The following is a 288,358-nucleotide window of genomic DNA, read 5'->3' as shown; positions in this document are numbered from 1 at the left end:
GATTCACAGAAGCGCTGGAGTCGACCTCTGATTCCCAGGCTATAGTATGAGTAAACAGCTCTGCAGACTCAACCATCTGTTATACCTCATACTCAGACGGGCAGCTGGAGATTTGGGAGCTGTGAGGAAGCAAGTGCGATTGGGGTGACACCTTTGAGGACTGGAGTATTTGTGATGTTGAAGTTGATGTGGAGGAGAGCCCACTTAAAGGAGCACTTGATATCCGTTGAAGCACCTGCTGTTTTTGTGCCTCATCTGGAATTTGTAGCGATTGGCATGGCCGTAAGAAAGGGATCTTATCACATTGTCCGCTAAAAGAAGTAGACATTTTAGTTTGGCTGGAAGATGGTCTTTCTTCTGCAGATATTACTGTTGCTTTAACACCTACCCCACGGACACAACCTTTTTTCCCCTTCCCAACACGCCTATTCCTCTTTCCACCAGCAGCAGGCCTTTTTCCACTCATTTTGGTGGTTAACTAATTCACAACTCTGGAGTTGTTTGCACAAAAAAACAATGGATGGGAACCGAGCAGAGCTGAGTGGCCAAACTGTGGTATTAGGCCAAAACTATTGGCTGGGTTAGATGCAGAAAAAAATTATATTTAATTTGCAACCTGATGGAGGTCAGTATAGATGGACTAATAGAACAAGTCTCACACACAGCTAGAAGCCCAAATATTTTTTCAGAGGTAGATGCAGAAAAAAATATATTCAGTTTGCAACCTGATGGAGGTCAGTATAGATGGACTAATAGAGAAAGTCCCACACACTGCTAGAAGGCCAAATATTTTTTCAGAGCTAGATGCAGACAAAAAAATTTTTTGAATTTGCAACCTGATGGAGGTCAGTATAGGTGGACTAATAGAACAAGTCCCACACACTGCTAGAAGGCAAAATATTTTTTCAGAGCTAGATGCAGAGAAAAATTATATTCAGTTTGCAACCTGATGGAGGTCAGTATAGATGGACTAATAGAGAAAGTCCCACACACTGCTAGAAGGCCAAATATTTTTTCAGAGCTAGATGCAGAAAAAAATTATATTCAGTTTGCAACCTGATGGAGGTCAGTATAGATGGACTAATAGAGAAAGTCCCACACACAGCTAGAAGCCCAAATATTTTTTCAGAGCTAGATGCAGAAAAAAATTATATTCAATTTGCAACCTGATGGAGGTCAGTATAGATGGAGTAATAGAGAAAGTCCCACACACTGCTAGAAGGCCAAATATTTTTTCAGAGCTAGATGCAGATAAAAATTATTTTTAATTTGCAACCTGATGGAGGTCAGTATAGATGGACTAATAGAGAAAGTCCCACACACTGCTAGAAGGCCAAATATTTTTTCAGAGCTAGATGCAGACAAAAAATTATTTTGAATTTGCAGCGTAATGGAGGTCAGTATAGAAGGACTAATAGAACACGTCCCAGACACAGCTAGAAGCCCAAATATTTTTTCAGAGGTAGATGCAGATAAAAATTATTTTTAATTTGCAACCTGATGGAGGTCAGTATTGATGGACTAATAGAGAAAGTCCCACACACTGCTAGAAGGCCAAATATTTTTTCAGAGCTAGATGCAGAAAAAAATTATATTCAGTTTGCAACCTGATGGAGGTCTGTATAGATGGATTAATAGAACAAGTCCCACACACAGCTAGAAGCCCAATATTTTTTCAGAGCTAGATGCAGAAAAAAATTATATTTAGTTTTCAACCTGATGGAGGTCTGTATAGATGGATTAATAGAACAAGTCCCACACACAGCTAGAAGCCCAATATTTTTTCAGAGGTAGATGCAGAAAAAAATATATTCAGTTTGCAACCTGATGGAGGTCAGTATAGATGGAGTAATAGAACAAGTCCCACACACAGCTAGAAGCCCAAATATTTTTTCAGAGCTAGATGCAGATAAAAATTATTTTTAATTTGCAACCTGATGGAGGTCAGTATAGATGGACTAATAGAGAAAGTCCCACACACTGCTAGAAGGCCAAATATTTTTTCAGAGCTAGATGCAGACAAAAAATTATTTTGAATTTGCAGCGTGATGGAGGTCAGTATAGATGGACTAATAGAACAAGTCCCACACACAGCTAGAAGGCCAAATATTTTTTCAGAGGTAGATGCAGATAAAAATTATTTTTAATTTGCAACCTGATGGAGGTCAGTATAGATGGACTAATAGAGAAAGTCCCACACACTGCTAGAAGGCCAAATATTTTTTCAGAGCTAGATGCAGAAAAAAATTATATTCAGTTTGCAACCTGATGGAGGTCTGTATAGATGGATTAATAGAACACGTCCCACACACAGCTAGAAGCCCAACATTTTTTCAGAGCTAGATGCAAAAAAAAATTATATTCAGTTTGCAACCTGATGGAGGTCTGTATAGATGGATTAATAGAACAAGTCCCACACACAGCTAGAAGCCCAATATTTTTCAGAGCTAGATGCAGAAAAAAATTATATTCAATTTGCAACCTGATGGAGGTCAGTATAGATTGAGTAATAGAACAAGTCCCACACACAGCTAGAAGCCCAAATATTTTTTCAGAGCTAGATGCAGATAAAAATTATTTTTAATTTGCAACCTGATGGAGGTCAGTATAGATGGACTAATAGAGAAAGTCACACACACTGCTAGAAGGCCAAATATTTTTTCAGAGCTAGATGCAGACAAAAAATTATTTTTAATTTGCAGCGTGATGGAGGTCAGTATAGATGGACTAATAGAACAAGTCCCACACACTGCTCGAAGGCCAAATATTTTTTCAGAGGTAGATGCAGATAAAAATTATTTTTAATTTGCAACCTGATGGAGGTCAGTATAGATGGACTAATAGAGAAAGTCCCACACACAGCTAGAAGGCCAAATATTTTTTCAGAGCTAGATGCAGAAAAAAATTATATTCAGTTTGCAACCTGATGGAGGTCTGTATAGATGGATTAATAGAACAAGTCCCACACACAGCTAGAAGCCCAATATTTTTTCAGAGCTAGATGCAGAGAAAAATTATATTCAGTTTGCAACCTGATGGAGGTCAGTATAGATGGACTAATAGAGAAAGTCCCACACACTGCTAGAAGGCCAAATATTTTTTCAGAGCTAGATGCAGAAAAAAATTATATTCAGTTTGCAACCTGATGGAGGTCAGTATAGATGGACTAATAGAGAAAGTCCCACACACAGCTAGAAGCCCAAATATTTTTTCAGAGCTAGATGCAGAAAAAAATTATATTCAATTTGCAACCTGATGGAGGTCAGTATAGATGGAGTAATAGAGAAAGTCCCACACACTGCTAGAAGGCCAAATATTTTTTCAGAGCTAGATGCAGATAAAAATTATTTTTAATTTGCAACCTGATGGAGGTCAGTATAGATGGACTAATAGAGAAAGTCCCACACACTGCTAGAAGGCCAAATATTTTTTCAGAGCTAGATGCAGACAAAAAATTATTTTGAATTTGCAGCGTGATGGAGGTCAGTATAGAAGGACTAATAGAACACGTCCCAGACACAGCTAGAAGCCCAAATATTTTTTCAGAGGTAGATGCAGATAAAAATTATTTTTAATTTGCAACCTGATGGAGGTCAGTATTGATGGACTAATAGAGAAAGTCCCACACACTGCTAGAAGGCCAAATATTTTTTCAGAGCTAGATGCAGAAAAAAATTATATTCAGTTTGCAACCTGATGGAGGTCTGTATAGATGGATTAATAGAACAAGTCCCACACACAGCTAGAAGCCCAATATTTTTTCAGAGCTAGATGCAGAAAAAAATTATATTTAGTTTTCAACCTGATGGAGGTCTGTATAGATGGATTAATAGAACAAGTCCCACACACAGCTAGAAGCCCAATATTTTTTCAGAGGTAGATGCAGAAAAAAATATATTCAGTTTGCAACCTGATGGAGGTCAGTATAGATGGAGTAATAGAACAAGTCCCACACACAGCTAGAAGCCCAAATATTTTTTCAGAGCTAGATGCAGATAAAAATTATTTTTAATTTGCAACCTGATGGAGGTCAGTATAGATGGACTAATAGAGAAAGTCCCACACACTGCTAGAAGGCCAAATATTTTTTCAGAGCTAGATGCAGACAAAAAATTATTTTGAATTTGCAGCGTGATGGAGGTCAGTATAGATGGACTAATAGAACAAGTCCCACACACAGCTAGAAGGCCAAATATTTTTTCAGAGGTAGATGCAGATAAAAATTATTTTTAATTTGCAACCTGATGGAGGTCAGTATAGATGGACTAATAGAGAAAGTCCCACACACTGCTAGAAGGCCAAATATTTTTTCAGAGCTAGATGCAGAAAAAAATTATATTCAGTTTGCAACCTGATGGAGGTCTGTATAGATGGATTAATAGAACACGTCCCACACACAGCTAGAAGCCCAACATTTTTTCAGAGCTAGATGCAAAAAAAAATTATATTCAGTTTGCAACCTGATGGAGGTCTGTATAGATGGATTAATAGAACAAGTCCCACACACAGCTAGAAGCCCAATATTTTTCAGAGCTAGATGCAGAAAAAAATTATATTCAATTTGCAACCTGATGGAGGTCAGTATAGATTGAGTAATAGAACAAGTCCCACACACAGCTAGAAGCCCAAATATTTTTTCAGAGCTAGATGCAGATAAAAATTATTTTTAATTTGCAACCTGATGAAGGTCAGTATAGATGGACTAATAGAGAAAGTCACACACACTGCTAGAAGGCCAAATATTTTTTCAGAGCTAGATGCAGACAAAAAATTATTTTGAATTTGCAGCGTGATGGAGGTCAGTATAGATGGACTAATAGAACAAGTCCCACACACTGCTCGAAGGCCAAATATTTTTTCAGAGGTAGATGCAGATAAAAATTATTTTTAATTTGCAACCTGATGGAGGTCAGTATAGATGGACTAATAGAGAAAGTCCCACACACAGCTAGAAGGCCAAATATTTTTTCAGAGCTAGATGCAGAAAAAAATTATATTCAGTTTGCAACCTGATGGAGGTCTGTATAGATGGATTAATAGAACAAGTCCCACACACAGCTAGAAGCCCAATATTTTTTCAGAGCTAGATGCAGAGAAAAATTATATTCAGTTTGCAACCTGATGGAGGTCAGTATAGATGGACTAATAGAGAAAGTCCCACACACTGCTAGAAGGCCAAATATTTTTTCAGAGCTAGATGCAGAAAAAAATTATATTCAGTTTGCAACCTGATGGAGGTCAGTATAGATGGACTAATAGAGAAAGTCCCACACACAGCTAGAAGCCCAAATATTTTTTCAGAGCTAGATGCAGAAAAAAATTATATTCAATTTGCAACCTGATGGAGGTCAGTATAGATGGAGTAATAGAGAAAGTCCCACACACTGCTAGAAGGCCAAATATTTTTTCAGAGCTAGATGCAGATAAAAATTATTTTTAATTTGCAACCTGATGGAGGTCAGTATAGATGGACTAATAGAGAAAGTCACACACACTGCTAGAAGGCCAAATATTTTTTCAGAGCTAGATGCAGACAAAAAATTATTTTGAATTTGCAGCGTGATGGAGGTCAGTATAGATGGACTAATAGAACAAGTCCCACACACTGCTCGAAGGCCAAATATTTTTTCAGAGGTAGATGCAGATAAAAATTATTTTTAATTTGCAACCTGATGGAGGTCAGTATAGATGGACTAATAGAGAAAGTCCCACACACAGCTAGAAGGCCAAATATTTTTTCAGAGCTAGATGCAGAAAAAAATTATATTCAGTTTGCAACCTGATGGAGGTCTGTATAGATGGATTAATAGAACAAGTCCCACACACAGCTAGAAGCCCAATATTTTTTCAGAGCTAGATGCAGAAAAAAATTATATTCAGTTTGCAACCTGATGGAGGTCTGTATAGATGGATTAATAGAACAAGTCCCACACACAACTAGAAGCCCAATATTTTTTAAGAGGTAGATGCAGAAAAAAATATATTCAGTTTGCAACCTGATGGAGGTCAGTATAGATGGACTAATACAACAAGTCCCACACACAGCTAGAAGCCCAATATTTTTTCAGAGCTAGATGCAGAAAAAAATTATATTCAATTTGCAACCTGATGGTGGTCAGTATAGATGGAGTAATAGAACAAGTCCCACACACAGCTAGAAGCCCAAATATTTTTTCAGAGCTAGATGCAGATAAAAATTATTTTTAATTTGCAACCTGATGGAGGTCAGTATAAATGGACTAATAGAGAAAGTCCCACACACTGCTAGAAGGCCAAATATTTTTTCAGAGCTAGATGCAGACAAAAAATTATTTTGAATTTGCAGCGTGATGGAGGTCAGTATAGATGGACTAATAGAACAAGTCCCACACACAGCTAGAAGCCCAAATATTTTTTCAGAGGTAGATGCAGATAAAAATTATTTTTAATTTGCAACCTGATGGAGGTCAGTATAGATGGACTAATAGAGAAAGTCCCACACACTGCTAGAAGGCCAAATATTTTTTCAGAGCTAGATGCAGAAAAAAATTATATTCAGTTTGCAACCTGATGGAGGTCTGTATAGATGGATTAATAGAACAAGTCCCACACACAGCTAGAAGCCCAATATTTTTTCAGAGGTAGATGCAGAAAAAAATATATTCAGTTTGCAACCTGATGGAGGTCAGTATAGATGGACTAATACAACAAGTCCCACACACAGCTAGAAGCCCAATATTTTTTCAGAGCTAGATGCAGAAAAAAATTATATTCAATTTGCAACCTGATGGAGGTCAGTATAGATGGAGTAATAGAACAAGTCCCACACACAGCTAGAAGCCCAAATATTTTTTCAGAGCTAGATGCAGATAAAAATTATTTTTAATTTGCAACCTGATGGAGGTCAGTATAGATGGACTAATAGAGAAAGTCCCACACACTGCTAGAAGGCCAAATATTTTTTCAGAGCTAAATGCAGAAAAAAATTATATTCAGTTTGCAACCTGATGGAGGTCTGTATAGATGGATTAATAGAACAAGTCCCACACACAGCTAGAAGCCCAATATTTTTTCAGAGGTAGATGCAGAAAAAAATATATTCAGTTTGCAACCTGATGGAGGTCAGTATAGAGGGACTAATACAACAAGTTCCACACACAGCTAGAAGCCCAATATTTTTTCAGAGCTAGATGCAGAAAAAAATTATATTCAATTTGCAACCTGATGGAGGTCAGTATAGATAGACTAATAGAATGATGCTATGCCCAAAAGATTTTACTTCACTAGGTGCAGTAAAAAAATTGGTATTCTACACACAGGTGGTATATCTTGCAACACAGATAGGCTACTCCACTGACTAACACACTCTGCAATAGGCCAAAAAGGATTAGCTTTGCTAGATTCAGCCAAATGCTGTGAAAAAAACTTGCACAGCACTGGCACAGACCTGCCTGGCAAAAACTGATAGGAACTGATGTAACCTAGTCCTGAAAAGGACTGCAATTACAATTAGTCTTTACTAGTGTTGAGCCACCCCCGTAGTGTTCGAGTTCGGTTCGGTTCGTCGAACACCCGTGTGTTCGCCGAACTGTTCGTCGAACTGTTCGTCGAACACCTTTGAACACCGTTTAAACCAATGGCAGGCAAGCAAAAACACATAGAAACACATAGAAAACACCTTCAAAGGTGTCCAAAAGCTGACAAACTGCTCAGAAGACACAATTAACACATGGAAAAGTGACAAGTACATATAGTCATGCGAAAAGAAAAGAGGTGGAGGAGTAAAAGGAGGGGGAGACACAGATATAGGCATGTCATGCCCTTCTAAAATCCAAAAAAGTGAGAAGCCGACACGGCCAGTCCGTTCCTGCCTGTGCCACCTCTGTGTCGCCGGGTTTGTGCCAGAGCCGCGGTGGACCCTGACGGCCAGCCCCCCTATCCCAATACTGGTGCCTGTCCGCCGGGGAGTAACATCTGCAGAAGAAAGACCATCTTCCAGCCAAACTAAGATGTCGACTTCTTTTCGTGGACAATGTGATACGATCCCATTCTTACGGACACGCCCATCGCTACAAATTCTAGATGAGGCACAAAAACAGCAGGTGCTTCAACGGATATCAAGTGCTCCTTCAAGTGGGCTCTCCATCACCTCAATTTCAACATCACAAATACTCCAATCCTCAGAGGTGTCAGCCCAATCGCACTTGCTTCCTCACAGCTCCCAAGTCTCCAGCTGCCCGTCTGAGTATGGGGTAACACAGATGGCTGAGTCTGCCCAGCTGTTTACTCATACTATAGCCTGGGAAACGGAGGTCTGCTCCAGAGCTTCTGTTAATCCAGATGAGGAAATGATCTGATCCGATGCCCAGAATCTTTATAAGTTGGATCCAGGACAAGATGAAGAAGGTTCTGAGCATAATGTAGACCCTTGTTCCCAAACTGTAACTCCTGTTGGTGGAGACAATGATGAAGACGATGATGAGACTCAAATACCTGATTGGAGCGACAACTTGACTTTTCGGTCAGGGCAGGAAGAGGTTGGCTCTGAGGGCGACGGGTGTGATAACACACAGGGTGATGATGACGAGGTTGGAGATCCCACTTACTGTCAACCCACAGTCAGACAGTCGATGAGGTCAGCAGAGGAGGTGGAGGAGGATGTGACTAGCCCTGGGGATGGGGATGACTCGGTACCCGGGCATTTGCCTGGCCTTGGGGATGTCGCGGTGGTCAGCTCCCTGGCCCGTACCCTGGGGTCTCTCTTTAAAAGGGTGGATAATTGTTAATTTTATAAGAGTTCATGACGCCACCTGTGGTATCTGGTGACAAGCACCAGCGCTGCAGCAGTCCACTGAGGCCGGTGATAAGGCAGCTCGATGGTATAGCGCCCCACAGGTGGAGCTAGGTCTCAGGGCAGCGTATGCAGGGGGAATGCAGGACAGGCGAGACCCAGCTGGGTCAGAGCAAGAACGGGAACGGACACGGTAGTCACTTCAGTACCTTTTACTGGTGGAAATTCAGGCACATCCCGGAGCACTGTAGGGTGAAGGGTGCATATCAGGATCCTCCCCAATGAGCGGGTGTAGGGCCTCCTGTTTCTTGCCTCAGCGTAGTAAGTTTCTGACCTGCCTGGAGCTAGGCCTAACTTTGTCTCTGTCCTGCGCTGGCTGACCTTGTGGTAGGGCCTTCTCTTGGAGTTCACGCTACCAGTATGCGGGGCCAAAGCGTCTTCTGGCTCTGTTACATATCAGCACCTTAGCGATCCTGGGACTTGTAGTTCTCCAGGGATTCCGGTTATGCCTTACTGGGTCATAGAGATACCGGTAAGCTCGGATCCTGTGTCCGGTAAATGCTTCGGGGTGAGCTGGTTAAGCTCCTCTGCCCCTTATGTACTAACTCGCCACTCGCCTTCGGCCTACTCGGGCCCTCACTAGGCTATACACACTAACGGCAGCTTGCCGCGCTTCACTGATCTTACGGCACCGGCACACCTTAAGCTCTATCTGGGCTCCCTGAATCTAGCAAGCAGGAGCCTCGTGCTCCACTGCTGAACTATTAACTGCGTTCTCTAGACTAGACTGAGCTCCACTGCAGACTGACCTCTCTTAGGCTTCTCTACTGCAGGAACTCTTCAGAGGAACTGAACTGCCTAGCTCCACCTTCCCTATTTATATCCCTAACGGGCTCCCTCTGCTGGTCTGAGGTGGAAGGTGGAGATGTGTGAATGTTTATGGGGGCCTCTTGTGGAGGATTCCATCAATGCACTCTTGTAGGATCTGTGATACCAAGCGCAGCGGGGCATCACAGATGCTATTGACGACGAGGTTAGGTTGCGCCTTCCTGAACAGAGACGGAGTACTGGAAGCACGTCAACAACTGCATCCTCAACCACAACTCTGCCTCTGACCACAAGTCGTAGTGGCTCTTCAGGTCACATGGGCTCTAAGCCTTGCATAGCCTGGGCATTTATTCAGATCGATAAGGATGACCCAACTCGTGTTATCTGTAATATTTGTCAGCAAAAGCTAAGTAGAGGCCAAAAAATACATAGTTTGAGTACTTCATGCATGTACCGTCACATTAATATGAAGCATAAGTTGCAGTGGGAAGCTCACTGTGCTACAATGCGGCCTCGCCGGCTGGGCCAACCACTGTCTGCCCCATCTTGTGCATCCGCAGCCAGTGTGATTGGCAGGTCGTCAGTTCATTGGGAAGTGGAAACACCTGCTAGTGTTGAGCGCTCTCCGACATCGAGAGCACCACCTTTGGATCAAGGCAACCTAACATGTCCGCCTGCATCTTCCTCACAGACCGGCAGTTGCCGGGGACACCCTACTCAACACCGTCTAAGCACAACAGCCAGCCCTCGGTCCCTCAGATGTGGAAAAGTAAAAGACCATTTCCTCCTAGCCATGAGAAAGCTAAGAGGTTGAATTTCACCATCTGCAAGCTGTTGGCTACAGAAATGCTGCCTTTCCACCTGGAGGACACAGAGGATTTTCAAGACCTTATGTCCGTCACAGTGCCCCAGTACCAGATGCCCAGTCGGCACTACTTCTCAAAGAAAGGTGTGCCTGCGCTCCACTAGCATGTCGCACACAACATCACCGCTTCTTTGAGAAACTCTGTGTGTGACAGGGTGCACTTCACCACAGACACTTGGACGAGAAGGCATGGACAGGGGCGTTACATGTCGCTGACTGGGCACTGGGTAACTATGGTGACAGCAGGACAAGGGGCTGCTGTCCAAGTCTTACCGTCCCCACGAGTTGTGTGTTAATCCTCTTTATCTCGAACTTCCTCCACTGCTTCTGCCTCCTCAACCTCCTCTCGGTCCTCCACCTGCACCCAAAGCCTGTCTGGTAATGTCACCTGCTTTCTTACTGCGCAGAAGGAATCCTGCACACCTCCTTACTATGCTGGCAGCAGGGCTCAACGCATCAGTGTTTACTTTGAAATGTCTGGGAAATGTGAGTCACACAGCTGAGGAGTTTTGGTCAGCTATGGAGACCCAGTTTCATGAAAGGTTGTCTCCACTGGACCTGCAACCAGGGAAGGCCATGTGCGACAATGCTGCAAACCTGGGTGCGGCACTTCGCTGGGGCAATGTCACACACGTGCCTTGTATGGCTCACGTGTTGAACCTGGTTGTCCAGCAATTTTTAGCCCACTATCCCGGACTAGATGGCCTTCTGCAGAGTGCACGGTCGCTGTGTGCTCACTTCCGCCGTTTGCATCCCGCAGTTCAACGACTTACATCTCTACAGAAGTCGTTGGGCCTGCCAGTTCACCGGCTGAAATGCGATGTGCCGACACGGTGGAATTCAACTCTGCACATGTTGCAGCGACTGTGGCAGCACCGACAAGCCCTGGTGCAATACGTTCTGACGTATAGCCTGGGCCAACGAGATCCAGAGGTGGGGCAAATCACGCTGGAGGAGTGGTCTCAGATCAGGGACCTATGCACCCTTCTGCACAGTCTTGAAATGGCGACGAAGATGTTTAGTGCTGACGATGCCATTATCAGCATGACTATTACGGTGATTTACATGCTGGAGCACATGTTAAACAGAATTCGGAGTCAGGTGGTGGGACAAGAGGAGGTGGAGGAAGTAGAGGAGGAGTCGTATGCGGAAAGGATAACATCTCCAAGGTCCAGACAGTTGGCAGCACCAAGGCGGCAGGCATGGGAGGGTGAGGGAGAGGGATTAACCAGGGTGCATGGTAGCAGCCAAACTGTTGAGGAAGGTGCAGGAGCCGAGGAAGAAGTGGAGGACGAACTGGCAATGGGCATGGAAGACTCATCAGATGAGGGAGACCTTGATCACATTTCTGTTGTGCGAGGTTGGAGGGAGAGGGCAGAGGAAGGAAGCATGATTCTTACCTCGCTACTAACACAACAAGGACTTGGTCCTTCTGGATGCACAAGACACATGAGTGCCTTCTTGCTGCACTACCTGCAACATGACCCCCGGATTGTCAGAATTCGAAGTAATCCCGACTACTGGGTTGCCACACTCTTAGATCCCCGGTACAAAAGTATATTTGCCGAAATAATTCCTGCCATAAAAAGGTATTGACGAATGCAGGAGTATCTGTTGCAGAATCTTACATGTGCTTTTCCACAAAACACCAGTGGTGCACGTAGTGATCTCACAGTTCTAACTTGCCAACGGTGGGACTGTCGAGTCTTCATCACTCAAACAGTAACAGTAACACAGTATCTGCTGGTAACAGCAATTTTGTGGAATCGTTTCACCACTTTTTAAGACCATCCTTTGCAAGGCCACAGGAGACAAGAAGTCTGACACATAGTCAATGCCTAGAGAGGATGGTACAGGAGAATCTCCAAGTGAACATCGAAGCCATGACTGTGTCACTGGACCCTTGCTCATTTTGGTATTCCAATCTTGAAAAATCGCCGGAGCTCGCCACTCACGCCTTGGAGATCTTGTCATGCCATGCAGCCAGCGTTCTCTCTGAACGTGTGTTCAGCGCTGCTGGTGGTGTGCTGACAGATAAGCGCACGCGGCTGTCCACTGAGAATGTAGACAGACTCACGTTCATAAAGATGATCAAATCATGGATTCGCAAGGACATTTCTACCCCTGTGTCATCCTTGGGAGACTAAAAGCTTGGGGATTTGGTAAAATCACCTCACCAACCGTTTTAAGCAACAGTGGGGCAATTGATGCCACTTAACCCTAGAACGCATGACCATAAAAATCTACACTTTCACATACCTGGGGCCCTTTAGGCCCGTGTGCAAATAACATGGAATAACTCAAACTCAAATGACAAACAACTATATACATGAAGAATACCTAGAATTTCAAAATTCTAACTAAAGCAATCTTGCAGAAAATAGAAAACAATTAACTGGGCGGGCCTGCAAGGCCACAGGTATGCGTTCTAGGGTTAAATTGTGTCTGTGCCACAATTTTGGGAGTCCCCTTGCTGTGTCTTACGTGACGTTGGCATCGTCAATTCCAGGTGGGTTGGGTCGCACCCCCCCCTTTTAACTGTAAGAAACTACATACACTATGGCTTGGGGTAACACAGATGGTTGAGTCTGAAGAGCTGTTTACTCAGAGGTCTGCTCCAAATCTTCAGTGTCTGCTAGTCAGCGTAGAATTTTTAACTGCATCTAGCCTAGGCAATACTTTGGGCGTAGTAGCCCAGCTGCGAAGCAAGCTGCACCGCCTGTGTATCTAATAAGAATTTTTAAATTAATCTAGCCTAGGCAGACTGTGGGGACCCCCAACCAAACCCAGATGCTCAGCCCCCCTACCGCCCCCCTTTCATGGACAACCCAATAATGTAACTCTTACAACTGGATGGGTGAGGATCGGTCACAGCTTTATTAACTCTTTATACTCATTCCATTAGAAAGGCATTTTATTTCTAAAATAATTCAGCTTGTTGCAGCATGCCCTGGGTCCCCACTCCGGCAAGTTGGCCAACAAGTGTAACTCTCCAACATGTCCTTTCTATTTCCAGGCCACGGAGGATCCAGCGTACTCGTATGCAGGACTCTGACCCCCACCCATCACTCTTAACGCTTGTTCCACTCCGTCCTGGAGTCCTGACAGGAATATGTCCAGTCCAATATCTATTAAGTGAACACCGTCGGGCCGTATGAGGCCTGCTTTATCTCCTTCCAGTTGTCGGTGTCGTATCACTACACCGCCTCTGTCTCTTCTAAATTTTGCCATCCGAATATTTATTACCCGCCTTGTCCATTCGATGGCCGTGATGTCTCGCGCACCTTGCCATACCGCTATCGGCACAATCTCTGACCATACTATAGCTAATTTTGTGAAAAATTCTCTGAAGCGCTCAGTGTCTAGTTTCATTATTGCCATTAGTTATGCGCTCTTGTGATGACCTAGGTTGTTTCCCCCGGCCTGTATAACTAAGATGACCGGACCTCTTGCCTCTCTCCCTACCTTGATTACCTCCATTAGTACCTGTGGCCATAGCAGGCCTCTAATACCTCTCCAGTTGAAATATGTGTTATGTGTTAGAACCTTGCTGTTAGGTTTTTTTTCCTTTGCTGGTCACATGACCTTGTTGGCCTATTTAATCCTGCTCCGCCCTTCTGGCTTTGCTGGACTTCATTGTATATCTACTTTCTAGCTAGCCTGTGCTCTGTATCTATCTCTGTTAGTTTGCTTGGTCTACGGACCTCTATGTTCTATCTATTTTGTTTGTTCGTCTGTCTGCTACTATTTCTGTTAGGAGGTGTCCCATATTCCTTCCAGTCCTTAGTACTTGTAGGGATTCCCTCCCCACATCTATAGGTCTTCGTACAGACTAGATTAGGACTTTAGCAGGTCTGATCGCAGGATCAGGTTCCCTGTTACATCGTAGGGATTCAGCTGAGTCCTATAGTAGGGACAGATCTCCTCTCTTTCCTTAGCTTTGGTAGCAGAACATAACAGTAAGTCCAGCCTGCAAATTCTCTAAGGAAAGATTTTTTTTTGTTCCATCATGGTGTCGGTTCAGGATTTGGCTAAACACCTGCAGGGACTCTCTCTGGAAGTGGCCGAGCTCCGTCAGCACGTGAGTAACTGTCCTGGAGCATATTTCTTGGAGCCTAAGGTATGTTTGCCGGATTTATTTTTTGGTGAACATCGAGAATTTTTTGCATTTAAAAATGCTTGCTTATTGTATTTTCGTTTGAGACCCAAGTCCTCTGGGGATGAATCCCAGCGCGTAGGGTTCATAATGTCACTTTTGCGCAAAGAGCCTCAGGAGTGGGCCTTTTCTTTGCAACCTAGTGATACATGCTTCAGATCAGTGGATAGTTTTTTTTCTGCTTTAGGACTATTATATGATGATCCTGACCGTGTGGCATCAGCTGAGACTGAGTTGAGACGTTTAAAGCAAGGATCAGGTAATGTGGAAAAATATTGTACTCATTTTCGTCGTTGGTCCACTCAAACAGGGTGGAACGATTCTGCTCTGAAAAGTCTATTTCTTGCTGGGCTCAGTGAAAGGGTTAAAGACCTGCTAATTGCTTATCCTACACCTGAGGATTTGCAACAGGCTATGCAATTAGCTATACGGGTGGATAGAAGACTGCGTGCTAGGGTTAATGAGAGCAAATCCTCTGCTATGTCAGTTTCTGGTTATGATAATGTGTGTACTAACAGTGGTGAACCGATGGAGATTGGATCGGTGGCACCTCGCTCTCAAGAAAAAGACCGTCGTTTTTCGGAAGGCTTGTGTTTCTATTGCGGAAAATCTGGTCATTTGATTAAAGGCTGTGAGCTTCGTATGAAGAAAGAAAAAAAAATGGTCAGTCACGCCCGTATTGCCTGTTTAAATTCCAAGGGTATATTTTTAGCTGCTTCCACGATTGCTCAGGAAAAATTAATGGAATTTCGGGTGTTTGTCGATTGTGGGTCTACACTAAATGTAATTGATGGGGGATTCGTGGAAAAACTCAATTTAAAACCTGAACCTTTATCATCCCCCATTGCTGTGGTTTCTGTGGATGGCTCCCCTTTGAAGAATATTACTCTCAAGGTCAGTGAATTTCCTCTCACTATTAATGGTGTTCACCATGAGAAATTGGATTTGGTAGTGTTGAATAACTTGCCTTCTCCAGTAATATTGGGTTTGCCCTGGTTAAAATTTCACAATCCTGTACTGGATTGGTCTACCAGTGAAATTAAATCCTGGAGCCATAAATGTTATGACAAGTGTTGTAACGGGCGTATTGCAGCTTTGGATAGGGGAGAATTGCCTGTTCCTATTCAGGATTTTTGGAGAGTTTTTTCTGAGAAGGAATCGCAGGTTTTGCCTCCCCATAGAGACTATGATTGTTCTATTGAATTTGTCCCTGGAGCGACTCTTCCTAAAAGTCGTTTATTTAACCTTACTATTCCTGAGAGGAAGGCTTTGGAGGAATACATACAGACAAGTTTGGCCGCCGGTCACATTAGGCCCTCTAAGTCTCCTGTGGCGGTTGGATTTTTTTTTGTAAAAAAAAAGGACGGCGGTTTACGTCCTTGTCTGGATTTTCGTGAGATTAACAAAATTACGGTACGCAATCCTTACCCACTGCCATTGATTCCTGATCTGTTTAACCAGTTATTGGGGGCCAAGTGGTTCTCTAAAATTGACCTTAAGGGGGCATACAATCTGTTGCGCATGAAGGAGGGTGATGAATGGAAGACTGCTTTTAACACTCCTGTGGGTCATTTTGAGAATCTGGTTATGCCTTTTGGTCTTACTAATGCTCCTGCATTTTTTCAGAATCTGATTAATGACATCCTTAGACCTTTGATCGGTAAAAATGTGGTTGTGTATTTGGATGACATTTTGATTTATTCGCCAGATCTGGAGTCTCATTGGCGGAGCGTGCGTGAGGTATTACAGTTATTAATGGACAATTCGCTTTTTGCTAAGCTGGAGAAATGTGAGTTCGCTGTACAGAGAATTAGTTTTTTGGGCTACATTATCTCCAGCAAAGGTTTTGAGATGGATCCGGTTAAGGTTCAGGCTGTGCAGGAATGGCCTAGGCCTATTGGTTTGAAATCGATACAGAGGTTTTTGGGTTTCGCCAATTACTATAGAAAATTCATAAAAAATTTTTCTAGTATTGTCAAACCTCTGACTGATCTCACCAGGAAAGGTGCTGATGCGGTTCAGTGGTCTTCTGAGGCCATTGAAGCTTTTGTGTATCTCAAGGAGAGGTTCACCTCTGCTCCCATCCTTATGCAGCCTGATGTTACTAGGCCGTTTTTGGTTGAGGTTGATGCTTCCTCTGTGGGGGTTGGCGCAATATTGTCTCAGGATAACGGGGATGGATTACATCCCTGTGCCTTTTTTTCAAAAAATTTTTCGGAGACTGAATTGAATTACGATGTTGGTAATCGGGAATTATTGGCTATTAAACTCGCATTTGAACACTGGCGCCACTTCTTGGAAGGTGCGGAATTTCCCGTTCAGGTTCTTACGGATCATAAAAATCTGATATATCTTGATGCTGCCAAGCGCCTGAATGCCCGTCAGGCTAGGTGGGCACTGTTTTTCTCGCGGTTTAATTTCTCCGGTACTTACATCCCTGGAACTAGAATGTTAAGGCGGATGCCTTGTCTCGCAGTTTTTCTCCCATAGTCGGTGCTGAGAAAGAGGAAAACATTTTACAAGAAGGTGTTGTGATAGCTGCTTTAGACTCCGTTTTGGAAGATGAGATTCTTAAAGCTCAGGAGAATGCCCCATCTAACACTCCTCATGGGAGGTTGTTTGTGCCTGGGACCTTTAGGAGAGATTTGTTTGTTGAGTGTCACGAATCTCGGTTGGCAGGTCATCCCGGAATCTCTGAGACCAAGAGACTGGTGGGTCGCAGTTTTTGGTGGCCTGGATGGCAGAAGGAAGTCATTAAGTGGGTGTGCCAATGTACTATATGTGCTAGATCTAAGTCCTCACATACTCCTGCTGCGGGGTTGCTTTGTCCTTTGGAGGTCCCCAGTGCTCCTTGGACACATTTGGCTATGGACTTTATAACTGACCTTCCCCCCTCTGAGGGTTTTACTGTCATCTGGGTGGTCGTGGACCGTTTTAGCAAGATGTGTCACTTGGTTCCCTTCGTCAAACTGCCCTGCGCTAAAACTCTCGCTAAGACCTTTGTCAAAGAAATTGTCAGACTTCATGGCGTTCCTACTGACATTGTTTCTGATAGGGGTCCTCAGTTCGTGGCTCGTTTTTGGCGTGCCTTTTGTGACAGGTTGGGAATTCATTTGTCGTTTTCGTCCGGATATCATCCTGAATCTAATGGCCAGACAGAAAGGAAAAACCAGGATGTTGAGCAGTTCTTGCGTTGTTTTGTGGCAGACAATCAAGAGGGGTGGTCTGAGTTTCTGCCACTTGCCGAATTTGCTCTGAACAATCATACATCTTCTTCTGCTGGTTGTTCGCCTTTTTTTTGTTGTTCTGGGAGACATCCGTCGTTTGGGTCGTTCTCCAAGTTGGGATCTGCCGTGCCTGAGGAGGAGAATTTTTCCGGTGATTTGGAAAGAGTTTGGACGGATGTGCGTGGTAATCTTCAGGAGGCCAACAGAAAATCTAAAGACTACTTTGATAGGAAACGACAGGAGGTTTTGTTCGCTGTTGGTGACATGGTTTGGTTGTCCTCTAGGAATCTGCGGTTGAGGATTCCTTCTAAGAAATTGGGTCCCAAGTTTGTAGGGCCCTTTAAGGTGCTTCAGGTTGTCAACCAATCTGCTGTTAGGTTGGAGGTTCCTACCTCCTGGAGAATTAATCCGGTCTTTCATGTCTCTCTGTTAAAAAAAGCTGTTGTGTCGGATGGTGACGCCTCTGCCTCTGTTCCTCCGGTGGTGGAGAACGGGGAATATGAAATTTCTCGCATCCTTGACTCTAGACGGTATAGAGGTAGTTTGCAGTATCTTGTGGCCTGGAAAGGTTTCGGACCCGAGGATAACTCTTGGGTGAGGTCAGATGATGTTTCCGCGTCCAGACTTATCAGAGCGTTTCACAGGAGATTTCCTGATAAGCCTGGTCCTAGGGGATCCGGAGGATCCTCTTAGAAGGGGGGGTACTGTTAGAACCTTGCTGTTAGGTTTTTTTCCCTTTGCTGGTCACATGACCTTGTTGGCCTATTTAATCCTGCTCCGCCCTTCTGGCTTTGCTGGACTTCATTGTATATCTACTTTCTAGCTAGCCTGTGCTCTGTATCTATCTCTGTTAGTTTGCTTGGTCTACGGACCTCTATGTTCTATCTATTTTGTTTGTTCGTCTGTCTGCTACTATTTCTGTTAGGAGGTGTCCCATATTCCTTCCAGTCCTTAGTACTTGTAGGGATTCCCTCCCCACATCTATAGGTCTTCGTACAGACTAGATTAGGACTTTAGCAGGTCTGATCGCAGGATCAGGTTCCCTGTTACATCGTAGGGATTCAGCTGAGTCCTATAGTAGGGACAGATCTCCTCTCTTTCCTTAGCTTTGGTAGCAGAACATAACATTATGAAACTCTAATTTCCTCCCGCCTGGGCGGACTTTCGCCCTTTTTTGTGCCCAATACATATACGAGTGGCCTATCACTCACACTGTTGGCTTAGCGTCACCTGTAAAAGAAACAAACCACGTTAGGATAACAAGTCCGGTCTTATGTATCTCGCCAAACACGTGGATCACCATCTCCCTATCCTCTGAACTTCCGTTTCTGACAGTCCTGCTCTTGCTGCTTCCGTGGCCGCACCTATGCGGAATGAGTGTGTCCCGTAATCTTTGGGGTGGTTCCCTGCCGATGTTAGGCATTTATTAAATATAGCTTGGAACAGGTATCTTGATAATGGCGTTCCATCAATGTGTGATACGAAGAAATTACTTTGTGATCTGATGGTTAGATATGTTTTTACTATTGTTACCCGACTCAGTGTACCGTTTGTGGGTTGTAGAAGTACCCAAGTACCCCTGCCCGCTGGAACCGTTTTCGATTGGTGTATGCGTACACGTATTGCATTATTGGCTATGACTACTTCCTGGTGTAATAAGCGTCCACTGGTGGTAATTTTGGATTGAGGGACTAATTCGCTTATACATAGCGCCCCGAAGAAGGCGATCACAAATGCAGTAGACATTAGTGTTGCTTCAAATTGTGAGTGTCATGTTAATGGTGTTAGGGATAAGATGTGAGAAATCAGTTTTAGTGACACGGGACGGGACGTCTACATTCCTGACTTGGTTGACCCCTTTTCCACCCTTTTATGGATTGTCTGATGATGAATCTTTGTCACATCTCCCCAATTCAGTAGTTGGAAGTGAAATGCTACTCCGGTCAGACACCGCTGCGCTGACGCCCCTGATATGCCCCTCATCATTAGCTGGTGGAGAAATTCTATGGTGACTTGTGATCTGGCTTGTTCACATTGGTCAACCCGTCTGCCTGCTACTAGTCGTGTCCACTCTTCCCATGCCTTACCGTATGCTTGCCACGTTGACGGGGCAACTGACGCTCTGATTAATGGCATCAACTATTCGCCACTAGATCCCATAGGGAGGGTGGGCAACTGTTGCCCGATGGTTGGGCGTTGTGGAAGAGCTCTGTGAAAATCTGCCAATTGAATTGTTATAAAGCGTTAGCAGCAGCTTTATACCCCTCAGCATAGTGGCTAGCGCGGACCCATACATTGTGTTTTAGGCACAGGAATACTAGCCTGCGTAGTAGGCCTAGCACTGGGAGAGACGATGATGCCATCTTATTAATGCAGTGCGCTAGGCTGGTGTTTTGTGTTATGAAGCGTATATTTTTGTTAGCCAGGTGCGCGCCCCATATTTCTATTGCTACCACTATTGGGAAAAATTATTTTCAGGGCTAGATGCAGCTAAAAATTATTATTAATTTCAAAGCTGGTGGAGCTTGGTATAGATGGCCTAATACAATGAGTCCCACACACTGTTAGAAGCCCAAATATTTTTTCAGAGGTAGATGCAGATAAAAATTATTTTTAATTTGCAACCTGATGGAGGTCAGTATAGATGGACTAATAGAGAAAGTCCCACACACTGCTAGAAGGCAAAATATTTTTTCAGAGCTAGATGCAGATAAAAATTATATTCAATTTGCAACCTGATGGAGGTCAGTATAGATGGACTAATAGAGAAAGTCCCACACACTGCTAGAAGGCCAAATATTTTTTCAGACCTAGATGCAGATAAAAATTATATTCAATTTGCAACCTGATGGAGGTCAGTATAGATGGACTAATAGAACAAGTCCCACACACAGCTAGAAGCCCAAATATTTTTTCCGAGGTACTGTAGATGCAGATAAAAATTATTTTTAATTTGCAACCTGATGGAGGTCAGTATAGATGGACTAATACAACAAGTCCCACACACAGCTAGAAGCCCAATATTTTTTCAGAGGTAGATGCAGACAAAAAATTATTTTGAATTTGCAACCTGATGGAGGTCAGTATAGATGGACTAATAGAGAAAGTCCCACACACTGCTAGAAGGCCCAATATTTTTTCAGAGGTAGATGCAGAAAAAAATATATTCAGTTTGCAACCTGATGGAGGTCAGTATAGATGGACTAATACAACAAGTCCCACACACAGCTAGAAGCCCAATATTTTTTCAGAGGTAGATGCAGAAAAAAATATATTCAGTTTGCAAACTGATGGAGGTCTGTATAGATGGATTAATAGAACAAGTCCCACACACAGCTAGAAGCCCAATATTTTTTCAGAGGTAGATGCAGAAAAAAATATATTCAGTTTGCAACCTGATGGAGGTCTGTATAGATGGACTAATACAACAAGTCCCACACACAGCTAGAAGCCCAATATTTTTTCAGAGGTAGATGCAGAAAAAAATATATTCAGTTTGCAACCTGATGAAGGTCTGTATAGATGGATTAATAGAACAAGTCCCACACACAGCTAGAAGCCCAATATTTTTTCAGAGGTAGATGCAGAAAAAAATATATTCAGTTTGCAACCTGATGGAGGTCAGTATAGATGGACTAATACAACAAGTCCCACACACAGCTAGAAGCCCAATATTTTTTCAGAGGTAGATGCAGAAAAAAATATATTCAGTTTGCAACCTGATGGAGGTCTGTATAGATGGATTAATAGAACAAGTCCCACACACAGCTAGAAGCCCAATATTTTTTCAGAGGTAGATGCAGAAAAAAATATATTCAGTTTGCAACCTGATGGAGGTCAGTATAGATGGACTAATACAACAAGTCCAACACACAGCTAGAAGCCCAATATTTTTTCAGAGGTAGATGCAGAAAAAAATATATTCAGTTTGCAACCTGATGGAGGTCTGTATAGATGGATTAATAGAACAAGTCCCACACACAGCTAGAAGCCCAAATATTTTTTCAGAGGTAGATGCAGATAAAAATTATTTTTAATTTGCAACCTGATGGAGGTCAGTATAGATGGACTAATAGAGAAAGTCCCACACACTGCTAGAAGGCCAAATATTTTTTCAGAGCTAGATGCAGATAAAAATTATATTCAATTTGCAACTTGATGGAGGTCAGTATAGATGGACTAATAGAACAAGTCCCACACACAGCTAGAAGCCCAAATATTTTTTCAGAGGTACTGTAGATGCAGATAAAAATTATTTTTAATTTGCAACCTGATGGAGGTCAGTATAGATGGACTAATACAACAAGTCCCACACACAGCTAGAAGCCCAATATTTTTTCAGAGCTAGATGCAGACAAAAAATTATTTTGAATTTGCAACCTGATGGAGGTCAGTATAGATGGACTAATAGAGAAAGTCCCACACACTGCTAGAAGGCCAAATATTTTTTCAGAGCTAGAGGCAGAAAAAAATTATATTCAGTTTGCAACCTGATGGAGGTCAGTATAGATGGACTAATAGAGAAAGTCCCACACACTGCTAGAAGGCCACATATTTTTTCAGAGGTAGATGCAGAAAAAAATATATTCAGTTTGCAACCTGATGGAGGTCTGTATAGATGGATTAATAGAACAAGTCCCACACACAGCTAGAAGCCCAATATTTTTTCAGAGGTAGATGCAGAAAAAATTATATTCAGTTTGCAACCTGATGGAGGTCAGTATAGATGGACTAATACAACAAGTCCCACACACAGCTAGAAGCCCAATATTTTTTCAGAGGTAGATGCAGAAAAAAATATATTCAGTTTGCAACCTGATGGAGTTATGTATAGATGGATTAATAGAACAAGTCCCACACACAGCTAGAAGCCCAAATATTTTTTCAGAGGTAGATGCAGATAAAAATTATTTTTAATTTGCAACCTGATGGAGGTCAGTATAGATGGACTAATAGAGAAAGTCCCACACACTGCTAGAAGGCCAAATATTTTTTCAGAGCTAGATGCAGATAAAAATTATATTCAATTTGCAACCTGATGGAGGTCAGTATAGATGGACTAATAGAACAAGTCCCACACACAGCTAGAAGCCCTAATATTTTTTCAGAGGTACTGTAGATGCAGATAAAAATTATTTTTAATTTGCAACCTGATGGAGGTCAGTATAGATCGACTCATACAACAAGTCCCACACACAGCTAGAAACCCAATATTTTTTCAGAGGTAGATGCAGAAAAAAATATATACAGTTTGCAACCTGATGGAGGTCTGTATAGATGGATTAATAGAACAAGTCCCACACACAGCTAGAAGCCCAATATTTTTTCAGAGGTAGATGCAGAAAAAAATATATTCAGTTTGCAACCTGATGCAGGTCAGTATAGATGGACTAATACAACAAGTCCCACACACAGCTAGAAGCCCAATATTTTTTCAGAGCTAGATGCAGAAAAAAATTATATTCAATTTGCAACCTGATGGAGGTCAGTATAGATGGACTAATAGAATGATGCTATGCCCAAAAGATTTTACTTCACTAGGTGCAGTAAAAAAATTAGTATTCTATACACAGGTGGTATATCTTGCAACACAGATAGGCTACTCCACTGACTAACACACTCTGCAATAGGCCAAAAAGGATTAGCTTTGCTAGATTCAGCCAAATGCTGTGAAAAAAACTTGCACAGCACTGGCACAGACCTGCCTGGCAAAAACTGATAGGAACTGATGTAACCTAGTCCTGAAAAGGACTCCAATTACAATTAGTCTTTACTCCCACAAACTATCTATTTAAGAGCACAGACCTGCCTGATAAAAGTCATAGGAAATGCTGTAACCTAGTCCTTAAAAGGACTGCAATCACAACTATTCCCTACTCCCAAGCTATCTGTAGATTTGTGCGAAAATTGGCTTGAAATTAACAAGGTATAGCGCACACAGCAACAGCGGTGCCGTCTAACACGCAGCTGCAGCAGTGAGAAAATGGTGGCGACGGGGAAAATGGCTTGGTCTTATAGGGCAAGGACATGTGACATACACTGCCAATGACACATGCCCTTGCTTGTGTGAAAAAAAGCACTTCGCTCCGTGTGTGCGCTGCTGATAGGCTGACAGATTGCACCTCCCCACTGTAAATGCGGGAAAGAGAAAAAAAAAATGGAGATCTTCATTGTTCCTGCAGAGATCCATCCCCTGCCCCTCCCCCCACCCCGCTGTACACTCAAACTGCGTATTAACATTAATTTTCATCATTACTGAGAAAAAATCCAGTTATGATTTTGGTGCACGAACAGTTATCGAACATAACCTCGAACAGCCGAATTTTTCTCAAATTGTTCGTGTTCGCCGAACGGCTCGAACACCGCCCAAAACAGCTCGAATTTGAGATTGGCGAACAGTTCGAGTAGAACAACGCTCATCTCTAGTCTTTACTCCCACAATCTATCTATTTAAGAGCACAGACCTGCCTGATAAAAGTCGTAGGAAATGCTGTAACCTAGTCCTTAAAAGGACTGCAATCACAACTATTCCCTACTCCCAAGCTATCTGTAGATTTGTGCGAAAATTGGCTTGAAATTAACAAGGTATAGCGCACACAGCAACAGCGGTGCCGTCTAACACGCAGCTGCAGCAGTGAGAAAATGGTGGCGACGGGGAAAATGGCTTGGTCTTATAGGGTAAGGACATGTGACATACACTGCCAATGACACATGCCCTTGCTTGTGTGAAAAACAGCAGTTCGCTCCGTGTGTGCGCTGCTGATAGGCTGACAGACTGCACCTCCCCACTGCAAATGCGGGAAAGAGAGAAACAAATGGAGATCTTCATTATTCCTGCAGAGATCCATCCCCTGCCCCTCCCCCCACCCCGCTGTACACTCAAACTGCGTATTAACATTAATTTTCATCATTACTGAGAAAAAATCCAGTTATGATTTTGGTGCACGAACAGTTATTGAACATAACCTCGAACAGCCGAATTTTTCTCAAATCGTTCGTGTTCGCCGAACGGCTCGAACACCGCCCAAAACAGCTCGAATTTGAGATTGGCGAACAGTTCGAGTAGAACAATGCTCATCTCTAATTATGACCTGGCCCTGCAGGATGCAAAGTAGTATGCTAAATTAAAAACAGAAACTTTGGCGAGCTTGGGAGTGACTCTGACTGTCAGGGCGCAACCGGTGCACCGCTGGGCCTATTGCAGTGATAAACCTCCCCGGTCCCAGATGTTCGACCTCCTGCACCTTGTTCAAAAGTGGTTGCAACCTGAATCTTCCCAGCACAGATGGTGGAAAGGGTCATCATGGACAGGTTCATCCACTCCCTTCCGAGGTCGGTGCAAGCCTGGGTTGCCCAGGGAGATCCCCATAATGCCGATGACCTGGTGGGGTTGGTGGAAAGGTACCAGGCGGTGGAAAGTTCTTTGGGAAAACCCGGGATCGTAGCGTCTCCATACTGGAGTTCCCAAAAGGGAGTGGACACTCAAAAAAGGGAACTAGAGCCACGTCTTGGGGGCGCCCTAGAGCCCAAGATGGGTCTGAGTTGCTGCCAAAGTACCCACCCAATAACATAGTATGTTGGCGATGTCACACCCCAGGTCACAGAGCCAGCCGGTGACCCATGACAGCTGAGCCAATGGACTGCAGCGCAGGATGGCATTGCTCATATTTTGCATATCCTGTCTGCAGTGCTATCCCTAAACCAGGCATGCCTCGTGTCGGTGAATGGTATGCGAGTGACTGCTCTCCTACACTCGGGGAGTTTGGTAACCTTAGTATGGGCCACAGTTCCTCATCAGCTTGTTCCAGGGAAAAAGGTTGGCGTCCGTTGTATACATGGGGACGCTAAGGACTACCCTGTGGCCCGAGTGGTCATAGACACAAACTGTGGCGCCGAGTCCCATGAGGTCGGTGTAGTCAAGGACCTGTTGCACCCTGCGATAATAGGGTGAGACTTTGCCTTGTTCTGGGACTTGTGGGAGAGTGGGAGGAAGTCGGGTTGTCCAGGCAAGAACCGAGTCAGCGCTGACGAAACCTCATCACAGGCCGCAGACAACGCGTTTCCCTTTTGTGTGCTTGTTGGGGATGAGGATGAGGTAGCATCCCCGGAGGGTAATATCCCTGAGCTGGAGGTGTCCGGGGGAAACTTTGGAACCGCCCAGCTCAGGGACTTACCTCTAAAAGGGGCATTTAATAATGTAACTGTTCTTAAAGGTATTTCTCAGGAGCCGGGGCTGACACCCAATGGCCACACTTTGACGTAAATGGGGAGTTACTATATCGGGTCACCAAGCTCAGAGGGGAGGTAATTGAGCAGTTACTAGTGCCAGGGCCGTACAGGTGCAGGGTGTTAGATATGGCCCATGCGCATGTCTTGGGTGGTCATCTGGGGGTCGAAAAAAAAAAACAGGAAAGGGTCCTCCAGAGGTTCTACTGGCCTGGGTGTCACATAGAGATTGTGAGTTATTGTAGGTCGTGTCCCACCTGTCAGCTGACCTCCCCGGTGGCTCACTTCCGTAGCCTTTTAGTACCCCTGCCTGTCATTGAGATCCTGTTCGAGCACATCACCATGGATCTAGTGGGACCCCTGGTCAAGTCCGCCAGAGGACATCAGTGCATCCTGGTCATACTGGACTATGCTACACAGTATCCAGAGGCAGTGCCACTATGAAACTCCTCCTCCAAATGTATAGCCCGGGAGTTGGTCCATACCTTTTCCAGGACGGGGTTGCCTAAAGAGATTCTAACGGACCAAGGGACTCCGTTTATGTCAAAGGTGATGAGGTAGTTGTGCAGGATCCTGAAAATCACACAACTACAGACCTCAGTCTACCATCCACAGATGGACGGCTTGGTGGAAAGGTTCAACAAAACCTTGAATGCCATGTTAAAGAAGGTCGTAAAGAAGGATGGCCGAGACTGGGACTGCCTACTGCCGTACCTTCTTTTCTCCATCAGAGAGGTACCAAAGTCCTCTACTGGATTCTTCCCTTTCGAGCTGTTGTATGGCCGACACCCCCGTGGACGCCTGGATGTAGCAAAGGAGACATGGGAGGCTGAGTCTACACCTAACAGGAGTGTAGTCGAACATGTGGCACAGATGCAAGAGAGGATTGCCGAAGTAATGCCCATTGTGAAAGAACACCTTCTCAAAGCACAAGAGGCACAGTCGAGGGTGTACAATAGGTTGGCGAGGGTGAGACACTTCAACCCTGGAGATCGAGTACTGGTGCTGGTACCTACAGTGGAGAGCAAATTCCTGGCCAAGTGGCAGGGCCCCTATGAAGTGGTTGAAAAGGTTGGCGATGTCAACTATAGGGTCCACCAACCTGGGAGAAGGAATCCCTACCAGGTGTACCATGTCAACCTGATAAAGCCATGGCAAGATAGGGATCCCGTGGAAGCTCCGTGTTTGGTGGCAAAGTCTGAATCTGACATGGGAGAAGTCAAGGAGGCAGAATCGCTGTCATGTGCCCAGAAGCAACAATGCCAAGAGTTGCTCCAACAGAACAAGGACCTGTTCTCGGATCTACCTGGTTGTACTCAGATCATAGAACATGAGGTGCTTACGGAGCCTCATGTCCGAGCGAACCTGAAGCCGTATCGGATTCCCGAAGCCCGCCGAGATGTAATCTCGAAGGAAGTGAAGCGGATGCTAAGTCTGGGAGTAATTGAAGAATCCAAGAGTTGCTGGTCCGACCAGCACCATAGTCTTGGTGCCGAAACCAAATGGAGAATGGCGGTTTTGCAATGACTATAGGAAACTGAATGAGGACTCTAAGTTCGATTCATACCCAATGCCCAGGGTAGATGAACTAATTGAAAGGCTAGGGTCGGTCAGGTACATCACCACCCTTGACCTCACAAAAGAGTTTTGGCAATTTCCTATGGCCCAGGATGCCAAGGAGAAGACATCCTTTTCAACTCCAGATGGGTGTTTACAGAGCACCAAGATGCCGCTTGGTTTGCAAGGGTCTCCAGCTACCTTCCAGAGAGCCATGGACCGGATCCTAGCTCCCCACAAGAAGTATGCAACGGCTTACCTGGGTGATATCATGATCTATAGCCAGGATTGGGGAAGCCATCTGAGCAAAGTCCAGGCAATATTCAATGCTCTACGGAAGGGTTTTCCATCAACCCGAAGAAATGTGCCATGGGAATGGAGGAAGCCAAGTATTTGGGGCTATGTCATGGGCAGAGGTGTGATCAAGCCCCAAATAAATAAAATTGACACGATCCAGGGTTGGCCACAACCTCTCTCAAAAAAACAGGTCAGAGCGTTCCTGGGCATTGTGGGCTACTACCGCTGGTTCATCCCCAACTTAGCCATAGTAGCCACCCCTTTTACAGACCTCCTTAAAGGGACAAAGTCGACTATGGCTAAGTGGTCTCCAGAAGCGGAGATAGCTTTCCAGGAACTAAAGCAGGCTCTATGTAAACAGCCAGTGCTGGTGGCTCCGGATTTCTCAAAGGAGTTTGTGGCCCAGATAAACGTGTCAGATGTCAGACTGGGTGCTGTCCTCTCACAAGAGGTGAATGGGGAAGAGCACCCCATAATGTATTTAAGCCAGAAGCTGACATCCTGTGAGAAAAATTACTCCATAGTGGAGAAGGAATGTTTGGCCATCAAGTGGGCCTTGGACGCCCTAAGGTACTACTTCTTAGGCAGGAAGTTCAGGCTGGTGTCAGGCCATGCCCCACTAAGGTGGATGAGCGAAAAGAAAGATAACAATGCTCGAGTGACCAGGTGGTTCCTAACCCTTCAGGATTTTAGCTTCCGTGTAGAGCACAGACATGGGAAACTGCATGCAATTGCTGACGCATTGTCGAGGGTCCACTGTTTATTAGTGGAAGGTGGCAAGCCCCCCGGCTTTGGGCAGAGGGGGGTATGTAAGATGGCTGCCGGAGATGTCCTTGACGGGAGATATGTATCGCTGAGGTTGGCAGCTTCAGTGATGTAAAACCGGGAAAGCATGCTCCAGCACACATAGTGCTGAGAGGGTTAATTGGGCGTATCAGTGTCGGTTTTCACGAGCAGTCATAAGAGACGGGTGGGATTGGCTGCTCACATATCGCCACCCCCAGGGCGTGTGTATAAAATGGAGACCGAGTGTCTAATTCAGTGTCTGTGGCTGGAGGTGTGGAGACCTCCAGTGTGTCTCTGCTATAGGACACTGACTGGTAGCGGTCGAAACCGCAGCACTGTATGGACTGTTTTCCTTGTTTTATTACTTTGTGCCGGACAAGGCTATATTTCATTTACCTGGAGAGTGCGGTTTATGAAGTCCGAATAAACCCGCCTTGGACATTTTTAAAGAAACTGACTCCTGTGATTACCTTAAAAGCAGCTGAGTGAGTACCAACCCCCTTACAGCGTATAAATCGGACGAGTGCAATGCGAGAAAAAATTGCATTGCACTCTGACCAAGTTTATTAAATGAGTCAGTGCTGATCTGGGATTTATTTCCTCAGCCGGATTTGGTGTTCTTGAAAGAGATTGCTGAATGAAGCTCCTCCAAAAGGAGGTCAAAGGTGGTGGTAGACATTCGGCGGTACACATGAAACTTCTCCGGGTGGCTGCGTGTACCATGTTGGCTGAGTAGAAGATGGAGCCAGAATCTTCGCCGCCACCACGGAACTGCCTGGGATGCATACCTTGTCCCAAATTCATGGGACAGCACCAAGGTATACAGAACAAGTTTGGTGGTGTTGAAGGACAAATTCATTATGATACGTTGATCTCCACAAGAATATAGATGTGTTCAGCGTCTGACCTTTCGTAGGGTCTTTTTATAAGGTTAGCAATCAAAAAGGTCATTCACTAACAGGCTCTTCAAATTTGGAAAAGATGTTGAGTAGTATTGAGCGAGCATGCTCGACACTGCTCGGTACTCGCCCGAGCATCACGCTACTCGGGATGTTCGGCGAGCACCGAGCATTTCCGGGTTACTCGGGTGGGAGCTCGGGTCTCCGCCCTGCATGTTCGGTGCTCTTTACAGAGCCAATAAACATGCAGGGATTGCCAGCCAGTCACTGTAATGCTGCAGCCATGTTGGTTGTGGGCATTACAGTGATTGGCTGGCCGCACAGTGTCACCTCGAGTATTTAAAACCGGGCGCTGCCATCTTGGACACAGTCGCTCTGGATTAGACAGTGTAGGGACAGCGATGCAGATTTAGGGAGAGATATAAACTGCAAAATAGTTAGTGTAGGGTCTGTAAAGGCTGCCAGAACAAACAAACAGTCTTTTTCAGGACTAATATCCATCCCAGATACCAGGCAGGCAGGCTGTATAGGAGACACAGTGGTTATACCAGCAAACGCTGCATTACAGTCCTGTGTGCTCCTGTTGCTAAAATTGCTGGACTTAGCACCAGGTGTCGGGGGCCAGGAAAAATCCTTTTTTTTTCATCTAAATCCTCCTTTTTTTTCCCTCCTTCACACTGTACAAATACCCGTCATATTAACCTTTTGGTGTGTCGTCCCCCCCCCAAAAAAAAAAGCGTTTCTCTGATTTTTCAGACACAAATATAACTGTTGAAAATAGTCTGGTGTAGGCTAGAGAAACAGAAGTGTTGTTTTGCACTTCCACGGTTCAAACCTCTGTATTATCCATTTTGGGCCATTTGTATCTAAAAAAAAAACAGTTTGAGTGTGTCGCTCACTGTTCAGCGGCAAATATCTCTATTTAAAAAAGTGTGGTATACCTCAGTAAACAATAACTGTGGTTTTGCCATCCCACGGTAAAAAATCTCTATTATTCAGCTTTTGGTAGTTTTTTCCGTAAAGAAAAACAGTAGTGTCTCCTGACTGTTGTGACACAAAAATATATCTGTTGAAAATAGTCTTGTGTAGGCCCGACATCCCAGTGTGGTTTCGCAGTTCCACGGGTCAAATCGCTGTACTATCCAGTTTTGGGCCTTTGGTATCTAAAAAAAAAGCAGTTTGAGTGTGTCGCTCACTGTTCAGCCGCAAATATCTCTATTTAAAAAAGTGTGGTATACCCCAGTAAACAATAACTGTGGTTTTGCCATCCCACGGTAAAAAATCTCTACTATTCAGCTTTTGGTAGTTTTTTCCGTAAAGAAAAACAGTAGTGTCTCCTGACTGTTGTGACACAAAAATATATCTGTTGAAAATAGTCTTGTGTAGGCCCGACATCCCAGTGTGGTTTCGCAGTTCCACGGGTCAAATCGCTGTACTGTCCAGTTTTGGGCCTTTGGTATCTAAAAAAAAAGCAGTTTGAGTGTGTCGCTCACTGTTCAGCCGCAAATATCTCTATTTAAAAAAGTGTGGTATACCCCAGTAAACAATAACTGTGGTTTTGCCATCCCACGGTAAAAAATCTCTATTATTCAGCTTTTGGTAGTTTTTTCCGTAAAGAAAAACAGTAGTGTCTCCTGACTGTTGTGACACAAAAATATATCTGTTGAAAATAGTCTTGTGTAGGCCCGACATCCCAGTGTGGTTTCGCAGTTCCACGGGTCAAATCGCTGTACTATCCAGTTTTGGGCCTTTGGTATCTAAAAAAAAAGCAGTTTGAGTGTGTCGCTCACTGTTCAGCCACAAATATCTCTATTTAAAAAAGTGTGGTATACCCCAGTAAACAATAACTGTGGTTTTGCCATCCCACGGTAAAAAATCTCTATTATTCAGCTTTTGGTAGTTTTTTCCGTAAAGAAAAACAGTAGTGTCTCCTGACTGTTGTGACACAAAAATATATCTGTTGAAAATAGTCTTGTGTAGGCCCGACATCCCAGTGTGGTTTCGCAGTTCCACGGGTCAAATCGCTGTACTATCCAGTTTTGGGCCTTTGGTATCTAAAAAAAAAGCAGTTTGAGTGTGTCGCTCACTGTTCAGCCACAAATATCTCTATTTAAAAAAGTGTGGTATACCCCAGTAAACAATAACTGTGGTTTTCCTCTTCCACAGTTCTAATCTACTCTTTATTACCCTTTTTCCATTGATAGTGCAAGTGTAAGCTATTTTACTTCATTTACAATGGGCAAGGCGCGTGGCAAGGGACGTGGAAGTGGACATTCTGGTGATGGTTCGTGCAGAGGACGGGGCCGTGGCCAAGGTGAAAATGTGCCACAACCAACAGCCACATCTTCTCGCTCCCACTTCTTGACCGAATTACTAGGCAAGCACAGAACAACACCAGTATTGAGAACTGATCAGTGTGAACAGGTTATTAATTGGATAGCAGATAATACTTCCAGTTACCTGGGCACCACCACCTCCGGTCTGTCTTCCACATGGTCAACTCTTAGTAGCCGTGAGTCTCGACCACATACTCCTCCTCACCCTGATGCTCCTTCTTCCCACCATGCGAGTGTCGTCAGACAGCAAGTGATCCCACACTTGGACACTCTGAAGAGCTGTTCACTGGTCCATTTCCATATTTGGGCCCCTCGCCTGATACGCTTGAAGTGGTGGAAGAGGAGATCCCATGTAGCGATGCCCAAATATTTGAACAGCCACGGCCACAAGAAGTCGACGTTGGCAATCTGTCAAAAGAGGTGGACGATGACGAGACACAATTGCCACGAAGTGAGGAGGAGGATCGTGGTGCGCAAGTGGAAGAGGAGGAGGTGATGGATGATATAGTAACTGACCCAACGTGGAAGGAGGACATGCAGAGTGAGGCCAGCAGCACACAGGGGGAGGGAGGCAGAGTAACCCAACAGGCAGGAAGAAGCAGTGTGGTGGCCGCAGACAGAAGGCAGGCAACCGTTCCCCGTAACACCAACACGAGGGACATTGCCAGTACAAGCGGTAGGTCTTCCAGAGTCTGGAATTTTTTTAAAGACTCTGCTGATAACCCCAAAAAGGCCATATGTTCCACCTGCCATGTCAGCATCAGCAGGGGTGACAAAACTACCAGCCTGACCACCACCAGCATGATCAGGCACATGGCAGCAAAGCACCCGACTTTGTGGGGCGAAACACAGGGTCCACAACCTGTGTCAGCGGGTGTCACCACTGCTTCTTCCACTGTTGTGCGTGCAATAGAACCCACTGTTGTGTGTGCAAGGCAATCCACTGTCCATACTGCATGTAAAGATGCCCCCTCCTCTCAGTCTTCACTTGTTATGGCAGTTTCTCAAGAAACAACATCAACGTCCACGTCCACGTCCTACCGCAGCGTTCAATTGTCCATATCCCAGACCTTTGAACGAAAGCGGAAATTCGCAGCTAACGCCCCACAGGCCACAGTCCTAAATTAGCACATTTCACGACTGCTTGCGTTGGAAATGCTGCCTTTTAGGCTGGTGGAGACGGAATCCTTCCGCAATCTTATAGCGGTGGCCGTCCCTCGGTACTCGGTCCCCAGCCGACACTATTTTGCCCGGTGTGCCATCCCCGCACTACACAAGCACGTGTCCCAAAGCATCTGCCGTGCCCTCAACAGCGCAGTTACTGGGAGAGTCCACCTGACAACGGACACGTGGACAAGTGCTTGTGGCCAGGGATGGTACATCTCTCTGACGGCACACTGGGTAAACATAGTGGAAGCCGGGACCCAGTCGGACCTTGGGACGGAACACATCCTCCCCACACCGAGGATTGCGGGCCCTATGTCAGTCAGAGTTGCCCCCACAGTGTACAGCTCCTGCGCATCCTCCTCCTCCTCCTCCTCCTCCTCATGTTCAGCCTCCATCTCAGATATCACCACATCAGTTACAAGCTGGAAGCATTGCAGTACTGCCTCCGCCAAGCGGCAACAGGCTGTGCTGAAACTTATAAGCTTAGGTGATAAACCTCACACTGCTTGTGAGTTGTGGACAGCTGTGAAAGAGCAGGCAGATCAGTGGCTGAGACCGCTGAACCTACATCCTGGCATGGTCGTGTGTGACAATGGCCGTAACCTGGTGGCGGCTCTGAGGCGAGGTGAGATCACACACGTACCATGCCTGGCTCATGTGCTTAACCTCGTGGTTCAGCGGTTTCTAAAATCGTACCCCGAGTTGCCAGATCTGCTCGTGAAAGTACGCCGCCTGTCAGCTCATTTTCGCAAGTCGGCTACAGCTTCCGCCACCCTTGCTGTGTTGCAGCAGCGTTTGCAGCTTCCGGCACACCGACTGGTGTGTGATGTCCCCACACGTTGGAACTCTACCCTCCACATGTTGCAAAAGATTTGTGAGCAGAAGAGAGCAGTTGTGGAGTACCAGCTGCAACAAGGCCGTCGATATTCAGGTCAGACTCCACACAAAAGACCTCAGGAGTGGACCTGGATGTCTGACATATGTACCATCCTGACAAACTTTGAGGAGGCCATCATTAGTGTCAGCATCCCACTTGTCTGTCTTTTGCAACGCTCTCTGCAGAGAATTAAAGAGGAGGCATTGCAGCCAGAGTATGATGAGATGGATCAAGAAGTCGTAGCGGGCGATTACACACAGCCCAGCCTCATCTCATCCCAACGTGCATTGGGGGACAATGAGGGAGAGGAGGAGGAGGAGGAGGAGGAAGAACAGGAGCTGCTATCATGCGTTGTAGACGGTAGTACCTGTACAAGTGTCATACCGTCGGTTCAGCGTGGGTGGCCTGAGGACAGGGGGGAGGAGGAAGAGGAGGAGGAGAGCATGGACAGTCATCATCATGGTGAGGACACCGAAATCTTGCCCGTTACCAGTCTGGCACGCATGGCTGACTTTATGTTACACTGCCTTAACCGTGACCCTCGCGTTGTCAAAATCTTGAGTGACAGTCATTACTGGTTGGTGACACTTGTAGACCCCCGCTACAAGGAGAACTTTCACTTTCTTATTCCTGAGGTGGAGAGGTCTACAAAAATGGGGCAGTACCAGAAGGCCCTTGCTGCAGAACTCTTAAAAAAATTCCCATCTGAACACACTAGCGGCAGAGGTCACAGTTCGTTGCCCAACCAAGGCGTGCAGGCGAGAGAGATGCAACTCCAATCCAGCAGAGGCAGGGGAACACTGTCAACCTTCTGGGACAGTTTTCTGACACCCGCCCAGCTTACAGGCCCTGAGGCGCGGGTACTCTCACAAGGAGTGGAAAGTTTCAAAAGATGGTGAGGGAGTACCTTGCCGACCGTACCAGCATCCTCCGTGATTCCTCTGTGCCTTTTAATTATTGGGTATCCAAGCTGGACACTTGGAATGAACTCGCTCTGTACGCCTTGGAGGTCCTGGCCTGCCCTGCCACTAGCGTGTTATCGGAGCGTGTTTTTAGTGCCGCTGGGGGAATTATAACTGATAACCGCACTCGCCTGTCAACTGACAATGCTGAGAAGCTGACCCTTATCAAAATGAGCAAGGGCTGGATTGGGCCAGACTTCTCATCACCACCAAATGACAGCAGAGTAACATAAAGTCAAATCCACTGTGTTATTTCGGGAGGTGTATTCACATGCACCGCTTCACACCCACACATGGGTATACGCTTCCTCATTTCGGCTGTTTTATCTTCTTCTCCTTATCCTCAGCCTCCACCACCACTATACCACCAGGGTGCCAGCATAGCAAGTTCCTCCGTCCTTATTTTCGGCAGCTTTTGCTTGCAAGGCATAAGCAAATACTATGGGAGACCCACTCCCCAATAATGGGACTTATGTTTGTAATATGCTGTACTGCATGGCTCTTGTAAGGGGCATTGCAAGTTGCTCCGTCCTAATTTTTGGCAGCTTTTGCTTGCAAGGCATATGCAAATACTATGGGAGACCCACTCCCCAATAATGGGACTTATGTTTGTATTATGCTGTACTGCATGGCTCTTGTAAGTGGCATTGCAAGTTGCTCCGTCCTAATTTTTGGCAGCTTTTGCTTGCAAGGCATAAGCAAATACTATGGGACACCCACTCCCCAATAATGGGACTTATGTTTGTAATATGCTGTACTGCATGGCTCTTGTAAGGGGCATTGCAAGTTGCTCCGTCCTAATTTTTGGCAGCTTTTGCTTGCAAGGCATAAGCAAATACTATGGTAGACCCACTCCCCAATAATGGGACTTATGTTTGTAATATGCTGTACTGCATGGCTCTTGTAAGGGGCATCGCAAGTTGCTCCGTCCTAATTTTTGGCAGCTTTTGCTTGCAAGGCATAAGCAAATACTATGGGAGACCCACTCCCCAATAATGGGACTTATGTTTGTAATATGCTGTACTGCATGGCTCTTGTAAGGGGCATTGCAAGTTGCTCCGTCCTAATTTTTGGCAGCTTTTGCTTGCAAGGCATAAGCAAATACTATGGGAGACCCACTCCCCAATAATGGGACTTATGTTTGTAATATGCTGTACTGCATGTGACGCGCCCCCTGGGCCGTGTGTACACGTGTGTGGGATACCTGGTGCCGGGTCTCTGGGGTCTGTAGTCTCCGTGGCGGTGACCCAGTCCCGTGGCTCAGGCTGGTCAAACCAGTGGCAGTCTTTCTTAGGTTTTGAGGTTAATTGTCCGACTGCGCCACCCGTGGATTGCGGTCAGGGAGTACCACCGCTGTGAGGCAGACCGCTAAGGCTGGTGTTGTGTGCGCAGCAGAGAATGGGATAACTCCCCAAGGGAGGAGTATAGCCTCAGGGCAGTGAGTGTGGATGATGGGGGTGATGGTGCACGAGCGCAGCAGGAACGACTCAGAGTCTTTGCAGTGCAGTTCAGGGTCTTTACTGATGATTATAAAGTAGACCCTCCCGGGAGTACTGGCTAGCATAAGAGGCCTGGTCAATCTGTGAGCAAGCAGGAGTTCCCCTGGCCACGTGGAGTTGTAGGCCTCCCCGTCTGTCTGCACTCTTCCTGGCTACCTTGCTGTAAGCAGGTAGAAGTAGCCCACGTCCCTGAGCGTACCGTGTAGTGCTCACCCGTATGGCTGGTGATTTGGGGCCTTCTGTTAGCCTCCGCTCCACGACGGCGGTGCTGGTCCCTTGCTTGTGACTGAGCCTCCGGGCTTCTATGGCCAGAGGACCTTAAATCCCCTGCCGGCTGGTTTCTGCTGCTGGATATATAAGTCCTCACAGCCTCGGACTCCTGTGTCCAGTTCCTATTGTCTTCTGCCAGGGCGAGCACTGCTCAGCTTCCAGCCCCTGGTCTTTAGCTCCTAGCTCCTACAGAGCGCCTTGCTGTTACTTTCCCTTGCTCTCACTCTGACTCTGACTGTTCTCTGTTCTCTGACTGACTCAACCCCGCCCCAGATCCAGTTTATAAGGGCAGGATTCTCCCCTCCCAGGACTGGGGCAGGAGGATGTTGCATGTTTAAGGGATCCTGACCAGGAAACCTCCCACTTGCTTTTCGACGTAATATCTCTATTACTGTGGTGACCAGACCCCTGGGGTGCCACACATGACTCTTGTAAGGGGCATTGCAGTTCCTCATAATTTTTGGAAAGTCTTCCATTCACTGCTTAGGCCAACAGTGCACAGGAGACCCAGTTGCTATAAATGGAAAAAAAGGTTTAGTTAACGCCCTCTGACCTCCATGTCATTTCCAAGGGGCATTGGAGTGCCTCGAAATTTTTGGTAGGCATTGCACTCACTGTATGCCCTATAACTGTGTAGCCGAACCGCTCCTTTTGTTACAGAAACATATCCTACAAGACATATTTGGTTGACTGGCCTGATATTGATGTGAATGGTCCCTATTCCTCCTGCTCTTTCTCCTTTGCCACTACCTCATCCATCATTTATCACCTGAAGCTTTGTTTTAACGGGAGTCATAGAACTTGGATAGTAGCAGGAAAACATCCAGCAATCCTCGGAGGAGGTAGGATATGCGGCAAAACGCTGACCACCTCAGGAATAGCCGCTACTACATACATGCGCTTGCATTACAACAAAACAAAGCAGATGCTAACTTCTATCATCCTCATCATGCTCCTCACCTTGGCACTCTCAAGTCCCCTGATGGAGAAGCCAGGGCCCACCGGAGGAGTCTGATAGTCCGGTGGGCTCGGCCAATGCTGCCCTAAAGCAGGCCAGGCTAAGAAAAGTGTGGGAAAGGTTACCGGGACAAATAGGGGTGGCTGGGGACCGAGTGTGGACACCCGGCCACCCCCTGGAGGCTGGGGAGCAAGCGGGGACACCCGGCCACCAGGCGGCTGGGGACTGAGTATGGATACCAGGCCGCCGACACAGCCATGGCGTGGTGGCCAGATTCTGCCTCCACATGCCTAAACGGCCCAATTTAAAGTGCAATCAAGCAAGCAGTATGGTATTGCAGCCTGGGGGTGGGTGGGTGGCAGGCTGCATACTTGCGCTTGCATTGCAAGGAATGGGAGAGGTACAATTGAACACTGCCCTGGGACAAGGACTTGAATGGGGATAGTTGCAAGTCTGCAATGACAGGTGCAAGGTGGGAGGCATCTTCGCATGTACCATGAACAGGGGTTTGGCATGCACACACTACAGCGGAATAGGCTCTCCTTCCCACTAAATGCACTGGGGAGGGTACAGGTAATGTTTTGGTATACGCGCTTAATCTTATGTATAAGGCACACCAGGACAAATAGGGGCGGCTGGGGACTGAGTATGGATACCTCGCTGCCGAAGCATCCATGAGGTAGTGGCCAGCTTCGGCCTCCTCCAAACTAAAAGGCCCCATTTCAAGTGCAAGCTAGCAGTATGGAATTGCAGTCTGGGGGTGGGTGGGTGGCAGGCTGCACACTTACACTTGCATTAAAAGAAAATATAGCAGATGCTAACTTCTGTCATCATCATCATGCTCCTCACCTTGGCACTCTCAACTCCACCGATGGAGAAGTCAGGGCCCACCGGAGGAGTCTGGTTCTCTGGTGGGCTCGTCCAATGCTGCCTAAAGCAGGCCGGGATAAGAAAAGTGTGTGGGGGGATGTTCCAAGGAGAAATAGGGGCGGCTGGGGACCGTTTATGGACACCCGGCTGCCCCCAGGCGGCTGGGGACCATGTGTGGACACCCGGCCACGGGGCGACTGGGGACCGAGCATGGACACCCGGCCGCCGGGCGGCTGAGGACTGAGCATGGATTCCAGGCCACCAACACAGCCATGACGTGGTGGCCAGATTCCGCCTCCACATGCCTAAAAGACCCAATTTCAAGTTCAAGCAAGCAGTATGGTATTGCAGCCTGGGGGTGGGTGGGTGGCAGGCTGCATACTTGCGCTTGTATTGCAAGGAAAGGGGGAGGTACAATTGAACACTGCCCTGGGACTAGAACTTGCATGGGGATAGTTGCAAGTCTGCATCTTCTGATGCGGCAAGGATCACTTATGATGGGCACACTTTTAGACAGTGACCTGGGAGTCAGAGATGCTTCCAGTGGTCTTCCCCATGCTGTTCCCATGTCTTTTCAGCACTTTATGCATGTGTTACACAGCACATGGCCAGATAAGGTTGTAAAATGTTAAAATGACATTTGCCGGTGAATGCATTTGTCATAGTTGAAAGCAATACAAAAGTGCAAAAACGCATAAAAAATGCTACTTGTGAACATAGCTGAAGGTGTGGAGGAGTATTTTTGTTTTTGGTCATTTATTTTAACTTATACACAAGTCTTTTCCCTGGAAAGGATGTTCCTTAACATATTTCACAGGAAAAATTTTCACTTTCGTTTTTGAACGTTTTATTGTGAGCCCGTAAAAGTGGCTTAATACCTCTGACCACGTTGTTGACAGCAGTGACCCGGGGGTCAGAAATGCTTCCTGGGGCGATCCCCATGCTGTCCCTAAGTCAATTGAGCACTGTCACTATCGTTTTGGGCACTTTTTAGGCTTTTAAAAGACTGCCGGGGGTGCCACCGCAAAAATGCTCGAGTCTCCCATAGACTAACATTGGGCTCGTTGCTCGGGTCGAGCACCCGAGTATCACGGCGAGCTTGGCCCGAGCTTCGAGCACCCGAGCATTTTAGTGCTCGCTCAACACTAATGTTGAGCAAATGCATTGCACATATTGCATACGCATGTCATGTGGATGTCATACGGCTCCTAGGCGAGAAAAAAATCGCACACTCGCATGACATACAGAATGACATATGCATGATATTCGTCCAACTTTTCGCCATTAACATCGCAGCGATTTTTAATACGCTGATGTGAGTAAACCCTGAAGTAGTAGAAAAAAAATTAAAATTTGTAAAAAAAATAAAAATTTTGCTTCTGTTGCCATTATCCGATATGCATAGCACTTTAAATTTTCGGGATATAGGGCTGTGTAAGGGCTTATTTTTTCCACCCTGAGCTGACATTTTCACTGATACCTTTTTGTGGTAGATACAGTGTTTTGATTACCTCTAATTGCATTTTATTGCAATGCTGCTGCTTCTGCTGTCACCAAAAAAAACAAATTCTAGCGTCATTTTTTTCTCACTATGCTGTTTACCTATCGGATTAATTTATTTTATATTTTGATAAATCTGAATTTTACAAACACATCAATATTAAATATGTGTATTTTTATTTTTTTAATTGCTTTATTATTAATGGGGCAAAAGGGGGGGATTTGAGTTTTTATATATATTTTTTCAGATTTTTAAAAACATTTTTTTCACTTTTACTGTATTTGTTAGTTCCAGTAGCATAGAGGGGTCAGAGAATGCAGTCAACCTGGGCACCGCGCTCGGAGGGGTCCACCTGGAGCTACTGCTATTGTTAAATATATCGGTGTGCACAAGGCGCCAATATAATTCATCTCTGCAGTAGAGCAGGGAGACACGATTTCCCTGCACAACTGCTCTGATCTGTAGACCACAGGTCTTTAAGATTGGGGTCTACAGAACGGCAGATGATGCGCCGGTGCATGCACAGTACTTCAGAGTGCCTAGCGTGTGATGATAGAGTCTTTATCTGCACACACTTTGCCAGATAATTCATCGGGATCCTGGATTAGGTAACTATAGGATGCTTTTTATTATATTTAAAACATGTAGTGGCACTGTGGGGGCATCATAAAGTATACAGCATGAGAGCAAAAGTTGGGGGATTATACATCATCGGAGCTAATCCTAGGGCCATTATACAGCATGAAAACTAATCCTGGGGCCCTTATACAGCGTGGAACCTAATGCAGGGACCCTTATACAGCATGTGAGCTAATCCCAGGGACCCTTATACAGTGTAGGAGCTAATGCCAGGCACTTATACAGCGTGAGAGTTTATGCCAGGGGTCCTTATACAGCATGGGAGCTAATGTGTGGGTCATTATACAGATTGGGAGCTAATCCGGAGGCCATTATACAACGTGGGAGCTAATGCCAGGGCCCTTATACAGCGTTGGAGCTAATCCACAGGCCATTATACAGTATGGGAACTAATGCAGGGGCCATTAAACCGTGTGGGAGCTAATCTGGAGGCCCTTATACAGTATGGGAGCTAATCCGGTGGTCCCTTATACAGCGTGGAAGCTAATCCAGGGGCCATTATACAGCATGGGAGCTAATACCAGGGACCTTATACCGCATGGGAGCTAATGTGGGGGCCATTATACAATGTGGAAGTTAATACGGAGTCCCTTATATAGCGTGGGAGCTAATCCAGGGGTTCTCCCACTCTGCCTTTGCAGTTTGTTCAAGCTCTTGAATGTTTGCAGGGTTCTTTTTCTAAATGGCAGATTCAAGCTAAACTCAAAGATTTTCAATTGGATTGAGGTCAGGACTTATTGTTGACCACTTTAAAACAGTCCACTTTTTTCTTTTTCAACCATTCCTGGATACTTTTGGATGCGTGCTTTGGGTCATTGTTTTGCTGGAGGTCCCATGATCCTTGACTCAAATTAAGTTTTCTTCCACTGGGTAGGACATTTCGCTCTAAAGTCTCTTGATAATTCTCTGATTTCATGATTCCTGTGATACAGTCAAGGCTTCCAGTACCAAACGCAGTAAAGCAACCCCACACCATTATGGATCCTCCACCATACTTAACTATTGGTAAGGTGTTCTTTTCCTTAGAAGCTTCATTGCGCCATCTGTAAACAAACTGTTGCTTTGCATTGCCAAAAAGCTCTATTTTTGTTTCATCTGTCCACAGAACATTTTCCCAGAAGGATTGTCGTTTGTCAAGGTACTCTTTGGCAAAGATCAGTCGTTCCTTTCTATGTCTTTTCTTCAGCAATGGTTTCTTCCTTGGCCTTCACCCAGAAAGCTCTGCTTGGTTTAGTGTGCGGCATATGGTACTTGTTGAAACCATGACCCCAGACTGTTCCAGGTTGGTTTTCAGGTCTTTGGCTGTTTGACATTGTGTTTTTACCACCATTCGCACCTTTCGCACCAACCATCGAAGACATCTCTTGTCAATTTTTCTCTTTCCTCCACATCCAGGGAGGTTCTTGACGATTCCATGCTTGAAAAACTTCTTAATAACATTGCGCACTGTTGAAACTGGGATACCAAGGTCTTTGGAGATGGCCTTATACCCTTTGGACGTCTTGTCTTTGCTAATAATAGCAGTTCTGATGTCCTCAGACAGGTCCTTTGTCTTTACCATTGAAACAAATGAACAGGACCAACCATGTGGCTTTTTAAAACACTGAAGTGATCATTCATTGCCTAATTCATGTCACATGGGCACCAACAATTTATCACACGAGACTCTCTGTGATTTACCACAGGCGAGTTAAAATGTGTTTCCATACTAAATTTATGTAAAGGGTGCCAATACTAGAGACACAGCATGCTTTAAGTTTTTCTATTTTTCCCTTCCATTGTTTTTTGTTTTAAATGGTTTATCATTTGCTCTTTTGTATTTAACATGAGTGCTCTATACAAAAAAACTGTTTCAATTCATTCATTTTATTCAGGAGATATTCCACATCATGTACTTGAACTTCATGGGTGCCAATAACGATGAGCAGGACTATATACAGTGTGGTAACTAATCCAGGAGCCATTATGTAGCATGGGGACTAATGCAGGACTATTATACAGTGTGGGAGATAATCCGGGGGCCCTTATACACCGTGGGAGCTAATGCAGGGCCATTGTTCAGTGTGGGAGCTAATGCAGGGGCCGGCCATTATACAGCGTTGGAGCTAATGCGAGGGCCATTATACAGCATGGGAGCTAATCCAGGTCCCCTTATACAGCATGAGAGCTAATGCAGGTGCTTTTATAGAGTTTGGGAGCTAATGCAGGGTTGCTTATACATCATGGAAGCTAATCTGGGACTCCTTATACAGTGTGGGAGCTAATGCCAGGGCCCTTATACAGCATGGGAACTAATCCGGAGACCATTATAAAGCATAAGAGCTAATGCGGGGGCCATTATACAGTGTGGGAGCTACTGTAGGGGCCATCATACAGTGTGGGAACTATTGTGAGGGCCATCATACACTGTGGGGGCCTTTATACAGTGTGGGAGCCACTGTGGGGTGCTGTCATAAACTGTGGGGGCCATTATGCTGTGCGAGACTATTATGGGAGCTACTGTGGGGGGAAGTCATAAACTGTGGTAACTACTTTAGGAGTCATTATGCAGCGTGGAAGCTAATGTGAGGGACATTATACAGGTTGGGAGCTACTGTGGGGGCCCTCATACAGTGTGGGGACCCACAAAGTGTGATGGCTGTTTATGGGGGCCATTATACAGTGTGGAGGCTACTGTGGGGGCTATTATACAGTGTGGGGGCTAGTATACAGTGTGGGGGCCATAATACAGTGTGTGGATCATTATATTGTGTTTTGGGGGAGCTGTGGTGACACTACACTGTTTATCGGGGAACTGTGGGCACATCATACTGTAAATAGGGAAGCTGTGAGGGCATTATACTATGTACAGGGGAGCTGTGGGACCATCATACTGTAAATTGGGGAGCTGTGAGGGCATTATACTATGTATAGGGGAATTGTACATTAGGGGACATTATTGAAAGTTAAGTGGACACATTAAAGCATTAGCTATAGGGGAAATCAAAGTATTGTGACTGTCAAAGGTGCACATGAGGTATTATCACTTTCTAGGGACACTGTTTTCTAAGGCAATTACACAGGGCACTAATGTTTTCTAAGGGGAAATTTTACCATTTGGAAGGCACAAAGGAGGCATGTATAGAAAAAATCACGGTCTACTATGAACGGCAGTTAAATGCTGGCTTTCACAAGAGAAATGTCATGACAAGCACGTAGGTCCTAAGCAGACACCCAGCCGTCATTGCAACCCGTAGGTGCCCCGCGATCATGTCATGGGCAACCCCGTGCCAGCACGCACTAAATGCCGCTGTTAGAGGCAGATGATGGCTGAATAATTCAGCCATCATCTGCCAGGAAAGATGCAGGCTTGGTGTTTGAGCCTGCATCAAATTCAGGGACCCAGCATGTGACAAAACTGTATGTCATATGTCCGGAAGAGGTTAAACATCAGCTGAACATTTCCAGACTTTTGGATACCTGGCTCCTGACATTGTTCAGCCCCTTTAGATAATTACAACTGCAGCATAATGACAAGTGATTTGTTTTGCTTGAATTTCTCTTGTAATCTAGATATTTCCGCACTATAGTTGTTTATCTCATTTTCACATCCTCTCTGTCTATTGCACTATTCTAGTACCAATTAATCCTTCTTCTTAAAGACGATTGTACAAAGGCTTCTGCAGTCAGGAAGATATCATCTGAAATAACATGTATGACTTGAGTTGCAAAGAAGAGGTTAGGAGAAAGTTTCACATAACTTATAACTACATGAAAAATTCATACGTTCATAGAGAGCTGAAATGTCTTCTAGAAAAATATAGCTAAATTGGGTATATTTTTAGACTTGAACTAAAATCTATTCCCTAGATTCTTATTCGCTATCTGTCTTCTACAGGCAACGGTATAAGGTTATAGAAAATGCCATCAGAATAGCAATTGTTAAAAAGAAAGGAACATGGGCTCTTTAATGCTTTCTTATGATACCTATTACTAATTAATACATAATTGTTTCTAATACATATAACATAAAAATGTTGTTTTTCTATAGTACATAAATGTTGGTGTACTGGAAGTATCAGGACTGCCTATCAAAACTTTATCTACTAAGTGTATCTGTGTCAGAGAGCTGTTAGCTATTCTAAATGTTTGTTTTAAAGCATGTATATATCAAGTGTGGAAAATCACAATCATTTTGCATAGCTATTTACAAGTTATTGAAGCTACACATTGAATATAGTGTTTGTATTTTTTTTTAAATGAAAACAGTAAAATAATTGTGAAGACTACTGTAGATATAATTCCATGTCAATCATTGTTCCCTGTTTGGCGGGAGATTATAGAGGTCTACAATGGACTGCTGTAACTGGACACTTTTGCAGCTAAACAAGAAGGGAGGGGGCTGAGGGACAGTGAGTGATAAAATCCCCACCTTCTGCTGTGGAGCTGCTACCTGAAGACCCCCTGTGGCCCAGCCATGCGGCATGTCCTTTGTTTCAGACAAATATAATTCATTACCGAGTTATGGGAATATGATACATCCCAGCGATACACTAAATAAATTTCTGGAATCACACGAAGATGAGGAATGTCACCCTGACTTCCAGCACAGTCTAGAATGTAGGGATGAGGACATACATGACACAGTCTTTCGGAAACCCCTAGGGACACTATATTTGGTACCCCCGCGTAGCATGGACCCGGCTGGATCCAATGACACCAGAACCGGCTCCCTAGGACCGTCCATTAAGGAAGTATAGCCCTTTTTAGTTTTTGGAGTTTGTAGCTGAGAGAGACCAGGGGTGGAAATTTAGGTCCAGTCAGGGGGCAGGAGGGGGAGTGACCCAGAGGGGTTAAGACCTCCAGCAGCCCTAGCTCGGTGTTTTTTTCCCTGGGAGGTCACGATGACACATCATGTGGGAGAAGTCCTGCAACAAAGGGGTCCACCAGCCCCCCATGTGGCAGCCCCTCCTCCACAAGCCTGGCCTTCCATCTGACTGGTAACTGACTCTCAATAACTGCTTGTATCTTTTTTACCACTACTATTGTGTTTGCATCTCTGACCATTATGTATGTATAACCCTTATGTATATAGTGTATTTTCTAGCGTGCCCTTAAGGCGATTAAATATATAATTTAACCTTGGGCTGCTCTTTTATCTCGATCCACGAACTCTCATGTCCGTTGTTCGGTCCCACAAACATGCTACCGGGGCTGGTTCCTGGCCCGATATGATCCCCCGGTCCGCTAGCGGGAATTATATTCAATAAGAACTGGTGGCAGCTCTACCAGGCCGACAATGTTCTGCTTCACTGGGGCTAGTGAAGGGACCTCTCAGCCTGTCAGGGGTGTGAGCGAGTGTGGTGCTACGTCAGTGACTGAGTGGGCCACCTCTTCTCACTCCCGATGCCTTCCTTTACCAGTGTGGGCAGGGGGTGTCTGTGTAGAACTGTACCAATCTGATCTTATGTGTCCCCGAGGGGGGTGTTGGTGCAAAGGGCAGATCCATATCACGTGATCCATCTGACGTAATTGTGACTTTAGGCGGGTGGCGAGGTGTTGATACGTCACAAGTGGTGGCAGTGGTGGGATTCTGCGGGGTCTCTCCGATGCCATTCATCAAAATAGTGTTTTAACAAATATAAAGATTTGTTGCCTTAAATAAAACATTTTGCGCATATATTCATTCAGATATCATCAAACTATTTTGAAAAACAGCGAGTTTTCTTTTCATAACATTTTTACTAATATAAAGCAGACGTATCTCTATTAAGTATCAATAAAATATTACTTTTAATAGATATTGCTAAAATTTTGTTTACAGTGGTTAAAAAAGAACTGAGCTCAAGACATACACCATGTAATTGCACAATATGTACGCTATGGGGATACTGCTACAGAGAGAGGTCAGGCGATCGCAGCGTCTAGGGATACACCTGCAGTAGTTAGAACAGCTTCACCGTCCTACTAGCAGTTCTGGCTTTCTTTGCTCTGGTGGTGCAAGGGTTAAACTGCTTAGTTGGACTCCTGGAGTTCTCTATCTTGGGTTGTATCAGCTGTTCTGAGTTCATTACTCCCAGCAAGTATAATAACCCTCCTCCTTGCTTCTGACCTTGCCAGTGATAGTTTCCACTACTTGGTTTGGAGTTGAAGGAGAAAGTTCAATGTTTGACGTTGGTGGTTGGAGCGTTTTTCTGGAGGTTGCGGCATGGAGTTGGTTTGCATGTTTATCCTTATCCTCTCACATTTGGTTTCTTCCTATTCTGCCCCTTTTTCCCACTGTGTTGTTTTGAGAGTGTATTTGTATGATTGTAGTTTTCCTTTATCCCTGTTTGTTAACCCCTTATTTGTCTGGTTATTGTTTGCCTATACACTTCAGCCTCACACCTTCATGGGTGGGGTAGGGAACAGATAAGGGTAAGATAGGAGCATAGCAAGGTACGAGACTCCGTCATCTCCACCATCCGGGGTAATCTGAGGGACAGGGTAGCCTATGGCTATCCCTGTCCCTAGGGCCCCATCTCCAAGATTTCTCACATGCCGCGCCAATTCTTTGGAATGCACTACCCAGGACAGTTCAATTAATTCCCAATACCCACAGTTTCAAGCAGACCCTAAAAACCCATTTCTTTAGACTGGCGTATCGCCTCAACACACTATCTGTCCGTCCCAGTTTTGGCCCATATTAAAATCTTCTTCAATTTCAGGTTCATACCATCCATGCACTTAACAGCCTCAGTCAGGACTGTATACATACTGGCTGGCGACCAGTCCATGTATTATTATTTATCCTATTTAGTATATCAAGGCTGCATTATACAATATATGTACATTTTACCTTTTGTGTCTCCCCCATTTTCTCATAGACTGTAAACTTGTGAGCAGGGCCCTCACTCCTTTCGATATGAGATATGCTTATTCTGTATTATCTGTATAAGTCCCCCCTAAAATTGTAAAGTGCTGTGGAATATGTTGGCGCTATAAAAATATAAATTATTATTATTATAGGGCGGCCCTAGTTTGAAGGATAGAGTAGTTGTCCACAGTCCCTTGCCACTATGTGACAATGTACAGTACATAAACAATAATAATGATAAGGTGCTCCATGCTTCCAGTGCTCTGGAAGAAAGGTTCAATCTCACCTGAATCCTCCCAGTTATGCACTGTCATCTGCTGGATCAGGAAGAAAAGGTCACACAAACAATGGAACTTTACACTGCAGTCCCTGTCGTTCGTGCCCAGTATAGCTCCCAACCTTACAAGGGTAAAATCTATAGTAGTATGAAAATATCCCTACAAAAAATGTTGTAGGGGTACTTTCATATTACTATAGATTAAACACCTAGGTACTGCCCTTGTACTGGGCATGACAGGGACTATAGGGTAAAGTTTCATCGCTTGTGTGAAATTTTAACAATATCTATAAAAAGTTATATTTTATTGATACTTAATTGAGATCCTTCTGCTGTATATTTGAATTCCCTTCTGAAGAGATATTAGCGCCATTTTGATTAATGGAAATGATGCTTGATTAACATTTTTCTGTCAGATGTTTCTGTTCATTCTATACAGTGGGGAAAATAAGTATTTGATACACTGCCGATTTTTGCAAGTTTTCCCACCTACAGAGAGTGGAGAGGTCTGTAACTTATCCTAGGTACACTTCAACTGTGAGAGACAGAATCTAAAAATAAAAATCAGAAAATCACATTGTATGGTTTTTACATAACAATTTGCATTTTATTGCATGAAATAAGTATTTGATACAATAGAAAAACAAAACTTAATATTTGATATAGAAGCCTTTGTTTGCAATTACAGAGGTCAGATATTTCCTGTAGTTCTAGACCAAGTTTGCACACACTCCAGCAGGGATTTTGGTCCCCTCCTCCATACAGATCTTATCCAGATCTTTTAGGTTTCAGGGATATCGCTGGGCAACATTAAGTTTCAGGTCCCTCAAAAGATTTTCTATTGGGTTCAGGTCTGGAGACTGGCTAGGCCATCCCAGGACCTTGAAATGCCTCTTATGAAGCCACTACTTAGTTGCCCTGGCTGTGTGTTTCGGGTCATTGTCATGCTGGAAGACCCAGCCATCTTCAATGCTCTTACTGAGGGAAGGAGGTTGTTGGCCAAAATCTCACAATGCATGACCCCATCCATCCTTCCTTCAATAGGGTGCAGTAGTCCTGTCCCCTTTGTAGAAAAGCACTCCCAAAGTATGATGTTTCCCCCACCATGCTTCACGGTTGGGACGGTGTGCTTGGGGTTGTACTCATACTTCTTCTTCTTCCAAACACGGCGAGTGGAGTTGATACCAAAAAGTTGTATCTTGGTCTCATCTGACCACATGACCTTCTCCCATGCCTCCTCTGGATCACCCAGATGGTCATTGGTGAACTTCAAATCGGCCTGGACATGTCCTTGCGGGAGCAGGGGGACCTTGCGTGCCCTGCAGGATTTTAATCTATGACAGTGTAGTGTGTTACTAACTGTAATTGTTTGAGACTGTGGTTCCAGCTCTCTTCAGGTTTTTGACCAGGTCTTCCCATGCAATTCTGGACTGATTCCTGACCTTTCTCAGAATCATCCTTACCCCACGACCTGAGGTCTTGCATGGAATCCCAGACCGCGGAAGATTGACAGTCATCTTGTGTTTCTTCCATTTTCTAATAATTGTGCCAACAGTCGTTGCCTTCTTACCCAGCTGTTTGCCTATTGTCCTGTAGCCCACCCCAGCCTTGTGCAGGTCTACCATTTTGTCCCTGGTGGTGTTCTTAGACAGCTCTTTGGTCTTGGCCATGGTGGAGAGGTTAGAGTGTGATTGATTGAGTATGTGGACAGGTGTCTTTTATACATGTAATGAGTTCAAACAGGTGCAATTAATACAGGTAATGAGTGCAGAGTAGGAGGGATTCTTAAAGAAAAACTGACAGGTCTGTGAGAACCAAAATTTTTGCTGGTTAGTTGGTGATCAAAACTTATTTCATGCTAAAAATGCAATTTAATTATTTAAAAATCATACATTGTGATTTTCTTGATTTTTTTTACATTCGGTCTCTCACAGTTGAAGTGTATCTATGATAAAAATTACAGATCTCTCCATTGTTATTAGGTGGGAAAACTTGCAAAATCATCAGTGTATCAAATACTTATTTTCCCCACTTTAGTCCTGGTGGCAAATAAGTTGTTAAGTTGTATGCCTTCTCTTGTTAAAACATTAAACACATAATAAATGACCATGGCTAAATAATGAATTATAGAATTGCTATTTTGATATTCTTCAATTTACTTCTAGAAAATTAATAAAAGAATGTATTTAAAAAAAGCAAAATAATTAACGTTACTGAAACATTTATCCAAAATGTGTTAACACATAGAAAGAAAAGACATACAGTAGGAAGATGGGGTTTACATAAACATGTTTAGTTCTCAATGCTGTTTTTTCTGCTGGCTGTAACAAAATGTTTTCCTTTAAAGAATGCTGCTGTCTGTATTTCAGGCTACACCCATATTCGTATTGTTCTGAGGTAAAGCATGTCAGACTGGAGTCAGGTGTATTTCTGCCCAGACAATCACCACAAGAGAAATGCTAGTTCCTAGGTGGGTCTGTGCCATGCACAGGTATTCCCCTATGATTCTGTAAATTAACGTGAATATAGGCAGAGTCTTGTCAGTCACTGTCAGCGGGCAGAGAGAAACCACCGGGGACCCCCCTGTACGACTAGTGAACAGCTCGGTCCCCAGGGGTTCTTAAGAGTATGTTTTTATTTGAAACAGATTTCAGAGTCAAACATACATGGCTGTGATTGTACATGTATCACCTGTCAGGTTCCTTCACCCCCGAGCCATTTTCCGTTTTTTCTTTTTTCGCTCCCTTTCTTCCCAGAGCCATAATTTTTTTTATTTTTGCATCAATATGGCCTTGTGAGGGTTTGTTTTTTGTGGGATGAGTTGTACTTTTGAACGACTTCATTGATTTTACCATACAATGTACTGGAAAATGGAAAAAAAAATCCAAGTGCTGTTAAATTGCGAAGAAAAGTGCAATGCCACAATTGTTTTTTGGTGTTTTTTTTTACAGTTCATGAAATGCTAAAAGTGACTAGCCATTATGATTCCCCATGTCATTATGAGTTCATAGATACCAAACATGTATAGGTTTATTTTTATTTAAGTGGGGAAAAAAGTTTGTTAAAAAAAAACGTAGCGTCTCCATTTTTCAGGATCTGGGGCTGAGTGAGGGTTTATTTTTTGCAAGTCGAACTGATGCTTTTATCAATACAATTTTGGGGTTGATACGATATTTGCATTTTTTTGCAATGTTGCAAAAAATTGTAATTCTGGCGTTTTGAATTTTTGTTGTTACACCGTTTACTGAGCAGATTCATTCTTTTTATATTTTGATTGGGCATTTCTGAACGCAGTGATACCAAATATGTGCATTTTTCATATTTTTCTATTGTTTTATTTTGAATGAGGCAAAAGGGGGGTGATTTGAACTTTTATATTTAACATTTATTTTTATATTTTTAAAAACATTTATTTTACACTTTTTCCTTGCTTCAATAGTCTCCTTAGGAAACTTGACACTGCGATCTTCTGGTCACTTGTGCTGCACAGGGCCGGCGTCACCACCCAGCGCACCTGGGCAAATGCCAGGGCCCTAAGCATGCAGTGGGGGGGGGGGTGCATCCTTTCTTCTTTTTTATACACTCACTCCCCTCCATTTTGATTTTCAATAACTTTTATTTTCTTTTAATCATAGTGTCTATTTCTAGTGTGACATAACTCCCATCGTCTTCATGTGCTACTTTTCATCGGGCTTCCTCTGAATCTCTGACGAGTAGGTACAGCTGGGTTTCAGGGCAGGTAATCTTACTTGTTCAGGGATGGACAGCCATGCTAGACTTTCTGGATCTCTTCTGTCTCAGCCACTAGTCTGGTGTTCCTTACTGTTCTGCTTTACAACCAGTGGCCTTTCTGTATTTGTCTAGTTAACTAACTGGTGAGGTTACCCAATAGTGTATGGAATGGTGAGATTAACCCTGTAGTATATTGAAATGTGACATGACACATACAATCACCATAATGCAATGCAGCAATTGATATATAAAATTTGCAATCCAGTAGCAAATAACAGACTAAATAGTTTGAATCACTACAGATGATTTTCCTATACAGTGGTGGCCAAAAGTATTGGCACCCCTGCAATTCTGTCAGATAATACTCAGTTTCTTTCTGAAAATGATTGCAATCACAAATTCTTTGGTCTTATTATCTTCATTTAATTTGCTTGCAAGGAAAAAACACAAAAGAATGAAGCAAAAATCAAATCATTGATCATTTCACACAAAACTCCAAAAATGGGCCAGACAAAAGTATTGGCACCCTCAGCCTAATACTTGGTTGCACAACCTTTAGTCAAAATAACTGCGAACAACCGCTTCCGGTAACCATCAATGAGTTTCTTACAATGCTCTGCTGGAATTGTAGACCATTCTTCTTTGGCAAACTGCTCCAGGTCCCTGATATTTGAAGGGTGCCTTCTCCAAACTGCCATTTTGAGATCTCTCCACAGGTGTTCTATGGGATTCAGGTCTGGACTTATTGCTGGCCACCTTAGAAGTCTCCAGTGCTTTCTCTCAAACCATTTTACAGTGCTTTTGGAAGTGTGTTTTGGGTCATTGTCCTGCTGGAAGACCCATGACCTCTGAGGTAGACCCAGCTTTCTCACACTGGGCCCTACATTATGCTGCAAAATTTGTTGGTAGTCTTCAGACTTCATAATGCCATGCACACGGTCAAGCAGTCCAGTGCCAGAGGCAGCAAAGCAACCCCAAAACATCAGGGAGCCTCCGCCATGTTTGACTGTAGGGACCGTGTTCTTTTCTTTGAATGCCTCTTTTTTTTCCAGTACACTCTATGTTGATGCTTTTTCCCAAAACGCTCTACTTTTGTCTCATCTGACCAGAGAACATTTTTCCAAAACGTTTTATGCTTTCTCAGGTAAGTTTTGGCAAACTCCAGCCTGGCTTTTTTATGTCTCGGGGTAAGAAGTGGGGTCTTCCTGGGTATCCTACCAAACAGTCCCTTTTCATTCAGATGCCGACGGATAGTACGGGTTGACACTGTTGTACCCTCGAACTGCAGGGCAGCTTGAACTTGTTTGGATGTTAGTCGAGGTTCTTTATCCACCATCCGCACAATCTTGCGTTGAAATCTCTTGTCAATTTTTCTTTTCCGTCCACATCTAGGGAGGTTAGCCACAGTGCCATGGGCTTTAAACTTCTTGATGACACTGCGCACAGAAGACAAAGGAACATTCAGGTCTTTGGAGATGGACTTGTAGCCTTGAGATTGCTCATGCTTCCTCACAATTTGGTTTCTCAAGTCCTCAGACAGTTCTTTGGTCTTCTTTCTTTTCTCCATGCTCAATGTGGTACACACAAGGACACAGGACAGAGGTTGAGTCCAGTTTAATCCATGTTAACTGGCTGCAAGTGTGATTTAGTTATTGCCAACACCTGTTAGGTGCCACAGGTAAGTTACAGGTGCTGTTAATTACACGAATTAGAGAAGCATCACATGATTTTTCAAACAGTGCCAATATTTTTGTCCACCCCCTTTTTTAGGTTTGGTGTGGAATTATATCCAATTTGGCTTTAGGACAATTCTTTTTGTGTTTTTTCATTGAAGACAAATTAAATGAAGAGAATAATACCAAAGAATTTGTGATTGCAATCATTTTCAGGAAGAAACGGAGTATTATCTGACAGAATTGCAGGGGTGCCAATACTTTTGGCCACCACTGTATATATTAACTTTAATGACAGAGCAAAATACCCCTTTACATGGGTCCGTTAATGTCAGTTTGAACTTGTAAATAGATCCATCACATCATCATGCTTTGTTAGAACAGCATTCACTGTAGTGAAAAGATTGGTACATCAGTTCATTGCCCATTAGAGTAGGAGTATTTTTTTTATTATTTTCATGTGTATTTCTTTGTGAGATATACAGCATGGATTTGACAACTGAATGATTTGTGCTTTTTCTAGCATTTCTGTATTTTAATTTTGCAGGATTATTGTATTTTCTAATTTTGAAACAAGTTGGTATGTTTCTGGCTTATTAGTCAACCTGTCATGTCATAATGTCTTAATGGCTTTCCAGTGGGTAGCACATTAGAAGTGGAGTCATACCAATCTGTGTCTTGTAATCACTTTATTTATTATTACATTTGTATAATTATCTTAAAGAATGAGCTTAAAAATAAATTGGAGAAGTGCAACTTTATTATATTGATTTAAATTTTGTATTTTCCAAATTTTAGCTGGGGTAAAGTCACTTCTAGATTAGGTTAATTATAGCCTCTTAATTTACCTATTTATTGCCTAGAAATACAAAAAAAATAAATAGTTTATTTCTATAGAAACAATATATTTTGCAGCATTTCAGAAATAAGAGGGGACATGTACAGACAATATAAGATATTACAGAATAACACAATTCAACAATTACCTAGAGAATTGAGGGTCCTGCTCGAAAGCTAAAAATGGCTTTTTGTGTATGGTTCAGCCATCATTAAAATATGTAGGGGTATTCAAATATAGCATAAATCAGTTACCAACCAGTATCTGTATAAGTACTATAAGTGCCACTGAGGGTATGGAGGGCACGAGAACAGATGATTGAAGGGACCAGATTCTGTAGAAAAGTTAGAAAGGGAGAACAGGAGATAATTTGATTAGTGAGGTGAGGGGCCAGTCTAAAGAAATGCATTTTCAGAGGACACAAATCTGTGGATACTGGAAATTATACTGCAGGTAAAACCTAAATGAGTGCTTAACCCCATCACGACCTTTGACGTATATTTAATTTGAAGGTCCTGTCCCTGCCTTTGATGCGGGCTTCAATGCTGAGCCCGCATCTTTTCCCGCTCTTGATGGCTGATTTAATCACCCATCAATTGCCTTTACCAGCTACAGGCTTTACCACCCACGACGGATAACTTATTAAATTCCGCTGCAGAAGACCCCCATGCCTGTCCTTGTGAATCTCACATGACCGGCGTTCATAGGAGATCATGATTTCTGCTATACGTACCTGAATCCCTGCTATGTATAGCATAGGGGGTCAGTAGATCGCAGCTTCAAGTCTACTAAGGGGCCTATTGAAGTCAGTAAAAATAATTTTTTTAAATATGAAAAAATAAAAAAAAGCACAAGCTCAAATGACCCCCATTTTTGCCTCATTGAAAATTAAACAATTAAAAAAAAATAAAAATACACATATTTGGTATCACTGCATGCAGAAATGTCTGATTCATCAAAATATAAAAAAATAATCTGATTGGTAAATGTCCGCTGCAACATTGCAATAAAATGCAATAAGATGCGATGAAAACATTGTGTCTGACCCAAAATGATATCACTAAAAACGCCAGTCCACCCAGCCACAGATTCCAAAAAATGAAAACAGTATGGGTCTTAGAAAATGGTGACATAAGAGAAATGTTTTTCCTTACAAATTTTGGAAAAAATTTTCAACATTTAAATAAAAAAAAAAAAAGTTTACATATTTGGCATCTGCGTACTCGTACTGATCTGGGGAATCATATTACCAAGTCAGTTTTACCATATAGTGAACATGGCAAATAAAAAAAAACAATAAACAGTGGAGTTGCACTTTTTTTGCAATTTCACCGCACTTGGAATTTTTTCCCGTTTTCCAGTACACTATATGGTAAAAATCAATGGTGTCATTCAAAAGTACAACTCGTCCAGCAAAAACAAGGCCTCACATGGCTATGTTAATGAGAAAATAAAAAAGATATGGCTCTTGAAAGAAAGGGAGGAAAAAACGAACTAGCAAAAACAGAAAATAGCAAGGTCATGAAGGGGTTAAAGAGTAACCATTGTTTTAATTTTTATTTTGTACATCAATAGTACTTATAAACATAAGGAACTTTGTACTATATATTATCAGAGAAATCTGCTTTCTCTGCTAGGACTGATCTTTCATTATCAAAAGTCTCATTTCCTGGTTAAAGAGACGACAGATTTTTACATAACTGAGATAGGAGACGACAATAGCTGCTGATAAGATTCTATGCAGAGGAGAGGGGTAGAAGAAGGGAGGAGCTAGAGGCAAGGATAGAAGCCGGGCTGGGGTCGCATAAATTCCATCGCCGTCACAAATTGTCACAAACAGCAGGGGAGGTCACGCAGATCCCACTGCTGTTATCAGTTTGTCAGAGGACACAACTCTGCTGTCTCTAAACCATCAGGGCAAATATGCAATTGATTGGCGTGTGATGGACGTGGCTGTTTCTACTACTATGCCGATTATTGGGGAGCTCACAGTGGGCGTATGGTATATACACCTCCAATTCCAAGCATGGAATATATATATACCCCAAGAGTGTAATTAGGTTAGGTCAATTCGCGCTACCCTTTAGACCAAAGTTGATAAGAGTTCCTAAATAATATGCTAACGGAGTAGCGTTAGGTTAAATGAATGAGATCTTATAAATATATAGGTAAATAAATGAATAAATAAATAAATATAGGAGCAAGTATTAAAATAACAATTTATTGGTTTGGGTTAAAAAAGAGAGAGGGAAGTGGATTTAAAATAAGAATAAAACGCTGATGGTAAGGATAAAATCCTAGTTGGGATCCACTTGTTCTGATTGTTTTTAGAAGGGTGCACCAATATGATATGGTGGTGAAAATATTCTGCTGGGGAGATAAAAAGGAGGTAAATTAATGGCTTATAGTAGTAACTATTATTAATGCTGAGGGTTAAGAGACTGGCGATAGTTACCTGGTGATTGATTGATCTGGTGGGAACGAACAGGTAGCAGGATCCGCCACATGTAGGACAGGAGGACGCTAGTTAGGGTCAACAAAACATGGTTGAGTAACACAATCCCCTGTTAAAATGAATATATGCTGGTATAGAGTTGGTTTATTTACCGGTGGCTGGATCGAGGGGAGTCTGGGCTGAGTTGTTGGGCTGGACTGGATCTTGAACCAGCTGAGGGTACCAGTGGTAAGGGTTCCTTAGTCTGACCTAGGTAAATAGGTAGATAGGTGAGTGCTCATAACAGGTTGTCAGGTAACGGAGACGTTAAAAAGAGGATTACTTGCTTTTGAGAAGAGTATCTGTGCTAGGCGATACACCTGTAGATTCCCCTTTGGGCGAAGCTCAGTGGGTGATAGAACCAGTTATTGCGAGATTACTCCCTGAGGGTACAGGTGTAAATATGTATGGTCTGGTCAAGTTAGGTTTAGTAGACACTGGAGCCGTGGGATTAGTCTGTGAAGAACAAGGGGGGGGGGGAAGGGTGGGAGCGGGGATTGGGTGTCAGATACAGCAGTGTGCTGGGCTGCAACATAGGGCACTCAGACGGGTAGCAGACAAGGCTCTGGCTTGTTAGAGATAATCTGTAGGAGAGGATCCCTCTTAAATTATCTGTTTATTGGGTAGCGGAGTTTTAGAGCTTACCTCCGTTCCAGGTGCTGTAACGGACTTGGTATTGAAGTGTGGCAGTGAATATCGGAGATCTTTGGTCTTACCTCTGTTCACTGTGGCTTGTAACCTCCGGATGAGAGCGTCAGCAGTGGCGTAAAGCGAGGAGTAGAGGAGCAGAGTCCCGGCCGGGGACTCTTGCTCCGCGATTACCTCGTGTAGCGGTGCGGCGCTGGTGCAGGGCCTTTCAGGACCTGACGTGACGTCACGGTCACGTGTGGAGCACGTGATTTAGTGGGTAACGGTGCGGCAGAAGGACCAATTCCTACGCGTTTCGAAAGCAAATATACCCCAGTATGGTCACTGCCAACTCCCAAATAACAAAATGAATTACTAGCTGCCACCAGGACAATTGGACACCCATTACAGGTAGTGTATGGCTTCAGTGTTGTGGCATACAGGGCAAGAAGAACAGAGCTGTTACATTTTATATATTTAATCTGGAAAAGTAGGCACTGTTTATAAAAAATATACAAAGATGATACAAAATGGGAATAAAGCATTATGATTTACACAATTACTTGAAATAAAACGAACAATGAAAGAAAATTACTAGTGTTGAGCAAGCATGCTCGACACTGCTCAGTACTCGCCCGAGCATCTCACTACTCGGGATGTTCGGCGAACACCGAGCATTTCCGGGTTACTCGGGCGGGAGCTCGGGTCTCCGCCCTGCACTTTTGGCGCTCTTTACAGAGCTAATGAACATGCAGGGATTGCCAGCCAGTCACAGTAATGCCGCAGCCATGTTGTTTGTGGGCATTACAGTGATTGGTTGGCCGCACAGCGTCACCTCGAGTATTTAAAACCGGGCGCCGCCATCTTGGACACAGTCGCTCCGGATCAGACAGTGTAGGGTCAGTGCTGCGGAGCTAGGGAGAGATTTATACTGCAAAATAGTTAGTGTAGGGTCTCTATAGCCTGCCAAATCAAACAAACAGTCCTTCTCAGGACTAATATCCATCCCAGATATCAGGCAGGCAGGCAGGCAGGCTGTTTAGGAGACGCAGTGGTTATAGCAGCAAACGCTGCATTACAGTCCTGTGTGTTCCTGTTTGTCAAATTGCTAGACTTATCCCCCGGTCTCAGGGGCCAGGAAAAATCCTTTTTTTTTTTTCATATAAATCCTGTATTTTTTTTTTCCTCAGTCAGACTGTACAAATACGCGTCTTATTAACCTTTTGGTATTCTCCCCCCCACCCAAAAAAAAAATTGAGTGTGTCTGTGACTGTTCAGACACTAATATATCTGTTTAAAAGAATCTGGTGTAGGCCAGATAACTAGAACTGTGGTTTTGCAGTTCCACGGGTCAAATCTCTGTATTATCCTGCTTTTGGCATTTTTTCCGTGAAACAAAACAGTAATAGTGTCTCCCTGATTGTTCAGACACAAATATATCTGTTTAAAAGATTCTGGTGTAGGCCAGATAACTAAAACTGTGGCTTTGCAGTTCCATGGTTCAAATCTCAGTATTATCCTGCTTTTGGTCTTTTACGTAAAAAAAAACAGTAATAGTGTCTCCCTGACTGTTCAAGCAGAAGGGAAAAATGAGGGACAATATAGGCACCAAGCAGATTGGATAATCAAATATAAATACAGTATCGTGAAAAAATTATACAAATTTTATTGATCTTAGGACATATAGCACACCATTTAATAAACATGATTAAAAACGTAAACAAAACAAAAACAATCCCCTTACAGAAATTAGCATATCAATCCAATAAATTCTTAAATAGCGAATAGTTCATCTGTGCAAAGAATTCAATAATTGTGGTACATAATCTAAATAGACCTACTATCAATATAATGACATGATTTAAACATATCAATCAATGTAATAGCATGATTAAACCATACCTTCCATACCCACTATGTAACTTATGGTCCATTAATGAATTCCCACAGAGAGAAAATACTCTCCTAAGAGAATTTTTAGATAAATGTATCCTAAAAGATAATGGAAGAAAAGTGGTCCCAAAATAAGGAAGGAAAAAGTACCAACAGTATAAATGCACAGGGAGAGAGAAGGAGATGTCAAGAATACAAAACCTACGCGTTACGCCATACGATTATGGCTTCCTCAGGGATACAAAGTCAATGTCCCAGACATCAGAGATATATACTATAGGAATCACATGCGTCCATTAGTCAGAGAAAAGAGTCAGTGAACACACGATATGGACCAAATAGGAATAGTACTGTATGGAAAAAAGCCCACTATGGGATATATGAAGGCCCAAATAATATTCCTGAATCCACTTTTTCACATTGCCCATCAAGGCCTAATTGAAATACGCTGCAGCGCATGAAAACAAAAAAGTCAGCTTGTATGCAGAGAAGTGGCGTCCGTGCCACGTTGGAACCACCGCCGGAGTGGATATGCCGGAAGTAGAGCTTGAAGGAGGAGGGAACTTCCTACACAATGAGTGTGCACGTCGGCGTAGAGCGCATCACTGAGGGAAAACCCGGATATGACGAGCTGCAGGGGCCGGACCAGGCATCCAACGCCCACACCAGTGCGCTCCAAGGTTGAATGCATCTCATGGGCACCAATGTTAAAAAATGGAAAATGAAGGGGGAGGGATCTCCCCCCTCTCTCTCTCTCGCTCAGCTGGTGTCCGTGCCAAGGAACTTTCCACACGCTAAGTGTGCAGTCGGCGTAGAGCCCATCACTATAGGAAAAACCCGGATATGAAGAGCTGCAGGGGCCGGATCAGGCATCCCACGCCAACACCAGTGCGCACCAAGCTGGAACGCACCACCGGGGCACGAAAGTCAAAAAATGGAAAATGAAGGGGGAGGGATCTCCCCCCTCTCTCTCTCTCTCTCTCTCAGCTGGTGTTCGTGCCAGCGTGGAATGCAGAGATGAGATAAAACCGGCAATGGCAAACTAAGAGAGGGGGCAGAACAGTCCGTGTTGTACATATGTGTCAACGTGGCCTTGATGCCACAAATGTATAATAAAGCTGTGTCTGAGAGCAAGGGGGAGATTCTCTGGTCAGGGACCATTAGCATGCAGCACCTTCTGTCCCAGGCCAGTAGGGGGAGCATGCTGCCCCTATAAAAGCTGGAACTGGGGGCAGGGTTAGAGAGTTCTGGACGACCTGTCTCTGGAGTGAGAGGTGTCCCAGAGAAGGGAGAGCCAGTTCAGCTGAGGCTGAGGAGGACGAGTGGCAGTAGAGAAGCCACGAGCCAGGGACGGAAGGCGAGGGGAGCCTGTCTTGGCTGAGAGAGAAACTGAACTACCGGACTTTGGTGTCCGAGGCTGTTAGGATTCCAAGTCCTACAGCAAATAACCAGTCCGCAGGGGATTGTATGTCCCTTGGCCTAAGAAGCCCGGAGGTTCCGCCACAGCAGAAGGGACCAGCAAAGCTGCACCAGGCCAAGAATAGAAAGGAACCCAAGTTGCAAGCCATACGAGCGAGAAGACATGCCGAGCTCAGGAACGTGGGCTGTTACATCACCAGGAGGGAAATAGCCAGCAAGAGCGCAGAGAATACGGTAGGCCTTCACCCTCACCCTGACCAGGGCCAGCTTCCCACTAGTTCTCAGACATTCAGGCCCCCTCCTAGCCGGGACTATTTTTGGGTCGTTTCACCTGTTCTAATAAAGACCCTGAACTGTTTAAGAGGCCTCCGTCTCCTGGCTATTGCGATCGGAATCATTCCCTCCATCATCCATCTATATACTGCCCTGGGGCCACACTCCTCCCGTGGGGAGTTATACCACTTAGTGCTGCACACCTACATCTGCCCCAGCAGTCCGCACTGCAGCGGCGGTTAACCATGACCGCAATCCACGGGTGGCATAGTCAGACATTTAAAACCCAACAAATAGACTGCCACAACGTTTGGTCTGACCACCCTGAGCCACGGACGGGGTTGCCACTACTACTCCCAATATTGCCCTGTAACCCGGCTCCGAGTGCCCCACGGCCCAGGGGACGAGTCAGCTTTGGACGTAGTCAGGAGGATTGTGACCAACCCGCCACAAACGGGTATTGCATGCCTGAAAAATACTGTACACGTACCTTAAAAAGAGGTTTCCCGCCATCCGGAGCCGTTTCCCGCCATCTTCAGCCGTCTCCCGCCATCTTCAGCAGTTTCCCACCATCTTCAGCTGTTTTCCCGCCATCTTCAGCCATTTTCCCGCCATCGGACGCCATCTGCAGGACGCCGCGCGGGAAGAAGGTAGGCCACGCTTAACTAGGGGGGAAGAAGATGACGGACGCGGAGGGACCCTCGACCAGCAGTGTGGCTGCAGCAGCGGTGATGCCATTCTCTATACCCTACATCCCCGGAGCAGCCTGGCTGCCCCAATACTCAGGGGAATCCCATACATTGACTGACTTTAAAGAAAGACTGCACAGTTTATTTAAAGTTTATCCCCTGACAGAAGAACAGAAAGTGAGCATTCTGATGGGGCAGCTAACCGGTGCAGCCCAGCGGGAGGTGAAATCCTGGTCAGATGAGGAGAAAAGTACAGTAAATGACATTTTGACCCGACTGCGGAGTACCTTTGATACCCGTACCTCAGCAGAGATTAAAATGCGGTTCTATGGCTGTAAGCAGCGAGCCCAGGATAGTATCAGAGACTATGCCTTGAACCTGCAAGAAGCCCTGAGAGCTATCAAACAAGCTGACCCTGGTAGTGTGCAGGACACCGATAAGCTGTTAACTGACCAGTTCATAGAAGGTCTGCTGTCCAGCGCCCACAGGACCCAGCTGCGCCTCATGGCCCTACAGAACCCCGATTTGACTTTTGCGCAGTTCAAGGATAGGGCCATTACTTACCACCAGGGGGCGGCGGCCTACCCAGCAGGCCTTGTGGGGGCTGATGCGCAGGTCTCAAGCCCATCCCTGCCTGCAGACCTGCACCATCAGGTCCAGGAGCTAACCAGAAGTGTTGCTGCATTGACCAGGACCGTACAGTCGTTACAGGTGGACCCGTCAGGACCCATCAAGCTGGCTTCCAGTCCGGAGGATGTCCTGTGGGGTCGACAGAGGAGGATCCCGCCGTTCAGAGGGAGGCCCGCTGACCGCTACGCTGAGGATGGACAGCCGATTTGCCGCCGTTGCAGTCAGCCAGGACACCTAGCAAGGTACTGTACTTTAAATGGGCCCGACCTGGGGCAGAGGGCCAACCCCCAGGCATAAGGTCACCAGGCCCGTCTAATTGGCGTGATAAGTACGTGGGGGGACACCCGGTCTTACCCATAGTGCTGGACGGTATCCCCATGAGAGCACTGCTGGACACCGGGTCTCAAGTGACTACCATCCCCTACGTACTTTTCAAGCGGTACTGGAATGACGCGGATATAACCCGTTATCCAGACGATGACTTAAGCATCATCGCCAGCAATGGCCAACCTGTGCCGCAAATGGGGTTCAGAGAGATGACCATCAAGATTGGTAAGGTTGAACTGCCGGCACAGGGAGTGATCATTGTGGACATTGATCGCCGTGAGAGTCACCCTAAAATAACTGTGGGTACTAGCGTGATTGAAAACTGTCTTTCAGAAGTAATTATGATTTTGCAGCAGTTGGCGATGAATGCGAGTTCCAGCCAACAGAGAGTCCTCAACAAAGAGATAAAGGCTCTGATGAGGTGGCAGCAAGTAGAACTGTCTGGTGGTGAGATCGGTAGCATAAGAATGAGCGACCCATTCCCCATTTCCATGCCTCCCAAAAGTGAAATGATGATCTGGTGTCGGACTGCAATCGGGTTGAGAGGCAGAGACTACCAAGCCATGGTAGAACCCGTGTACTCAGACAGCAGGCCCACCATTTTGACAGCCCGGGGGGTGGTTGATGTCCGTCATGGGAGGGTGCCCGTTCGCATTCTCAACATTGGGGAGAGGGAGGTACACTTACCCAGGTACGCTACACTTGCCAAACTGTTTGCTGTTGAACACAAAGCTATCAGGGCCGTGGAACCTTTGCCTCCATCTCCACAGGCAGAGGGTAATGGCTCCCAGAAACAAAAGGAGGACTGGTGCCAGAAACTCCACGTGGGTGCTGACTCCACTCCCCTGCACCAAAAACAAGGAGTCTACCGGGTGGTTCAGGAGTACGAGAGAATTTTTAGTAAACACCCGCTAGACTTCAGCCAAGTAAAGGGAGTAGAACACCACATCCCCACGGGGAAGCCACCCACCAATAAAAGAGAGACACAGGCCTGTACCCCCTGCACATTATCAGAACGCAAAGGGCATGCTAAGAGAAATGAAAGAAGCTGGGGTCATTAGAGATAGCTGTAGCCCCTGGGCAGCTCCCTTAGTTTTGGTAAAAAAGAAAGACGGTACCATGAGAATGTGCGTGGACTATAGAAAGGTCAATCGTATCACCCATAAAGACGCGTATCCGCTACCTAGGATAGAGGAGTCTTTAGCAGCCCTAAAATCAGCTAACTTCTTCTCTACTTTGGATCTTACTAGCGGGTACTGGCAGGTTCCTGTGGCAGAGGCTGACAAGGAGAAGACCATCTTCACCACCCCGATGGGATTGAGCGAGCTCAACTGTATGCCCTTCGGGCTCTGCAATGCACCAGGGACCTTCCATAGGCTGATGGAATGCTGTCTAGGGCACCGAAACTTTGAGACGGTCCTCCTTTACCTGGACGACGTGATCGTTTATTCGAAGACTTACGAGGACCATCTAAAGCACCTGGCTGAGGTGTTCGAAGCCCTGGCAGGCTATGGCCTGAAGGTGAAACCCTCAAAGTGTCACCTGTTGAAACTGAAGGTCCAGTACCTGGGACACGTGGTGAGTGTAGAGGGAGTAGCCCCCGACCCCGACAAAGTGACAGCCATCAAGAGCTGGCCAAGCCCCTCTAACATCAAAGAAGTGAGGCAATTCCTCGGGTTGGTAGGCTACTACCGAAGGTTCATCCCCCGGTTCACTAAGATGGCAGCTCGAATGCAGGACCTCCTGATAGGTCAATCCAAGTCCAGAAGTCAAAAGCCACCCTTCAAGTGGGACAAGCCGGAAGAGGAGTCCTTCCGGCAGTTGAAGATGGCCCTCACGGGAGATGAGATCCTGGCCTACCCCGATTATGGCCAGCCTTTTATCCTCCACTCAGACGCCAGTAATGTGGGGCTGTGAGCCGTACTGTCACAAAACCAACAGGGCAGAGAAAGGGTGATCGCGTATGCCAGCCGGAAGCTGAGGCCCACTGAAAGAAACCCGGAGAATTACAGCTCCTTCAAGCTAGAATTCTTGGCAGTGGTGTGGGCCGTCACAGAACGGTTTAAGCATTACCTGGCCTCCGCAAAGTTCACCGTGTACACGGACAACAACCCGTTGACACACCTGGACAATGCAAGACTAGGTGCCCTAGAGCAGCGGTGGATGGCGCGACTCTCGAATTATAGCTTCACGATCAAGTACCGGGCAGGCAGAACCAATGCCAACGCTGACGCCCCATCAAGAATGCCTCACTTACCTGACGGAGGCGAAGACCCAGAGGTAGAACTCTCTGCGTTTCACCGGTATGGAGCCACTCAATACTCCCACCGCGTGAAGGAGTAAGACTTAACAACCATCATGATCAATCCCCTACCTCACCACAGCTGGGCCGAGACCCAAGATAGTGACCCAGCAATCTGCATGGTGAAAGACCTGCTGACCCGGGAAGATGCCCGTCTAGATCCGGATGCTCCAGAGGAAGCCAAGCAGCTATGGAAAGAGAAGAGCAGGCTGTTCCTCTATGAAGGTAAGCTGTGCAGAAGACTCGTCAGCCACCTGACGCACGAGCTGACCTGGCAAGTCGTGGTCCCAAGGCGAGATGCAGCTATGGTCCTGGAGGCTTACCATGACAGAGCAGGGCACTTCGGCTGGAAGAAACTGGAGTTCCTGCTAAGAGGACGGTTCTTCTGGATCGGCATGAGAGGGGCTGTAGAGAAGTGGTGCAGAGACTGTGGCCCTTGTAATCTAAGGAGGAAAGACCGCACCAGCCAGAAGACACCCTTGAGGCCCATCGTCATCAAGCAGCCTCTTGAGCTGGTAGCTCTGGACCACGTCAAATTGGCTCCAAGCCGGTCAGCATACGTTTATGCCCTGACAATCGTGGACCACTATTGCCGATTTTTAGTGGTGGTCCCTGTAAAAGACTTGACAGCTCAAACGGCGGCCAGAGTCTTCCAGCAACACTTCTGCCGCCCACACGGGTATCCGGAACAGGTCCTGACAGACCAGGGTCCAGCGTTCGAGGCTGAAATCTTCCAAGAGTTCTGCAACCTCTATGGCTGTAAGAAGATTCGGACAATGCCTTACCACCCACAAATCAACGGGATGTGTGAGAAAATGAACAATATAGTCATTGATCTCCTGAAGACGTTGCCCCTGGAGGAACGCAGCCTGTGGCCAGAAAAACTGCCGGACCTGATAGACTTATACAACCATATCCCGGTGAATGCTGCAAACTGCACCCCGGCTTACCTGATGCGAGCCAGACCAGGTAAGCTGCCCATAGACCTAGAGATGGGAGTCCTAACACCCGAGGACACCTCCTCAGATGCGTACTGGGATACGGAAAGGCGACTGCAATGCAAGAAGGTACAGGAGAGTGTGGAGAAGAGCCTGGCCCAGGTGAGAGAAAGGCAAGAGAGACTCTTCAACCAACACGCCCCTGCTGGTCCCCTAGAACCTGGTGATCAGGTCCTGAAGTGAAAGAGAAGGCTACACAAGCTGGACGACCAGTGGGAAAGGGAACCCTACACAGTACTGCAGTCTGATCACAACAACCCGAAGGTATGCGTGGTCACTAAGGATGGAGGAGAAACCACTAGTACCGTCTCCAGAGACCACCTAAAAAGGTGCCCCAAGCAACTACGGAATGCAGAAGAGGGTCAGAGAGACCTTGAACCCACAAAGGACAAGGAAGTAATGATCAGCACCGTTCTCGGAGAGTTCCCCCAGACCTGGACTCGGCTAAACGATGCCATAGTGGTACCCATCCTGCATTTCCTGCAACCAACTCAGCAGCAACCTACACCAGAGCGCGAAGGTGGAGAGGAACAAGCAGTTCCAGAGGCAGAAGAGCCTGTACCAGCAGCCCAGGAGAATCAACCCTCTGCTGACAGTGAGCCTGCCATGCCTGCGGTAAGCCAGAGGACCCGCAGACAGCTGCCTGCCCTGCCTGTAAGTCTAGCCAGTGACTGCACCCCGAGTGCTAGTGAGAAAAACCAGGTTAGACCACCACCAGACAGTGGGTTACGTAGGTCAATCCGGAGCACTAAGGGGCAATTCCAGCTCGCTGGAAAGTGTAGAGTGTAATAGCAAATGTAAATATCCGGTAAAATGTTGAATTGTTTGAAATGTAATTGCATGACCAGTAACTACGCGTTTTCTCAGTTTCTTTCAGTTAAAACATAGACTAACAGGTTATGAACTGTGAGTAACCGAGACTTTCCTGTAAATATGTTTGGAGCTTAACCAGCGGAATGAACAAGGACTGTCAAGGACTTGGGGCTACGGCAGACCCCACCTGGTTAGAGCTCCCCGTTGTTGTTGGTGAGATGGACACCCGGTCACAGACCACACTGTGACCTTAAGAACTCAACCTGTGCGTCGTTTGCTTATAATGTTTTAATGGTCATGCATATTACTCTTGTTTCTTGTTTAGTCCCGGAGTACTAAATTTTACTAGGGGGGAATGTGTCACCCTGGCCTTGATGCCACAAATGTATAATAAAGCTGTGTCTGAGAGCAAGGGGGAGGTTCTCTGGTCAGGGACCATTAGCATGCAGCACCTCCTGTCCCAGGCCAGTAGGGGGAGCATGCTGCCCCTATAAAAGCTGGAACTGGGGGCAGGGTTAGAGAGTTCTGGATGACCTGTCTCTGGAGTGAGAGGTGTCCCAGAGAAGGGAGAGCCAGTTTAGCTGAGGCTGAGGAGGACGAGTGGCAGTAGAGGAGCCACGAGCCAGGGACGGAAGGCGAGGGGAGCCTGTCCTGGCTGAGAGAGAAACTGAACTACCGGACTTTGGTGTCCGAGGCTGTTAGGATTCCAAGTCCTACAGCAAATAACCAGACCACAGGGGATTGTATGTCCCTTGGCCTAAGAAGCCCGGAGGTTCCGCCACAGCAGAAGGGACCAGCAATGCTGCACCAGGCCAAGAAAAGAAAGGAACCCAAGTTGCAAGCCATACGGGCGAGAAGACACGCCGAGCTCAGGAACATGGGTTGTTACACCACCAGGAGGGAAATAGCCAGCAAGAGCGCAGAGAATACGGTAGGCCTTCACCCTCACCCTGACCAGGGCCAGCTTCCCACTTGTTCTCAGACATTCAGGCCCCCTCCTAGCCGGGACTGTTTTTGGGTCGTTTCACCTGTTCTAATAAAGACCCTGAACTGTTTAAGAGGCCTCCGTCTCCTGGCTATTGCGATCGGAATCATTCCCTCCATCATCCATCTATATACTGCCCTGGGGCCACACTCCTCCCGTGGGGAGATATACCACTTAGTGCTGCACACCTACATCTGCCCCAGCGGTCCGCACTGCAGTGGCGGTTAACCCTGACCGCAATCCACGGGTGGTGTAGTCGGACATTTAAAACCCAACAAATAGACTGCCACAACGTTTGGTCTGACCACCCTGAGCCACGGACCGGGTTGCCACTACTACTCCCAATATTGTCCTGTTGCCCGGCTCCGAGTGCCCCATGGCCCAGGGGGCGAGTCACATATATATAGATATAATATAGGCCATAACACCGCAAGGAAAAAATAGAGAAATAAAAATATCTACCAGCAAGGTCCAGATAATGTCAAACGAACAATGGCACAGAGACCAGAAGGAACATGGAATAAAAAGGAGGGAAAGGGAAAAGGCCCACATCACAGAACCGTAATAAATACGACACTAGGTATCAGAAATACACAGTGCCTGAGAAGAAGATTTAAATGATTGTTATTATTAAGTAAGCCACACTACATAAGAAATTACAAATCCCCCAGATGGACCCTAAGCGGCACAAAATGTCACTTAATACAGAAAACAGATGCACACCATACAGTAATATATCTTAAAGCTCAGACATCTAAAAAGATGTCCCCGCCAAGATAAAATCAGTACTGATTTAATAATAATATCCTATCGTTTATAGAAGCCGGTAAATAACAAATCCTCATTAATCCCTTTAGGGGATACACAGTTCATCATATAGATCCATCTGGATTCAAGACGTAATAGGGCTGGTGTTGAAACAATCTCACACTGGCACAGAAGCAAGCTATACATTCTCTTAAATGCAATCCCTTGTTCGTCATAAAAGAGGCGGACAAGGGCGGTAATATAGTGCTCTGAATTGTATCTCTCTGAAGCTAAGAGACAACTGGGCAATAGAGATTTCTATGTAGCACTCTCTTCAGATCCTATGTTAACATTTAAGAGAAAACTTGACTCTATTCTTGAACGAGCCTTTAGTAGGGGGGTTATAGACAAAAGTGAAAGGGACTTTCTGACAACACCCAAACCAGTCACACCAACATTCTACCTTCTCCCGAAGGTGCATAAGTAGCTCACTATGCCCCCTGGCAGACCTATTGTGGCTGGTATTGGAGGTCTCAATGAAAGACCTTGTGAATATGTGGACTTTTACTTACAACCTTATGTATTTAAACTTCAATCTTATGTCCGTGATACAATGCATTTGCTTAATCAGTTGGAGGGGCTCTATGTCCAACACGATACTCTACTGATGTCTTTGGATGTGGAGTCCCTCTATACTATTATCCCACATACTCTGGGACTTGAGGCATTTGCCTCATTTTTACAGGGTTCGGACACTAGTGACCCTATGCATTGTTCATTTCTACTCGAGTTATTGTCCTTCATTTTGAGACATAACTATTTCATCTTTGATTGTACCTACCACAGGCAGGTGTCTAGGACCACGATGGGTGCGCGTTGTGCCCCCTCCTATGCCAACCTTTTCCTGGGTTGGTGGGAGGGTGAGCACGTGTACCCGTCGGCGGAGTTCCGGGGGCATGTCTTCAAGTGGTTCAGGTACATCGATGATCTTCTCATGTTTTGGACAGGCTCTGAGAAGCAGTGTATTGAGTTTATTAAGCATCTGAATGCCAATTTGTTCAATTTCCACCTTACGTATCAAATCTCGGCAGTGAGCATTAATTTCCTCGATGTACAACTTACACTGGAAGATCAACACATCCGGTCAAATTTATTTCGTAAGAATACATCGACGAATAATATCTTACACTATAGCAGTTTCCATCCTTTGCATCTTAAACGTGGTATTCCCTATAGTCAATTTATAAGGACCAAACGTAATTTCAGTAACTCTGTTGACTTTATCTCACAGGCCAATGACTTAACTTGTCGTCTGAAAGCCAGAGGTTATCCTAATAGAACCCTTAACACTGCATGGAATAAGGTGAATAATTTGGAAAGGTATGACTTGATACAACCTAGACCCAAGAAAGAGGACTCTACAACTTGCTTAATTACTGATTATAATAATCAATGGAGGGATCTTTATTCTATACTATATAAGAATTGGTCCATCTTACTGTCATAACTGAAACTACAACATCTTATTTCTACAAAACCATCTCTTATAGCAAGGAGAGCGAGAAATCTCAAGGATAACCTGGTTAGAAGTCACTTTGTACGGCCAACAGTGAAATTAAACAGAGGCACGACATTTAAAGGATCCCATGCTTGTGGAAACTGTACTGTACGCTCACGAATGCCATCCACTTACATTTTTGTTAATCCGACGGATAAACGGGAATTTCATCTTAGGAATTTCATTAACTGTTGGACCAAAAACGTTGTCTATGCTTTGATCTGTCCATGTTCTCTTGTGTATATTGGCCAAACATCACAAGAACTACGTAAGCGTATACAACAACATCTGTCAAATATTGCTTTGGCAGAAATTCATCTGAAAGCACAAAACCAAATCTCTACTGTGGCCATGCACTATTTACAATATCATCATTGCAAAACTGCTGGAACTATGATTTATGGCCTTGATCGACTCCCCCATAATATTCGAGAGGGGGATGCAACACCAGCCCTATTACGTCTTGAATCCAGATGGATCTATATGATAAACTGTGTATCCCCTAAAGGGATTAATGAGGATTTGCTATTTACCGGCTTCTATAAACGATAGGATATTATTAGTGTTGAGCGAGCACTAAAATGCTCGGGTGCTCGAAGCTCGGGCCGAGCTCGCCGTGATACTCGGGTGCTCGACCCGAGCAACGAGCCCAATGTTAGTCTATGGGAGACTCGAGCATTTTTGCGGTGGCACCCCCGGCAGTCTTTTAAAAGCCTAACAAGTGCCCAAAACGATAGTGACAGTGCTCAAATGACATGGGGACAGCATGGAGATCGCCCCAGGAAGCATTTCTGACCCCCAGGTCACTGCTGTCAACAACGTGCTCAGAGGTATTAAGCCACTTTTACAGGCTAACAATAAAACGTTCAAAAACGAAACTGAAACTTTTTTCCTGTGAAATATGTTAAGGAACATCCTTTCCAGGGTAAAGACTAGTGTATAAGTTAAAATAAATGACCAAAAACAAAAATACTCCTCCACACCTTCGGCTATGTTCACAAGTAGCATTTTTTATGCGTTTTTGCACTTTTGTATTGCTTTCAACTATGACAAATGCATTCACCGTGAAATGTCATTTTAACATTTTACAACCTTATCTGGCCATGTGCTGTGTGACACATGCATAAAGTGCTGAAAAGACAAGGGAACAGCATGGGGAAGACCCCTGGAAGCATCTCTGACTCCCAGGTCATTGTCTAAAAGTGTGCCCATCATAAGTGATCCTTACCGCATCAGAAGATGCAGACTTGCAACTATCCCCATGCAAGTTCTAGTCCCAGGGCAGTGTTCAATTGTACCTCCCCCATTCCTTGCAATACAAGCTCAAGTATGCAGCCTGCCACCCACCCACCCCCAGGCTGCAATACCATACTGCTTGCTTGCTTGAACTTGAAATTGGGCCTTTTAGGCATGTGGAGGCGGAATCTGGCCACCACGTCATGGCTGTGTTGGCGGCCTGAAATACATACTCAGTCCCCAGCCGCCCGGCGGCCGGGTGTCCACACACGGTCCCCAGCCGCCTGGGGGCAGCCGGGTGTCCATAAACGGTCCCCAGCCGCCCCTATTTCTCCTTGGAACATCCCCCCACACACTTTTCTTAGCCCGGCCTGCTTTAGGCAGCATTGGACGAGCCCACCAGAGAAAAAGACTCCTCCGGTGGGCCCTGACTTCTCCATCGGTGGAGTTGAGAGTGCCAAGGTGAGGAGCATGATGATGATGACAGAAGTTAGCATTAGTGTTGAGCCACCCCCGTAGTGTTCGAGTTCGGTTCGGTTCGTCGAACACCCGTGTGTTCGCCGAACTGTTCGTCGAACTGTTCGTCGAACACCTTCGAACACCGTTAAAACCAATGGCAGGCAAACAAAAACACATAGAAACACATAGAAAACACCTTCAAAGGTGTCCAAAAGCTGACAAACTGCTCAGAAGACACAACTAACACATGGAAAAGTGACAAGTACATATAGTCATGCGAAAAGAAAAGAGGTGGAGGAGTAAAAGGAGGGGGAGACACAGATATAGGCATGTCATGCCCTTCTAAAATCCAAAAAGTGAGAAGCCGACACATTCAGTCCGCTCCTGCCCGTGCCACCTTCGTGTCGCCGGGTTTGTGCCAGAGCCGCGGTGAACCCTGACGGCCAGCCCCCCTCTCCCAATACTGGTGCCTGTCTGCTGGTGGGTCGAGCGAGCCCCCCTGTGGTGGAGGCAGCTCTAAGCTTTTTAATTTAAATTGTCTCTCTAATTTGAATAAATACACTTTAAATCCATTTACAAGGATCTATTGGAGGGCAAGTCTCATGCCAGCAGCCGCGTAATTCCAGCTCCAGTAGCGTCCACTAAAGCTGCTGCAGTTAAAAAGCTTTTATAAGGATCGAGCTCGACTGTCCACCGCAAGGCATCCTACTGCCAGTCCGAGCCCCTATGCCTTCGGGTGCCTCCTGATGCTCTTCACTGAGTATCCCGTGGTCCCGAAGCATTTCCTTTGAAAAAATTAAGTGTCCAAACTACAGGTGGTGTAGATTGCTTAACAGCCGGGATAATCCGCTGACTAGCAGACACTGCTACTAGGCACAAAGTATTTCCTGGGCTAGATGCAGTTAAAAATTTGTAATTAGATACTCTCTTTGGATGCTGAGAAAGCATTCCATAGAGTCTCCTGGCACGCCATATATGATTCTCTTAAAAAGCTTGGGGTAGGGGTCTAGGGGACCCTTTTATAGCCAAAATCACGGCCCTGTATCGCAATACGTCACCTAGGCTGAAAATAAATGGAACTGTAGCAACCTGAGGGCTCGGTTGCTACAGAGGTATTGCACCTCAGCCAGAGGTGTGATATCTCACTCTCAGGTAAGGATGTAGTGGGGATCAGGACCCGACACCTGCATGCATTACACCACATTGCCGTGGGGCAGGGCGACCAATATGCCCCTGAGATGGGCACGACAGTCCCTGTCCCTGGCTGGAGTGGGGGGAGGGAACACTGAGGAAGGGGAACCCTGTAGTGCAGGAGCAGTGAGGAAGCAGTTCCTGGGTGCATTGAGAAGGGAGTATAAAAGGTGGGCACCATCTTAGTTCAGTGCAGAGAAGTCTGAGCAGAAGTGGCAGGGAGCAGGGGCTCTGCATGAGCTCTGCTCCGGAGGCGGGCCTAGTAACAGAGGCCCAGGCCTGGAAGAGGGAGAAGGAAGGAAGAGGAGCGGAGAAGGCTCCAGGAACGAAGGGATCTCAGGGGTGCGGACGGGCGAGTCGCCACCGCACGCCCGAATCCACCTGCGTGGAGGGGTCAGGCCAAAGGGGGAGACCGGTCCCCGAAACTAGTGGAGGCAGGAAACGACCCTCAGCTAGAAACAGGAGGCTGTGACATTTTATGTGGCGCAGCCCCTCGCTACACCCGCTAAGAAGGCACCACATAGGGTCAGGGAAACTGGCGCCAAGTTTACCAAGAGGAGGCCCGAGGCAGCCGGACAGAAGGGTTGGTAAGAAAGGCCAGACAAAGGACACACAAAGGGGGTCCTGTGAAGCACTCCAAAGTTATCTGGGAGTTGTCTGAGCCCCTCACCTGGTGAGCACAGTACGACGTGGGCAGCCGTTACCTGCAGACGTGGTCTGGATAATAAGAACTGTGAGTAAAGGCCCTGGACTGCATCACTGACTCCGTGTCATTACTGCTGCTGCCCTGCACCATCACCCCCATCCTCCGCATACACTGCCCTGAGGCTATACTCCTCCCGTGGGGAGTTATGCTACGCTCTGCTGCACCCACAACACCAGCCTCAGCGGTCTGCCCTGGAGCGGCGGTTCACTCTGACCGCAATCCACGGGTGGCGTAGTCGGACATTTAAACATCAAAACCACATAAATAGTTCCGCCACTGGTTTGACTGCCCTGAGCCACGGAACCGGGTTGCCGCCACGGAGACTACAACCACCAGCATCCACCAAAAAGGGTCCGGCTCCTGGTGTCCCAAGGCCCAGGGGGCGCGTCAGAACATTTTCATCACCTTTCACAATCACCAATGGGACAAGGCAGGGATGTTCTCTGTCCCCTCTCTTATACATCCTAGTGACGGAGCACCTGCTCTCATCAATTCGCCATAACCCCAATATTAGGTGGATTGAGGTGGGAGGCACCGAGTACAAGTGCTCTCTATTTGCTGATGATGTCCTAGTATATATCACTCAATCACATATATCCATCCATGCTGTTATGGCTGAAATAGATCACTTTGTTACATGGTCAAATTTTAAAATCAATGCAGCGAAGTCTGAGGCCCTCGATGTCTCCCTCCCCAAATCCATATAGGATTCCATCCAGTCCAACTTTCCCTTTGCCTGGCCCTCACAGGGTATCAAATACTTAGGAATTCCTATTCATAGAGACCTCTCCCATCTATGTTATCTTAATTTTGGGCCCTTTATTGAACAACTCCATACAGACCACGGTTGGCAAGTTAGAACTGTAAGATTCATTACGTGAACCACTGGTGTTTTGTGGAAAAGCACATGTACACTGTGTTCCAAATTATTATGCAAAAAGTGTTTAGGAGTGATAAGGGAAGAATTTGTTTGTTTGTCAGTTAAACTCATTGATGGTGATGTGTGTCAGGGCTCTTTATATCACTGTAAGCAATTGCAGACACCTGTGCTAATTAGTTTGGCAGGTGTGTCCAATGAAAGGCAAGACTACTTAAGAAGTCTGTCTCACATTATTAAGCAGCCTACATTTTCTGCCAAAATGGGAAAGAAAAAGGATGTGTCGGCTGCTGAGAAGCAACAAATTGTGGAGTGTTTAGGTCAAGGCATGACTACAATCAACATTGTGCGATGATCAGGATGAAGTGTCTTTACAATCAAGAAGTATGTAGCTGATTCACAGTACACACGTGTGCGTGCTGATAAGGGCAAATTGAGGACTCTTTCCTACAGGCAATTATGTCAGGTTGAAAGAGCAGCGGCAAAAAAGCCTTGTCATAGCAGCAGACAAGTTTTTGAAGCTGCTTGTGCCTCCAACGTCCCCCGAACAACAAGATGCAGGGTCCTTCAGAGGTTTGCAGCTGTGCATACGCCATCCTGTCGACCTCCTCTATCCACTTCACACAAGCAGAAACGGCTCCAGTGGGCCAAACATTACATGAAGACTGATTTCAAAACTGTTTTGTTCACGGATGAGTGCCGTGCAGCGCTCGATGGTCCAGATGGATGGAGTGGAGGATGGCTGATTGATGGACACCCCACGCAAACACGGCTACAGCGCCAACAAGGAGGAGGTGGAGTAATGTTTTGGGCTGGAATCATGGGGAGAGAGATTGTCGGCCCCTTTAGGATCCCTGAAGGCGCTAAAGATGAACTCCATAATGTATGTGGATTTTCTCAAACAGCACTTCCTGCCATGGTTCAAGAAGAAGAACCGTGTATTTCACAGCAAGATCATTTTTCTGCATGATAATGCACCATCTCATGCTGCACATAAAACATCTGCATCTCTGGCTGATATGGGCATAAAAGGGGACAAACTTATGGTGTGACCCCCATGCTCCCCTGACCTCTACCCCATTCAGAACCTTTGGAGTATCATTAAAAGGAGTGTCTATGATGGCGGGAGGCAGTTCACATCTAAGCAACAGCTCTGGGAGGGTATTCTGTCCTCATGCAAAACAATTGAAGCAGAAACCATCCAAAACCTGACAAATTCAATGGACGAGAGAGTTCAGAAGCTCCTTTCGAACAAGGGGTCCTATGTGAAAATGTAACATCACCTAGAATAAAGTTTTGAGTTGAAAACTGTTTGATTTCAGTTTCTAACAACCTGCTAATGCTTATAATTTCAAAAATGACCATTTTTTTGGTCTTTATTAAAATGAAAAGGTTGATCGAAAAGTTTGGGGGATCTAAGAGTGTGGCAACCCAGTAGTCATGATTACTTCGAATTCTGACAATATGAGGGTCATGCTGCAGGTAGTGCAGCAAGAAGGCACTTATGTGTCTTGCGCATCTCGGAGCCCCAAAATTATTTTCCGGGCTAGATGCAGCTAAAAATTATTATTAATTTTAAATCTGGTGAAGCTTTAGTATAGATGGCCTAATAGGATCAGTGCTGCACACTGCTACAAAGCCCAAATTATTTTCCAGTCAAGATACAGATAAACATGATTAGTAATTTTAAATCTGGTGGAGCTTATTATAGATGGCCTAATAGAATCAGTGCTGCACACTGCTACAAAGCCCAAATTATTTTCCAGCCAAGATACAGATAAACATGATTAGTAATTTGAAAGCTTAAAACGGTTGGTAGGGTGATTTTAACCAATCATCAAGCTTTTACTCTCCCCAGGATGACACAGGGGTAGAAAAGTCGTTTCGGATCCATGATTTGTTCATCTTTATGAACGTGAGTCTGTCTACATTATCAGTGGAGAGCCGCGTGCGCTTATCTGTCAGCACACCACCAGCAGCGCTGAACACACGTTCAGACAGAACGCTGGCTGCGGGGCATGACAAGATCTCCAAGGCGTAAGTGGCTAGCTCCGGCCATTTATCCAGATTGGAAGCCCAAAAAGAGCAAGGGTCCAGTGACACAGTCGTGGCTTCAATGTTTACTTGGAGATACTCCTGTACCATCGTCTCTAGGCGTTGACTATGTGTCAGACTTCTTGTCTCCTGTGGCCTTGCAAAGGATGGGCTAAAAAAGTGGTGAAATGATTCCGCAAAATTGATGTTACCAGCAGATACTGTGGTTCTGTTACGGTTTGAGTGCTGAACACTTGACGGTCCCACGGTTGGCAAGTTGGAACTGTGAGATTCACTACGTGCACCACTGGTATTTTGTGGAAAAGCACATGTAAGATTCTGCAACAGTCTCTGCTGATACTCCTGCATGCGTGCATCCCTTTCTATGGCAGGAATAATTTCTGCAAATTTACTTTTGTACCGGGGATCTAACAGTGTGGCAACCCAGTAGTCAGGATTATTTCTAATTCTCACAATTCGAGGGTCATGTTGCAGGTAGTGCAGCAAGAAGGCACTCATGTGTGTTGCGCATCCAGGAACACCAAGTCCCTGTTGTGTTGGTGGCAAGGTAACAATCATGCTTCCTTCCTCTGTCCTCTCCCCCCAACCTCGCACAACAGAAATGTGATCAAGGTCTCCCTCATCTGATGAGTCTTCCTTCAGTTCGTCCTCCACTTCTTCCTGGGCTCCTGCACCTTCCTCACTAGTTTGGCTGCTACCATGTGCCCTGGTAAAACCATCTCCCCCACCCTCACATGCCTGCCGCCTTGGTGCTGCCGACCGTCTGGACCTTGCAGATGTTAGCCCTTCCGCATACAACTCCTCCTCCTCTACTTCCTCCACCTCCTCTTGTGCCACCACCTGACTCCGAATTCTATTTAACATGTGCTCCAGCATGTAAATCACCGGAATAGTCATGCTGATAATGGCATCGTCAGCACTAAACATCTTCGTCGCCATTTCAAAACTGTGCGGAAGGGTGCATAGGTCCCTGATCTGAGACCACTCCTCCAGCGTGATTTGCCCCACCTCTGGATCTCGTTGGCCCAGGCTATACGTCAGAACGTATTGCACCAGGGCTTGTCGGTGCTGCCACAGTCGCTGCAACATGTGCAGAGTTGAATTCCACCGGGTAGGCACATCGCATTTTAGCCGGGGAAGTGGCAGGCCCAACGACTTCTGTAGAGATGTAAGTCGCTGAGCTGCAGGATGCGAACGGCGGAAGTGAGCACACAGCGACCGTGCCCTCTGCAGAAGGCCATCTAGTCTGGGATAGTGGGCTAAAAATTGCTGGACAACCAGGTTCAACACGTGAGCCATACAAGGCATGTGTGTGACATTGCCCCGGCGAAGGGCCGCACCCAGGTTTGCAGCATTGTCGCACACGGCCTTCCCTGGTTTCAGGTCCAGTGGAGACAACCATTCATGAAATTGGTTCTCCAGAGCTGACCACAACTCCTCAGCTGTGTGACTCACATTTCCCAGACATTTCAATGTAAAAACCGCCTGATGACGTTGAGCCCTACTGCCAGCATAGTAAGGAGGTGTGCAGGATCCCTTCTGCGCAGTTAGAAAGCTTGTGGCATGACCAGACAGGCTTTGGGTGCCGGTGGAAGACCGAGAGGAGGTTGAGGAGGCAGAAGCAGTGGAGGAACTTTGACATAAAGAGGATTGACGCACAACTCGTGGGGACGGCAAGACTTGGACAGCAGCCCCTTGTCCTGCTGTCACCATAGTTACCCAGTGCCCAGTCAGCGACATGTAACGCCCCTGTCCATGCCTACTCGTCCAAGTGTCTGTGGTGAAATGCACCCTGTCACACACAGAGTTTCTCAAAGAAGCGGTGATGTTGTGTGCGACATGCTGGTGGAGCTCAGGCACACCTTTCTTTGAGAAGTAGTGCCGACTGGGCATCTGGTACTGTGGCACTGCGACGGACATAAGGTCTCGAAAATCCTCTGCGTCCACCAGGCGGAAAGGCAGCATTTCTGTAGCCAAGAACTTGCAGATGGTGAAATTCAACCTCTTAGCTTTCTCATGGCTAGGAGGAAATGGTCTTTTACTTGTCCACATCTGAGGGACCGAGGGCTGGCTATTGTGCTTAGACGGGGTTGATAAGGGTGTCCCCGGCAAACTGCCGGTCTTTGAGGAAGATGCAGGCGGACATGTTAGGTTGCCTTGATCCAAAGGTGGTGCTATAGATGTCGGACAGCGCTCAACACCAGCTGGTGTTACCACCTCCAAAGAAAATGATGACCTGCCAATCACGCTGGCTGTTGCGGGTAAAGAGGTGGCAGGTCTGCGCCCCAAAACAGGTGTGACTGCTGTCCCCCCAGTCACAGAGGATGAAGAGGCCGCGGATGCACAAGATATGGCAGACGGTGGTTGGCCCGGCCGGCTAGGCCGCATTGTAGCACACTGAGCTTCCCACTGCAACTTATGCTTCATGTCCATGTGCCGGTTCATGCATGAAGTACTCAAACTATGTATTTTTTGGCCTCTACTTAGCTTTTGCTGACAAATGTTACAGATAACACGAGTTGGGTCATCTTTATGGATCTGAAAAAATGCCCAGGCTATGCAAGGCTTAGCACCCATGCGACCTCAAGAGCCACCACGACTTGTGGTGAGACGCAGAGTTGTGTTTGAGGATGCAGTTGTTGACGTGCTTCCAGTACTACGTCTCTGTCCAGGAAGGCGCAACCTGACCTCGTCGTCACTAGCATCTTCCTCCACCTCCTCTGCTGACCTCATCTCTTGGCTGACTGTGGGTTGACAGTAAGTGGGATCTCCAACCTCATCATCATCACCCTGTGCGTTATCACACCCGTCATCCTCAGAGCCAACCTGTTCCTGCCCTGACAAAAAACTAAAGTTGTCGCTCCAATCAGGTATTTGAGTCTTATCATCGTCTTCCTCATTGTCTCCACCAACAGGAGTTACAGTTTGGGAATGAGGGTCTACATTATGGTCAGAACCTTCTGCGTCTGGTCCTGAATCCGACTCATAAAGATTCTGGGCATCAGTGCAGATCATTTCCTCGTCTGGATTCACAGAAGCGCTGGAGTCGACCTCTGATTCCCAGGCTATAGTATGAGTAAACAGCTCTGCAGACTCAACCATCTGTTCTACCTCATACTCAGATGGGCAGCTGGAGATTTGGGAGCTGTGAGGAAGCAAGTGCCATTGGGGTGACACCTTTGAGGACTGGAGTATTTGTGATGTTGAAGTTGATGTGGAGGAGAGCCCACTTAAAGGAGCACTTGATATCCGTTGAAGCACCTGCTGTTTTTGTGCCTCATCTGGAATTTGTAGCGATTGGCGTGGCCGTAAGAAAGGGATCTTATCACATTGTCCGCTAAAAGAAGTAGACATTTTAGTTTGGCTGGAAGATGGTCTTTCTTCTGCAGATGTTACTGTTGCTTTAACACCTACCCCACGGACACAACCTTTTTTCCCCTTCCCAACACGCCTATTCCCCTTTCCACCAGCAGCAGGCCTTTTTCCACTCATTTTGGTGGTTAACTAATTAACAACTCTGGAGTTGTTTGCACAAAAAAACAATGGATGGGAACCGAGCAGAGCTGAGTGGCCAAACTGTGGTATTAGGCCAAAACTATTGGCTGGGTTAGATGCAGAAAAAAATTATATTCAATTTGCAACCTGATGGAGGTCAGTATAGATGGACTAATAGAGAAAGTCCCACACACTGCTAGAAGGCCAAATATTTTTTCAGAGCTAGATGCAGAAAAAAATATATTCAGTTTGCAACCTGATGGAGGTCTGTATAGATGGATTAATAGAACAAGTCCCACACACAGCTAGAAGCCCAATATTTTTTCAGAGGTAGATGCAGAAAAAAATATATTCAGTTTGCAACCTGATGGAGGTCAGTATAGATGGACTAATACAACAAGTCCCACACACAGCTAGAAGCCCAATATTTTTTCAGAGGTAGATGCAGAAAAAAATATATTCAGTTTGCAACCTGATGGAGGTCTGTATAGATGGATTAATAGAACAAGTCCCACACACAGCTAGAAGCCCAATATTTTTTCAGAGGTAGATGCAGAAAAAAATGTATTCAGTTTGCAACCTGATGGAGGTCAGTATAGATGGACTAATACAACAAGTCCCACACACAGCTAGAAGCCCAATATTTTTTCAGAGGTAGATGCAGAAAAAAATATATTCAGTTTGCAACCTGATGGAGGTCTGTATAGATCGACTAATACAACAAGTCCCACACACAGCTAGAAGCCCAATATTTTTTCAGAGGTAGATGCAGAAAAAAATATATACAGTTTGCAACCTGATGGAGGTCAGTATAGATGGACTAATACAACAAGTCCCACACACAGCTAGAAGCCCAATATTTTTTCAGAGGTAGATGCAGAAAAAAATATATTCAGTTTGCAACCTGATGGAGGTCTGTATAGATGGATTAATAGAACAAGTCCCACACACAGCTAGAAGCCCAATATTTTTTCAGAGGTAGATGCAGAAAAAAATATATTCAGTTTGCAACTTGATGGAGGTCTGTATAGATGGATTAATAGAACAAGTCCCACACACAGCTAGAAGCCCAATATTTTTTCAGAGGTAGATGAAGAAAAAAATATATGCAGTTTGCAACCTGATGGAGGTCAGTATAGATGGACTAATACAACAAGTCCCACACACAGCTAGAAGCCCAATATTTTTTCAGAGCTAGATGCAGAAAAAAATTATATTCAATTTGCAACCTGATGGAGGTCAGTATAGATGGACTAATAGAATGATGCTATGCCCAAAAGATTTTACTTCACTAGGTGCAGTAAAAAAATTGGTATTCTATACACAGGTGGTATATCTTGCAACACAGATAGGCTACTCCACTGAATAACACACTCTGCAATAGGCCAAAAAGGATTAGCTTTGCTAGATTCAGCCAAATGCTGTGAAAAAAACTTGCACAGCACTGGCACAGACCTGCCTGGCAAAAACTGATAGGAACTGATGTAACCTAGTCCTGAAAAGGACTCCAATTACAATTAGTCTTTACTCCCACAATCTATCTATTTAAGAGCACAGACCTGCCTGATAAAAGTCGTAGGAAATGCTGTAACCTAGTCCTTAAAAGGACTGCAATCACAACTATTCCCTACTCCCAAGCTATCTGTAGATTTGTGCGAAAATTGGCTTGAAATTAACAAGGTATAGCGCACACAGCAACAGCGGTGCCGTCTAACACGCAGCTGCAGCAGTGAGAAAATGGTGGCGACGGGGAAAATGGCTTGGTCTTATAGGGCAAGGACATGTGACATACACTGCCAATGACACATGCCCTTGCTTGTGTGAAAAAAAGCACTTCGCTCCGTGTGTGCGCTGCTGATAGGCTGACAGATTGCACCTCCCCACTGTAAATGCGGGAAAGAGAAAAAAAAAATGGAGATCTTCATTGTTCCTGCAGATATCCATCCCCTGCCCCTCCCCCCACCCCGCTGTACACTCAAACTGCGTATTAACATTAATTTTCATCATTACTGAGAAAAAATCCAGTTATGATTTTGGTGCACGAACAGTTATCGAACATAACCTCGAACAGCCGAATTTTTCTCAAATTGTTCGTGTTCGCCGAACGGCTCGAACACCGCCCAAAACAGCTCGAATTTGAGATTGGCGAACAGTTCGAGTAGAACAACGCTCATCTCTAGTTAGCATCTGCTATGTTTTCTTTTAATGCAAGTGTAAGTGTGCAGCCTGCCACCCACCCACCCCCAGACTGCAATTCCATACTGCTAGCTTGCACTTGAAATGGGGCCTTTTAGTTTGGAGGAGGCCGAAGCTGGCCACTACCTCATGGCTGCTTCGGCAGCGAGGTATCCATACTCAGTCCCCAGCCGCCCATATTAGTCCTGGTGTGCCTTATGCATAAGATTAAGCGCGTATACCAAAACATTACCTGTGCCCTCCCCAGTGCATTTAGTGGGAAGGAGAGCCTATTCCGCTGTAGTGTGTGCATGCCAAACCCCTGTTCATGGTACATGCGAAGATGCCTCCCACCTTGCACCTGACGTTGCAGACTTGCAACTATCCCCATTCAAGTCCTTGTCCTAGGGCAGTGTTCAATTGTACCTCTCCCATTCCTTGCAATGCAAGCGCAAGTATGCAGCCTGCCACCCACCCACCCCCAGGCTGCAATACCATACTGCTTGCTTGCACTTTAAATTGGGCCTTTTAGGCATGTGGAGGCGAAATCTGGCCACCACACCATGGCTGTGTCGGCGGCCTGGTATCCATACTCAGTCCCCAGCCGCCTGGTGGCCGGGTGTCCTCGCTTGCTCCCCAGCCTCCAGGGGGCGGCCGGGTGTCCATACTCAGTCCCCAGCCACCCCTATTTGTCCCGGTAATCTTTCCCACACTTTTCTTAGCCTGGCCTGCTTTAGGGCAGCATTGGCCGAGCCCACCGGACTATCAGACTCCTCCGGTGGGCCCTGGCTTCTCCATCAGGGGAGTTGAGAGTGCCAAGGTGAGGAGCATGATGAGGATGATAGAAGTTAGCATCTGCTTTGTTTTGTTGTAATGCAAGCGCATGTATGTAGTAGCGGCTAGGCCTGAGGTGGTCAGCGTTTTGGCGCATATCCTACCTCTTCCGAGGATTGCTGGATGTTTTCCTGCTACTATCCAAGTTCTATGACTCCCGTTAAAACAAAGCTTCAGGTGATAAATGATGGATGAGGTAGTGGCAAAGGAGAAAGAGCAGGAGGAACAGGGACCATTCACATCAATATCAGGCCAGTCAACCAGATATGTCTTGTAGGATAGGTTTCTGTAACAAAAGGAGCGGTTCGGCTACACAGTTATAGGGCATACAGTGAGTGCAATACCTACCAAAAATTTTGAGCCACTCCAATGCCCCTTGGAAATGACATGGAGGTCAGAGGGCGTTAACTAAACCTTTTTTTCCATTTATAGCAACTGGGTCTCCCGTGCATTGTTGGCCTAAGCAGTGAATGGAAGGCTTTCCAAAAATTATGAGGAACTGCAATGTCCCTTACAAGAGCCATGTGTGGCACCCCAGGGGTCTGGTCACCACAGTAATAGAGATACAGTCATATGAAAAAGTTTGGGCACCCCTATTAATCTTAAGCTTAATGTTTTATAAAAATTGGTGTTTTTGCAACAGCTATTTCAGTTTGATATATGTAATAACTGTTGGACACAGTAATGTTTCTGCCTTGAAATGAGGTTTATTGTACTAACAGAAAATGTGCAATCTGCATTCAAACAAAATTTGACAGGTGCATAAGTATGGGCACCCTTATCATTTTCTTGTTTTAAATACTCCTACCTACTTTTTACTGACTTGCTAAAGCACTTTTTTTGGTTTTGTAACCTCATTAAGCTTTGAACTTCATAGCCAGGTGTATGCAATCATGAGAAAAGCTACTTAAAGTGGCCACTTTGCAAGTTGTTCTCCTGTTTGAATTTCCTCTGTAGAGTGGCATCATGGGCTCCTCAAAAAAAACTGTCAAATGATCTGAAAACAAAGATTATTCAACATAGTTGTTCAGGGGAAGGATACAAAAAGCTGGCTCAGAGATTTAACCTGTCAGTTTCCACTGTGAGAAACATAGTAAGGAAATGGAAGAACACAGTGACAGTTCTTGTTAAGGCCAGAAGTGGCAGGCCAAGAAAAACATCAGAAAGGCAGCGAAGAAGAATGGTGAGATCAGTCAAGGACAATCCTCAGACCACCTCCAGAGAGCTGCAGCATCAACTTGCTGCAGATGGTGTCACTGTGCATCGGTCAACTATACAACGCACTTTGCACAAGGAGAAGCTGTATGGGAGAGTGATGCGAAAGAAGCCGTTTCTGCAAGCATGCCACAAACAGAGTCCGCTGAGGTATGCAAAAGCACATTTGGAGAAGCCAATTTCTTTTTGGAAGAAGGTCCTGTGGACAGATGAAACCAAGACTGAGTTTTTTGGTCATACAAAAAGGCGTTATGCATGGTGGCAAAAAAAACACAGCACTCCAAGAAAAACACTTGCTACCCACAGTAAAATTTGGTGGAGGTTCCATCATGCTTTGGGGTTGTGTGGTCAATGCTAGCACTGGGAATCTTGTTAAAGTTGAGGGACGCATGGATTCCACTCAGTATCAGCAGATTCTTGACAATAGTGTTCAAGAATCAGTGATAAAGTTGAAGTTACGCAGTGGATGGATCTTTCAGCAAGACAATGATCCAAAACACCGCTCCAAATCTATTCAGGCATTTATGCAGAGGAACAATTGCAATGTTCTGGAATGGCCATCCCAGTCCCCAAACCTGAATATCATTGAACATCTGTGGGATCATTTGAAGAGGGCTGTCCATGCTCAGCGACCATCAAACTTAACTGAACTGGAATTGTTTTGTAAAGAGGAATGGTCAAAAATACCTTCATCCAGGATCCAGGAACTCATTAAAAGCTACAGGAAGCGACTAGAGGCTGTTATTTTTGCAAAAGGAGGATCTACTAAATATTAATGTCACTTTTCTGGTGAGGTGCCCATACTTATGCACCTGTCAAATTTTGTTTGAATGCAGATTGCACATTTTCTGTTAGTACAATAAACCTCATTTCACGGCAGAAACATTACTGTGTCCAACAGTTATTACATATATCAAACTGAAATAGCTGTTGCAAAAACACCAATTTTTATAAAACATTAAGCTTAAGATTAATAGGGGTGCCCAAACTTTTTCATATGACTGTATTACGTCGGAGAGCAAGTGGGAGGTTTCCTGGTCAGGATCCCTTAAACATGCAACAACCTCCTGCCCCAATCCTGGGAGGGGAGAATTCTGCCCTTATAAACTGGATTTGGGGCGGGGTTGAGTGAGTCAGAGAACAGTCAGAGTCAGAGTGAGAGCAAGGGAAAGTAACAGCAAGGAGCTCTGTAGGAGCTAGGAGCTAAAGACCAGGGGCTGGAAGCTGAGCAGAGCTCGCCCTGGCAGAAGACAATAGGAACCGGACACAGGAGTCCGAAGCTGTGAGGACTTATATATCCAGCAGCAGAAACCAGCCGGCAGGGGATTTCAGGTCCTCTGGCCATAGAAGCCCGGAGGCTCAGTCACAAGCAAGGGACCAGCACCGCCGTCGTGGAGCGGAGGCTAACAGAAGACCCCAAGTCACCAGCCATACGGGTGAGCACTACACGGTACACTCAGGGACGTGGGCTACTTGTACCCGCTTACAGTAAGGTAGCCAGGAAGAGTGCAGACAGACGGGGAGGCCTACAACTTCACCTGGCCAGGGGAATTCCTGCTTGCTCACAGACTGACCAGGCCTCTTATGCTAGCCAGTACTCCCGGGAGGGTCTACCTTATAATCATCAGTAAAGACCCTGAACTGCACTGCAAAGACTCTGAGTCATTCCTGCTGCGCTCGTGCACCATCACCCCCATCATCCACACTCACTGCCCTGAGGCTATACTCCTCCCGAGGGGAGTTATCCCATTCTATGATGCGCACACAACACCAGCCACAGCGGTCTGCCTCGCAGCGGTGGTACTCCCTGACTGCAATCCACGGGTGGCGCAGTCGGACAATTAACCTCAAAACCTAAGAAAGACTGCCACTGGTTTGACCAGCCTGAGCCACGGGACCGGGTCACCGCCACGGAGACTACAGACCCCAGAGACCCGGGACCCGGGTATCCCACACACGTGTAAACACGGCCCAGGGGGCGCGTCACATGCAGTACAGCATATTACAAACATAAGTCCCATTATTGGGGAGTGGGTGTCCCATGGTATTTGCTTATGCTTTCCAAGCAAAAGCTGCCAAAAATTAGGACAGAGCAACTTGCAATTCTCCTTACAAGAGCCATGCAGTACTGCATATTACAAACATAAGTCCCATTATTGGGGAGTGGGTGTCCCATAGAATTTGCTTATGCTTTCCCAGCAAAAGCTGCCAAAAATTAGGACGGAGCAACTTGCAATGCCCCTTACAAGAGCCATGCAGTACAGAATATTACAAATATAAGTCCCATTATTGGGGAGTGGGTGTCCCATGGTATTTGCTTATGCTTTCCCAGCAAAAGCTGCCAAAAATTAGGATGGAGCAACTTGCAATGCCCCTTGCAAGAGCCATGCAGTACAGCATATTACAAACATAAGTCCCATTATTGGGGAGTGGGTGTCCCATAGTATTTGCTTATGCTTTCCCAGCAAAAGCTGCCAAAAATTAGGATGGAGCAACTTGCAATGGCCCTTACAGGAGCCATGCTGTACAGCATATTACAAACATAAGTCCCATTATTGGGGAGTGGGTGTCCCATAGTATTTGCTTATGCTTTCCCAGCAAAAGCTGCCAAAAATTAGGACGGAGCAACTTGCAATGCCCCTTACAAGAGCCATGCAGTACAGCATATTACAAACATAAGTCCCATTATTGGGGAGTGGGTGTCCCATAGTATTTGCTTATGCTTTCCCAGCAAAAGCTGCCAAAAATTAGGACGGAGCAACTTGCAATGCCCCTTACAAGAGCCATGCAGTACAGCATATTACAAACATAAGTCCCATTATTGGGGAGTGGGTGTCCCATAGTATTTGCTTATGCTTTCCCAGCAAAAGCTGCCAAAAATTAGGACGGAGCAACTTGCAATGCCCCTTACAAGAGCCATGCAGTACAGCATATTACAAACATAAGTCCCATTATTGGGGAGTGGGTGTCCCATAGTATTTGCTTATGCTTTCCCAGCAAAAGCTGTCAAAAATTAGGACGGAGCAACTTGCAATGCCCCTTACAAGAGCCATGCAGTACAGCATATTACTAACATAAGTCCCATTATTGGGGAGTGGGTGTCCCATAGTATTTGCTTATGCTTTCCCAGCAAAAGCTGACAAAAATTAGGATGGAGCAACTTGCAATGCCCCTTACAAGAGCCATGCAGTACAGCATATTACAAACATAAGTCCCATTATTGTGGAGTGGGTGTCCCATGGTATTTGCTTATGCTTTCCCAGCAAAAGCTGCCTAAAATTAGGACGGAGCAACTTGCAATGCCCCTTACAAGAGCCATGCAGTACAGCATATTACAAACATAAGTCCCATTATTGGGAAGTGGGTGTCCCATAGTATTTGCTTATGCTTTCCCAGCAAAAGCTGCCAAAAATTAGAACGGAGCAACTTGCAATGCCCCTTACAAGAGCCATGCAGTACAGCATATTACAAACATAAGTCCCATTATTGGGGAGTGGGTGTCCCATAGTATTTGCTTATGCTTTCCCAGCAAAAGCTGCCAAAAATTAGGACGGAGCAACTTGCAATGCCCCTTACAAGAGCCACGCAGTACAGCATATTACAAACATAAGTCCCATTAGTGGGGAGTGGGTGTCCCATAGTATTTTCTTATGCTTTCCAAGCAAAAGCTGCCAAAAATTAGGATGGAGCAACTTGAAATGCCCCTTACAAGAGCCATGCAGTACAGCATATTACAAACATAAGTCCCATTATTGGGGAGTGGGTGTCCCATAGTATTTGCTTATGCTTTCCCAGCAAAAGTTGCCAAAAATTAGGACGGAGCAACTTGCAATGCCCCTTACAAGAGGCATGCAGTACAGTATATTACAAACATAAGTCCCATTATTGGGGAGTGGGTGTCCCATAGTATTTGCTTATGCTTTCCCAGCAAAAGCTGCCAAAAATTAGGACGGAGCAACTTGCAATGCCCCTTACAAGAGCCATGCAGTAGAGCATATTACAAACATAAGTCCCATTATTGGGGAGTGGGTGTCCCATTGTATTTGCTTATGCTTTCCCAGCAAAAGCTGCCAAAAATTAGGACGGAGCGACTTGCAATGCCCCTTACAAGAGCCATGCAGTACAGCATATTACAAACATAAGTCCCATTATTGGGGAGTGGGTGTCCCATAGTATTTGCTTATGCCTTGCAAGCAAAAGCTGGCAAAAATAAAGACGGAGGAACTTGCAATGCTGGCACCCTGGTGGTATAGTGGTGGTGGAGGCTGAGGATAAGGAGAAGAAGATTAAACTGCCGAAACGAGGAAGCGTATACCCATGTGAGGGTGTGAAGCGGTGCATGCGAATACACCTCCCGAAATAACACAGTGGATTTGACTTTATGTTACTCTGCTGTCATTTGGTGGTGATGAGAAGTCTGGCCCAATCCAGCCCTTGTTCATTTTGATAAGGGTCAGCTTGTCAGCATTGTCAGTTGACAGGCGAGTGCGCTTATCAGTTATAATTCCCCCAGCGGCACTAAAAACACGCTCCGATAACACGCTAGCGGCAGGGCAGGCCAGGACCTCCAAGGCGTACAGAGCGAGTTCATTCCAAGTGTCCAGCTTGGATACCCAATAATTAAAAGGCACAGAGGAATCACGGAGGATGCTGGTACGTTCGGCAAGGTACTCCCTCACCATCTTTTGAAACTTTCCACTCCTTGTGAGAGTACCCCGCGCCTCAGGGCCTGTAAGCTGGGCGGGTGTCAGAAAACTGTCCCAGAACGTTGACAGAGTTCTCCTGCCTCTGGTGGATTGGAGTTGCATCTCTCTCGCCTGTACGCCTTGGTTGAGCAACGAACTGTGACCTCTGCCGCTAGCGTGTTCAGATGGGAATTTTTTTAAGAGTTCTGCAGCAAGGGCCTTCTGGTTTTGCCCCATTTTTGTAGACCTCTCCACCTCAGGAAAAAGAGAGTGAAAGTTCTCCTTATAGCGGGGGTCTACAAGTGTCACCAACCAGTAATGACTGTCACCCAACATTTTGACAACGCGAGGGTCACGGTTAAGGCAGCGTAACATAAAGTCAGCCATGCGTGCAAGACTGGTAACGGGCAAGATTTCCGTGTCCTCACCAAGATGACGACTGACCATGCTCTCCTCCTCCTCCTCCTCTTCCTCCTCCCCCCTGTCCTCAGGCCACCCACGCTGAACCAACGGTATGACACTTGTACAGGTACTACGGTCTACAACGCATGATAGCAGCTCCTGTTCTTCCTCCTCCTCCTCCTCCTCTCCCTCATTCTCCCCCAATGCACGTTGGGATGAGATGAGGCTGGGCTGTGTGTAATCGCCCGCTACGGCTTCTCGATCCATTTCATCATACTCTGGCTGCAATGCCTCCTCTTTAATTCTCTGCAGAGAGCGTTGCAAAAGACAGACAAGTGGGATGCTGACACTAATGATGGCGTCATCGCCACTCACCATCTTGGTGGCCTCCTCAAAGATTGTCAGGATGGTACATATGTCAGACATCCAGGTCCACTCCTGAGGTCTTATGTGTGGAGTCTGACCTGAATATCGACGGCCTTGTTGCAGCTGGTACTCCACAACTGCTCTCTCCTGCTCACAAATCCTTTGCAGCATGTGGAGGGTAGAGTTCCAACATGTGGGGACATCACACACCAGTCGGTGTGCCGGAAGCTGCAAACGCTGCTGCAACACAGCAAGGGCGGCGGAAGCTGTAGCCGACTTGCGAAAATGAGCTGACAGGTGGCGTACTTTCACAAGCAGATCTGGCAACTCGGGGTACGATTTAAGAAACCGCTGAACCACGAGGTTAAGCACATGAGCCAGGCATGGTACGTGTGTGATCTCACCTCGCCTCAGAGCCGCCACCAGGTTACGGCCATTGTCACACACGACCATGCCGGGATGTAGGTTCAGCGGTCTCAGCCACAGATCTGCCTGCTCTTTCACAGCTGTCCACAACTCACAAGCAGTGTGAGGTTTATCACCTAAGCTTATGAGTTTCAGCACAGCCTGTTGCCGCTTGGCGGAGGCAGTACTGCAATGCTTCCAGCTTGTAACTGATGTGGTGATATCTGAGATGGAGGCTGAACATGAGGAGGAGGAGGAGGAGGAGGATGCACAGGAGCTGTACACTGTGGGGGCAACACTGACTGACATAGGGCCCGTAATCCTCGGTGTGGGGAGGATGTGTTCCGTCCCAAGGTCCGACTGGGTCCTGGCTTCCACTATGTTTACCCAGTGTGCCGTCAGAGAGATGTACCGTCCCTGGCCACAAGCACTTGTCCACGTGTCCGTTGTCAGGTGGACTCTCCCAGTAACTGCATTGTTGAGGGCACGGCAGAAGCTTTGGGACACGTGCTTGTGTAGTGCGGGGATGGCACACCGGGCAAAATAGTGTAGACTGGGGACCGAGTACCGAGGGATGGCCACCGCCATAAGATTGCGGAAGGATTCCATCTCCACCAGCCTAAAAGGCAGCATTTCCAATGCAAGCAGTCGTGAAATGTGTGAATTTAGGACTGTGGCCTGTGGGGCGTTAGCTGCGAATTTCCTTCTTTCGTTCAAAGGTCTGGGATATGGACAATTGAACGCTGCGGTGGGACGTGGACGTGGATGTTGATGCTGTTTCTTGAGAAACTGCCATAACAAGTGAAGACTGAGAGGAGGGGGCATCTTTACATGCAGTATGGACAGGGGATTGCCTTGCACACACAACAGGGGGTTCTATTGCACGCACAACAGTGGAAGAAGCAGTGGTGACACCCGCTGACACTGGTCGTGGACCCTGGTTTTCGCCCCACAAAGTCGGGTGCTTTGCTGCCATGTGCCTGATCATGCTGGTGGTGGTCAGGCTGGTAGTTTTGTCACCCCTGCTGATGCTGGCATGGCAGGTGGAACATATGGCCTTTTTGGGGTTATCAGCAGAGTCTTTAAAAAAATTCCAGACTCTGGAAGACCTACCGCTTGTACTGGCAACATCCCTCGTGTTGGTGTTACGGGGAACGGTTGCCTGCCTTCTGTCTGCGGCCACCACACTGCTTCTTCCTGCCTGTTGGGGTACTCTGCCTCCCTCCCCCTGTGTGCTGCTGGCCTCACTCTACATGTCCTCCTTCGACGTTGGGTCAGTTACTAGATCATCCACCACCTCCTCCTCTTCCACTTGCGCACCATGATCCTTCACCTCACTTCCTGGCTATTGTGTCTCGTCATCGTCCACCTCTTGTGACAGATTGCCAACGTCGACTTCCTGTGGCCGTGGCTGTTCAAATATTTGGGCATCGCAACATGGGATCTCCTCTTCCACCACTTCAAGCGTATCAGGCGAGGGGCCCAAATATGGAAATGGACCAGTGAACAGCTCTTCAGAGAGTCCAAGTGTGGGATCACTTGCTGTCTGACGACACTCGGCATGGTGGGAGGAAGGAGCATCAGGGTGAGGAGGAGTATGCGGTCGAGACTCACGGCTACTAAGAGTTGACCATGTGGAAGACAGACCGGAGGTGGTGGTGCCCAGGTAACTGGAAGTATTATCTGCTATCCAATTAATAACCTGTTCACACTGATCAGTTCTCAATACTGGTGTTGTTCTGTGCTTCCCTAGTAATTCGGTCAAGAAGTAGGAGCGAGAAGATGTGGCTGTTGGTTGTGGCACATTTTCACCTTGGCCACGGCCCCGTCCTCTGTACGAACCATCACCAGAACGTCCACTTCCACGTCCCTTGCCACGCGCCTTGCCCATTGTAAATGAAGTAAAATAGCATACACTTGCACTATCAATGGAAAAAGGGTAATAAAGAGTAGATTAGAACTGTGGAAGAGGAAAACCACAGTTATTGTTTACTGGGGTATACCACACATTTTTAAATAGAGATATTTGCGGCTGAACAGTGAGCAACACACTCAAACTGCTTTTTTTTTAGATACCAAAGGCCCAAAACTGGATAGTACAGCGATTTGACCCGTGGAACTGCGAAACCACACTGGGATGTCGTGCCTACACAAGACTATTTTCAACAGATATATTTTTGTGTCACAACAGTCAGGAGACACTACTGTTTTTCTTTACGGAAAAAACTACCAAAAGCTGAATAATAGAGATTTTTTACCGTGGGATGGCAAAACCACAGTTATTGTTTACTGGGGTATACCACACTTTTTTAAATAGAGATATTTGCGGCTGAACAGTGAGCGACACACTCAAACTGCTTTTTTTTTAGATACCAAAGGCCCAAAACTGGATAGTACAGCGATTTGACCCGTGGAACTGCGAAACCACACTGGGATGTCGGGCCTACACAAGACTATTTTCAACAGATATATTTTTGTGTCACAACAGTCAGGAGACACTACTGTTTTTCTTTACGGAAAAAACTACCAAAAGCTGAATAATAGAGATTTTTTACCGTGGGATGGCAAAACCACAGTTATTGTTTACTGGGGTATACCACACATTTTTAAATAGAGATATTTGTGGCTGAACAGTGAGCGACACACTCAAACTGCTTTTTTTTTTAGATACCCAAGGCCCAAAACTGGAAAGTACAGCGATTTGACCCGTGGAACTGAGAAACCACACTGGGATGTCGGGCCTACACAAGACTATTTTCAACAGATATATTTTTGTGTCACAACAGTCAGGAGACACTACTGTTTTTCTTTACGGAAAAAACTACCAAAAGCTGAATAATAGAGATTTTTTACCGTGGGATGGCAAAACCACAGTTATTGTTTACTGGGGAATACCACACATTTTTAAATAGAGATATTTGCGGCTGAACAGTGAGCGACACACTCAAACTGCCTTTTTTTTAGATACCAAAGGCCCAAAACTGGATAGTACAGCGATTTGACCCGTGGAACTGCGAAACCACACTGGGATGTCGGGCCTACACAAGACTATTTTCAACAGATATATTTTTGTTTCACAACAGTCAGGAGACACTACTGTTTTTCTTTACGGAAAAAACTACCAAAAGCTGAATAATAGAGATTTTTTAACGTGGGATGGTAAAATTACAGTTATTGTTTACTGGGGTATACCACACTTTTTTAAATAGAGATATTTGCGGCTGAACAGTGAGCGACACACTCAAACTGCTTCTTTTTAGATACCAAAGGCCCAAAACTGGATAGTACAGCGATTTGACCCGTGGAACTGCGAAACCACACTGGGATGTCGGGCCTACACAAGACTATTTTCAACAGATATATTTTTGTGTCACAACAGTCAGGAGACAATAATGTTTTTCTTTACGGAAAAAACTACCAAAAGCTGAATAATAGAGATTTTTTACCGTGGGATGGCAAAACCACAGTTATTGTTTACTGGGGTATACCACACTTTTTTAAATAGAGATATTTGCGGCTGAACAGTGAGCGACACTCTCAAACTGCTTTTTTTTTTTTAGATACCAAAGGCCCAAAACTGGATAGTACAGCGATTTGACCCGTGGAACTGCGAAACCACACTGGGATGTCGGGCCTACACAAGACTATTTTCAACAGATATATTTTTATGTCACAACAGTCAGGAGACACTACTGTTTTTCTTTACGGAAAAAACTACCAAAAGCTGAATAATAGAGATTTTTTACCGTGGGATGGCAAAACCACAGTTATTGTTTACTGGGGTATACCACACTTTTTTAAATAGAGATATTTGCGGCTGAACAGTGAGCGACACACTCAAACTGCTTTTTTTTTAGATACCAAAGGCCCAAAACTGGATAGTACAGCGATTTGACCCGTGGAACTGCGAAACCACACTGGGATGTCGGGCCTACTCAAGACTATTTTCAACAGATATATTTTTGTGTCACAACAGTCAGGAGACACTACTGTTTTTCTTTACGGAAAAAACTACCAAAAGCTGAATAATAGAGATTTTTTACCGTGGGATGGCAAAACCACAGTTATTGTTTACTGGGGTATACCACACTTTTTTAAATAGAGATATTTGCGGCTGAACAGTGAGCGACACACTCAAACTGCTTTTTTTTTAGATACCAAAGGCCCAAAACTGGATAGTACAGCGATTTGACCCGTGGAACTGCGAAACCACACTGGGATGTCGGGCCTACACAAGACTATTTTCAACAGATATATTTTTGTGTCACAACAGTCAGGAGACACTACTGTTTTTCTTTACGGAAAAAACTACCAAAAGCTGAATAATAGAGATTTTTTACCGTGGGATGGCAAAGCCGCAGTTATTGTTTACTGGGGTATACCACACTTTTTAAATAGAGATATTTGCGGCTGAACAGTGAGCGACACACTCAAACTGCTTTTTTTTTAGATACCAAAGGCCCAAAACTGGATAGTACAGCGATTTGACCCGTGGAACTGCGAAACCACACTGGGATGTCGGGCCTACACAAGACTATTTTCAACAGATATATTTTTGTTTCACAACAGTCAGGAGACACTACTGTTTTTCTTTACGGAAAAAACTACCAAAAGCTGAATAATAGAGATTTTTTACCGTGGGATGGCAAAACCACAGTTATTGTTTACTGGGGTATACCACACTTTTTTAAATAGAGAAATTGCGGCTGAACAGTGAGCGACACACTCAAACTGCTTTTTTTTTAGATACCAAAGGCCCAAAACTGGATAATACAGTGATTTGACCCGGGGAACTGCGAATCCACACTGGGATGTCGGGCCTACACAAGACTATTTTCAACAGATATATTTTTGTGTCACAACAGTCAGGAGACACTACTGTTTTTCTTTATGGAAAAAACTACCAAAAGCTGAATAATAGAGATTTTTTACCGTGGGATGGCAAAACCACAGTTATTGTTTACAGGGGTATACCACACTTTTTTAAATAGAGATATTTGCGGCTGAACAGTGAGCAACACACTCAAACTGTTTTTTTTTTTTTAGATACAAATGGCCCAAAATGGATAATACAGAGGTTTGAACCGTGGAAGTGCAAAACAACACTTCTGTTTCTCTAGCCTACACCAGACTATTTTCAACAGTTATATTTGTGTCTGAAAAATCAGAGACACGCTTTTTTTTTGGGGGTGGGGGGGACACACCAAAAGGTTAATAAGATGGGTATTTGTACAGTGTGAAGAAGAGAAAAAAAAGGAGGATTTAGATGAAAAAAAAAGAATTTTTCCTAGCCCCCGACACCTGGTGCTAAGTCCAGCAATTTCAGCAACAGGAGCACACAGGACTGTAATGCAGCGTTTGCTGGTATAACCACTGTGTCTCCTATACAGCCTGCCTGCCTGGTATCTGGGATGGATATTAGTCCTGAAAAGGACTGTTTGTTTGTTCTGGCAGCCTTTACAGACACTACACTAACTATTTCGCAGTTTATATCTCTCCCTAAATCAGCAGCGCTGTCCCTACACTGTCTAATCTGGAGCGACTGTGTCCAAGATGGCGGCGCCCCATTTTAAATACTCGAGGTGACGCTGTTCGGCCAGCCAATCACTGTAATGCCCACAACCAACATGGCTGCAGCATTACAGTGACTGGCTGGCAATCCCTGCATGTTTATTGGCTCTGTAAAGAGCGCCAGACATGCAGGGCGGAGACCCGATCTCCCGCCCGAGTAACCCAGAAATGCTCGGTGCTCGCCGAACATCCCGAGTAGCGTGATGCTCGGGCGAGTACCGAGCAGTGTCGAGCATGTTCGGTCAACACTAGATATTATTATTAAATCAGTACAGATTTTATCTTGGGGGGGACATCTTTTTAGAGGTCTGAGTTTTAAGATATATTACTGCATGGTGTGCATCTGTTTTCTGTATTAAGTGACATTTTATGCCGCTTAGGGTCCATCTGGGGGATTTGTAATTTCTTATTGAGTGTGGCTTACTTAATAATAACAATTATTTAAATCTTCTTCTCAGGCACTGTGTATTTCTGATACCTGGTGTCGTATTTATTACTGTTCTGTGATGTGGGCCTTTTCCCTTTCCCTCCTCTTTATCCCATGTTCCTTCTGGTCCCTGTGCCTTTGTTCGTTTGACATAATCTGGACCTTGCTGGTAGATATTTTTATATCTCTATTTTTTCCTTGCGGTGTTATGGCCTATATTATATCTATATATATGTACAACACGGACTGTTCTGCCCCCTCTCTTAGTTTGCCATTGCCGGTTTTATCTCAACCATGCTTTCCACCCTCCCCCTTCATCTTCCATTTTTTAAAATTCGTGCCCCTGTGGTGCGTTCCAGCTTGAAGCGCACTGGTGTGGGCGTGGGATGCCTGGTCCGGACCCTGCAGCTCTTCATATCCGGGTTTTCCCTCAGTGATGCGCTCTACGCCAACGTGCACACTCATTGAGTGGGTAGTTCCCTCCTCCCTCAAGCTCTACTTCCGGCATATCCACTCCGGCGGTGGTTCCAACGTGGCACGGACGCCACTTCTCTGCATACAAGCAGACTTTTTTGTTTTTATGCTCTGCAGCTTATTTCAATTAGTCCTTGATGGGCAATGTGAAAACGTGGATTCAGGTATATTATTTGGGCCTTCATATATCCCGTAGTGGGCTTATTTCCATACAGTACTATTCCTATTTGGTCCATATCGTGTGTTCACTGACTCTTTTCTCTGACTAATGGACGCATGTGATTCCTTTAGTATATATCTCTGATGTCTGGGACATTGACTTTATATCCCTGAGGAAGCCATAATCGTATGGCGTAACGCGTAGGTTTTGTATTCTTGACATCTCCTTCTCTCTCCCTGTGCATTTATACCGTTGGTACTTTTTCCTTCCTTATTTTGGGACCACATTTCTTCCATTATCTTTTAGGATACATTTATCTAAAAATTCTCTTAGGAGGGTATTTTCTCTCTGTGGGAATTCGTTAATTGACCATAAGTTACATAGTGGGTATGGAAGGTATGGTTTAATCATGCTAGTACATTGATTGATCATTATATTGATAGTAGGTCTATTTAGATTATGTACCACAATTATTGAATTCTTTGCACAGATGAACTATTCGCTATTTAAGAATTTATTAGATTGATATGCTAATTTCTGTAAGGGGATTGTTTTTGTTTTGTCTTATACGTTTTTAATCATGTTTATTAAATGGTGTGCAATATGTCCTAAGATCATTAAAATTTGTATAATTTTTTCACGATACTGTGTTTATATTTGATTATCCAATCTGCTTGGTGCCTATATTGTCCCTCATTTTTCCCTTCTGCTTGCTTATATGCGGACTTTGGCACAAGCAGTTAGTTATATAAATTATGGTGCTAGGTCAGATATCTTTTAATGTCTTGTGCTGTTTGGGTTGGGTTTGTCCATACCTTTCCTTGACCAGGGCACACCTATGCTATCACCAAATTAAATGATAAAATCTATAGTTATCATGTGTTTTTGTTCTGTATATTTGTTTTCTTTATATGTCTAATTGTCCTATTTGGTCTTTTTAGAGAGTACTTTTTTGCCATGGCATTTGATTTTGATGCTAAAGAGTTGGTTTGGAAAAATCAAGTGTTAACATTGTTTCACACCCCAACAACATCTGATGCCAATGATGACTTCTCAGCGGTATCGAACGAACTTCTTAAACTACATAAAAACTACATACCGGTATGGTGGAATGCCAACAGCCTGGAGGAATACCTCAAATTGGGCAATGTCCCCAGAGGTTTACGGGTTCAGATCTTCCCGGCATGGGAATGTGATCCACAATTTAAGGCTACTTGGGAGGCGGGTTTGTTACAAAGCTCCCAAATGATATTAAAAATGTTGATAAACCATGATAAAGTGCTCCTGTCGGAACTCAAAAGGAAAATTACTGCTTATGAAGGGAGAATGGACGCTTTTGATAAAGTAGTCTTGGTTCAACCCTTTCTTAATAAACTGAAGAGTAATCTGGATCTTTATGAAAAGGAAATTATTGTGGGAAAGAAACGTAAATTTATTAGAGATAAACTTGATTATGAAAATCAAGCAGCGTATAAGTGGTCCCATTTTGGTAATAGGAGATCTCGCACTAACACGACTGGTATGGCCCCTAAAAATAAGGATGGTGATGTCACATCAAGTGATTTTTTATCGACCGATACCAGCAACCCAGAGGGCGCATCAGACGTAGAGGGCGGAAGTGGAGGTTACAAAAATGTAAGAAAGCACAGACACAAGAACTACTCAACTTTTCACAATCGTCTGGGGAGCAGGAACAGGCGCTGATTGGTTCATCGATGGTGGATCGCCCAAGGGAGTTGCAGATTATAAATCTGTCCAATCATGTGTTGACGAATAACGAATGGTCAGTCTTGGAAAAGAGACTGACATTTTCCCCCATGCAGACCCTTGACAGATTTACATTTATTAAGGATACATAATTATTTTGCAGAAATCTAACTTTTAAATTTTTGTATCGGCAACCCATATTGGTGGACGATCTACCATCGGATGAACGATAAGCCTTCCGAGACCTTGTGGACTTACTTAAGGAGAACGAAGGAGCATTAGGTAGGAGAAAGTTCAATGCTCGTCTCCCCTCTAAGATGACCCCTTCGTTGGGGATCTTACCATCTATTCAAACCTTTTTCAGGGCAGTAGTACATGATGTGGAAAAATTGAACTTAAATAAACATACAGAGAACAATCTCACACTGGCACAGAAACAAGCTATACATTCTCTTAAATGCAATCCCTTGTTCGTCATAAAAGAGGCGGACAAGGGCGGTAATATAGTGCTCTGGCCGGTTGAATTGTATCTCTCTGAAGCTAAGAGACAACTGGACAATAGAGATTTCTATGTAGCACTCCCTTCAGATCCTACGTTAACATTTAAGAGAAAACTTGACTCTATTCTTGAACGAGCCTTTAGTGGGGGGGGTTATAGACAAAAGTGAAAGGGCAACACCCAAACCAGTCACAACAACATTCTACCTTCTCCCGAAGGTGCATAAGTCGCTTACTATGCCCCCTGGCAGACCTATTGTGGCTGGTATTGGGGGTCTCAATGAAAGACCTTGTGAATATGTGGACTTTTACTTACAACCTTATGTATTTAAACTTCAATCTTATGTCCGTGATACAATGCATTTGCTTAATCAGTTGGAGGGGCTCCATGTCCCACACGATACCCTACTGGTGTCATTGGATGTGGAGTCCCTCTATACTATTATCCCACATACTCTGGGACTTGAGGCAGTTGCCTCAATTTTACAGGGTTCGGACACTCGTGACCCTATGCATTGTTCATTTCTACTCGAGTTATTGTCCTTCATTTTGAGACATAACTATTTCATCTTTGATTGTACCTAATACAGGCAAGTGTCTGGGACCGCGATGGGTGCGCGTTGCGCCCCCTCCTATGCCAACCTTTTCCTGGGTTGGTGGGAGGGTGACCACGTGTACCCGTCGGCGGAGTTCCGGGGGCATGTCTTCAAGTGGTTCAGGTACATCGATGATGTTTTCATGTTTGTGACAGGCTCTGAGAAGCAGTGTATTGAGTTTATTACGCATCTGAATGCCAATTTGTTCAATATCCACCTTACGTATCAAATCTCGGCAGTGAGCATTAATTTCCTCGATGTACAACTTACACTGGAAGATCAACACATCCGGTCAAATTTATTTCGTAAGAATACATCGACGAATAATATCTTACACTATAGCAGTTTCCATCCTTTGCATCTTAAACGTGATATTCCCTATAGTGAATTTATAAGGACCAAACGTAATTTCAGTAACTCTGTTGACTTTATCTCACAGGCTAATGACTTAACTTGTCATCTGAAAGCCAGAGGTTATCCTAAGAGAACCCTTAACACTGCATGGAATAAGGTGAATAATTTGGAAAGGTCTGACTTGATACAACCTAGACCCAAGAAAGAGTACTCTACAACTCGCTTAATTACTGATTTTAATAATCAATGGAGGGATCTTTATTCTATACTATATAAGAATTGGTCCATCTTACTGTCATAACCGAAACTACAACATCTTATTTCTACAAAACCATCTCTTATAGCAAGGAGAGTGAGAAATCTCAAGGATAACCTGGTTAGAAGTCACTTTGTACGGCCAACAGTGAAATTAAACTGAGGCACGACATTTAAAGGATCCCATGCTTGTGGAAACTGTACTGTATGCTCACTTATGCCGTCCACTTACATTTTTGTTAATCCGACGGACAAACGGGAATTTCATCTCAGGAATTTCATTAACTGTCGGACCAAAAACGTTGTCTATGCTTTGGTCTGTCCATGTTCTCTTGTGTATATTGGCCAAACATCACAAGAACTACGTAAGCGTGTACAACAACATCTGTCAAATATTGCTTTGGCAGAAATTCATCTGAAAGCACAAAACCAAATCTTTACTGTGGCCATGCACTATTTACAATATCATCATTGGAAAACTGCTGGAACTATGATTTATGGCCTTGATCGACTCCCCCATAATATTCGAGGGGGGGATGCAACACTAGCCCTATTACGTCTTGAATCCAGATGGATCTATACGATGAACTTTGCATCCCCTAAAGGGATTAATGAGGATTTGTTATTTACTGGCTTCTATAAACGATAGGATATTATTATTAAATCAGTACTGATTTTATCTTGACGGGGACATCTTTTTAGAGGTCTGAGTTTTAAGATATATTACTGTATGGTGTGCATCTGTTTTCTGTATTAAGTGACATTTTGTGCCGCTTAGGGTCCATCTGGGGGATTTATAATTTCTTATGTAGTGTGCTTTACTTAATAATAACAATCATTTAAATCTTCTTCTCAGGCACTGTGTATTTCTGATACCTAGTGTTGTATTTATTACTGTTCTGTGATGTGGGCCTTTTCCCTTTCCCTCCTCTTTATTCCATGTTCCTTCTGGTCCCTGTGCCTTTGTTCGTTTGACATTATCTGGACCTTGCTGGTAGATATTTTTATATCTCTATTTTTTCCTTGCGGTGTTATGGAATATATTATATCTATATATATGTACAACACGGACTGTTCTGCCCCCCTCTCTTAGTTTGCCATTGCCGGTTTTATCTCAACCATGCTTTCCACGCTGGGACAAACACCAGCTGAGAGAGAGAGAGAGAGAGAGAGGGGGGAGATCCCTCCCCCTTCATTTTCCATTTTTTAAAATTCGTGCCCCTGTGGTGCGTTCCAGCTTGAAGCGCACTGGTGTGGGCGTGGGATGCCTGGTCCGGCCCCTGCAGCTCTTCATATCCGGGTTTTCCCTCAGTGATGTGCTCTACGCCAACGTGCACACTCATTGTGTGGGAAGTTCCCTCCTCCCTCAAGCTCTACTTCCGGCATATCCACTCCGGCGGTGGTTCCAACGTGGCACGGACGCCACTTCTCTGCATACAAGCAGACTTTTTTGTTTTTATGCTCTGCAGCTTATTTCAATTAGTCCTTGATGGGCAATGTGAAAACGTGGATTCAGGTATATTATTTGGGCCTTCATATATCCCGTAGTGGGCTTATTTCCATACAGTACTATTCCTATTTGGTCCATATCGTGTGTTCACTGACTCTTTTCTCTGACTAATGGACGCATGTGATTCCTATAGTATATATCTCTGATGTCTGGGACATTGACTTTATATCCCTGAGGAAGCCATAATCGTATGGCGTAACGCGTAGGTTTTGTATTCTTGACATCTCCTTCTCTCTCCCTGTGCATTTATACCGTTGGTACTTTTTCCTTCCTTATTTTGGGACCACATTTCTTCCATTATCTTTTAGGATACATTTATCTAAAAATTCTCTTAGGAGGGTATTTTCTCTCTGTGGGAATTCGTTAATTGACCATAAGTTACATAGTGGGTATGGAAGGTATGGTTTAATCATGCTATTACATTGATTGATCATTATATTGATAGTAGGTCTATTTAGATTATGTACCACAATTATTGAATTCTTTGCACAGATGAACTATTCACTATTTAAGAATTTATTGGATTGATATGCTAATTTCTGTAAGGGGATTGTTTTTGTTTTGTCTTATACATTTTTAATCATGTTTATTAAATGGTGTGCTGTATGTCCTAAGATCAATAAAACTTGTATCATTTTTTCACGATACTGTGTTTGTAGCGTCGGCGTCCCTGCCTCCTGCTAGGCAGGGACGCTGTTCCCCTCACCTCTCTGCTCCGTGCCCGGCGGCTTCCTCCCGCTCTGCTTGCAGCGCCCGCTCTCCCCCGGTCACTGTGCTTAGGGCGCGCGCGCGCGCGCTCCCCCTCCCTTAAAGGGGCCGCGCGCGTCGCCCTAAGGAGTCCCCGGCCAATGGCCGGAGGATCCCTCCATATATAAGGCACCTCCTCCAAAATGGAGGTGCCCGAGCAATGTTGTTGCACTGTTCACTACTCTGCTTCAGCCCTCAGGTCCCGTTGCCAGTTACCTGCCAGTTACCTGCCAGTTACCTGCCAGTCTCCTGCCAGTTTGCTGCCTGATTCCTGCCTGTCATCCGCTTTCCTTCTTGCTAGCCTGAGGTCCGATGGTCTGCCTTCCGACACCTGTCAGTCTGTCTATGGACCAGCTTGCCCGCTCACCTGGGAGCGCTCACCTGCTACCTGCCTGCTAGTCTACATGGAGACTCCACCGTCACGTGCTGTGACCACCTGCCAGTCCAGAGACTCTTGCCCGCTCACCTGGGAGCGCTCATCTGCTACCTGCCTGTTAGCCTACCTGGAGGCTCCGCCGTCACGTGCCGTGACCACCTGCCAGTCCAGAGACTCTTGCCCGCTCACCTGGGAGCGCTCATCTGCTACCTGCCTGTTAGCCTACCTGGAGGCTCCGCCGTCACATGCTGTGACCACCTGCTTATCCAGAGACTCTCGCCTGCTCACCTGGGAGCACTCATCTGCCATCTGCCTGCTAGCCTACCTGGAGGCTCAGCCGTTACAGGTTGTACCTGCCCGTTTACCCAGAGACTGTCCCGGTCACTTGCTGTGACCTCCTGCCCGTTTACCCAGAGACTGTCCCGGTCACTTGCCGTGACCTCCTGCCCGTTTACCCAGAGACTGTCCCGGTCACTTGCCGTGACCTCCTGCCCGTTTACCCAGAGACTGTCCCGGTCACCTGCTGTGACCTCCTGCCCGTTTACCCAGAAACTGTCCCGGTCACTTGCCGTGACCTCCTGCCCGTTTACCCAGAGACTGTCCCGGTCACCTGCTGTGACTGCCTGCCTGTCTTCCCCGGTCGCCACCCGCTTCCTTACAAGGACCGCCCCCTTGTATAAGTTGCTCAGAGGTTCCGCCTCCCAGACCCGTTACAGTTTGCTCGGGCCATGGAACCCGGTGGCACCCAAGCTCCCTCGCTCTCTGACCTTTGTCATGAACTGTCCCGACAGAGGTCCCAACAGGAGTCCATCCTGGGTCACCTGCGGAATGTCAATACTCGCCTGGACACTTTGACTGCCCCACCAGCAACCACCGCTAGTGTCATGACTCGCAGCCCGGTTGCTCCGCTGCCCACCAATACCATAGTATCCTGCTCTGGAATCCGGATTTCTGCACCTCCTCGCTTCGGAGGCGACTCCAGTCAAGCTCGGGGCTTCATTAACCAGTGCACCCTGCACTTTGAACACCAGTCCCACCAGTTTAATTCCGACCGGGCCAAAGTAGCCTTCATCATGTCCCATCTCACGGGAGAGGCACTGGCTTGGCTAAATCCTCTATGGGAGAGAGGAGACCCTCTGGTGTCCGACCTGCCAGCCTTTCTCACGGCTTTCCGGAAGGTCTTCGATGAACCCGGACGGAAGACCTCATCCGCCTCATCTCTGTTACGCCTCCGTAAAGGGAGTCTCACCGTGGGCCAATATGCCATTCGGTTCCGTACCCTTGCTTCGGAGCTGGCCTGGGATAACGTCGCCCTGGTGTCTGTCTTCTGGTAGGGTCTGTCCGGCCGTATTAAAGATGAACTCGCCGGTCGGGACATTCCTACCACTCTCGACGACTTGATTACACTTGCCACCCGGATTGACATCCGGTTCCAGGAGCGCGCTAGGGAGGTCACCCGTGAGAGGAGGATTCCACGTCTAGTCCCTACCTTCCAGAGACCCGTCACTCCCTCTGTTACTCCCCAGGCACACTCACCTGAGCCTATGCAGGTCGACCAGACCAAGATGGTCAAGACCCGTCAAGACTTACGTCGTGCCGAGGGGAGCTGTTTCTACTGTGGCAGTAAGGAGCCCCAGATCCGTTCCTGCCCTGAGAGGTCGGGAAATGCCTGTGTCTAGGATCGCTCAGAGAGGTCGCCCTAGACAAAAGTAAACCCTCTCCATCCCTGATGCTGTCTGTTTCTTTCTCCTGCGGAGAGAACCGCTATTTTGAACTGGCTCAACTTGACTCTGGAGCTGCTGGAAATCTCATCTCTCAATCCCTGGTAGAAAAATACCACATTCCCACCAAACCTCTGGCCGTACCTTTATCTGTCGCCGCCGTGGATGGGGGTCTCTTACCACATCCCATCCAAATCATCACCGAATCTCTGACTCTACAGGTGGGAATGCTGCATTCTGAGAGCATCTCCTTTCATGTTCTGCCTGGACTCTCTCATGCACTATTGCTTGGCCTGCCTTGGCTCCAGAAACATGCACCCGTGCTTGACTGGCAGACCGGAGAGGTCCTTCGCTGGGGACAGGACTGCCATAAGACTTGTCTAGTTCCCGTTCGTCCTGCCCGTCCTTCTCCTACCCCAGCCAATCTGCCCGGTCTTCCGGTTCCCTATTGGTCTTATGCGGATGTCTTCAATAAAAAAGAGGCAGAGACTTTACCTCCTCATAGACCATACGACTGCCCAATCGACCTGATGCCCGGCTCTACTCCTCCCCGTGGGCGAATCTACCCTTTGTCTGCTGCTGAAACCCGGTCCATGTCTGAATATATTGAGGAGAACCTGGCCCGGGGATTTATCCGGAAATCTACCTCCCCGGCGGGAGCAGGCTTCTTCTTTGTCAAAAAGAAGGACGGCTCACTCCGTCCATGTATAGACTATAGATGCCTAAACCAGATTACTGTGAAGAATAAATACCCCCTTCCGCTTATTCCTGAATTATTTGACCGTCTGAGGGGGGCTAGAATCTTCACCAAACTGGATCTCCGTGGGGCGTATAACCTGGTCCGTATCCATCAGGGGGATGAGTGGAAGACGGCATTCAATACTCGGGACGGCCACTATGAGTACCTTGTGATGCCCTTCGGTCTCTGTAACGCTCCTGCCGTCTTTCAAGAGTTGGTCAATGACATCTTCCGTGATCTTCTCTACTCCTGTGTGGTGGTGTACCTGGACGATATCTTGGTCTTCTCTCCGGATCTTCCTACTCACCGGACGGACGGTCATCAGGTCCTGCTCAGGCTCTGGCAGAACCACCTCTACGCTAAATATGAGAAGTGCATCTTTGAGCAGACCTCTCTTCCATTTCTGGGCTACATAATCTCTCAGACAGGTCTACAAATGGATCCTGAGAAACTGTCTGCCATCCAGAAGTGGCCCCGACCAGAGGGGTTGAAGGCTATTCAGCGGTTCCTGGGCTTCGCCAACTATTACCGCCTGTTCATTCCGCACTTCTCTTCCCGGACCGCCCCTATCTCTGCTCTCACCCGTAAAGGTACGAACCCCAGAGAATGGCCGCCCGAAGCAGAGGAGGCATTTCTTTCCTTAAAACAGGCCTTCCTCTCCGCCTCGGTGCTGCATCGTCTGGACGGCAACAAACAATTCTTCCTAGAAGTTGACGCCTCCTCCTCCGGAGCTGGGGCGGTACTTACCCAAAAATCTTCTTCCGGAAGGAAGGTAACCTGCGGCTTTTTCTCCAAACTTTTCTCCTCTTCTGAGCGCAATTATTCTATAGGAGACCGAGAATTGTTGGCCATTAAGATGGCACTGGAGGAGTGGCATTACCTGCTCGAGGGGGCTCTCCAACCGGTAATAATTTACACTGACCACAAGAACTTGGCATATCTCCAGAGCGCCCAGAGACTTAACCCACGCCAAGCCCGGTGGTCTTTGTTTTTTGCCCGCTTTGATTTCATTCTTCATTTTCGTCCGGCTGACAAAAACATCAAAGCTGACGCCCTGTCCCGATCCTTTCTGGTGTCTGATCTTGAGGAGGAGCCTAAACACATCATAGATCCCGCCAGAGTAATGCAGGTAGCCCCCGTGGGCCTAAATCGTCTCCCTCCCGGTAAGACGTTCGTAACGGAGTCCGATCGGGAGAAGATTCTACACTTGGGTCACTCGTCTAAGCTAGCTGGGCACGCCGGTCAGAAAAAGACCCTCCAGCTTATTACCCGGCACTACTGGTGGCCTACCCTGCACAAGGATGTAATTGACTTTGTTTCTGCCTGTGTGTCCTGCGCCCGCAACAAAGTTCCGAGACACCTGCCTGCCGGCCGCCTTCTTCCTCTGCCTGTGCCTGCTGCCCCGTGGCAACATATAGCTATGGACTTCATAACAGATCTCCCCGTCTCTGCCGGTTGTACGGTCATTTGGGTGGTCGCTGACCGCTTTTCCAAAATGGCTCATTTTATTCCCCTGCCAGGCCTCCCGTCTGCTCCCGAGCTAGCTAAAGACTTTATCTGCCACATCTTCAGTCTCCATGGTCTGCCTCTCCACATCGTGTTGGATCGTGGGGTTCAGTTCACCTCACGCTTCTGGAGAGCCACATGTAAACTGCTCGACGTCACCCTGGACTTCTCCTCCGCTTACCACCCACAGTCCAATGGTCAAGTGGAGCGGATCAATCAGAATTTGACCAGTTACCTCCAGCACTTCGTTAATGCCCACCATTCAGACTGGGTGGATCTCCTACCATGGGCCGAGTTCTCTTACAACAATCACGAGAGCGAATCTTCTTCTAAATCCCCGTTTTTTGTAGTCTTCGGTCAACATCCTCGGATCCCTTTTCCTGTCTCCACCTCTGTGGACAACCCGGCCGCGGAATCTCTCGTTAGCAAATTTTCCTCCATTTGGGAGAGTACCCGATCCGCACTCCTTCAGTCGTCCGAGCGGATGAAGAGACACGCCGACAAAAAACGCCTGGATTCCCCACAATTTCGTCCCGGAGATAAAGTCTGGCTCTCATCCAAATATGTCCGGCTCAAGATTCCTTCCTATAAGTTAGGGCCTCGGTTCATCGGCCCACTGGAGGTTATCAAACAGATCAACCCGGTGGCCTATAAATTGAAACTCCCGGCCAACTTACGGATCCCTAACTCCTTCCATGTATCTCTTCTCAAACCCGTGGTACTTAACTCCTTTTCCAAGTCTACAGGTACGCCTCCTGCTCCGGTTTCTGCTGAAGACGAGTTTGAGGTAGAGAACATTCTGGCCACCAAAAGGGTAAGAGGAAAGACCTTTTTTCTAGTGGATTGGAAGAGGTTTGGTCCTGAGGAGAGAACATGGGAGCCCTGGGAGAACATCCATGCCCCTCTCATCCTTGCTAAATTTCTGTCTGACCTAAAAAAGGGGGGGCCTAAAGGGGGGGGTACTGTAGCGTCGGCGTCCCTGCCTCCTGCTAGGCAGCGACGCTGTTCCCCTCACCTCTCTGCTCCGTGCCCGGCGGCTTCCTCCCGCTCTGCTTGCAGCGCCCGCTCTCCCCCGGTCACTGTGCTTAGGGCGCGTGCGCGCTCCCCCTCTCTTAAAGGGGCCGCGCGCGTCGCCCTAAGGAGTCCCCGGCCAATGGCCGGAGGATCCCTCCATATATAAAGCACCTCCTCCAAAATGGAGGTGCCCGAGCAATGTTGTTGCACTGTTCACTACTCTGCTTCAGCCCTCAGGTCCCGTTGCCAGTTACCTGCCAGTTACCTGCCAGTCTCCTGCCAGTTTGCTGCCTGATTCCTGCCTGTCATCCGCATTCCTGCTTGCTAGCCTGAGGTCCGACGGTCTGCCTTCCGACACCTGTCAGTCTGTCTATGGACCAGCTTGCCCGCTCACCTGGGAGCGCTCACCTGCTACCTGCCTGTTAGCCTACCTGGAGGCTCCGCCGTCACGTGCTGTGACCACCTGCCAGTCCAGAGACTCTTGCCCGCTCACCTGGGAGCGCTCATCTGCTACCTGCCTGTTAGCCTACCTGGAGGCTCCGCCGTCACGTGCCGTGACCACCTGCCAGTCCAGAGACTCTTGCCCACTCACCTGGGAGCGCTCATCTGCTACCTGCCTGTTAGCCTACATGGAGGCTCCGCCGTCACGTGCTGTGACCACCTGCCATTCCAGAGACTCTTGCCCGCTCACCTGGGAGCGCTCATCTGCTACCTGCCTGTTAGCCTACCTGGTGGCTCCGCCGTCACATGCTGTGACCACCTGTTTATCCAGAGACTCTCGCCTGCTCACCTGGGAGCACTCATCTGCCATCTGCCTGCTAGCCTACCTGGAGGCTCAGCCGTCACAGGTCGTACCTGCCCGTTTACCCAGAGACTGTCCCGGTCACTTGCTGTGACCTCCTGCCCGTTTACCCAGAGACTGTCCCGGTCACTTGCCGTGACCTCCTGCCCGTTTACCCAGAGACTGTCCCGGTCACCTGCTGTGACTGCCTGCCTGTCTTCCCCGGTCGCCACCCGCTTCCTTACAAGGACCGCCCCCTTGTATAAGTTGCTCAGAGGTTCCGCCTCCCAGACCCGTTACAGTGTTTATATTTGATTATCCAATCTGCTTGGTGCCTATATTGTCCCGCATTTTTTCCTTCTGCTTGCTTATATGGGGACTTCGGCACAAGCAGATAGTTAGATAAATTGTGGTGCTAGGTCAGATATCTTTTATTGTCCCTAACTGTTCAGACACAAATATATCTGTTTAAAAGAGTCTGGTGTAGGCCAGATAACTAGAACTGTGGTTTTGCATTTCCACGGGTCAAATCTCTGTATTATCCTGCTTTTGGCATTATTTACGTAAAAAAAAACCTGTAATAGTGTCTCCCTGACTGTTCAGACACAAATATATCTGTTTAAAATTGTCTGGTGTAGGCCAGGTAACTAGAACTGTGATTTTTCAGTTCCACGGTTCAAATCTTTGTATTTTCCTGCTTTTGGCATTTTTTCCCGTAAAAAAAACTGTAATAGTGTCTCCCTGACTGTTCAGACACCAATATATCTGTTTAAAAGAATCTGGTGTAGGCCAGATAACTAGAACTGTGGTTTTGCAGTTCCACAGTTCAAATCTCTGTATTATCCACCTTTTTGCCTTTTTTATATAAAAATAAAAAAATTGAGTGTCTCGCTCAGTGTTCAGACACAAATATATCTGTTTAAAAGATCCTGCTGTAGGCCAGAGAAATAGAACTGTGGTTTTCCTCTTCCACAGTTCTAATCTCCTTTCTATCACCCTTTTTCCATTGATAGTGCGAGTGTAAGCTATTTTACTTAATTTACAATGGGCAAGGTGCATGGCAAGGGACGTGGAACTGGACGTTCTGGTGATGGTGCGTGTAGAGGATGGGGCCGTGGCCAAGGTGAAAATGTGCCACAACCAACAGCCACATCTTCTCGCTCCCACTTCTTGACCGAATTACTAGGGAACCACACTACAACACCAGTATTGCGAACTGATCAGTGTAAACAGGTTATTAATTGGATAGCAGATAATACTTCCAGTTACCTGGGCACCACCACCTCCGGTCTGTCTTCCACACGGTCAAGTTTTAGTAGACGTGAGTCTCGACCGCATACTACTCCTCACCCTGATGCTCCTTCCTCTCACCATGCCGAGTGTCGTCAGACAGCAACTGATCCCACACTTGGACACTCTGAAGAGCTGTTCACTGGTCCATTTCCAGATTTGTGCCCCTCGCCTGATCCGCTTGAAGTGGTGGAAGAGGAGATCCCATGTAGCGATGGCCAAATATTTGAACAGCCAAGAGGTGGACGATGATGAGACACAATTGCCACGAAGTGAGGAGGAGGATCGTGGTGCGCAAGTGGAAGAGGAGGAGGTGGTGGATGATCTAGTAAATGATCCAACGTGGCAGGAGGACACTCAGAGCAAGACCAGCAGCACACAAGGGGAGGGAGGCAGAGTACCCCAACAGACAGGAAGAAGCAGTGTGGTGGCCGCACACAGCACAGAAGTCGGGCAACACTTCCCCGTAACACCAACATGAGGGACGTTGCCAGTACAACCGGTAGGTCTTCCAGAGTCTGGAATTTTTTTAAAGACTCTGCTGATAACCCCAAAAAGGCCATTTGCACCATCTGCCATGCCAGCATCAGCAGGGGTGACAAAACTACCAGCCTGACCACCACCAGCATGATCAAGCACATGGCAGCAAAGCACCCGACTTTGTGGGGCGAACCCCAGGGTCCACGACCAGTGTCACCACTGCTTCTTCTGCTGTTGTGCGTGTAATAGAACCCCCTGTTGTGCGTGCAAGGCAATCCCCTGTCCATACTGCATGCAAAGATGCCCCCTCCCCTCAGTCTTCACTTGTTATGGCAGTTTCTCAAGAAACAGCATCAACGTCCATGTCCACGTCCCACCACAGCGTTCAATTGTCCATATCCCAGAGCTTTGAACGAAAGCCCCACAGGCCACAGTCCTAAATTCGCACATTTCACGACTGCTTGCATTGGAAATGCTGCCTTTTAGGCTGGTGGAGACGGAATCCTTCTGCAACCTTATGGCGGTCGCCGTCCCTCAGTACTCGGTCCCCAGCTGACACTATTTTGCCCGGTGTGCCATCCCCGCACTACACAAGCACGTGTCCCAAAACATCTGCCGTGCCCTCAACAACGCAGTTACTGGGAGAGTCCACCTGACAACGGACACGTGGACAAGTGCTTGTGGCCAGGGACGGTACATCTCCCTGACGGCACACTTTGTTAACATAGTGGAAGCCGGGACCCAGTCGGACCTTGGGACGGAACACATCCTTGCCTCACCGAGGATTGCGGGCCCTATGTCATCAGAGTTGCCCCCACAGTGTACAGCTCCTGGGCATCATCCTCCTCCTCCTCATGTTCAGCCTCCATCTCAGATATCACCACTGCAGTACTGCCTCAGCCAAGCAGCAACAGGTTGTGCTGAAACTCATAAGCTTAGGTGATAAACTTCACACTGCTTGTGAGTCGTGGACAGCTGTGAAAGAGCAGGCAGATCTGTGGCTGAGACCGCTGAACCTACATCCAGGCATGGTCGTGTGTGACAAGGGCCGTAACCTGGTGGCGGCTCTGAAGCGAGGCGAGAACGCACACGTACCATGCCTGGCTCATGTGCTTAACCTCGTGGTTCAGCGGTTTCTTAAATCGTACCCCAAGTTGCCAGATCTGCTCGTCAAAGTACGCCGCCTGTCAGCTCATTTTCGGAAGTCGGCTACAGCTTCTGACGCCCTTGCTGTGTTGCAGCAGCGTTAGCAGCTTCCGGCACACCGACTGGTGTGTGATGTCCCCACACGTTGCAACTCTACACTCCACATGTTGCAAAGGATTTGTGATCAGAAGAGAGCAGTTGTGGAGTACCAGCTGCAACAAGGACTTCGATCTTCAGGTCAGACTCCACACATAAGACCTCAGGAGTGGACCTGGATGTCTGACATATGTACCATCTTGACAAACTTTGAGGAGTCCACCAAGATGGTGAGTGGCGATGACGCCATCATTAGCGTCAGCATCCCACTTGTCTTTCTTTTATAAATGCTCTCTGCAGAGAATTAAAGAAGAGGCATTGCAGCCAGAGTATGATGAGATGGATCAAGAAGCCGTAATGGGCGATTACACACAGCCCAGCCTAATCTCATCCCAACGTGCATTGGGGGACAATGAGGGAGAGGAGGAGGAGGAGGAGGAAGAACAGCAGCTGGTATCATGCGCTGTAGATGGTAGTACCTGTACAACTGTCAGACAGTCGGTTCAGCGTGGGTGGCCTGAGGACAGGGGGGAGGAGGAGGGAAGCATGGTCCGTCGTCATCTTGGTGAGGACACGGAAGTCTTGCCCGTTACCAGTCTGGCACGCATGGCTGACTTTATGTTACGCTGCCTTAACCGTTACCCTCGCATTGTCAAAATGTTGGGTGACAGTCATTACTGGTTGGTGACACTTTTAGACCCCCGCTACAAGGAGAACTTTCACTCTCTTATTCCTGAGGTGGAGAGGTCTACAAAAATGTGGCAGTACCAGTAGGCCCTTGCTGCAGAACTGTTAAAAAAATTCCCATCTTCCCACGCTAGCGGCAGAGGTCACAGTTCGTTGACCAACCAAGGCAGGGGAGCACTGTCAACATTCTGGGACAGTTTTCTATGACGCGTCCAACTTATAGGCCCTGAGGCGTGGGGTACTCTCACAGGGAGTGGAAAGTTTCAAAAGATGGTGAGGGAGTACCTTGCCGACCGTACCAGTGTCCTCCGTGATTCCTCTGTGCCTTTTAATTATTGGGTATCCAAGCTGGACACTTGGAATGAACTCGCTCTGTAATCCTTGGAGGTCCTGGCCTGCCCTGCCGCTAGCCTGTTATCGGAGCGTGTTTTTAGTGCCGCTGGGGGAATTATAACTGATAAGCGCACTCGCCAATCAACTGACAATGCTGACAAGCTGACCCTTATCAAAATGAACAAGGGCTAGACTTCTCATCACCACCAAATGACAGCAGAGCAACATAAAGTCAAATCCACTGTGTTATTTCGGGAGGTGTATTCCCATGCACCGCTTCACACCCACACATGGGTATATGCTTCCTCATTTCGGCAGTTTTTTGCTCTTCTCCTTATCCTCAGCCTCCACCACCACTATACCTCCAGGGTGACCAAGGTCCGTGTTGCCAGCATTGCAAGTTCCTCCATCCTAATTTTTGGCAGCTTTTGCTTAGAAGGCATAGGCAAAGACTATGGGAGACCCACTCCCCAATAATGGGATAAATGTTTTTAATATGCTGTACTGCATGGCTCTTGTAAGGGGCATTAAAACAATCTAGTTAAGCTACTGTGACCTCCACCACTTTTTCAAGGGGCATTAAAACCGTCTTGTTAAGCTACTCTGACCTCCACGTCTCTTCCAAGGGGCATTAAACCTGTCTTGTTAAGCTACTGTGACCTCCACCACTCTTCCAAGGGGCATTAAAACAGTCTTGTTAAGCTACTCTGACCTCCACCACTCTTCCAAGGGGTATTGAAACCGTCTTGTTAAGCTACTGTGACCTCCACACTCTTCCAAGGGGCATTAAAACCGTCTTGTTAAGCTACTCTGAACTCCACCACTCTTCCAAGGGGAATTAAAACCATCTTGTTAAGCTACTCTGACCTCAACGTCTCTTCCAAGGGGCATTAAAACTGTCTTGTTAAGCTACTGTGACCTCCACCACTCTTCCAAGGGGCATTAAAACCGTCTTGTTAAGCTACTCTGACCTCCACGTCTCTTCCAAGGGGCATTAAAACCGTCTTGTTAAGCTACTCTGACCTCCATGTCTCTTCCAAGGGGCATTAAAACTGTCTTGTTAAGCTGCTCTGAACTCTACCATTCTTCCAAGGGGCATTAAAACATTCTTGCTAAGCTACTCTGAACTCCACCACTCTTCCAAGGGGCATTAAAACTGTCTTGTTAAGCTACTGTGACCTCCACCACTCTTCCAAGGGGCATTAAAACCGTCTTGTTAAGCTACTCTGATCTCCACGTCTCTTCCAAGGGGCATTAAAACCGTCTTGTTAAGCTACTCTGACCTCCATGTCACTTCCAAGGGGCATTAAAACCGTTTTGTTAAACCACTCTGACCTCCACGTCTCTTCCAAGGGGCATTAAAACCGTCTTGTTAAGCTACTGCGACCTCCACCACTCTTCCAAGAGGCATTAAAACTGTCTTGTTAAGCTACTGTGACCTCCACCACTCTTCCAAGGGGCATTAAAACAGTCTTGTTAAGGTACTGTGACGTCCACCACTCTTCCAAGGGGCATTAAAACAGTCTTGTTAAGCTACTCTGATCTCCATGTCTCTTCCAAGGGCATGGAAATGTTGTTTTTAATTAACTCTAACCTCCACGACTCTTCCAACGGGCATTGCATTTCCTCCTAATTTTAGTCAGCTTTTGCTTTTCAATGCATAGGCGAACACTAAGGGAGACCCACTCCCCAATAATGGGTAGAAGGTTTTTAGTACGCTGTAATCCACGTCTGTTTCAAGGGGCATTGCAGTTCCTCAAAATTTTTGGAAAGCCTTCCATTCACTGCTTAGGCCAACAGTGTACAGGAGACCCAGTTGCTATAATGGAAAAAACGGTTTCGTTAAGGCCCTCTGACCTCCATGTCACTTCCAAGGGGCATTGGAGTGCCTCAAAATTTTTGGTAGGCATTGCACTCACTGTATGCCCTATAACTGTGTAGCCGAACGCTCCTTTTGGTACAGAAACATATCCTACAAGACATGTGTGGTTGACTGGCCTGATATTGATGTGAATGGTCCCTGTTCCTCCTGCTCATTCTCCTTTGCCACCACCTCATCCATCATTCATCACCTGAAGCTTTGTTTTAACGGGAGTCATAGAACTGGGATAGTAGCAGGAAAACATCCAGCAATCCTCGGAGGAGGTAGGATATGCACCAAAACGCTGACCACCTCAGGCCTAGCCGCTACTACATACATGCACTTGCATTCCAAGGAACAGAAAGCTAATGAGATGGATGGCCTCATGATCATGAATAATTTACTCATTGTGTAGGAGGCCGACCACTGCTGCTGTCTACCTTCTGAACTTTCTGTTGAAGCCTGATTGACCCAGGACCCGCAATCCTCTATGTCTGGAGGACGTGTTGCATCCCAGTGTCCAACTGTGTCCCGGCTTCCCCAATATTAACCCAGTGTGAAGGCGTCAGTCAGATGGACCATCTCTGGCCACATTCACTTGTCCACGTGTTTGTGGTTAGGCTGTCCTTCAAATAGGGGCGGCTGGGGACCATTTATGGACAGCCGGCCGCCCCCTGGTGGCTGGGGACCAAGCATGGACACCCGGCCGCCGGGCGGCTTGGGACTGAGTATGGATACCAGGCCGCCAACGGAGCCATGACCTGGTGGCCAGATTCTGCCTCCACATGCCTAAATGGCCCAATTTCAAGTGAAAAAAGCAAGCAGTATGGTATTGCAGCCTGGGGGTGGGTGGGTGGCAGGCTGCATACTTGTTCTTGCATTGCAAGGAATGGGGGAGGTACAATTGAACACTGCCCTAGGACAAGGACTTGCACGGGGATAGTTGCAAGTCTGCATCTTCTGATGCGGCAAGGATCACTTCTGATGGGCACACTTTTAGGCAGTGACCTGGGTCTCAGAGATGCTTCCAGGGGTCTTCCCCATGCTGTTCCCATGTCTTTTCAGCACAGTATGCATGTGTCACACAGCACATGGCCAGATAAAGTTGTAAAATGTTAAAATGACATTTCCCGGTGAATGCATTTGTCACGGTTGAAAGCAATACAAAAGTGCAAAAATGCATAAAAAATGCTACTTGTAAAAATAGCCCAAGGTGTGGAGGAGTATTTTTGTTTTTGTTTATTTATTTTACCTTATACACAAGTCTTTACCCTGGAAAGGAAGTTCCTTAACATATTTCACAGGAAAACCGTTTCAGTTTCGTTTTTGAACGTTTTATTGTGAGCCCGTAAAAGTGGCTTAATACCTCTAACCACGTTGTTGACAGCAGTGACCTGGGGGTCAGAAATGCTTCCTGGGGTGATCCCCATGCTGTCCCCATGTCATTTGAGCACTGTCACTATCGTTTTGGGCACTTTTTAGGCTTTTACAGACTGCCAGGGGTGCAGCCGCAAAAATGCTCGGGTCTCCCATAGACTAACATTGGGCTCGTTGCTCTGGTCGAGCACCCGAGTATCACGGTGAGCTCGGCCCGAGCTTCGATCACCCGAGCATTTTAGTGCTCGCTCAACACTAAAAATTACTAAACCTGACGTTGCAAGAAAGACTCTTATCTTTCTGGAGGGAAGCGCTATGATTAGGAAAGTGAAGCACTCTCACAGTGAACTATGTCTTCCAGAATGAACAAAGACAGACTCCCGCTTTTTATTAGCTTAAGGATATGCCCTCATACCTCCCCTTGGTGAACTCATATGGGGGATGGTTGTTGGATGTGCTAGGTCTTTCAGAATTTTATGAGATCCCTAACTTTTGGGATATCTTTTCCTCTGGAGGTAGATTTTGTCGTCATGTTTCAAACGGCGATTTTAATTTGTCTATAGAGATGAAACATGGCATGGATAACACCATCCATTGGGCCCATATTAAGTTGGAGGGGTTAGAATGGCCTTACGATGATCTGAGTGAAGGCATTATGTGCATTCCTTTGCTACAATGCCGAAAATATCTCTAAGCATAATGCAAACCCCAATATTCATCATTCATCATATCATAAAAGACGCCAGACTGGAACGATGCTAAGAACAATGGACCCTTCAGTAGTTAATCACTCATTACAACATCATGCGGCATAGAGTTCCATAGTCTCACTGCTCTTACAGTAAAGAATCCGCGTCTGTGATTGTGATTAAACTTTCTTTCCTCCAGACATAGAAGATGCCCCCTTGTCCCCGTCTCAGGCCTCAGAGTAAAAAGTTCAGTAGAAAGGTCTTTGTACTGTCCCCTCATATACTTGTACATAGTAATAAGATCACCCTTAAGCCTTCGTTTTTCCAAACTAAATAACCCTAAGTGTAATAACCTGTCTTGGTATTAGAGACCACCCAGTACTCTAATAACCTTGGTCGCTCTACTCTGCACCCGCTCTAGTTCAGCTATGTCTTTCTTATACACCGGAGACCAGAACTGTACACAGTATTCTAAGTGTGGTCACACTAGTGTCTTGTATAGAGGTAAATTATGTTCTCCTAATGAGCATCTATGCCTCTTTTAATGCACCCCATTATTTTATTTGCCTTTGCAGCAGCTGCCTGACATTAGCCACCAAAGGTGAGCTTGTCGTCCACCAATACGCCCAGGTCTTTTTCAGTGACAGTTTTGCCCAGTGTTTTACAATTAAGCATATAAATATACATTTTATTTCCTCTGTCCAAGTGCATTACCTTACATTTATTCCCATTAAAGCTCATTTGCCATTTATCAGCTCAAGCTTCTAGTTTACATAGATCCTCCTGTAATATAAAATTGTCCTCCTCTGTATTGATTACCCTGCAGAGTTTAGTGTCATCTGAAAATATTGAAATACTACTTTATATGCCCCCTACAAGGTCATTAATAAATATGTTAAAAAGAAGCGGGCCCAATATTGACCCCTGTGGTACCCCAATGTTAACTGTGACCCAGTCTGAGTGTGTTCCATTAATAGCCACCCTTTGTTTCCTATCATTGAGCCAGTTCTTAACCCACATGCATATATTTTCCTCTATCCCCATTGTTCTCATTTTATGTATCAACCTTTTGTGTGGAACCGTATCAAAAGATTTTGAAAAGTCCATATACACAACATCCACTGCATTTCCTTGGTCCAGTCCGGAACTTACTTCTTCATAAAAACTAATCAGATTAGTTTGACAGGAACGGTCCCTCGTAAACCCATGTTGATATTGGGTCATGAGGTTATTTTTCTTCAGATACTCTAGTATAGTATCTCTTAGGAAACCCTCCAGGATTTTACCCACAGTAGAGGTTAAGCTTACTGGCCTATAATATCCAAGTTCGGTTTTTGTCCCCTTTTTGAATATTGGCACCACATTTGCTATACGCCAGTCCTGTGGTACAGACCCTGTTATTATGGAATCTTTAAAGATTAAAAATAATGGTCTATCTATGACGTTACTTAATTCCTGTAGTACTCGCGGGTGTATCCCATCCAGGCCAGGGGATTTGTCAACTTTAGTGAATTTTAGACACCGTCGTACTTCCTGCTGGGTTAAGCAAGTTACGTTTAATGGAGAATTTTTGTCATCACTAATCATGTTTTCTGTCATGCGATTTTCCCATGTAAATACTGTTGAAAAAAAATCATTTAGCATATTGGCTTTTTCCTCATCCTCATCCACCATTTCACCCAGACTATTTTTAAGGGGGCCAACACTATCATTTTTTATTTTTTTACTGTTTATGTAGTTAAAGAATATTTTGGGATTATTTTTACTTTCTCTGGCAATGAGTCTCTCTGTCGCAATCTTTGCTGCCTTGATTACAGAATTTATTTAATTTTCTGTATTTATTTAATGCCTCATCACTACCTACTTGCTTTAGTTCTCTAAATGCTTTCTTTTTGTCACTTATTGCGCCCCTTACAGCTCTATTTAGCCATTGTGGTTTCCTCCTATTTCTAGCATGTTTATTCCCATAGGGTATATATTGTGCACAGATCCTATTCAGGATGCTAATAAATGTCTCCCATTTGCTTTGTGTAGTTTTATATCTCAGGATATCGTCCCAGTTTATTGCACTAAGATCACCTCTCAACCGTTGGAAATTTGCCTTCCTGAAGTTTAGTGTCGTTGTAACCCCTCTACTACATGAAAACTTATTATTTTGTGATCACTATTACCCAAGTGACCCCCAACTCGTATATTTGATATGCGGTCTGGCCTATTGGTTAATATTAGGTCTAGCAGTGCCCCCCTTCTTGTTGGGTCCTGAACCAGTTGTGAAAGGTAATTGTCTCTCATAGTTGTCAAAAACCTATTACCTTTGCTTGAGCTACAGGTTTCTGTTCCCCAATGTATTTCAGGGTAGTTAAAGTCCCCCATAATAATGACTTCGCCTTGAGTCGCTGCTTCATCTATTTGCTTTATGAGGATATTCTCCGCTGCTTCCATTATTTTTGGAGACTTATAGCAAACCCCTATCAGTAATTTATTATTGTTTCCCCCTCCCCTTATCTCCACCCACAGGGACTCTACATTTTCATTAGATTCACATATAGTCTCACGCAAGATGGGTTTTAAGGATGATTTTACATATAAACACACACACACCCTTGCTTGTTTGTACGGTCATTTCTGAACAGACTATAGCCCTGTAAATTAACTGCCCAGTCAAGGCTCTCGTCCAGCCATGTCTCAGATATCCCCATGATGTCATAATTATTTTCCAACAAAATTAATTCTAATTCCTCCATTTTGTTGGTGAGGCTTCTGGCATTAGTGTATATGCATTTTATGTATCTCTCTGTACCTCTATTCCTTACTATATTAACTGTTCTAACCCCACTCCCAATTTCTTTACTCGTGCCCAGGTCACTATCTGCACTATCATCCCTACCTAAAAAATTAATACCATCCTCCCAATCCCTAGTTTAAACACTCCTCCAACCTTCTAGCCATTTTCTCCCCCAGAACAGCTGCACCCTCCCCATTGAGGTGCAGCCCGTCCCTAGCATAGAACCTGTAGCCAACTGAGAAGTCGGCCTAGTTCTCCGGAAACCCAAACCCCTCCTTCCTACACCAATTCCTGAGCCACTTATTTATCTCCCTAATCTCATGTTGCCTCTCTGGCGTGGCACATGGTACCAGCAGTATTTCAGAGAATACCACCTTGGAGCTCCTTGCTTTAAGCTTGTAGCCTAATTCCCTGAAATCATCTTTAAGGACCTTCCACCTACCTCTAACTTTGTCATTTGTGCCAATGTGCACCATGACTGCTGGGTCCTCACCAGCCCCTCCCAGTAATCTGTCAACCCGATCAGCGATGTGCCGGACTCCAGCGCCAGGTAGGCATCACACTGTTCGACGATCCCTGTCTTTGTGACAGATTGCCCTATCTGTTCCCCTAATAATTGAGTCCCCCACTACCAGCACCTGCCTGGCCTCCCTGTTCTCCTATTTTCCGCCCTTACTGGAGCTGACATTCTTCCAGCTTTCAGAGGACATGACTTCCTGCAGCGGTGCTACCCCTGTACTGACACCGCCCTCATCTGCCAACTTTGCAAACTTATTGGGGTGTGCCAGATCAGGACTAGCCTCCCTGGCAGTCTTCCCTCTACCCCCCCTTCTAACTGTCACACAGCTACCTGCCTCACTGTCCTGCAGATCCCTACTACCACCCTCCCCCACATCTACCCCAGTGAGCAGCTGCTCAGTGAGCAGCAGACTCCTTTCCATATTGTCAATGGATCTCAGTGTTGCCAGCTGCTCATTTAGATTCTGTACCTGGACTTCCAAACACACAACGTGCTCACATCTCGCACACCAGTATGCACCCACGACCGGCTGTTCAAGGATTGCATACATGTGGCAAGATGTATAACAGAATATCCCAATAACATATTGTTTGTGGGCACATAAATCCGTCGGAACCGGATGTGCACCACTGCAAACAAACAACTCAAAAGAAACATGGAATAAGCAGAAAACACGGAGTCTTTCAAAATATATTTAAATATAAATATAATTTTATTAATTCATACATTTAATCAACACATATAAGTAAAAAAAGGGGGGAAGATATGGACAGGAGGGATATGGAAAATAGCAGCAAGGGTGCAGACACTACCAGGGAAAAGAGTAAGTCTGAAATAGATTCAAGGCAGGGGAGAGCTCAGGCTCAAGCTTGATATAAAGCTAGGCAACCTAACATAGCCTAATGGTCGGTGACCGGTGTATTTAGCATTAGCTAGCCATAGTGGCAATACAAGAAATAGAACCTAGAGCGAAAATCCCAATCAGCGCAAGAAACTCCTGGCAATATAAAAAAGTAAACAGCAGCATTGCTTACCCTGACTAAGTACAGCACCCCCGATGTCAAGTGACTGATATCCACTTCCCGATGCGCGTTTCGTGTGGAATCTGTGTGGCTTTTCCAAGGGAAGGTAGGGGTAATGTGTGCAAGGACCTTAAAGTACCCAGGTGATCGGTCACGTGGTGCACCACGTGACCGGATCATGGCCAATGGCATTGCACATAGGGCGCATGGGCACGGAGTGAGACGGACCCAGCACAAGCCACCCGGCGGTCACATCCGGGAGCGCACCGCAAAGAGGTGCACAGTCACGGATGAAAGAACGCCGAGCACCGAGGCCAGGAACGCAAACGCACCGGGCACAAGCACTCAGAATGCCAAGGCATGTGAATATACATAGATAATGATGAATATACCAAAACAATGCATCAGGGACAGAACAAATTCATTGATGAATCTAACAAATAAGCAGAATAGATGTATCTAAATGAAGAAGGTTGGCTGTAAGATATACATGCTAATTCGGGTACATCTTTGAAAATAGAAAGGAGCAACCTGGGCAAATATAAAAGACATAAATTTAGTGATAAAGAACACAACAACACACAAACAAATTAAAACATGCTGGGAACGCAACACCAAGAATTATCATAAAAAGTCTCAAAACTTTAAAAATGAAGGAAGAGAGAGAGCACGTGGTCACAGCAGATCATAAATATGGGGCAAAACTGAGGGTTTCATTCAATCCCTTAGGAGACATGGTGTCCAAGGTGATGATCCACTAAGTTTCACGTTGAGCCAAGATACGCTTAACATTACCACCCCTTGCCCCAAGATGAACAATATCTATACCATGAATGGAAAGTGATGAAGCATTACAATTATGAAATTGACAAAAGTGACGAGGAAGTGTCTTTAGATCAGAGGCGTCTGTCACCAACCTGGCCACAGTAATGTCCCTAATGTGTTCCCGAACTCTGACTCTGAGCTCCCTAGATATAAGGCCAACATAAACAGGTGGACACCCACAAGTGGCATAATAGATAACATTAGTGGCGCTGCAGGAGATGCGATGCTGAATTTGAAACTGTTTATCTCCTGCTGCAGAGTCGAAAGTTCAGGTACGTAGGATGTTAGCGCATGCCAGGCAGTGACCACAGGGAAAACAGCCCAATGTAGGTTGAAATGAAGACAAAAATGTATTAGTAGTAGGGACATAGTGGCTCCTGACAATTAGATCACTAAGATTTTTAGCTCTCCTTGAGGTCATGGACGGAAAATCACCAATAGATCCCACACGAGCAGGTTCTGTAAGAAGTATAAGCCAGTGTTTTTTTAGGACAGCATGCATATTATTCCATTCCGTATTATATGTAGTAATAAATCTCGTGTCGCTTTCTGCTGACTTGGTTTGTTTGTGACCATATAAGAGTTGGGAGCGAGATGTTGCTTTGGCCCTATTATACCCTTTTTTGATTGAACGTTTACCATAACCACGTTGTAGACATTTTGTCCTGAGAGCCGTAGCCTGAGCTTCAAAACACTGGGAGGAGGAGCAAATCCGCTTTACCCTCAGGAACTGTCCAACCGGGACGGCCCCAATGGTTGCGGGATTATGGGCAGAAGAATCAGCGAGTTCACCGCCGTTGACTTCCTAAAGACGTCAGTCCAGATCGAGAAATCAGAATCGACCTCCAGACTAACGTCAAGGAAGTCAATTTTGGTGGCATCCGATTTATATGTCAAGCGGATATTCATGTTGTTAGTATTAATTTCTCCCATAAACTTCTCGAGCTGCAGCACTGAACCCCTCCACAAGAAAAAGATGTCATCAATATACCTATACCAGCACAGCACATGGTCGGCGGCCCACGCACCCCCGTCACCAAAAAGGGATCTCTCCCATGCTCCCAGGAAGAGATTGGCGTACGAGGACGCGCAGGCCGTGCCCATGGCTGTGCCGCATCGCTGGAGGTAAAACTGGTCTTTAAAAATAAAAAAATTATGAGTCAAAATAAAGTGCAGCAGCTCGAGAATGAACCCGCATAGATGGCCGTCCAGGTTGGAAGCCTGGAGGAAGAGGCGGACAGCCTCCAGCTCATTTGAATGTGCTATGCACGTATAAAGAGTTTCTACATCGGCTGTAACTAAAAGGGTGTCTGGATCCACAAAGACGCCGTCAACCCGAATGAGGACATCCGTCGTGCCTTTAATGTATGACGGGAGGGTCTCCACCAGTGGCTTAGATAAAAATCCACAAATTTGCAAATGGGTTCACAGAGACTCTCTATCTGTAATGGGTCTGGGAGGCGGAACCTCTGAGTAACTTATACAAGGGGGCGGTCCTTGTAAGGAAGCGGGTGGCGACCAGGGAAGACAGGCAGGCAGTCACAGCAGGTGACCGGGACAGTCTCTGGGTAAACGGGCAGGAGGTCACGGCAAGTGACCGGGACAGTCTCTGGGTAAACGGGCAGGAGGTCACAGCAAGTGACCGGGACAGTCTCTGGGTAAATGGGCAGGAGGTCACAGCAAGTGACCGGGACAGTCTCTGGGTAAACGGGCAGGAGGTCACGGCAAGTGACCGGGACAGTCTCTGGGTAAACGGGCAGGTACGACCTGTGACTGCTGAGCCTCCAGGTAGGCTAGCAGGCAGATGGCAGATGAGTGTTCCCAGGTGAGCAGGCGAGAGTCTCTGGATAAGCAGGTGGTCACAGCATGTGACGGCGGAGCCACCAGGTAGGCTAACAGGCAGGTAGCAGATGAGCGCTCCCAGGTGAGCGGGCAAGAGTCTCTGGACTGGCAGGTGGTCACAGCACGTGACGGCGGAGCCTCCAGGTAGGCTAACAGGCAGGTAGCAGATGAGCGCTCCCAGGTGAGCGGGCAAGAGTCTCTGGACTGGCAGGTGGTCACAGCACGTGACGGCGGAGCCTCCAGGTAGGCTAACAGGCAGGTAGCAGATGAGCGCTCCCAGGTGAGCGGGCAAGAGTCTCTGGACTGGCAGGTGGTCACAGCACGTGACGGCGGAGCCTCCAGGTAGGCTAACAGACAGGTAGCAGGTGAGTGCTCCCAGGTGAGCGGGCAAGCTGGTCCATAGACAGACTGACAGGTGTCGGAAGGCAGACCGTCGGACCCCAGGCTAGCAAGCAGGAAAGCGGATGACAGGCAGGAATCAGGCAGCAAACTGGCAGGAGACTGGCAGGTAACTGGCAGGTAACTGGCAGGTAACAGGCAACGGGACCTGAGGGCTGAAGCAGAGTAGTGAACAGTGCAACAACATTGCTCGGGCACCTCCATTTTGGAGGAGGTGCCTTATATATGGAGGGATCCTCCGGCCATTGGCCGGGGACTCCTTAGGGCGACGCGCGCGGCCCCTTTAAGAGAGGGGGAGCGCGCGCGCGCCCTAAGCACAGTGACCGGGGGAGAGCGGGCGCTGCAAGCAGAGCGGGAGGAAGCCGCCGGGCACGGAGCAGAGAGGTGAGGGGAACAGCGTCCCTGCCTAGCAGGAGGCAGGGACGCCGACGCTACACTATCCCAGACACAATCGGACGTCCAGGTGGGTTGACCGCGTCTTTGTGGATCTTAGGCAGTAAATAAAAAGTAGAAATTTTAGGAAAACGTACTGTAAGTCCATCAAGGACCTTTTTAGTAATAATATCTGCCTCAAAGGCCTTACCAAAATAGATTGAAGTTCCGCCGAGATGGAGGACAGTGGATTGTGTGACAACTTGTTGTAGGTGGTTTTGTCACGTAACTGACGTAGTGCCTCCTTTTCATAGAGAGCACATGGCCACACCACGATATTCCCCCCTTTGTCTGCTTGTTTGAACACTAAATCAGAATATGACTGGAGTTTTTTAATAGCTGCCCTCTGGGGATATGTAAGATTATCGTGTCCCCGTGTAGTGGGTAATTTCTTAAATTCTTCGGAAACAAGCTTGGTGAAGATCTTGACTGCAGGGCTAATCAACAAGGGGGGAAATCGTGTTTATTTAGGAAAGGCACAAGGGGGAAACCTACCTCTGACTGCAGAGGCCTGTTCACCAAGGAGATCCTCCAATGTTTGTAAAGCCTCCTTCTCGGCAGGACTCATCATAGAGGGAGTAGTTGTATCCTTAAAGTGCAGTTTCTTTAAAATTATTTACGTGCAAAAAGATTTAGATCCTTGAGGACTGTAAAAAAATGAAACCCATTAGAAGGTGAAAAAGTTAAGCCAATATGAAGCACCTGTAGTTCAGGTTCAGAAAAATTATACGTAGAAAGATTAATCACCTGTAGGCCCTCCTGAGTGTCGTTCCCCAACTGTCCACTCATGGGTACCTGTCGCTTGGCATTTTGTCGGGTCGTAACACGGTTGGTGCCATTGCTCAATCCAGGGTTTACTTTTTTGGAGCTGGGGGTTATCTGATCACAAGAAGTGTCAGATCGGAGGGATGAGGATCTTGATCTCGAGGACATGTCGCTCCTAAATTGTAGGCGTGATCTATTTTGGGGGTTCCACCATTTATATACTCTATTAGCCTTCAGGTCATTAATGTCCCTCTGAATTTCTTAATTTTGACCTTTTGGAGTTCATCCGCCAAAGTCTGAATCTCTGCATCAATGTCATCATTTAATTTCTTAAATGCGGACACAGAAAGTACTTTCTTAAGACATGTCAACAAGTCCTCAATCTCCTTTTCCATTTCCAAAATAGAGGAATGGTTTCTGTCCCTGAGAAGCACAAGGAACCCACGGGAGCATATGTTAGCACATTCCTCCCATTTATTTTTAAAATTGTCGTCATCAATGGGGAAAGAAGGGAACACCTGGACACGAAGTCTCCTTGGGAAAGCCCCTGTTGAATATATTTGTCAAGAAATGCGTGGTTCCACCACGTGCGCGTTCTCTTCCTAATAAAATGCTTCAGTTGTACCATCATAGATTGCATATTGGTATTGACATCCATACCCTCCTTACACACATCATTTAAAGATGAGAGCCATGTGACGTCACGGGCCCTGTAGTGCATTGAGAAAACGGGATGAACTGTGAAAAACACAGAAGAAATAAGTATAACAGAATATCCCAATAACATATTGTTTGTGGGCACATAAATCCATCGGGACCGGTTGTGCACCACTGCAAACAAACAACTCCAAAGAAACATGGATTAAGCAGAAAACACGGAGTCTTTCAAAATATATATAAAGATAAATATAATTTTATTAATTCATACATTTAATCAACACATGTAAGTAAAAAAAGGGGGTGAAGATATGGACAGGAGGGATATGGAAAATAGCAGCAAGGGTGCAGGCACTACCAGGGAAAAGAGTAAGTCTGAAATAGATTCAAGGCAGGGGAGAGCTCAGGCTCAAGCTTGATATAAAGCTAGGCAACCTAACATAGATTAATGGTCGGTGACCGGTGTATTTAGCATTAACTAGCCATAGTGGCAATAAAAGAAATAGAACCTAGAGCGAAAATCCCAATCAGCGCAAGAAACTCCTGGCAATATAAATAAGTAAACAGCAGCATTGCTTATCCTGACTAAGTACAGCACCCCCGATGTCAAGTGACTGATATCCACTTCCCGATGCGTGTTTCGTGTGGAATCTGTGTGGCTTTTTCAAGGGAAGGTAGGGGTAATGTTTGCGAGGACCTTAAAGTACCCAGGTGATCGGTCACGTGGTGCACCACATGACTAGATCACGGCCAATGGCATTGCACATAGGGTGCATGTGCACGGAGCGGGACGGACCCAGCACAAGCCACCCGGCGGTCACATCCGGGAGCGCACCGCAAGAGGTGCGCAGTCACGGATGAAAGAACGCCGAGCACCGAGGCCAGAAATGCAAACGTCCCGGGCACATGCGCTCAGAATGCCAAGGCAGGTGAATATACATAGATAATGATAAATATACCAAAACAATGCATCAGAGACAGAACAAATTCATTGATGAATATAACAAATATGTAGACTTACTCTTTTCCCTGGTAGTGCCTGCACCCTTGCTGCTATTTTCCATATCCCTCCTGTCCATATCTTCCCCCCTTTTTTTACTTATATGTGTTGATTAAATGTATGAATTAATAAAATTATATTTATCTTTATATATATTTTGAAAGACTCCGTGTTTTCTGCTTATTCCATGTGGCAAGATGTACACTGGATCGCATTGCCAATAATGGAGCTCATTTCCTAATGGGGATTGCCCTAGACAAAAATGTTAAGTAAAAAGAAATGTAAAGAATTAATAAAATACAGACAGCAATTCAGTCCAAATTCCTCCCCTCCAAACTCCCTGAATCCAAGTCACTGAAAAATAAGTCACACACTTTCTTCCATTTGCACTTACGCTCGGGTCAAAGGCAGCTCATTCACACTCGCTAAGGAAGAAGATTTAAAGAGTTTTTTTTTCCCCTTTAGCAGAAATCCAACCTACAGTTCAATGAACTTCTGAAGGATTGGATGCCCCAACCAGCTGCCCCTTATAAACCCTTAATTATGACCCCTCAACCTTAATTAACCCCTTGTGAGTATAGCTACACCTCAGGATTTAAGTGCAATGTAGTTAACCCTTAAACACACACGTAGTAAAATAAGAGACTGTAAAACTGTAAAGAGAAAATAGGTTTTAAAGAGCCCAGTAAAACTAAACGGGTAGAAAAGCACTCAGCAGTTCTCAATTCAGCAACTCACAGCAATTTACACAGGTATTTTCTGCAGGATTTCCAATTACCTATTCACTGAAAAACAAGTCATACACTTACTTCCATTTGCACTTATGCTCTGGTTACACTCAGCTCGTTCACACTCGCTAAGGAAGAAGATTTAAATAGTTTTTTTTGTTTGTTTTTTTTTTCCCCTTTAGCAGCAATCCAACCTACAGCTCAATGCACTTCCAAAGTGAATTTAATACTTAACTTTTAATTAGAAATATAAAATTAGATATTTAAAGAGTATTTAAAAACACAATTGTGGAGACAGCAACAATATATCTCCAATTGGGATAGGAAACCACAATGGAGAATGATTTCTAAGTCTCCTCAGTTACCAATCTACTATATAATCGGCTTATCCCGTCTGTCTGTCCGTCCAGGAAATCCCGCATCGCTGATTGGTCCGGCCACGGCCAATCAGTGACGCGGGATTTCAGAACAAGATGGTTGCCGCCACCAATCAGCAACGAGCGTAGTCCGGCCTCGAATTGGCGCCGGATTTGCAACATGCTTCGCTGATTGGTTGCATCTGCCCGGCCGCGACCAATCAGCGATATTGTCGCGAAATTTAAAACACCGGTTCTCTGATTGGTCGTGGCCAGCCGGCCGCGACCAATCAGCGACTTGCGCAGCCAGGCCGCGAATTGGCGCCGGATTTGAAACACGCAATCCACCGTCAGGAGATCAGCGGCGACGCAGCTGGGAGATGACCGGTGCTAGCCACCGGCCGCGACCAATCAGCGTGCTGGCTGTGCGTGGTCAGCGATGTTGTCACTATCAGTATTGACAACATGACATAATTACAAAATTCATTAGGGGCCCCGGGGGGATACATTGGGGGGTTAATTTAAAGTAGTGCACAACCCATTTAAACACTGCTTCGCTGATAAGTCGCGCCCAGTCGGCCGCATACATATTCTAGAATACCCGATGCGTTAGAATCAGGCCACCATCTAGTAGGCAATAACCAGCCACGACCCGGCAGATCAAACGATCGGCCACTTGCCTATTCGCAATGTCCAGTCAATACTTAGTGTAGACAACAGATGTCACAATGGCAGACTTTTTCCCTCTGTAACAGAGTAATTTAGTACAACACTATAGCATGTGTGTTAAACCATTTGCAAAGAGAAAGTCTGCAATTAGTAATCTAAACGATTTTGTTTATATAATCACACAATGTCAATATGAACAAAAACTAGAAAAATGGAACATCCTCACCCAATGGCAGTGGAGTGCACGTATGACGTCAGGGGATTCTCCTCAGGAAAAAGGAAGCAGTAGTCCAGGGAAGTGGCATATAATTCTGCCCTTATTCCATCCCTATATGGTCTGCACTGTCCTGACACCCCTTTACTCCTGTCCTGACAGGGGCAGTCCACATCTAGGTCCTGCAACAGTTAGGCTTGTACTCTCCCTATATGTCCCAACGTGTTTCTTCCAACAGGAGTCATCAGGGGACTTATGAACATGATGCAGTAAAGTCTTGGCTAATATGCTAGTTTAAAAAAAACATGACTGTCTCCACTGGTTCTATGTGAAGCACTGGATAGTCAGAGAGCAGAGCTTATATGCATTGCAGTAATTAGGATGCAAAGAGCACCGATGGTGAGATGGGACAATTGTCCAATAGACTTATCAGAATAAAGAGAGTAAAGCATGCTGCAGCTGTAAGCCGTCCATGCTACTTACCGAGTGTTCCTATCTCCAAGTCAGTGCTTGTTTGGAATGCAAGACGATTGCAATGGACCGTAAAAGAGTCACTTCTGGTGACATCAGTGTAACAGTGCCGATCTCTTGGAACACACAGCTCCTAATTGCTCCTGCATGAGGCGCACGGCCAGTTTGGTGGTGATTTTAAACATGGCACCATATGTGTGTAGGTAGAAGATGTAGGAAGGTGATTAAACTCCAATACGTACTCAATAAAGAGCCAGGATGCATACCTAACCAGATGAAAAGGAGTTTCCCCATTCAAGAACACCATAGATACTAATCTGATTAGAGGTAGTAGAGAAAGGACACTGTGAGTTTAAACAATCAATGTTTGTCAAGGTAATAATAGTAAATAAAAATGGAATCCGGCACTCTTTGCATGATGATATTTGTATTCTAGTAGTGTGTACAAATAAAAAAAGTTTCAGTCAAGTCAACTTTCCTCAGATTGTACACTAGTGATCTATATACATGTGTGTGTAATAGCGATTCCGGCTGTTTCAGAATTCAGAAAGCATTCCACTGGTTCCAGGATATAGGGGTATACAGACGTGGTCAAAATTGTTGGTACCCCTCGTTTAATGAAAGAAAAACCCACAATGGTCACAGAAATAACTTGAATCTGACAAAAGTAATAATAAATTAAAAATTTAAGAAAATTAACAAATGAAAATCAGACATTGCTTTTCAACCCTGCTTCCACAGAATTTAAAAAAAATTAAACTCATGAAATAAGCCCGGAAAGAAATTATGGTACCCCTGAAAATAATGTGACAAAAGGGACATGTTAAATCAAGTTGTGTCCACTAATTAGCATCACAGGTGTCTACAATCTTTTAATCAGTCAGTGGGACTGTATATAGGGCTACAGATACTCACTGTGCTGTTTGGTGACAAGGTGTGTACCACACTCAACATGGACCAGAGGAAGCAAACAAAAGAGATTAGAAAGAAAATTATAGACAACCATGTTAAAGGTAAAGGTTATAAGACCATCTCCAAGCAGCTTGATGTTCCTGTGACTACAGTTGCACATATTATTCAGAAATGTAAGATCCATGGGACTGTAGCCAACCTCCCTGGACGTAGCCGCAGGAGGAAAATTGATGACAAATCAAAGAGACGGATAATATGAATGGTAACAAAAGAGCCCAGGAAAACTTCTAGAGAGATTAAAGGTGAACTTCAAGCTCAAGGAACATCAGTGTCAGATCGCACCATCCGTCATTGTTTGATCCAAAGTGGACATCATGGGAGACGACCAAGGAGAATGCCATTGTTGAAAAAAAATCATAAAAAAGCCAGACTGGAATTTGCCAAACTACATGTTGATTCTGGGAGAATGTCCTATGGACAGATGAGATAAAAATGGAAGTTTTTGGCAAGGCACATCAGCTCTATGTTCACAGATGCAAAAATGAAGCATATTAAGAAAAGAACACTGTCCCTACTGTGAAACATGGAGGAGGCTCTGTTATGTTCTGGGGCTGCTTTGCTGCATCTGGCACATGGTGTCTTGAATCTGTGCAGGGTACAATGAAATCTCAAGACTATCAAGGGATTCTAGAGAGAAATGGGCTGCCCAGTGTCAGAAAGCTTGGTCTCAGTCTCAGGTCATGGGTCTTGAAACAGGATAATGACCCAAAACACACAGCTAAAAACACCCAAGAATGGATAAGAGGAAAACATTGGACCATTCTGAAGTGGCCTTCTATGAGCCCTGACCTAAATCCTATTGGGCATCTTTGGAAAGAGCTGAAACATGCCGTCTGGAAAAGGCAACCTTCAAACACGAGACAACTGTAGCAGTTTGCTCATGAGGAGTGGGCCAAAATACCTGTCGAGAGGTGTAGAAGTCTCATGGACAGTTACAGGAATCGTTTGATTGCAGTGATTGCCTCAAAAGGTTGTTCAGCAAAATATTAATTTAAGAGTACCATCATTTCTGTCCAGGCCTATTTCATGAGTTTATTATTTTTTAAAAATCTGTCGAAGCAGAGTTGAAAAGCAATGTCTGACTTTCATTTGTTCATTTCATAGATTTTTAATTTATTATTACTTTTGTCAGATTCAAGTTATTTCTGTGACCATTGTGGGTTTTTCTTTCATTAAATGAGGGGTACCACCAATTTTGATCACGTGTGTAGTTTCAGGTGCTGCCACGCAGCTATTATGAGGAATACAGTACACACTTGCACCCTGTGTGGCCCTTGGCGTCTGTGCTGCAGAGCTATCTCAGTTTCTATGAACGTTCTATGTGGATGCTAGTTCATAGAGACTGAGGTCGCTCTGCAGCACAGGTGCCAAGGGCCACACAGGGCACAAGTGTGTACCGTATTCCTCATAATAGCTGGGTAGCAGCACCTGAAACTATGCCCCTATATTCCTGGAACCAGTGGACTGCTTTCTGAATTCTGTTCCATACACGCGTATACAGATTACTAGTGCACAATCTGAGAAAGGTCGACTTGACCGAAACATTTTTTTATCTGTACACACTACGAGAATATGAATAAAATCATGCAAAGAGTGCCGGATTCCAATTTTATTTGAAGTTTGAGGAATGGGACCCTTTTCGTGCACCTATTATATATTAAGAGTGTTTTTCTTCCCTTATACATTAAGCTCTCTCTCTGGCAAGAGGATTGATTTCTAACAGAGTTAAGTTATAGAATGTAGAATGAATGAATGTTTGGATGGCACAAGACCTATAAAAAAAAGGAATTATGGGGTAATATCACATGTCTCAGTTCACAAAGCCATGTATATGTTTGGAGGCCTAAATGAAGTAGTTATAAGTGAACTGCTCATTTAGGCCCAAAGGTGCCACTCTAGATGGAATATCCATTTACTTTCTGCCTGTAATACCAGTCTATCCAAGTTGCCTCCCCTCTGAGGTTTGGGTATGTGGTCAATCCCCATGAACTTCAAGAGTCTGATGTCGCCATTATGGCATATATTCATATATCTGGCAAGGGGGGTGCCTCTATGGTGTTCAACGTCACCGACGTGCTCATCTATCCTGCGTCTACATTCATGGATGGTCTTGTCTACATACTCGAGGCCACATTCACAGGTGGCTTTATATACCACCCCTTGCATTCGACAATTAATGAAATGTCTTATCTCAGTTCTTATTAGTGACATTGCTCCTGAAGTTTGTATCAGTCTTGACATGTTGGCATGGGACACAATAGTAACATTTAAAACAGCCCTTATGGTTTTCCAGCCATGTGGAGGTCCTAGGTGTCTTTTAATGGCTGTGAACCAGTCTGTCATTAATGGATCTGCCCCTTTTGTATGTGATTTCAGTCCATGCGTAGGATTGCCCAGTGTTTATTGAGAATTTTTCTCACTCGTTGGGCTCCATTGTTATAAGTTGTTGTAAATCTAAGGGAGTCAGAACTAGGGGGTCTGTTCTTGGTATGAGCAAACTGAATAGTGTTTAATTCTTTGCTTCATTATAAGCCCACCTAACGATGTAGTCAGGATAGCCCCTGTCTCTGAATCTTCCTCTGATCTTTGGCCTGCTTTTCAGAAGTGGCCATGTTCGTGCAGTTCCTCCTGAGTCTACGATACTGCCCTTTGGGCATGCCCCTTTTCAGATGTATAGGTAATTGCTCTCTATTGTAGCAGTGAGTTCGTCGCTGTTGGTTTTCTGTATGTTTGTGTTAATTGGCCAATCTAATTTTTTGTGATGACGATGTCAAAGAATGGTAAGGAGAATAACTCCAGCACAGAGGTAAAGTATATACCAATATCATTGTGGTTAAGTGTGGAGATGAAGTTGTTAAACTCCTGCATGTTGCCTTTCCAAATCAGAAACACGTTATCGATATAGCATGTCCATAGTTCCAATTTGTTAGTATATTCCTCTATCTCACCCCACAAAGACCTTAGTGTCTTGCCACCAGCCCAGGACCAGATTTCGTGGGTGCGCATGTGCTGCCCATCGCAGTACCCCTGAGCTGGTGGTACACTTTTCAGTTAAAGAGGAAATAATTCCTTGTTAAGCAGAATTCCAACAGTTTAATGACAAACTCACTGTGAGCATAATATTGGCAGCCTGCAGGCCCTTATCATGTGGTATAGAAGAGTAGAGGGCCTCTACGTTAATACAACCGAGCATTACTCCTGGAGAGACAAAGAGGCCCTCCAGTTTCTGTAGTAGATCAGGGGTATCACGAACATATGACTGTAGGGCCGTCACAAATGGTTTAAAACATTTTTCCAAGTACATACCGCAATTCTGTGTCAAACTGTTGATCCCTGAGACAATGAGTCTCCCCTTCAAGGGGTCGAGTCCCTTATGCACCTTTGGTAAATAATAAAAAGTAGCGGTGACCGAATGTGTGTGTAGTAGGTAATCATATTCTGTTTTATTGATTACCTTAGCTAGAAGTCCTTCATCAAGTATTGTTTCAGTTCTCTGGTATATGCTTTGGTGGGGTTATAGGATAGAGTTTCATACCCCAATCGGTCACTGAGAAGATTTTCACATACCTTTTTAAAATGAGGGGTATCGAGGACAACCACGTTGCCATCCTTATCCGAGAGCTTAATGACAACGTCGTTGTTGCACTCCAGATCCTCTAATGCTTCCATCTCAGACTTGCTACAGTTCTAGACCGAAAAATTCAGTTGAGTGGAAAGTTTTTTAAGATCCCCAGTTAAAAGGTTACAAAAAACATTGAAGAGGACTTTGAATTTTTTAGAAGTGGGAGTCCTAAGCAAGGGGCTGTCATTTGTCCCCAGCTTCAATTTTGAAGGCACTGAGATGGGCAGCACATGCGCACCCACCTACGCAAATCTGTTCTTGGGCTGGTGGGAAGGCACTAAGGCCTTTGGGGGTGAGATCTGATTTGGAAAGGCAACCAGCAGGAGTTTAACAACTTAATTTCTTCACTTAACCACAATATAGGTATGTACTTTACCTCGGTGCTGGAGTCTTCCTCCTTACCAATCCTTGACATCGTCAACACAAAAAATGAGATTGGACAATTATTAACACAAACATACAAAAAACCAACAGCGACAAACTCACTGCTACAATGGAAGAGCAATCATCCAAAACATCTGAAAAGGGGCATACCCAAAGGGCAGTATCTTAGACTCAGGAGGAATTGCACGAACATGGCCACTTTTGAAAAACAGGCCAAAGATCTAAGAGGAAGATTCAGAGACAGGGGCTACCCTGACTACATCCTTACGAGGGCTTATGAAGCAAAGAATGAAACAGTATTCAGTTTGCTCATACCAAGAAACAGACCCCATAATTCTGACTCCCTTAGGTTTATAACAACTTATAACAATGGAGCCCAACGAGGAAGAGAAATTCTCAATAAATACTGGGAGATCCTACTGGTGATGAGCGAGCATACTCGCAAGTACTCAGTACTCGCCTGAGCATCTCAGTACTCGAGATGCTAGGAGCTCGCCGAGTACTTGTGAGATGCTAGGACGGATGCTCGGGTCCCCTCCTTGCATGTTTGGCGCTCTTTAGAGCGCCAATCAACATGCAGGGATTGTCTGCCACTCATTGTAATGCCGCAGCCATGGTGGTTGTTGGCATTACAGTGATTGGCTGGCCGCACAGCATCATCAGGTCTATATCAGACCTGGTGCCGCTGTGCTCGTCACAGTCACTCCGGAATCAGGCAGAGTAGGGAGAGGTGCTGCTGCATCAGGGAGAGAATTGCTTGTGTATTAGGTAGTGTAGGGAGAAAAACCGTACATTACACATATCCATCTTAACAAACAGTCCTTCTGAGGACTAATACATCTGCAGAGATATCAGGCCGGCAGTGTATATAGGCAGGCAGGCAGTGTATATAGCAGACAGATATAGCACAAGAGGCTCCATTCCAATTCTGCCTTCTGCTGCTGTTAGATATTCCTATACAAAGGCCCACGTCTCAGGGGCCAGGAATACTTTTTTTTGGATCTTAATCCTCATTATTTGCTTAAAAAGCAATCCAGAGAACACCGTTTTTCTGTGCCATTTGCTTGTTGGCACTGCAGAATACAGCCAGGTCCTTTCCATATTACAGTGCAAGAAATCCAGCTACTTAAAACTGTGTTTTCTCCGCCACACGGATCACATATACGTTGTCAGAAAATACTGCCATTTCTGGCCTCCATTAAAAATTTCTTTCAGTGTGTCAGTGAAGCAATTCACACCAGTTTGCTGTTCAAACTAGTTACCTACAGGCCAGGTATTTAAAACTCTGTTTTCTCCGTCACACGAATCACATATATAAAATTAGTTCGCTCAGTCATTTGTAGTGAGCGTGGAAGATACTGTTCTCCATTTAAAATGGGCAAGGCACGTGGCAAGGGACGGGGAACTGGACGTGATGGTAATGGTGCATGCAGAGGACGACGACTAGGCCGTGGGCAAACTGAAATTGTGCCACAACAAACACCCACATCTTCTCGCCCGACCTTCCTGTCCCAATTGCTAGGGGACCGCAGCACACCACTATTGAACCCAGAGCAGTTTCAAAAGGTTGTTGGTTGGATAGCAGATAATGGTTCCAGTCACTTTGACACCAACACCACCCTGTCTTCCACATGGTCAAGTCTCAGTAGCCGTGAGTCTGGACCGCATATTCCTCACCCTGATCCTCCTTCCTCCCACCATGCTGAGTCCCCGGAGACAACTGATCCCACACTTGGACACTCTGAAGAGCTGTTCACTTTTCCATTTATAGATTCGGGCCTCTCGCCCGGTCCACTTGAAGCGGGGCAAAAGGAGATTGCATGTAGCGATGCCCAAATATTTGAGCAGCTGCGGTCACACTAAGGTGAGGGTGGGAAAGTGTCACAAGAGGTGGACGATAATGAGACACAATTGCCAGAAAGTCAGGAGGAGGACCAGGGTGCGGAAGTGGAAGACGAGGTGGTGGATAATATAGTGACTGACCCAACCTGGCAGGAGGACATGCAGATCAAAGAAAGCAGCACACAGAGGGAGGGAGGCAGAAAACCCCAACAGGCAGGAAGAAGCAGTGTGGTGGCCGCAGACAGAAGGAAAGCAACCGTTCCCCGTAGCACCAACACGAAGGAAGTTGCCAGTACAACTATTAGGTCTTCCCGAGTCGGGTTGTTTTTTAAAGACTTTGCCGATAACCCAAAAAGGCCATTTGCACCACCTGCCAGGCCAGCATCAGCAGGGGTGGCAAAAGATCAGCCTGACCACCACCAGCATGATCAGGCACATGGCAATAAAGCACCCGATTTTGTGGGCCGAACCCCAGGGTCCAGGAACAGTGTCTGCGGGTGGCACCATTGCTTCTTCCGCTGTCGTACATGCAAGCAAATCCCCTGTCCATGGTGCATGCGAAGATGCCTCCTGCCCTGCACCTGTAGTTGCACACTCTCAACTAGCACCATCAGGAAGCACGTCCACGTCCTTGTCCCAGCGCAGCGTTCAGTTGTGCTAATTGTGTAGTCCAGACTCCAGTCCACATTTCAGCATTTAAATCCTTTGTGCTAATTGTGTGGTCCAGACAGCAGTTCACATTTCAGCATTTAAATCCTTTGTGCTGTGTGGTCCAGCTAGCAGTCCACATTTCAACATCTAAATCCTTTGTGCTAATTGTGTGGTCCAGATAGCAGTCCACATTTAAGCATCTAAATCCTTTGTGCTAATTATGTGGTCCAGCCAACAGTCCACATTTCAGCATCTAAATCCTCTGTGCTAATTGTGTGGTCCAGACACCAGTCCACATTTCAGCCTTTAAATCCTTTGTTATACTTTTGTGGTCCAGCTACACTATCTCAGCAAATAAATACTGATTGTTACTTTAGTAACAGGTGACTGACAGGTCTGGGCCTAGGGTTGTAAAACAACTGGATAAAAGAGGGGAAGGGTACATCCAACATGAGTGGGAAAAAAAAAGTCTGTGATGGAAGGGGAATAGGCTTGGTGTTCGAGGTGTACGTGGGTAGGTGATAATGTTACTGAAAGCTCTACTGAACAAACACCAGATCATCTTATCAAAAGACAACTGACAATTTTTGTTACTAGACGGGTTACTCGACTCCCTTTCTTTGGCAGCCATACAGCAGTACACCTTGTAGATAAGGGCCAGAAAGAGCATGTACTCCAGTTGATGGCAAGCGTTGCATCAAGTGGCCTCTCCTCCTCTTCCTACTCCTCAACATCACACACAGTACAGTCCTCAGCGGAGGCACCCAATTACCCTTGTTTCCCCCCGCATCACCGCTCCCCAACCACCCAGCTGACTGTGGGAAACCATAGATGGGCGTGCTTGTAGAGTTGTTCATACATTCTATTCCATAGGCATCAGAGGTCTGCTCCAAAGATTCACAGACTCAAGAGGAGGAAAGCATCTTCACCGATACCCCAATTTTTTTTCAGTTGGATCTGGGGCTGGAGCAGAATCCAGACCCTCGTCACCAGATGTTAACTCCCTGGGGTGGAGGTGATTCTGATGAGGCTCAGATACCTGAGGTGCATGTGAACTTTATTGTGCTGTCACGGTGTGAAGAGGAGGAGGGTAACTCTCAGGGCGATAAGTAGGACAACAAAGAGGATGGCGATGAGGTTGTAGATCCCACTTGGTGTGAACCCAGAGGCATGTAGTTGAGAAGCTCAGCAGAGGAGATAGAGGAAGAGGAAGATGAGGAGGACACGTTGTGGTTTCCCACACAGACAAAAAGTGATGCAACCACGACAAGCACTGCATCCTCTTCCACAACTCTGGCTGTGGCCAGCAGCGGTTGCAGGTCTGCAGTTTGCAGTGGTGGCAAAGGTTGCCTAGCCTTGGCCTTTTTTGAGACCTAAGGATGACCCAACTCACATTATCTGCCAATTTTGTGAAAAACAACTAAGAGGCCAACATTCCAATAATTTAACTACTACATGAATGAACCAGCACATGCGCGATCAACATGCGTTAGTCTGGGAATCTCATTGTGCTAAAATGCGGACTAGCGGGCCTCGCCAAACACTGGCTGCCCCATCAACCGCATCTGCTACTTCTTCCTCTTCCATCATCGTGGCAAGTGTTCTCTTACAGGTCTGCGGCTGCAGAACCTTCACTTGTTTACCCGCTATAGTCGGGGTGAGTGAGACCCCTTCAGCTGTTACGGAAGTTGACATGCCTGCTGTTTTTAACCGATCTCAGACCCTGAGCACACCACATCTTTCTCACTTCACCATAACATGTCCACCTGCACCTCACTCACTGTCCAGCAGTTTGTCGTGTTCACCCTGCTCACTCTCTCTAAGCACAGCAGCGAGCCCTCGGTCCCGCAGTTGTGGTCAGGCATATGGTTGTATCCTCCTACACATGCGAAAGCTATGAGCTTGAACTTGACCATCTCCAATCTGTTTGGCCACAGAAATGCTGCCTTTCTGCCTGGTGGATACAGACATTTTTTGAAAGCTGTGGGCCGTCTCAGTCCTCCAGCACAAGTTGCCCAGTCGCCATTAATTCTCTAAGACAGCTGTGGCTGCGCTATATCAACATGTCGCAAACAACATCACCCGTTCCTTGAAAAAAATCTATGTCTTCCAGGGTGCATTTCACCACTGACACCTGGACGAATATGCATGGTCATCTCGCTGACTGGGCACTGGGGGACTGTGGTGGCTGTGGTGGCAGGTGGAGAAGGGGCTGCTCCACAAATCTTGGAATCCCCAATCCCCTGCAGTTGAGGGCGCAGGACTTCCACCTGCGCCCTCAACCTCTCCCTTAATGAGACACGGATTCCAACAGTGCAGAGAGAATCCCCCCACCTCCATACTGCACAGCCAGGGCTCACCGCAATCAGGCAGTTTTAAAATTAATATGCCTTGGAGATAACAGTCACACAGCTCAAGAGTTGTGGACAGCTATCCAGGCTGAGTTTGAGCAATGGCTGTCTCCACTGAACCTGGAGCAAAGGAAGGCTGTGTGCGATAAGAGTACGAACCTGATGGAGGCCCTACACTGGGGCAACCTCACACATGTGCCTTGCATGGCTTATGTCCTTAGCCTGGTGGTACAGCAATTTCTCCACAACTATCCTGACATGGATGTGCTGCTGCAGAAAGATGGTCGCTGTGTTCTCACTTCTGCCGTTCACACCCCACGGCTCATCGACTTGCATTGCTACAGAAGTCTTTGGCCCTACTGGCTAACAGGTTGAAATGCAATGTACCGACATGGTGGAATTTCATTCTGCACATGTTGCAGGGAATGTGGCAGCAGCAACGAGCCCTGGTGCCATAGGCGGATTATAATGAGGGCAATTTGGGCTACCGAACCTCCAGGGGGCCCGGGGCTCCGGGGTGTCTATGGCCAGATTGCCCTCACTATATGTGCAGTGCCACGGCACATACCGGCAGACAGTGGCGGGGGGAGCCCCGGACCGCTCCCCCAGCAGCGGCGCACGGCCGCTGCTTCTTCTTCGGCCAGGCCAGCACTGCAGAAGTTAACTTCCCTGTGCTGGCCCGGCCGCGTCACGGCTAGGAGACACGGCCCTGTGCGCGGCCGTGTCTCCTAGCTGTGACGTCACGCAGTGCGCACCCGGCCTGCAGTGCTGCACCGGAAAAGAGCAGGAGGACTGGAGCCGAGTGTGAGTGTGTGTGTATGTATGTATGTGTGTGTGTGTGCAGGCAGATATCATTGTGTGATGTCTGTTTATATGTATTTTTGTGCTTCAAATGTGTTTATGCGTGTATGTATATGTCTGTATATGTTTGTGTGCGTGCGTGACTGCGTGCGTGACTGCATGCAGCCTCCTGCTGAGTATAGATGGCGCCATGCAGCCTCCTGCTGTCTCTGGGGGGGGCGCCGTGCGGCCTCCCGCTATGTATAGATGGCGCCGTGCGGCCTCCCGCTGTGCATAGATGGCGCAGTGTGGCCTCCCGCTGTGTATAGATGGCGCCGTGCGGCCTCCCGCTGTGTATAGATGACGCCGTGCGGCCTTCCGCTGTGTATAGACGGCGCTGTGCGGCCTCCCGCTGTGTATAGATGGCTACGTGCGGCCTCCTTCTGTGTATAGATGGCTCCATGCGGCCTCCTGCTGTGTATAGATGGCGCCGTGCGGCCTCCCGCTGGGCATAGATGGCGCCGTGCGGCCTCCCGCTGTGTATGGATGGCGCCGTGTGGCCTCCCGCTGTGTAGAGATGGCGCCGTGCGGCCTCCCGCTGTGTATAGATGGCTACGTGTGGCCTCCCGCTGTGTATAGATGGCTACGTGCAGCCTCCCGCTGTGTATAGATGGCACCGTGCGGCCTCCCGCTGTGCACAGATGGCTACATGTGGCCTCCCGCTGTGTATAGATGGCACCGTGCGGCCTCCTCCTGTGTATGGATGGCTACGTGCGGCCTCCTGCTGCGAATAGATGGCTACGTGCCGCCTCCCGCTGTGTATAGATGGCTACGTGCGGCCTCCCGCTGTGTATAGATGGCTACGTGCGGCGTCCTGCTGTGTATAGATGGCTATGTGCGGTCTCCTGCTGTGTATAGATGGCTACGTGCGGCCTCCCGCTGTGTATAGAGGGCGCCGTGCACTCAATATTGAGTCATACATTTAATGTAAGGCTATGTGCTCATGATGCAGAAATGCTCCGGATTTTTTTTGAGCGTTTCTGCATCACCCTGGCAGAAAAAACGCATGCGGATTGTACATGCGGAATGTACATGCGGATTGTACATGCAGATTGTACATGCGGATTGTACATGCGTTTTTCCTGCCAGGGACTTGCGGATGTGAAGTGTCCTTCACATGCATTTCCGCATGCGGGTTGACAAGCACTTTCCAAGCGATTTTAGCATCACTTGGAAAGTGCTTGACAACTTGGTCACACTATATAAATCCATGCAACCAGCATGGATTTATATAGCGTGACCGTAAACTAATGGTAAAAAATAAATATATAATTACCTTCTGATGGCCTGCTGACGTCAGCAGTCACGTGACCCGTCACATGACTAAATGACGTCACGGCAGGTCCTTTTCACACCATCACGAGCTGCCGGCAAGCCAGGACGCATCGGATAAAGACACCGGGGGCCATCAGAAGGTAAGTATAATATTTATTTTTTATTTTGTACTTTTTTTACAGGTTCTATGGTACCAGGGTCCGGAGGAGAGTCTCCTCTTCTCCAAACCCAGGTACCATTCGCACATTGAAACGCATGGATTCTGCATGTACAGATGCAGTGATGCGGATTCCATGTGTTCCAATGCAAGTCAATCGCGGCGAAAGAGCCGCGCTTCGGCAAAATAATTGGTAGTGCACAGCACATGCGGATTATCATTGGGGAACATGGCAGACCTTCTACCAAGCGTTTTTTAAGCGTTTCTGCAGCGGAATTGCCGCTGCGGAATCGCTTAAAAAACGCATAGTGGGCACACAGCCTAAAAAAAATTATTATAATTAATATTGTGCCAAATTAATTTCACGTGAACTATCACATGATCTATCACAGGGGATCATGTGACATGTCACGTGATACATCAGGTGTGTGTGTGCTTGGGGGGGGGCGCGCCTTCTAAACTGCCCGGGGTCCTTGCTACTCTTAATCCACCCCTGCCTGGTGCAGTATGTAATTTTTGCAAAGCCTGGGCCAACGCAGTACGGAAGTGGTGGAAATCACGCTTGTAGAGTGGGCACAGATGAAGGATCTCTACACCCTTCTGCACAGTTCCGAAATGGCTACTAAGATGGTTAGCACTAGTGTTGAGCCACCCCCGTAGTGTTCGAGTTCGGTTCGGTTCGTCGAACACCCGTGTGTTCGCCGAACTGTTCGTCGAACTGTTCGTCGAACACCTTCGAACACCGTTAAAACCAATGGCAGGCAAACAAAAACACATAGAAACACATAGAAAACACCTTCAAAGGTGTCCAAAAGCTGACAAACTGCTCAGAAGACACAACTAACACATGGAAAAGTGACAAGTACATATAGTCATGCGAAAAGAAAAGAGGTGGAGGAGTAAAAGGAGGGGGAGACACAGATATAGGCATGTCATGCCCTTCTAAAATCCAAAAAGTGAGAAGCCGAGACGGCCAGTCCGCTCCTGCCCGTGCCACCTCCGTGTCGCCGGGTTTGTGCCAGAGCCGCGGTGAACCCTGACGGCCAGCCCCCCTCTCCCAATACTCGTGCCTGTCCGCTGGTGGGTCGAGAGAGCCCCCCTGTGGTGGAGGCAGCTCTAAGCTTTTTAATTTAAATTGTCCCTCTAATTTGAATGAATACACTTTAAATCCATTTACAAGGATCTATTGGAGGGCAAGTCTCATGCCAGCAGCAGCGTAATTCCAGCTCCAGTAGCGTCCACTAAAGCTGCTGCAGTTAAAAAGCTTTTATAAGGATCGAGCTCGGCTGTCCACCGCAAGGCATCCTACTGCCAGTCCCAGCCCCTATGCCTTGGGGTGCCTCCTGATGCTCTTCACTAAGTATCCCGTGGTCCCGAAGCATTTCCTTTGAAAAAATTAAGTGTCCAAACTACAGGTGGTGTAGCTTGCTTAACAGCCGGGATAATCCGCTGACTAGCAGACACTGCTGCTAGGCACAAAGTATTTCCTGGGCTAGATGCAGTTAAAAATTTGTAAGTAGATACTCTCGTTGGATGCTGAGAAAGCATTCCATAGAGTCTCCTGGCACGCCATATATGATTCTCTTAAAAAGCTTGGGGTAGGGGTCTAGGGGACCCTTTTATAGCCAAAATCACGGCCCTGTATCACAATACGTCACCTAGGCTGAAGATAAATGGAACTGTAGCACCGAGGGCTCGGTTGCTACAGACGTATTGCACCTCACCCAGAGGTGTGATATCTCACTCTCAGATAAGGATGGAGTGTGGATCAGGACCCGACACCTGCATGCATTACACCACATTGCCGTGGGGCAGGGCGACCAATATGCCCCTGAGATGGGCACGACAGTCCCTGTCCCTGGCTGGAGTGGGGGGAGGGAACACTGAGGAAGGGGAACCCTGCAGTGCAGGAGCAGGGAGGAAGCAGTTCCTGGGTGCATTGAGAAGGGAGTATAAAAGGTGGGCACCATCTTAGTTCAGTGCAGAGAAGTCTGAGCAGAAGTGGCAGGGAGCAGGGGCTCTGCATGAGCTCTGCTCCGGAGGCGGGCCTAGTAACAGAGGCCCAGGCCTGCAAGAGGGAGAAGGAAGGAAGAGGAGCGGAGAAGGCTCCAGGAACGAGGAATGAAGGGATCCCAGGGGTGCGGACGGGCGAGTCGCCACCGCACGCCCGAATCCACCTGCGTGGAGGGGTCAGGCCAAAGGGGGAGACCGGTCCCCGAACTAGTGGAGGCAGGAAACGACCCTCAGCTAGAAACCGGAGGCTCTGACATTTTATGTGGCGCAGCCCCTTGCTCCACCCGCTAGGAAGGCACCACATAGGGTCAGGGAAACTGGCGCCAAGTTTACCAAGAGGAGGCCCGAGGCAGCCGGACAGAAGTGTTGGTAAGAAAGGCCAGACAAAGGACACACAAAGGGGGTCCTGTGAAGCGCTCCAAAGTTATCTGGGAGTTGTCTGAGCCCCTCACCTGGTGAGCACAGTACGACGTGGGCAGCCGTTACCTGCAGACGTGGTCTGGATAATAAGAACTGTGAGTAAAGGCCCTGAACTGCATCACTGACTCCGTGTCGTTACTGCTGCTGCCCTGCACCATCACCCCCATCCTCCGCATACACTGCCCTGAGGCTATACTCCTCCCGTGGGGAGTTATGCTACGCTCTGCTGCACCCACAACACCAGCCTTAGCGGTCTGCCCTGTAGCGGCGGTTCACTCTGACCGCAATCCACGGGTGGCGTAGTCGAACATTTAAACATCAAAACCACATAAATAGTTCCGCCACTGGTTTGACCGCCCTGAGCCACGGAACCGGATCGCCGCCACGAAGACTACAACCACCAGCATCCACCAAAAAGGGTCCGGCTCCGGGTGTCCCAAGGCCCAGGGGGTGCGTCAGAACATTTTCATCACCTTTCACAATCACCAATGGGACAAGGCAGGGATGTCCTCTGTCCCCTCTCTTATACATCCTAGTGACGGAGCACCTGCTCTCATCAATTCGCCATAACCCCAATATTAGGTGGATTGAGGTGGGAGGCACCGAGTACAAGTGCTCTCTATTTGCTGATGATGTCCTAGTATATATCACTCAATCACATATATCCATCCCTGCTGTTATGGCTGAAATAGATCACTTTGTTACATGGTAAAATTTTAAAATCAATGCAGCGAAGTCTGAGGCCCTCGATGTCTCCCTCCCTAAATCCATATAGGATTCCATCCAGTCCAACTTTCCCTTTGCCTGGCCCTCACAGGGTATCAAATACTTAGGAATTCCTATTCATAGAGACCTCTCCCATCTATGTTATCTTAATTTTGGGCCCTTTATTGAACAATTCCATACAGACCACGGTTGGCAAGTTAGAACTGTAAGATTCACTACGTGAACCACTGGTGTTTTGTGGAAAAGCACATGTACACCGCGTTCCAAATTATTATGCAAAAAGTGTTTAGGAGTGATAAGGGAAGAATTTGTTTGTTTGTCAGTTAAACTCATTGATGGTGATGTGTGTCAGGGCTCTTTATATCACTGTAAGCAATTGCAGACACCTGTGCTAATTAGTTTGGCAGGTGTGTCCAATGAAAGGCAAGACTACTTAAGAAGGCTCTCTCACATTATTAAGCAGCCTACATTTTCTGCCAAAATGGGAAAGAAAAAGGATGTGTCGGCTGCTGAGAAGCAACAAATTGTGGAGTGTTTAGGTCAAGGCATGACTACAATCAACATTGTGCGATGATCAGGATGAAGTGTCTTGGCAATCAAGAAGTATGTAGCTGATTCACAGTACACACGTGTGCGTGCTGATAAGGGCAAATTGAGGACTCTTTCCTACAGGCAATTACGTCAGGTTGAAAGAGCAGCGGCAAAAAAGCCTTGTCATAGCAGCAGACAAGTTTTTGAAGCTGCTTGTGCCTCCAACGTCCCCCGAACAACAAGATGCAGGGTCCTTCAGAGGTTTGCAGCTGTGCATACGCCATCCTGTCGACCTCCTCTATCCACTTCACACAAGCAGAAACGGCTCCAGTGGGCCAAACATTACATGAAGACTGATTTCAAAACTGTTTTGTTCACGGATGAGTGCCGTGCAGCGCTCGATGGTCCAGATGAATGGAGTGGAGGATGGCTGGTTGATGGACACCCCACGCAAACACGGCTACAGCGCCAACAAGGAGGAGGTGGAGTAATGTTTTGGGCTGGAATCATGGGGAGAGAGATTGTCGGCCCCTTTAGGATCCCTGAAGGCGCTAAAGATGAACTCCATAATGTATGTGGATTTTCTCAAACAGCACTTCCTGCCATGGTTCAAGAAGAAGAACCGTGTATTTCACAGCAAGATCATTTTTCTGCATGATAATGCACCATCTCATGCTGCACATAAAACATCTGCATCTCTGGCTGATATGGGCATAAAAGGGGACAAACTTATGGTGTGACCCCCATGCTCCCCTGACCTCTACCCCATTCAGAACCTTTGGAGCATCATTAAAAGGAGTGTCTATGATGGCGGGAGGCAGTTCACATCTAAGCAACAGCTCTGGGAGGGTATTCTGTCCTCATGCAAAACAATTGAAGCAGAAACCATCCAAAACCTGACAAATTCAATGGACGAGAGAGTTCAGAAGCTCCTTTCGAACAAGGGGTCCTATGTGAAAATGTAACATCACCTAGAATAAAGTTTTGAGTTGAAAACTGTTTGATTTCAGTTTCTAACAACCTGCTAATGCTTATAATTTCAAAAATGACCATTTTTTTGGTCTTTATTAAAATGAAAAGGTTGATCGAAAAGTTTGGGGGATCTAAGAGTGTGGCAACCCAGTAGTCATGATTACTTCGAATTCTGACAATATGAGGGTCATGCTGCAGGTAGTGCAGCAAGAAGGCACTTATGTGTCTTGCGCATCTCGGAGCCCCAAAACTATTTTCCGGGCTAGATGCAGCTAAAAATTATTTTTAATTTTAAATCTGGTGAAGCTTATTATAGATGGCCTAATAGGATCAGTGCTGCACACTGCTACAAAGCCCAAATTATTTTCCAGTCAAGATACAGATAAACATGATTAGTAATTTGAAAGCTTAAAACGGTTGGTAGGGTGATTTTAACCAATCATCAAGCTTTTACTCTCCCCAGGATGACACAGGGGTAGAAAAGTCGTTTCGGATCCATGATTTGTTCATCTTTATGAACGTGAGTCTGTCTACATTATCAGTGGAGAGCCGCGTGCGCTTATCTGTCAGCACACCACCAGCAGCGCTGAACACACGTTCAGACAGAACGCTGGCTGCGGGGCATGACAAGATCTCCAAGGCGTAAGTTGCTAGCTCCGGCCATTTATCCAGATTGGAAGCCCAAAAAGAGCAAGGGTCCAGTGACACAGTCGTGGCTTCAATGTTTACTTGGAGATACTCCTGTACCATCGTCTCTAGGCGTTGACTATGTGTCAGACTTCTTGTCTCCTGTGGCCTTGCAAAGGATGGGCTAAAAAAGTGGTGAAATGATTCCGCAAAATTGATGTTACCAGCAGATACTGTGGTTCTGTTACGGTTTGAGTGCTGAACACTTGACGGTCCCACGGTTGGCAAGTTGGAACTGTGAGATTCACTACGTGCACCACTGGTATTTTGTGGAAAAGCACATGTAAGATTCTGCAACAGTCTCTGCTGATACTCCTGCATGCGTGCATCCCTTTCTATGGCAGGAATAATTTCTGCAAATTTACTTTTGTACCGGGGATCTAACAGTGTGGCAACCCAGTAGTCAGGATTATTTCTAATTCTCACAATTCGAGGGTCATGTTGCAGGTAGTGCAGCAAGAAGGCACTCATGTGTGTTGCGCATCCAGGAGCACCAAGTCCCTGTTGTGTTGGTGGCGAGGTAACAATCATGCTTCCTTCCTCTGTCCTCTCCCCCCAACCTCGCACAACAGAAATGTGATCAAGGTCTCCCTCATCTGATGAGTCTTCCATCAGTTCGTCCTCCACTTCTTCCTGGGCTCCTGCACCTTCCTCACTAGTTTGGCTGCTACCATGCGCCCTGGTAAAATCATCTCCCCCACCCTCACATGCCTGCCGCCCTGGTGCTGCCGACCGTCTGGACCTTGCAGATGTTAGCCCTTCCGCATACAACTCCTCCTCCTCTACTTCCTCCACCTCCTCTTGTGCCACCACCTGACTCCGAATTCTGTTTAACATGTGCTCCAGCATGTAAATCACCGGAATAGTCATGCTGATAATGGCATCGTCAGCACTAAACATCTTCGTCGCCATTTCAAAACTGTGCAGAAGGGTGCATAGGTCCCTGATCTGAGACCACTCCTCCAGCGTGATTTGCCCCACCTCTGAATCTCGTTGGCCCAGGCTATACGTCAGAACGTATTGCACCAGGGCTTGTCGGTGCTGCCACAGTCGCTGCAACATGTGCAGAGTTGAATTCCACCGGGTAGGCACATCGCATTTTAGCCGGTGAAGTGGCAGGCCCAACGACTTCTGTAGAGATGTAAGTCGCTGAGCTGCGGGATGCGAACGGCGGAAGTGAGCACACAGCGACCGTGCCCTCTGCAGAAGGCCATCTAGTCTGGGATAGTGGGCTAAAAATTGCTGGACAACCAGGTTCAACACGTGAGCCATACAAGGCACGTGTGTGACATTGCCCCGGCGAAGGGCCGCACCCAGGTTTGCAGCATTGTCGCACACGGCCTTCCCTGGTTTCAGGTCCAGTGGAGACAACCATTCATGAAATTGGTTCTCCAGAGCTGACCACAACTCCTCAGCTGTGTGACTCACATTTCCCAGACATTTCAATGTAAAAACCGCCTGATGACGTTGAGCCCTACTGCCAGCATAGTAAGGAGGTGTGCAGGATCCCTTCTGCGCAGTTAGAAAGCTTGTGGCATGACCAGACAGGCTTTGGGTGCAGGTGGAAGACCGAGAGGAGGTTGAGGAGGCAGAAGCAGTGGAGGAACTTTGACATAAAGAGGATTGACGCACAACTCGTGGGGACGGCAAGACTTGGACAGCAGCCCCTTGTCCTGCTGTCACCATAGTTACCCAGTGCCCAGTCAGCGACATGTAACGCCCCTGTCCATGCCTACTCGTCCAAGTGTCTGTGGTGAAATGCACCCTGTCACACACAGAGTTTCTCAAAGAAGCGGTGATGTTGTGTGCGACATGCTGGTGGAGCGCAGGCACACCTTTCTTTGAGAAGTAGTGCCGACTGGGCATCTGGTACTGGGGCACTGCGACGGACATAAGGTCTCGAAAATCCTCTGTGTCCACCAGGCGGAAAGGCAGCATTTCTGTAGCCAAGAGCTTGCAGATGGTGAAATTCAACCTCTTAGCTTTCTCATGGCTAGGAGGAAATGGTCTTTTACTTGTCCACATCTGAGGGACCGAGGGCTGGCTATTGTGCTTAGACGGGGTTGATAAGGGTGTCCCCGGCAAACTGCCGGTCTGTGAGGAAGATGCAGGCGGACATGTTAGGTTGCCTTGATCCAAAGGTGGTGCTATCGATGTCAGACAGCGCTCAAGACCAGCTGGTGTTACCACCTCCAAAGAAAATGATGACCTGCCAATCACGCTGGCTGTTGCGGGTAAAGAGGTGGCAGGTCTGCGCCCCAAAACAGGTGTGACTGCTGTCCCCCCAGTCACAGAGGATGAAGAGGCCGCGGATGCACAAGATATGGCAGACGGTGGTTGGCCCGGCCGGCTAGACCGCATTGTAGCACACTGAGCTTCCCACTGCAACTTATGCTTCATGTCCATGTGCCGGTTCATGCATGAAGTACTCAAACTATGTATTTTTTGGCCTCTACTTAGCTTTTGCTGACAAATGTTACAGATAACATGAGTTGGGTCATCTTTATCGATCTGAAAAAATGCCCAGGCTATGCAAGGCTTAGCACCCATGCGACCTGAAGAGCCACCACGACTTGTGGTGAGAGGCAGAGTTGTGTTTGAGGATGCAGTTGTTGACGTGCTTCCAGTACTACGTCTCTGTCCAGGAAGGCGCAACCTGACCTCGTCGTCACTAGCATCTTCCTCCACCTCCTCTGCTGACCTCATCTCTTGGCTGACTGTGGGTTGAGAGTAAGTGGGATCTCCGACCTCATCATCATCACCCTGTGCGTTATCACACCCGTCGTCCTCAGAGCCAACCTGTTCCTGCCCTCACAAAAAACTAAAGTTGTCGCTCCAATCAGGTATTTGAGTCTTATCATCGTCTTCCTCATTGTCTCCACCAACAGGAGTTACAGTTTGGGAATGAGGGTCTACATTATGGTCAGAACCTTCTGCGTCTGGTCCTGGATCCGACTCATAAAGATTCTGGGCATCAGTGCAGATCATTTCCTCGTCTGGATTCACAGAAGCGCTGGAGTCGACCTCTGATTCCCAGGCTATAGTATGAGTAAACAGCTCTGCAGACTCAACCATCTGTTCTACCTCATACTCAGACGGGCAGCTGGAGATTTGGGAGCTGTGAGGAAGCAAGTGCGATTTGGGTGACACCTTTGAGGACTGGAGTATTTGTGATGTTGAAGTTGATGTGGAGGAGAGCCCACTTAAAGGAGCACTTGATATCCGTTGAAGCACCTGCTGTTTTTGTGCCTCATCTGGAATTTGTAGCGATTGGCGTGGCCGTAAGAAAGGGATCTTATCACATTGTCCGCTAAAAGAAGTAGACATTTTAGTTTGGCTGGAAGATGGTCTTTCTTCTGCACCTACCCCATGGACACAACCTTTTTTCCCCTTCCCAACACGCCTATTCCCCTTTCCACCAGCAGCAGGCCTTTTTCCACTCATTTTGGTGGTTAACTAATTCACAACTCTGGAGTTGTTTGCACAAAAAAACAATGGATGGTAACCGAGCAGAGCTGAGTGGCCAAACTGTGGTATTAGGCCAAAACTATTGGCTGGGTTAGATGCAGAAAAAAATTATTTTTAATTTGCAACCTGATGGAGGTCAGTATAGATGGACTAATAGACCAAGTACCACACACCGCTAGAAGCCCAAATATTTTTTCAGAGCTAGATGCAGAAAATTTTTTTATTCAATTTGCAACCTGATGGAGGTCAGTATAGATGGACTAATAGACCAAGTCCCACACACTGCTAGAAGCCCAAATATTTTTTCAGAGCTAGATGCAGAAAAAAATTATTTTTAATTTGCAACCTGATGGAGGTCAGTATAGATGGACTAATAGACCAAGTCCCACACACTGCTAGAAGCCCAAATATTTTTTCAGAGCTAGATGCAGAAAAAAATTATTTTTAATTTGCAACCTGATGGAGGTCAGTATAGATGGACTAATAGAACAAGTCCCACACGCTGCTAGAAGCCCAAATATTTTTTCAGAGCTAAATGAAGAAAAAAATTATTTTTAATTTGCAACCTGATGGAGGTCAGTATAGATGGACTAATAGACCAAGTCCCACACACTGCTAGAAGCCCAAATATTTTTTCAGAGCTAGATGCAGAAAAAAATTATATTCAGTTTGCAACCTGATGGAGGTCAGTATAGATGGACTAATAGAATGATGCTATGCCCAAAAGATTTTACTTCACTAGGTGCAGTAAAAAAATTGGTATTCTATACACAGGTGGTATATCTTGCAACACAGATAGGCTACTCCACTGACTAACACACTCTGCAATAGGCCAAAAAGGATTAGCTTTGCTAGATTCAGCCAAATGCTGTGAAAAAAACTTGCACAGCACTGGCACAGACCTGCCTGGCAAAAACTGATAGGAACTGATGTAACCTAGTCCTGAAAAGGACTCCAATTACAATTAGTCTTTACTCCCACAATCTATCTATTTAAGAGCACAGACCTGCCTGATAAAAGTCGTAGGAAATGCTGTAACCTAGTCCTTAAAAGGACTGCAATCACAACTATTCCCTACTCCCAAGCTATCTGTATATTTGTGCGAAAATTGGCTTGAAATTAACAAGGTATAGCGCACACAGCAACAGCGGTGCCGTCTAACACGCAGCTGCAGCAGTGAGAAAATGGTGGCGACGGGGAAAATGGCTTGGTCTTATAGGGCAAGGACATGTGACATACACTGCCAATCACACATGCCCTTGCTTGTGTGAAAAAAAGCACTTCGCTCCGTGTGTGCGCTGCTGATAGGCTGACAGATTGCACCTCCCCACTGCAAATGCGGGAAAGAGAAAAAAAAATGGAGATCTTCATTGTTCCTGCAGAGATCCATCCCCTGCCCCTCCCCCCGCCCCGCTGTACACTCAAACTGCGTATTAACATTAATTTTCATCATTACTGAGAAAAAATCCAGTTATGATTTTGGTGCACGAACAGTTATCGAACATAACCTCGAACAGCCGAATTTTTCTCAAATTGTTCGTGTTCGCCGACCGGCTCGAACACCGCCCAAAACAGCTCCAATTTGAGATTGGCGAACAGTTCGAGTAGAACAACGCTCATCTCTAGTTAGCACTCACGATGTCATCATCAACATCACTATTCTGGTCATCTACACACGTGGTCAAAATTGTTGATACCCCTCGTTTAATGAAAGAAAAACCCACAATGGTCACAGAAATAACTTGAATCTGACAAAAGTTAAGTTAAAGTAATTAAAGTAAATTAAAAATCTATGAAAATGAACAACTGAAAGTCAGACATTGCTTTTCAAGCCTGCTTCCACAGAATTAAAAAAAAAATTAAACTCATGAAATAGGCCTATACAGAAATTATGGTACTCTTATCTTAATATTTTGTTGAACAACCTTTTGAGGCAATCACTGCAATCAAGCGATTCTTGTAACTGTCAATGAGACTCCTGCACCTCTCGACAGGTATTTTGGCCCACTCCTCATGAGCAAACTGCTCCAGTTGTCTCATGTTTGAAGGTTGCCTTTTCCAGATAGCATGTTTTAGCTCTTTCCAAAGATGCCCAATAGGATTTAGTTCAGGGCTCATTGAAGGCCACTTCAGAATAGTCCAATGTTTTCCTCTTATCCATTCTTGGGTGTTTTTAGCTGTGTGGTTTGGGTTATTATCCTGCTGCAAGACCCATGACTTGCAACTGAGACCAACCTTTCTGATACTGGGCAGCACATTTCTCTCTAGAATCCCTTGATAGTCTTGAGATTTCATTGTACCCTGCACAGATTCAAGACACCCTGTGCCAGATACAGCAAAGCAGCCCAAGAACATAACAGAGCCTCCGCCATGTTTCACAGTAGGAACAGTGTTCTTTTCTTGATATGCTTCATTTTTCCATCTGTGAACATAGAGCAGATGTGCCTTGCCAAAAAATTCTATTTTTATCTCATCTGTCCATAGGACATTCTCCCGGAAGCTTTGTGGCTTGTCAACATGTGTAATGCACATGCCCGGACTGACTGACGTGTGCGTGATTAGTGATTCCACTGTGCCATGAACCAGAGAGTGCCTGGAGGGGCATAACTAAGTATCTGCCAGATCCGACCAAGGTCGCACGACGGCATACGACGCCAGTGCTCCAGGGAGGAACCGAGCAGAGGGACCAGGTGCCACTCAAGGTCAGACCCCGGACACGGCTGTTGACCCACACCGGGGAATATAGGAACAGGCCGGCTAGAGCGCAGGCTGGGTAGGGTCCAGTACAGACTGGGAGACGGGTTCAGAGCCGCAGATGCGGTAATCAAGCAGAGCAAAGCGAAACCGCAGGTGCGGTAGACAAGGCCGAGCAGAGCGAAACCGCAGACGCGGTAGACAAAGCTGAGCAGAGCGAAATCGCAGAAGCGGTAGACAAGGCTGAGCAGAGTGAAACCCCAGATGCGGTGGACAAGGCCGAGCAGAGCAAAACCGCAGACCAGACGCGGTGGACAAGGCCGAGCAAAGCAAAACCGCAGACGCGGTGGACAGGGCTGAGCAGAGCAAAACCGCAAGTGCGGTGGACAAAGCTGAGCGGGCAGGAACCGCCGAAGCGGTAAGTAAGACCGGACAGAGATAAATCACCGAAGCGGTAAACAAAGACAAAGCAAAGGGGACAGGGCTCTGTTCACACGGAACAGACTGGAAAAGAAAGGCAGAACCAGATACACACAAGGTACTTGCAAAGAAGTAGCGAAAGGACTCCAACTCACAAATGGAAGTACAATGACAACGAGTAGAAGTTAGGTGCAGGTTCAGACTCTACAGAAAAAGGGAGCAAACGGACATAAAGACAAAACAGGTAAGAAGCTAGGAGACAGTTCAGACAAGAACAGTTACTGCAACAAAATGTAGGAACGAGCCTAGGTAAAGCCAAGTGCTGGTTCAGACACTGCAGAAAAAGGGAGCAAACGGACATAAAGACAAAACAGGTAAGAAACTAGGAGACAGTTCAGACAAGAACAGTTACTGCAACAAAATGCAGGAACGAGCCTAGGTAAAGCCAAGAGCTGGTTCAGACTAGTGTTGAGCCACCCCCGTAGTGTTCGAGTTCGGTTCGGTTCATCGAACACCCGTGTGTTCGCCGAACTGTTCGTCGAACTGTTCGTCGAACACCTTCGAACACCGTTAAAACCAATGGCAGGCAAACAAAAACACATAGAAACACATAGAAAACACCTTCAAAGGTGTCCAAAAGCTGACAAACTGCTCAGAAGACACAACTAACACATGGAAAAGTGACAAGTACATACAGTCATGAGTAGAGATGAGCGTTGTTCTACTCGAACTGTTCGCCAATCTCAAATTCGAGCTGTTTTGGGCGGTGTTCGAGCCATTCGGCGAACACGAACAATTTGAGAAAAATTCGGCTGTTCGAGGTTATGTTCGATAACTGTTCGTGCACCAAAATCATAACTGGATTTTTTCTCAGTAATGATGAAAATTAATGTTAATACGCAGTTTGAGTGTACAGCGGGGTGGGGGGAGGGGCAGGGGATGGATCTCTGCAGGAACAATGAAGATCTCCATTTTTTTTCCTCTTTCCCGCATTTACAGTGGGGAGGTGCAATCTGTCAGCCTATCAGCAGCGCACACACGGAGCGAAGTGCTTTTTTTCACACAAGCAAGGGCATGTGTCATTGGCAGTGTATGTCACATGTCCTTGCCCTATAAGACCAAGCCATTTTCCCCGTCGCCACCATTTTCTCACTGCTGCAGCTGCGTGTTAGACGGCACCGCTGTTGCTGTGTGCGCTATACCTTGTTAATTTCAAGCCAATTTTCGCACAAATCTACAGATAGCTTGGGAGTAGGGAATAGTTGTGATTGCAGTCCTTTTAAGGACTAGGTTACAGCATTTCCTACGACTTTTATCAGGCAGGTCTGTGCTCTTAAATAGATAGATTGTGGGAGTAAAGACTAGAGATGAGCGTTGTTCTACTCGAACTGTTCGCCAATCTCAAATTCGAGCTGTTTTGGGCGGTGTTCGAGCCGTTCGGCGAACACGAACAATTTGAGAAAAATTCGGCTGTTCGAGGTTATGTTCGATAACTGTTCGTGCACCAAAATCATAACTGGATTTTTTCTCAGTAATGATGAAAATTAATGTTAATACGCAGTTTGAGTGTACAGCGGGGTGGGGGGAGGGGCAGGGGATGGATCTCTGCAGGAACAATGAAGATCTCCATTTTTTTTTCTCTTTCCCGCATTTACAGTGGGGAGGTGCAATCTGTCAGCCTATCAGCAGCGCACACACGGAGCGAAGTGCTTTTTTTCACACAAGCAAGGGCATGTGTCATTGGCAGTGTATGTCACATGTCCTTGCCCTATAAGACCAAGCCATTTTCCCCGTCGCCACCATTTTCTCACTGCTGCAGCTGCGTGTTAGACGGCACCGCTGTTGCTGTGTGCGCTATACCTTGTTAATTTCAAGCCAATTTTCGCACAAATATACAGATAGCTTGGGAGTAGGGAATAGTTGTGATTGCAGTCCTTTTAAGGACTAGGTTACAGCATTTCCTACGACTTTTATCAGGGAGGTCTGTGCTCTTAAATAGATAGGTTGTGGGAGTAAAGACTAATTGTAATTGGAGTCCTTTTCAGGACTAGGTTACATGAGTTCCTATCAGTTTTTGCCAGGCAGGTCTGTGCCAGTGCTGTGCAAGTTTTTTTCACAGCATTTGGCTGAATCTAGCAAAGCTAATCCTTTTTGGCCTATTGCAGAGTGTGTTAGTCAGTGGAGTAGCCTATCTGTGTTGCAAGATATACCACCTGTGTATAGAATACCAATTTTTTTACTGCACCTAGTGAAGTAAAATCTTTTGGGCATAGCATCATTCTATTAGTCCATCTATACTGACCTCCATCAGGTTGCAAATTAAAACTAATTTTTATCTGCATCTACAGTACCTCTGAAAAAATATTTGGGCTTCTAGCAGTGTGTGGGACTTGTTCTATTAGTCCATCTATACTGACCTCCATCAGGTTGCAAACTGAATATATTTTTTTCTGCATCTACCTCTGAAAAAATATTGGGCTTCTAGCTGTGTGTGGGTCTTGTTCTATTAATCCATCTATACTGACCTCCATCAGGTTGCAAACTGAATATATTTTTTTCTGCATCTACCTCTGAAAAAATATTTGGCCTTCTAGTAGTGTGTCGGACTTTCTCTATTAGTCCATCTATACTGACCTCCATCAGGTTGCAAATTAAAACTAATTTTTATCTGCATCTACAGTACCTCTAAAAAAATATTTGGGCTTCTAGCTGTGTGTGGGACTTGTTGTATTAGTCCATCTATACTGACCTCCATCAGGTTGCAAACTGAATATATTTTTTTCTGCATCTACCTCTGAAAAAATATTTGGCCTTCTAGTAGTGTGTCGGACTTTCTCTATTAGTCCATCTATACTGACCTCCATCAGGTTGCAAATTCAAAATAATTTTTTTCTGCATCTAACCCAGCCAATAGTTTTGGCCTAATACCACAGTTTGGCCACTCAGCTCTGCTCGATTACCATCCATTGTTTTTTTGTGCAAACAACTCCAGAGTTGTGAATTAGTTAACCACCAAAATGAGTGGAAAAAGGCCTGCTGCTGGTGGAAAGGGGAATAGGCGTGTTGGGAAGGGGAAAAAAGGTTGTGTCCGTGGGGTAGGTGTTAAAGCAACAGTAACATCTGCAGAAGAAAGACCATCTTCCAGCCAAACTAAAATGTCTACTTCTTTTAGCGGACAATGTGATAAGATCCCTTTCTTACGGCCACGCCAATCGCTACAAATTCCAGATGAGGCACAAAAACAGCAGGTGTTTCAACGGATATCAAGTGCTCCTTTAAGTGGGCTCTCCTCCACATCAACTTCAACATCACAAATACTCCAGTCCTCAAAGGTGTCACCCAAATCGCACTTGCTTCCTCACAGCTCCCAAATCTCCAGCTGCCCGTCTGAGTATGAGGTAGAACAGATGGTTGAGTCTGCAGAGCTGTTTACTCATACTATAGCCTGTGAATCAGAGGTCGACTCCAGCGCTTCTGTGAATCCAGACGAGGAAATGATCTGCACTGATGCCCAGAATCTTTATGAGTCGGATCCAGGACCAGACGCAGAAGGTTCTGACCATAATGTAGACCCTCATTCCCAAACTGTAACTCCTGTTGGTGGAGACAATGAGGAAGATGATGATAAGACTCAAATACCTGATTGGAGCGACAACTTTAGTTTTTTGTCAGGGCAGGAACAGGTTGGCTCTGAGGACGACGGGTGTGATAACGCACAGGGTGATGATGATGAGGTCGGAGATCCCACTTACTGTCAACCCACAGTCAGCCAAGAGATGAGGTCAGCAGAGGAGGTGGAGGAAGATGCTAGTGATGACGAGGTCAGGTTGCGCCTTCCTGGACAGAGACGTAGTACTGGAAGCACGTCAACAACTGCATCCTCAAACACAACTCTGCCTCTCACCACAAGTCGTGGTGGCTCTTCAGGTCGCATGGGTGCTAAGCCTTGCATAGCCTGGGCATTTTTTCAGATCGATAAAGATGACCCAACTCGTATTATCTGTAACATTTGTCAGCAAAAGCTAAGTAGAGGCCAAAAAATACATAGTTTGAGTACTTCATGCATGAACCGGCACATGGACATGAAGCATAAGTTGCAGTGGGAAGCTCAGTGTGCTACAATGCGGCCTAGCCGGCCGCGCCAACCACCGTGTGCCATATCTTGTGCATCCGCGGCCTCTTCATCCTCTGTGACTGGGGGGACAGCAGTCACACCTGTTTTGGGGCGCAGACCTGCCACCTCTTTACCCGCAACAGCCAGCGTGATTGGCAGGTCATCATTTTCTTTGGAGGTGGTAACACCAGCTGGTGTTGAGCGCTGTCCGACATCGATAGCACCACCTTTGGATGAAGGCAACCTAACATGTCCGCCTGCATCTTCCTCGCAGTTTGCCGGGGACACCCTTATCAACCCCGTCTAAGCACAATAGCCAGCCCTCGGTCCCTCAGATGTGGACAAGTAAAAGACCATTTCCTCCTAGCCATGAGAAAGCTAAGAGGTTGAATTTCACTGTAGCACCCTGAGGATTCGGCTGCTACAGGGGTATTGCACCTCAACCCAGAGGTGTGATATTCCACTCCCGGGTAAGGATGGAGTGTGGACCTGAGCTCGGTAGGCTGCATGCACTACACACATCCCATTTCCGAGGAACAGGCCGACGGTACTCCCACTTAGAAATGTGCAGGTACGACCGAGTCTGTTCCTGGCTGGAGTGGGAGGGGGGTGGTACATCCCAAGTAGTGTAGGGGCAGATAGGGGGAGCAGCCTGGGTAAAGATAGGAGCTCATTGGGTGCTGGTCGCCTGAGCTCACACATAGAGGGTGTATATAAGGTGGGCACCATCAAAGAACAGGGTCAGTCAGTCAGCCTTTGCAGAGGAGTCACAGGAAGAGGAGCAGAGCAGATCCAAAGAGAGAGAGAGGAGAAAGAAAGAGAGACCCAGAGGGGGAAGCAGAAGAGAGGACTCTAAGACCCCAAATCCAATCCACGGGTGAAGAGTCGGCATTAGGGTACCGGAACCCAAGCTGGTGGGGGCAAAAACACACCCCAGCCAGAGACCGGAGGCCGTGGGCAGCGTCTGCCACGGCCACCCACCACATCCACCACGAAGGCATACCACGTGGAGGGTCAGGGAACCCAAGGCCAAGGGTCTCCCAACAGAAGGCCCGAGGGAGCTGGACCTGGGTGGATCAATAGTGGGGACGGCCAGAGAAAGGACAGAAGGAGAGCTCAGGGTCACGCTCCGGACTCGCTTGGGGGTTGGCTGGATCCAGGACCTGGTGGACGCAGCACGGCTCGGGAGGTCACTTGAAGCTGGAGTGACCGGAACATCAGCAGTGAGTAAACACCCTAAACTGCACAACCCGACTCTGTCTTCATTTAACACCTATGCTGCACCACCACAACCCCCATCCTCTGCACCTGACCCCCTGAGGCTATACCCCACCCGTTGGGGGTTATACCATCAAACGCTGCACCTACACCATCAGCCTCAGCGGACCCTGCTGCAGCGGCGGCCATAGTGACCGCAACACAACGGGTGGCGTAGTCGACAATAAAGAACTTATAACATCTGTAGGACTGCCACATACAACTGAGTTTGACACCCTGGGCACGGACCGGGTCACAGCCACTCGGAAGACTACAACTCCCATCTGATCCGGCTCCGGGTATTCCCCTAAAGAATATGGCCCAGGGGGCGCGTCATCACCATCTGCAAGCTCTTGGCTACAGAAATGCTGCCTTTCCGCCTGGTGGACACAGAGGATTTTCGAGACCTTATGTCCGTCGCAGTGCCCCAGTACCAGATGCCCAGTCGGCACTACTTCTCAAAGAAAGGTGTGCCTGCGCTCCACCAGCATGTCGCACACAACATCACCGCTTCTTTGAGAAACTCTGTGTGTGACAGGGTGCATTTCACCACAGACACTTGGACGAGTAGGCATGGACAGGGGCGTTACATGTCGCTGACTGGGCACTGGGTAACTATGGTGACAGCAGGACAAGGGGCTGCTGTCCAAGTCTTGCCGTCCCCACGAGTTGTGCGTCAATCCTCTTTATGTCAAAGTTCCTCCACTGCTTCTGCCTCCTCAACCTCCTCTCGGTCTTCCACCTGCACCCAAAGCCTGTCTGGTCATGCCACAAGCTTTCTAACTGCGCAGAAGGGATCCTGCACACCTCCTTACTATGCTGGCAGTAGGGCTCAACGTCATCAGGCGGTTTTTACATTGAAATGTCTGGGAAATGTGAGTCACACAGCTGAGGAGTTGTGGTCAGCTCTGGAGAACCAATTTCATGAATGGTTGTCTCCACTGGACCTGAAACCAGGGAAGGCCGTGTGCGACAATGCTGCAAACCTGGGTGCGGCCGTTCGCCGAGGCAATGTCACACACGTGCCTTGTATGGCTCACGTGTTGAACCTGGTTGTCCAGCAATTTTTAGCCCACTATCCCAGACTAGATGGCCTTCTGCAGAGGGCACGGTCGCTGTGTGCTCACTTCCGCCGTTCGCATCCCGCAGCTCAGCGACTTACATCTCTACAGAAGTCGTTGGGCCTGCCACTTCACCGGCTAAAATGCGATGTGCCTACCCGGTGGAATTCAACTCTGCACATGTTGCAGCGACTGTGGCAGCACCGACAAGCCCTGGTGCAATACGTTCTGACGTATAGCCTGGGCCAACGAGATTCAGAGGTGGGGCAAATCACGCTGGAGGAGTGGTCTCAGATCAGGGACCTATGCACCCTTCTGCACAGTTTTGAAGTGGCGACGAAGATGTTTAGTGCTGACGATGCCATTATCAGCATGACTATTCCGGTGATTTACATGCTGGAGCACATGTTAAACAGAATTCGGAGTCAGGTGGTGGCACAAGAGGAGGTGGAGGAAGTAGAGGAGGAGGAGTTGTATGCGGAAGGGCTAACATCTGCAAGGTCCAGACGGTCGGCAGCACCAAGGCGGCAGGCATGTGAGGGTGGGGAGATGGTTTTACCAGGGCGCATGGTAGCAGCCAAACTAGTGAGGAAGGTGCAGGAGCCCAGGAAGAAGTGGAGGACGAACTGATGGAAGACTCATCAGATGAGGGAGACCTTGATCACATTTCTGTTGTGCGAGGTTGTGGGGAGAGGACAGAGGAAGGAAGCATGATTGTTACCTCGCCACGAACACAACAGGGACTTGGTGCTCCTGGATGCGCAACACACATGAGTGCCTTCTTGCTGCACTACCTGCAACATGACCCTCGAATTGTGAGAATTAGAAATAATCCTGACTACTGGGTTGCCACACTGTTAGATCCCCGGTACAAAAGTAAATTTGCAGAAATTATTCCTGCCATAGAAAGGGATGCACGCATGCAGGAGTATCAGCAGAGACTGTTGCAGAATCTTACATGTGCTTTTCCACAAAATACCAGTGGTGCACGTAGTGAATCTCACAGTTCCAACTTGCCAACCGTGGGACCGTCAAGTGTTCAGCACTCAAACCGTAACAGAACCACAGTATCTGCTGGTAACATCAATTTTGCGGAATCATTTCACCACTTTTTTAGCCCATCCTTTGCAAGGCCACAGGAGACAAGAAGTCTGACACATAGTCAACGCCTAGAGACGATGGTACAGGAGTATCTCCAAGTAAACATTGAAGCCACGACTGTGTCACTGGACCCTTGCTCTTTTTGGGCTTCCAATCTGGATAAATGGCCGGAGCTAGCCACTTACGCCTTGGAGATCTTGTCATGCCCCGCAGCCAGCGTTCTGTCTGAACGTGAGTTCAGCGCTGCTGGTGGTGTGCTGACAGATAAGCGCACGTGGCTCTCCACTGATAATGTAGACAGACTCACGTTCATAAAGATGAACAAATCATGGATCCGAAACGACTTTTCTACCCCTGTGTCATCCTGGGGAGAGTAAAAGCTTGATGATTGGTTAAAATCACCCTACCAAACGTTTTAAGCTTTCAAATTACTAATCATGTTTATCTGTATCTTGACTGGAAAATAATTTGGGCTTTGTAGCAGTGTGCAGCACTGATCCTATTAGGCCATCTATAATAAGCTCCACCAGATTTAAAATTAAAAATAATTTTTAGCTGCATCTAGCCCGGAAAATAATTTTGGGGCTCCGAGATGCGCAAGACACATAAGTGCCTTCTTGCTGCACTACCTGCAGCATGACCCTCATATTGTCAGAATTCGAAGTGATCATGACTACTGGGTTGCCACACTCTTAGATCCCCCAAACTTTTCGATCAACCTTTTCATTTTAATAAAGACCAAAAAAATGGTCATTTTTGAAATTATAAGCATTAGCAGGTTGTTAGAAACTGAAATCAAACAGTTTTCAACTCAAAACTTTATTCTAGGTGATGTTACATTTTCACATAGGACCCCTTGTTCGAAAGGAGCTTCTGAACTCTCTCGTCCATTGAATTTGTCAGGTTTTGGATGGTTTCTGCTTCAATTGTTTTGCATGAGGACAGAATACCCTCCCAGAGCTGTTGCTTAGATGTGAACTGCCTCCCGCCATCATAGACACTCCTTTTAATGATGCTCCAAAGGTTCTGAATGGGGTAGAGGTCAGGGGAGCATGGGGGTCACACCATAAGTTTGTCCCCTTTTATGCCCATATCAGCCAGAGATGCAGATGTTTTATGTGCAGCATGAGATGGTGCATTATCATGCAGAAAAATGATCTTGCTGTGAAATACACGGTTCTTCTTCTTGAACCATGGCAGGAAGTGCTGTTTGAGAAAATCCACATACATTATGGAGTTCATCTTTAGCGCCTTCAGGGATCCTAAAGGGGCCGACAATCTCTCTCCCCATGATTCCAGCCCAAAACATTACTCCACCTCCTCCTTGTTGGCGCTGTAGCCGTGTTTGCGTGGGGTGTCCATCAACCAGCCATCCTCCACTCCATCCATCTGGACCATCGAGCGCTGCACGGCACTCATCCGTGAACAAAACAGTTTTGAAATCAGTCTTCATGTAATGTTTGGCCCACTGGAGCCGTTTCTGCTTGTGTGAAGTGGATAGAGGAGGTCGACAGGATGGCGTATGCACAGCTGCAAACCTCTGAAGGACCCTGCATCTTGTTGTTCGGGGGACGTTGGAGGCACAAGCAGCTTCAAAAACTTGTCTGCTGCTATGACAAGGCTTTTTTGCCGCTGCTCTTTCAACCTGACGTAATTGCCTGTAGGAAAGAGTCCTCAATTTGCCCTTATCAGCACGCACACGTGTGTACTGTGAATCAGCTACATACTTCTTGAATGCCAAGACACTTCATCCTGATCATCGCACAATGTTGATTGTAGTCATGCCTTGACCTAAACACTCCACAATTTGTTGCTTCTCAGCAGCCGACACATCCTTTTTCTTTCCCATTTTGGCAGAAAATGTAGGCTGCTTAATAATGTGAGACAGCCTTCTTAAGTAGTCTTGCCTTTCATTGGACACACCTGCCAAACTAATTAGCACAGGTGTCTGCAATTGCTTACAGTGATATAAAGAGCCCTGACACACATCACCATCAATGAGTTTAACTGACAAACAAACAAATTCTTCCCTTATCACTCCTAAACACTTTTTGCATAATAATTTGGAACGCGGTGTACATGTGCTTTTCCACAAAACACCAGTGGTTCACGTAGTGAATCTTACAGTTCTACCTTGCCAACCGTGGTCTGTATGGAGTTGTTCAATAAAGGGCCCAAAATTAAGATAACATAGATGGGAGAGGTCTCAATGAATAGGAATTCCTAAGTATTTGATACCCTGTGAGGGCCAGGCAAAGGGAAAGTTGGACTGGATGGAATACTATATGGATTTGGGGAGGGAGACATCGAGGGCCTCAGACTTCGCTGCATTGATTTTAAAATTTGACCATGTAACAAAGTGATCTATTTCAGCCATAACAGCATGGATGGATATATGTGATTGAGTGATATATAGAGATGAGCGTTGTTCTACTCGAACTGTTCGCCAATCTCAAATTCGAGCTGTTTTGGGCGGTGTTCGAGCCGGTCGGCGAACACGAACAATTTGAGAAAAATTCGGCTGTTCGAGGTTATGTTCGATAACTGTTCGTGCACCAAAATCATAACTGGATTTTTTCTCAGTAATGATGAAAATTAATGTTAATACGCAGTTTGAGTGTACAGCGGGGCGGGGGGAGGGGCAGGGGATGGATCTCTGCAGGAACAATGAAGATCTCCATTTTTTTTTCTCTTTCCCGCATTTGCAGTGGGGAGGTGCAATCTGTCAGCCTATCAGCAGCGCACACACGGAGCGAAGTGCTTTTTTTCACACAAGCAAGGGCATGTGTGATTGGCAGTGTATGTCACATGTCCTTGCCCTATAAGACCAAGGCATTTTCCCCGTCGCCACCATTTTCTCACTGCTGCAGCTGCGTGTTAGACGGCACCGCTGTTGCTGTGTGCGCTATACCTTGTTAATTTCAAGCCAATTTTCGCACAAATATACAGATAGCTTGGGAGTAGGGAATAGTTGTGATTGCAGTCCTTTTAAGGACTAGGTTACAGCATTTCCTACGACTTTTATCAGGCAGGTCTGTGCTCTTAAATAGATAGATTGTGGGAGTAAAGACTAATTGTAATTGGAGTCCTTTTCAGGACTAGGTTACATCAGTTCCTATCAGTTTTTGCCAGGCAGGTCTGTGTCAGTGCTGTGCAAGTTTTTTTTCACAGCATTTGGCTGAATCTAGCAAAGCTAATCCTTTTTGGCCTATTGCAGAGTGTGTTAGTCAGTGGAGTAGCCTATCTGTGTTGCAAGATATACCACCTGTGTATAGAATACCAATTTTTTTACTGCACCTAGTGAAGTAAAATCTTTTGAGCATAGCATCATTCTATTAGTCCATCTATACTGACCTCCATCAGGTTGCAAACTGAATATAATTTTTTTCTGCATCTAGCTCTGAAAAAATATTTGGGCTTCTAGCGGTGTGTGGGACTTGGTCTATTAGTCCATCTATACTGACCTCCATCAGGTTGCAAATTAAAAATAATTTTTTTCTGCATCTAGCTCTGAAAAAATATTTGGGCTTCTAGCAGTGTGTGGGACTTGGTCTATTAGTCCATCTATACTGACCTCCATCAGGTTGCAAATTAAAAATAATTTTTTTCTGCATCTAGCTCTGAAAAAATATTTGGGCTTCTAGCAGTGTGTGGGACTTGGTCTATTAGTCCATCTATACTGACCTCCATCAGGTTGCAAATTAAAAATAATTTTTTTCTGCATCTAGCTCTGAAAAAATATTTGGGCTTCTAGCAGTGTGTGGGACTTGGTCTATTAGTCCATCTATACTGACCTCCATCAGGTTGCAAATTAAAAATAATTTTTTTCTGCATCTAGCTCTGAAAAAATATTTGGGCTTCTAGCAGTGTGTGGGACTTGGTCTATTAGTCCATCTATACTGACCTCCATCAGGTTGCAAATTGAATAAAAAAATTTTCTGCATCTAGCTCTGAAAAAATATTTGGGCTTCTAGCGGTGTGTGGGACTTGGTCTATTAGTCCATCTATACTGACCTCCATCAGGTTGCAAATTGAATAAAAAAATTTTCTGCATCTAGCTCTGAAAAAATATTTGGGCTTCTAGCGGTGTGTGGGACTTGGTCTATTAGTCCATCTATACTGACCTCCATCAGGTTGCAAATTAAAAATAATTTTTTTCTGCATCTAGCTCTGAAAAAATATTTGGGCTTCTAGCAGTGTGTGGGACTTGGTCTATTAGTCCATCTATACTGACCTCCATCAGGTTGCAAATTGAATAAAAAAAATTTCTGCATCTAGCACTGAAAAAATATTTGGGCTTCTAGCGGTGTGTGGGACTTGGTCTATTAGTCCATCTATACTGACCTCCATCAGGTTGCAAATTAAAAATAATTTTTTTCTGCATCTAGCTCTGAAAAAATATTTGGGCTTCTAGCAGTGTGTGCGACTTGGTCTATTAGTCCATCTATACTGACCTCCATCAGGTTGCAAATTAAAAATAATTTTTTTCTTCATTTAGCTCTGAAAAAATATTTGGGCTTCTAGCAGTGTGTGGGACTTGTTCTATTAGTCCTTCTATACTGACCTCCAGCAGGTTGCAAATTGAATATAATTTTTTTCTGCATCTAGCTCTGAAAAAATATTTGGGCTTCTAGCGGTGTGTGGGACTTGGTCTATTAGTCCATCTATACTGACCTCCATCAGGTTGCAAATTAAAAATAATTTTTTTCTGCATCTAGCTCTGAAAAAATATTTGGGCTTCTAGCAGTGTGTGGGACTTGGTCTATTAGTCCATCTATACTGACCTCCATCAGGTTGCAAATTGAATAAAAAAAATTTCTACATCTAGCTCTGAAAAAATATTTGGGCTTCTAGCGGTGTGTGGGACTTGGTCTATTAGTCCATCTATACTAACCTCCATCAGGTTGCAAATTAAAAATAATTTTTTTCTGCATCTAACCCAGCCAATAGTTTTGGCCTAATACCACAGTTTGGCCACTCAGCTCTGCTCGGTTACCATCCATTGTTTTTTTGTGCAAACAACTCCAGAGTTGTGAATTAGTTAACCACCAAAATGAGTGGAAAAAGGCCTGCTGCTGGTGAAAAGGGGAATAGGCGTGTTGGGAAGGGGAAAAAAGGTTGTGTCCGTGGGGTAGGTGCAGAAGAAAGACCATCTTCCAGCCAAACTAAAATGTCTACTTCTTTTAGCGGACAATGTGATAAGATCCCTTTCTTACGGCCACGCCAATCGCTACAAATTCCAGATGAGGCACAAAAACAGCAGGTGCTTCAACGGATATCAAGTGCTCCTTTAAGTGGGCTCTCCTCCACATCAACTTCAACATCACAAATACTCCAGTCCTCAAAGGTGTCACCCAAATCGCACTTGCTTCCTCACAGCTCCCAAATCTCCAGCTGCCCGTCTGAGTATGAGGTAGAACAGATGGTTGAGTCTGCAGAGCTGTTTACTCATACTATAGCCTGGGAATCAGAGGTCGACTCCAGCGCTTCTGTGAATCCAGACGAGGAAATGATCTGCACTGATGCCCAGAATCTTTATGAGTCGGATCCAGGACCAGACGCAGAAGGTTCTGACCATAATGTAGACCCTCATTCCCAAACTGTAACTCCTGTTGGTGGAGACAATGAGGAAGACGATGATAAGACTCAAATACCTGATTGGAGCGACAACTTTAGTTTTTTGTGAGGGCAGGAACAGGTTGGCTCTGAGGACGACGGGTGTGATAACGCACAGGGTGATGATGATGAGGTCGGAGATCCCACTTACTGTCAACCCACAGTCAGCCAAGAGATGAGGTCAGCAGAGGAGGTGGAGGAAGATGCTAGTGACGACGAGGTCAGGTTGCGCCTTCCTGGACAGAGACGTAGTACTGGAAGCACGTCAACAACTGCATCCTCAAACACAACTCTGCCTCTCACCACAAGTCGTGGTGGCTCTTCAGGTCGCATGGGTGCTAAGCCTTGCATAGCCTGGGCATTTTTTCAGATCGATAAAGATGACCCAACTCGTGTTATCTGTAACATTTGTCAGCAAAAGCTAAGTAGAGGCCAAAAAATACATAGTTTGAGTACTTCATGCATGAACCGGCACATGGACATGAAGCATAAGTTGCAGTGGGAAGCTCAGTGTGCTACAATGCGGTCTAGCCGGCCGGGCCAACCACCGTCTGCCATATCTTGTGCATCCGCGGCCTCTTCATCCTCTGTGACTGGGGGGACAGCAGTCACACCTGTTTTGGGGCGCAGACCTGCCACCTCTTTACCCGCAACAGCCAGCGTGATTGGCAGGTCATCATTTTCTTTGGAGGTGGTAACACCAGCTGGTCTTGAGCGCTGTCCGACATCGATAGCACCACCTTTGAATCAAGGCAACCTAACATGTCCGCCTGCATCTTCCTCACAGACCGGCAGTTTGCCGGGGACACCCTTATCAACCCCGTCTAAGCACAATAGCCAGCCCTCGGTCCCTCAGATGTGGACAAGTAAAAGACCATTTCCTCCTAGCCATGAGAAAGCTAAGAGGTTGAATTTCACCATCTGCAAGCTCTTGGCTACAGAAATGCTGCCTTTCCGCCTGGTGGACACAGAGGATTTTCGAGACCTTATGTCCGTCGCAGTGCCCCAGTACCAGATGCCCAGTCGGCACTACTTCTCAAAGAAAGGTGTGCCTGCGCTCCACCAGCATGTCGCACACAACATCACCGCTTCTTTGAGAAACTCTGTGTGTGACAGGGTGCATTTCACCACAGACACTTGGACGAGTAGGCATGGACAGGGGCGTTACATGTCGCTGACTGGGCACTGGGTAACTATGGTGACAGCAGGACAAGGGGCTGCTGTCCAAGTCTTGCCGTCCCCACGAGTTGTGCGTCAATCCTCTTTATGTCATTTTTCCTCCACTGCTTCTGCCTCCTCAACCTCCTCTCGGTCTTCCACCTGCACCCAAAGCCTGTCTGGTCATGCCACAAGCTTTCTAACTGCGCAGAAGGGATCCTGCACACCTCCTTACTATGCTGGCAGTAGGGCTCAACGTCATCAGGCGGTTTTTACATTGAAATGTCTGGGAAATGTGAGTCACACAGCTGAGGAGTTGTGGTCAGCTCTGGAGAACCAATTTCATGAATGGTTGTCTCCACTGGACCTGAAACCAGGGAAGGCCGTGTGCGACAATGCTGCAAACCTGGGTGCGGCCCTTCGCCGGGGCAATGTCACACACGTGCCTTGTATGGCTCACGTGTTGAACCTGGTTGTCCAGCAATTTTTAGCCCACTATCCCAGACTAGATGGCCTTCTGCAGAGGGCACGGTCGCTGTGTGCTCACTTCCGCCGTTCGCATCCCGCAGCTCAGCGACTTACATCTCTACAGAAGTCGTTGGGCCTGCCACTTCACCGGCTAAAATGCGATGTGCCTACCCGGTGGAATTCAACTCTGCACATGTTGCAGCGACTGTGGCAGCACCGACAAGCCCTGGTGCAATACGTTCTGACGTATAGCCTGGGCCAACGAGATTCAGAGGTGGGGCAAATCACGCTGGAGGAGTGGTCTCAGATCAGGGACCTATGCACCCTTCTGCACAGTTTTGAAATGGCGACGAAGATGTTTAGTGCTGACGATGCCATTATCAGCATGACTATTCCGGTGATTTACATGCTGGAGCACATGTTAAACAGAATTCGGAGTCAGGTGGTGGCACAAGAGGAGGTGGAGGAAGTAGAGGAGGAGTTGTATGCGGAAGGGCTAACATCTGCAAGGTCCAGACGGTCGGCAGCACCAAGGCGGCAGGCATGTGAGGGTGGGGGAGATGGTTTAACCAGGGCGCATGGTAGCAGCCAAACTAGTGAGGAAGGTGCAGGAGCCCAGGAAGAAGTGGAGGACGAACTGATGGAAGACTCATCAGATGAGGGAGACCTTGATCACATTTCTGTTGTGCGAGGTTGTGGGGAGAGGACAGAGGAAGGAAGCATGATTGTTACCTCGCCACGAACACAACAGGGACTTGGTGCTCCTGGATGCGCAACACACATGAGTGCCTTCTTGCTGCACTACCTGCAACATGACCCTCGAATTGTGAGAATTAGAAATAATCCTGACTACTGGGTTGCCACACTGTTAGATCCCCGGTACAAAAGTAAATTTGCAGAAATTATTCCTGCCATAGAAAGGGATGCACGCATGCAGGAGTATCAGCAGAGACTGTTGCAGAATCTTACATGTGCTTTTCCACAAAATACCAGTGGTGCACGTAGTGAATCTCACAGTTCCAACTTGCCAACCGTGGGACCGTCAAGTGTTCAGCACTCAAACCGTAACAGAACCACAGTATCTGCTGGTAACATCAATTTTGCGGAATCATTTCACCACTTTTTTAGCCCATCCTTTGCAAGGCCACAGGAGACAAGAAGTCTGACACATAGTCAACGCCTAGAGACGATGGTACAGGAGTATCTCCAAGTAAACATTGAAGCCACGACTGTGTCACTGGACCCTTGCTCTTTTTGGGCTTCCAATCTGGATAAATGGCCGGAGCTAGCCACTTACGCCTTGGAGATCTTGTCATGCCCCGCAGCCAGCGTTCTGTCTGAACGTGTGTTCAGCGCTGCTGGTGGTGTGCTGACAGATAAGCGCACGCGGCTCTCCACTGATAATGTAGACAGACTCACGTTCATAAAGATGAACAAATCATGGATCCGAAACGACTTTTCTACCCCTGTGTCATCCTGGGGAGAGTAAAAGCTTGATGATTGGTTAAAATCACCCTACCAACCGTTTTAAGCTTTCAAATTACTAATCATGTTTATCTGTATCTTGACTGGAAAATAATTTGGGCTTTGTAGCAGTGTGCAGCACTGATCCTATTAGGCCATCTATAATAAGCTTCACCAGATTTAAAATTAAAAATAATTTTTAGCTGCATCTAGCCCGGAAAATAATTTTGGGGCTCCGAGATGCGCAAGACACATAAGTGCCTTCTTGCTGCACTACCTGCAGCATGACCCTCATATTGTCAGAATTCGAAGTAATCATGACTACTGGGTTGCCACACTCTTAGATCCCCCAAACTTTTCGATCAACCTTTTCATTTTAATAAAGACCAAAAAAATGGTCATTTTTGAAATTATAAGCATTAGCAGGTTGTTAGAAACTGAAATCAAACAGTTTTCAACTCAAAACTTTATTCTAGGTGATGTTACATTTTCACATAGGACCCCTTGCTCGAAAGGAGCTTCTGAACTCTCTCGTCCATTGAATTTGTCAGGTTTTGGATGGTTTCTGCTTCAATTGTTTTGCATGAGGACAGAATACCCTCCCAGAGCTGTTGCTTAGATGTGAACTGCCTCCCGCCATCATAGACACTCCTTTTAATGATGCTCCAAAGGTTCTGAATGGGGTAGAGGTCAGGGGAGCATGGGGGTCACACCATAAGTTTGTCCCCTTTTATGCCCATATCAGCCAGAGATGCAGATGTTTTATGTGCAGCATGAGATGGTGCATTATCATGCAGAAAAATGATCTTGCTGTGAAATACACGGTTCTTCTTCTTGAACCATGGCAGGAAGTGCTGTTTGAGAAAATCCACATACATTATGGAGTTCATCTTTAGCGCCTTCAGGGATCCTAAAGGGGCCGACAATCTCTCTCCCCATGATTCCAGCCCAAAACATTACTCCACCTCCTCCTTGTTGGCGCTGTAGCCGTGTTTGCGTGGGGTGTCCATCAACCAGCCATCCTCCACTCCATTCATCTGGACCATCGAGCGCTGCACGGCACTTATCCGTGAACAAAACAGTTTTGAAATCAGTCTTCATGTAATGTTTGGCCCACTGGAGCCGTTTCTGCTTGTGTGAAGTGGATAGAGGAGGTCGACAGGATGGCGTATGCACAGCTGCAAACCTCTGAAGGACCCTGCATCTTGTTGTTCGGGGGACGTTGGAGGCACAAGCAGCTTCAAAAACTTGTCTGCTGCTATGACAAGGCTTTTTTGCCGCTGCTCTTTCAACCTGACGTAATTGCCTGTAGGAAAGAGTCCTCAATTTGCCCTTATCAGCACGCACACGTGTGTACTGTGAATCAGCTACATACTTCTTGATTGCCAAGACACTTCATCCTGATCATCGCACAATGTTGATTGTAGTCATGCCTTGACCTAAACACTCCACAATTTGTTGCTTCTCAGCAGCCGACACATCCTTTTTCTTTCCCATTTTGGCAGAAAATGTAGGCTGCTTAATAATGTGAGAGAGCCTTCTTAAGTAGTCTTGCCTTTATTGGACACACCTGCCAAACTAATTAGCACAGGTGTCTGCAATTGCTTACAGTGATATAAAGAGCCCTGACACACATCACCATCAATGAGTTTAACTGACAAACAAACAAATTCTTCCCTTATCACTCCTAAACACTTTTTGCATAATAATTTGGAACGCGGTGTACATGTGCTTTTCCACAAAACACCAGTGGTTCACGTAGTGAATCTTACAGTTCTAACTTGCCAACCGTGGTCTGTATGGAATTGTTCAATAAAGGGCCCAAAATTAAGATAACATAGATGGGAGAGGTCTCTATGAATAGGAATTCCTAAGTATTTGATACCCTGTGAGGGCCAGGCAAAGGGAAAGTTGGACTGGATGGAATCCTATATGGATTTAGGGAGGGAGACATCGAGGGCCTCAGACTTCGCTGCATCGATTTTAAAATTTTACCATGTAACAAAGTGATCTATTTCAGCCATAACAGCAGGGATGGATATATGTGATTGAGTGATATATACTAGGACATCATCAGCAAATAGAGAGCACTTGTACTCGGTGCCTCCCACCTCAATCCACCTAATATTGGGGTTATGGCGAATTGATGAGAGCAGGTGCTCCGTCACTAGGATGTATAAGAGAGGGGACAGAGGACATCCCTGCCTTGTCCCATTGGTGATTGTGAAAGGTGATGAAAATGTTCTGACGCACCCCCTGGGCCTTGGGACACCCGGAGCCGGACCCTTTTTGGTGGATGCTGGTGGTTGTAGTCTTCGTGGCGGCGATCCGGTTCCGTGGCTCAGGGCGGTCAAACCAGTGGCGGAACTATTTATGTGGTTTTGATGTTTAAATGTCCGACTACGCCACCCGTGGATTGCGGTCAGAGTGAACCGCCGCTACAGGGCAGACCGCTAAGGCTGGTGTTGTGGGTGCAGCAGAGCGTAGCATAACTCCCCACGGGAGGAGTATAGCCTCAGGGCAGTGTATGCGGAGGATGGGGGTGATGGTGCAGGGCAGCAGCAGTAACGACACGGAGTCAGTGATGCAGTTCAGGGCCTTTACTCACAGTTCTTATTATCCAGACCACGTCTGCAGGTAACGGCTGCCCACGTCGTACTGTGCTCACCAGGTGAGGGGCTCAGACAACTCCCAGATAACTTTGGAGCACTTCACAGGACCCCCTTTGTGTGTCCTTTTTCTGGCCTTTCTTACCAACACTTCTGTCCGGCTGCCTCGGGCCTCCTCTTGGTAAACTTGGCGCCAGTTTCCCTGACCCTATGTGGTGCCTTCCTAGCGGGTGGAGCAAGGGGCTGCGCCACATAAAATGTCAGAGCCTCCGGTTTCTAGCTGAGGGTCGTTTCCTGCCTCCACTAGTTCGGGGACCGGTCTCCCCCTTTGGCCTGACCCCTCCACGCAGGTGGATTCGGGCGTGCGGTGGCGACTCGCCCGTCCGCACCCCTGGGATCCCTTCATTCCTCGTTCCTGGAGCCTTCTCCGCTCCTCTTCGTTCCTTCTCCCTCTTGCAGGCCTGGGCCTCTGTTACTAGGCCCGCCTCCGGAGCAGAGCTCATGCAGAGCCCCTGCTCCCTGCCACTTCTGCTCAGACTTCTCTGCACTGAACTAAGATGGTGCCCACCTTTTATACTCCCTTCTCAATGCACCCAGGAACTGCTTCCTCCCTGCTCCTGCACTGCAGGGTTCCCCTTCCTCAGTGTTCCCTCCCCCCACTCCAGCCAGGGACAGGGACTGTCGTGCCCATCCCAGGGGCATATTGGTCGCCCTGCCCCACGGCAATGTGGTGTAATGCATGCAGGTGTCGGGTCCTGATCCACACTCCATCCTTATCTGAGAGTGAGATATCACACCTCTGGGTGAGGTGCAATACGTCTGTAGCAACCGAGCCCTCGGTGCTACAGTTCCATTTATCTTCAGCCTAGGTGACGCATTGTGATACAGGGCCGTGATTTTGGCTATAAAAGGGTCCCCTAGACCACTACCCCAAGCTTTTTAAGAGAATCATATATGGCGTGCCAGGAGACTCTATGGAATGCTTTCTCAGCATCCAACGAGAGTATCTACTTACAAATTTTTAACTGCATCTAGCCCAGGAAATACTTTGTGCCTAGTAGCAGTGTCTGCTAGTCAGCGGATTATCCCGGCTGTTAAGCAAGCTACACCACCTGTAGTTTGGACACTTAATCTTTTCAAAGGAAATGCTTCGGGACCACGGGATACTTAGTGAAGAGCATCAGGAGGCACCCCAAGGCATAGGGGCTGGGACTGGCACTAGGATGCCTTGCGGTGGACAGCCGAGCTCGATCCTTATAAAAGCTTTTTAACTGCAGCAGCTTTAGTGGACGCTACGGGAGCTGGAATTACGCGGCTGCTGGCATGAGACTTGCCCTCCAATAGATCCTTGTAAATGGATTTAAAGTGTATTCATTCAAATTAGAGGGACAATTTAAATTAAAAAGCTTAGAGCTGCCTCCACCACAGGGGGGCTCTCTCGACCCACCAGCGGACAGGCACCAGTATTGGGAGAGGGGGGCTGGCCGTCAGGGTTCACCGCGGCTCTGGCACAAACCCGGCGACACGGAGGTGGCACGGGCAGGAGCGGACTGGCCGTCTCGGCTTCTCACTTTTTGGATTTTAGAAGGGCATGACATGCCTATATCTGTGTCTCCCCCTCCTTTTACTCCTCCACCTCTTTTCTTTTCGCATGACTATATGTACTTGTCACTTTTCCATGTGTTAGTTGTGTCTTCTGAGCAGTTTGTCAGCTTTTGGACACCTTTGAAGGTGTTTTCTATGTGTTTCTATGTGTTTTTGTTTGCCTGCCATTGGTTTTAACGGTGTTCGAAGGTGTTCGACGAACAGTTCGACGAACTGTTCGGCGAACACACGGGTGTTCGACGAACCGAACCGAACTCGAACACTACGGGGGTGGCTCAACACTAGTGATATATACTAGGACATCATCAGCAAATAGAGAGCACTTGTACTCGGTGCCTCCCACCTCAGTCCACCTAATATTGGGGTTATGGCGAATTGATGAGAGCAGGTGCTCCGTCACTAGGATGTATAAGAGAGGGGACAGAGAACATCCCTGCCTTGTCCCATTGGTGATTGTGAAAGGTGATGAAAATGTTCTGACGCGCCCCCTGGGCCTTGGGACACCCGGAGCCGGACCCTTTTTGGTGGATGCTGGTGGTTTTAGTCTCCGTGGCGGCGACCCGGTTCCGTGGCTCAGGGCGGTCAAACCAGTGGCGGAACTATTTATGTGGTTTTGATGTTTAAATGTCCGACTACGCCACCCGTGGATTGCGGTCAGAGTGAACCGCCGCTCCAGGGAAGACCGCTGAGGCTGGTGTTGTGGGTGCAGCAGAGCGTAGCATAACTCCCCACGGGAGGAGTATAGCCTCAGGGCAGTGTATGCGGAGGATGGGGGTGATGGTGCAGGGCAGCAGCAGTAATGACACGGAGTCAGTGATGCAGTCCAGGGCCTTTACTCACAGTTCTTATTATCCAGACCACGTCTGCAGGTAACGGCTGCCCACGTCGTACTGTGCTCACCAGGTGAGGGGCTCAGACAACTCCCAGATAACTTTGGAGTGCTTCACAGTACCCCCTTTGTGTGTCCTTTGTCTGGCCTTTCTTACCAACCCTTCTGTCCGGCTGCCTCGGGCCTCCTCTTGGTAAACTTGGCGCCAGTTTCCCTGACCCTATGTGGTACCTTCCTAGCGGGTGTAGCGAGGGGCTGCGCCACATAAAATGTCACAGCCTCCTGTTTCTAGCTGAGGGTCGTTTCCTGCCTCCACTAGTTTCGGGGACCGGTCTCCCCCTTTGGCCTGACCCCTCCACGCAGGTGGATTCGGGCGTGCGGTGGCGAATCGCCCGTCCGCACCCCTGAGATCCCTTCGTTCCTCGTTCCTGGAGCCTTGTCCGCTCCTCTTCCTTCCTTCTCCCTCTTCCAGGCCTGGGCCTCTGTTACTAGGCCCGCCTCCGGAGCAGAGCTCATGCAGAGCCCCTGCTCCCTGCCACTTCTGCTCAGACTTCTCTGCACTGAACTAAGATGGTGCCCACCTTTTATACTCCCTTCTCAATGCACCCAGGAACTGCTTCCTCCCTGCTCCTGCACTGCAGGGTTCCCCTTCCTCAGTGTTCCCTCCCCCCACTCCAGCCAGGGACAGGGACTGTCGTGCCCATCTCAGGGGCATATTGGTCGCCCTGCCCCACGGCAATGTGGTGTAATGCATGCAGCTGTCGGGTCCTGATCCACACTACATCCTTACCTGAGAGTGAGATATCACACCTCTGGGTGAGGTGCAATACCTCTGTAGCAACCGAGCCCTCAGGGTGCTACAGTTCCATTTATCTTCAGCCTAGGTGACGTATTGCGATACAGGGCCGTGATTTTTGGCTATAAAAGGGTCCCCTAGACCCCTACCCCAAGCTTTTTAAGAGAATCATATATGGCGTGCCAGGAGACTCTATGGAATGCTTTCTCAGCATCCAACGAGAGTATCTAATTACAAATTTTTAACTGCATCTAGCCCAGGAAATACTTTGTGCCTAGTAGCAGTGTCTGCTAGTCAGCGGATTATCCCGGCCGTTAAGCAAGCTACACCACCTGTAGTTTGAACACTTCATTTTTTCAAAGGAAATGCTTCGGGACCACGGGATACTCAGTGAAGAGCATCAGGAGGCACCCCAAGGCATAGGGGCTCGGACTGGCAGTAGGATGCCTTGCGGTGGACAGCCGAGCTCGATCCTTATAAAAGCTTTTTAACTGCAGCAGCTTTAGTGGACGCTACTGGAGCTGGAATTACGCGGCTGCTGGCATGAGACTTGCCCTCCAATAGATCCTTGTAAATGGATTTAAAGTGTATTTATTCAAATTAGAGAGACAATTTAAATTAAAAAGCTTAGAGCTGCCTCCACCACAGGGGGGCTCGCTCGACCCACCAGCGGACAGGCACCAGTATTGGGAGAGGGGGGCTGGCCGTCAGGGTTCACCGCGGCTCTGGCACAAACCCGGCGACACGGAGGTGGCACGGGCAGGAGCGGACTGGCCGTCTCGGCTTCTCACTTTTTGGATTTTAGAAGGGCATGACATGCCTATATCTGTGTCTCCCCCTCCTTTTACTCCTCCACCTCTTTTCTTTTCGCATGACTATATGTACTTGTCACTTTTCCATGTGTTAGTTGTGTCTTCTGAGCAGTTTGTCAGCTTTTGGACACCTTTGAAGGTGTTTTCTAAGTGTTTCTATGTGTTTTTGTTTGCCTGCCATTGGTTTTAACGGTGTTCGAAGGTGTTCGACGAACAGTTCGACGAACAGTTCGGCGAGCACACGGGTGTTCGACGAACCGAACCGAACTCGAACACTACGGGGGTGGCTCAACACTAGTCATGAGAAAAGAAAAGAGGTGGAGGAGTAAAAGGAGGGGGAGACACAGATATAGGCATGTCATGCCCTTCTAAAATCCAAAAAGTGAGAAGCCGAGACGGCCAGTCCGCTCCTGCCCGTGCCACCTCCGTGTCGCCGGGTTTGTGCCAGAGCCGCGGTGAACCCTGACGGCCAGCCCCCCTCTCATAATACTGGTGCCTGACCGCTGGTGGGTTGAGCAAGCCCCCCTGTGGTGGAGGCAGCTCTAAGCTTTTTAATTTAAATTGTCTCTCTAATTTGAATGAATACACTTTAAATCCATTTACAAGGATCTATTGGAGGGCAAGTCTCATGCCAGCAGCCGCGTAATTCCAGCTCCAGTAGCATCCACTAAAGCTGCTGCAGTTAAAAAGCTTTTATAAGGATCGAGCTCGGCTGTCCACCGCAAGGCATCCTACTGCCAGTCCCAGCCCCTATGCCTTGGGGTGCCTCCTGATGCTCTTCACTGAGTATCCCGTGGTCCCGAAGCATTTCCTTTGAAAAAATTAAGTGTCCAAACTACAGGTGGTGTAGCTTGCTTAACAGCCGGGATAATCCGCTGACTAGCAGACACTGCTACTAGGCACAAAGTATTTCCTGGGCTAGATGCAGTTAAAAATTTGTAATTAGATACTCTCGTTGGATGCTGAGAAAGCATTCCATAGAGTCTCCTGGCACGCCATATATGATTCTCTTAAAAAGCTTGGGGTAGGGGTCTAGGGGACCCTTTTATAGCCAAAATCACGGCCCTGTATCGCAATACGTCACCTAGGCTGAAGATAAATGGAACTGTAGCACCCTGAGGGCTCGGTTGCTACAGAGGTATTGCAACCTCACCCAGAGGTGTGATATCTCACTCTCAGGTAAGGATGGAGTGTGGATCAGGACCCGACACCTGCATGCATTACACCACATTGCCGTGGGGCAGGGCGACCAATATGCCCCTGAGATGGGCACGACAGTCTCTGTCCCTGGCTGGAGTGGGGGGAGGGAACACTGAGGAAGGGGAACCCTGTAGTGCAGGAGCAGGGAGGAAGCAGTTCCTGGGTGCATTGAGAAGGGAGTATAAAAGGTGGGCACCATCTTAGTTAAGTGCAGAGAAGTCTGAGCAGAAGTGGCAGGGAGCAGGGGCTCTGCATGAGCTCTGCTCCGGAGGCGGGCCTAGTAACAGAGGCCCAGGCCTGGAAGAGGGAGAAGGAAGGAAGAGGAGCGGACAAGGCTCCAGGAACGAGGAACGAAGGGATCCCAGGGGTGAGGACGGGCGAGTCGCCACCGCACGCCCGAATCCACCTGCATGGAGGGGTCAGGCCAAAGGGGGAGACTGGTCCCCGAAACTAGTGGAGACAGGAAACGACCCTCAGCTAGAAACCGGAGGCTGTGACATTTTATGTGGCGCAGCCCCTCGCTACACCCGCTAGGAGGGAAGCACATAGGGTCAGGGAAACTGGCGCCAAGTTTACCAAGAGGAGGCCCGAGGCAGCCGGACAGAAGGGTTGGTAAGAAAGGCCAGACAAAGGACACACAAAGGGGGTCCTGTGAAGCGCTCCAAAGTTATCTGGGAGTTGTCTGAGCCCCTCACCTGGTGAGCACAGTACGACGTGGGCAGCCGTTACCTGCAGACGTGGTCTGGATAATAAGAACTGTGAGTAAAGGCCCTGGACTGCATCACTGACTCCGTGTCATTACTGCTGCTGCCCTGCACCATCACCCCCATCCTCCGCATACACTGCCCTGAGGCTATACTCCTCCTGTGGGGAGTTATGCTACGCTCTGCTGCACCCACAACACCAGCCTCAGCGGTCTGCCCTGCAGCAGCGGTTCACTCTGACCGCAATCCACGGGTGGCGTAGTCGGACATTTAAACATCAAAACCACATAAATAGTTCCGCCACTGGTTTGACCACCCTGAGCCACGGAACCGGGTCGCCGTCACGAAGACTACAACCACCAGCATCCACCAAAAAGGGTCCGGCTCCGGGTGTCCCAAGGCCCAGGGGGTGCATCAGAACATTTTCATCACCTTTCACAATCACCAATGGGACAAGGCAGGGATGTCCTCTGTCCCCTCTCTTATACATCCTAGTGACGGAGCACCTGCTCTCATCAATTCGCCATAACCCCAATATTAGGTGGATTGAGGTGGGAGGCACCGAGTACAAGTGCTCTCTATTTGCTGATGATGTACTAGTATATATCACTCAATCATATATATCCATCCATGCTGTTATGGCTGAAATAGATCACTTTGTTACATGGTCAAATTTTAAAATCAATGCAGCGATGTCTGAGGCCCTCGATGTCTCCCTCCCCAAATCCATATAGGATTCCATCCAGTCCAATTTTCCCTTTGCCTGGCCCTCACAGGGTATCAAATACTTAGGAATTCCTATTCATAGAGACCTCTCCCATCTATGTTACCTTAATTTTGGGCCCTTTGTTGAATAACTCCATACAGACCACGGTTGGCAAGTTAGAACTGTAAGATTCACTACGTGAACCACTGGTGTTTTGTGGAAAAGCACATATACACTGTGTTCCAAATTATTATGCAAAAAGTGTTTAGGAGTGATAAGGGAAGAATTTGTTTGTTTGTCAGTTAAACTCATTGATGGTGATGTGTGTCAGGGCTCTTTATATCACTGTAAGCAATTGCAGTCTCCTGTGCTAATTAGTTTGGCAGGTGTGTCCAATGAAAGGCAAGACTACTTAAGAAGGCTGTCTCACATTATTAAGCAGCCTACATTTTCTGCCAAAATGGGAAAGAAAAAGGATGTGTCGGCTGCTGAGAAGCAACAAATTGTGGAGTGTTTAGGTCAAGGCATGACTACAATCAACATTGTGCGATGATCAGGATGAAGTGTCTTGGCAATCAAGAAGTATGTAGCTGATTCACAGTACACACGTGTGCGTGCTGATAAGGGCAAATTGAGGACTCTTTCCTACAGGCAATTACGTCAGGTTAAAAGAGCAGCGGCAAAAAAGCCTTGTTATAGCAGCAGACAAGTTTTTGAAGCTGCTGGTGCCTCCAACGTCCCCCGAACAACAAGATGCAGGGTCCTTCAGAGGTTTGCAGCTGTGCATATGCCATCCTGTCGACCTCCTCTATCCACTTCACACAAGCAGAAACGGCTCCAGTGGGCCAAACATTACATGAAGACTGATTTCAAAACTGTTTTGTTCACGGATGAGTGCCGTGCAGCGCTCGATGGTCCAGATGGATGGAGTGGAGGATGGCTGGTTGATGGACACCCCACGCAAACACGGCTACAGCGCCAACAAGGAGGAGGTGGAGTAATGTTTTGGGCTGGAATCATGGGGAGAGAGATTGTCGGCCCCTTTAGGATCCCTGAAGGCACTAAAGATGAACTCCATAATGTATGTGAATTTTCTCAAACAGCACTTCCTGCCATGGTTCAAGAAGAAGAACCATGTATTTCACAGCAAGATCATTTTTTTGCATGATAATGCACCATCTCATGCTGCACATAAAACATCTGCATCTCTGGCTGATATGGGCATAAAAGGGGACAAACTTATGGTGTGACCCCCATGCTCCCCTGACCTCTACCCCATTCAGAACCTCTGGAGCATCATCAAAAGGAGTGTCTATGATGGCGGGAGGCAGTTCACATCTAAGCAACAGCTCTGGGAGGGTATTCTGTCCTCATGCAAAACAATTGAAGCAGAAACCATCCAATACCTGACAAATTCAATGGACGAGAGAGTTCAGAAGCTCCTTTCGAACAAGGGGTCCTATGTGAAAATGTAACATCACCTAGAATAAAGTTTTGAGTTGAAAACTGTTTGATTTCAGTTTCTAATAACCTGCTAATGCTTATATTTTCAAAAATGACCATTTTTTTGGTCTTTATTAAAATGAAAAGGTTGATCGAAAAGTTTGGGGGATCTAAGAGTGTGGCAACCCAGAAGTCATGATTACTTCGAATTCTGACAATATGAGGGTCATTTTGCAGGTAGTGCAGCAAGAAGGCACTTATGTGTCTTGCGCATCTCGGAGCCCCAAAATTATTTTCCGGGCTAGATGCAGCTACAAATTATTATTAATTTTAAATCTGGTGGAGCTTAGTATAGATGGGCTAATAGGATCAGTGCTGCACACTGCTACAAAGCCCAAATTATTTTCCAGTCAAGATACAGATAAACATGATTAGTAATTTGAAAGCTTAAAACGGTTGGTAGGGTGATTTTAACCAATCATCAAGCTTTTACTCTCCCCAGGATGACACAGGGGTAGAAAAGTCGTTTCGGATCCATGATTTGTTCATCTTTATGAACGTGAGTCTGTCTACATTATCAGTGGAGAGCCGCGTGCGCTTATCTGTCAGCACACCACCAGCAGCGCTGAACACACGTTCAGACAGAACGCTGGCTGCGGGGCATGACAAGATCTCCAAGGCGTAAGTGGCTAGCTCCGGCCATTTATCCAGATTGGAAGCCCAAAAAGAGCAAGGGTCCAGTGACACAGTCATGGCTTCAATGTTTACTTGGAGATACTCCTGTACCATCGTCTCTAGGCGTTGACTATGTGTCAGACTTCTTGTCTCCTGTGGCCTTGCAAAGGATGGGCTAAAAAAGTGGTGAAATGATTCCGCAAAATTGATGTTACCAGCAGATACTGTGGTTCTGTTACGGTTTGAGTGCTGAACACTTGACGGTCCCATGGTTGGCAAGTTGGAACTGTGAGATTCACTACGTGCACCACTGGTGTTTTGTGGAAAAGCACATGTAAGATTCTGCAACAGTCTCTGCTGATACTCCTCCATGCGTGCATCCCTTTCTATGGCAGGAAGAATTTCTGCAAATTTACTTTTGTACCGGGGATCTAACAGTGTGGCAACCCAGTAGTCAGGATTATTTCTAATTCTCACAATTCGAGGGTCATGTTGCAGGTAGTGCAGCAAGAAGGCACTCATGTGTGTTGCGCATCCAGGAGCACCAAGTCCCTGTTGTGTTGGTGGCGAGGTAACAATCATGCTTCCTTCCTCTGTCCTCTCCCCCCAACCTCGCACAACAGAAATGTGATCAAGGTCTCCCTCATCTGATGAGTCTTCCATCAGTTCGTCCTCCACTTCTTCCTGGGCTCCTGCACCTTCCTCACTAGTTTGGCTGCTACCATGCGCCCTGGTAAAACCATCTCCCCCACCCTCACATGCCTGCCGCCTTGGTGCTGCCGACCGTCTGGACCTTGCAGATGTTAGCCCTTCCGCATACAACTCCTCCTCCTCTACTTCCTCCACCTCCTCTTGTGCCACCACCTGACTCCGAATTCTGTTTAACATGTGCTCCAGCATGTAAATCACCGGAATAGTCATGCTGATAATGGAATCGTCAGCACTAAACATCTTCGTCGCCATTTCAAAACTGTGCAGAAGGGTGCATAGGTCCCTGATCTGAGACCACTCCTCCAGCGTGATTTGCCCCACCTCTGAATCTCGTTGGCCCAGGCTATACGTCAGAACGTATTGCACCAGGGCTTGTCGGTGCTGCCACAGTCGCTGCAACATATGCAGAGTTGAATTCCACCGGGTAGGCACATCGCATTTTAGCCGGTGAAGTGGCAGGCCCAACGACTTCTGTAGAGATGTAAGCAGCTGAGCTGCGGGATGCGAACGGCGGAAGTGAGCACACAGCGACCGTGCCCTCTGCAGAAGGCCATCTAGTCTGGGATAGTGGGCTAAAAATTGCTGGACAACCAGGTTCAACACGTGAGCCATACAAGGCACGTGTGTGACATTGCCCCGGCGAAGGGCCGCACCCAGGTTTGCAGCATTGTCGCACACGGCCTTCCCTGGTTTCAGGTCCAGTGGAGACAACCATTCATGAAATTGGTTCTCCAGAGCTGACCACAACTCCTCAGCTGTGTGACTCACATTTCCCAGACATTTCAAAGTAAAAACCGCCTGATGACGTTGAGCCCTACTGCCAGCATAGTAAGGAGGTGTGCAGGATCCCTTCTGCGCAGTTAGAAAGCTTGTGGCATGACCAGACAGGCTTTGGGTGCAGGTGGAAGACCGAGAGGAGGTTGAGGAGGCAGAAGCAGTGGAGGAACTTTGACATAAAGAGAATTGACGCACAACTCGTGGGGACGGCAAGACTTGGACAGCAGCCCCTTGTCCTGCTGTCACCATAGTTACCCAGTGCCCAGTCAGCGACATGTAACGCCCCTGTCCATGCCTACTCGTCCAAGTGTGTGTGGTGAAATGCACCCTGTCACACACAGAGTTTCTCAAAGAAGCGGTGATGTTGTGTGCGACATGCTGGTGGAGCGCAGGCACACCTTTGTTTGAGAAGTAGTGCCGACTGGGCATCTGGTACTGGGGCACTGCAACGGACATAAGGTCACGAAAATCCTCTGTGTCCACCAGGCGGAAAGGCAGTATTTCTGTAGCCAAGAGCTTGCAGATGGTGAAATTCAACCTCTTAGCTTTCTCATGGCTAGGAGGAAATGGTCTTTTACTTGTCCACATCTGAGGGACCGAGGGCTGGCTATTGTGCTTAGACGGGGTTGATAAGGGTGTCCCCGGCAAACTGCCGGTCTGTGAGGAAGATGCAGGCGGACATGTTAGGTTGCCTTGATCCAAAGGTGGTGCTATCGATGTCGGACAGCGCTCAACACCAGCTGGTGTTACCACCTCCAAAGAAAATGATGACCTGCCAATCACGCTGGCTGTTGCGGGTAAAGAGGTGGCAGGTCTGCGCCCCAAAACAGGTGTGACTGCTGTCCCCCCAGTCACAGAGGATGAAGAGGCCACGGATGCACAAGATATGGCAGACGGTGGTTGGCCCGGCCGGCTAGGCCGCATTGTAGCACACTGAGCTTCCCACTGCAACTTATGCTTCATGTCCATGTGCCGGTTCATGCATGAAGTACTCAAACTATGTATTTTTTGGCCTCCACTTAGCTTTTGCTGACAAATGTTACAGATAACACGAGTTGGGTCATCTTTATCGATCTGAAAAAATGCCCAGGCTATGCAAGGCTTAGCACCCATGCGACCTGAAGAGCCACCACGACTTGTGGTGAGAGGCAGAGTTGTGTTTGAGGATGCAGTTGTTGACGTGCTTCCAGTACTACGTCTCTGTCCAGGAAGGCGCAACCTGACCTCGTCGTCACTTGCATCTTCCTCCACCTCCTCTGCTGACCTCATCTCTTGGCTGACTGTGGGTTGACAGTAAGTGGGATCTCCAACCTCATCATCATCACCCTGTGCATTATCACACCCGTCGTCCTCAGAGCCAACCTGTTCCTGCCCTGACAAAAAACTAAAGTTGTCGCTCGAATCAGGTATTTGAGTCTCATCATCGTCTTCCTCATTGTCTCCACCAACAGGAGTTACAGTTTGGGAATGAGGGTCTACATTATGGTCAGAAACTTCTGCGTCTGGTCCTGGATCCGATTCATAAAGATTCTGGGCATCAGTGCAGATCATTTCCTCGTCTGGATTCACAGAAGCGCTGGAGTCGACCTCTGATTCCCAGGCTATAGTATGAGTAAACAGCTCTGCAGACTCAACCATCTGTTCTACCTCATACTCAGACGGGCAGCTGGAGATTTGGGAGCTGTGAGGAAGCAAGTGCGATTGGGGTGACACCTTTGAGGACTGGAGTATTTGTGATGTTGAAGTTGATGTGGAGGAGAGCCCACTTAAAGGAGCACTTGATATCTGTTGAAGCACCTGCTGTTTTTGTGCCTCATCTGGAATTTGTAGCGATTGGCGTGGCCGTAAGAAAGGGATCTTATCACATTGTCCGCTAAAAGAAGTAGACATTTTAGTTTGGCTGGAAGATGGTCTTTCTTCTGCAGATGTTACTGTTGCTTTAACACCTACCCCACGGACACAACCTTTTTTCCCCTTCCCAACACGCCTATTCCCCTTTCCACCAGCAGCAGGCCTTTTTCCACTCATTTTGGTGGTTAACTAATTCACAACTCTGGAGTTGTTTGCACAAAAAAACAATGGATGGGAACCGAGCAGAGCTGAGTGGCCAAACTGTGGTATTAGGACAAAACTATTGGCTGGGTTAGATGCAGAAAAAAATTATTTTTAATTTGCAACCTGATGGAGGTCAGTATAGATGGACTAATAGAGAAAGTCCCACACACTGCTAGAAGGCCAAATATTTTTTCAGAGCTAGATGCAGACAAAAAATTATTTTCAGTTTGCAACCTGATGGAGGTCAGTATAGATGGACTAATAGAACAAGTCCCACACACAGCTAGAAGCCCAAATATTTTTTCAGAGGTAGATGCAGAAAAAAATTATATTCAGTTTGCAACCTGATGGAGGTCTGTATAGATGGATTAATAGAACAAGTCCCACACACAGCTAGAAGCCCAATATTTTTTCAGAGGTAGATGCAGAAAAAAAATATATTCAGTTTGCAACCTGATGGAGGTCAGTATAGATGGACTAATAGAGAAAGTCCCACACACTGCTAGAAGGCCAAATATCTTTTCAGAGCTAGATGCAGAAAAAAATTATATTCAGTTTGCAACCTGATGGAGGTCAGTATAGATGGACTAACAGAACAAGTCCCACACACTGCTAGAAGCCCAAATATTTTTTCAGAGCTAGATGCAGAAAAAAATTATATTCAATTTGCAACCTGATGGAGGTCAGTATAGATGGACTAATAGAATGATGCTATGCCCAAAAGATTTTACTTCACTAGGTGCAGTAAAAAAATTGGTATTCTATACACAGGTGGTATATCTTGCAACACAGATAGGCTACTCCACTGACTAACACACTCTGCAATAGGCCAAAAAGGATTAGCTTTGCTAGATTCAGCCAAATGCTGTGAAAAAACTTGCACAGCACTGGCACAGACCTGCCTGGCAAAAACTGATAGGAACTGATGTAACCTAGTCCTGAAAAGGACTGCAATTACAATTAGTCTTTACTCCCACAATCTATCTATTTAAGAGCACAGACCTGCCTGATAAAAGTCGTAGGAAATGCTGTAACCTAGTCCTTAAAAGGACTGCAATCACAACTATTCCCTACTCCCAAGCTATCTGTAGATTTGTGCGAAAATTGGCTTGAAATTAACAAGGTATAGCGCACACAGCAACAGCGGTGCCGTCTAACACGCAGCTGCAGCAGTGAGAAAATGGTGGCGACGGGGAAAATGGCTTGGTCTTATAGGGCAAGGACATGTGACATACACTGCCAATGACACATGCCCTTGCTTGTGTGAAAAAAGCACTTCGCTCCGTGTGTGCGCTGCTGATAGGCTGACAGATTGCACCTCCCCACTGTAAATGCGGGAAAGAGAAAAAAAAATGGAGATCTTCATTATTCCTGCAGAGATCCATCCCCTGCCCCTCCCCCCACCCCGCTGTACACTCAAACTGCGTATTAACATTAATTTTCATCATTACTGAGAAAAAATCCAGTTATGATTTTGGTGCACGAACAGTTATCGAACATAACCTCGAACAGCCGATTTTTTCTCTAAACGTTCGTGTTCGCCGAACGGCTCGAACACCGCCCAAAACAGCTCGAATTTGAGATTGGCGAACAGTTCGAGTAGAACAACGCTCATCTCTAGTTCAGACACTACAGAAAAAGGGAACAAACAGACATAAAGACAAAACAGGTAGGAAGCTAGGAGACATTTCAGAAAGGAAGTGTACTGCAACAAATACAGGAGCGAGTCTGGGTATGCGGCCCCCAGAGGGCGAGACGAACAGGCTAGGAGCGTGTTCAGACAGGCCTGGAAATACAGCCTCCAGGAAGGCTGACAGACAGCTCGCTAGAGTGCACAGACAGGACACAGTTCAGGCACGGGAACTGATACTGTAAGGCAGGAAACATAGACAGGACCTGGCACATCAGTGACAAGAAGCCAACTGACAGAACAAGATGCTCAGGCATGGATTCCAAGGAGGAGCTGGTTTAAATACCAGGTGACAGACATCAATAGTAGAGATGAGCGTTGTTCTACTCTAACTGTTCGCCAATCTCAAATTCGAGCTGTTTTGGGCGGTGTTCGAGCCGGTCGGCGAACACGAACAATTTGAGAAAAATTCGGCTGTTCGAGGTTATGTTCGATAACTGTTCGTGCACCAAAATCATAACTGGATTTTTTCTCAGTAATGATGAAAATTAATGTTAATACGCAGTTTGAGTGTACAGCGGGGCGGGGGGAGGGGCAGGGGATGGATCTCTGCAGGAACAATGAAGATCTCCATTTTTTTTTCTCTTTCCCGCATTTGCAGTGGGGAGGTGCAATCTGTCAGCCTATCAGCAGCGCACACACGGAGCGAAGTGCTTTTTTTCACACAAGCAAGGGCATGTGTGATTGGCAGTGTATGTCACATGTCCTTGCCCTATAAGACCAAGCCATTTTCCCCGTCGCCACCATTTTCTCACTGCTGCAGCTGCGTGTTAGACGGCACCGCTGTTGCTGTGTGCGCTATACCTTGTTAATTTCAAGCCAATTTTCGCACAAATATACAGATAGCTTGGGAGTAGGGAATAGTTGTGATTGCAGTCCTTTTAAGGACTAGGTTACAGCATTTCCTACGACTTTTATCAGGCAGGTCTGTGCTCTTAAATAGATAGATTGTGGGAGTAAAGACTAATTGTAATTGGAGTCCTTTTCAGGACTAGGTTACATCAGTTCCTATCAGTTTTTGCCAGGCAGGTCTGTGCCAGTGCTGTGCAAGTTTTTTTCACAGCATTTGGCTGAATCTAGCAAAGCTAATCCTTTTTGGCCTATTGCAGAGTGTGTTAGTCAGTGGAGTAGCCTATCTGTGTTGCAAGATATACCACCTGTGTATAGAATACCAATTTTTTTACTGCACCTAGTGAAGTAAAATCTTTTGGGCATAGCATCATTCTATTAGTCCATCTATACTGACCTCCATCAGGTTGCAAACTGAATATAATTTTTTTCTGCATCTAGCTCAGAAAAAATATTTGGGCTTCTAGCGGTGTGTGGGACTTGGTCTATTAGTCCATCTATACTGACCTCCATCAGGTTGCAAATTAAAAATAATTTTTTTCTGCATCTAGCTCTGAAAAAATATTTGGGCTTCTAGCAGTGTGTGGGACGTGGTCTATTAGTCCATCTATACTGACCTCCATCAGGTTGCAAATTAAAAATAATTTTTTTCTTCATGTATCTCTGAAAAAATATTTGGGCTTCTAGCAGCGTGTGGGACTTGTTCTATTAGTCCATCTATACTGACCTCCATCAGGTTGCAAATTAAAAATAATTTTTTTCTGCATCTAGCTCTGAAAAAATATTTGGGCTTCTAGCAGTGTGTGGGACTTGGTCTATTAGTCCATCTATACTGACCTCCATCAGGTTGCAAATTAAAAATAATTTTTTTCTGCATCTAGCTCTGAAAAAATATTTGGGCTTCTAGCAGTGTGTGGTACTTGGTCTATTAGTCCATCTATACTGACCTCCATCAGGTTGCAAATTAAAAATAATTTTTTTCTGCATCTAGCTCTGAAAAAATATTTGGGCTTCTAGCAGTGTGTGGGACTTGGTCTATTAGTCCATCTATACTGACCTCCATCAGGTTGCAAATTAAAAATAATTTTTTTCTTCATTTATCTCTGAAAAAATATTTGGGCTTCTAGCAGCGTGTGGGACTTGTTCTATTAGTCCATCTATACTGACCTCCATCAGGTTGCAAATTAAAAATAATTTTTTTCTGCATCTAGCTCTGAAAAAATATTTGGGCTTCTAGCAGTGTGTGGGACTTGGTCTATTAGTCCATCTATACTGACCTCCATCAGGTTGCAAATTAAAAATAATTTTTTTCTTCATTTATCTCTGAAAAAATATTTGGGCTTCTAGCAGCGTGTGGGACTTGTTCTATTAGTCCATCTATACTGACCTCCATCAGGTTGCAAATTAAAAATAATTTTTTTCTGCATCTAGCTCTGAAAAAATATTTGGGCTTCTAGCAGTGTGTGGGACTTGGTCTATTAGTCCATCTATACTGACCTCCATCAGGTTGCAAATTAAAAATAATTTTTTTCTGCATCTAGCTCTGAAAAAATATTTGGGCTTCTAGCAGTGTGTGGGACTTGGTCTATTAGTCCATCTATACTGACCTCTATCAGGTTGCAAATTAAAAATAATTTTTTTCTGCATCTAGCTCTGAAAAAATATTTGGGCTTCTAGCAGTGTGTGGGACTTGGTCTATTAGTCCATCTATACTGACCTCCATCAGGTTGCAAATTAAAAATAATTTTTTTCTTCATTTATCTCTGAAAAAATATTTGGGCTTCTAGCAGCGTGTGGGACTTGTTCTATTAGTCCATCTATACTGACCTCCATCAGGTTGCAAATTAAAAATAATTTTTTTCTGCATCTAGCTCTGAAGAAATATTTGGGCTTCTAGCAGTGTGTGGGACTTGGTCTATTAGTCCATCTATACTGACCTCCATCAGGTTGCAAATTAAAAATAATTTTTTTCTGCATCTAGCTCTGAAAAAATATTTGGGCTTCTAGCAGTGTGTGGGACTTGGTCTATTAGTCCATCTATACTGACCTCCATCAGGTTGCAAATTAAAAATAATTTTTTTCTGCATCTAGCTCTGAAAAAATATTTGGGCTTCTAGCAGTGTGTGGGACTTGGTCTATTAGTCCATCTATACTGACCTCCATCAGGTTGCAAATTAAAAATAATTTTTTTCTGCATCTAGCTCTGAAAAAATATTTGGGCTTCTAGCAGTGTGTGGGACTTGGTCTATTAGTCCATCTATACTGACCTCCATCAGGTTGCAAATTGAATAAAAAAATTTTCTGCATCTAGCTCTGAAAAAATATTTGGGCTTCTAGCGGTGTGTGGGACTTGGTCTATTAGTCCATCTATACTGACCTCCATCAGGTTGCAAATTAAAAATAATTTTTTTCTGCATCTAGCTCTGAAAAAATATTTGGGCTTCTAGCAGTGTGTGGGACTTGGTCTATTAGTCCATCTATACTGACCTCCATCAGGTTGCAAATTAAAAATAATTTTTTTCTTCATTTAGCTCTGAAAAAATATTTGGGCTTCTAGCAGTGTGTGGGACTTGTTCTATTAGTCCTTCTATACTGACGTCCAGCAGGTTGCAAATTGAATATAATTTTTTTCTGCATCTAGCTCTGAAAAAATATTTGGGCTTCTAGCGGTGTGTGGGACTTGGTCTATTAGTCCATCTATACTGACCTCCATCAGGTTGCAAATTAAAAATAATTTTTTTCTGCATCTAGCTCTGAAAAAATATTTGGGCTTCTAGCAGTGTGTGGGACTTGGTCTATTAGTCCATCTATACTGACCTCCATCAGGTTGCAAATTAAAAATAATTTTTTTCTGCATCTAGCTCTGAAAAAATATTTGGGCTTCTAGCAGTGTGTGGGACTTGGTCTATTAGTCCATCTATACTGACCTCCATCAGGTTGCAAATTAAAAATAATTTTTTTCTTCATTTATCTCTGAAAAAATATTTGGGCTTCTAGCAGCGTGTGGGACTTGTTCTATTAGTCCATCTATACTGACCTCCATCAGGTTGCAAATTAAAAATAATTTTTTTCTGCATCTAGCTCTGAAAAAATATTTGGGCTTCTAGCAGTGTGTGGGACTTGGTCTATTAGTCCATCTATACTGACCTCCATCAGGTTGCAAATTAAAAATAATTTTTTTCTGCATCTAGCTCTGAAAAAATATTTGGGCTTCTAGCAGTGTGTGGGACTTGGTCTATTAGTCCATCTATACTGACCTCCATCAGGTTGCAAATTAAAAATAATTTTTTTCTGCATCTAGCTCTGAAAAAATATTTGGGCTTCTAGCAGTGTGTGGGACTTGGTCTATTAGTCCATCTATACTGACCTCCATCAGGTTGCAAATTAAAAACAATTTTTTTCTTCATTTATCTCTGAAAAAATATTTGGGCTTCTAGCAGCGTGTGGGACTTGTTCTATTAGTCCATCTATACTGACCTCCATCAGGTTGCAAATTAAAAATAATTTTTTTCTGCATCTAGCTCTGAAGAAATATTTGGGCTTCTAGCAGTGTGTGGGACTTGGTCTATTAGTCCATCTATACTGACCTCCATCAGGTTGCAAATTAAAAATAATTTTTTTCTGCATCTAGCTCTGAAAAAATATTTGGGCTTCTAGCAGTGTGTGGGACTTGGTCTATTAGTCCATCTATACTGACCTCCATCAGGTTGCAAATTAAAAATATTTTTTTTCTGCATCTAGCTCTGAAAAAATATTTGGGCTTCTAGCAGTGTGTGGGACTTGGTCTATTAGTCCATCTATACTGACCTCCATCAGGTTGCAAATTAAAAATAATTTTTTTCTGCATCTAGCTCTGAAAAAATATTTGGGCTTCTAGCAGTGTGTGGGACTTGGTCTATTAGTCCATCTATACTGACCTCCATCAGGTTGCAAATTAAAAATAATTTTTTTCTGCATCTAGCTCTGAAAAAATATTTGGGCTTCTAGCAGTGTGTGGGACTTGGTCTATTAGTCCATCTATACTGACCTCCATCAGGTTGCAAATTAAAAATAATTTTTTTCTGCATCTAGCTCTGAAAAAATATTTGGGCTTCTAGCAGTGTGTGGGACTTGGTCTATTAGTCCATCTATACTGACCTCCATCAGGTTGCAAATTGAATAAAAAAATTTTCTGCATCTAGCTCTGAAAAAATATTTGGGCTTCTAGCGGTGTGTGGGACTTGGTCTATTAGTCCATCTATACTGACCTCCATCAGGTTGCAAATTAAAAATAATTTTTTTCTGCATCTAGCTCTGAAAAAATATTTGGGCTTCTAGCAGTGTGTGGGACTTGGTCTATTAGTCCATCTATACTGACCTCCATCAGGTTGCAAATTAAAAATAATTTTTTTCTTCATTTAGCTCTGAAAAAATATTTGGGCTTCTAGCAGTGTGTGGGACTTGTTCTATTAGTCCTTCTATACTGACGTCCAGCAGGTTGCAAATTGAATATAATTTTTTTCTGCATCTAGCTCTGAAAAAATATTTGGGCTTCTAGCGGTGTGTGGGACTTGGTCTATTAGTCCATCTATACTGACCTCCATCAGGTTGCAAATTAAAAATAATTTTTTTCTGCATCTAGCTCTGAAAAAATATTTGGGCTTCTAGCAGTGTGTGGGACTTGGTCTATTAGTCCATCTATACTGACCTCCATCAGGTTGCAAATTAAAAATAATTTTTTTCTGCATCTAGCTCTGAAAAAATATTTGGGCTTCTAGCAGTGTGTGGGACTTGGTCTATTAGTCCATCTATACTGACCTCCATCAGGTTGCAAATTAAAAATAATTTTTTTCTTCATTTATCTCTGAAAAAATATTTGGGCTTCTAGCAGCGTGTGGGACTTGTTCTATTAGTCCATCTATACTGACCTCCATCAGGTTGCAAATTAAAAATAATTTTTTTCTGCATCTAGCTCTGAAAAAATATTTGGGCTTCTAGCAGTGTGTGGGACTTGGTCTATTAGTCCATCTATACTGACCTCCATCAGGTTGCAAATTAAAAATAATTTTTTTCTGCATCTAGCTCTGAAAAAATATTTGGGCTTCTAGCAGTGTGTGGGACTTGGTCTATTAGTCCATCTATACTGACCTCCATCAGGTTGCAAATTAAAAATAATTTTTTTCTGCATATAGCTCTGAAAAAATATTTGGGCTTCTAGCAGTGTGTGGGACTTGGTCTATTAGTCCATCTATACTGACCTCCATCAGGTTGCAAATTAAAAACAATTTTTTTCTTCATTTATCTCTGAAAAAATATTTGGGCTTCTAGCAGCGTGTGGGACTTGTTCTATTAGTCCATCTATACTGACCTCCATCAGGTTGCAAATTAAAAATAATTTTTTTCTGCATCTAGCTCTGAAGAAATATTTGGGCTTCTAGCAGTGTGTGGGACTTGGTCTATTAGTCCATCTATACTGACCTCCATCAGGTTGCAAATTAAAAATAATTTTTTTCTGCATCTAGCTCTGAAAAAATATTTGGGCTTCTAGCAGTGTGTGGGACTTGGTCTATTAGTCCATCTATACTGACCTCCATCAGGTTGCAAATTAAAAATATTTTTTTTCTGCATCTAGCTCTGAAAAAATATTTGGGCTTCTAGCAGTGTGTGGGACTTGGTCTATTAGTCCATCTATACTGACCTCCATCAGGTTGCAAATTAAAAATAATTTTTTTCTGCATCTAGCTCTGAAAAAATATTTGGGCTTCTAGCAGTGTGTGGGACTTGGTCTATTAGTCCATCTATACTGACCTCCATCAGGTTGCAAATTGAATAAAAAAATTTTCTGCATCTAGCTCTGAAAAAATATTTGGGCTTCTAGCGGTGTGTGGGACTTGGTCTATTAGTCCATCTATACTGACCTCCATCAGGTTGCAAATTAAAAATAATTTTTTTCTGCATCTAGCTCTGAAAAAATATTTGGGCTTCTAGCAGTGTGTGGGACTTGGTCTATTAGTCCATCTATACTGACCTCCATCAGGTTGCAAATTAAAAATAATTTTTTTCTTCATTTAGCTCTGAAAAAATATTTGGGCTTCTAGCAGTGTGTGGGACTTGTTCTATTAGTCCTTCTATACTGACGTCCAGCAGGTTGCAAATTGAATATAATTTTTTTCTGCATCTAGCTCTGAAAAAATATTTGGGCTTCTAGCGGTGTGTGGGACTTGGTCTATTAGTCCATCTATACTGACCTCCATCAGGTTGCAAATTAAAAATAATTTTTTTCTGCATCTAGCTCTGAAAAAATATTTGGGCTTCTAGCAGAGTGTGGGACTTGGTCTATTAGTCCATCTATACTGACCTCCATCAGGTTGCAAATTAAAAATGATTTTTTTCTGCATCTAGCTCTGAAAAAATATTTGGGCTTCTAGCAGTGTGTGGGACTTGGTCTATTAGTCCATCTATACTGACCTCCATCAGGTTGCAAATTGAATAAAAAAATGTTCTGCATCTAGCTCTGAAAAAATATTTGGGCTTCTAGCGGTGTGTGGGACTTGGTCTATTAGTCCATCTATACTGACCTCCATCAGGTTGCAAATTAAAAATAATTTTTTTCTGCATCTAACCCAGCCAATAGTTTTGGCCTAATACCACAGTTTGGCCACTCAGCTCTGCTCGGTTACCATCCATTGTTTTTTTGTGCAAACAACTCCAGAGTTGTGAATTAGTTAACCACCAAAATGAGTGGAAAAAGGCCTGCTGCTGGTGGAAAGGGGAATAGGCGTGTTGGGAAGGGGAAAAAAGGTTGTGTCCGTGGGGTAGGTGCAGAAGAAAGACCATCTTCCAGCCAAACTAAAATGTCTACTTCTTTTAGCGGACAATGTGATAAGATCCCTTTCTTATGGCCACGCCAATCGCTACAAATTCCAGATGAGGCACAAAAACAGCAGGTGCTTCAACGGATATCAAGTGCTCCTTTAAGTGGGCTCTCCTCCACATCAACTTCAACATCACAAATACTCCAGTCCTCAAAGGTGTCACCCAAATCGCACTTGCTTCCTCACAGCTCCCAAATCTCCAGCTGCCCGTCTGAGTATGAGGTAGAACAGATGGTTGAGTCTGCAGAGCTGTTTACTCATACTATAGCCTGGGAATCAGAGGTCGACTCCAGCGCTTCTGTGAATCCAGACGAGGAAATGATCTGCACTGATGCCCAGAATCTTTATGAGTCGGATCCAGGACCAGACGCAGAAGGTTCTGACCATAATGTAGACCCTCATTCCCAAACTGTAACTCCTGTTGGTGGAGACAATGAGGAAGACGATGATAAGACTCAAATACCTGATTGGAGCGACAACTTTAGTTTTTTGTCAGGGCAGGAACAGGTTGGCTCTGAGGACGACGGGTATGATAACGCACAGGGTGATGATGATGAGGTCGGAGATCCCACTTACTGTCAACCCACAGTCAGCCAAGAGATGAGGTCAGCAGAGGAGGTGGAGGAAGATGCTAGTGACGACGAGGTCAGGTTGCGCCTTCCTGGACAGAGACGTAGTACTGGAAGCACGTCAACAACTGCATCCTCAAACACAACTCTGCCTCTCACCACAAGTCGTGGTGGCTCTTCAGGTCGCATGGGTGCTAAGCCTTGCATAGCCTGGGCATTTTTTCAGATCGATAAAGATGACCCAACTCGTGTTATCTGTAACATTTGTCAGCAAAAGCTAAGTAGAGGCCAAAAAATACATAGTTTGAGTACTTCATGCATGAACCGGCACATGGACATGAAGCATAAGTTGCAGTGGGAAGCTCAGTGTGCTACAATGCGGTCTAGCCGGCCGGGCCAACCACCGTCTGCCATATTTTGTGCATCCGCGGCCTCTTCATCCTCTGTGACTGGGGGGACAGCAGTCACACCTGTTTTGGGGCGCAGACCTGCCACCTCTTTACCCGCAACAGCCAGCGTGATTGGCAGGTCATCATTTTCTTTGGAGGTGGTAACACCAGCTGGTCTTGAGCGCTGTCCGACATCGATAGCACCACCTTTGGATCAAGGCAACCTAACATGTCCGCCTGCATCTTCCTCACAGACCGGCAGTTTGCCGGGGACACCCTTATCAACCCCGTCTAAGCACAATAGCCAGCCCTCGGTCCCTCAGATGTGGACAAGTAAAAGACCATTTCCTCCTAGCCATGAGAAAGCTAAGAGGTTGAATTTCACCATCTGCAAGCTCTTGGCTACAGAAATGCTGCCTTTCCGCCTGGTGGACACAGAGGATTTTCGAGACCTTATGTCCGTCGCAGTGCCCCAGTACCAGATGCCCAGTCGGCACTACTTCTCAAAGAAAGGTGTGCCTGCGCTCCACCAGCATGTCGCACACAACATCACCGCTTCTTTGAGAAACTCTGTGTGTGACAGGGTGCATTTCACCACAGACACTTGGACGAGTAGGCATGGACAGGGGCGTTACATGTCGCTGACTGGGCACTGGGTAACTATGGTGACAGCAGGACAAGGGGCTGCTGTCCAAGTCTTGCCGTCCCCACGAGTTGTGCGTCAATCCTCTTTATGTCATTTTTCCTCCACTGCTTCTGCCTCCTCAACCTCCTCTCGGTCTTCCACCTGCACCCAAAGCCTGTCTGGTCATGCCACAAGCTTTCTAACTGCGCAGAAGGGATCCTGCACACCTCCTTACTATGCTGGCAGTAGGGCTCAACGTCATCAGGCGGTTTTTACATTGAAATGTCTGGGAAATGTGAGTCACACAGCTGAGGAGTTGTGGTCAGCTCTGGAGAACCAATTTCATGAATGGTTGTCTCCACTGGACCTGAAACCAGGGAAGGCCGTGTGCGACAATGCTGCAAACCTGGGTGCGGCCCTTCGCCGGGGCAATGTCACACACGTGCCTTGTATGGCTCACGTGTTGAACCTGGTTGTCCAGCAATTTTTAGCCCACTATCCCAGACTAGATGGCCTTCTGCAGAGGGCACGGTCGCTGTGTGCTCACTTCCGCCGTTCGCATCCCGCAGCTCAGCGACTTACATCTCTACAGAAGTCGTTGGGCCTGCCACTTCACCGGCTAAAATGCGATGTGCCTACCCGGTGGAATTCAACTCTGCACATGTTGCAGCGACTGTGGCAGCACCGACAAGCCCTGGTGCAATACGTTCTGACGTATAGCCTGGGCCAACGAGATTCAGAGGTGGGGCAAATCACGCTGGAGGAGTGGTCTCAGATCAGGGACCTATGCACCCTTCTGCACAGTTTTGAAATGGCGACGAAGATGTTTAGTGCTGACGATGCCATTATCAGCATGACTATTCCGGTGATTTACATGCTGGAGCACATGTTAAACAGAATTCGGAGTCAGGTGGTGGCACAAGAGGAGGTGGAGGAAGTAGAGGAGGAGGAGTTGTATGCGGAAGGGCTAACATCTGCAAGGTCTAGACGGTCGGCAGCACCAAGGCGGCAGGCATGTGAGGGTGGGGGAGATGGTTTAACCAGGGCGCATGGTAGCAGCCAAACTAGTGAGGAAGGTGCAGGAGCCCAGGAAGAAGTGGAGGACGAACTGATGGAAGACTCATCAGATGAGGGAGACCTTGATCACATTTCTGTTGTGCGAGGTTGGGGGGAGAGGACAGAGGAAGGAAGCATGATTGTTACCTCGCCACCAACACAACAGGGACTTGGTGCTCCTGGATGCGCAACACACATGAGTGCCTTCTTGCTGCACTACCTGCAACATGACCCTCGAATTGTGAGAATTAGAAATAATCCTGACTACTGGGTTGCCACACTGTTAGATCCCCGGTACAAAAGTAAATTTGCAGAAATTATTCCTGCCATAGAAAGGGATGCACGCATGCAGGAGTATCAGCAGAGACTGTTGCAGAATCTTACATGTGCTTTTCCACAAAATACCAGTGGTGCACGTAGTGAATCTCACAGTTCCAACTTGCCAACCGTGGGACCGTCAAGTGTTCAGCACTCAAACCGTAACAGAACCACAGTATCTGCTGGTAACATCAATTTTGCGGAATCATTTCACCACTTTTTTAGCCCATCCTTTGCAAGGCCACAGGAGACAAGAAGTCTGACACATAGTCAACGCCTAGAGACGATGGTACAGAAGTATCTCCAAGTAAACATTGAAGCCACGACTGTGTCACTGGACCCTTGCTCTTTTTGGGCTTCCAATCTGGATAAATGGCCGGAGCTAGCCACTTACGCCTTGGAGATCTTGTCATGCCCCGCAGCCAGCGTTCTGTCTGAACGTGTGTTCAGCGCTGCTGGTGGTGTGCTGACAGATAAGCGCACGCGGCTCTCCACTGATAATGTAGACAGACTCACGTTCATAAAGATGAACAAATCATGGATCCGAAACGACTTTTCTACCCCTGTGTCATCCTGGGGAGAGTAAAAGCTTGATGATTGGTTAAAATCACCCTACCAACCGTTTTAAGCTTTCAAATTACTAATCATGTTTATCTGTATCTTGACTGGAAAATAATTTGGGCTTTGTAGCAGTGTGCAGCACTGATCCTATTAGGCCATCTATAATAAGCTTCACCAGATTTAAAATTAAAAATAATTTTTAGCTGCATCTAGCCCGGAAAATAATTTTGGGGCTCCGAGATGCGCAAGACACATAAGTGCCTTCTTGCTGCACTACCTGCAGCATGACCCTCATATTGTCAGAATTCGAAGTAATCATGACTACTGGGTTGCCACACTCTTAGATCCCCCAAACTTTTCGATCAACCTTTTCATTTTAATAAAGACCAAAAAAATGGTCATTTTTGAAATTATAAGCATTAGCAGGTTGTTAGAAACTGAAATCAAACAGTTTTCAACTCAAAACTTTATTCTAGGTGATGTTACATTTTCACATAGGACCCCTTGTTCGAAAGGAGCTTCTGAACTCTCTCGTCCATTGAATTTGTCAGGTTTTGGATGGTTTCTGCTTCAATTGTTTTGCATGAGGACAGAATACCCTCCCAGAGCTGTTGCTTAGATGTGAACTGCCTCCCGCCATCATAGACACTCCTTTTAATGATGCTCCAAAGGTTCTGAATGGGGTAGAGGTCAGGGGAGCATGGGGGTCACACCATAAGTTTGTCCCCTTTTATGTCCATATCAGCCAGAGATGCAGATGTTTTATGTGCAGCATGAGATGGTGCATTATCATGCAGAAAAATGATCTTGCTGTGAAATACACGGTTCTTCTTCTTGAACCATGGCAGGAAGTGCTGTTTGAGAAAATCCACATACATTATGGAGTTCATCTTTAGCGCCTTCAGGGATCCTAAAGGGGCCGACAATCTCTCTCCCCATGATTCCAGCCCAAAACATTACTCCACCTCCTCCTTGTTGGCGCTGTAGCCGTGTTTGCGTGGGGTGTCCATCAACCAGCCATCCTCCACTCCATTCATCTGGACCATCGAGCGCTGCACGGCACTCATCCGTGAACAAAACAGTTTTGAAATCAGTCTTCATGTAATGTTTGGCCCACTGGAGCCGTTTCTGCTTGTGTGAAGTGGATAGAGGAGGTCGACAGGATGGCGTATGCACAGCTGCAAACCTCTGAAGGACCCTGCATCTTGTTGTTCGGGGGACGTTGGAGGCACAAGCAGCTTCAAAAACTTGTCTGCTGCTATGACAAGGCTTTTTTGCCGCTGCTCTTTCAACCTGACGTAATTGCCTGTAGGAAAGAGTCCTCAATTTGCCCTTATCAGCACGCACACGTGTGTACTGTGAATCAGCTACATACTTCTTGATTGCCAAGACACTTCATCCTGATCATCGCACAATGTTGATTGTAGTCATGCCTTGACCTAAACACACCACAATTTGTTGCTTCTCAGCAGCCGACACATCCTTTTTCTTTCCCATTTTGGCAGAAAATGTAGGCTGTTTAATAATGTGAGAGAGCCTTCTTAAGTAGTCTTGCCTTTCATTGGACACACCTGCCAAACTAATTAGCACAGGTGTCTGCAATTGCTTACAGTGATATAAAGAGCCCTGACACACATCACCATCAATGAGTTTAACTGACAAACAAACAAATTCTTCCCTTATCACTCCTAAACACTTTTTGCATAATAATTTGGAACGCAGTGTACATGTGCTTTTCCACAAAACACCAGTGGTTCACGTAGTGAATCTTACAGTTCTAACTTGCCAACCGTGGTCTGTATGGAATTGTTCAATAAAGGGCCCAAAATTAAGATAACATAGATGGGAGAGGTCTCTATGAATAGGAATTCCTAAGTATTTGATACCCTGTGAGGGCCAGGCAAAGGGAAAGTTGGACTGGATGGAATCCTATATGGATTTAGGGAGGGAGACATCGAGGGCCTCAGACTTCGCTGCATTGATTTTAAAATTTTACCATGTAACAAAGTGATCTATTTCAGCCATAACAGCAGGGATGGATATATGTGATTGAGTGATATATACTAGGACATCATCAGCAAATAGAGAGCACTTGTACTCGGTGCCTACCACCTCAATCCACCTAATATTGGGGTTATGGCGAATTGATGAGAGCAGGTGCTCCGTCACTAGGATGTATAAGAGAGGGGACAGAGGACATCCCTGCCTTGTCCCATTGGTGATTGTGAAAGGTGATGAAAATGTTCTGACGCACCCCCTGGGCCTTGGGACACCCGGAGCCGGACCCTTTTTGGTGGATGCTGGTGGTTGGAGTCTTCGTGGCGGCGATCCGGTTCCGTGGCTCAGGGCGGTCAAACCAGTGGCGGAACTATTTATGTGGTTTTGATGTTTAAATGTCCGACTACGCCACCCGTGGATTGCGGTCAGAGTGAACCGCCGCTACAGGGCAGACCGCTAAGGCTGGTGTTGTGGGTGCAGCAGAGCGTAGCATAACTCCCCACGGGAGGAGTATAGCCTCAGGGCAGTGTATGCGGAGGATGGGGGTGATGGTGCAGGGCAGCAGCAGTAACGACACGGAGTCAGTGATGCAGTTCAGGGCCTTTACTCACAGTTCTTATTATCCAGACCACGTCTGCAGGTAACGGCTGCCCACGTCGTACTGTGCTCACCAGGTGAGGGGCTCAGACAACTCCCAGATAACTTTGGAGCGCTTCACAGGACCCCCTTTGTGTGTCCTTTGTCTGGCCTTTCTTACCAACACTTCTGTCCGGCTGCCTCGGGCCTCCTCTTGGTAAACTTGGCGCCAGTTTCCCTGACCCTATGTGGTGCCTTCCTAGCGGGTGGAGCAAGGGGCTGCGCCACATAAAATGTCAGAGCCTCCGGTTTCTAGCTGAGGGTCGATTCCTGCCTCCACTAGTTCGGGGACCGGTCTCCCCCTTTGGCCTGACCCCTCCACGCAGGTGGATTCGGGCGTGCGTTGGCGACTCGCCCGTCCGCACCCCTGGGATCCCTTCATTCCTCGTTCCTGGAGCCTTCTCCGCTCCTCTTCCTTCCTTCTCCCTCTTGCAGGCCTGGGCCTCTGTTACTAGGCCCGCCTCCGGAGCAGAGCTCATGCAGAGCCCCTGCTCCCTGCCACTTCTGCTCAGACTTCTCTGCACTGAACTAAGATGGTGCCCACCTTTTATACTCCCTTCTCAATGCACCCAGGAACTGCTTCCTCCCTGCTCCTGCACTGCAGGGTTCCCCTTCCTCAGTGTTCCCTCCCCCCACTCCAGCCAGGGACAGGGACTGTCGTGCCCATCTCAGGGGCATATTGGTCGCCCTGCCCCACGGCAATGTGGTGTAATGCATGCAGGTGTCGGGTCCTGATCCACACTCCATCCTTATCTGAGAGTGAGATATCACACCTCTGGGTGAGGTGCAATACGTCTGTAGCAACCGAGCCCTCGGTGCTACAGTTCCATTTATCTTCAGCCTAGGTGACGTATTGTGATACAGGGCCGTGATTTTGGCTATAAAAGGGTCCCCTAGACCCCTACCCCAAGCTTTTTAAGAGAATCATATATGGCGTGCCAGGAGACTCTATGGAATGCTTTCTCAGCATCCAACGAGAGTATCTACTTACAAATTTTTAACTGCATCTAGCCCAGGAAATACTTTGTGCCTAGTAGCAGTGTCTGCTAGTCAGCGGATTATCCCGGCTGTTAAGCAAGCTACACCACCTGTAGTTTGGACACTTAATTTTTTCAAAGGAAATGCTTCGGGACCACGGGATACTTAGTGAAGAGCATCAGGAGGCACCCCAAGGCATAGGGGCTGGGACTGGCACTAGGATGCCTTGCGGTGGACAGCCGAGCTCGATCCTTATAAAAGCTTTTTAACTGCAGCAGCTTTAGTGGACGCTACTGGAGCTGGAATTACGCGGCTGCTGGCATGAGACTTGCCCTCCAATAGATCCTTGTAAATGGATTTAAAGTGTATTCATTCAAATTAGAGGGACAATTTAAATTAAAAAGCTTAGAGCTGCCTCCACCACAGGGGGGCTCTCTCGACCCACCAGCGGACAGGCACCAGTATTGGGAGAGGGGGGCTGGCCGTCAGGGTTCACCGCGGCTCTGGCACAAACCCGGCGACACGGAGGTGGCACGGGCAGGAGCGGACTGGCCGTCTCGGCTTCTCACTTTTTGGATTTTAGAAGGGCATGACATGCCTATATCTGTGTCTCCCCCTCCTTTTACTCCTCCACCTCTTTTCTTTTCGCATGACTATATGTACTTGTCACTTTTCCATGTGTTAGTTGTGTCTTCTGAGCAGTTTGTCAGCTTTTGGACACCTTTGAAGGTGTTTTCTATGTGTTTCTATGTGTTTTTGTTTGCCTGCCATTGGTTTTAACGGTGTTCGAAGGTGTTCGACGAACAGTTCGACGAACAGTTCGGCGAACACACAGGTGTTCGACGAACCGAACCGAACTCGAACACTACAGGGGTGGCTCAACACTAATCAATAGGCTGAGGATGCATTAGGGGTGTGTCTGCAGCAGCTACAAGAAACAGGAAGTTCAGCTGGCGTCGCCCTAAGCAGCCAGAGCAGAGCAAAGCAGACAGTATGGAAAGAAGCCAGAGTGGCAGTCTGGACTGGAAATAAAGTGCGCGCTCTTGCACAGTGGGAGATGGACCACTATGCAAGGACGCCGCTAGGTATGATACAGTACCCCCCCTTCCTTACGCCCCCTCTTCTTCAGGCCTGCCAGAATCTTCCGCAGGGAATTTGAGGGCCAATCCTTCTCTTCAAGGAGATTACTTCTACTGTCCACAGGAAGAGACAAAACTGGTCTCATCTGGGTAGCTAGGATGCTACCTCCTATCCAGCCATCCTCAGCAACAGATGAAACGGGTGGAGTACCAGGAACAGCACATAAGGAAGTCTCTCTCCACTTATTATCAGGTAGCACCCCAGAGGGTTCAGGAGACAACTGGAAGTCCTCCGCCGGGTTGGAGGGGTGTAGAGACTTGGGGGTAACCTCTGCTTTGGGGTACATCTTGTCAAGCTCACAGGATGAAATGGGCGAGGTATCAGGTACAAGGTGTAGAAAAGTCACTGTCCCTTTGCTATCTGGTGGTACCCCGGAGGATTCAGGAAACAACTGGAGGTCCTCCGCCGGGTTGGAAGAGTGCAGAGACTCGGGGGTAACCTCTGCTTTGGAGTACACTAGGTCGGACTCACTGGACGAAGCGGGCGAGGTATCAGGTGCAGAGTATAGGAAAGTCTCTGTCCATTCGCTACCAGGTAGCACCCCGAAGGGTTCAAGAGACAACTGGAGGTCCTCCGCCTGGTCGGAGGGGTGTAGAGACTCGGGGGTAACTACCGCTTTGAGGTACCCTTTGTCAAGCTCACAGGACGGAGCGGACGAAGTATTGTGTACCGGGTGTAGGGAAGTCTCTCTCCATTTGTCATCAAGTGGTATCCCGGAGGATTCAGGAGGCAACAGGGGGTCCTCCGCCAGGTAGTTGAGGTGCACAGACTCGGAGGTAATCACTGCTTCGGAGTACCCTTGGACAGGCTCACCGGGTAAAGTGGGTGAAGTATCAGGTACAGAGTATAGGAAATCTCTGTCCATTCGCTACCAGGTAGCACCCCGAAGGGTTCAGGAGACAACTGGAGGTCCTCCGCCTGGTTGCAGGGGTGTAGAGACTCGGGGGTAACTACCGCTTTGAGGTACCCTTTGTCAAGCTCACAGGACTGAGCGGACGAAGTATCGGGTACCGGATGTAGGAAAGTCTCTCTCCATTTGTCATCAAGTATCCCAGAGGATTCAGGAGGCAACAGGGGGTCCTCCACCAGGTAGTTGAGGTGCACAGACTCGGAGGTAATCACTGCTTCGGAGTACCCTTGGACAGGCTCACCGGGTAAAGTGGGTGAAGTATCAGATACCGGGTGCAGGAAGTCCTCCGGTGTGGATTTTGGGTGGGCAGCAGTCTCTTCGGGCAGGAGAACTGGTGCTCTACCCTCGCACATTACCCGTCGGGGCTGCTCCGGGATACTGGGAAGTGAAGCTTCAGCAGGGACTTCAAGGTTGGGGTCAGGAGGTCTATGGGAGGACAGACCCTGGCGTGACCGCTTGCCTCTACGCCTAGCACGTCTAGACTGCCTCTTGAGGTTCGGAGAAGTATTCCGGAGAGCGTAGTCATCCTGTGTGGATTCTGGGTGGGCAGTAGTCTCTTCGGGCAGGAGGACTAGTGCGCTACCCACACACATTACCCATCAGGGCACCTCCGGGATATTGGGAAGTGAAGCTTCAGCAGGGGCCTCCGGGTTAGGGTCATCGAAGACCATTAGAAAGGCCACCAGGAAGGCCTGCAGGTCCAGGACGATAGGATCCTGTGCTTCCCATAGGGGGGTGATCCATTTCAAGGCATCACCCGCTAGGTAAGACATCATGAATCCCACCTTAACCCGATCGGAGGGAAAATAAAGAGGGTAGAACTTGAAGTGTAGCATGCATTGCTCCACAAATGCATGACTCTGTCTTGGATCCCCATAGTACCGTGGCGGATCCGCAGGAACGGGTGCAGAAAGCTCCATCTGGACGGGTGCGTAATTCGCCTAGAACTCAGCTTGTAGCAAAAAAAATAAATAAATTTCTTCTAGATGCACGTATTCGCTGGAAAATGTCTCAGAGAGCGAAGGCCGTGGGGCTCAACGGGAACCATGGACTGAGCATGCTGTAATGCACATGCCCGGACTGACTGGCATGTGCGTGATTAGTGATTCCACTATGCCATGAACCGGAGAGTGCCTGGAGGGGCGTAACTAAGTATCTGCCCGATCCGACCAAGGTCGCATGATGGCATATGACGCCAGTGCACCAGGGAGTAACCGAGCAGAGGGACCAGGTGCCACTCCAGGTCAGACCCCGGACACGGCTGTTGACCCACACCGGGGAATACAGGAACAGGCAGGCTAGAGTGCAGACTGGGTAGGGTCCAGTACAGACTGGGAGACGGGTTCAGAGCCGCTGATGCGGTAATCAAGCAGAGCAAAGCGAAACCGCAGGTGCGGTAGACAAGGCCGAGCAGAGCGGAACCGCAGACACGGTAGACAAAGCTGAGCAGAGCTTAGTAGTAGTAGTAGTAGTAGTAGTTTATAAGGCCGAAAAAAGACAAGCGTCCATCCAGTTCAGCCTATTTCTTGTGCACTGCAGCTATTCCGCAGCGTTGATCCAGGGGAACGCAAAAAAAACCAAAACAAACAAAAAAAAAAAAACATGCGGTATAGGCCAATTGACATCATTGAGGAAAAAATTCACTTCCCGACACCAATCTGGATTAATTAACTATCACTAAGAGCGAAACCGCAGACGCGGTGGACAAGGCCGAGCAGAGCAAAACCGCAGACGCGGTGGACAAGGCCGAGCAAAGCAAAACCGCAGACGTGGTGGACAGGGCTGAGCAGAGCAAAACCACAAGTGCGGTGGACAAGGCTGAGCGGGCAGGAACCGCTGAAGCGGTAAGTAAGACAGGACAGAGATAAATCACCAAAGCGGTAAACAAAGACAAAGCAAAGGGGACAGGGCTCTGTTCACACGGAACAGACTGGAAAAGAAAGGCAGAACCAGATACACACAAGGTACTTGCAAAGAAGTAGCGAAAGGACTCCAACTCACAAATGGAAGTACAATGACAACGAGTAGAAGTTAGGTGCAGGTTCAGACTCTACAGAAAAAGGGAGCAAAAGGACATAAAGACAAAACAGATAAGAAGCTAGGAGACAGTTCAGACAAGAACAGTTACTGCAACAAAATGCAGGAACGAGCCTAGGTAAAGCCAAGAGCTGGTTCAGACACTGCAGAAAAAGGGAACAAACGGACATAAAGACAAAACAGGTAGGAAGCTAGGAGACAGTTCAGACAGGAACTGTACTGCAACAAATACAGGAGCGAGTCTGGGTATGCGGCCCCCAGAGGGCGAGACGAACAGGCTAGGAGCATGTTCAGACAGGCCTGGAAATACAGCCTCCAGGAAGGCCGACAGACAGCTGGCTAGAGTGCACAGACAGGACACAGTTCAAACACGGGAACTGATACCATAAGGCAGGAAACATAGACAGGACCTGGCGCATCAGTGACAAGAAGCCAACTGACAGAACAAGATGCTCAGGCATGGATTCCAAGGAGGAGCTGATTTAAATACCAGGTGACAGACAGCAATAGGCTGAGTACGCATTAGGGGTGTGTCTGCAGCAGCTACAAGAAACAGGAAGTTCAGCGAGCGTCGCCCTAAGCAGCCGGAGCAGAGCAAAGCAGACAGTATGGAAAGAAGCCAGAGTGGCAGTCTGGACTGGAAATCAAGTGCGCGCTCTTGCACAGTGGGAGATGGACCACTATGCAAGGACGCCGCCAGGTATGTTACAACATGTAGTTTGGCAAATTCCAGTCTGGCTTTTTTATGATTTTTTTCAACAATGGTGTTCTCCTTGGTTGTCTCCCATGATGTCCACTTTGGATCAAACAACGACGGATGGTGCGATCTGACACTGATGTTCCTTGAGCTTGAAGTTCACCTTTAATCTCTTTAGAAGTTATCCTGGGCTTTTTTGTTACCATTCGTATTATCCGTCCCTTTGATTTGTCATCAATTTTCCTCCTACGGCCACGTCCAGGGAGGTGGGCTACAGTCCCATGGATCTTACTTTTCTGAATAATATGTGCAACTGTAGTCACAGGAACATCAAGCTGCTTGGAGATGGTCTTATAACCTTTACCTTTAACATGCTTGTCTAGAATTTTCTTTCTAATCACCTGAGACAACTCTTTCCTTTCCTCAGCACAGTATGTATCTGTAGCCCTATACACAGGCCCACTGACTGATTACAAGATTGTAGACACCTGTGATGCTAATTAGTGGACACAACTTGATTTAACATGTCCCTTTTGTCACATTATTTTCAGGGGCACCATCATTTCTGTCCAGGCCTATTTCATAAGTTTAATTTTTTTTTAAATTCAGTGGAAGCAGGGTTGAAAAGCAATGTCTGACTTTCATTCGATCATTTTCATAGATTTTTAATGTATTATTACTTATGTCAGATCCAAGTTATTTCTGTGACCATTGTGGGTTTTTATTTCATTAAACGAGGGGTACCAACAAATTTGACCACGTGTAGACATGCTCGAGCATAGTTTGAATAGTGTGCGGGAGGAGGTGGTAGTCCCAGAGGAAGAGGAGGAAGTAGAGGAGGTTGCAGAAGGGATAAAAATATCTGAGTTCCGCACAGGCGGGTGTCTTGGGAGGGTGGATTACAGTGATCGAGGGGTGCCCATGGTACCAGACAAACTGTTAGTGAAGGTGCAGGAGCTGAGGAACAAATGGAGGAGGACGAGGAGAAAGAGGTGATGGGTGTGCAACAATCAGGAGAATAAGAGGATAATGATCCCATCTCTGTTGTCCGTGGTTGGTGGTAGGGACGGAAGAAGCAAGCTTCAGTGTTACTCAGCCACCAACACACCATGGACTTAAACATCATGAACGCGCCAGACACATGAGCAACTATCTGCATAATAATGCCTGTATTATTAGGAGTAGAAATACTGGGTTGCCACTAATTTAGATCCATGGTACAAGAGTAAATTTTGCCAGATACTCCCCCCCTGAAAAGGGATCCGTGCATGCTGGAGTATTGAAACACGCTTGAAGACAATCTTAACAGTGGTTTTCCCCAAGAAAGCAGTGAGGCACACAGTGTGCATCTCAGTTCTAGACTTCCAACCCCAAGAACGTTGAGTCATCAACACAAAAACATTAGCAGCAGTGTAAGTAACAAAAGCAATTTTTAGACCAGCCTGTGCACTAGCAGAACAGAGTACAAGTTTGACACATAGTGAACAAGAGGATGGTGCAGGAGTTTCTCAAGCTCAATATCAATGCCATTGGGGGGCTTTGGACCCTTTTGAATTTTGGTCTTCAAAAATGGAAGAGTGGCCTGAGCTCACTTGTCACACGTTGGAGGTTTTGTCATGCCCGTCAGCCAGTGTTCTCTCAGAATGTGTCTTAAACACTGCTGGTGGTGTCCTGACGCATAAACGCATCTGGCTGTATCCTGAAAGTGTACACTGCCTCAAGACGAACAAGACATAGATCTCCAAGGACTTTTGCACTCCAGTCGCAGACTTCACAGACTAGGTGATGGTGTCGTTTTTAGTGTGCTGCATTTATATCGCATTATTGCAGTCTGTGACACTTTTTTTGTGGCTTCTGTGCCTGCTCTTGCTACTGCTACTCACATCACTTACAATTTTTCGAAATGTGGAGACTTCAAGTTGGGTCTTCATCTGATGGTTTGCCTGTAGTGGAAGGGTTGTCAGAGCCCCATTATACTGTTGTGTGACGCTCGAAAGCCCTACCCTGGGAGATGGGGGACTCGGAGCCGGGTCCTGTGTTGTAGATGGGGTGCAGCCGTGGCACGGACCCACTCCGTGCCCAGGGCCGTCGCACTAAAAAGGATGGTATGGGCTTTTCCGGGTTGAGTGGCTGATCTCGACTACGCCACCTGTGGCACCTGGTGAAGGTCACCAGCGCTGCTTCAGTCCGCTGAGGCAGGGTGTTATTGCAGCCATCATTGTTACTACTCCCCACAGGCGGAGCAGGGCCTCAGGGCAGAGGGCCAGGATGGAGGGGGTTGTAGTCTAGGAGTTCTGGTGCTGCGTAGTGCGGTGTAATGCAGAATAAAGAGTCCGGAGGCCATAGGGGTTACCTTCCAGGGTTTTTACTCTCGGTGGAGATGGCAGTTGGAAGGCTTCTCCCTGCTCCTCGCGGAGTTCTGCGGTCACCAGAGATGGGGGGGTCCGACAACCTCCGAGTAAGTCCAGTGTTCAATCAGGACCCCGCACCAGAGTGTTCCTAGACTTCAGACCGAATCCTTTCCTGTCTGTGTGTGTGTAGATAGGCCGGGTCTCCCTCTGAACTTCACTCAGAAAAAGGGTACGGGCGGCAGCTCCGCTCCTTCCGATACCCGGTGGGATCCTCAGGGCCTACCGGACTTCCCTGACCAGGACGTAGAGTAGCAAGGTCAGATGTCGGGGGCCGGTACCCCTCTTGCAGCCGGAATCCCTCTGAATAAATCAGGTTTGCGAGGACAGGTGGCGTACACTGCTCCGTCTGCATCCCCCTGGGATCCATTTGCGGTGGAGCTACACTCCTGAGCTCCGGGCCTTCTTGGTCATGGTCCTCGACCGGGCTGAGACATACTTTATCAGCAACCTGCCCCTCGACCCAAGGCCAGGGTACGAGGGCCGTGCCTCCATCCTCTGCAGGTCCACAAAGGATCCACGCTCAGGGAGGAAGGTCACGAACAAAGAACGATCAAAGACCCATCAAAAGACCAAAAACCAAGATGGCTGTGAATTAAATATGAAATTTAAAGTGTCACTAAAATGTGAATCCTCCACCCTCACCCACTAGTTGGTTCCCCCTATCTCTTGGTTCCCCAGTCTCCCAATTCCAGTAGGGGTAGCACCTAGTGCCTACTAGCCCCCTCTGGTGGGAGAAGTGTGGTGTTGGATGTGGAGGTAGGGTCCTGACCATCGCACTGTTCTTACCGCAAAGGAGGAACACTACTCCCTATTGAAGAGGTGCAGCATCCCTGTGGCGGTCGAACACTCAGGGGCACCACATTCCCCCTGGTGAAACACAGCACGTACACGGGCTGCAAAAGAGCAATACCTGGTACAGTTTTTTTCATATATTAACAATAAACAATCTTCCCTTTATGGGAGGCACTTCTTCTTAAACGTTCCAAACAGCATATAATATAAAAGTACAAAGGTATAAAAATATAAAAGTGCTAGAACCATCCAGAGACATTTATGCACAGACATATTGGTTAAAGTGCAGGGACTTAAAGGCAGTTCAGAAGCACGAGGGACCTGTCCCAAACCCCCAACGTAGGCCCTGGGGTGGCTGCAGGGCATGAAGATCCCGAGTCGGACCTCCAGGAGAGCCACTCCAGACAGGTTTTTCTTCTGAGGTCTGAGGTAGAAATAGCCGCGGTTTTACATAAAACCAATAAGGAGCACCTAAAGAGATGCAAACTATTTACAGGGTACGAGTCTGTCTGCGCAAGTCCGCAGGGACCAATGTCTCTAGGAACCAGGGATGTAAATGAAAACATAAACACAAACATTAAAACTTTAAACAAGTTACAGCCGCCTGGGCTGCTTAATTCTCGGGTTCCCTCCGGGGAAAAGGCTCATTCCTCCCGAAGGAGGCTGACCGGTCCTATGAGGCCGAGCGCGAGGGGGCATCGCTCCCGGACACCTTGTGAGCATCCAGGGCGTACCACCCCCGCACCCCATGGTGGCGGGTGTACGTGACTATGTCACCCGGGAAGAGGTTCCGGCCAGGGTGTCCCTTTTTCAGCCGCGGCTTGACGTCCCGCCGGCTGACGAAGACGTCGTGCTTGTGCTGGGAACTCCGAATGAATCCCCACCACGCCTCATGGTGGAAGCGGACGACTTGCCCTTCCACACGGGGGCTTGGACGGGTCGCCTCCTCCTGGCGGACCCGGGACTTTGCAGCCTTGGCACGCACCTTGAGGCGCTCGCAGCGGATCTCCCTCTGGCGTTGCTCCTGGCTGAGTTGAAGGATCTGCTGATGGCACAGCTCACTCCTCCTGCGCACTTCAGCCTGGGTCTCCCGGGGGAAGCCCATTAGGTCCCCCCCTGGTTGTCCCAGGCCCACTCCTCAGCAGCCGGCCAGGTGACTGTCGGTGCGGGCAGCGGTGTCAGCAGGGGTTGCTTCGGGTCCTCCGCAAGTGCGGACCAGTCCGGGTTGGGGTCGGTGGATACCCCAGCAGCCTCAGGTACTTCCGAGTCAGGAGGTGGACGGCATTGCAGGTCTCCGCCTATAGCTGAAGGTTGCAGCTCCGGGGCAAAGACCTGCTCCCAGGTGACCGCGCCGGGCAGGAGATACTTGGCCATGAGGTCCAGGACGGGTACGGTAGGTTCAGCAGCCGGGGCAGGGGCAGCACACTCACCCGCCTCTGGGCCGCTCATAACCTCTGTCACCGCTTCTCCCTGAGCTTCAGCTCCTTGGCGGCGGGTCCGTATGCACAGCAGCATTTCTTCCCGCCACGCAGCAGACGCCACCTTCTGGGTCTCATCCAGTCTCCGTGCAAGACCCGGGGATTCCTGGTGGAGAAATTCAATATCTCCCACTGTAAGTCTTGTGCCGCTTCGCTCCCTGCCGGAGGAAGGACCTGGGCCGGGTTCGGAAGGCTTCGTTTGTTGCGCTCCAGCAGCGTCCATGTCTGCTCCTGAAGGTCGCCAAACTCCAACTGCAATGGCCGCACCTTGTTGTTTTTCTTTTTCCTCCTCTTTCCAGGCGGCTCCAGGGCGGTATGCTGACAGGCACGCCTTCGTTCAGCCCATCCATTTTGACGGGCATTACCCCGCGGACAGTTTCTGATGGAAGGGGCGGTCCGCACTTTTGGCGCCATGTGGGAGCCTGACCCACGATAGGAGGTGTTAGGAGACCGTCTTTCTGATGCACTATGGCATCTGCTCTTCTTGGGCGGGCATCATTTTAAGTAGAAACGACAGTCCAAGGTGTAAGGCACACAGTAGTCGGTAGCAATGGGTAATTCCTTCCTTTGCTGCGGGCACGCGATCCTGCCGACTACGCCAGTTGTGTGACGCTCAAAAGCCCTACCCTGGGAGATGGGAGACTCGGAGCCGGGTCCTGTGTTGCAGATGGGGTGCAGCCGTGGCCCGGACCCGCTCCATGCCCAGGGCCATCGCACTAAAAAAGATGGTATGGGCTTATCCGGGTTGAGTGGCTGATCTTGACTACGTCTCCTGTGGCACCTGGTGAAGGCCACCAGCGCTGCTGCAGTCCGCTGAGGTAGGGTGTTATTGCAGCCATCGTTGTTACTACTTCCCACAGGCGGAGCAGGGCCTCAGGGCAGAGGGCCAGGATGGAGGGGGTTGTAGTCTAGGAGTTCTGGTGCTGCATAGTGCGGTGTAATGCGGAATAAAGAGTCCGGAGGCCATAGGGGTTAACTTCCAGGGTTTTTACTCACGGTGGAGATGGCAGTTGGTAGGCTTCTCCCTGCTCCTCGCGGAGTTCTGCGGTCACCAGAGACAGGGGGGTCCGACAACCTCCGAGTAAGTCCAATGTTCAATCAGGACCCCGCACCAGAGTGTTCCTAGACTTCAGACCGAGTCCTTTGCTGTCTGTGTGTATGTAGATAGGCCGGGTCTCCATCTGAACTTCACTCAGAAAAAGGGTACGGGCGGCAGCTCCGCTCCTTCCGATACCCGGTGGGATCCTCAGGGCCTACCGGACTTCCCTAACCAGGACGTAGAGTAGCAAGGTCAGGTGTCGAGGGCCGGTACCCCTCTTGCAGCCGGAATCCCTCTGAATAAATCAGGTTTGTGAGGACAGGTGGCGTATACCCCCTGGGATCCATTTGCGGTGGAGCTACACTCCTGAGCTCTGGGCCTTCTTGGTCATGGTTCTCGACCGGGCTGAGACATACTTTATCTGCAACCTGCCCCTGCAACCTGCCCCTCGACCCAAGGCCAGGGTACGAGGGCCGTGCCTCCATCCTCTGCAGGTCCACACAGGATCCACGCTCAGGGAGGAAGGTCACGAACAAAGAACGTTCAAAGACCCATCAAAAGACCAAAAACCAAGATGGCTGTGTATTAAATATGAAATTTAAAGTGTCACTAAAATGTGAATCCTCCACCCTCACCCACTAGTTGGTTCCCCCTATCTCTTGGTTCCCCAGTCTCCCAATTCCAGTAGGGGCAGCACCTAGTGCCTACTAGCCCCCTCTGGTGGGAGAAGTGTGGTGTTGGATGTGGAGGTAGGGTCCTGACCATCGCACTGTTCTTACCTCAAAGGAGGAACACTACACCCCATTGAAGAGGTGCAGCATCCCTGTGGCTGTCGAACCCTCAGCGGCGCCACACTATCTCTACTTTTGGGAATTTGATGCCACTTTACTGGTGTCTGCCCCTACTTTTTGGAAATATTTGGACTCTAAGTTGGGTCTCCTTCACGTGTGTTGCCTGTAGCACACATTTACCTTCGCATTCACCTTTCACTGAGCACTTTCACTCATGCCCTTTTTTATAACTTGCACATTTGCACTTTTTATTATATGTTTTATTTTGCATGCTGTTCTCACTATAATGAATTGTCTATCACTTTTACATCTCAGAAATACTGTATATTTTTGGTTCATACCTATGCGCATTGTCTTGATTAATTATACTATCGTGCACATTAATGTGATATTTTTGTTATTTCATCAAAAAAAAATAGCATTGCTTGACTTGCACTTCATGATATTTATTATATAAATTAAATATATATTTATGCCCTATATGTATGTGTGTTTTTATTTCAATCATATTATTCCACTACTGTTTATGAAATGTATTACACACTTCTTGTTATCACCTTACACCATATACTTTATCCTTACATCTTATTCAGTCATGTGATCGCTGTTCTTTTAATTATGTATTTATTATTTTCAGTGTTACTGTTTGCATGTTACCATATTGATCCCCACCCACTTGATAATCACCATAGCGACTACCTCCAGACTTGTGGAGTGGATTGCCTCCATACGTCAGCTGTCAGGTAACTATGATGCTGTTGGTCATGTAACGACCGCGTCACTGGTCAAGTGGCAATGATCTCAGTGGACGGCTACCATACATACCGCCGCACAGTGGGAGTGATGCCGTGTATGCCTTCAGCCATGTGACCACTGTATCACCAGTCATGTGATCGCACACACGGCAATCCCACTTAGGTCACCAGACACATGACTATCATGTGACTTAGTCACATGGTCCTTGTTTTGTTCTTTCTGGTGATTCCATTCACCGAAAGCCTTTGTGTGCATTCCATTGATTGATGTGCGGCGCCATTGGTCGATGGCATCTGATATCATTTCCGCTCTCTAGTTGATGTCTCCTTCCCGGGCACATGTGCAATAAATCACCAACGGTGTCTGATTGGTCACTAGGGCTACAAATAAACTGGATATGCAGTTTACTATCACCCCTTGACAAAGCTAGGTGCGAAACACACATCGGGTGCGGTTCTTTAATATACTGGTGAGATCTTTCTTTGCCAAGGTGCCTGTTTATGTGACGCCTCTACTCGAAAAGCCCTTTTCTTTACCCTGGGAGATGGGGGACTCGGAGTCGGGTCCTGTGATGGAGAGATGGGGTGCAGCCGTGGTCCGGACCCGACCGGTGCTCAGGGCCGTCACAATTTAAAAGGATGGTGTGGGCTTATCCGGGTTGAGTGGCTGATTTACGACCAAGTCACCTGTGGCACCTGGTGAAGGCCACCAGCGCCGCTGCAGTCCGCTGAGGCATGGTGTTATGGCGGGCAAAGTTATTACTACTCCCCACAGGCGGAGCGAGGCCTCAGGGCAGAGGGACAGGATGGAGGAGGTAGTAGTAGAGGAGAACGGGTGCCGCGTCGTGTGGTGTAGCGCAGAATAAACAGTCCGGAAGCCATAGGGGTGAACTTCCAAGGCTTTACTCACATTAGAGATGGCAGAAGGAAGGCGACTCCCTGCTCCCCGCGGAGTCCTGCAGTCACCAGGGACGGGGGTCCGACAACCTCCGAGTAAGTCCAGTGTTCAATCGGGACCCTGCACCAGAGTGTTCCTGAACTACAGACCGTATCCTTTCCTGTCTGTGTGTGTGTAGATAGGCCGGGTCTCCCTCTGAGCTCCTCTCAGAACAAGGGTACGGGTGGCAGCTCCGCTCCTTCCGATACCCGATGGGATCCTCAGGGCCTACCAGGCTTTCCCGACCAGGACATGGAGTAGCAAGGTCGGGTGTCGGGGGCCGGTACCCCTCTTGCAGCCGGTCTCCCTCTGAATATATCAGGTTGGCGAGGACAGGTGGCGTACACCGCTCCGTCTGCATCCTCCCCGGGATCCATTTGCTATGGAGCCACACTCTTAAGCTCCAGGCCTTCTTGGTCGTGGTCCTTGACCAGGTTGAAACATTCCTCGTCTGCAACCTACCCCTCGTCCCAAGGCCGGGGTACGAGGGCTGTGTCCCCATCCGCTGCAGGTCCACACAGGATCCACTTTCAGGGTAGGAGATCACAGTACATGAGAGCCAGGCAAGTTAACTACCAGGACCGTCAGAGAAATAAACTTCAAGGACCAAAAACCAAGATGGCTTTTTATTAAATATGACATTTACAGTGTCACTAGATTGTGAGTCCTCCACCCTCACCCACTAACTGGTTCCCCTAACTCTTGGCTCCCCAGTCTCCTTGTAACCAGGAGGGCAGCACCTGGTGCATTCTAGCCCTCTCTGGTGGAGAAATGTGGTGTTGGATGCAAAGGTTGGGTCCCGACGATCACACTGTTCTTACCTCAGAGGAGGAACACTACACTCCATTAAAGAAGTGCAGCATCCCTGTGGCGGTCGAACCCTCAGGGGCGCCACATTTACATTCCCTATTAATGGATTTTACACTTCTGTCATTTTATGATACCTCATTTAATTTATTATGCTTCTGCATGAACATTTTTCCATGATACTATCTATGCATTGTTATCCGTCCGTAATATTAGGACTATTTATTGTGTAGCACACTATTGTATTTACTATTGTATCCATTCTATTGTACTTTATTCATTGATTTACTCTAGAATCATGTATCATCTGTATCATGCTGTCCATATTTCATGTTCTCTCATCAGCTATAACTGTCTTGTGTCTTACATGTTTTATCTATTGTTTAACTTATTTATAAATAAAATGTAATTTTATTCATACAACTCTGTGCCTTACACTTATACTTTATAGGGTTTGTTTCTACCTTTATGTGAAGTCTGGCCTATCCACTCTATGCTCATTATATATATATGTATGTCCCCAATATTCATCACTTACCACTGGCTCCAGGTGGTCTGCAATCAGTGCTTTGATCAGAAGAAGCTCTTTGGTTTGGAAGTGTACTTTCCTGCCTCTGGGTAAACAAATCTTAGCCTTGGCAGCAAATTTCCTTGCTGTAATTAACTGGTCACTGCAGGTGATCTCTACTTCAATGGAGTTGGAAGTGCCAGTTCTCTCTCCCACTTCCCCTTTTTTAATTAATCCCATGTGAGGATGTGATGTCTTATATCTAGAGATATCTGCATTTTAATTTCTTTCTATGGCAATAACCAACAATGTATCTAAGTAATATAAAAATCTGTCTTCATGGAATACAGATTTTGCCCAGGAATTGAGAATCTTGAGAGTGAATAATCAATTCAGGTGGAGAAAGAAGGAGTTGTCTCTTATAAGATACAGTATATTACAAAGTTGCTTATTTTCTTGTGTACTATTGTCTTATTAAATAAAAAATAAAACTATGATTACTCTTTAAATAGCATGTCCGTCCTTGCCATAGCATTATTTTTCCCCCTGATCTGTGAATTGCTAAATGGATTTTGTTTCAGAGCTTGTTCACACATTCTGGATTTGTTGCAGATTTAGGAGTAAATTCCATGCCTAAATTATCATCAATTCAGCTAGCATTCACAGGCTTTTGAAAAAAAATCAGTAGATTTTATAAAGTTAAAAATCAACTGTTAGAAAAGTAAGCATGTTTTGTTTTTTTCATGGATTCAGCACAGAAAAGCTGCAGATTGCACATCAGTGGCAGATATCAAAGGCACTAGCCCCAGGTTTGAAAAATACATATGGGATTTGTCATGGGTATATAGTTTCATTCACATTTGTTCCATTCACTTGAATAATGCTTGCAGAAATCTATTGTCTTGCACAAAAAACAAGCCCATTCAGATGCATGAAAACTTGTGTCCGCTAGTCCTAGTGTGGGAGCTTGTGGATACTGTAGGCAATTCCACTGGTAGCAAATCTATTTTGGTATCTTTCCTTTACCTTGGGCAATATATTTAGTACAGTAGTCACCACTTTTTCAGTATAGTTTATGCTATTTGAATAATATCTTAGTTTCATGTAGAGCATTTTATTTAGTGACCTTCTTTGGTTTAGTGACTAATACCAGTTTTGGCAGTGTTTCCAGCAAAGTGACAAACATAGAGGGTGAAATGTATATCTGATCTTACTTCAAAAACAAATTCTTTTTTAGTTCTTGTGGGAACAATTCTAAGAATTTAAAAAAATACAGTTATATGAGGATAATTACTTTGCCCATGAACTTTAATTGGAAAAGAAGCTAAACGGGCTCTTTCAAAACCCACAGTCCAATATTCAGAAAAAAATATATGCACGAGAAAAAAAAGGTTTGCACTTAAAATATTTTATTATAGAAAATTATAAATACAAAATGTATCATCAAATTTCATCCAATATTCACCTATGTCAGGCCGTCCTTACATAGAACTTTCATAATCCATCATCTATATTGCTAAAATGCAACATTATGATAAAACTTTCTCAGCATCCAAAAGGTAAGACATTCAAAGAGACATTTGATAACACACAGGAAATAGGCTATGTTTTGGGGGAAACACCCCCTTTTTCAAGCATTTTGCATTTTTGCAATACGGACAATGGATTATGAAAGTCCTATGTAAGGACAGCTTGACATAAGTGAATATATTGGATGAAATACTGTATGATGATATATTTTGTATATATAATCGTCCATAGTAAAATATTTAAGTGCAAACCTTTTTGTCTTGTGCATATGTAGCACCCTGAGGACTCGGCTGCTACAGGGGTATTACACCTCAAGCCAGAGGTGTGGTATTCCACTCCCGGGTAAGGATGGAGTGTGGAACTGAGCTCAGAAGGCTGCATGCACTACATACATCCCATTTCCGGGGGACAGAACTACGGTACTCCCACCAGTATATGTGCAGGTACGACAGCGTCTGTCCCTGGCTGGAGTGGGAGGGGGGTGGAACATCCCAGTAGTGTAGGGGCAGATAGGGGGAGTAGTCTGGGTAAAGATAGGAGCTCATTGGGTGCTGGTCACCTGAGCTCACACATAGAGGGAGTATATAAGGTGGGCACCATCTTAGGACAGGGTCAGTCAGTCAGTCAGTCAGTGAGTCAGCAGTAACTCCAGGAGAGGAGAAGGAAGAGGGACCCAGAGGCGCAGGACGAGAGGGGACCCCAAGATCCCAGAATAAGGACAAAAGGGTGAAGGGTCGGCAAAAGGGTACCGGATCCCAAGCTGGCGGAGGCCAAAGCAAACCTTAGCCAGGAACCGGAGGTCGTGGGCAAGATTTGCCACGACCCTCACCAAATCCACCAGAATGGCACACCGAGCATAGGGTCAGGGAAGCCAGAGAAGGTTCAACCACCAAGAGACCCGAGGGAGCCGGACATAGGTGGATCCCTGGTGAGAACGGCCAGAGAGAGAGAGAAGAAGGGAGCTCAGGACCATACTCAGGAATTGCCCGGGAGTTGACCGAGTCCCGCACCTGGTGGACGCAGCACGGCTTGGGTGGTCACTGCTGTACAGAGTGACCCGAGCAACACCAGTGAGTAAAAACCCTGAAACTGCATTTCATGCCTCTGAGTCTCCTTGCTGCACCTTCACAACCACCATCCTCCACGTCTGACCCCCTTAGGCTATACCCCTCCCGTTGGGGGTTATACTACCACAGCTGCACACACACCACCAGCCTCAGCGGACCATCCTGCAGCGGCGGCCTTTTGACCGCAAATCAACGGGTGGCGTAGTCGACACTAAGAACATCTGCAAGGACTGCCGCACACTGAGTTTGACACCCTGGGCACGGACCGGGTCACAGCCACTCGGAGACTACAACCCCCATCTGATCCGGCTCCGGGTATCCCTAACAACATGGCCCAGGGGGCGCGTCACATATATTCTTTCCTAACAATTACTTTGCATATTATTAAAGAAGGAAGGAATGGAAACAAGGCCATCTATAGGACTCCCATAAACAGTGATTGGTCCTCTGACTCAGCTTCATAGAAAAACTTTTTGGGGAGGATCCTTGAGCCACTTCCACTGCAGTTCCTGTGTTCCAGACAAGGCAGATAATTAAAATGTGCAAGCTGTTGTTATGCAGGTACCAATTAGAACAAGCAGCAAACATCCAATTGCCAGTAGTGCAGATTGGTTAAAGGGGCTTTCCAGGGCTTTTCTTTTTTGGATGTGGTGTGGGGGGGCTAAAAAGTTGCTAAATATCTTCCTGTGCTGCCCTACAACAATCTTTTTCGCTTAGAGCAATTACGGCCGCTCCCCTGCTTCCTATGACATCACTTCAACAGAGTAGCTTCTTCTTCTGCACACTAGTTTGTCGATGGGGTGTCATTGCCGATATCATGCTGATTGACAGCTGTCATTACGCTGTGTTAAGCGAATCCAGGATGTCAATGAGCAAGACGTTGGCAGTGATGCCTTGTCGACAGAACGGACGGGGATAGAAAAAACTGCTCTTTAACGTGAGGTCAAGGGAAGCAGGAGAATTACTATCAGGAGATATCATTGCAGGGCAGAACAAGCAAGTAGGCAGCAACTACCTGCCGGTAAGATCTTAGCCCTTAGGAACACAACCAAAAGTCACGGATAACCCTTTAAAATGTAGGTTAGAAAGCTGTCAATATGGAAAAAATAGTATGTGTTCCTATTTGTCAAAATACACAGTCCTATTTGATTTTGTTCAATACATGATAAAAATAATGAGATTATTAATATTGCAAGCTAATATTCCCTTGAAAAAGGTTTTCCTACCGAAACGTGCGTCGGGGTGACGGTAGCAGAGCCTGTCTGGTGGCCTTACCCAGGTACATAGCTATTTTAGCTTATTTACGACCAATTGTTTGTATTACTTCCATCTGTATAAGGGTTTTAACCCTTTTGCTTCTGGGTATTTTGATTGTGATGGGATATTATTGTTTAGGGGGTACAATTTGGAAAAGGTATTCTTGATGGGTGGTATATATTTATTAATACATGTGACCCTGTGGCTGTCCCCCTTATATTTCCACTTGCTATATAGGCTGACCTTTCGGGCGCTGTGTCACAGTTTTTAACATTGTTTTATTCATGTGGATCCAGCACTCTGTGTCTACTCTGTCGTCCGCATTTATCTTTGTAATTTGTGTTTACTACATGTGTTAATAAAGGAATTTTCTTACTTCTTTACAATTTTGAACTTGTGTGGCCATCTTTTTGCTTCTCTGCTTCACAGAGGAACAATCCCCCCTTTCCTTTACTGTTACAAGATGATGGCCCGTTCTCTTTATTAGTCCTATATGCAATAACATGGGTCCATTGGGATTAGATTTATCTTCACTGTGTTGTTTGCATTTGTGTTTCTGTCTCTCACTAAGCTAATATTCTAGTTGTCCATCGCCTGCAATATGTTCTTTTTATAGGCTATAATCAAGTTGTGGGGTATGTGAGCGTGTGAGTATGATCTGTACTCACCAACCAAATGACATCTACTTTTAGTTAAAATATATGCAAGTAATAATCTTAAGTAGATATTAAGGGGCTGATTTATCAGCTACATGCTTCAAAAATCTGGCTTAATTTGTGCCAAAAAACTGTCTGCCATGCTTTGTGCCACATTTACTTTGCATTTTAGACAAGTTTCCGAAGGTTCAAAAATAAGTGCAATGTGCAAATTTCAATAATTACCGTTACCCTGTGTTTGCAGTGAGAGGTGGGGTCACATGATCTAGTTTATGCAATTTGCATACTTGTAATCACATGCCAACTAGACTGTCATTCCCTTTGCTCAATGGAAAAGGCAGTGAGATAAGCGGGTGCTAATCTAGTTAGCACATGACTGCAAGTATGCAAATTGCAGACACACGGTCACATAACTGACACTCCAGTTGCAAATATAGTGGAATCCTGACAGTGTGAACATTGCACACTGTCACAATTCAGTAGTCTGCAGTTACTCAATGTTATTGTAGATGGAAGAAGTACCTGCGCACCAGGCTGACCAACTGCGTGGCTATAGACAGGAACTGGAACTGAGATGTACTCCTCACTGGAATGCATACAGGAAGAACAGACGCATCCACATGGGTGGAGCGTAGGCCGGGACAGAAAGCCCATGTGTTCCAGGCCAGAATACAAAAGGCTATGTCTGCTCCAAGCTAGAACGCAAAGAGGCTCCAAAAGCACATTTTCGACACTCCCATCATTGTACAGTGTCACAGATAAATGGATAGGGGTAAGTGTACAGGGGGAAGCAAAAGTTCTTCATATGTGTTACTGGGGGATAGACCGGAAATGTAGGGACCATTGTATCATAGGAGCTAATAACAGGTATCGAATAAATCACCGATTGAGCAGCAAAAACAGGTTGGATGCAGCATATATAAGGAAATCAGATAAGATACAGACTAATAGCCGAGAAATCACAAAAAGTGATCCATAGCCATTCTATAGGACCAAACATGCGGTCTGGTTCAGAGGATGACCAGGAGGTATAATTCATAAAAAACATGTATATATTGGATCTATTCATTGAGCCCCTTAGGGCTCAACGATTGTATCCTGAAAGCACATTCAGATTCCTTTTGTAGAATCCTTTTATCTAAATTGCCACCTCTCACATTTAGTTTGACAAGTTCGACCATACAGAAGGAGATATCATTGATGCGACCATCATGTATATTATTAATGTGTCTAGCTATTGCAGTGTCCCATTTGTTTCAGGTGTCACCCAAATGTTCCCCCACCTGTCTCCTCAACTCTCTGGTAGTTTTCCCAATGTAGTCGAGGGGACAGATGCAGGTGGTCTTGTATATTAAACCCAAAGACTTACAGTTCCTGAAGTCCTTAATATGGAATGTTTTTCCTGACGCTGAGCTAGCAAAAGTTTTGCAGGGGATCATCCACTTACAGGTATAGCAACCACCGCATCTGAATGAGCGACAGATCTTTCTATCTAGTCATGTGTCTGCTAGTGATAAGCGAGCACTAAAATGCTCGGGTGCTCGTTACTCTGGTCGAGCAAATTGGAATGCTCGGGTGCTCAACCCGAGCAACGAGCCCAATGTAAGTCTATGGGAAACTCGAGCATTTTTCCGGCGACTCCCCCCGGCGGTCTGCAGAGGGCCTAAAAATTGCCCAAATCGATGGGAACAGTGTTCAAATGACATGGGAACAGCATGGGGAAGACTCCTGTAAGCATTTATGACTCCCAGGTCACTGCTGTCAACAATGTTGTCAGAGCTGTTACGCCACTTTTACGGACTCACAATAAAACATACAAAAGCAAAACCAAAATGGATTTTCCAGGGAAATATGTTAACAACCATCTTTTCCCAGGTACTGACTAGTATATAAGGCAAAATAAATAACCAAAAACAAAAATGCTCTTCCACACCTTGGGCTCTAGCGTTTTTCATGTGTTTTTGCACTTTTGCATTGATTTCAACCAAGACAAATGCATTCACCAGGATATGTCATTTTAACATTTTACAACCTTATCTGGCCATGTGGTGGGTGACACATCATCAGACACATCCTGTTTCATTTATGATGGAGGGACTCTGAAAGTCATAAAGCCTATTTTTATAGGTCCAGCAGTCGGCCCTCACTATTGTTAGAGAGCCATCAGCTGGCTATGCTTTGTTGTTCCCATTATTAACGAGTGGGTCTCCTATACTGTTATTGTGTATTAAGTGACTGCAAGGGCTGCCAAAAATTTGGAGGAACTACAATGCCCCTTGGAAGACACGTAGAGGTCAGAGAGCCTCCTAAAAACAATGTTCCCATTATTAGGAAGTGGGTCTCCTATAGTGTTTGCCTATGCAGTGAATGCAAAAGCTGCCAAAAATTTGGAGGAACTCCAATGCCCCTTGCAAGACATGTAGAAGGCCTCATGAAAAAATGTTCCCATTATTAGGAAGTGGGTCTCCCATAGTGTTTGCCTATGCAGTGAATGCAAAAGCTGACAAAAATTTGGTGAAACTCCAATGCCCCTTGCAAGAGACGTAGAGAAGTTGATATGGTAGATATGGTGGTGAATTATATGGTGATGGAGGATGAGGAGAAGGAGGAGGACAAGAGCAAATAGACAAAATCAGGAAGCGTATACCCATGTCTGGGTGTGAAGAGGTGCATGGGAATACACCTCCCCAAAAAAGACACTGGATTTGAGTTTATGTTACGCTGCTATCATTCGGTGGTGTTGAGAAGTCTGGCCCAATCCAGCCCTTGTTCATTGTTTTAAGAGTCAGCCTGCCAGCATTTTCAGTTGACAGGTGGATGCGCTTATCAGTTATAATTCCACCAGTGGCACTAAAAACCCGCTCTGACAAAACGCTAGTGGCAGGGCAGGCTGGGACCTCCAAGGCGTAGAGTCAGTTCATGCCACGTGTCCAGCTTGGATACACAATAATTATAAGGCACAGAGGAATCATGGAGAACATTGGTACGGTTAGCAAGGTACTCCCGCACCATCTTCCCAAACTTTGCACTACTTTTGAGAGTACCCTGCGCCTCAGGGCCTGTAAGATGGGAGGGGCTGAGAAAACTGTCCCAGAACTTTGACAGTGTTCCCCTGCCACTGCTGGATTGGAGTTGTGTCTCTCTCGCCTGTACTCCTTGGTTGTCCAACGAACTGTGACCTCTGCCGCCAGCGTTTTCTGATGGAAATTTTTTTAATAATTCCGCAACAAGGACCTTCTGTTACTGCCCCATTTTAGTAGACCTGTCCGCCTCGAGAGTAAGAGATATAAAGTTCTCCTTGTAGTGTGGGTCTAGAAGTGTCATCAACCAGTAATGACTGTCACCCAAAATTTGGAGAACGCGAGGGTCACGGGAAAGGCAGTGTAACATAAACTCAGCCATGCGTGCCAGACTGCTAACAGGCAAGACTTCCATGTCCTCACCAAGAGGACGACTGACCATGCTCTCCCCATCCTCCTCCTCCCTGTCCTCAAGCCATCCATGCTGAACAGACGCTATGACAGTTGTGCAGGTAGTAACATCTATAGCGCATGAAACTAGCTCCTCCACCCCCTCCTCTTCCTCATTGTCACCCAATCCACGTTGGGATAAGATGAGGCTTGGCTGTGTGTAATCACCATGTATGGTTCCTTGCTCCATCTTATCGTGCTCCGCCTGCAATGCATCCTCTTTGATTGTGAGCAGAGAGCATTTCAGAAGACAGAGAAGCGGGATGGTGACGCTAATTATGGCATCATCGCTGCTTACCATCTTGGTGGAGTCCTCAAAGTTTTGGAGGATGGTACATATGTCTGACATCCATGTCTACTCCTGAGGTCTTATGTGTGGAGTCTGAACTGAATACCGACGGCCTTGTTGATGCTGGTAGTTAATAACTGCCCTCTTCTGATCACAAATCCTTCCCAACATCTGCAATGTTCCAACGCATGGAGACATCACACACCAGTCAGTGACCCGGAAGTTGCAAACGCTGCTGAAACATGGCAAAGGGTCGCGGAAGCTGTAGGTGACTTTCTAAAATGGGCACACAGGTGGCGTACTTTGACAAGCAGATCCGGCAGCTCCGGGTAGGTTTTGAGAAACCGCTGAACCACGAGGTTTAGCACATGGGCCAGGCATGGTACGTGTGTGAGCTCGCCTCGCCTAAGAGCCACCACCAGGTTCTGGCCATTGTCACACACGACCATGCCTGGCTGTAGGTTCAGCGGTGTCAGCCATAGATCTGCCTGCTCTTTCAGAGCTGTCCACAACTCCTCAGCATTGTGTGGTTTGCCACCTAAGCATATTAGCTTCAGCACAGCCTGTTACCGCTTGGCCGAGGCAGTGCTGCAGTGCTTCCAGCTTGTAACTGATGTGGTCATTTCGGAGATGGATGCTGAAGAGAAGGAGGAGGTGCAGGATCTGTAGAATGTGGGGGCAACCCTGATTGACCCAGTGCCCGCAATCCTCGGCGTCGGGAGGACGTGTTCCGTCCCAAGGTCCGACTGGGTCCCGGCTTCCACTATGTTAACCCAGTGTGCCGTCAGCAAGATGTTCTGTCCCTGCCCACAAGCACCATGGTTAGGTGGACTTTCCCAGTAACTGTGTTGTTGAGGGCACGGCTAATGTTTTGGGACACGTGCTTGTGTAATGCGGGGACGGCACACCGGGAGAAATAGTGGTGGCTGGGGACCGAGTGCCGAGGAACGGCCGCCGCCATCAGGTTGCAGAAAGCTTGGATGTGCTTGCTGATGGTGCTAGCTGAGAGTGTGTAACGACAGGTGCAGGGCACAACTTATCTTGGCAAACTTATGTCTTAATTAGTGTTGAGCGAGCACTAAAATGCTCGGGTGCTCGAAGCTAGGGCCGAGCTCGTCGTGATACTCGGGTGCTCGACCCGAGCAACGAGCCCAATGTTAGTCTATGGGAGACCCGAGCATTTTTGCGGCGGCACCCCCGACAGTCTTTTAAAAGCCTAACAAGTGCCCAAAACGATAGTGACAGTGCTCAAATGACATGGGGACAGCATTGGGATTGCTCCAGGAAGCATTTCTGACCCCCAGGTCACTGCTGTCAACAACGTGGTCAGAGGTATTAAGCCACTTTTAAGGGCTCACAATAAAACGTTCAAAAACTAAACTGAAACTGCTTTCCTGTGAAATAAGTTAAGGAAGTTCCTTTCCAGGGTAAAGACTTGTGTACAAGGTAAAATAAATAACCCCCCCAAAAAATACTCCTCCACACCTTGGGCTATGTTCACAAGTAGCATTTTTTATGCATTTTTGCACTTTTGTATTGCTTTCGACCGTGACAAATGCATTCACCGGGAAATGTCATTTTAACATTTTACAACCTTATCTGGCCATGTGCTGTGTGACACATGCATACAGTGCTGAAAAGACATGGGAGCAGCTTGGAGAAGACCCCTGGAAGCATCTCTGACACCCAGGTCACTTCCTAAAAGTGTGCCCATCAGAAGTGATCCTTGCCGCATCAGAAGTTGCAGACTTGCAACTATCCCCATGCAAGTTCTAGTCCCAGGGCAGTGTTCAATTGTACCTCCCCCATTCCTTGCAATGCAAGAGCAAATATGCAGCCAACCACCCACCCACCCACCCGCAGGCTGCAATACTATACTGCTAGCTTGCACTTGAAATGGGGCCTTTTAGTTTGGAGGAGGCCGAAGCTGGCCACTACCTCATGGCTGCGTCAGCCATGAGGTCTCCATACTCAGTCCCCAGCCGCCACTATTTGTCCCGGGAACCTTCCCCACACTTTTCTTAGCCTGGCCTGCTTTAGGGCAGCATTGGACGAGCCCACCAGACAACCAGAGACTCCTCCGGTGGGCCCTGGCTTCTCCATCAGAGGAGTTGAGAGTGCCAAGGTGAGGAGCATGATGATGATGATAGAAGTTAGCATCTGCTTTGTTTTCTTGGAATGCAAGCATAAGTGTGCAGCCTGCCACCCACCCACCCCAGGCTGCAATACCATACTGCTAGCTTGCACTTGAAATGGGGCCTTTTAGTTTGGAGGAGGCCGAAGCTGGCCACTACCTCATGGCTGCTTCGGCAGTGAGGTATCCATCCTCGGTCCCCAGCCGCCCCTATTTGTCCCGGTGCGCCTTATACATAAGATTAAGCGCGCATACCAAAACATTACCTGTGCCCTCCCCAGTGCATTTAGTGGGAAGGACAGCCAATTCCGCAGTAGTGTGTGCATGCCAAACCCCTGTTCATGGTACATGCGAAGATGCCTCCCACCCTGCACCTGTCATTGCAGACTTACAAATATCCCCGTTCAAGTCCTTGTCCCAGGGCAGTGTTCAATTGTACCTCTACCATTCCTTGCAATGCAAGAGCAAGAATGCAGCCTGCCACCCACCCACCCCCACCCTGCAATACCATACTGCAAAAAAAGAAGCAGCATGGACCGCACCTCCAAAAATCATACATTTGATCTAATGCCTCTCGGCAAAAATATATATAACTGAACATGAGGTTCTTAGTTTAACATTCTGATCAGACTATATGAAGCCCACTACCATGTCACATCAAACCTCGTAGTGGGTCCTAACATTTCCTACCTGAACGGGAGCGGAGCCGTGCGCCAACCACCGCCACAGAGACAATGCACCAGCAAGGCGGGCGGCCTGGTGCCTCACAGCACCCATGCTGCAAGACCGAGTCCCCATGACTCCAGGCCGCGCTGCCCCACAAGCACAAAACCACAGCAACAATGGCCGACACACTGCACCAACACCACATGAAAGGAGCATTGTAGCTCACCTTCCTCAAGCTCTCAAGTGAGAGCAAAAACAGGCTAGACCCTCTTTGCCGTCTCCTGCTAATTAAAATCGCCTGTGCCAAATGGGAGGAGTGCTGGTCCAAGAAAGGGGAAAGAATATGCAATGCAAAAAAAAGAAGAAGCATGGACCGCACCTCCAAAAATCATACATTTGATCTAATGCCTCTCGGCAAAAATATATATAACTGAACATGAGGTTCTTAGTTTAACATTCTGATCAGACTGTATGAAGCCCACTGCCACGTCACGGCAAACCTCGTAGTGGGTCCTAACATTTCCTACCTGAACGGGAGCGGAGCCGTGCGCCAACCACCGCCACAGCGACAGTGCACCAGCAGGGCGGGCGGCCTGGTGCCTCACAGCACCCATGCTGCAAGACCGAGTCCCCATGACTCCAGGCCGCGCCGCCCCACAAGCACAAAACCACAGCAACAATGGCCGACACACTGCACCAACACCACATGAAAGGAGCATTGTAGCTCACCTTCCTCAAGCGCTCAAGTGAGAGCAAAAACAGGCTAGACCCTCTTTGCAGTCTCCTGCTAATTAAAATCGAATGTGCCAAATGGGAGGAGTGCTGGTCCAAGAAAGAGGAAAGAATAAGCAATGCAAAAAAAAGAAGAAGCATGGACCGCACCTCCAAAAATCATACATTTGATCTAATGCCTCTCGGCAAAAATATATATAACTGAACATGAGGTTCTTAGTTTAACATTCTGATCAGACTGTATGAAGCCCACTGCCACGTCACGGCAAACCTTGTAGTGGTGCATTGTCGCTGTGGCGGTGGTTGGCGCACGGCTCCGCACCCGTTCAGGTACGAAATGTTAGGACCCACTACGAGGTTTGCCGTGACGTGGCAGTGGGCTTCATACAGTCTGATCAGAATGTTAAACTAAGAACCTCATGTTCAGTTATATATATTTTTGCCGAGAGGCATTAGATCAAATGTATGATTTTTGGAGGTGCGGTCTATGCTTCTTTTTTTTGCATTGCATATTCTTTCCCCTTTCTTGGACCAGCACTCCTCCCATTTGGCACAGGCGATTTTAATTAGCAGGAGACTGCAAAGAGGGTCTAGCCTGTTTTTGCTCTCACTTGAGAGCTTGAGGAAGGTGAGCTATAATGCTCCTTTCATGTGGTGTTGGTGCAGTGTGTCGGCCATTGTTGCTGTGGTTTTGTGCTTGTCGGGCGGCGCGGCCTGGAGTCATGGGAACTCGGTCTTGCAGCATGGGTGCTGTGAGGCACCAGGCCGCCCGCCCTGCTGGTGCATTGTCGCTGTGGCGGTGGTTGGCGCACGGCTCCGCTCCCGTTCACGTAGGAAATGTTAGGACCCACTGCGAGGTTTGCCGTGACATGGCAGTGGGCTTCATACAGTCTGATCAGAATGTTAAACTAAGAACCTCATGTTCAGTTATATATATTTTTGCCGAGAGGCATTAGATCAAATGTATGATTTTTGGAGGTGCGGTCCATGCTTCTTTTTTTTGCATTGCAATACCATACTGCTTGCTTGCACTTTAAATTGGGCCTTTTAGGCATGTGGAGGCGGAATCTGGCCACCACGTCATGGCTGCATTGGCGGCCTGGTATCCATACTCGGTCCCCAGCCACCCCGCGGCCGGGTGTCCACACACGGTCACCAGCCGCCTGGGGGCGGCCGAGTGTCCATCAATGGTCCCCAGCCACCCCTATTTCTCCTGTCACCTTCCCACACACTTTTCTTAGCCTGGCCTGCTTTAGGGCAGCATTGGACGAGCCCACCAGAGAACCAGACTCCTCCGGTGGGCCCTGGCTTCTCCATCAGGGGAGTTGAGAGTGCCAAGGTGAGGAGCATGATGATGATGATAGAAGTTAGCATCTGCTTTGTTTTCTTGGAATGCAAGCGCATGTACAGTATGTAGTAGCGGCTAGGCCTGAGGTGGTCAACGTTTTGGCGCATATCCTACCTCCTCCGAGGATTGCTGGATGTTTTCCTGCTACTATCCCAGTTCTATGACTCCCGTTAAAACAAAGCTTCAGGTGATAAATGATGGATGAGGTGGTGGCAAAGGAGAAACAGCAGGAGGAACAGGGACCATTCACATCAATATCATAATAATAATAATAATAATGTTTATTTTTATAGCACCAACATATTCCGCAGCACTTTACAAATTTTAAGGGGGACTCATACAGACAATACAAAATAAGCATATCTCATATCGAAAGGAGTGAGGGCCCTGCTCGCAAGCTTACAGTCTATGAGGAAATGGGGGAGACACAAAAGGTAGAATGTACATATATTGTATAATGCAGCCTTAATATACTAAATAGGATAAATAATACATGGACTGGTCGCCTGCCAGTATGTGTACAGTCCTGACCGAGGCTATTAAGTACATGGTTGGTATGAACCTGAAATTGAAGAAGATTTTAATATGGGGGAAAACTGGGACGGACAACTGGGATGGACAGGTAGTGTGTGGAGGCGATACGCCAGTCTAAAGAAATGGGTTTTTAAGGTCCTCTTGAAACTGTGGGTATTGGGAATTAATCGAATTATCCTAGGTAGTGCATTCCAAAGAATTGGCGCAGCACGCCAGGCCAGTCAACCACATATGTCTTGTAGGATATGTTTTGGTAACAAAAGGAGCGGTTCGGCTACACATTTATAGGGAAAACAGTGAGTGCAATGCCTACCAAAAATTTCGAGGTACTCCAATGCCCCTTGGAAATGACATGGAGGTCAGAGGGCCTTAACTAAACCATTTTTTCCATTTATAGCAACTGGGTCTCCTGTACACTGTTGGCCTAAGCAGTGAATGGAAGGCTTTCCAAAAATTATGAGGAACTGCAATGCCCCTTGAAACAGACGTGGATTACAGCGTACTAAAAACCTTTTACCCATTATTGGGGAGTGGGCCTCCCTTAGTTTTCGCCTTTGCATTGAAAAGCAAAAGCTGACTAAAATTAGGAAGAAATGCAATGCCCGTTGGAAGAGTCGTGGAGGTTAGACGCAATTAAAAACAACATTTCAATGCCCCTTGGAAGAGCTGTGGAGTTCAGAGTGGTTTAAGAAGACGCTTCTAATGCCCATTTGAAGAGACGTGGAGGTCACAGTAGCTTAACAAGACGGTTTTAATGCCCCTTGGAAAAGTGGTGGAGGTCGCAGTAGCTTAACAAGACGGTTTTAATGCCCCTTGGAAAATTGGTGGAGGTCGCAGTAGATTAAGAAGACGGTTTTAATGCCCCTTGGAAAAGTGTTGGAGGTCACAGTAGCTTAACAAGACGGTTTTAATGCCCCTTGGAAAAGTGGTGGAGGTCACAGTAGCTTAACAAGACGGTTTTAATGCCCCTTGGAAAAGTGGTGGAGGTCACAGTAGCTTAACAAGATGGTTTTAATGCCCCTCGAAAGAGACGTGGAGGTCACAGTAGCTTCACAAGACGGTTTTAATGCCCCTCGGAAGAGACGTGGAGGTCACAGTAGCTTAACAAGACGGTTTTAATGCCCCTCTGAAGAGACGTGGAGGTCACATAAGCTTAACAAGATGGTTTTAATGCCCCTTGAAAAAGTGGTGGAGGTCACAGTAGCTTAGCAAGACGGTTTTAATGCCCCTTGGAAAAGTGATGGAGGTCACAGTAGCTTAACAAGATGGTTTTAATGCCCCTCGGAAGAGACGTGAAGGTCACAGTAGCTTAACAAGACGGTTTTAATGCCCCTCAGAAGAGACGTGGAGGTCCCAGTAGCTTAACAAGACGGTTTTAATGCCCCTTGGAAAAGTGGTGGAGTTCACAGTAGCTTAACAAGACGGTTTTAATGCCCCTCAGAAGAGACGTGGAGGTCCCAGTAGCTAAACAAGATGGTTTTAATGCCCCTTGGAAAAGTGGTGGAGGTCGCAGTAGCTTAACAAGACGGTTTTAATGCCCCTTGGAAAAGTGGTGGAGGTCACGGTAGCTTAACAAGATGGTTTTAATGCCCCTCAGAAGAGAGGTGGAGGTCCCAGTAGCTTAACAAGACGGTTTTAATGCCCCTTGGAAAAGTGGTGGAGGTCACAGTAGCTTAACAAGACGGTTTTAATGCCCCTCGGAAGAGACGTGGAGGTCACATAAGCTTAACAAGACGGTTTTAATGCCCCTTGGAAAAGTGGTGGAGGTCTCAGTAGCTTAAAAAGACTGTTTTAATGCCCCTTGGAAAATTGGTGGAGGTCACAGTAGCTTAACAAGATGGTTTTAATGCCCCTTGGAAAAGTGGTGGAGGTGACAGTAGCTTAAAAAGATGGTTTTAATGCCCCTCGGAAGAGACGTGGAGATCCCAGTAGCTTAACAAGACGGTTTTAATGCCCCTTGGAAAAGTGGTGGAGGTCGCAGTAGCTTAACAAGACGGTTTTAATGCCCCTTGGAAAAGTGGTGGAGGTCGCAGTAGCTTAACAAGACGGTTTAATGCCCCTTGGAAAAGTGGTGGAGGTCACAGTAGCTTAACAAGACGGTTTTGATGCCCCTCAGAAGAGACGTGGAGGTCCCAGTAGCTAAACAAGATGGTTTTAATGCCCCTTGGAAAAGTGGTGGAGGTCGCAGTAGCTTAACAAGACGGTTTTAATGCCCCTTGGAAAAGTGGTGGAGGTCACGGTAGCTTAACAAGATGGTTTTAATGCCCCTCAGAAGAGAGGTGGAGGTCCCAGTAGCTTAACAAGACGGTTTTAATGCCCCTTGGAAAAGTGGTGGAGGTCACAGTAGCTTAACAAGACGGTTTTAATGCCCCTCGGAAGAGACGTGGAGGTCACATAAGCTTAACAAGACGGTTTTAATGCCCCTTGGAAAAGTGGTGGAGGTCTCAGTAGCTTAAAAAGACTGTTTTAATGCCCCTTGGAAAATTGGTGGAGGTCACAGTAGCTTAACAAGATGGTTTTAATGCCCCTTGGAAAAGTGGTGGAGGTGACAGTAGCTTAAAAAGATGGTTTTAATGCCCCTCGGAAGAGACGTGGAGATCCCAGTAGCTTAACAAGACGGTTTTAATGCCCCTTGGAAAAGTGGTGGAGGTCGCAGTAGCTTAACAAGACGGTTTTAATGCCCCTTGGAAAAGTGGTGGAGGTCGCAGTAGCTTAACAAGACGGTTTAATGCCCCTTGGAAAAGTGGTGGAGGTCACAGTAGCTTAACAAGATGGTTTTAATGCCCCTCGAAGGAGACGTGGAGGTCACAGTAGCTTAACAAGATGGTTTTAATGCCCCTCGGAAGAGACGTAGAGGTCCCAGTAGCTTAACAAGACGGTTTTAATGCCCTTTGGAAAAGTGGTGGATGTCACAGTAGCTTAACAAGATGGTTTTAATGCCCCTTGGAAGAGACGTGGAGGTCCCAGTAGCTTAACAAGATGGTTTTAATGCCCCTTGGAAAAGTGGTGGAGGTCGCAGTAGCTTAACAAGACGGTTTTAATGCCCCTTGGAAAAGTGGTAAAGGTCACAGTAGCTTATCAAGACGGTTTTAATGCCCCTTACAAGAGCCATACAGTACAGCATCTTAAAAATATTATTCCCATTATTGGGGAGTGGGTCTCCCACAGTCTTTGCTTATGCCTTCCAAGCAAAAGCTGACAAAAATAAGGACGGAGGAACTTTCAATAATGGCAACACGGACCATGGTCACCCTGGTGGTATAGTGGTGGCGGAGGCTGAGGATAAGGAGAAGAACATAAAACAGCCGAAATGAGGAAGCGTATACCCAAGTGTGGGTGTGAAGCGGTGCATGTGAATACACCTCCCGAAATAACACAGTGGATTTGACTTTATGTTACTCTGCTGTCATTTGGTGGTGATGAGAAGTCTGGCCCAATCCAGCCCTTGTTCATTTTGATAAGGGTCAGCTTGTCAGCATTGTCAGTTGACAGGCGAGTGCGCTTATCTGTTATAATTCCCCCAGCAGCACTAAAAACACGCTCCGATAACACGCTAGCGGCAGGGCAGGCCAGGAACTCCAAGGCGTACAGAGCAAGTTCATTCCAAGTGTCCAGCTTGGATACCCAATAATTAAAAGGCACAGAGGAATCACGGAGGACGCTGGTATGGTCGGCAAGGTACTCCCTCACCATCTTTTGAACTTTCCACTCCTTGTGAGAGTTCCCCGCGCCTCAGTGTCTGTCCAAAGGGAGGGTCTGAGAAAACTGTCCCAGAACGTTGACAGTGTTCCCCTGCCTCTGCTGGATTGGAGTTGCGTCTCTCTCGCATGTACGCCTTGGTTGGGCAACGAACTGTGACCTTTGCCGCTAGCGTGTTCAGATGGGAATTTTTTTAACAGTTCTGCAGCAAGGGCCTTCTGGTACTGCCCCATTTTTGTAGACCTCTCCACCTCAGGAATAAGAGAGTGAAAGTTCTCCTTGTAGCGGGGGTCTAAAAGTGTCACCAACCAGTAATGACTGTCACCCAACATTTTGACAACGCGAGGGTCATGGTTAAGGCAGCGTAACATAAAGTCAGCCATGCGTGCCAGACTGGTAACGGGCAAGACTTCCGTGTCCTCACCACGATGACGACTGACCATGCTCTCCTCCTCCCCCCCCCCCCTGTCCTCAGGCCACCCACGCTGAACCGACGGAATGACAGTTGTACAGGTACTACCGTCTACAGCGCATGATACAAGCTCCTGTTCTTCCTCCTCCTCCTCCTCCTCGCCCTCATTGTGCATGCACGTTGGGATGAGATGAGGCTGGGCTGTGTGTAATCGACCTCTACGGCTTCTTGATCCATCTCATCATACTCTGGATGCAATGCCTCCTCTTTAATTCTCTGCAGAGAGTGTTGCAAAAGACAGACAAGTGGAATGCTGACGCTAATGATGGCGTCATCGCCACTCACCATCTTGGTGGACTCCTCAAAGTCAGTCAAGATGGTACATATGTTGGACGTGGACATTGATGCTGTTTCTTGAGAAACTGCCATAACAAGTGAAGACTGAGAGGAGAGGGCATCTTTGCATGCAGTATGGACAGGGGATTGCCTTGCACACACAACAGGGGGTTCTATTGCACACACAACAGTGGAAGAAGCAGTGGTGACACCCGTTGACACTGGTCGTGGACTCCGGGGTTTGCCCCACAAAGTCGGGTGCTTTGCTGCCATGTGCCTGATCATGTTGGTGGTGGTCAGGCTGGTAGTTTTGTCACCCCTGCTGATGCTAGCATGGCAGGTGGTACAAATGGCCTTTTTGGGGTTATCAGCAGAGTCTTTAAAAAAATTCCAGACTCTGGAAGACTTACAGGTTGTACTGGCAACGTCACTCATGTTGGTGTTACGGGGAACTGTTGCCTGCCTTCTGTGTGCGGCCACCACACTGCTTCTTCCTGCCTGTTGGGGTACTCTGCCTCCCTCACCCTGTGTGCTGCTGGCCTCGCTCAGCATGTCCTCCTGCCACGTTGGGTCAGTTACTAGATCATCCACCACCTCCTCCTCTTCCACTTGCGTACCACGATCCTCCGCCTCACTTCCTGGCAATTGTGTCTCGTCATCGTCCACCTCTTGTGACAAATTGCCAGCGTCGACTTCCTGTGGCCGTGGCTGTTCAAATATTTGGGCATCGCTACATGGGATCTCCTCTTCCACGACTTCAAGTGGAGCAGGCGAGGGGCACAAATCTGGAAATGGACCAGTGAACAGCTCTTCAGAGTGTCCAAGTGTGGGATCAGTTACTGTCTAACGACACTCGGCATGGTGGGAGGAAGGAGCATCAGGGTGAGGAGGAGTATGCGGTCGAGACTCACGGATACTAAGATTTTACCGTGTGGAAGACAGACCGGAGGTGGTGGTGCCCAGGTAACTGGAAGTATTATCTGCTATCCAATTAATAACCTGTTCACACTGATCAGTTCTCAATACTGGTGTTGTTCTGTGCTTCCCTAGTAATTCGGTCAAGAAGTGGGAGCGAGAAGATGTGGCTGTTGGTTGTGGCACAATTTCACCTTGGCCACGGCCCCGTCCTCTGCACGCACCATCACCAGAACGTCCAATTCCACGTGCCTTGCCACGCGCCTTGCCCATTGTAAAGGAAGTAAAATAGCTTACACTCGCACTATCAATGGAAAAAGGGTAATAAAAAGTAGATTAGAAGGAAGAGGAAAACTATTTCTCTGGCCTACACCCAACTCTTTTAAACAATCTGAACAATCAGGGAGAAACTATTACTGTTTTTCTTTATTGAAAAAATAACAAAAGCTGGATAACAGAGATTTTTTACCGTGGAACGGCAAAACCACAGTTATAATTTACTGGTGTATACCAGACTTTTTTAAATATATAGTGAGCGACACACTCAAACTGTTTTTTTTAGATACAAATGGCCAAAAAGTGGATAATACAGAGGTTTGAACCATGGAACTGCAAAACCACACTTCTGTTTCTCTGGCCTACACCAGACTATTTTAAACAGATATATTTGTGTCTGAAAAATCAGGGAGACATTATTAGTTTTTTTTTTACGGCAAAAAATGCCAAAAGCAGGATAATAGAGATTTTTTACCGTGGAACAGCAAAACCACAGTTATAATTTCCTGGTGTATACCAGACTTTTTCAAATATATATATTTGCGGCTGAACAGTGAGCGACACACTCAAACTGTTTTTTTTAGATACAAATGGCCCAAAAGTGAATAATACAGAGGTTTGAACCGTGGAACTGCAAAACCACACTTCTGTTTCTCTGGCCTACACCAGACTATTTTAAACAGATATATTTGTGTCTGAACTGTCACAGACACACTTTTTTTTTTGGGGGGGGGGGGGGGGGGATGACACCAAAAGGTTAATAAGATGGGTATTTGTACAGTGTGAAGGAGGAAAAAAAAAGAGGATTTAGATATAAAAAAAGGATTTTTCCTGGCCTCCGGGACCTGGAGCTAAGTCCAGCAATTTCAGCAACAGGAGCACACAGGACTGTAATGCAGCGTTTGCTGGTATAACCACTGCATCTCCTATACAGCCTGCTTGCCTGCCTGATATCTGGGATGGATATTAGTCCTGAGAAGGACTGTTTGTTTGATCTGGCAGCCTTTACAGACCCTACACTAACTATTTTGCAGTATATATCTCTCCCTAAATCAGCAGCGCTGTCCCTACACTGTCTGATCCCAGCTGTCAGTGTCCAAGATGGCGGCGCCCGGTTTTAAATACTCGAGGTGACGCTGTGCGGCGAGCCAATCAATGTAATGCCCACAATCAACATGGCTGCGGCATTACAGTGACTGGCTGGCAATCCCTGCATGTTTATTGGCTCTGTAAAGAGCGCCAAACATGCAGGGCGGAGACCCTAGCTCCCTTCCCGATTAACCCGGAAATGCTCGGTGCTCGCCGAACATCCCGAGTAGTGAGATAAGTGGCTAAAGAGTTGGTGCAAGGCAGAAGGGTTTGGGTTCATGGAGAACTGGGCCGACTTCGCGGTCGGCTACAGGCTCTACCGTAGGGACGGGCTGCACCTCAATGGGGAGGGTGCAGCGGTGCTGGGGAAGAAGATGGCTAATAGGTTGGAGGAGTTTTTAAACTAGAGAAGGGGGGGGAACCAAGGAAATAGGTGGGATGTGAGGCAAGCAAGGGGGAAGGGGAGAAGTGAATATAATGAGGGTGGAGAGGGGGGTGGGGATAGTACAGTTAGATCGTTAGAGAAGAATAGGATGCTAAATAACCCCAAAGTTTTATCTTGCATGCTGACCAACGCAAGAAGCCTGACCAATAAGGCGGATGAGCTGCAGGCGCTTATATCGGAGGAGAGGTATGACATCGTAGGTATAACAGAGACTTGGCTAGACGATAGCTACGACTGGGCGGTAAATTTATTACATTATAGTTTATTTAGAAGGGACCGGAAACAGGGGAAGGGCAGAGGAGTCTGCTTATATGTAAAGTCATGTCTAAAACCCAGACTAAGGGAAGATATAGGAGAGGGAGAAGAGGGGGTCGAGTCCATGTGGGTAGACATAGAGGGAACTAAAAATAATAATAAAATATTACTGGGGGTCTGCTATAAGCCACCCAATATAACAGAGGAGAATGAGAATCTGCTATTAGGACAAATAGACAAAGTAGCAAAACATAATGAAGTGATTGTAATGGGGGATTTCAACTACCCGGATATTGACTGGGAAACAGAAACCTGTAGATCTGAGAAAGGAAAAAGGTTCTTGACAAATATTAAGGATAATTATCTCTCCCAACTAGTGCAGGAACCAACGAGAGGGAAGGCCGTGTTGGACTTAATATTGACTAATAGGCCTGATAGAATAACTGAGGTACAGATAGGGGGGCACCTAGGTAATAGCGACCATAATATTATCGACTTCAAAATGCCCTTCAGTAGGGTTATCAATAAGGGAACAACAAAAGCATTAAACTTTAGGAGGGCGAAGTTTGATCAGCTGAAAGAAAGCCTTCAACTTATTGACTGGGACAAAGTTCTTAATCAAAGGAATACGAATAGTAAATGGGAAACCTTCAAAAGAATTCTGAATACTCAGTGCGAGAGATATATACCGTATGGGAATAAAAGGGCCAGAAATAAGAGGAAACCAATATGGTTGAACAAGAACGTAAAAGGGGCGTTAAATAGCAAAAAAGAGGCATTCAAGAGATTAAAACAGGAAAACAGTAAGGAGGCACTAATGTGTTACAAGGAAAAAATGAGAACCTGTAAAAAACAAATAAAAATAGCAAAGGAGGAAACAGAGAGACGTATTGCTAGGGAAAGTAGATCAAATCCCAAACTGTTCTTTACGTATATAAATAGTAAAAGGATTAAATCGGATAATATTGGACCGATAAAAAGTGAGGAAGGCAAAATCATAGAGAAAGATGAGGATAAAGCTAATCTATTAAATAATTTTTTTTCGACAACTTTCACAAAGGAAATCGAACTAACAGGAGAAATGAGAAGTGACAAACTTAATCCTCCACTAAGTATGACAAATCTAACCCAAGCTGGGGTACAGAAACGCCTCAGTAACATTAAAATAAACAAATCACCAGGACCTGATGGCATACACCCACGGGTACTAAGGGAACTAAGTAATGTGATAGACAGACCGTTATATCTTATATTTAAGGACTCTGTTGAGACTGGGTCTGTGCCACTTGATTGGCGACAGGCGAATGTAGTGCCAATATTCAAAAAGGGAGCGAAAAGTGACGCCGGAAACTATCGGCCGGTGAGTCTGACGTCCGTTGTGGGCAAAATTTTTGAAAGCTTCATTAAAGAGGCAATTACGGAGCATCTTGATGCTAATAATCTTTTAATCCCGAACCAACATGGATTCATGAGGAATCGCTCCTGCCAAACAAACCTGATTGACTTCTACGAGGAGGTTAGCTCTCGAGTAGATCAGGGGGAACCAGTGGATGTCGTGTATCTCGACTTCTCAAAAGCGTTCGATAGCGTGCCACATAATAGGTTGGTATACAAAATGAGAATGATGGGGCTGGGGGAAAATGTCTGCAAGTGGGTAGCTAACTGGCTAAAGGATAGAAGGCAGAGGGTGGTTATAAATGGAATATACTCAGATTGGGTAAGCGTCACTAGTGGGGTACCACAGGGGTCTGTACTAGGCCCAATGTTATTTAATATCTTTATTAACGACATAGTCAACGGGATAAATAGTAAAATATCAATATTTGCAGATGACACAAAGTTATGTAAAACAATTAATACAAAAGAGGACAGTGCAGACCTACAGAGGGATTTGGATAAGCTGGGTAGGTGGAGCATTAAATGGCAAATGAGGTTTAACGAGGAGAAATGTAAGGTCATACATATGGGAAGGAAAAATGGAAGTCACCAGTACTCACTGAATGGGAAATCATTGGGGAATTCAGAGATGGAGAAGGACTTGGGCATCTTGATTGATAGCAAACTAAATTGGAGTGCCCAAAGTCAGGCCGCTGCTGTAAGGGCAAACAGGGTAATGGGATGTATCAGAAGAGGTATAGCTGCAAAGGATGAGAACATTGTTCTTCCACTGTACAAAGCACTGGTCAGACCACACTTGGAATACTGTGCTCAGTTATGGGCCCCAATATATAGAAAGGATATAAATGAGCTTGAAAAGGTACAAAGGAGAGCAACAAAATTAATAAAGGGAATGGAGGGACTGCAATACCCAGAGAGGTTGGCAAAACTAGGACTATTCAGCCTGGAAAAGAGAAGGTTGAGGGGGGACATAATAAATGTGTACAAATATGTTAGGGGACAGTATAGAGATCTTGCCCGGGATTTGTTCAAAAGGAGGGATATTACGGTAACAAGAGGGCACTCACTAAGACTGGAAGAGAAAAGGTTTCAGCACCAGCATAGGAAGGGGTTCTTTACGGTAAGAGCAGTGAGAATATGGAATTCACTGAGTGAGGAGACGGTAATGTCGGATTCACTACACCAGTTCAAGCGGGGACTGGATGCATTTCTAGATACCAGGCAGATTTCAGCATATACTTAAAAATAAAATAAAATAGTAGGTTGATACAGGGATTTATTCTGACTGCTGGTTTCAGAGTCGGGAGGGAATTTTTCCTCAGGTGAAGATTGGCCAAATCATTTGGGGTTTTTGCCCTCCTCTGGATCAACTTTAGCAATTACAGAACTAACAGGTCGAACTTGATGGACGCAAGTCTTTATTCGGCTTTACAAACTATGTTACTATGTTACTATGAGATGCTCGGGCGAGTACCGAGCAGTGTCGAGCATGTTCGCTCAACACTAGTCTTAATTTATTGTTTGTATTTATCTGAAACATCTGTCTCTTTGTATTATACTACTTATCTGAGCTATAGGAAAGGGAAACAAGACTAATTATACTTGTGGATTTTGTTTGCTGGTTTTTCCAGTAGTCTGTTTGCTTCAGACTATTTGTACACGTTAGTGTTGTGTGCACTTTACGGTCTTTTGGTGTCAATTTTAAATTTGATCAATAAACATATCAGTTTTAGTGGGTTTATGTACTCACTAAGTGAAGCCCCTTCAATGGCTCCCACATTGTTTGTTGTCCTCACATGGTCCTTCCACACACTGATAACCCAAAGATTCCCTCATGCACACAGTATAATGCCTCCACAGTGTGCTTCTACACTCACAGTATGATGTCCCTAGAGTGTCCCTCCACACTCAATGATGCCCACAGTATGTGCCCCACAGACAATGTGATGTCCCAAGGTGCCAACACACAATATGATTCCCAAAGATGCCCCTGTCACAAAGTATGATACACGTCCTCCCCATCTTATCAAACCATGTACTGGCTGATGAAAAAGTACCCAAAATAGCCCCCACTCCCATAATGATCTGGCCGCTCCCTATTCCACTATTGTATTTAACTCCATCTGTGTCTTGAGAAATCAGATGCAGATGCCGTTGAAATTGGGATATACAACTGATCTCATGTGACAGCAGGACATGTTACTAAATCTGAGAAAGGGAAGTATGAGTATTGCTACAATAGAAACACATTACAACCATAAGGAGTAGTTTAAACCACTTTGTATGTTTTAAAATAATAAAAGACGTAATATTCACCTAACTAATAACCTACTGTTCCTGTTTGAATACTTGCCAGGTCAACTTCCACTCTATGTGATTCCTTTTTAGCGATGATGTGATGACAAAAACATGGGACATTAGTGGTATCGACTCATCACTGCTACTGGTGATTGGCTGCAGGGGTTACAATCATTACTGGAGCAGGAAAAACAGAGACAGGCATCGGCCCTGGATGGATACAGCGGGCTTCACTACTTTTTTTATTATATTAACGTATTCTAATCATTTTTGTTTTCATTAAATGGATGGACAATCCATTTAATTTCATTGTGTAGTAAAATAAAAACTTTTTAGGGGCAAGTAATTAACATTTTCTGAGTGTTTTTTGACTTTTGGAGTTTTCTTGTTCTTTTTGTCACATTTATTATGCTTGTTATCATTGTGTTAGAAAAAGGGGGCATGGTTTCATTGGATTTACTGGTTTTGATTGGTTTCTCATTTGCAACATTTTAAAAAGTCTCATAAAAAATGCAAATTCTTTCCATTCTATTAAATTTAGTTGAGAAACATGCTTAAATATGAGGTTGATATTTATCACCACTTGTCTTACTTCTCTATTTAAAGTTTAGAATATTATCAGATAAGGGGGTTTTACCCAAGCTTTATTTAGCATTTGTAAAGGTGGCAGCTGGACTGGTCGTGGATGGGAGGTATGTATCCCCGAGGTACCAAGCCTCGGTAATGTAGGACCCAGAGAAGTAGACTCCAGCACACATAGTGTTGAGAGGTATTTTAATGAGCCCGGATTTTAGATCCAGGTTTGATCAGCTGCTCACTTACCTCCAGTCCAGGTCTTGAAGTGTTCTGATTTAAGGTAGCTGGTGCTGTCTCACTCTGTGTGTTTTGCAAGGTGAGGAGGCCTTGCATGTGCTGTTCAGACCCTGCTGGAGTCAGAGAAAAGCACTTACATTTAAACGACAGAGGCCGTGCTTTATATGGACTTCTTATTTACAATTTTTGCTTGGTTTTACCCTTTGTACCTGGAAGAGGCTGTTTTATTTTGTTATCCTGAATGGTTTATGGACATTAAATAAACCGCCTGTTTGTTTAAACTGACAAACTGCATCCCTGTGTGTGAACCAGCATTCAACACAGAGCCGATCCCTCACAATTGGTGCTAGGAGCAGTGTGACTGCTGCAGAGATACCACATGTCCTGGATGAAAGCAACTGCAGGTGTGAAAGCCAACAACATGGAGGAGTTGATAAAGCAAGTGGTGCAGGTTAATCTCCAGCAGCAACAAATATGGCAGCAGCAGCACAAGCAACAGATGGAACTCCTGACAGAAGTCGTCTGTGCCAGAGAAGCTGAACTGCCTCCAAGCCAAAGCGACGAGACCCAGGTGAGGAAAACCATGAGAGGGGCGTTGCAAAAATATGACTCCGTGTGATGACATCAAAGCATTCCTGGCTATGTTTGAGAGGGTAGCGGACCGGGAGAGACTGTCACCGGAGCAGTGGACGGAGGTTTTAGCGCCATATCTGCCCAGGGAGCCACAGAAGGCGTACTTTGATCTGGCCCTGCAAGATGCCAAAGAGTATGACAAACTTAAGGCTGAGATCCTTGCTCGGCTAGGCATAACCCTTGCAGTCAGGGCACAACGGGTCAACCGCTGGGACTTTCACAGGGACAAACCTCCCCTATCATAAATGTTTGATCTTCTACACCTGGTACAGAAATGGCTGCAGCCAGAAACTTGTTCCCTGGGCCAGATGGTTGAGAGACTGGTCATGGATCGGTTTATCCATTCACTGCCAAAGCCAATTCAGTCTTGGGTTGCCCAGGGAGATCCCCAAAATGCAGACGACCTGGTGGGCCTAGTGGAGAGGTACTGACAGGTAAGGGGTTCCCTGGGTGGTCAAGTAGGGGTAAGGTCACCTCTCTGGGCTTCCCAAAGGCGGGATGGCTCCCAAAAGAAGGGGACTGAATCCACACTGGGGGGCATCCAAAGTCCCAGGAGGCATCTGAGTCGCAGCCAGGTAATCAGTCCCATTTCTTTCTCTGCTGGAGGTTTCATGCCCCTGGCCATATAGCCGCCTGCTGTCCCATGAACTCTGAGCCAATGGACTGCAGCATAGGTCAATGTTGTTCCTATTTTGCCTACCCCATCTGCAGCGCGGGGCCTCAAACTGGCAAGGGCTTCAAGCATGTTCAGTCTCTGTAAACGGGTTACAAGTGACTGGACTGTTGGACTCAGGAAGTTTAGTGACCCTGATAAGGGGCCCTATGAGGTGGTAGAGAAAGTTGGTGAACTCAACTATAAAATCCACCAACTAGGGTAGAGGAAGACCTACTAGGTTTATCATGTCAACCTGATTAAACTGTAAACCATGGAAGTACATAGAACCCGTGGAAGCTCCTTGTCTAGTGGCCAAATCCAAAGTCAGCGTGGAAGATGTTAAGGTGGTGGACACCTTGTCCTGCTCACAGAAACAGCAATGTTGGAGTTGTTGTAGCAGAATAAAGACCTGTTTTCTGAGTTGCCAGGCCTTACTCAGGTCATAGAGCATGAGGTACGCACAGAACCTCATGTTCGCGTCAATCTAAAACCGTATCAAATTCCAGAGGCCTGCAAAGAGGTGATCTCGAAAGAGGCGAAACGGATTCTAAATCTAGGAATCATCGAAGAATACTAGCGAGGCTTGTCCAGTCCCTTAGTTTTGGTGCCAAAACCAGATGGGGAGTGGCGGTTCTGTAATGACAACAGGAAGCTCAATGAGGTCTCGAAGTTTGACACCTACCCAAGGGTAAATGAGCTTATTGAAAGGCTAGGACCAGCTCAGTACATCATCACCCTGGGCCTCACGAAGGGATACTGGCAAATTCCCCTGTTCAAAGAGGCCAAGGAGAAGACAGCCTTCTCGACACCAGACAGATGTTATCAATATGTCAGGATGCTGTTTGGGTTGTAGGGAGCCGTGGACCGCATCTTGGCACCCCACAAAAAGTATGCAGCAGCCTGCCTAGATGACATTGTAATATTCAGCCATGACCGAGGAAGTCTCCTTAGCAAAGTTCAGGCCATACTTGACACCCTAAGGAAGGAAGGTTTTACTATCAACCCAAACAAATGTGCTATGGGGTTGGAGGAAGCCAAGTATCTGGGCTACGTGGTAGGTAGAGGGGAAATAAAACCACAAATAAATAAAGTGGAGGCGATCCAGAGCTGGCCAGAGCCCCTCTCGAAGAAGCAAGTCAGGGAGTTTCTAGGCATTGTGGCTACTATCGAAGATTTGTCCCTAACTTTGCCCTGATAGCAGCCCCGCTGGCGGATCTTCTGAAAGGAACGAAGTCGGCTATGGCTAAGTGGTCTCCACAAGCTGACGTGGCCTTCCAGGAACTAAAACTGTCCCTCTGAAAACAGCCAGTCTTGGTGGCGCCCAATTTCTCCAAAGAGTTTGTGGTCTAGACTGACGCATCGGATGTCGGGCTGGGATCAGTCTTATCCCAGGAGATTAACGGAGAGGAACACCCTGTAATGTACTTCAGTCGGAAGCTGTCCACGTGTGAGAAGAACCACTCCATAGTGGAAAAAGAATGTTGGACACTCTGAGATATCAGCTGTTAGGTCGAAGGTTCAGGTTAGTGTTGGACCATGCCCCACTGAAGTGGATGCGAGAGAAGAAGGGAAACAATGCCCAAGTAACTAGGCGGTTCCTAACCCTAGAGGATTTTAACTTTCTGGTGGAGCATAGGCCTGGGAAACAACATGGGAATGCAGATGCCCTATCAAGGGTCTATTGTATGTTGACGAAAGGTGCCAAGCCCCCCGACTTTGGGCAGAGGAGGAATATCTAAGGTGGGAGCTGGACAGGTCGTGAACGGGAGTTATGTGTCCCCGAGGTGTCAAGCCTCAGTGATGTGGGACCTGGAGAAGTAGGCTCCAGCACACATAGTGCTGAGAGGTATTTTAATGGGCTCGGATTATGGGTTCGGGTTTTACGAGCAGCTGAAAGAGCTGGGTGAGATCGGCTGCTTACTTGCTTCCAGTCCAGATCTTGAAATGTCCTGATTTAAGGCAGCTGGTGCTGTCTCACTCTGTGTGTTTTGCAAGGTGAGGAGACCTTGCATAAGCTGCTCAGACCCTGCTGGAGTCAGAGGAAAACACTTGCATTTAAATGGCTGAGGCCGTGCTTTATATGGACTGTTTATTTCCAAATTTTGTTTGGTTATACCTTTTGTACCTGGAAGAGGCTGTTTTATTTTGTTATCCTGAATGGTTTATAGACATTTAATAAACCGCCTGTTTGTTTGAACTGACAAACTGCATCCCTGTGTGTGAACCAGCATCTACCACAGAGCCGATCCCTCACACATTACACAAACATAAGCTCAGGTAAATATATATTTTTAATAATTGGGTGCAAAATGTTAAATAATTACAATATGATGCTATCATAATGTGTATTTTTTTCTTTAGGCCAGGTTCAGACTGCCATAGAAATTATAGTGTCATTCAAACTCATAAATTGAGGACGTTACAATCTCTGTGCAGTCGATTTTGCTCATCTGCATCAAGAACAGCTGCAGGATCTGCCTGCTATAATATGCACTATTCTCATCATTGAAATGAACTAAATTAGTGAATGCTTTGATTTTTCACACACAATCCATTGGTACATGTGAAAAATCATTCATGTGCACTGGTACATACAAGTGCTTCTCACTAAATTAGAATAACATCAAAAAGTTAATTTATTTCAGTTCTTCAATACAAAAAGTGAAACTCGTATATTATATAGAGTCATTACAAACAGAGTGATCTATTTCAAGTGTTTATTTCTGTTAATGTTGATGATTATGGCTTACAGACAATGAAAACACAAAAGTCATTATCTCAGTAAATTAGAATACTTTATAACAACAGCTTGAAAAATGTTTTTAAAATCCGAAATGTTGGCCTACTCAAATGTATGTTCAGTTCAGTAAATGCACTCAATACTTGGTCGGGGATCCTTTTGCATCAATTTCTGCATCAATGCAGCGTGGCATGGAGGTGATCAGCCTGCGGGACGGCTGAGGTGTTATGGAAGCCCAGGTTGCTTTGATAGCAGCCTTCAGCTCGTCTGCATTGTTGGGTCTGGTGTCTCTCATCTTCCTCTAGACCATACCCAATAGATTCTCTATGGGGTTAAGGTCAGGCGAGTTTGCTGGCCAATCAAGCACAGTGATGCTGTTGTTTTTAAACCAGGCATTGATACTTTTGGCAGTGTGGACAGGTGCCAAGTCCTGCTGGAGAATGAAATTTCCATCTCCAAAAAGCTTGTCAGCAGAGGGAAGCATGAAGTGCTCTAAAATTTCCTGGTAGACGGCTGCGCTGACTTTGGTCTTGATATAACACATTGGACCTACACCAGCAGATGACATGGCTCCCATCACTGATTGTGGAAACTTCACACGAGACCTCCAGCAGCTTGGATTGTGGCCTCTCCACTCTTCCTCCAGACTCTGGGACCTTGACTTCCAAATGAAATGCAAAATTTACTTTCATCTGAAAACAACACCTTGGGCCACTGAGCATCAGTCCAGGTCTTTTCTCCTTGGCCCAGGTAAGATGCTTCTGGCATTGTCTACTGGTCATGAGTGGCTTGACACAAGGAATGCGACACTTGTAGCCCATGTCCTGGATACGTCTGTGTGTGGTGGCTCTTGAAGCAATGACTCCAGCAGCAGTCCACTCCTTGTGAATCTCCCCCAAATTTTAAAATAGCCTTTTCTTTCTTTCAAGGCTGCGGTTATCCCGGTTGCTTGTGCACCTTTCCATTAATATGACTGGATACAGCACTCTGTGAACAGCCAGCTTCTTTAGCAATAACCTTTTGTGGCTTACCCTCCTTGTGGAGTGTGTCATAGAGAAGGGAGGGGGCGCACTACTAATATAAAATTGATACTGTAGGGTGCAACATCATGTGGAGAGAGGGAACAATATAAGAGACAAAGAAAAGCACCACATAAAGATGTGCACACCTGGTATAACAGTAAGCAATACAAAAAGTTTATTAAGCAGAAAAGGACAATGGAGTTAAAACACTTAAAAAAACAACAAAAGGTATTATACATCCCTGGGTAATGAAATATAAATATATCAATGTAAGCAGCAGCCTACATGTGGGACCAAGACTCTCAGAAAACATTTATATAGATATGAACGATCTCTTAGAACCACAGGCAATATGCATACAAGATAATATGATAATAATCATAAACAATGATGGCCTCACAAAACAATTATGCAAACATGAAAAAGCCAGGCGCCTGGTAACACCGTGGTCACATGGGTAAGAGGGCGGAGCTAAAGGACCTGGACAGATCCATGGTCTCGGGGTTGGAGAAGTCGAGCGGTCATGTGACTGTGGTCACATGGGTGAGAGAGCGAAGCTAAAGGTCCTGGACAGAGCCATAATAATGCACATAGTGGCATATTATAGCAAAAGGAAGTGTCCCAGGATGACATGGAGTGGAACAGTAACAGACCTTAGAGATCAGCACAAATGCATTTGTGAGATGTCAAACACATAGGCGCTCTACGTCCCAACACCACTAGAACCCCTTCAATATAGCACAGAGTAAGTGATACAGAGGTGACAATTAATTAAATCAAGATGACACATAGTAGATTGTAATAAACACCACTGCATGTAGCATGTCAAGGGGAAGCGGAGAAAAAGGAGAAATATTAAATAGGGAGATGAGATGGATTTGTCACAGGTATTGAGTCCAGCCCACAATAGGCAGTCAAATGAATTACTAAAGATAATCCAAAGAGTATGATGTCTGTCAAGATAACTCAAAAAGTTCAGTATAATCCATCCCATGACAAGGTATCCAGCATTTTATAGCTGACAAAGGTTCCATTTATGGACCCCGAGGACCATACCGATGCGTTGCATGGACCTCGTCTGGAATGACTGTTTATGTAAGAGTGGTCCCTCAAGGTAATGGAAGAGTCGCATGGAAGAGTCTTCTCCTAAACAGAGTACCATGATGGTAAAGATAGGTAGGTCTGTCTCCATATCAAGAGTGAGATGAAGGAACAAATCTCCAGTGGCAAGGGATCCTTTTTCAATATTCCTGGTTCTCCCAGTTAAAGATGTATGCTATTGGGAGTAGTGTTGAGCCACCCCCGTAGTGTTCAAGTTCGGTTCGGTTCGTCGAACACCCGTGTGTTCGCCGAACTGTTCGTCGAACTGTTCGTCGAACACCTTCGAACACCGTTAAAACCAATGGCAGGCAAACAAAAACACATAGAAACACATAGAAACACCTTCAAAGGTGTCCAAAAGCTGACAAACTGCTCAGAAGACACAACTAACACATGGAAAAGTGACAAGTACATATAGTCATGCGAAAAGAAAAGAGGTGGAGGAGTAAAAGGAGGGGGAGACACAGATATAGGCATGTCATGCCCTTCTAAAATCCAAAAAGTGAGAAGCCGACACGGCCAGTCCGCTCCTGCCCGTGCCACCTCCGTGTCGCCGGGTTTGTGCCAGAGCCGCGGTGAACCCTGACGGCCAGCCCCCCTCTCCCAATACTGGTGCCTGTCCGCTGGTGGGTCGAGCGAGCCCCCCTGTGGTGGAGGCAGCTCTAAGCTTTTTAATTTAAATTGTCTCTCTAATTTGAATGAATACACTTTAAATCCATTTACAAGGATCTATTGGAGGGCAAGTCTCATGCCAGCAGCCGCGTAATTCCAGCTCCAGTAGCGTCCACTAAAGCTGCTGCAGTTAAAAAGCTTTTATAAGGATCGAGCTCGGCTGTCCACCGCAAGGCATCCTACTGCCAGTCCCAGCCCCTATGCCTTGGGGTGCCTCCTGATGCTCTTCACTGAGTATCCCGTGGTCCCGAAGCATTTCCTTTGAAAAAATTAAGTGTCCAAAGTACAGGTGGTGTAGCTTGCTTAACAGCCGGGATAATCCGCTGACTAGCAGACACTGCTACTAGGCACAAAGTATTTCCTGGGCTAGATGCAGTTAAAAATTTGTAATTAGATACTCTCGTTGGATGCTGAGAAAGCATTCCATAGAGTCTTCTGGCACGCCATATATGATTCTCTTAAAAAGCTTGGGGTAGGGGTCTAGGGGACCCTTTTATAGCCCAAATCACGGCCCTGTATCGCAATACGTCACCTAGGCTGAAGATAAATGGAACTGTAGCACCCTGAGGGCTCGGTTGCTACAGAGGTATTGCACCTCACCCAGAGGTGTGATATCTCACTCTCAGGTAAGGATGGAGTGTGGATCAGGACCCGACACCTGCATGCATTACACCACATTGCCGTGGGGCAGGGCGACCAATATGCCCCTGAGATGGGCACGACAGTCCCTGTCCCTGGCTGGAGTGGGGGAAGGGAACACTGAGGAAGGGGAACCCTGTAGTGCAGGAGCAGGGAGGAAGCAGTTCCTGGGTGCATTGAGAAGGGAGTATAAAAGGTGGGCACCATCTTAGTTCAGAGCAGAGAAGAGGAGCGGAGAAGGCTCCAGGAACGAGGAGCGAAGGGATCCCAGGGGTGCGGACGGGTGAGTCGCCACCGCACGCTCGAATCCACCTGCGTGGAGGGGTCAGGCCAAAGGGGGAGACCGGTCCCCGAAACTAGTGGAGGCAGGAAACGACCCTCAGCTAGAAACCGGAGGCTGTGACATTTTATGTGGCGCAGCCCCTCGCTACACCCGCTAGGAAGGCACCACATAGGGTCAGGGAAACTGGCGCCAAGTTTACCAAGAGGAGGCCCGAGGCAGCCGGACAGAAGGGTTGGTATGAAAGGCCAGACAAAGGACACACAAAGGAGGTCCTGTGAAGCGCTCCAAAGTTATCTGGGAGTTGTCTGAGCCCCTCACCTGGTGAGCACAGTACGACGTGGGCAGCCGTTACCTGCAGACGTGGTCTGGATAATAAGAACTGTGAGTAAAGGGCCTGGACTGCATCACTGACTCCGTGTCGTTACTGCTGCTGCCCTGCACCATCACCCCCATCCTCCGCATACACTGCCCTGAGGCTATACTCCTCCCGTGGGGAGTTATGCTACGCTCTGCTGCACCCACAACACCAGCCTCAAGGGTCTGCCCTGCAGCGGCGGTTCACTCTGACCGCAATCCACGGGTGGCGTAGTCGGACATTTAAACATCAAACCACATAAATAGTTCCGCCACTGGTTTGACCGCCGTTACGGAGACTACAACCACCAGCATCCACCAAAAAGGGTCCGGCTCCGGGTGTCCAAAGGCCCAGGGGGTGCATCAGAACATTTTCATCACCTTTCTCAATCACCAATGGGACAAGGCAGGGATGTCCTCTGTCCCCTCTCTTATACATCCTAGTGACGGAGCACCTGCTCTCATCAATTCGCCATAACCCCAATATTAGGTGGATTGAGGTGGGAGGCACCGAGTACAAGTGCTCTCTATTTGCTGATGATGTCCTAGTATATATCACTCAATCACATATATCCATCCATGCTGTTATGTTGTTACATGGTCAAATTTTAAAATCAATGCAGCGAAGTCTGAGGCCCTCGATGTCTCCCTCCCCAAATCCATACAGGATTCCATCCAGTCCAACTTTCCCTTTGCCTGGCCCTCACAGGGTATCAAATACTTAGGAATTCCTATTCATAGAGACCTCTCCCATCTATGTTATCTTAATTTTGGGCCCTTTATTGAACAACTCCATACAGACCACGGTTGGCAAGTTAGAACTGTAAGATTCACTACGTGAACTACTGGTGTTTTGTGGAAAAGCACATGTACACTGTGTTCCAAATTATTATGTAAAAAGTGTTTAGTAGTGATAAGGGAAGAATTTGTTTGTTTGTCAGTTAAACTCATTGATGGTGATGTGTGTCAGGGCTCTTTATATCACTGTAAGCAATTGCAGACACCTGTGCTAATTAGTTTGGCAGGTGTGTCCAATGAAAGGCAAGACTACTTAAGAAGGCTGTCCCACATTATTAAGCAGCCTACATTTTCTGCCAAAATGGGAAAGAAAAAGGATGTGTCGGCTGCTGAGAAGCAACAAATTGTGGAGTGTTTAGGTCAAGGCATGACTACAATCAACATTGTGCGATGATCAGGATGAAGTGTCTTGGCAATCAAGAAGTATGTAGCTGATTCACAGTACACACGTGTGCGTGCTGATAAGGGCAAATTGAGGACTCTTTCCTACAGGCAATTACATCAGGTTAAAAGAACAGTGGCAAAAAAGCCTTGTCATAGCGGCAGACAAGTTTTTGAAGCTGCTGGTGCCTCCAACGTCCCCCGAACAACAAGATGCAGGGTCCTTCAGAGGTTTGCAGCTGTGCATACGCCATCCTGTCGACCTCCTCTATCCACTTCACACAAGCAGAAACGGCTCCAGTGGGCCAAACATTACATGAAGACTGATTTCAAAACTGTTTTGTTCACGGATGAGTGCCATGCAACGCTCGATGGTCCAGATGGATGGAGTGGAGGATGGCTGGTTGATGGACACCCCACGCAAACACAGCTACAGCGCCAACAAGGAGGAGGTGGAGTAATGTTTTGGGCTGGAATCATGGGGAGAGAGATTGTCGGCCCCTTTAGGATCCCTGAAGGGGTAAAGATGAACTCCATAATGTATGTGGAGTTTCTCAAACAGCACTTCCTGCCATGGTTCAAGAAGAAGAACCGTGCATTCCACAGCAAGATCATTTTTATGCATGATAATGCACCATCTCATGCTGCACATAAAACATCTGCATCTCTGGCTGATATGGGCATAAAAGGGGACAAACTTATGGTGTGACCCCCATGCTCCCCTGACCTTTACCCCATTCAGAACCTCTGGAGCATCATCAAAAGGAGTGTCTATGATGGCGGGAGGCAGTTCACATCTAAGCAACAGCTCTGGGAGGGTATTCTGTCCTCATGCAAAATAATTGAAGCAGAAACCATCCAAAACCTGACAAATTCAATGGACGAGAGAGTTCAGAAGCTCCTTTCGAACAAGGGGTCCTATGTGAAAATGTAACATCACCTAGAATAAAGTTTTGAGTTGAAAACTGTTTGATTTCAGTTTCTAATAACCTGCTAATGCTTATAATTTCAAAAATGACCATTTTTTGGGTCTTTATTTAAATGAAAAGGTTGATCGAAAAGTTTGGGGGATCTAAGAGTGTGGCAACCCAGTAGTCAGGATTACTTCGAATTCTGACAATATGAGGGTCATGTTGCAGGTAGTGCAGCAAGAAGGCACTTATGTGTCTTGCGCATCTCGGAGCCCCAAAATTATTTTCCGGGCTAGATGCAGCTAAAAAATATTATTAATTTTAAATCTGGTGGAGCTTAGTATAGATGGCCTAATAGAATCAGTGCTGCACACTGCTACAAAGCCCAAATTATTTTCCAGCCAAGGTACAGATAAACATGATTAGTAATTTTAAATCTGGTGGAGCTTAGTATAGATGGCCTAATAGAATCAGTACTGCACACTGCTACAAAGCCCAAATTATTTTCCAGCCAAGATACAGATAAACATGATTAGTAATTTTAAATCTGGTGGAGCTTATTATAGATGGCCTAATAGAATCAGTGCTGCACACTGCTACAAAGCCCAAATTATTTTCCAGCCAAGATACAGATAAACATGATTAGTAATTTGAAAGCTTAAAACGGTTGGTGAGGTGATTTTAACCAATCATCAAGCTTTTACTCTCCCCAGGATGACACAGGGGTAGAAAAGTCGTTTCGGATCCATGATTTGTTCATCTTTATGAACGTGAGTCTGTCTACATTATCAGTGGAGAGCCGCGTGCGCTTATCTGTCAGCACACCACCAGCAGCGCTGAACACACGTTCAGACAGAACTCTGGCTGCGGGGCATGACAAGATCTCCAAGGCATAAGTGGCTAGCTCCGGCCATTTATCCAGATTGGAAGCCCAAAAAGAGTGACACAGTCATGGCTTCAATGTTTACTTGGAGATACTCCTGTACCATCGTCTCTAGGCGTTGACTATGTGTCTGACTTCTTGTCTCCTGTGGCCTTGCAAAGGATGGGCTAAAAAAGTGGTGAAATGATTCCGCAAAATTGATGTTACCAGCAGATACTGTGGTTCTGTTACGGTTTGAGTGCTGAACACTCGACGGTCCCACGGTTGGCAAGTTGGAACTGTGAGATTCACTACGTGCACCACTGGTGTTTTGTGGAAAAGCACATGTAAGATTCTGCAACAGTCTCTGCTGATACTCCTGCATGCGTGCATCCCTTTCTATGGCAGGAATAATTTCTGCAAATTTACTTTTGTACCGGGGATCTAACAGTGTGGCAACCCAGTAGTCAGGATTATTTCTAATTCTCACAATACGAGGGTTATGTTGCAGGTAGTGCAGCAAGAAGGCACTCATGTGTGTTGCGCATCCAGGAGCACCAAGTCCCTGTTGTGTTGGTGGCGAGGTAACAATCATGCTTCCTTCCTCTGTCCTCTCCCCCCAACCTCGCTCAACAGAAACGTGATCAAGGTCTCCCTCATCTGATGAGTCTTCCATCAGTTCGTCCTCCACTTCTTCCTGGGCTCCTGCACCTTCCTCACTAGTTTGGCTGCTACCATGCACCCTGGTAAAACCATCTCCCCCACCCTCACATGCCTGTCGCCTTGGTGCTGCCGACCGTCTGGACCTTGCAGATGTTAGCCCTTCCGCATACAACTCCTCCTCCTCTACTTCCTCCACCTCCTCTTGTGCCACCACCTGACTCCGAATTCTGTTTAACATGTGCTCCAGCATGTAAATCACCGGAATAGTCATGCTGATAATGGCATCGTCAGCACTAAACATCTTCGTCGCCATTTCAAAACTGTGCAGAAGGGTGCATAGGTCCCTGATCTGAGACCACTCCTCCAGCGTGATTTGCCCCACCTCTGGATCTCGTTGGCCCAGGCTATACGTCAGAACGTATTGCACCAGGGCTTGTCGGTGCTGCCACAGTCGCTGCAACATGTGCAGAGTTGAATTCCACCGGGTAGGCACATCGCATTTTAGCCGGTGAAGTGGCAGGCCCAACGACTTCTGTAGAGATGTAAGTCGCTGAGCTGCGGGATGCGAACGGCGGAAGTGAGCACACAGCGACCGTGCCCTCTGCAGAAGGCCATCTAGTCTGGGATAGTGGGCTAAAAATTGCTGGACAACCAGGTTCAACACGTGAGCCATACAAGGCACGTGTGTGACATTGCCTCGGCGAACGGCCGCACCCAGGTTTGCAGCATTGTCGCACACGGCCTTCCCTGGTTTCAGGTCCAGTGGAGACAACCATTCATGAAATTGGTTCTCCAGAGCTGACCACAACTCCTCAGCTGTGTGACTCACATTTCCCAGACATTTCAAAGTAAAAACCGCCTGATGACGTTGAGCCCTACTGCCAGCATAGTAAGGTGTGTGCAGGATCCCTTCTGCGCAGTTAGAAAGCTTGTGGCATGACCAGACAGGCTTTGGGTGCAGGTGGAGGACCGAGAGGAGGTTGAGGAGGCAGAAGCAGTGGAGGAAAAATGACATAAAGAGGATTGACGCACAACTCGTGGGGACGGCAAGACTTGGACAGCAGCCCCTTGTCCTGCTGTCACCATAGTTACCCAGTGCCCAGTCAGCGACATGTAACGCCCCTGTCCATGCCTACTCGTCCAAGTGTCTGTGGTGAAATGCACCCTGTCACACACAGAGTTTCTCAAAGAAGCGGTGATGTTGTGTGCGACATGCTGGTGGAGCGCAGGCACACCTTTCTTTGAGAAGTAGTGCCGACTGGGCATCTGGTACTGGGGCACTGCGACGGACATAAGGTCTCGAAAATCCTCTGTGTCCACCAGGCGGAAAGGCAGCATTTCTGTAGCCAAGAGCTTGCAGATGGTGAAATTCAACCTCTTAGCTTTCTCATGGCTAGGAGGAAATGGTCTTTTACTTGTCCACATCTGAGGGACCGAGGGCTGGCTATTGTGCTTAGACGGGGTTGATAAGGGTGTCCCCGGCAAACTGCCGGTCTGTGAGGAAGATGCAGGCGGACATGTTAGGTTGCCTTGATCCAAAGGTGGTGCTATCGATGTCGGACAGCACTCAACACCAGCTGGTGTTACCACCTCCAAGGAAAATTATGACCTGACAATCACGCTGGCTGTTGCAGGTAAAGAGGTGGCAGGTTTGCGCCCCAAAACAGGTGTGACTGCTGTCCCCCCAGTCACAGAGGATGAAGAGGCCGCGGATGCACAAGATATGGCAGAAAGCGGTTGGCCCGGCCGGCTAGGCCGCATTGTAGCACAGTGAGCTTCCCACTGCAACTTATGCTTCATGTCCATGTGCCGGTTCATGCATGAAGTACTCAAACTATGTATTTTTTGGCCTCTACTTAGCTTTTGCTGACAAATGTTACAGATAACACGAGTTGGGTCATCTTTATCGATCTGAAAAAATGCCCAGGCTATGCAAGGCTTAGCACCCATGCGACCTGAAGAGCCACCACGACTTGTGGTGAGAGGCAGAGTTGTGTTTGAGGATGCAGTTGTGGACGTTCTTCCAGTACTACGTCTCTGTCCAGGAAGGCGCAACCTGACCTCGTCGTCACTAGCATCCTCCTCCACCTCCTCTGCTGACCTCATCTCTTGGCTGACTGTGGGTTGACAGTAAGTGGGATCTCCAACCTCATCATCATCACCCTGTGCGTTATCACACCCGTCATCCTCAGAGCCAACCTGTTCCTGCCCTGACAAAAAACTCAAGTTGTCGCTCCCATCAGGTATTTGAGTCTCATCATCGTCTTCCTCATTGTCTCCACCAACAGGAGTTACAATTTGGGAATGAGGGTCTACATTATGGTCAGAACCTTCTGCGTCTGGTCCTGGATCCGACTCATAAAGATTCTGGGCATCAGTGCAGATCATTTCCTCGTCTGGATTCACAGAAGCGCTGGAGTCGACCTCTGATTCCCAGGCTATAGTATGAGTAAACAGCTCTGCAGACTCAACCATCTGTTCTACCTCATACTCAGACGGGCAGCTGGAGATTTGGGAGCTGTGAGGAAGCAAGTGCGATTGGGGTGACACCTTTGAGGACTGGAGTATTTGTGATGTTGAAGTTGATGTGGAGGAGAGCCCACTTAAAGGAACACTTGATATCCGTTGAAGTACCTGCTGTTTTTGTGATTCATCTGGAATTTGTAGCGATTGGCGTGGCCGTAAGAAAGGGATCTTATCACATTGTCTGCTAAAAGAAGTAGACATTTTAGTTTGGCTCGAAGATGGTCTTTCTTCTGCAGATGTTACTGTTGCTTTAACACCTACCCCACGGACACAACCTTTTTTCCCCTTCCCAATACGCCTATTCCCCTTTTCACCAGCAGCAGGCCTTTTTCCACTCATTTTGTTGGTTAACTAATTCACAACTCTGGAGTTGTTTGCACAAAAAAACAATGGATGGGAACCGAGCAGACCTGAGTGGCCAAACTGTGGTATTAGGCCAAAACTATTGGCTGGGTTAGATGCAGAAAAAAATTATATTCAATTTGCAACCTGATGGAGGTCAGTATAGATGGACTAATAGAACAAGTTTCACACACTGCTAGAAGCCCAAATATTTTTTCAGAGGTAGATGCAGAAAAAAATTATATTCAATTTGCAACCTGATGGAGGTCAGTATAGATGGACTAATAGAACAAGTCCCACACACAGCTAGAAGCCCAAATATTTTTTCAGAGGTAGATGCAGAAAAAAAATATATTCAGTTTGCAACCTGATGGAGGTCAGTATAGATGGACTAATAGAGAAAGTCCCACACACTGCTAGAAGGCCAAATATTTTTTCAGAGCTATATGCAGACAAGAAATTATTTTTAATTTGCAAACTGATGGAGGTCAGTATAGATGGACTAACAGAGAAAGTCCCACACACTGCTAGAAGGCCAAATATTTTTTCAGAGCTAAATGCAGATAAAAATTATTTTTAATTTGCAACCTGATGGAGGTCAGTATAGATGGACTAATAGAGCAAGTCCCACACACTGCTAGAAGGCCAAATATTTTTTCAGCGCTAGATGCAGATAAAAATTATTTTTAATTTGCAACCTGATGGAGGTCAGTATAGATGGACTAATAGACCAAGTCGCACACACTGCTAGAAGGACAAATATTTTTTCAGAGGTAGATGCAGATAAAAATTATTTTTAATTTGCAACCTGATGGAGGTCAGTATAGATGGACTAATAGAGAAAGTCCCACACATTGCTAGAAGGCCAAATATTTTTTCAGAGCTAGATGCAGAAAAAAATTATATTCAGTTTGCAACCTGATGGAGGTCAGTATAGATGGACTAATAGAACAAGTCCCACACACAGCTAGAAGCCCAAATATTTTTTCAGAGCTAGATGCAGATAAAAATTATTTTTAATTTGCAACCTGATGGAGGTCAGTATAGATGGACTAATAGAGAAAGTCCCACACACTGCTAGAAGGCCAAATATTTTTTCAGAGCTAGATGCAGAAAAAAATTATATTCAGTTTGCAACCTGATGGAGGTCAGTATAGATGGACTAATAGAACAAGTCCCACACACAGCTAGAAGCCCAAATATTTTTTCAGAGGTAGATGCAGAAAAAAAAATATTCAGTTTGCAACCTGATGGAGGTCAGTATAGATGGACTAATAGAGAAAGTCCCACACACTGCTAGAAGGCCAAATATTTTTTCAGAGCTAGATGCAGATAAAAATTATTTTTAATTTGCAACCTGATGGAGGTCAGTATAGATGGACTAATAGAGAAAGTCCCACACACTGCTAGAAGGCCAAATATTTTTTCAGAGCTAGATGCAGAAAAAATTATATTCAGTTTGCAACCTGATGGAGGTCAGTATAGATGGACTAATAGAACAAGTCCCACACACAGCTAGAAGCCCAAATATTTTTTCAGAGGTAGATGCAGACAAAAATTATTTTTAATTTGCAACCTGATGGAGGTCAGTATAGATGGACTAATAGAGAAAGTCCCACACACTGCTAGAAGGCCAAATATTTTTTCAGAGCTAGATGCAGAAAAAAATTATATTCAGTTTGCAACCTGATGGAGGTCAGTATAGATGGACTAATAGAACAAGTCCCACACACAGCTAGAAGCCCAAATATTTTTTCAGAGGTAGATGCAGATAAAAATTATTTTTAATTTGCAACCTGATGGAGGTCAGTATAGCTGGACTAATAGAGAAAGTCCCACACACTGCTAGAAGGCCAAATATTTTTTCAGAGCTAGATGCAGAAAAAAATTATATTCAGTTTGCAACCTGATGGAGGTCAGTATAGATGGACTAATAGAACAAGTCCCACACACAGCTAGAAGCCCAAATATTTTTTCAGAGGTAGATGCAGAAAAAAAATATATTCAGTTTGCAACCTGATGGAGGTCAGTATAGATGGACTAATAGAGAAAGTCCCACACACTGCTAGAAGGCCAAATATTTTTTCAGAGCTAGATGCAGATAAAAATTATTTTTAATTTGCAACCTGATGGAGGTCAGTATAGATGGACTAATAGAGAAAGTCCCACACACTGCTTAAAGGCCAAATATTTTTTCAGAGCTAGATGCAGAAAAAAATTATATTCAGTTTGCAACCTGATGGAGGTCAGTATAGATGGACTAATAGAACAAGTCCCACACACAGCTAGAAGCCCAAATATTTTTTCAGAGGTAGATGCAGATAAAAATTATTTTTAATTTGCAACCTGATGGAGGTCAGTATAGATGGACTAATAGAGAAAGTCCCACACACTGCTAGAAGGCCAAATATTTTTTCAGAGCTAGATGCAGAAAAAAATTATATTCAGTTTGCAACCTGATGGAGGTCAGTATAGATGGACTAATAGAACAAGTCCCCCACACTGCTAGAAGCCCAAATATTTTTTCAGATCTAGATGCAGAAAAAAATTATATTCAATTTGCAACCTTATGGAGGTCAGTATAGATGGACTAATAGAATGATGCTATGCCCAAAAGATTTTACTTCACTAAGTGCAGTAAAAAAATTGGTATTCTATACACAGGTGGTGTATCTTGCAACACAGATATGCTACTCCACTGACTAACACACTCTGCAATAGGCCAAAAAGGATTAGCTTTGCTAGATTCAGCCAAATGCTGTGAAAAAAACTTGCACAGCACTGGCACAGACCTGCTTGGCAAAAACTGATAGGAACTGATGTAACCTAGTCCTGAAAAGGACTGCAATTACAATTAGTCTTTACTCCCACAACCTATCTATTTAAGAGCACAGACCTGCCTGATAAAAGTCGTAGGAAATGCTGTAACCTAGTCCTTAAAAGGACTGCAATCACAACTATTCCCTACTCCGAAGCTATCTGTAGATTTGTGCGAAAATTGGCTTGAAATTAACAAGGTATAGCGCACACAGCAACAGTGGTGCCGTCTAACATGCAGCTGCAGCAGTGAGAAAATGGTGGCGACGGGGAAAATGGCTTGGTCTTATAGGGCAAGGACATGTGACATACACTGCCAATGACACATGCCCTTGCTTGTGTGAAAAAAAGCAGTTCGCTCCGTGTGTGCGCTGCTGATAGGCTGACAGATTGCACCTCCCCACTGTAAATGCGGGAAAGAGAAAAAAAAATGGAGATCTTCATTATTCCTGCAGAGATCCATCCCCTGCCCCTCCCCCCGCCCCGCTGTACACTCAAACTGCGTATTAACATAATTTTCATAATTACTGAGAAAAAATCCAGTTATGATTTTGGTGCACGAACAGTTATCGAACATAACCTCGAACAGCCAAATTTTTCTCAAATCGTTCGTGTTCGCCGAACGGCTCGAACACCGCCCAAAACAGCTCGAATTTGAGATTGGCGAACAGTTCGAGTCGAACAACGCTCATCTCTAATTGGGAGATAGATCAAAACGTTTGACGTAGAGAGAAGGAGAACATGTAAGGTAGATAGCAAAATGCAGGCAGGTGTCATCCCAAGAAACCCATAAAAAGCAATTACTCATTGATGCCGAACAGTATAACCAAGTGAAGTTATTGAAGGGGTTCTAGTGGTTTTGGGACGTAGAGCGCCTATGTGTTTGACATCTCACAAATGCATTTGTGCTGATCTCTAAGGTCTGTTACTGTTCCACTCCATGTCATTGTGGGACACTTCCTTTTGCTATGATACACGTCTATGTGCATTATTATGTTATCGCGCTAGTATGCTACTATGGTTGGTTTGGATTTTTTTTGTTTATTTTGTTTTTTACGCATATGAGCATTCATGTATATCCTCTCGGGGTCTTCCCCTCCTTTTGGCTATGCATGCCCATCCTTCAGGCCTTCTCTTTACCTTTCTCACTAATTTCATGGAGCCCGGTTTACTAGCCTAGGGGGGCCTCTTAAGCTCTATGGATGCTTGCAGCTTGGGGGGCTCAGGAGAGACGTGACCTTGCCCAACTCTTGTATATGCGCTGCCCGCTGTGGGACAAATCCACCATCTACGGACTTCACACATGCAACAGTGAGCCCAGGCTGTTCTCCAACGCCGAGATATTGATTCTGTCCAGGACCTTTAGCCCCACCCTCTTACCCATGTGACCACGGTCTCGTGACTTCTAGCTCCATCCTCTCACCCATGTGACCACGATCACATGGCCGCTTGACTTCCGGCCCTCGGCTACTCGCCATGTGTGCGGCCCACCTGTAGGTACTTTATTCAATTAATCATTGTGTATATATGTAGCATGAGCACTACCTTGAGACCTTCTTCTCCTGACGAAGTCGTTGGCTGACGGCGATACGCGTGGTGCTTTTCTCCATCTCTATATCTTTGCTGCTTCCTCTTCGTGGTCCCACTATATACCACAGCAGGTTGTATCCCTATATCCCTTCTCTGGTAATTTCCAGTACAACCTCTGGGAGTAAAGCCTACAAGCTTTATCTATTCATGAGTCTTTAGCTTGGTACCATTATTAGATTCAGGATATTTCCTTTATTTGGTACATACTGAGAATTCATGATTTATTGTTCAGTAGATCTCTTTGAGGGATCCGGGAATACCTGACACTTTACATGTGACATGTACTTCTACTTGACCCACGACTGTGATCTTATAACCATCTTGACCATATCTGGGACAACCATGTGACATTGTTACCAGGCGCCTGGCTTTGTCCTGTTTGCATAATTGTTTTGTGATGGCCATCATTGTTTATGATCATTATATTATCTTGTATGCATATTGCCTATGGTGCTAAGAGATCATTCATATCTATATACATTTTTTATGAGAGTCTTGGTCCCGCATGTAGGTTGCTGCTTACATTGATATATTTATATTTCATTACCCAGGGATGTATTATACCATTTGTTGTTTTTTTAAGTGTTTTAACTCCATTGCCCTTTTGCGCTCAATAAACTTTTTGTATTGCTTACTGTTATACCAGGTGTGCACTTCTTTATGCTGTGCTTTTCTTTGTCTCTCCTTGTAGAGTGTGTCAATGACTGCTTTCAGGACATCTGTCAAGTCAGCAGTTTTCCCCGTGATTGTGGAGCCTACTGAAACAGACTAAGGGACCTTTTTAAATGCTTAGGAAGCTTTTGCAGGTGATTTTTGTTAATTATTCTAATTTACTGAGATAATGACTTTTGTGTTTTCATTGGCTCTAAGCCATAATCATCAACATTAACAGAAATAAACACTTGAAATAGATCACTCTGTTTGTAATGACTCTATATAATATACGAGTTTCACTTTTTGTATTGAAGAACTGAAATAAATTAACTTTTTGATGATATTCTAATTTAGTGAGAAGCACTTGTAGGTTAAAATTGTTCATTGTATCCCTGTGCTGTCTGTTTCACACATCGATTGCGCATTAACCATAAACACATCTGTCGGAATGAGGCTTTTATCCAAAATGGGATGAGTTTTCACTATCTAAGACTAACTTTTAGCTACGGCTAGGTTCTTCTAGGTCATAAATTCACTAACAAAATATTTTGAATGAAGGGTGAGGCTCACTTCTTGGGGATGACATTTGCGTAACTGCTCCATGTTTGTAGTTTCATCTCGACCTTAAGCTGTTTCCTTTAAAATCTGATGCATTTCTGACAAAATAGTTGACAAGCAGTTTGCTTTTTAGTCTTTTTTTTTCTGTAAGGCTAAGTTTACACGATGCGTTTTTGCGGCGGTTTTCCTGCTGCGAAAACGCTTGTTAATAGGTCTGCCAGGTATAGCAATGCGAATCCGGATGTGCTGTGCACATGATGTGGAAATTTCCGCTCTAGATTCGCATTACGGTAAAAACCGCAGCATGACCATTGTTTGGACGTTTCCATCGTGAATTCGCGCCCATTGACTTGCATTGAATCGCAGCAAACCCACAGGTATAATATCTATACCTGCAGATATGCGGCATTTCAATGAAAGTCAATGAGCGCAAAATCGCGCCGGAAACGAGCTACGGGTGGTACCTGGTTCACAACAGGAGGACTACATCTCCTCTCATCCGACCGCTACTCTCGCTGATAACAGTGACAGTAGCATGGATTGGAGGAGCAGTAATCTGCTCTGCCCAGCACGCATGCCCGCGGTCAAAAAAAGTAAAAATAAAAAACTAAACCTTATACTCCCTTGTCCGGCAGCCCCCGGTGTCCTCCTGGTCCCCGGTGATGCCGTCTCCCTGGCGGCAGGCTGTATACTACGGGTAGCGGGCTCGCTCCCCGCAGTGTACCGAGCTGCCAGGACCTGTGCTGATGTCACTGATCAGCTGATGGTCACGTGACCATCAGCTGATCAGTGACGCCAGCGATCAGCTGATCAACCCCAGTGACCTCCTGTAGCATGTATACTGACAGGGGTGATTTTACACCCCTATCAGTATACAATGCTGTCTTCTACAGGAGTGACATCAGTGATTTCTGAAGTCACTGCTGTATAAGTGACCCAGATCGCCGTGGAACACTCGGCGTAATCGTGGACTGCGTCGTTGACGGCGGACAGTTGAGGGATATGGTTGTTTGTGTTTTCACTTTTTTACAGGAGATTGATGGCTTTGCGGATGGAAGATAATAAAAAAAACTGTAGAACCGTGTGTTTTTTACTTAATTAAAATACTTTATTCGGGCCGTGTCTTTTATTGAAAAAGCAGCGACCATTTTCCTACGCAGTTAGTAACATGGGCTTCACGTCAGCCCCCAATACAAGGCTGATGTGAACCGCAACTCAATTACCCCTCGCCACTGCTACAGGGCAGTGGGAAGAGCAGAGGCTAGGCGCCAGATGTGGTGCATCTTATGGATGCGCCATTTCTGGGACTGGTGAGGGGTGATATTAATAGCCGCAGAGGGGGCTAGTATTCATGGCCCCTTCCCTGGTTATTAATATCAGTCAGCTACTGTCTAGTTTAGCCTTTGCTGATTAGATTTTATAGGGTAACCCCATGTCAATTTTTTTCCGGGTGACCCCTGTAATCTAGCCAGTAAAGGCTAAACAAACAGCTGTGGGCTGATATTAATAGCCAGGGAACATTGTTCGCTAATGGCCCCTTCCCCGGCTACAAATATCTGCCCCCATCAGTCGGCTTTCCCTCTGCTGTTTATAAAAATGATGCTGGAGCCCAAGCAAGCCATTATTTTTTAAAATTTTAGGCTCTATGCCCACGATCCGGATGTAGCAGCGCTTTGGATGCATATTTTTTGCTGGGTCCAAAACGTTGTATTTTATTGCATGCAAGTAAATCCTCATGTGTTCACTAAACCATGCGGATTTACCGCATTCTATACATTCTAGTGGTCAAATTTCTGTTGCAGAGACTAGCGACTCCGCAAAAGAATTTGATATGCTGCGGTCCTGAAAGAGACCCATCCACTATACCGTAACATCTGGACATTGCGTGTTTCACGTTGTATAAACACGCAGCGGCTCCTGACCGTGGCCATGTACTCAAGCTCACCTGCAGCATGTCAATTTCTGTAGTGGACATGTGTTACGCTCGCGCCCGGACTATCTGGCGTGAGCGTGATTAGTGATCCCACTGTACCATGAACCGAGGAGTGCCTGGAGGGGCGTAGCTAAATATCAACCCGATCCGACCAAGGTCGCACGGCGGCTTAGTCGACTCCGTGGACCAAGGAGGAACCGAGCAGAGGGACCAGGTGAGACTCCAGGTCAGACCCCGTTCACAGTTGTTGACCCACACCGGGGAATGCATGAACAGGCAGGTTAGACTGGCATACAGGCAGGTGGGTATTGGCAAGTACGGCTGGTATGCAGACAGGTGGGTACTGGCAAGTATGGCTGGTATGCAGACAGGTGGGCACTGGCAAGCACGGTTGGTATACAGACAGTTGGGCACTGGCAAGCATGGCTGGTATGCAGACAGGGAGATACTGGCATGCACGGCTGGAGTGCAGACAGGGAGGTACTAGCAGGTTGGAGCGCAGGCTGGATAGGGTCCAGTACAGACTGGGAGACAGGTACAGAGCCGCAGATGCGGTAGACAAGCAAAGGACAAGGCAGAGCAGAGAGGAACTGCTGGTGTGGTGAGCAAGCAGAGCGGAGCAAAAACCGCAGGTGCGGTGGGCAAGGCAGAGCAGAGCGGAGCCGCCGGAGCGGTGGACAAGGCAGAGCAGAGAGAAACTGCAGGTGCGGTGGACAAGGCAGATCAGAGCGGAACCACCAGAGCGGTGGGCAAGGCAGAGCAGAGAGAAGCCGCCAGAGCGGTGGGCAAGTCAGAGCAGAGAGAAACCGCCGGAGCGGTGGGCAAATAAGAGCAGAGGGAAGCCGCCGGAGCGGTGGGCAAATCAGAGCAGAGAGAAACCGCCGGAGCAGTGGGTAAGGCAGAGCAGAGGGAAGCCGCCAGAGCGGTGGGCAAGTCAGAGCAGAGAGAAACTGCCGAAGCGGTGGGCAAGACAGAGCGGAGCGAAACCGCAGGTGCGGTGGACAAGGCAGAGAGGACAGGGCTCTGTTCACATGGAACAGACTTGAAAATACAGGAAGATGGCTAGAACACAGGAGGAAGATACGGAGGAAGGGAAAAGGGACAAGCAGAACCAGATACATACAAGGTACTTCCTATGAAGTAGCAAGTGGACACAAAACTCACAAACAGAAGTACAGAGACAACGAGTTGGAGTTAGGTGCAGGTTCAGATACTGCAGGAAAAGGGAAGATACGGACATAGAGACAAACAGGTAACAGGCTAGGATACAGTTCAGACAAGAACTGCTACTGCAATGAGATACAAGAATGAGCCTGGGTATACAGCCCCCAGAGTGGCGGAAACAGACTAGAAGTCAAAGGTAACAGGCCTGGGTATACAGCCCACAGAGTGGCAGAAACAGACAAGAAACAGGACAGGACCTGGCAATTCAGTAGCAAAGACTAACTGAGTGAAGGTGTTGCTCAGGCACCTCCTTCTGGGTGGAGGGGGTTTAAATATCCAGTGACTCACAGCAATAGGCTGGAGATGCATTAGGGGTGCGCCCACAGCAGCTATAAGAATCAGGAAGTAACCGGGCCGCCGCCCTAAGCAGTCAGTCAAGGGACATGCACACAGCATGAACTGGAGCAAGGTTTGTAGGCTGGACTGACAGGTAAGATTGCGGTCTTGCATAGTGGGAGGTGGTGCACTATGCAAGCACGCCGCCAGGGATGTTACAACATGCTAGGTACGGAAACTATTCAGACCCCTTTAAATTTTTCACTCTTTGTTTCATTGCAGCCATTTGGTAAATACTAAAAAGTTCATTTTTTCTCATTAAAGTACACTCTGCAACCCATCTTGAGTGAAAAAAAACAGAAATATAGAAATTTTTGCAAATTTATTAAAAAAGAAAAACTGAAATATCACATGGTCATAAGTATTCAGACCCTTTGCTCAGACACTCATATTTAAGTCACATGCTATCTATTTCCTTGTGATACTCCTTGAGATGGTTCTACTCCTTCATTGGAGTCCAGCTGTGTTTAATTAAACTGATAGGACTGGATTTGGAAAGGCACACACCTGTCTATATAAGACCTCACAGCTCACAGTGCATGTCAGACCAAATGAAATCATGAGCTCAAAGGAACTGCCCAAGGAGCTCAGAGACAGAATTGTGGCAAGGCACAGATCTGGCCATGGTTATAAAAGAATTTCTGCATTACTCAAGGTTCCTAAGAGCACAGTGGCCTCCATAATCCTTAAATTGAAGAAGTTTGGGACCATCAGAAGTCTTGCAATGAGCAATCGTGGGAGAAGAGCCTTGGTGAGAGAGGTAAAGAAGAACCCCAAGATCACTGTGGCTGAGCTCCAGAGATGCAGTAGGGAGATGGGAGAAAGTTACACAAAGTCAACTATTACTGCAGCCCTCCACCAGTCAGGCCTTTATGGCAGAGTGGCCTGACTGAGGCCTCTCCCCAGTGCATATGAAAGCCTGCATAGAGTTTGCTCAAAAACACATGAAGGGCTCCCAGACTATGAGAAATAAGATTCTCTGGTCTGATGAGACAAAGATAGAACTTTTTGGTGCTAATTCTAAGCGGCATGTGTGGAGAAAACCAGGAACTGCTCATCACCTGCCCAATACAATCCCAACAGTGGAATATGGTGGTGGCAGCATCTTGCTATGGGGTTGTTTTTCAGCTGCAGGGATAGGATAACTGGTTGCAATTGAAGGAAACATGAATGAGGCCAAGTACAGAGATATCCTGAATGAAAACCTCTTCCAGAGTGCTCTGGACCTCAGACTTGGCTGAAGGTTCACCTTCCAACAAGACAATGACCCTAAGCACACAGCTAAAATAACAATGAAGTGGCTTCAGAACAACTCTGTGACCATTCTTGACTGACCCAGTCAGAGCCCTGACCTAAACCCAATTGAGCATATCTGGAGAGACCTGAAAATGGCTGTCCACCAAGGTTCACCATCCAACCTGACGGAACTGGAGAGGATCTACAAGGAAGACATGGCAGAGGATCCCCAAATGCAGGTGTGAAAAACTTGTTGCATCATTGCCAAGAAGACTCATGGCTGTACTAGCTCAAAAGGGTGCTTCTACTCAATACTGAGCAAAGAGTCTGAATACTTATGACCATGTAATATTTCAGTTTTCTTTTTTAATAAATTTGCAAAAATTTCTACATTTCTGTTTTTTTTTCAGTCAAGATGGGGTGCAGAGTGCACTTTAATGCGAAAAAAAATGAACTTTTTAGAATTTACCAAATGGTTGCAATGAAACAAAGAGTGAAAAATTTAAAAGGGTCTGAATACTTTCCGTACCCACTGTACTCACCCCAGTTCTGACGGTAATCCAATGGTTTACTCAATGACCCACCAAATAACTTTATTTAGCTCCAAAAAGCACTTATTGATGTACAAAAACGTTTAAAAACCATTTCAAAACGCATCAAAAATGCCCAGCGTTTTTCCTGACAAGGAGATGCAGAAATTTCTGCTTCAAATCCTGATCGTGCGCACATAGCCTTACAGTGGTTCATCCCACAACCTGTCTGCCCACAGTATGAACTTGTTGAATTTCAGTCACCCCCCCCCACTGAATATATTGACTCTGAATCCCTTGAGGATGAGCCCTCATCAGGTATCACAAGTGACTCATTGAGAAGGTCAGAGAGAGTGACCAAAGGCTGTGTGCCAGCAAGATACCTTGAATGACTGAGTTGATTCTTTACTCTGTGTACTTTAATTGGGATTATTAAAAAAAAGAAAATAGCCCACTACAAGAGACTGCTATACAAAAGCCTCCATGGTCTTCTTTTCCTCATTTTATGCAACATTCAAGCTATGTGTGATGGGCGGCACTGTGGCGCAGTGGTTAGGGAGGGTCCTAGGTTCAAATCCCACCAAGGACAACATCTGCAGGAGTTTGTATGTTCTCCATGTGTTTGCGTGGGTGTTCTCCGTTTTCCTCCCACATTCCAAAGACATACTGATAGGGAATCTAGATTGTGAGCCCCGATGGGGACAGCAACGATAATGTATGTAAAGCGCTGCAGAATATGTTATTGCTATATAAAAATAAAGATTGTTATTATGTGCCTTCAAAGACTTTTGAAAGATGTTTTATTTGTTCCAGGTTGCAGCATTTATACAGAGACTCATGGATAATATTAATGACCAGGTCCTGGGTTAGCACCCAGAGAGACAGAGCCATTAGAGTGAAGTGGTTATCTTTGCCTGGAAGCTGAAGGAGCAGGTAGGAAGTTCAGAGCTCCTATGTATGATGCGAAGACCACAGCTTCAGCTGCAATCAGCTTTGTAATAGACTGTACATATAAGCAGAAGACAGTACTCAGGAATCACTGCACCATTTATACATCTGCATTATCATACTGGAAGGAACTGTGCTTGCTGCATTGTAATTGAATCATTGTTTGTCTGGATGTACCTGTGTTTGTATGCAACAAGTTAAGTGTATCAATAGCCTTTTGGCCTCTTTGGTTTTCTGGACTATCTGGTACACAACATACCATCACACCAGGAAACAGAAGTTAATACAGTGCACCTTGGCGTTATAAACTACATTTTCTTTTACTTTTACTCCTGCTTTAGTGAAGTAGTAATACCCGCACACCACATGTGTGTGACCTATGGTAGAGTAGTGCATCACTGGCATTACATCATGGTATTATGAAAGTGTTAAAGATCATTTTTCCCAATTTAATGAAAAGATTGATAAGTTTATGCAAGTGTAGCGCCCCGAGGGTTCGGCCGCTACAGGGGTATTGCACCTCTGCCAGAGGTGTGATATTCCACTCCCGGGTAAGGATGGTGTGTGGACCAGGGCTCGGTAGGCTGCATGCATCACACACACCTCATTTCCGGGGGACAGCTCAACGGTGCTCCCATTAGACAGTAATGCAAGCACGACAGAATCTGTCCCTGGCTGGAGTGGGGGGGGGGGGGGAACCCAGTGATGCAGGAGCAGGAGGGGACGGTCTCTGGGCATAGGTAGGAGCCCATTGGTTGCAAGTCACCTGGGCTCATACACAGAGAGGGAGGTATATAATGTGGGCACCATCTTAGAAGTTCAGTTCAGTTCAGCCAAGGACCGGCGGTCGTGATCACATCTTGGTGCGACCCCTCGCTACACCTACTAGAAAGGCACACCACATAGGGTCAGGGAGGTGAGCACGAAGCCCTCCCAAGAGAAGGCCCGCGGGAGCTGGACAGACGTAGTGTCACTGGTGGGGTACGGCCAGAGAAAGGAATAGAAGGGAGTCCTGTGACACACTCTGGAATTGCCTGGGGGTTGACCGAGCCCCCTGCCTGGTGGACGCAGCACGGCTTGGGCAGTCATTGCCGGCGGAATGACTAAGAATATAAAGAACTGTGAGTAACGAATTTGAACTGCAACCCCACGTCTCTGTGCTTCATCGTCGCGCCAGCACTACTAGTGCTGGGACGCTCGCACCATCACTCCCACCATCAACTACACTGCCCTGGGGCTGCACTCTTCCCGTGGGGAGTCACACTACCTTAGCTGCGTACACCATCAGCCCCAGCGGTCTGCCCTTGCAGCGGCGGTTCGCACTGACCGCAATCCACCGGTGGCGTAGTCGGACAATTAACCTAAAACCCCCCACAAAATACCGCCATTGGCCTGACCACCCTGAATCACGGGACCGGGCCACCGCCACGGATACTACAACCCCCAGAAGCCCGGTTCCGGGTGCCCCTTGGCCCAGGGGGCGAGTCACAAGCATCCGCTTTAAAATACAGTCACATCAAATATCAAAGGTAGCATGTTCCATCAAGTAGAAAATGCACTTCAAATGAAAGTTCTGAATTAAGAAATAGTTCTAACATTAAAATATATTAAAATAACGGTGAGAGTGAACACTTTCGTAAGTAATTGTCACTTGTTTGAAATGTAAAACACCCTCTGATTTTATTTTTGACAGGTTGCACAGTGAACTAAAATTATATTTTCCAATGAAACAGTAAAGTGAATGTATTATATTTAAAAATGAGTCAGTTCCAGAAGAATAGTAGGACTAAAGTAAATGTATTTTATTTCTTATGCTTCTTCCCCTAAAACAGATCATACATTTGCAAAAAAATATCAACGCCAATTCTTTTGCATCAAAGCAGTACTCTGCACACAAAATGAAAAAAGAAAGTGAGAAAATATGGGTGACTTCATAAATGGTGCTCTTAAGAGAGAGCTCGGTCACCAAACAAAAAAAATAAAAAGAGTTTCTTTACTTGTGCTGGTTAAAGATTATGCTGGGGCACAGAATGCAGAACAGAGTGCAGAACAATTAGAGATGGTGTCCAGGTGACCATCACCTGGTAATCATGCAACAGGAGAACAGTAGGCACCGAGGGCCATCCCTCATGCCGCAACATATCAGCAAGCATCTGGGACAATATTATATGGGACCAGAATGGGGGGCACTAATACTCCACAATGGGTGGCATTAATAATATTAACCATTGTGATCCATGCATTTTTTTTATTATTAAAGGGAATCTGTCACTAGGATCAACTCTCCAAAGCTGTCTATATGGGCATGTAGGTCATAGAGAGCTGAATAAAGTGATATCCGATGTCTTATTCCAGAGAAATCTACATTTTTCTTTAATGTAAACAAACTGTTCAGGGCTATGGGCCGGACACTGATCTGCATGAGAATCTTCCTCCAGAGCTTATTTTATATGAAAGGAGACGTTACCAGTGTGAGACATGTAATGGCCACTCTCTCCTCTCCTGATCTCACTGCAGAGCTGTGCGTGATTATAACTGACACATCGGCAGGTTCCTCTCAGTGCTTCAGCCTCCATCTCACCAGCAGTCTATGTTGCAATAGTGTTGCAATACAGCAGAGCGGTGAGAACTGCTAATATGTTTGTTATGAGACAAAGTTCAGTTCTAGTGTTCTGTGTTAGTTACATGTCTCACACTGGTAACTCCCTCTTTCATTTAAATGAAGCTCTGGAGGTAGATTCTCATGCACATCAGTCTCTGGCCCATAGCCCAAAACAGCTCATTTACATATAAGAAAAATGTGTATTTCTCTGGAATAACTGCACTCTGAAATGCTACAATATGCTAATATTGAATATATGATATTGGTACTTGGCGCACAAATTGATGAGAACCCAACAGCCAGTGACAAGGCGTACCCCTCAGCTTGCACCTGTTCACACTTGTCTTGTTCTGTTTGGAGGTGCTTGTCAGCTCTTTTGATATTTGTAGTACACTTCTTCTGACTGCGCACTCCTCTCATCAGCCTAAGGTGTTTTTAATTAGATTGGACCCTACCTGCCCTTAAAACTGTAGGCTTTTAGCCCAGGGAAGGCATATTATGTTAGGATTCCAACAAAGGGGTACGCTCACATGCTTTAATGACTTGGTTGTCTCAGCTTACACCTGTTCACACGTGTTTTGTTCTGTTTGGAGAAGCTAGTCAGTCTTTTTTATATTCTTCTGGAATAAGACATTAGATCTCAGAAAACAAGGTATCATTTTATTCATCTTCCTATAACCTACATGCCCATATAGACGGCTTAAGAAGGTTGATCCTACTGTCAGATTCCCTTTAATATATGGAACCACAATTTGGGGTTTTTCAACTGTATAGCAGCATAAAAGTTGGACGCTAAGGGATAGAAAGGTACATTTTTTTTAGCACCAAAGTGCATTTGAGTATAAATATGGACATTACTATTGAATACTGAATAGGGATTAGAGATGAGCGAACCTCTCAAGGTTCGATTAGTTTTAGATCAGCAAACTTCCCGATATTCTCTTACTAATACAACGAACATATATCCGAATCCCATTAGGTTTAATGGGAGGTAAAAACAAACGCATACATAACACCTTTTAAGGGACCCAAAAGCTGCCAAAACAGCTCAAATTAGGGGCAGACACTAGTAAAAGTGGCATCAGTTCCCCCACAATAGAAATTTTACAATGGCACAGCAGCAGTCAGCCATGGGCCATGCATGAGTTATCAGGGTCTGGGCTAGCAAGACGAGGTGGGTGAGGGATTGGTGTAGGCCTGCTGTGCTGGGAGCCCTGATCCCACATGCAACAGCTCAAGCTGCTTTTATGCTCAGCCACACTCAGATGGCAGAAAAATCTGTTTCATAGAGTAGTATTGGTACAAAAATTTAGGGATAGTAACACAGGTCGTTGGCTGAAAGTAAGTGGAGGCCTGCGGGTCTGGGTGCCCTACTGCTACAGTCAACACACATGAAGGAGACCCAACCACGAGTCTCCACATTTCCAAAATTAGGGGCAGACACCACTAAAGTAGAAATAGTATAATTGGGACTGACACCTCTTACACTACAGTCAGCCTAGCAGATGGAAACCCAACCTGGAGTTTTCACATTTAGAAAAATTATTGCTAACATCTGCAGCAGCAACACCAGGCACAGAAGCCATGACAATGATATCACAGACTGCAATTACGCAAGATTAATGCAGCACACTAAAAACTACATTATCGCCTAGTCTGCACAGTCTGTGATTGGGGTGCAAAAGTCCTTGGAGTTACATGACTTGTCCATCTTGATGAAAGTTAGGCAGTCTACACTTTCAGGGACAGCTGGCTGCGCTTATCTGTCAGGACACCACCAGCAGTTCTCAGACCGGGTATTTTACCTCAAACTGACATCATTCTGATATTTGATTTTGATATCTGATCATGTCCTAAAATGGACACTGTAGATGTGGCCTTCTTTATCACGTTAGCAACAGAAAAAATTAGATTTTAAAACTTCAAACTGAGAAGTGACCCGCTGTATGCATCACGGTAGTAACGGAAAAAAATTAGATTTTTTTTTACTGTGGAGCCCTGGATACAGCTGAATTTCAGCGCAAAATAATTACAAGAAACCAGGCAATGTGAACTGAGGTCTAAGATGGTAGACATGCAAGAAATAGAAGCATGTTCACACTAGCAAAAAAGAAACAAAACCTACAAAAGACAAAAGACAAAAATATATCTCATACCCTACCATCATTATATATAAATGTAAAGCAAAGTTGCATAATAAATATAGGGTACTTAGTGAACTATTTTTGATCAAAAAAAGTATACAAGCCGTCCCACCAGCGGCAAGGTGACCCTAAATTGGGACGGTACCTATACTGCCTATATTAAAAACCTTACTGTATATCAAAGTTGAAGTAATGCATATAAAAGGGTAGACAAATAGGACCGGGTCCCAACTCCAGACCACCCAGGCCCATGGTAAGCTACATATATACCAGTCAGCTCAACAAAGGGGATGCCACACCCTTAAATTGCACAGAATGCAAACAAGACAAAAAACCAGGCAATGTGAACTGAGGTCTAAGATGGTAGACATGCAAGAAATAGAAGCATGTTCACACTAGCAAAAAAGAAACAAAACCTACAAAAGACAAAAGACAAAAATATATCTCATACCCTACCATCATTATATATAAATGTAAAGCAAAGTTGCATAATAAATATAGGGTACTTAGTGAACTATTTTTGATCAAAAAAAGTATACAAGCCGTCCCACCAGCGGCAAGGTGACCCTAAATTGGGACGGTACCTATACTGCCTATATTAAAAACCTTACTGTATATCAAAGTTGAAGTAATGCATATAAAAGGGTAGACAAATAGGACCGGGTCCCAACTCCAGACCACCCAGGCCCGTGGTAAGCTACATATATACCAGTCAGCTCAACAAAGGGGATGCCACACCCTTAAATTGCACAGAATGCAAACAAGACAAAAAACCAGGCAATGTGAACTGAGGTCTAAGATGGTAGACATGCAAGAAATAGAAGCATGTTCACACTAGCAAAAAAGAAACAAAACCTACAAAAGACAAAAGACAAAAATATATCTCATACCCTACCATCATTATATATAAATGTAAAGCAAAGTTGCATAATAAATATAGGGTACTTAGTGAACTATTTTTGATCAAAAAAAGTATACAAGCCGTCCCACCAGCGGCAAGGTGACCCTAAATTGGGACGGTACCTATACTGCTGGTAGGGTATGAGATCCCCTATGTGGCATCCCCTTTGTTGAGCTGACTGGTATATATGTAGCTTACCACGGGCCTGGGTGGTCTGGAGTTGGGACCCGGTCCTATTTGTCTACCCTTTTATATGCATTACTTCAACTTTGATATACAGTAAGGTTTTTAATATAGGCAGTATAGGTACCGTCCCAATTTAGGGTCACCTTGCCGCTGGTGGGACGGCTTGTATACTTTTTTTGATCAAAAATAGTTCACTAAGTACCCTATATTTATTATGCAACTTTGCTTTACATTTATATATAATGATGGTAGGGTATGAGATATATTTTTGTCTTTTGTCTTTTGTAGGTTTTGTTTCTTTTTTGCTAGTGTGAACATGCTTCTATTTCTTGCATGTCTACCATCTTAGACCTCAGTTCACATTGCCTGGTTTTTTGTCTTGTTTGCATTCTGTGCAATTTAAGGGTGTGGCATCCCCTTTGTTGAGCTGACTGGTATATATGTAGCTTACCACGGGCCTGGGTGGTCTGGAGTTGGGACCCGGTCCTATTTGTCTACCCTTTTATATGCATTACTTCAACTTTGATATACAGTAAGGTTTTTAATATAGGCAGTATAGGTACCGTCCCAATTTAGGGTCACCTTGCCGCTGGTGGGACGGCTTGTATACTTTTTTTGATCAAAAATAGTTCACTAAGTACCCTATATTTATTATGCAACTTTGCTTTACATTTATATATAATGATGGTAGGGTATGAGATATATTTTTGTCTTTTGTCTTTTGTAGGTTTTGTTTCTTTTTTGCTAGTGTGAACATGCTTCTATTTCTTGCATGTCTACCATCTTAGACCTCAGTTCACATTGCCTGGTTTTTTGTCTTGTTTGCATTCTGTGCAATTTAAGGGTGTGGCATCCCCTTTGTTGAGCTGACTGGTATATATGTAGCTTACCACGGGCCTGGGTGGTCTGGAGTTGGGACCCGGTCCTATTTGTCTACCCTTTTATATGCATTACTTCAACTTTGATATACAGTAAGGTTTTTAATATAGGCAGTATAGGTACCGTCCCAATTTAGGGTCACCTTGCCGCTGGTGGGACGGCTTGTATACTTTTTTTGATCAAAAATAGTTCACTAAGTACCCTATATTTATTATGCAACTTTGCTTTACATTTATATATAATGATGGTAGGGTATGAGATATATTTTTGTCTTTTGTCTTTTGTAGGTTTTAAAATAATTACAAGGTCAGATGTGGATTGCTTAATGTAGCATAGTAGGAACAGAAAAAATTTGAGTTTCAAAAGGGTACTAGTGCATGGAGCAAAGTATAAGCAGTGCACAACAGAGTTCTATGCTGAAATGTGCCCTGCTGTCTCTGTTTGGACCTCACTAATAGCAAAAACTATTGATTTCCTGTAAGGTTGATTTCCCAGCCACACAAGATCCTATCTATCTAAGCTATCTGACTTAAAAGCATCCGCCTAGCTAGCTATCTAAAATCTCTCAGTATCCAGGACCAGCATCAGGAGCATCCTCTCCGAGCTGTTATGCTGACAAAATGGCGCTAAAACAACATGTTCGCTCTTCCTTGGAGAGGGACACGTGATTTCAGCAGCCAATGGCACATTGTCTGTGGACGTTGTGAATTGTTCCTGTGCCCTGATTGGCTTGTCGCAATCTGCACATATTAAGTTAAGAGAAAAAAAAATTAGATTACCAGCACGCCGCTCCTCTGACCTCTCCCCAGTGGAAACGCAATCATTTGCTGGAGTTTTACCAAATTGCTGATTTTAAGTAACAATGCTCGGGTGACCGATCACGAATCCTAATGTGCAACATTCGTGCCGAATTTAAAATTGACGAACGTTTTTCGAAAATGTTCGCTCATCTCTAGTGATTATGTCCTAGTGATGAAACCTTCACTGTAAGTAAAAACAGCACACAGCTTGATAAATTACACATTGCTGAATTGAGTGTTTTAACCCCTACCTCATGCTGTCCTCAGATTACATAGCAAAATCCCGCTGACAGATTCCCTTTAAATCATCTGATATTCTTTTGGATTGAGTTTAGTATATTCCATTGCAGTTTTAATGAGTATGAGATGCTAAATCATACCAGTATAAGAAAGTAATTTGTGCACCATTGTAAATATTTTAGTAAATTAAAACATGTAGGTTAGTTTATTAATGTATTCATTACTTACTATTCTCTGCTGTTCTTATTAATACAATAAGCATTGTAGATACATATTCGTTTTTCATTGTTTCGTATCTTGATTCTGGTTTGCTCAGTGCTTGTGACGCGCCCCCTGGGCCATATTCTTTAGGGGGAATATCCGGAGCCGGATCAGATGGGGGTTGTAGTCTTCCGAGTGGCTGTGACCCGGTCCGTGCCCAGGGTGTCAAACTCAGTTGTATGTGGCAGTCCTACAGATGTTAATAAGTTCTTAATGTCGACTACGCCACCCGTTGTATTGCGGTCACTATGGCCGCCGCTGCAGCAGGGTCCGCTGAGGCTGATGGTGTAGGTGCAGCTTTTGATGGTATAACCCCCAACGGGTGGGGTATAGCCTCAGGGGGATCAGGTGCAGAGGATGGGAGTTGTGGTGATGCAGTGTAGACGGCAATCAGAGACAGAGTCGGGTTATGCAGTTTAGGATGTTTACTCACTGCTGATGTTCTGGTCACTCCAGCTTCGAGTGACCTCCCGAGCCGTGCTGCGTCCACCAGGTTCTGGATCCAGCCAACCCCCAAATAAGTCCGGAGCGTGACCCTGAGCTCTCCTTCTGTCCTTTCTCTGGCCGTCCCCACTATTGATCCACCCAGGTCCAGCTCCCTCGGGCCTTCTGTTGGGAGACCCTTGGCCTTGGGTTCCCTGACCCTCCACGTGGTATGCCTTCGTGGTGGATGTGGTGGGTGGCCGTGGCAAACGCTGCCCACGGCCTCCGGTCTCTGGCTGGGGTGTGTTTTTGCCCCCACCAGCTTGGGTTCCGGGACCCTGTGCCGACTCTTCACCCGGGGATTTAATTTGGGTTCTTAGAGTCCTCTTCTTCTGTTTCCCCCTCTGGGTCTCTCTTTCTCCTCTCTCACTCTGGGTCTCTCTTCTCCTCAGCTCGCTGACTTTCTCTCTGCAACTGACCCTGTTCTTAGTTGGTGCCCACCTTATATATCCCTCTATGTGTGAGCTCAGGTGACCAGCACCCAATGAGCTCCTATCTTTACCCAGGCTGCTCCCCCTATCTGCCCCTACACTACTTGGGATGTACCACCCCCCTCCCACTCCAGCCAGGAACAGACTCGGTCGTACCTGCACATTTCTAAGTGGGAGTACCGTCGGTCTGCTCCTCGGAAATGGGATGTGTGTAGTGCATGCAGCCTACCGAGCTCAGTTCCACACTCCTTCCTTACCCGGGAGTGGAATATCACACCTCTGGGTTGAGGTGCAATACCCCTGTAGCAGCCGAATCCTCAGGGTGCTACATTCCCCCCTGGTAAATCACAGCACGTCCTCGGGCTGTAAGACAAAAACATCACAAAACATACAAAATTTTTCATAAACATATAAAACATATAAAACATTATATAAATTAGCAGCATTAAACATTCTCGTCGTCTCTTGTTCCTCCTCCGGTCACTGGGCAACTGTTGACCGGGCAAAGTGCGACAGTTCTTTTCCTTAAGGTGGTTTTACAGTAAAACCAGTAGGGGGCGCTTTAGGAAGCGCAACTATTTACAAGGGACAGTGTGGCCGCTCTCAGTCCTCGGCCAGGTATTGGGGAGGAATGACCGCTCTCAGTCCTCGGTCAGTGGGATTAAGGGTAAACGGGTGAACAGTTCACATCAGCTGGTCCCAACGGGGACTATATTTGCAGTAACAGTTTCTTTGTACCCCGGTCGGGTAACTATTTACAGCACCTGCTCCGCTGTACTTAACGACGTCTTTCTCCTGCTCTTTCTTTGGGGATCTTAGCTTCAGACCCGTCCGGGTCCTCTTGCTCTTCCTCCTCACATCGCAGCTCCTCCTCTGTCAGGCGATGCACATGGAGGGCGTAAGGTCCTTTGGCACACTTGTGCCGGGTAAAGGTGACCTCGTCCCCGATGTAAAGGTCACGACCTCTGTGCCCCTCCGGCAGATGGGACTCCACGTCTCTGCGCGTGACAAAGACGTCACCGGGGGTGTTGTGGTCTCGGATGAAGCCCCACCCGTGCTGCATGTTGAACTTGATTACAGTCCCGGTGGTGCGGGGACTGTGCGCTGCACGGGGGTCCCTCCTGGTCCGGCTCTTCTGCTCGGCGCTCCTTATTTGGGCCTGTTGTTCCCGGACCCGCCTCTCTCTCCGCTCCCTCGCAAACTCCTCGAGCTGCTGTCGGCAGCACTCAGCACGCTCCGCTGCAGCTGCCCGGGTCTCTTGAGTGAACCCCATTAGATCTTCTCCGGTGGGGTCCCACTCAAATTGGGTCTCTTCAAGCGGGGGCGAGATCCTTATCACGGGCTTCGGAGCCGGAATCAGGGGTGCACACATGGCCCCAACCCTCCTCTGGTGCTCCAGTCCATAATATTCCTGGGGCCAGATGAAAGGCTGCCCGTCCGGTCACGTGTGCTGGGCAAACAAGTCCTCTCCCAGACGCGGCACCCTTGGTTTTACGGGCGCGGGCGCGGTGGTGGTGGCGCCCGGGTTGCCCAGGCCTTGCGGCCAGGCCTGGGGCACCTGGAAGGTGAAGGGCACCGTTAGGACGGCGGCGCCCTGGGCTACCTGGCCTTGCGGCCAGGCCGGAGGCTCCGCGGAGGTAGGGGGCGCTGTTGGTGATGCGACGCCCGGGAATTCTAGGCCCTGCGACCAGGCTGGTGTTGCTTCCTGTTTTGCCACGCTTGGGGTCGTTGCGCATGGCGTCACAGGGGTCGCGGCGGCGGCTTCCGGTTGGGGCCTAGTCTGCGTCGGTGACATGGCGTTTTCGGGCACAGCAGGGGGACTTTCGGGCTCTGCGACGGGGAGCTGGGGCAGGTACGCGGTTTCCCGGTTTGGGGTATAGACGTCCCCTTTACCTGCCTCCATGCGTTCGGCTCCCTTCTCGGCGCCGTCTCCGGCCTTGGGTCCCCCCGCGCCATCCTCAGAGGCGGTCTGTCTCCTCATCTTGGCTGGCGTGCTCCGGGTCTTGGTTTGCTGGGCCATCTCTCGGCTCCACTCCGCCAATGTCTCTCGCTGTACCCGGGCCATCCTCCGTGCGAGGCCCTCCAGGGCAGTCTGTGCACACTCCCGGTCTCGGGGGAGCTGTGCGAGGACCTCCACTAGGCCTAGTGGGGTCGTGGTTTCCAGCAGGCTCCTGACCAACGGGTCGGTGCTGCTCTGCTCTTCTTCCAGCAGGCTCCTGGCCAGCGGGCCGGTGCTGCTCTGCTCTCCCTCCTCGGTTTCTAGCAGGCTCCTGGCCAACGGGCCGGTGCTGCTCTGCTTTCTCGCCATCTCCGGGTAAGCTCCTCCGATATTCTTCTCCAGGCTTCTTGCCTCCGGGTGCGCTCGCTCCAGACTGCTCCAGGCGACACCCATCTTTTCTCTCTCCTTTCGTCTCCTCCCCCTTCGAGGGCGGTCCCGGGGCCACTTGGTGATTGTCAGCTCCAGGGGCGGTTCTTTCACGCTGACAGACACCTCTAGCATCACAGTCTCTGTTGGTGGGGGCGGTTTCCACTTTTGGCGCCATTTTCGGTCCTGGCCCACGATGGGAGGCGGCCTCTCACCACCCTCTGGCACGCCCATAATGGCATCCGCTCTTCCAAGGCGGGAAACCTTTGGAAATGGCGGGAATCGCTTCCCAGTGGCGGGAAACTCTGCAGATGGCGGGAAAAAGCTGTTAATGGCGGACAACCGGCGGGAATCGACTGGTGATGGGGTCCGATGGCGGGGACCCTCCGGAACCGGCAGGAGACTTCTTTTTGAGGTAAACTTGCACTTTTCTTCAGGCACGCAGTACCCGGGTGTTGCGGGCACGTAATCCTGCCGACTACGCCAAAGTTGACGCGCCCCCTGGGCCATATTCTTTAGGGGGAATATCCGGAGCCGGATCAGATGGGGGTTGTAGTCTTCCGAGTGGCTGTGACCCGGTCCGTGCCCAGGGTGTCAAACTCAGTTGTATGTGGCAGTCCTACAGATGTTAATAAGTTCTTAATGTCGACTACGCCACCCGTTGTATTGCGGTCACTATGGCCGCCGCTGCAGCAGGGTCCGCTGAGGCTGATGGTGTAGGTGCAGCTTTTGATGGTATAACCCCCAACGGGTGGGGTATAGCCTCAGGGGGATCAGGTGCAGAGGATGGGAGTTGTGGTGATGCAGTGTAGACGGCAATCAGAGACAGAGTCGGGTTATGCAGTTTAGGATGTTTACTCACTGCTGATGTTCTGGTCACTCCAGCTTCGAGTGACCTCCCGAGCCGTGCTGCGTCCACCAGGTTCTGGATCCAGCCAACCCCCAAATAAGTCCGGAGCGTGACCCTGAGCTCTCCTTCTGTCCTTTCTCTGGCCGTCCCCACTATTGATCCACCCAGGTCCAGCTCCCTCGGGCCTTCTGTTGGGAGACCCTTGGCCTTGGGTTCCCTGACCCTCCACGTGGTATGCCTTCGTGGTGGATGTGGTGGGTGGCCGTGGCAAACGCTGCCCACGGCCTCCGGTCTCTGGCTGGGGTGTGTTTTTGCCCCCACCAGCTTGGGTTCCGGTACCCTGTGCCGACTCTTCACCCGGGGATTTAATTTGGGTTCTTAGAGTCCTCTTCTTCTGTTTCCCCCTCTGGGTCTCTCTTTCTCCTCTCTCACTCTGGGTCTCTCTTCTCCTCAGCTCGCTGACTTTCTCTCTGCAACTGACCCTGTTCTTAGTTGGTGCCCACCTTATATATCCCTCTATGTGTGAGCTCAGGTGACCAGCACCCAATGAGCTCCTATCTTTACCCAGGCTGCTCCCCCTATCTGCCCCTACACTACTTGGGATGTACCACCCCCCTCCCACTCCAGCCAGGAACAGACTCGGTCGTACCTGCACATTTCTAAGTGGGAGTACCGTCGGTCTGCTCCTCGGAAATGGGATGTGTGTAGTGCATGCAGCCTACCGAGCTCAGTTCCACACTCCTTCCTTACCCGGGAGTGGAATATCACACCTCTGGGTTGAGGTGCAATACCCCTGTAGCAGCCGAATCCTCAGGGTGCTACACTTGTGCTTTCAAACTATAAAAGGAGTTCATGTTATTTTACACTCTCACTGTGAGAATAGTTTCAATTAAAACAATCATATCTTAAAATCCAATCCAAATTTCTTCCTGTGCTAAATCAGTTCTGTTTATCAATGGCTGCTAAGCATTAAAAGACCATCCATCACGTTTTGTTAAAAACTGGTCAGTGGTGAAATACCTAAAGACCTAAAATAGTTTACTTAACCCTCAACTGGTGAGGTGGGGTTTTTGTCATGCAACTGGTGATGTGGGGTTTCCTATACCCCAGTGTTTAGAAATCTCTTATTTTTACAGAAAATGCAAAGATCACGTTTGTTTTGTTTTCTTATTGGCGATTGATTACACATGAGTATAACAAATTTTTGACACCCACAAATGGATGGAAGCTAGTCAGACACGTAACCTCATACCAGCATTTTTCAAAGAATGGCAGCCGAACAAAAATTCCCTGGGGTGTGGCAAACCCCACCTCACCTGTTGAGGGTTAAGGGGGTTGTCCACTACAGAACTACTTCTTTTCAATGTTTGTAATGGGCCTAGTGAAAAAAAACGGACATAACTCCCAGACCAGAGTCGCTCCTCCACAGTAAGTGCTATCGGCCTGTGACGTTATTTACGTGCCAGAGCCTGAGCGTGGCAGTCTATTAGCAGTCACTGATGGGTTGAATCCTTCATATTAACATCAGACGGAACTGTGGACAACCCCTTCAGCTCAAAAGTTTCAATGTCGGATTGGGATAGTATAAATTATGCACTAGCAGATTGATACATTTACAGTAAGTAGCTGGGGTATTTTCGCCCTTGTGTAGAATTGGAGCACTAGGGAAATTACAGATATGTGGGCCCATTTAAAATAGGTACTAGAAATGCACATGGTGACAACCACAAAAAAACTGCATATTTGTTTTATTTAATAATTACAAATATTTTTCAGTATTCTGTGCTTACATATATACATTCTGTTCACCACCTTAAAAACCAGCATTTTCAACCACAGAAAATGGGATGTAATTATTTTTCAGGCTGCAAATCTCTTTGGTTTTTGTTCTATCCTGCATAAAATAAGCTCTTTTAAGATCAATGAAACTGATCTCCATTCTCAGCAAAAACAACAGACTTATTTCTCGAAGTTCTGAACATAACAGTAATTGAGCTCATCAGCAAGAAGAAACTACAGTGCTGTAACATCTCTCAGGTATTCTTGCCTTCCCACAAGCTGTTAGTTGCAAGCACCATGGAAAACTAATTGAAGTAGTGCTTCTTCCATTTTCCACCTGATTGCCTTAGCCGACAGGTCTGATTTAAATGACATGACACCTTTTAGCAGGTAAACTCTTGAAATGCAGTTGACTCTTCTACGATTTAGTCTCACACATTTGTATTGGTATGTTTTATTTTAAATTACTTATCATTCATGTCAATGGTTTCTATTCATTAGGAAACTATAAAAAAGATACAGAACAAATTTTCATTGAAAAAATAAGCCATACCCTAAGGAGATAGTAAAAGTCTGCAATACGCAAACTTCTTCTGTAGTCGAAACACTGCAATTACAATAAAAGGAAACTCAGTGTCCATAAGGCTAGAAAAGCATATTGCAAATCATGGGCGTACATAAAAATCATGGAGGCCCATAGAAGAAGTCCTAATTGGGCCCCTTACATCGCCCCACGAAAAATAAAATATGTATTCTAGGTGGAACTATGGTGTATAGGCATTAAATCCCACCTTTTAAGACAGGGGAGAGAGTGACATGTATTGTACTTACAAAGTAATTTTGCTCCTATTGAATCCCCTTTGTGGTCTCACCCACTACAGCACCCCTTACATGGCTCCCATAAATTATGATGCCAACAAAAATGCCCACCAAACACAATATAATATCGCCAGAGTGATTCCTACTCAGTAACCTCCACGAATAGAGCGGAATGCCCCCACCGCGCCTTCATATACAGTATGATGGCCCTCCCAGTCCTATGACACAATTTCATGACCCCCATAGTCCCACAACATGGTATGATAATCACTACAGTCCTATGACACAATATGATGGCCTCCACAGTCCCACGACACAGTATGAGGTCCCCACAGCCCTCCACATAGTTTAATGGTCCCCACACAGACCTCCACACAGTATAATGGCACCAAACAGTAAAATGGCCCATATCACATCCCTCTACATAGTATGAGGCCCCCCACATATTATAATGGACCACACACTGTCCTATACGTAGTATTATGCCCCCCACACAGTCCTCCACATAGTTTAACGGCCCCCACACAGTATAATGCTTCTGCCCAGCCCTTTACATAGTATATTGAACCCCACTCATTATAATGGCCCTCCGTAACCCTCCATACAGTATGACATGCTCACACAGTATAATGGTCACACATAGCCTACACACTATATAATGGTCTCCACACAACCCTCTACACCAGGGGTCTCAAACTCGGCTGGGTATATGGGCCGCACATGGAAAAAATTTGAATTTGGGGGGCCGCATTCTTTGTTCAATGTGACATTTTTAGTGATACCATTTTTTTTGTATACACCTTTTGAACATTTTTGCCGTACTTATTTTTTTATGGCTTGGGTCGTTATGGATGTGGCGATAATAAACGTGCACTTTTTTGTGTTTACTTTAGTTTACATATAAAACAGCATTTTTAGTGCCCAATATTTTTTCATGCTTTATTTTATTTTTTATTTTTTTTTACAATTTTATTTCCCCCAATTGGCCACATACAGTAATATTGTCTTACAATTAGCATCATATAGTAATAATGGAAAACATCTTGTAGTAATGTTCCCCATCCAAGTCCCCATCTTGTACTAATGTGCCCCATCCAGGTCCCCATCCTGTGGCTATGTGCCCCATCCAGGTCCCCATCCTGTAGCAACGTTTCCCATCCTGGCGCCCATCTTGTACTAATGTGCCTCATCCAGGTCCCCATCTTGGGGCTATGTGCCCCATCCAGGTCCCCATCCTGTGGCAATGTTCCCCATCCAGGTCCCCATCTTGTGGCTCTGTGCCCCATCCAGGTCCCCATCTTGTGGCTATGTGCCCCATCCAGGTCCCCATCTTGTGGCTCTGTGCCCCATCCAGGTCCCCATCTTGTGGCTCTGTGCCCCATCCAGGTCCCCATCTTGTGGCTCTGTGCCTCATCCAGGTCCCCATCTTGTGGCTCTGTGCCCCATCCAGGTCCCCATCTTGTGGCTATGTGCCCCATCCAGGTCCCCATCTTGTGGCTATGTGCCCCATCCAGGTCCCCTCTTGTGGCTATGTGCCCCATCCAGGTCCCCATCCTGTGGCTATGTGCCCCATCCAGGTCCCCATCTTGTGGCTATGTGCCCCATCCAGGTCCCCATGTTGTGGCTCTGGTCCCCATCTTGTGGCTGTGTGCCCCATCCAGGTCCCCATCTTGTGGCTATGTGCCCCATCCAGGTCCCCATCTTGTGGCTATGTGCCCCTTCCAGGTCCCCTCTTGTGGCTATGTGCCCCATCCAGGTCCCCATCCTGTGGCTATGTGCCCCATCCAGGTCCCCATCTTGTGGCTATGTGCCCCATCCAGGTCCCCATGTTGTGGCTCTGGTCCCCAACTTGTGGCTCTGTGCCCCATCCAGGTCCACATCTTGAGGCTCTGTGCCCCATCCAGGTCCACATCTTGAGGCTCTGTGCCCCATCCAGGTCCACATCTTGTGGCTATGTGTCCCATCCAGGTCCCCATCTTGTGGCTATGTGTCCCATCCAGGTCCCCATCCTGTGGCTATGTGCCCCATCCAGGTCCCCATCCTGTGGCTATGTGCCCCATCCAGGTCCCCATCCTGTGGCTATGTGCCCCATCCAGGTCCCCATCTTGTGGCTATGTGCCCCCTGTGTTGTTCTTCACACACATAAAATCGAAAAAAAAAAAGATGATTCTCACCTGTCCTCCGTTCCCTCGGCGTCCTTCCTGCAGATGTGGCCCGCAGGCACCACAGAGTCCGACCCCTTGACGATCCCGACCTGGTCCAGGAGGAGCCGCCGACAGCAGCGCTGCATTGCCGCACAGAGACTGTCTCCCAGCACAGCATTTCCAATGCCAGCCGCTGGCCAATCAGAGGCCAGCAGCTGACATCTGCATATGGCAATGACGTCATACTCGCTGCGCCGACACGCAGATATCAGCTGCTGGCCTCTGATTGGCCAGCGGCTGGCATTGGAAATGCAGTGCTGGGAAACAGTCTCTGTGCGGCAATTCAGCGCTGCTGTCGGCGGCTCCTCCTGGACCAGGTCGGGATCGTCAAGGGGTCTGTGCCTGCGGGCCGCATAAAGCAGCCTCAGGGGCCACATGCGGCCCGCGGGCCGCGTGTTTGAGATCCCTGCTCTACACAGTGTAGTAGCACCACTATAATGGGCCTGACACAGCCCTCCACTCAGTATAATAGCCACCCACACTCCTCCACACTGTATAATGACCCACATACAGGCCTCTACACCATATAAGAGCACTACAAAACTCTCTATAAAGTATATTTGCTCCACATAGCCCTCCACACAATATAATCAGTCCCACATAGCCCTTCACTCAGTGTAATGGCTCCCACTAAGTATAATGGCTGCTATAGCCCTCCACTCAGGACAATGGCCTCACACAGCCTTCCACACAGTATGATGGTCTCAACACTGCGCTTCACACAATATAATGGTCCCAACAGCCCTCTACATAGAATTATGGCCCCCACACAGTATAAAAGACCCCCACACAGTACAATGAGTCTGACACAGCCCTCCATACAGATTAATTGCCGTCCAAAGCTCTCCACACAGCATAATTGGCCTCAACTCCACACAAATATAATGCCCCCACTCAGCCCTCCACACAGTATAAAAGCCACAAATAAAGTATATTTTCCACACAGAGCCCTCCACACAATATCATGCCGCCCCACAGCCCTCTACAAAGTATAATTGCCCTCACACTGGATAATGCCTCACCCCCACAGCCCTCCACACGATATAATGACTTCTCCCCCCACAGCCCTCCACACAGTTTGATCACCCCCAGAGTTCTCGTACATACAGTTTATGGCCCCAAAATCTCCTCACACTTCATGTTCAAATCCCCATGCAAACAGTATGATGGTTCTAGGGTATATCCACCACACACAGTATATCCCCAAAAAAATACTCATTGCTAAAAAAAAAAAAAGAAAACGACTCACCTCTCTCCATTTGCCCACTACTTAGTTCTCTGCAGCATCGGTTCTGAAGCTCTGCACAACAAGGGGGTGTAGTGACATCATCACGCCTGCTGTGCTGAGATTCAAAGCTTAGATGCACAGAGTGTGTAAGGGGGAAGACCGGGGTGTAAGTACTTTGAGAGCAAGGGATCCGGAACTGCCGGGGCCGTACCTCGTGTTGCAGGGGAAAGACAGACTGCAAGCAGAGGAGTCATGTGACAGGGAAGCAGGGTGTGTGGCGAGAGAGAGAGCTGGGAGGTCAGGTGATAGAGAGAGGGAGAGACGAGGACGTTTGCGCGGGAAACCGGAGCTGAGTCCTGCGGAGCAGAGCAGTGTGAGAGGGTCCAGGCTCCTGGCTACAGGACTTGGAGCAAGGGATCCGAGTGTAGTGGACCGGAGGAGTCAAGCTGACCGTAGGGAGAAGAGATGCAGGGTCCGGTGAGCTGAGCACATGAGGTGCCGTGTTATGGTAAAACTGGAGACCGCCCGCTGCCGCCAGAAGACAGAGCCTTGTTTGGGCGGGGAAGCCTAAAGAAAGCGTCTCCAGCACCTGCTGGCAACTGCCTTGTAGAGGATACATCTAGTTAAACTGTAAACTGTCAGTTACAAACTAATACCTGCTATTTCCCCATATTTTCCCCTGTCACTCCCTGGTGGAGATTCATTCTTGTTATCATAAATTTTCCCTGTTTATTAACCCTGTATTGGCTGCTCTGTGCTTCTGTGTCACTGCATCTAAAGTACCCGTGTTACATTTGGCGTAGTCGGCGGGATGCAGTCGTTAGACACAGACACTGCAGAGCAGTCCATCGAGGGAGCCCCTAAATATAGCTTGCCGCTGGGAGCCATGCTCAGCAATCTCCCAAAGTTCACCGGGGACAATATGATGCTGTGGGACTGGATTGAGAGAGTTAGGAGTATGTTACATATGCACCCGATGACCCCAGCTTTGCAAGCCGAAATAGCCTTACTGGCCCTGGACGGCGAGGCCCGACAGTCCGTGATGTACCACCCTCCCCATGACCGGGATACTTTAGAAAAAGTGGTGCAGATACTGGAGATAATGCATGGGGATCCCACCAATGTAGGAGAGCTGAGGATACGACTGTTTCACCAAGTGCAGCAGGAGGGGGAGACTGTGACGCAGTATGTTAACGCCTTACAGAGGGTGCATGCCTATATCACTAGAAAAGACGACAAGGGGAATTTGGGAATGAGCCCCCCTGACGTGATCTCAAGGGACCAGTTTGTGGCAGGCCTCAGGGATGTGCAGCTGAAGCAGGCCTTGCGGGAGCGCCTGCGCGCCAACCCACGTATGACTTTTCTAGAAGTGGGGGCGGAGGCACGTGTGAGAGAGCAGGAGATGGGGGTGACGGCCCTGGCAGGGATGGTCCGGAGTAATGAGGTACCCACCCCGCCTGTAGCTGAACCGGAATGGGCTCAAGAGATGCGGAAGGAGATACAGGAGATGCGGGATGAATGGTCCAGTCTCAAGAAGACCCCTGCCCCGACACCAGAGATACCCAGATCGATTGCCCCAGTTATGGAAAGAATTGAATTCAGGTCTCCCCCTGCAGGAGAATTCCATAGAGGAGGGAGGCAGACCTACACAGACAGAGATACGACCTGCTGGAAGTGTGGAGGCGCAGGACATTACGCCAGGGGCTGTGTTGGCCGAGGGCGGCCCCTGTCGCGACAGCCGTTAAACTCGCGGGCTCCGTGTTCGGGGGACACAGCATGGAGCCTGAGGAAGGGGAAAGAAAAAGAGGAAGTCCCAAGGACCTAGTTTCCAGCAGCCCGACTGTCTGGGCCGAAATAAGCGGTCAGGCTGTTCACTGCCTGGTTGACACAGGATCCCAGGTGACTATGATGACAGAAGCCTACTTTCAACAGTGATTTCCAGAGATAGCACGGCCTGAATGGGGACCAGTAATTAGACTCACGGCAGCTAATCAATTACCCATCCTGGTTGCAGGGGTGGTGTGGATGAAGATACGAGTGTGTGGAAAAGATGTGGGAAAAAAAGGAGTCGTCCTGGTCGCAGGGGGAATCGGAAGTGGACCCCCGGTGACCCTCGGAATGAATGTGCTGAAAGAGATCAGGCAAATCCTGCTTAGTGAGCCGAAGGAGATTCCTCTAGACCAGTGGGACCCGCGAACTCCCCTAAGGAGGGTCTTTCAACAAATAATCCGAGCTGCCCAGGCTCAGGAGACGTCTAGTGAAGGGAAGATCCTGGGGAAAATAATAGTGCCAGCAGTTACGGCGCTCACCTTACCACCCGGACAAACTGTACTCACATTACCCGCACAGGCCTGCACACCTCTTGAGGGGGTCGAAGTTCAGATAGAACCAACATCGATGGATAAAGTACCCCCCGGACTCTTGGTGGCTCGGACACTGGCCACTGTCCAGGGTGGCAATGTTATAGTGCGGTGTGTTAATCTGGGCGAAGATGATCTCACACTCCCTCCCAGGGTGGAAATAGCCCAGATTCTGGGAATGCCAGAGAAGTTGGAGCAACCTGATGTGGTATAGCTGTCCGCTGTACGAGGAGACCCCTGGACTCTGGCAGTCACCGTGCCGCCGGAACCCCACCGGGCTAGTGCGAAGGGGGGACGAAGAATCCTAGAATGAATGCGGGCTGAAATGACGGGACTTACACCTCGACAGGAGCAGCAGGTTGAGGATGTGCTGGAGCGGTACCAGGAAGTCTTTGCTCGCCATGAGGATGATTTTGGTTGCACCGAAGCCATTACCCATGAGATTCCTACTCGGAGCACTGCCCCAGTGCGGGAGAGATACCGGCAGATACCTCCCCAGATGTATAAAGAGTAGTGTTGAGCGAACATGCTCGACACTGCTCGGTACTCGCCCGAGCATCATGCTAATCGGGATGTTCGGCGAGCACCGAGCATTTCCGGGTTACTCGGGCGGGAGCTCGGGTCTCCGCCCTGCATGTTTGGCGCTCTTTACAGAGCCAATGAACATGCAGGGATTGCCAGCCAGTCACTGTAATGCTGCAGCCATGTTGTTTGTGGGCATTACAGTGATTGGCTGGCCGCACAGCGTCACCTCGAGTATTTAAAACGGGGTGCCGCCATCTTGGACACAGTCGCTCCGGATTAGAC

The sequence above is a fragment of the Phyllobates terribilis genome, unplaced genomic scaffold (genome assembly GCF_046119375.1).
Source record: "Phyllobates terribilis strain yellow unplaced genomic scaffold, ASM4611937v1 Scaffold_11__3_contigs__length_659146591, whole genome shotgun sequence".
Taxonomy (NCBI): Eukaryota; Metazoa; Chordata; class Amphibia; order Anura; family Dendrobatidae; genus Phyllobates; species Phyllobates terribilis.
Note: the sequence above shows the minus strand (reverse complement) of the source record.